The sequence below is a fragment of the Mesocricetus auratus genome, unplaced genomic scaffold, assembly GCF_017639785.1.
Source record: "Mesocricetus auratus isolate SY011 unplaced genomic scaffold, BCM_Maur_2.0 Super-Scaffold_100042, whole genome shotgun sequence".
NCBI lineage: Eukaryota > Metazoa > Chordata > Mammalia > Rodentia > Cricetidae > Mesocricetus > Mesocricetus auratus.
In genome coordinates, this window is record NW_024429219.1 from 921,959 (window position 1) to 1,204,578 (window position 282,620).

At 51.4% G+C, this 282,620-nt stretch overlaps 4 protein-coding genes and 2 long non-coding RNA genes across 13 annotated transcripts in view; 3 read left to right on the forward strand and 3 right to left on the reverse strand.

Annotated features, from left to right (window-relative positions):
• Positions 1-12,179: 12,179 nt before the first annotated feature.
• Positions 12,180-123,751, forward strand: Prkcz (protein kinase C zeta). The gene is given in 19 exon segments (XM_005079239.4): positions 12,180-12,361; positions 16,938-17,059; positions 18,063-18,152; positions 20,388-20,438; positions 82,610-82,695; positions 91,831-91,962; positions 93,220-93,301; positions 95,501-95,553; positions 96,365-96,553; positions 99,587-99,684; positions 112,611-112,697; positions 114,745-114,880; positions 115,008-115,095; positions 116,213-116,332; positions 117,087-117,112; positions 117,114-117,167; positions 117,756-117,845; positions 122,932-123,047; positions 123,299-123,751. Coding segments are annotated over 19 exon segments (1,779 nt in total). The 5' UTR covers positions 12,180-12,290; the 3' UTR covers positions 123,387-123,751.
• Positions 123,752-127,727: 3,976 nt separating this feature from the next.
• On the reverse strand, positions 127,728-136,584 carry Faap20 (FA core complex associated protein 20). Of its 2 annotated transcripts, none has more exons than XM_040735050.1 (4): positions 136,167-136,584; positions 133,970-134,114; positions 133,579-133,862; positions 127,728-128,494 (listed from the first exon to the last, which is right to left on the reverse strand). In XM_040735050.1, exons 2-4 carry the CDS (start codon positions 134,084-134,086, stop codon positions 128,422-128,424), a joined length of 474 nt encoding a protein of 157 aa, XP_040590984.1. In that variant the 5' UTR covers positions 134,087-134,114; positions 136,167-136,584; the 3' UTR covers positions 127,728-128,421. The 2 variants fall into 2 exon arrangements, with proteins under 2 accessions (XP_040590984.1, XP_005079298.1); XM_005079241.4 differs by lacking the exon at positions 136,167-136,584 and adding an exon at positions 134,594-134,692.
• LOC110342676 lies at positions 134,430-136,534 on the forward strand. 2 transcript variants are annotated; one of them, XR_005872910.1, is made up of 3 exons: positions 134,430-134,490; positions 135,533-135,715; positions 135,874-136,534. It is a non-coding gene; the product is annotated as an uncharacterized LOC110342676 (long non-coding RNA). The 2 variants fall into 2 exon arrangements; XR_002384819.2 differs by lacking the exon at positions 134,430-134,490 and adding an exon at positions 134,935-135,181.
• Positions 136,585-159,800: 23,216 nt separating the features above from the next.
• Positions 159,801-164,675, reverse strand: LOC121135794. Its single transcript, XR_005872911.1, has 2 exons — positions 162,944-164,675; positions 159,801-161,646 (listed from the first exon to the last, which is right to left on the reverse strand). It is a non-coding gene; the product is annotated as an uncharacterized LOC121135794 (long non-coding RNA).
• A 789-nt stretch (positions 164,676-165,464) lies between these two features.
• On the forward strand, positions 165,465-229,542 carry Ski (SKI proto-oncogene). Of its 2 annotated transcripts, XM_005079242.4 has the most exons (7): positions 165,466-166,502; positions 222,775-222,897; positions 223,039-223,154; positions 223,660-223,922; positions 224,051-224,343; positions 225,513-225,743; positions 226,223-229,542. In XM_005079242.4, the coding sequence occupies exons 1-7, from the start codon at positions 165,534-165,536 to the stop codon at positions 226,409-226,411; spliced, it is 2,184 nt and encodes a 727-aa protein (XP_005079299.1). In that variant the 5' UTR covers positions 165,466-165,533; the 3' UTR covers positions 226,412-229,542. The 2 variants fall into 2 exon arrangements, with proteins under 2 accessions (XP_012975518.1, XP_005079299.1); XM_013120064.3 differs by lacking the exon at positions 222,775-222,897 and having other exon boundaries at positions 165,465-166,502.
• A 9,954-nt stretch (positions 229,543-239,496) lies between these two features.
• Morn1 (MORN repeat containing 1) overlaps positions 239,497-282,620 on the reverse strand; it is a 59,986-nt gene continuing 16,862 nt past the window's right edge. For 4 of the 5 annotated variants that reach the window (XM_021232558.2, XM_040735100.1, XM_040735099.1 and 1 more), the window contains exons 9-15: positions 277,447-277,570; positions 276,795-276,967; positions 260,731-260,883; positions 257,837-257,970; positions 257,675-257,754; positions 242,832-242,875; positions 239,497-239,828 (exon numbers count right to left, since the gene is read on the reverse strand). In XM_021232558.2, the coding sequence (XP_021088217.1) occupies positions 239,680-239,828; positions 242,832-242,875; positions 257,675-257,754; positions 257,837-257,970; positions 260,731-260,883; positions 276,795-276,967; positions 277,447-277,570 (857 nt within the window). In that variant the 3' untranslated portion in view covers positions 239,497-239,679. The remainder of the gene's footprint in view (positions 239,829-242,831; positions 242,876-257,674; positions 257,755-257,836; positions 257,971-260,730; positions 260,884-276,794; positions 276,968-277,446; positions 277,571-282,620) is intronic. The other variant, XM_021232559.2, reaches the window with a different exon arrangement.

The window sequence follows — 282,620 nt, forward strand, 5'->3', positions numbered from 1 at the left end:
TTCTAACACAGTGCTCATAAAACCGGTCCATAGTGAGTTCCAGGCTACCCTGGACTACATAATGAGATTCTGTGTGGGAAAAAAAAAACTTGATTTTTTTTTCAGGCATTTTGTCACAACAGCAGGAGGTCAGCATTTCCCTGAAACCAGGCAGTCTTGCTTCTTCCTCACAGGCATCTAGAACGTTGTCTGTCTCTTGCTGCCTCTCAGTGGGTACCACTTGTTTTTATTAGTTGGTTCAAGTCTCCTTTTTAAGTGCCAATAGCCTTTGGGAAGAAACGCAGAAAGACAGGCTTCTGGCAGTGGCAGGGCACTGTGCCTGGCAGGCTTATCTCCCTGGGTGAGATGGGAGAGCCCACCACACCACATGTGAGGAACTCAAGGCCCGGAAAAGTTGAGGTAACTCCTGGCAACGTGTCAGGAAGACTCTAGTCCCTCTGGCTCCTCACTCCTGCCCACTCTGCCCATGTCAGGTAACTGTCACGTCTGCGTGTGACCCTCATTCACAAGAGGCTGTTAACCCCTTGTTCTGGGACTTCCTCAGTATCCTTACTCTCAACAGCTCAAGGACACAAGTTCCTGTGCAGCCTCCTTGGCTGGGGGTTGGGGTAACTAGGGGCCCTGAACTCGTATGTCTAGGATGGCCCCGTGGCTGTCATGTCTAACGGTGCAAAGGAATCTACACTCCTGGGAAGTGTTCACAAAGCCACCCTGTCAGGGGAAAGGTAAAGGGGGCCAGCAGGCCTTGCCCTTGGGAGGCCCCTGACCTTTGGTGATGTGAGATTTTTGACGGAGCTGCTCTCTCTGCAAGGGAGAGCTGGGAAGCCTCCAAAGAGAAAGACACCTGGACACAGCCAAGCTGCAAGGCCTCCGTCTGGAGCCTCCCTGCAGAGCAGCAACTTCTCTTCCATCTGCTAGTTTGCTGGAGCCAGTGCCACCCAGCAGGAGGCACGCCTCCTTATGTCCTGGCAGGGTAGCTCCTGCCTGGCCCAGGGCCACGTGTGGGGGTGGGTGTATGTGTCCGAATGTGCAACCTCCCGTCTCAAAGGCCATAGGCCACTGGTCAAGCGACGTCCATAGTAGTGTTGGACTCCCTTGTATTGCTTGCCCAACACCTCCCACCTGGCCATCACAGAAAGCTTACTGACAACACATGGTACGAGAGCCGTATGTATTTCCAGGTCTTCCCTTGGGTCTAGTCCTCAAGGTGGAAGGATCATAAACATGACATGGGTGCTGCTTAGGTTCTGCTGTGTCTGTCAACTTGCTTTATAAAACCATCCGCAGTACGGGGCTGGGGGGGGATGGGGCTTCTCCCATTCCGCAGCCTTGCCGGGCCAGAGGACCTACTGGGACAATGTCTGGCTGCCTGTGCATCTACCAGCCAGCTTGACCCAGGAACGGTTGCATACATACTCTGGGCCTGAGCTTGGCTTAGTTGATGGCTACCCAGCTGACCCCAGGCAGCTTGATACCCAAGCCCCCAGAGCTCAGGTTGCATACGGGTCGTTAAGGGGCTCAGGCTGGCGGGGGGGGGGCTGGGAAACCTTTTTAGTGTCTCCTGTGATTGTTTGAGTTAATGCGACTCTATTTTCACGGGGCTAAAATAGTGCTTGTCGTCCTGGAGCTGTTGCCGTCATTGCCATGGTGACACGGTTCTGGCAGAGTCCCCTCATCCTCCACTGGGTCTTAAATAACCCCAGTCCTCAGGAAGGCGCAGTGAGGCCTCCAGGCTGGTGCAGCACAGTAAAGTCCTCCGTGTTCACTCACGCGCTCTGGCAACGCCCCTAACCTCTAACCCAGGCTTGGGGTCCTGGTGCCGAGCAGGGCACCCAGACAGGAGTGCCACTCTGCGCTCAGCCAATGTAGAGAAAAGGAAGTGAGTACGCGTGCATTGCACTGTTGTGGCCTGGGGTACCTGCAGGGACCTTGAGCCTCAGGCTCTGCCTTCTGTAGCCGCGTGACCCTGGAACAGGTCCAGTGCCTCTCAGGACTTAGGCCTGTACCCTGGGGGAGCACATGACCAAGGAACAAGTACAGAGCCTCCCCGGACTACAGAATAAGAGTCCTGACTCCATATTTAGGGAGATGCTGAGGACCTGGTGCTAAGGGGGTCACACTTGTGCTGTGCTTAGGATATGGCCCTAGAGAGGTAGCCTGGGCCCCTCTTTCTGGTTTGGCTGCTAAGTGTGTGTGGCAAGGCTCTGGCTTTCTGCCCCTTCGCAGCCCTTCTGTCCCTTGATCTAGTGTCCCTTCTCTCCAGCCTCTTTTTTTTTTTTTTTTCCGAGACAGGGTTTCTCTGTGTAGTTTTTGGAGGCTGTCCTGGCACTCGCTCTGTAGACCAGGCTGGCCTCGAACTCACAGAGATCCGCCTGCCTCTGCCTCCTGAGTGCTGGGATTAAAGGCATGCGCCACCAACGCCCGGCTCAGCCTCTTTTTTTTTTTAATTATTTACCTTTATTTTATGTGCATGAGGTATCAGAATCCCTGGGACTGGAGTTACAGACAGCTGTAAGCTGCCATGTGGGTGCTGGGAATTGAACCCGGGGCTTCTAGAAGAACAATCAATGCTCTTGACCACTATCTCTCCAGCCCCTCTCGAGCTCCTTGACCCAGCAACTCACCACTTTTCCTTAGCTCTTCTGCTTTTGCTGACTTGGCATCACCCACACCAAAAATACCCAGACACGAGACGCATGCACACACATGAGAAGAGGAGGAATTACACATACTACACACGCAGGAACGGGTGGGCGCCCAGTGCCATAGGGTCTAGGGTCCACAGGGTTTTATTTTCTGGAAAAAATGCTTTTACCTAAGGGATTACATGAAAATAGGCTGGTGCAATGTCTCAGAGGGTAAAGGCACTTGCCGCCTGATGGGGGAAGTCCTGTGTATATGTCAATAAAGCATTGTTGGCCAATAGGGAACCAAGATAGGTGGGACTAGGAGTCCAGGAGGACTCTGGGTAGGAGAAACACAGAGAGTCAAGATGTAACGCCATGGGGTAGGAAGCCCGGAAACTTCTCTGGTAAGAGAAATATTAGATTAACAATTATGGGGTAATTACTTAGGTCAGAGCCAGCCAGTAAGAAACAAGCAAGGCCAACAGCTTCATAATGAATATAGCCTCCTGTGTGTTTATTTGGGACTGATGCGGCTCTAGAACCAGGCTGGCAGGAAGGCTTTTCTCAAGGAAAAGGCTTCCCTTACAGCCGCCCACCAAGCCTGATGACCTGATCTCCATCCCTGGATCCCACACAGCAGGAAGAGAGGATGGATCCCCACAAGTCCTCCTCTGGCCCCCACACGTGCACTGTTAAGAGGTACACGCCACCCTGCTCTACACACACAGTAGATAAATACGTAAATGAAAAATTTCAGAGTATCACATAATTTAATTCCTGTTCACCCCTTTGACAACGACCCCCTAAGTCAATACCTCAGATAGCCATGGTATGCTTATCAGTACAAGACACTTAACATTTCTGTACTACTAAGGACATACTTTAGTTGGGTTTCTCAATTTGTGAATAATGGTTTTTTTTTTTTGCTTGTTTTTTTGTTTCAGACTCCATACTGCACTGGCTTATGTTTTCTTTCTTTCTTTCTTTCTTTCTTTCTTTCTTTCTTTCTTTCTTTATCTCTTTCTTTCTTTTTTTTTTTTTTTTGAGACAGAGTTTCTCTATGTAACAGCCTTGGCTGTCCTGGAACTCACTTTGTGGACCAGGCTGGCCTTGAAGTCCCATGGGATCTGCTTGCTTCTGCCTCCCCAGAGTTCTGGGATTAAAGCGTGTACCACTGTGCCTGGCTCTGGCCTTTTTTTTTTGTTGTTGTTGTTTTCAACAGGTGTATTGCCAGACATTTTCTAGGTGAGACGCACTTAGTACTTGATGTCTTGGGAGTATCACACGGCATCCTGAGAGCTGGGATTACAGGTGTGCGCAGTCATGCGTGGTTTATGCAGTGCTCGGGACTGAAACCTGAACTTTCTACATGCTAGACACTCTACCAACAGAGCCACGTCCCCAGAAGAACAGTATTTTATTTTTATTTTTGCTATTAATCATAAGGCTTAGGGTAGTTCTTTGCAATAAATTCTGGGAGGGCTTCAATAGAACAAAATTTCCGGTGACACAGTAAATAAAAGCCAACATACTATTTACACCAAAAGAACAAGAGTCACTTTGCTTCCTGTGGTATTATTAAAGTCGAGCTTTTAGGACCCCATCACGAGAATCAAGCCCTCTGCCACGGAGCTACATTTCCAGCCCCACATTTTTAGTTTTCATTCTGAGTGAGGGTCTTACTAAATCGTCCAGTCTGACTTTAAACTCGATCTGCTGCCCGGGTGGCCTTGAACACTCAACGTTCCTGTCTCGGTGTCCTACACAGGTCGTAGTCATAGGCTTGCACCAAGAGGCCTGTCTTATCAGTCCATAGATTTAAAACGAACAAACAGAACAACAACAACAAAAAAAAAAACCCAGGGATGATTAGCACACACAACTGTGCTGTGGAGAGATGGACTACAATCAGTTGGAAGGGCAGAGGGCTGCAGAGACGGAACTGAAAAGCACAGGAAACATCCTTCCTATGGGCCTGGAACGTGAGGAAGCAGGATTGCGTGAGGACGGATGGACACCCAGAGCCCACCCGATGGTGTTGGGAGGCCAGTAGGCCAGAGCTGTGGCCACTCAAAGTGGGACATAAGCACGTCCCCCCCCCCCCCACCGCCTAGGCCAGCACCAGGGTGGGGTAAGGAACAAAGAGCAGGGCCCATCCTCAGCTGCGTCCCTCCTGTGCCCCCTTCTGGAAATTCTTGGTACTACACTTGATGGTGGTGGCTAGGAGGTGTACAGGAATTTCGTCTCTCTTCACTAGCAAAGCCTAGGCAAAACTGGGTCTGGACACAGAGAACTTACGATGCATTTCCCCAACTCTCTATCCCCCTCTTCCACACCGCTTCCACAGACTTGGTTATCACAGGATTCCCTGCTTCCCATGCCAGCCTCCTCCAAGGCCTTATCTTCCACACCCATCAGAGCTGCCACCTATTCATTTATTTACTTGGGTTTGGGGGTGGGGATTTTGTTTTGTTGAGACAGGAATTCTCTATGTAGCCCTGGCTGTCTTAGAACTCATTCTACACACCAGTCCGATCTTAAACTCACAGAGATCCAACCGCCTCTGCCTCTGGGATTAAAGCTGTGCACCACCACACCCAGACCCAATGTCTGTCTGTCTATGTGTGAGTGTAGTTGTGTTTGTTGGTTGTTTTTCTGTCAACTCGACAAAGCTTCTGTGAGAAGAAGGAATCTCAATTGAGAAAATGACCCCCATCAAATTGACCTGTTGGCATTTTCTATTCTTTCTTTCTTTTTTTTAAGACAGGGTTTCTCTGTGTAGCCCTGGCTGTCCTGGAGCTCACTCTGTAGACAAGGCTGGTCTGGAACTTAGAGATCTGCCTGCCTCTGGATTAAAGGCATGAACCACCAAACACCCCCCCAACTCCCCTTCCCCCCCATGGGACATTTTCTTGATTGACAGTTGGTGTGAAAGGGCCCAGCCCACTGGGGGGAAGTGCTATCCCCGGGCAGGCGGCCTTGGGGTGTATCAGAGAGCAAACTGAGCCAAGTCAGGAGGGCAGTGTTCCTCCATGGCTTCCTCTAGGTTCCTGCCTTGGCTTCCTCAACAGACTCTGACTTTGGACGATATCTAAACCAAATAAACTTTCCTCCCTAAGTTGCTTTTTGGTCCTGGTGTTATTGCAACCACAGAAAGGAAACCCTGACCCTGTGAGATTTTTGGCTGAGCTGAAAGTCAGCAAGCTTTGGTGCTCCTCCTGCCCCTCTACCTTTCTTGAAGAGCTAGGCTTACAGGATGTGCCAGATGGCTGGTTTGTAAGGTGGGCGCTGCCCTCGGGAGTGCTCGGGGCAAGAGATCTTAACCACTGAGCCCCCACAGAACTGACGGGGTGGGGGAAGTGGGGATGGTGGTGGCTGTCTCTACTGGCAGGCAGGTTGCATGAGGGGAAAATCCTAGCTTATGACTGCACAACTTTTGGCACTTGGTAGGACCTCAAGCAACACCCGATGAATGAATGAATGAACGCAGTGGGTGTTGTCACTTCTACTGGTTTCTCTGAATCCCATGATCCCTGACAAAGAAAGGAAACATCTGCTGCGGTGCCTCCCTCAGCTGAGAGCCAAGCACCTGTCAGCAACTGCTCTGGGCCCTTCCTGTAGCAGGTGGGTCCCTGCCAGACACACACACACACACACACACACACACACACACACACACACACCACTCAGGGCATCCTCACATCTGGAATGGTGACCAATGTCCAATGTTTCCCCTCTCCCATGGTGCTTGCTCTCTCTCTCTCTTTCTCTGTCTGTCTGTCTGTCTGTCTGTCTCACACACAGCAGCAGCAGCAGCAGCAGCACCACCACCACCACCACCACTCAGGTCATCCTCACATCCAGAACTGTGACCAATGTTTCCCCTCCCCCACGGGCTCTTGGAGAATCAGACCTCAAAGCCTGGGCTGGGTAGAGCCACACCTTCCGGGGAGGTGGGAGGAGTCCTCCCTTAACCCTCTGCAGGCCACTGGCCACGTACTACACCTTTCCCTTCCCCACACCTGGTGGAAGGGTCTACCCTGTTCCTCTGTGCTGGCTGGTTTTTATCTCAAACCTGATACGAGCTATAGTCATCTGGGGGGCAGGGGGGCTCCTCATTTGAGACATTGCCTCCTTAAGATTGGGCTGTAGAGCCGGGCGTTGGTGGCACACGCCTTTAATCCCAGCTCTCGGGAGGCAGATCTCTGTGAGTTCGAGGCCGGGCTGGACCGATAGCCTCCAAAACAATACAGAGAAACCCTGTCTCGTAAAAACAAAAACAACAAAAAAAGATTAGGCTGTAGGTAGGCCTGAAGGGCATTTTCTTAGTGATATGGGAGGGCCCAGCCCATTGTGGGTGGTACCATATCACCCCCCCCCCACACACACCCTGTGGTTCTGGTACTATAAGGCTATAAGAAGTCTGGGCAAGCCAGTAAGCAGCACAGCTCCTAGCCTCTGTATCAGCTCCCGCCTCCAGGTTCCGCCCCTGTTTGAGTTCCTGCCCTGACTACTTTCAATGATTAACTGTTATGTGGAAGTGTGAGTGAAACAAACCCTTTCCTCCCCAAGTTCTTTGGTCATGGTGTTTTATTACAGCAATAGAAACCAAAGTAAGACACCTTCCACCCGCTGGTCCCAAGAGATGGGGGTGAAAAACAGATAATTAGGCCTTGGGGAAGGGACTTCGTTGGCTAACTCACCTTTTCCAAAACTGAATCTTAAAAAAAATTATATATATATACATATATATATGTATATTTATATTGGTTTTTCAAGACAGGGTTTCTCTGTGTAGCTTTGTAGACCAGGCTGGCCTCAAACTCACAGAGGTCCATCTGCCTCTGCCTTCCGAGTGCTGGGATTAAAGGTGTGTGCCACCACTGCCCGACCCGTTTATATTTTTACAACCAGCTAACATTACTCACTTGGGAAACAGCCTGTGTTTGTGACTATGGGAGTGTACAGTTGTCTGTAGGAAACTGGGAAGCCACAGACACTGTAGGAGGTAGATCTGAAAGGCCCTGCCCCTGCCTGCCCAGACAGCTTTCTCTGTGTGCCCCTGGGGTCTGCTTCACTCCAGTGGTCCCCAGGGTCACCTCCACACCCTATCCACCTTGGAGGGAGTTCTTGAAGCCTGCCATGCTACCAAACTGTGACTGGTACATCTGATGTCCTGACACCCCACCCCGCTCCCCCGTGGACAGAGCCTGAAGCCCTGGAGCCCATATGGCCCCAGAAATTACATTCATTACACCGGGGGTGCCTAGAGAGACCATGGGAATACCCAGCAAGAAAGGGGAGTCATTGACGAATTTGGGAGCAAACCCTGCAGTCTACTACGATGATGGGACAACACCCAGACCCCATTCACAAGGGACACCTAGTAGGTCCCTTCACCTTGGAACCTCACAGGTTGGGATTTTGACTGTGGGAATTACTTCTGTGACCTGCCCCCGTAGGCCTGGGGGTGTTTTGCTTTGCAAGTACCAGAGGGTGTTAGGGAAGCTTTTAGGACACTGGGCTGTAACCCTAGGGCTGTCAGCCCTATGTTCTGATGAGAGCCTTTAGCACACTGCACGGCACCTTTCCTGGCTGTACAAGGTCCAAGACTGGGACCTGGATCCATGGCCTTTCCCCACCCTCATGGAAAACAGAGCCCCTCCAAAAGTCAGCAAAGCCAGCTTTGCCCCACCAGGACTAGAGGCTGCCAGTAACCCCCTTCTCCTCTCCCAGAACTGAGGTTCCCACAGAGACTTCTCTGGCCAGGGCCTCCTAAGCTAGAAAAACTCCCAAATGGCTCCTGCTACTGTGTCCAGTGGGACCCAGTTGGGGACAAGCCCGGTAGCCCATCCTGCCTGCTGGGACAGGGCCATGCTGTTTTCTTCCAGTGGTCAGCTGGCCAGGGAGGAAATTCCAGAGGTGCCAGCATCCCTCCCCATCAGGTTGCCTAAGCCATGCCTTATTATTCCCAGTACATCAGCAAGTACCAAAAACTGCACACCACAGTGGGTTCCAGATGGCTGGGGGACAAAGCTACCACCATGGCTACAGGGCTGGGCCGTAGGACTCTGCATGGGGAGCTGTGCCCGGTGGCCGGCAGGGCTTCCCTGAGAATCATGACGGGTGGTCCCGAGTGCAGGAGAGTCACCGGTGTGCTTACTGCTTGGGTGCAAGGCTGCCACTCGCCACTGTGTTTGGCCGGGCACTACACGTCAGTCACCTTCTATCCAGCTGCCTTTCAGAGACGGGGGAGGATGGAAACAGGTTATCCACATGCCCAGTGTTGGTGGAGACTCAAAGAAGTGGGACACCAGCCTGGGCAGGCACCAGAGGGAGGTGCCCCTCAGAACACAGGCCGCCAAGGCCCCAAGGCCAGGGGGTACAGGGTCAGCCACGGGGTGGATGAGTCGGGATGAATATGGGGAAGATGACAGTTGAAAGGAATGGGGTCCCAGGTCCCCATGAGCCTGTCTGCCACGGCTTCCGTCCAAAGAGCAAGGGGGACATAGCGGAAGGCTTTTCAAGGTGATACCTTGCTTGTACAAATGAAGCCTGTCTGAAGGTCAGAGAATGAATGGAGCTTGCCACTAGCTAACCATAGAGGCCTTTCACCGCAGCTTATTTAATTTAATTAAAAAAATGTGTGTGATTGTTTTGCCTGTGTGTATACCAAGAGCGTTGGTGATCATGGAGACCAGAAGAGGACCTCGGGTACTCTGGAACAGGAGTTTTAGATGGATGTGGGTGTTAGCAGTTGAGCCTGGGCCTTCTGGAAGGGCGACCAGTACTCTTTACCATCGAGCCAACGCTCCAGTTTCTACCAGAGATTTTTTTTTGGTTTTATGAGACAGGGTTTCTCTGTATTGTTTTGGAGGCTGTTGGTCCAGCCCAGCCTCGAACTCACAGAGATCCGCCTGCCTCTGCCTCCTGAGTGCTGGGATTAAAGGCGTGCGCCTCCACCACCACCACCCGGCCTACCAGAGGTTTTTAAATCCTGGACGACATCCACAGTATGGACCAGCTTTTTTTTTTTTTTTAAGAACCTGGACACTGGCCGGGCAGTGGTAGCGCACGCTACCTAACCCTGTCTTGAAAAAAACCAAGAAAAAAAAAAAAGAACCTGGACATTGTACAAGTGGTCCCAGCACAGACAGAAAGGCTAGGCCAAAAGGGTCATTAGTGAACATGAAAGGGAGGCCTAGGGTTAGATTGTGAGAACATGCTGAAGGTGAAACTGTGAGAATTAGCAGTGGGTACATGAGGTCTTGTGGGAGGGGCCTTGGTGTAGAGCCTTTGGAGGAAAGGGGTGGCGGTGGTTGCCCTGGAAACAGGGATGCTGAGGGAACTTTCAGGAGCCTGCAGGTAGGAAGGGGGGTGGCTGGGAAGATGTGGGGGAACATGAGGTTTGGTCAGGACTTGTAGAGCATCTGCTTGAGAAGCCGCCAATGTCTGGGGGCCTGAGGACCCAGATTGACAGGTCGTGTGATTAGGGCATAACAGTACTCGATGAGTCAGGAGGGTCACAAGTTCTAGACCAGCTGGGGCCACACAGGGAGCCCTTGTCCTAAACAACCAAGAAATAAAATGCAAAGGAAGATGGGCAGAGCTTTGGAGAATAGCACCACCCTGCTGCTGTCAAGGGTAAACTGGGGGTGTAGAGGAAGGCTTTAAATCCGAGCACTTTTGGGAGGCAGCAGCAGGCAGATCTCCGAGTTTGAGGCCAGCGAGTTCCAGGACAGCTGGGGGCTACACAGAGAAAACCCTGTTTCGAAAAAACAAACAAACAAAAAAGTAAGAGAAAGAAAGTCCCAGCAGCAAAGCCCAATGCAGGCCTGTCATGATCCAACGCTGGCCCAGGCAGCTCAGTGAGATGCTATCTCAGAAATAAATGTCCAGGAGCTGCAGTGATGGCTCAGTTGTCAAGAGCATGGGCTGCTCCGGCAGAGGACCTGAGTTTGGTTGAGTTTAGTTCCCACACCCACATGGCAACTCACAATTGGCTCTAACTACTCCTGTTCCAGGGTGGGCCCATTCCCTTTTCTGGCCTCTTCAAAGTGTGCCCACACACACGAAGACACTGCTGACAAAACAACATTCATATACATAAAATTTAAAATAAGTCTTTAAAAAAAAACCAAAAAGCCGGGCATCGGTGACTCACGCCTTTAATCCCAGCACTCCGGAAGCAGAGGCAGGTGGATCTCTGAGAATTCGAGGCCAGCCTGGTCTACAGATCGAGTTCCGGGACAACCTCCAAAACAAAACAATACAGAGAAACCCTGTCTCGAAAAATCAAAACAAAAAACTAAAAAAAAAAAAATCCAAAACCAAAACCAAACCAAAACAAAAAACCCACAAACAAACAAACAAAACAAGCAGAGGGTGAGGACAAAAAGTATATACAGCTCCAGCAGGAGTCTCTACAGAGAGGTTACAGAGAAACCATCAGGTTTAGAGGCCAAGGGTTTTTGTTTTTTTGTTTTTTCTTTCGTTTGTTTGAATCACCTGAGACACTCGTGGGGATACAGCCCAGACTGGCCAAAAATGGTGTGCCACTATTTTTGTTATTATTTGTTTATAAGAAGGAAGCGTTTTAAAAAGCACTTGGAGCCGGGCCGATGGTGGCCCAGCTTTCGGGGAGACAGAGGCAGGCGGGATCTCTGAGTTGGAGGGCAACCAGGTCTACAGATTGAGTTCCAAGATAGCCAGGGCTACACAGAGAAACCCTGACTCGGGGAGTGGGGACTTGATGGTGGGGCACCTGAAGTAGATAACCATAAGGCTGTGAACAGGTGTCTTCTAGGGAGAACACGGGATCCAAGACCAGGGCAGCTGCGTCTTTTCTGCCTTCCAGGGTCACCCCAGAGCCTGGCACCAAGGAGAACCAGGCACATGTGTGGAATGTAAAGCGGAGGACTAACAATGCCTTACGATTATCCAGTTCTGTCCTGCGGGGAAGCGAACGGGCGTAGAGACAGCGCGTGTAGACAGGCTTTCCTGTCTGGAATGCGGGATTCTGATGCAGTTGCGGGGCTAGGACCGGAGAGCCAGCCCAGCTCGTATCTTGACCAGGTGCTCAGCAACTCGCAGTCTCGGGAACCCTGCGGAGCTCACACGCCGAGGGTCCGAAAGCTCCGGATAACTTGCACCTCCAACAAGTTTGCCGGGCTCTTCGGCACCACAGACCCAGGAGACTCAGAAGCACGGCGCCGAGGTGCCCTGTAGTCCCTGGGCAATACGGGTCGCCGCCCGTTGCCGGGCAAAGCCACACCACGCGAGCTCCCATTGGCCGCAGGTGGCCGCGCTCCGCCCGACAGGTAGTCCGTCCTGCGCTCTCATCATTGGGCCGCGGGCGTGCGGCCCCCCGAGGATTGGCTCAGGTAGTGGCCCTGAGGAGCTTTCATTGGCCACAGGTACCATCCGCCCCGTGGATTGGCGGTCTAGACGACCAGGTTCCGCCCCGGCCCCAATGTGCCCCCCGCCCCGCGCGCCGCCCAAGTTCCGCGGAGTTGGCGCGGCCGGCGCCGTCGGTCCCGCGCTGCGCGCTCCCTTCCGCGTTCCGCCGTCCGCCCCGCCTGGCAACCCGGCCTTGCGCGGGGGCCGCTAGCCATGGCCCGAGCGCCCTGGACGCAGCGCTGACGGCGGCCGGCGGAGCGCGCCATGCCCAGCAGGACGGACCCCAAGATGGACGGGAGCGGCGGCCGCGTCCGTCTGAAGGCGCACTACGGCGGGTGAGCGCGCGGTGTTCGACGGTGGGCAAAAACGGGGCGCGCGGCGGTGGAGCCCCACCGGGGCCGTCGTGGGTGCTGCGCGCGAGGGAGGCAGGGAGGCGACGCCTGGAGCTGCTGGTGGTGCCCTTGAATGTGGCCGGAGGGAAGCCTCGAGGGCGGGGCGCGCCCCGGGTCTCTATTTCTTTCTGGGCGCGCGCAGCAGGCCGGTGTTGTTGCGCTCTTCACCACGGTCGTAGTTGGTTAGGGACTTAAGGACAGACTTGTATATCTAGAAGTTTTCATCAGATTGTGGAAACTTTCTGGTGCGTTAAAAAAAAGATAGCAGGTTATTTAAATTGGTCTCGGTTTAAATGTAAGGAAAACCTTTGATCCAGGTGAAGGCATCCGCCAGAATGCCTGTAACTGTGGGAACATAAGGGCACACTTTCGCGGCTTTTGTTTGGGGGACAGGAGAACTTTTTGGAGGTGTCCAGAAAGAATGCAGTCCTGTTCTGTCTTTTAGGGACAGGAATGATGGAGTCTTCCCGTCACTTCCCTGGAGGTGGTTTTGGGAGCTGGCCTCGGCCCTGAGCCCTGGATTCCACCTTGATTTCCGGGGAAATGGGGGCATGGGGCACTTGACAGTGGTCAGTATGGCTGCCCCGGAGCATTGAGTGATAGGAGCTGGGTGATGGTGTTGGTGTTCTGGTGGCTGGACCACCCAAGCTCGGCTGGAGAATCCCATGATCTTGTCTCTCTGTGTGTAGACAGAAGGCATGGAGGCCTAAGACTTTGCTTCCAACGGTGCTGTGTCTCCTGGGACTGACTTGGGTACTCTCAGGTCAAGGGTTGAGGGTCACTGCTCTTGGGAAGGAGGGAGTGGAGTGGAATGCTGGCCCTGTTTTCTGAACTGGGCTCTCGGCATTCCTGGGAGTTTTACAGAGCCGGCCGGTCCCAGCCACAAGAGACAAAGGTGGTTCCCTGCCTGGGCAGAGGTTTGCTTTCCAGTCACAGGGACTGCCTGGCCCCACAGTTTGTTATGGAAATATTCCAGCGAGTTCCCTCTCACTGATGATCCTGGACTTGGAGGCGGGGTCCATGGTAGAGCCAGAGGAAGAAAGATTTCTGGGGGGGCTGGCAGCCAGCCCCACCCAAAGGTATCAGGTCCACATCCCTCCCTGCCCCGGGCCTGGAGCGCCCCTGCTAAAAGGGAAACACTTTTTTTTTTTTTTGGTTTTTCGAGACAGGGTTTCTCTGTATTGTTTTGGAGGCTATCGGTCCAGCCCGGCCTCGAACTCACAGAGATCCGCCTGCGTCTGCCTCCCAAGTGCTGGGATTAAAGGCGTGCGCCACCAACGCCCGGCAGGAAACACTTTTAACTGTGTCCCCAGGCTCGTGGAATTCTGCAGGGTGAGCACGTCAATTCTGGGAGACTGTCTCTTCTGCCTGGAACCCCCCAAGCTGGGCAGCACAGGCTCAGGGTTGGCCCTTAATAAAGCCGAAGGCCTTGGTGCCGGAGCCACCCCTTCCCTTAGGACAGCTTCAGCCAGCACCTTGGGGTCTCCCTGTTCCGGGCTTGTCAGTCTTGCCCAGTCCTCCCTCCCTTTTGCCTCTGGGGAGCACTTTGGTTACCGGCCGGCCGGCCGGTGTAATTCAACCTGTTGACTCCAGTTTCCTTAGCTGACAAAAGTGGAGCCCCCCACTACCCCACCCCTTCCTCTTCCTTTCCCTACCAACCCCTCGCTCCCTTTCTCCTCCCCTTCCTGCCTTCTTCCCTTTCTGCTTACTTCTCCCCCCCCACTCTCTCTCTGTACCCCTCCTCTTTTCATCTTCCCCTGGAAGGGGCTCCTTTCCTGCCTTCCCACTTACTCTGAAATCTGCCAGCTGGGTCTCTCTAGAGCTTGAGCGACCCCCCCGCCCGTGGTGAGGTAAGAAATGCAGAGATACTCTTTCAGCTGTGAAAGTTTTGGGGGTGGGGGTGGGGGGCTGGGAAGGCAGCTTCTTGGTGGCTAAGACACTGCCCTGACTGAGGTGACAGAGCCGCAGACATCCGAGAGTCGAAGATAAGAGTCCTGTCCCTAGAACAGTGTTAATGTGTGTCTCCCATTCGCCCTCCTCCTGTCGTCCCTCCGTCCCTCCGGGGCTTGAGATCAGAGTTCTGCCACCAGCGGTCACCTGTATTTGAGGCGTGCCAGGCAACTCTGTTCTCAGGGGATTACAGGGGAGCCTGAGATCAGCCCAGGTGCCTGCTTTTCTGAACTTTGGACATCACAGGCGGTGGGTTCCTTCCCCCTCTCGCTGCAAACCTTCATGTTGGAGGTCCTGCTGTGGCCCTTGAAGATGCAAGAATCAGGGATGGGTGGGGCGGGCTATCCGGGCTGGTCCCAAATTCTGCGAGACACTCTTGGCTGTGTCAGTGAGGAAGTGCACCTCAAAGCACTGCCTGACTCAGGAGAGATGGGACCAGGGAGGTAGTTCAGCTTCATGTGACACCTTCGGAGCACTGAGGTCTCACAGGAGCAGTCAGTTCCCTGTCCTCCGGGAACTGAAGGGTATGGGTGGAGGATGGCTCAGGAACTGGGCCATCCGTTTGGGTTCAGGGAGAGGTCCCAGAAAGGGATTTCAGGCCTGATTTCCAGAGTTCCCAGTTGTAAGGCTGGCCAATGCCGGGCAGTGAAGTTGGGTTAAAGCAAGTCTACGACGCACCCAGATAAAGAATTAACAGATATTTATTTGGGGAGCACTCACACAATGATAGTAAATAATTCACACAATGATAGTAAATAGCCGTCGAGGTCTTCTGCTCCTGGAAACGCATCGTCTCCTGTAGGATGCTCCCGACCACAACCGGGAGAGAGAGAGAGAGAGAGAGAGAGAGAGAGAGAGAGAGAGAGAGAGAGAGAGAGAGAGAGAGAGAGAGAGAGAGACACACACACACACACACACACACACACACACACACACACACACGGAGGGAGGGAGGGAGGAAGGGAGGGAGGGAGGGAGACAGAGAGAGAGAGACAGACAGACAGACAGACAGACAGACAGACAGACAGACAGAGCACGAGCCCCTCCTCTTCCTTATGAGGGGTCATGTCCGCACATTGAAGTCACACCCTAAGGTGCGGCCATGACCTCAAGTCTGTTGGCAGAACAGAATGCCACACTACAGGGTGTATTGGGCAGTGTGGGCCCTGTGTCAGGGTGCCCCCAGGTGTCTGGGGATAGGGGCTTGGTTTTTGGAGTCTCTCTGTCTCAGTTTTGTTATCTGCCATGACTTTACAGTCTGTGGTGAGTAGGAGCAGGATCAGTTCCTGTGGCAAGTGGGGGGGCTGTGCAGGGGCTGCCCAGATGGCAGTCCGAGGATGGGGGAAGCTGGGGACATCTTTCCCTGGTCCTACAGAGTGGGTGAGATTGATGAGCCAGGTAGGTCCCTGGAGGCCCTGGCTGGTGTGTTGAGGGCTGGATAGGAGCTGGATCCTTGCTGCTCTGAATGTTGTCAGTGGACAAAGACTTTTGTTTATCAACAGTTGTGTGACCCCAGTTTAGATAGCCCAGTGGGGAAGCCAGAGGACCAACAGCAACCCTGACTGGCATTTCTGTTTCAGGGTTTTTCAGGTTTCCTTTCCTAAGCGCTTTTCTCCATGGATGGGAGACACGAGTTGATTTTTTTTCCCTGCAGCTTCAGTGAGGGTGTGGCTTCTGCTTAGTTTCCATGGAAATTTGTTGCCGCTGCCTTTCCTAATAAGGAATATAGGGGAGCAACACCCCACACTTACCATTTTCCTCCTCCAAGGCATGTCTCTGAGCCATCTCCTACTACAGAGGTCTAAATCCCATTTGGGAATGAAAAGTAAAAGGCAGTGACATTCTGAGATTTGATTTGCCAAGAATCATTCCTTTCAGGTTGTTTTGCTACTCTGGGTTGGAGGTGGGTCAGGCCCTGCCTGGATGTCCAAGAGCTGCTCTAATTAATTTATCCTCCTCTCATTTTTCTGGATAACATGCCCTGGTTTTCATCTTCAAGGTTTTGGGGGGAAGGCTAGACTATGGTGTTTTACCTAAGTGAAGCTAATGGATTTGTGTCTGCATCCTGGGGGTTTCTTTTGGTGCCCAGTAGGTATGATTGCTAGGCCGCCAGACCTCCACTAGGGGGCACCTCTTGTCACTTCAACTTGGTTCTCTGTATAGTCATGGGAGTTGGTTTTTTTTTTTTTTAATTTTTATTTTATTTGCATTGGTGTTTTACCTGCATGCATGTCTGTGCGAGGGTGTCAGATCTTAGAGTTACAGACAGGTATGAGCTGCCATGGGGGTGCTGGGAATCGAACCCAGGTCCTCTGGAAGAGCAGCCGGTGCTTTTAACCGCTGTGAACCATCTCTCCGGCCCATGGGGGTCGTTCTTAAAACCGGCCACTGGTTCTATTTTGTGTTGGTGGTGGGGTGCTGTCATATTGTCTTGTGTGTGTGTGGGGGGAGATTTTCCCTGTTTTTTTTTTTCTTTTTTCTAATCAGTAACTTGGTTAACCTGAAAGCAGTGTTTGGTCGGATTCAGATGCAACCCTGGTGACAGATATCCCTGTCCTCTCTGTCCCAGGGACATCCTGATCACCAGTGTGGATGCCATGACAACGTTCAAGGACCTCTGTGAGGAAGTGCGAGACATGTGCGGCCTGCACCAAGAGCACCCGCTCACCCTCAAGTGGGTGGACAGTGAAGGTAGCCCCAGTCTTGGGACGGCCACTCTGAGCTCCAGGGCTTTGGCTAGGGAGGCAGCGTCCCCCGTCCCCCCCAAGTACGGCCGAACCTGTTGTTAGAACCATCAGTTCCTCGCTAGGGTGGCTGCAAAACTTTCCTCCCCTTCTTTCTTACTTTTTTTCTCCCTTCTCATCTCCCTCTCTCCTCTCCCCTTTCTCCTCCTCTCCCTCCTCACTGCCCCTCCCCCACGTCTCCTGCTTTCTCTCTGTCCCTCCAGCTTCCTCTCTCTATTTCCTTCCTTCCTCCTCTCCTCTCTCTCTTTTCCACATCCACGCCCGTAGAAAAACCCCCAGGCGAGGCGGGACAGTCAGGAGAGAGACTCCTTTTGCACAACCCACCACAGCTGTCAGTCAGAGGCACTGTGGAGTAGCAGAGCGCGTGGCTTCTCCCGTTTCAGCAGAACTCCCGGCACAACGGGTCTGGTTGTGTGCGTCTTTACATCCATCAGGCCCAGATGGCAAGGACCTCGTCTTTCACCTAGACTGCCTAGGGGGGAAGTTCTAGGTCTTACTTGTTGCCTAGCAAGCTTTTTTTTTTTAAAGATTTTATTTATTTATTACGTAGACCGTGTTGTGCCTGCATGTACCCCTGCACACCAGATCTCATTATAGGTGGTTGTGAGCCACTATGTGGGTGCTGGGAATTGAACTCAGGACCGTGCTCTTAACCTCTGAGCCACCTCTCCAGCCCTCCTAGCAAGCTCTTAAAAGCCCCCAAGGCTGTGAGCGAACACGACATCCTCCTGGGGACTGATAGGTTCTTACATGGGACACTCGGGTCCCGGGAGGGAAAACTAACTCACTGGTTTGGATGGCTGTTCTAGGATCCCCCCCCCTCCCGCCCCGTGCCGCTCATGAACAATGAGACTTTGCCCACCCAGACTTGCATCTGAAGCAAGTAGCTCAGACATCTTTGCCTCCTTGCTTCCGTGGCCTCATTGGTGCCTCTCGCCTCCACCCCCTAGGTGACCCTTGTACCGTGTCCTCACAGATGGAGCTGGAGGAGGCCTTCCGCCTGGCCTGTCAGGGCAGGGATGAGGTGCTCATCATCCATGGTAAGTGAGAGATGTGGGGGCAGCAGGCTCCTCATGTACCCACTGGGGTCTGTAGAGATAAATGGTCTGTCTTAGTTTGCTTCTTGCCTCTGTGATAAACACCGTAGCCAAAGCTGCTTGGGGAGGAAAGGGTTTATTTAGCTTACACATCCCGATCAGAGTCTCAACCACTGAGAGAAGCCAGGGCAGAAGCCTGGAGGTGGGAGATGAAGCAGACCCACCTACCCGGGGATGGTACTGCTGACAACGGACCCGGTCCTCCGGCATCAGTCAAGAAAGCGTCTCGCAGACTCACCTAAGGGCGCGTCCGAGGGAGGCCGTTTCCTCAGCAGAAGTCCCCCTTTCCCGGATAACCCTGGCTCGTGTCAAGTGTACAGAACTAACCAGAACGCAGCCTGAGGGACTCTCCTCAACTGTGGGGATGTTGTCTGACAGCCTAAGTATTGGGAAGCCACATGGAGCCTGTCAGTGTAAAACCTACGATTGTTCTTATGCGCTTTTAAAAAAAAGAGCATAAGAGATTACCTGTTGTTCTTGCAGAGGACCTGGGTTCTGTTCCCAGCACCCAGATGGTGGCTAGCAACTGTCTGTAGCTCCAGTTCCAGGGGGAATCCAACACCTCTTCTGACCTATGCAGGCTCCCATGTGTATGTGGTACACGTATATTGGGTCAGACACACACATACACATAAAAATAAATTTAGTTAATTAGAAATGTATTATTTCACTTATTTATTTATTGTGTGTATGCACGGGTGTACACAGGTGCCACAATCCATGGGTGGAGATCAGAGGACAGCATATGTTGAGTTGGTTCTTTTCCTCACGACGTGGGTCCCAGGGATTGAACTCAGTTCCTGGGGCTTGATGGTAGATGCCTTTCACACACTGAACCATCATGCTGACACAGAAAACTGAAGTTCTGCTGGGCCTCATGGCATAGGCTTGTTGAGAAATGGAGGAAGAGAGACTGAGAAAGTTCAAGACAGACTAGTGCTTTGTAGTTAGTGACTGCCAGCTTGGGCAGCTTCACAAGACTTTGTTTCAAAAAATAAGAAGTGAAAAGGACCAGGGATGTAGACCCTACGGCTCAGTGGAAGAGAGCCTACCTAGCATTCTCAAGACTCCAGGTGTAATTCCTAGGGCTGCCTCCTAAAAGTTGGTTTTCAAGATAATTGCTGCCCTTTCTTGTGTCTGTATAGCACGAATTCTAATTGCTATTAATAGTATAAAAACCGGGCTGGAGAGATGGCTCAGAGGTTAAGAGCACTGACTGGTCTTCCAGAGGTCCTGAGTTCAATTCCCAGCAACCACATGGTGGCTCACAACCTCCTTGAATGAGATCTGGTGCCCTGCGCTGGCATTCAGGCAGAAGACTGTATAAACAATAAATAAAATATAAAAATAATAATAATAAAACCTAGCAGGAGACAGGGAACTTCACTCCCTCTAAGGGCTGCTAGTCAGACGGGGTCCCTGTATTAAAAAAAAAAATCTTAAAAAAAAAAAAGTAAAAACCCAGAGACAAAAACTGGGGTTAAAGCTGAAGATCAGAGAAGCAAAGCGGCCAGTCGCTAGAGAGTCCTCACACTTCTACTAGTGCTCAAACCAAAAGAGCGATTCTGTCCTCAGACTGTATCTCCAGTCTGCATCCATCTCCACCAAACCTCAGACTGCACTGAGCTCCTGTCTCCTCCCTCCTTATAAGTTTCTCTCTAGAACTGGGATTAAAGGCGTGGGGTCCCAAGTGCTGGGATCACCTTGGTGTGAGCTCCGTTTCTCTTTTAGACTGGATCAATTCTGTGTAGCTCAGGGTGGCCTTGTATTCACAGAGATCCATGATCCATCTGCCCAAGTGCCAGGATTAAGGGTGTGCCTGGCCTCTATGGCTAACTAGCGTGGCTAGCTTTGCAGTCTAATCTTCAGGCAGCAAGCTTTATTAGATCCTAAACAAAATATCACCCACCACGTGTCCGGGTTACCTTATTCACGAGAACTGCTTACATTCCTTTAATAGCTCTCTGTTCTCCAAAAGCATTTTCCCTGGAGCCTTACAAAGGGGTTTGCCACGGGGGTGTTCTTGGGCTTCGAGGTTCCGCCGAGGAATGTCTTCCAAGAGTGAGCCTCACGGCGACTGTGGGGAGCACTTCGACTCTTAGGGCAGGACTTCCACGGAGAGGCGGTGTTAACGCCACGCTGATCGCTAACCTTATCGTTTTCTTTCTTTCCATCCAGTTTTCCCAAGCATCCCAGAACAGCCAGGCATGCCTTGCCCTGGAGAAGACAGTGAGTGTTCAATTTTTTCAAGGTTTACTTTTATTTTACTTCATTGTGTATATGGGCGCTTTGCCTGTATGAGTGTCTATGCGCCACATGAGCACCGGGCGCCTGCAGAGGCCAGAAGAGGGCGTCAGATCCCCTGAAACTGGAATCATAGTTATCAGCCACCATGCGGGCTATAGTTAGAACTGCCGATCTGTCATGTTGGGGCAGTGGCCTTGGGACCCAGAGTCATTTATTTACCCGTGGTGAGGAATCTAACCTCACCGTGAGCAGTACTATAACTACAGGAGCTCTTTTCATTTTGGCTGGCTCCCCCCCATGGTTTCCATGTGATACGATGTGGCTGACTGGTGCTTTGTCGGCAGCGGGCGGGGGTGAGGGTAGGAGGTGTGGCCAGCTTGGTTGTGAGCTGACATAGCAGAAGGTGGTCCACAAAGTGACCTGATTTGTCTCAGAAGGAAAATGCCCAGGCCGGAACACCTGGTGACTCCGGGGCCTGACCCTCTTGACCTCTTCCTGTCTGGTGCTGACCTATTGATTTTTTTTCCCCCTTTTGATCTGTTGGCCGGAGATGAGGGAAGCAGGTCCTAGGACTTTTGGCATACCTGGCCAGTGAAGGAGAAGTACCTCAAGTTGCACAACCCAGTGTGATTAGAGGAGGCAGGTGCTTAGCTCTGTGTTTTGCCTCCAGTGGGATGGGGAACCAGCCCAGGGCCACAGGGTTGGGAAGCCAAGGGAGAATATCAGTCAGGTGTGTATGGGGGGGTGGTGGTGCCTAAAGCGGCCTTTGACAGACTGGATGGTGTGATAAACTGTGACACGGAATGCTCAGGTAGCCTGTGCAGAGGAGACCTTAGGACAGGTGGTCAGCACGCTGTGTTTCTAGGAGTACTTGAGGAGTGCGGCGCCAGGAAAAGAAAGACCAGATGTCCAGCTGTTTGTACTAAGAAGTGTCTTTATTTCCAGGAGAGAGAGAGAGAGAGAGAGAGAGAGAGAGAGAGAGAGAGAGAGAGAGAGAGAGAGAGAGAGAGAGAGAGAATGAGAGAGAGTGTGTTTATTGCAAGTGCTAAGAGGTTTCTCTCTTCCAGGGAGGGAGGAGCCTTATATACAGGTGTGTGTGTGTGTTTATTGCAAGTGCTAAGAGGTTTCTCTCTTGCAGGGAGGGAGGAGCCTTATATACAGGTTTACAGCACTGTGGAAAAACCCCAGGTGGAAGAGAGCTTGTTTTCCTCCTGCTGGATATTGATGTCAGAGGGTCAAGGCCAGGGCAGGAAGCCAGGACTAGAAAACAGGATGCACTTATTCTGGAAAACAGGATGGACTTGTTGACTGACCAGTGACTCACAGAGACCCTGTGTGTGTGTGTGTGTGGGGGGCTGGGGCCCAACAGAGGAGTACTTCCTGGGTCGTCCTCCAGGACCCTCCCTCTGGTGTGCCCGTGTCCATGGAGCGACAAGCATCTGGACAGTGTATCTTTACGAGTGTGTAAAAACAATAAAATAAGGCAGGGGCTGGCAAGGTGGCCCAGTCCTTGCCTGATGACCTGAGTCAAATCCCTGGAATCCATGTAAAAGCAGAGGGAGACAGCCAGCTCTTCAGAGTCACCCTCTGACCTCCAAACATACGCCGCAGCACACATGTACCTGTATTCATACACATCATGCACACATATACATGCAAACATAATAATAATAAACTTCTAAAACAAACAAACAAACAGAGCAGCTCAGGAGAGAAGATGAGGTTGTCCCGTCCGTCTCATTCCTTGAGTTTCACAGTGCTGTCAGCAGGTGCCTTTCAGGTGGTGTCTGTCTGTCACCCGGGAGACCTTTTTGGCTGTGGCGACAAGATTCTGTTCATATGTTCTACCTTATATCAGGAGAGTCTCCAGGCGGCCCTCGTGACCCGAGGGCAAGAGGATAGATAGCCCAGATGTTTGTGCTTCTGTCTCAGCCCTGCCCCAGGGTTCAGGTCTGGCCGTTTCCCGTTTGTGTGTGGATGCCATAGGGAAGGTGCCTTGAGTTGGTGGGATGCTGCCATGCATCAGTGTCACTGGATGTCTAAGGGCTTGGGGGGGGGAGTCACATCGGGGGATGTGACAAGGTGGGTCCATATCGCCCTGTGGGCATGCAGAAAATGTGGCTGAGACTTAAGGACTGACCCGGTCACATGAGCAGATCCTTGAGATGCTTGCTGGGGTGGCTCAGCCTCCAGTAGACACAGTTTGGCCAGAACATTCCATATAATGTTGCGGAGATCAGCAGGTCATGAACGGAGTACCATAGAGGACCAAGGGGTGACTGACGAGCCAGGTCTTTCTCTCGCCGTTATGGATCACCCTGCCCTGGCTGGCTGGTGCTCTGGGGTATAGAAAGGCGTTTTTTTTTTCTCTCCTGAAATGTGTCAAACGGTGGGATCCTGACACGGGGTCTCCCAGTCTGCGTGTCGGTGTTGTCTTCCCCAGCGTGTAGCACTTGCCACTTGGAGCATTGACACAGGGAAACCTCTGTTCTTGTCAACCCAAGGGACTTGTTTGACTTTGCTGCCTGCAAGGACATTTTGTGTTTATAGTTTTGCTGAGGGTCAGGCGGAGGCTCAGCCTGGCGGGATGTAAGGATGTAAGTGACAAGGGTGAGCTGTCCCTGAGCTTCATTAGGACAATGTGGCATGGATGGACAGACACGTGGACAGATTGTAGCCAGAAGTGGATACAAGTTTGAAAACTTTGCAGGACCTGGTTGACATGGAACAAAGGAATGTCATGCTGGCCAGTTGTAGCAAGCTTTTTTTTGGACCGACAGCCCCCAAATCATGACATAGAGAGACCTATTATGAATTATGAAAGCTCAGCCTCAGCTTAAGCTTGTTTCCAGCTAGCTCTTGCAACTTAAAGTAACCCATTTCTATCCATCTACGTGCTGTCACGTGGCTCATGGCTTTTACCTCTCCTCCTGCGTGTCCTGCTTCCTCTGCGTCTGGCTTCTGCCTTTCCTCTTCCCAGGGCTCTCTCTGTCCAGAAGTCCCGCCTATACCTCCTACCTAGCTATTGGCCATTTAGCTTCTTATTAAACCAATCACAGAGACAACATCTTCACACGGCGTAAAGGGATATTCCGCAACATTTCCCCCTTTTTGTCTAAATAAAAAGATAGGTTTTAGCTCTAACACAGTAAAACTATATATAATAAGAACAATTATCAGGTAAGAATTGCATTTACAATGTCTAGCCCATTTGTATTTGGCAACTGTAGAGAAAATACTCCATTATCTCCTCTATTTGAGTTAAAAGTTTTATACCTAAACCATTTTTTGTTACAACTTGTATTACCATCCTAAAAAAAAGATCTGTTTATAAATATAATTTATTTTTATTTTATGTACATTGGTGTATTGCCTGCATATATGTATGTGTTAGGGTGTTGGATCCCCTGGAACTGGAGTTTACAGACGTCTTTGGCCTACTTGTATACAAGGCATAGTCCATACTTGTGTTAATGCAGATATGTATGTTACCTTTGAAAGTTTATTTGTTTTCAGAGCAAGGGGACCAGACACCAATGAAAATGGGTGGCCCAGGTGATCCAGACTCTCAGATTGCCTCTGTTGCAGTTTCCCCAGAGCTCTGCGTCCAGAACAGCTTCAAGGCTGCTGTGGCTGAGATGGTCCAGCCTCACAGGCTATTCTAGCCAGGACTTCAGATAAACCTTGTCCTTTCCCACTGCACAGAGACTGAACAACAAATGTTACGGCTAGTTTTTCCAGGACTTGGCCATTATCTCATCGTTCCCAGTGTCCCCCAAGGATGCCATTGTCTCCAGACAACAGGAAGCAGTCTAGAGAACACAATGCCCACATTCCCAAGAGATGGGATGGATGGCTTCGTATTTTCTCCTACAGTTTTACAATCTGAGCCCTAATTGTGTGTTTGTATGGGTATATGCAATGGAACCATGGCATATCACGGGCTAAGTAAGAACTTTACCGCAAAGCCACACCCCACAGTCCTAAAAGATTTTTGGGATTTTGTTTCGTATTTGGGTCCATTTTAGGTTAGCTCCTGTATTGCATGACTGGAAGAGTCTAACTTTTTCTCACACTACTGAAAAGATTCTCTTCGCCCTGACTGAGGTCTTGTCACACCTGTTAACCATTCTTCCTGTATATAGAAGGTTCTGTTTCTGGGCTTGCCACTTGTCATGGTTTGTACATGAAATGCCAACCGTGAGCTCACATGTTTGAAGACTTGGCCCGTAGCTGGTAGTGCTGTTTGGGGAAGTTTCAAAACCTTTTGGACCCTGGACCTAGACGGCTTAAGTGGGTCAAGAGCATTATTGCTCACCAGGTTCTAGTATGAGCTCTCAGTTCCCTGGTTCACCAAGGTGTGAGCAAGTTGTCACACACTCCTGTCACCATGGGGTCACCCATTACCCTGCCTTCCCCCAGGTGGTGGACTCTGCCTTGTCAAACCATGAGGCAAAACATACCTCTTCTCCACTGTTCCATTGGTCTGAGCATAAAGTGATTGATATGGCTACTGTAACTTTGCAGTAAGGTTTTTGTTTCTTTTCTTTATTCCTTTGAGACAAAGTCTCATGCCAGTGAGGCTGGCCCTTCTCAAACTTTCTATGTAGCAAAGGATGACATTGAACGCTGATCTTTCTGCCTCTGGGATTAGTGGGTGTGTGCCCAGATTGGCAGTGAGTTTTAAAGGCAAGAAGTGTGGAATGTTGAGCATATAGGTTGGTGGTTGAGTACTTGTCTGGGATATGTAAGGGCCTAAGTTCAGTCACTCAGTTACCAGTAAAACACACACACACACACACACACACACACAGAGACATACACACACAGAGTCACCATGCTCTCTGCTTAGTCAGTCAGAATTGTTTTGATTTCTGGGAACCTTAATATTTTTTTATTTTATTTTTACTTTTATATTTTATTTTTTACTTTTTTTTATTTTAAAATGGAATTTTTTTCTTTTTTGTTGTTGCTTTTTGGTTGACTAAGAAACTGGATTTTGTCAGTGGGTTGTTCTGTACCTATTGACACGATCATGTCTGTTTTCAAAACTCCTGTTAATGTGTCTTTCACTACCCAATGTTCTTCATTTTTTTATTCACATGGTGGGGCTATGGATATGAGTGCAGGCACCTGTCGAGGCCAGCAGAGGGCATCAGATCCCCTGTAGCTGGCGGTCCATGAAGTTGTCAGCCTCCTGATATGGGTGTGGGTGCTGGGAACTGAGCTTGGGTCCCTGAGAGTGAGTGCCTCTTGGTCATGATGTATAATATATTTTACTGGGATACTAAATTTGTTTTGCTAGTGATTTTATTTTTTTTAATCATTAGAGATTCAGGGCACACTGGGGTAATATAAAGACATCCCATCTTGGACTTCTGACTTCACCACATCTACAAATTAGGTGTCACCAGCAAGTTTTAAGGAAAGGATGTGGGCCCATCAGTCTTCAAACACCCTCAGCTGGTGGCTACATGGAGGTCCATTTGCCCCCTGCCCCTTGTAGATTGGTGGGGCCGGTCTGACTTCTTTCTCCCTCCCACTTTGTGGCTGGCCTTACACTGTTGTGCTAGAGGTTGTGTGTGACTGGAGTGACCTCGGGGCACCTGGTGGGGGTTGAGGGGTTGGGGGGGTTCTGAAGTGGATGTCAGGCTCGTGCACAGCAGGAAAAACTCCCAGGGCTGTCTCTTATCTCAGTTCACTGGGCTGTTCATTTCTTACACCTAACCTGTCTGTCTGTGCTGTGTCAACCCGAGGAGCTGCTGTGGGCTGCTGCCCCGCCTGTCATGCGTTTCCTAGAGGTCATCAGCAGCCGACTTGGACGGCATAGGCCTTGGCAGGGGTGTGGTCACCAGAGGAAGCTGAGGTGGTGATCTGTTCAGAAAACAGCCTGAGCCAGGACAGCCTCCAAAACAATACAGAGAAACTCTGCCTCGAAAAACAAAAAAAGACAAACAAATAAACAAAAAAACCCAAATGAACCGGGCGGTGGTGGCACACACCTTTAATCCCTCGCGAGACAGAGGCAGGCGGATCTCTGTGAGTTCGAGGCCCGGCTGGACCGACAGCCTCCAAAACAATACAGAGAAACCCTGTCTCGTAAAACAAAAACAAAACAAACAAACAAAAAACCCAAGCGAACAGAAAACAGCCTGAACCTCTTGGGATGTGATGTGTGTAACCCCAAGGCACTGGGAACAGGCTGAGAGAGCATGTCAGTAGGAGGGCAATGGCCTGGTCCTCAAAAGGCTTGGGTTCCCTAGTATTGGAGACAGAGAAAAAAAAAAATGAAGTAGTGTGATATTTGTGTGGCTGCTGTCTTATTGGCTGCCACACATACAGCGTGACTTTGGGCAGGTAGGTGAAGTGTGTAGTGCCTCAGTTTCCCCCTCTGGAACCGGGGAGTGTGAAACTAATGACATTTAGAAGGGTCCATCCCTATATTCCCAGCACTTGGGCGGTAGAGGGCCAAGGAGGTTCGGGGGTTCAGTGTTACCTAATGAGTTTTAGGGCCATCCTTGACTAGTTTACGTGAGACCTTGTCCTCAGAAAAGGAAAAAAAAAATGACGAGATGGCTCAGTGGTTAAGAGCACTGACTGATCTTCCAGAGGACCTAAACTATTAAAGCAGAACATATAGCCATAAAACCAGGAGTCACTGGAACATGCTCAGGGACGCCGTTTCTCTGGTAGTCCGCCTGTACCTTACCAGCTGGTGATCAGATACAAATGGGAGTTCCCTACCAAGTCCCACTAAACCTTTGTATAGCCCTTCCCTTGTCCTGGAGATTGGGAGAAAATGAGCCAGGCTCAGGGCGAGCAGGAGTTACGGCTTACCAGGTGGTTGGCAGGGAAACTGAGGTAGATCCTGGAAGACTGTTGCCTTGAGCAAACAGCAGAAACCTTTTCCAATTTGCTGACACTTGCTAGTATTTATAGGGTTAGGCCTATTGTTTTGTTTTTAAAAAAAAAAAAGCTGCTTTCATTCAGACTTGTCTCAAATTATTTGCAACAAATTGGGAAAGCTACTTTTGTACCTAAAATAGCCTTCTAGCAAAATTAGCAATCAGCCCATTCAGCCTGCACTTTCTAGAGTTTTTGCAAAACTGGATATTTTGGGCTGGACTGGAGGAAAGAAACTGGCCAGACACAAGTGTTGGTGATGCGATGCTGGTTTCTATGTTCAACACATTTTTCTTGCTGAGGTCCGTCATGGGTGTCACGGTTCAGTTAGTATATAATTTTATAATCTTAGTCAAGAGCTTGCACACTTTCTAGTACAGGAGCACGAGCTAAGTAAGTATTTGGGCCCCTGTGGGCTGTGCGATCTCTATCTTAATCAACAGCCCCTGTCACTGTATTGTACCTCAGTGGGTATCCCAATTAAAGTTTTACAGACGCCGAAGTCTATTTCCTATATGTTTGTGTTCATCAAAATATTATCTTATCTAACCAGTTAAAAATGTAAGATTTAGCCACAGAGAAACCCTGTCTCGAAAAACCAAAAAAAAAAAAAAAAGTAAGATTTTTTTTTTGTTTTTGAAGGCATGAAATTTGCCCACAGCTTTGTACAGACAAGGCAAGCGCTCTCCTATCGAACTACACCCGCAACCCTCAGTTTTCTTGAGACAGGGTCCCCACTTGGTAGCTTAGGCGGACTTTTCATTTGTAACCCTCCCGCCTTAACCTCTCAAGTGCCCGAATTACAGGTCTGCCACCACCACAACTGGTTCAAGGGTCGTTCTTACCCTGCTTGGCCAGACGACTAGGTGTGCTGGGCAGGCTCTTGTGCCTTGTTTGTAGGAGGGGAGGCCTTAAGGACCATGTTGGCAAGTTTCATGTTTTTTTTTTTTCCTGAAATGCCTTGTGCACAGCTGGCCAGCTACCATGGACGACAGGCGGCTTCCCTCTATCCAGTGTTGGACCAAAGGGGCTGTGATTTGAACCCAGAGCGTAGGCAAACGAACACAGGCCTCTGAGTTGGTGTTTTGTGATGCATTTGTGGCATGGCCAGCAGGTCAGGGCTGGCCAACACTGAGAGGTGGATGTGTTACTCACAGGTCTTGGGGTGGGCCTCATGCGTAGTACCCATGTTGGGAGGCATTGGGGGTGGGGTGGGGTCAAACAGTCCGTCTCTGGCTCCCGATCTATCTGGGACACCAGGCTGGCTATTTCTCAGAAAGACACAGCACAGGACTATCTAGGATGTTGGGCGATGGACCATCTTCTACCTTGGCCCGCCTATGTGTGGTACCAGACCTGGAAGAGAGTTGCTCAGTTCTCTGGGACCTTGCTTTCCCCCTGTTTCTACTTTGGCTATTACCCACTCCCACCCTCCATGTGTTGAGGTCTGTGTAGTGGAAGGATGCACTTACAATACGCAAAGGGCCATTTGACCTAGGATTTGGCTTGCATTGAATGGTCCTGGACACAGAGCAGTCAGTCCCTTGGTGCTTAATGACCCTTGGGCTTCTGTGTGGAGCCCAACCTGAATGCGTTATCATAGGCCGTTGCCACGCCTGGAGTTGCTGCACCCAGATTCCCAGCCTGGGGCTGATGGGGGAGGGACCTAGCCACCTGGGGTGTTTCCCAGATGTGACATTTGAAAGACTGCTAAGTATGTATGAGCCCTCCTTGGCTGGGCTCTGGCTTGGCTCTCATCCTGTCCGGCAGGCTCAGTACAGAATCGCTTGTTTTCGTGTGACGTCAGCTCCTCCGTATCCATGCCGTGTTTTAGTTTGTGCCTCAGCTGCCGGCTGTAGCTTCCCAGGGGAGCCGGGTACCACCCGGGCCTGGAGACATGAGGAGGCAGAGATGTGAGAGGCAAGGAGCAGGACAGCCAACCTTCTATTAGATGTCTGCTCCCTCCCGGCGGTCGCCCACCCCGCCTATTGTCGATCTGGAGACCCACCCCGCCTATTGTCGGTGGTGGTGGCCCGGGAGGCCAGGGGACGCAGCATCGGCTCCTTAAAGGGACGGAAGATGCCTCCTTGCACGCCCACCTCCGGTAGAGCATAAAGAATTCCGTGCTGAGGAGGCAGCAGAGAAAGCTGGTGAGTAACGCATGCACGCACGACTCTCCTGTGGATTTTCCACCAGGCCTAAGGTGGTGGCGTTGCAGGCCTCGCGAACGCAGTGACCGGGGCTGCGGGAGCACAAACGGATGCTCTGGGTCTCATCTCGGCAGCTCCGCCACAGCCTGCGTGTTGCACAGATGTTCCAGCACGGACTGGACTAGGGCAGGGATGCTGCCGCCACCGCAGCATCTCACAGCGATGTCGGGTGGCGGTGGGGGGGGGGCACACGGAGAGGCTGTTGTTTTCCCTGGTGACAGGTTCTCAGAAAAATAAGCCATAGTGAAGCGTGCTGAGCTGCCTGCCGCCTAAGCAGCTGACCGGGAATGTGAGGGAAGGAGATGTGCACGGTTGGTGTGCGCTGGAGGCCTGGGGTGGGCAGCTGCTGGAGAGGCTGGCGAGGCTCAGGAAAGCCTCTCCCCTCACTTCACCTAGCCCTGGGGAGCCTCCGGCAACGGGGAGTGTTGCTGTGACTGGGCTCTTACAGCCGGGCGTCGTCTCGTGCCGTGGTCGAGACGAGCATGCATCTCTGTGGCTTTCTCCTCACTCCGCATTGCTGCAAGTGGATGGATCTACTGGACCACAATAGTGAGGTCCGGGCTCCCGCCCGGCACTCAAACAGCCAGCACCTGTTCCCATGAACAAGCGCATCTCTGGCTTGTAGCCTTACAGGGGCGAGCCTGCCCTGCCTTTCTGAGCTGTGGCTTTGCACTGGCGACAGCCTCGTGTTGGCATCTGGGTGACAACGAAAACCACTGACGTGCGACCGTATCCGGCAGACAGTGCGGCCTTGGCGCCTGGTTTTCTGTCCTGAGATGGTCGGAGGTAGATTGAGACCCGGTCTGAGGGCTGCATGGGATTGAGGGTGAGGGGCATGCATGGGAATGAGGATGTCTCTCTGACGACCATTTTGCAAGGTATTTTGCTGTTTTCTTTTTCTTTTTTTTAAAACAAAAACAACTACCAGCTTGGTAGGGGGTCTTGGGGCCTGGAGAACCAGGTTGTCCTTCATTTGGAGTGTGCAGGCAGACATCCCCCTACTCACCTCTTGGCGGTGGCGGGGGGCCCGGCAGTGGGTATAGCGTGCCCTTCCCCCAGGCATGGACTGTTCCATGCTACCAGAATGGGTCTCAAGGGTGGCTTGTTTGTTTTGGGTCCTTGGATTATGAAATGTGACCTGTGGGTGGGTTTGAGAGAAGAACAGCTAACAGGGATGTTTGCTTGCTTGGGTGCCTGCTAGGGAGGAGAAATGAGCTGTGTCATAGTTTCTCTGGGATGTATAGGTGTCGTGTGGCCTCTTTCTGTTTGTGAGACCGCTTGCTTGTGCTGCATATGGAACTTGAACCCTCAGCAAGTGGACATGCAGCCAGGGTCTCCAGACTGGCGCTGGGTCATGAGATGGTCCCAGTGGGTTTTGGCTCAGTGCTCCTTGGTGGTTTCACAGAACCCTGATCAGGGACAGCTTCCAGGGAGAACCACCAGGCCCTCCCCGCAAAGCCATCCCTTATGGAGGCTGGCAGGACACAGAATGGGTCACGGCTGCATGCTACCCGTTTTGTGTGTGTGTGTGTCTCGGCCAAGTCTGCGCGGAGACCACCTTGTCTAAGCTGCATCAGCTTCCAGTGGACTCATTTTCCTGCATCTTTGTAAAGTTCGGAGGCACCAGTAGTTATGTAAGAAGTTAGCCGTGAATTCTTCTGTTCCTGCCTCCCAGACTTTGTCCCTGAGCCTCGGGCTGCTGCCCTGCATCACTGGCCTGCCTGTCATTCCTATCAGGCATGGTCAGAGCATCCATGGTGTCCCTGCAGCCCCTGTGGGTTCATTCCAAGAGTCACAGGTAGGTTCCCCAGTGGCTTCAGGCCTCCTGCTGGAGTGTAGGAACGACTGGGAGTTGGCTGAGGAGCCAATGAACATTCTCAGAAGTTTCCCCCACATCGTGTTTTCTAATCTCTGATGTGTCTATAGAGTGTTCCGGTCGCCACAAATGAGCCAAGGTCTGACCACCAGGAGGGCCATCCAGGGGTATTGGGCTCCAAACTGCCCGGAGTCCTGATATAGAGTGGTTGTTGGTTCCCTCTGCTGACCTGGATCTGTTGTGAGCAGGGATCAATCCTGGGTGAGGGGGACACCTCCAAGTGGGCTGTTTTGTGGGGGCAACATCTGAAGAGCCCAGAATATTTCGTTTTCGAACTTGTCCCTTGGTGCTCCTGGGCGTTGATTGTCCTGGCATCATCCTGTTCACCTGCTGCCTCTCGCTATCTCATGTTACAGGGCCCGTGTTTACACTGTGCCCTCCCTTCCTGCTAGGGTAAATGGTGCTATGGCCATAGTCCCCACACATTCACTTCCCAGGAAAGGTCAAGAAGCCCCGAGGAGTCCAGCTCTCGGCTAAGGGGTCAAGCAGGGAGCAGGCTCCAGTGTGTGTTGCTTTAAGAACGACCAGAAAAGCCCTGTCCAAAAGTGAGCTGTCTCGACCCTTGTCACTTTTCCAGTTCAGATCTGGAGACAGCCTGGCATCCCTCTGCCCCAGTGCGTTTGGACACCGCGGTTTATTTTTAGGACTTACCCTGGATATGTGGAGTAGGGCACCTCATTATGACAAACCGCTCTCTCCCGTCTCTGTCTCAGAGGCCTCTGCAGAGTCTGCCAGGCTCCACGCCTCTCCAGGTGGCCACGGGGAACCAGGTGCCCGCTGGAAACAGAGGGAGAGGGGTGTGACAGAGTGAGACAGTCTCCAGCGTGACAGGGAAGTGTTTCCACTGCCACACTGTGACAGGAGGCTGCCTCAGTTTCCATCTGGGTCTTGATTGTTTTGTTTTGCTTTTAACAGTGTGGGGATTTTGACCTCACTGTTATCTGACCTCGTGTGTGTGTGTGTGTGTGTGTGTGTGTGTGTGTGTGTGTGTGAGTGTGTGTGTGTGTGTGTGTGTGTGTGTGTGTGTGTGTGTAGGCCAGAGCCAACACTGGGTGTCTTCTCTTCACTTTCTCTTTTGAGAGAGGGTCTTTCACTGAACCCAGAACTCAACAATTTACATAGGCTGACTGGCCAGCGCGCTCTGGGGGGACCTGCCTGCCTCTGCCTTGCCAGCACTGGACTTGTTACAGACCTGGCTTTCTACGTGGGTGCTGGGATCCAGACTCAGGTCTGTGTGCTTTCATGACAAGGACTTTACCGACTGAGTCATCTCCCTTTTAAAGGTCTCTTTTTGTTGGAGGTTCTGAAAAGTCTGGTTTCCAACAAGATGGAGTCATTGTATGTTGGCAGGCAGAGAAGGATCTGAGTGGGGCACGGGCTGCCAGCGCCTACCTCTGGCTGTGCTGCTGGTCGAGGTCCCTGGTTGTGCTGCAGTAAAATAGTTGACACTTCATTTCACGATGAGCAGGGCCTGTGTCTTGTCCCGGTCAGAAATCTGCCCTGGTGAATGAATGCTGGGTTTGTAAACTCAGCATTGTACGTTATTTTTGTCTGGTTTTTAGGTTTCTTTTCTTCTTCTGGAGACAAGGTCTCACTGTGTAGTCCTGGACTGTCTGCTCCATATGTAGACCAGGCTGGCCTCAAACTCACTTCTGCCTCCCTGAGTGCTGGGATTAAAGGTATGCTTGTCAGCATGCCTGGTTGTAACTAAACGTTTATACTGAATTTCTCCTATTTCTGTTTTACTGTTGTGTCCGGAGAGGGACAGGACTCAACCTAGTCTGACCCTTATTTCTTCTTGGGATCATTTCCACAGTGACAGTCTCTCTTTGACATGTATTTCCCTAGTTTCTGTGTAACACACTTGTGTGGTGATTTGTAGACCTCTCAAACTAAGTTGGTTTTCATTTGCCACGCTCCCTGCACCGGTCAGTTCAGCTCTCCCTATCTCTACCCTCCCCAGTATGGTCAGCTCCTTTGTTTGTTTTTTAATTAGCTTGGTTTTATTTAGAAATATGAATGTGTATGTGCCCCATATGGATGCATTGCCTAAGATGGTCAGAAGAGGGCATCAGATCCCCTGAAGTTACAGTTAAGCGCAGCTGTGAGCCACCACGTGGATGCTGGGAACCAAACCCAGGTCTTCCAGCGCAGCAAGTGCTCCTAACTCTTGTACCATCCCTCTAGCTTCTATTTAACCACTGCACACTACTAGCTATACTGCTGCTTTCCCCTTTTGGGGGAAACTTTTGGTTTTCCCTGGAGCATTCCTGATTTGTCTTTCCCAGTTTTGTTTTGTTTTTATTGGTCTGTTTTGGATGGGGGTGGGGGGTATCTCAGGCTTCCCAGGATGGGATCAAACTGGATGCATTTGACCTTAAACTTTGCCCCCTCCTGCCTCCACCTCTGTCAGCCAAGATACATCCCTAGCTTCTCTCAGTTTTTACATCTTTAAAGTTTATCGTTACTGTGTGCGTGTGAGAGAGATGTGCATCTGCTGTGTTTTGTGGCTGAGTGTGCCGTGCCACGTGTGTGCAGGACGACATTCTAGAATCAGTTCTTTCTACTTTTTTTTTTTTTTGGTTTTTCGAGACAGGGTTTCTCTGTATTGTTTTAGAGGCTGTCCTGGAACCCGCTCTGTAAACCAGGCTGGCCTCGAACTCACAGAGATCCGCCTGCTTCTGCCTCCCGAGTACTGGGATTAAAAGCGTGCACCACCAACGGCTGGCTCTACTTTTTTTTTATGTAATCCAATTTTATTTTATTTTTTTTCTTCTGCCACTTACAACAAACAGTGCTCTCCTCAACGATGCCTCTGAGAGAAAAAGGAGATGAAGTCCTGTTTCCAACTGTGGTGACAGGCGTGTCTCAGTTTCTCAGCCTCCGGTAGCTTTCCCTTTGTCCAGTCACTTGCCCTGGCAGAGTTAGCACATGAGGTTGACAGAAATCCTTCCTTTCGTACCTGTGCTAAAGGAAATAATTCTTCCTGTGTTTTTAGTCTATTTTTATTGTTGTCTGCTGGGCTTCCTTTTAATGGTAGTCATTTTTATTTGCTTCTTCCCTTCTTCTTTTTCCTCCTCCTCCTCCTCCTTCTTCTTATTCGCTCTCATATATTACATGGAACCCGCAGTTTTCCCAGTGTGGCATTAAAATCCCAGCACCCAGAAGGCAGAGGCAGGTAGGTTTCTGTGAGTTCTAGGCCAGCCCGGTCTACAGAGTGAGTTCTTTCTACTTTTTTGGGGTTTTTTGGTTTTTCGAGACAGGGTTTCTCTGTATTGTTTTGGAGGCTGTCCTGGAACTCTCTCTGTAAACCAGGCTGGCCTCGAACTCACAGAGATCCTCCTGCCTTCCGAGTGCTGAGATTAAAGGCGTGCGCCACCATCGTCCGGCTCTTTGTACTTTCGACGTGGGTCGTTGGAATCAAACTCAGGCCTCCAGCCTTGTGCATCGAGCGACCCACTGAGGCATCTCACCACACGAGAAGGCCCGTCTTCCCAGGCTGTGGGAGCCTTCCCCCAGCGCCTCCAGTTCTCGGGCACCGCCACTCTCCTCATTCGTGTTTCAGGACCTCCCGAGCCCAACCCAGAAATGTTGCAAACCCCCTCTGCTGGCTCTCTTGATCTAGCCTGTCTGCTTTTCCTCTCTTGGTATAACTGAGGGTTGAGGTCCATTCCAGAGACCCAAGAAAGAGGACATGGGTGGCCAAGTTTTAAATTCTCAAAAGCACTCTTGTAGCAGCTACACCTGTGGTGTCAGTTCACCTAGGTGTAAAATGTGTTTATGATGACCCTCGTGTTAGCTTGCGGCTTCTTGTGTGTTGACGGGAGTTTCTGTCCCACCTGGTCCCATAGCCGCTTAGTCCCAAATAAAAGCGCAGAGGCTTGTATTAATTGTAAACTGTTTGGCGCATGGCTCAGGCCTCTTTTTTTGGGGGGGGGGCTTTGGAGGCTGTCCCGGAACTAGCTCTTATAGACCAGGCTGGTCTCGAACTCACAGAGATCCGCCTGCCTCTGCCTCCCGAGTGCTGGGATTAAAGGCGAGTGCCTCCACCTCAGGATTCTTACTGGCTCTCTCTTAATTATTGACCCATTTCTATTAATCAATCTGTGTATCTCCAAGTGATCTTGGCTTACCAGTGATGCCCAGGCGTCCTACTTCCCAGTAGCTACATGGTGTCTCTCTTACAACTCACTCTCTGCGTTCCTCTTCTCAGAATTCTCCTAGTCTGTAAGCCCTGCCTGTACTTCTTGCCTGGCTAGATCCTCCCTGTCCATTGGCCAAACAAGCTTTATTCATTAACCAATAAGAGAAACATATATTCATATTATCCAGAAGGACATCCCCCATCATGGTATGATTCAGAAGTCAGACATTTTTGGGAGGGTGTGTGTAGTGTGTGTTCACGCGTGAGCACACGCGTGTTTCTCCTCAAGGATTTTAGTGTCTTTTTACTTGTCTGTGTGTTCTCAAGTTTCCTGGTATCATCCCTTGATACGGGGCTTTTAGGTCTCTTGTGCTAGGAACTCTTAGAGAGGACACATGCTGTTTGGATGTGAAAAGTTTTCATAGTTCTGTTTCCTTTCATGAACGACTTCCTTTCTGCTGTCTTTAGGGGTCCCCTCTGGTCATTGGTTGGGCCTCATAGACTGGTCCTCCAGTCTTCCCTGTCTCCTATCTCTATGGGATTTTTTTTTTCTCCCAGCTGTCACCAGGTGTTCTTGTCCAGACCATCCCTTAACTCCTTAAATGTCATACCATCCCTCCTCGGGTATTTTGTAAAAATCTTGATTTATATCCCAGGCTGCCCTGGTACTTACTGGTGTAGGTCAGGTTGGCTTCAAACTTCAAACAGTCCTCCTGCCCCCGTCTCCCCAAGTGCTAAGGTTTGTCACCACTTACCTTTTAACTTTTTAAGAAATCTTTGCTGCTCTCTGATGATTGTCCTTTTAAAAGTTGTATCCATCTCTTGGTCTGGAGGTAAAGGGCTCGGTCAGCTTGCAGGTGTCCTGAGTTCAATCCCCGGGACCCCACGAGACTGAGCGTCATGGCATACATCTGTAATACTAGGGTTTAGGAAATGGAGGATCAGGACACCACACTGGAGTCAGGTGCCTCCCAGCTTTTCTCGGCGGGGACAGCTCCTCAGATGGCCCTCGTTTCTGTTTCGATGAGAATTAGAAGATGCTGGCCGTGTGTGTGATACCCTACACGTGGGTCTGTCTGGTGCTTTCTCACCTAGTCTGAGTTCTCAGAGTTTGGGAAGGAAGACTTGGGAGGGGAAGGGCACCTCTCACCACCTTGCCGTCATCTCAGACTGTCCGGCGTCCACGCGGCCGGGCCCTGCTGATTGTCAACCACCCCTGGCTGGTGTCTCTCCACCAAGAAGTGGCCCTCCCCTGCCCCTCACTGTGTTGGAGGACAAGGATGCTACTAGCACAGCCTGTGCACAAGGCGCGTCTCTCGAGAGGAGAGATGCCACACAAATGACACTCTGGTCTCCTGTGTGAGAATCTTTGTTTCTTCTCCCATTTACTGATTTGTTGGATCTCCCTCCTGTCACAGTGTCAGGTTAGAGCCCGGGTTGGGGGTCTTCTGCTTGGTCTACGGCCCCCAGGTGACCTGGCCTTGGGCTTTGGGGCTCCTTCAGGGTTGCTCTGATGGATGGTGACGGATGGCCAGGAGGACATGGTGGCTCGGATCAGAGTCACCTCCTCCCCCCCCGTCCCCCCCGTAAGCTCATCCGGCTGAATGTTTGTTCCCCAGTTGGCGGGAGAATTAGGGCCCGCGTCACTGGGGATAGGCTTTAAGGTTTCAAAAGACTCACCCCATTCCCGATGCATGCACTCTCTCTGCCAAGATGTGAGCTCTCAGTAGTTTCACGGTGCTGCTGCTGCTTGTCCCTTCTGTCCCGGGTGCCTTTTCCTCCTGAGGGTGTGTGTCCGGGAGTGAGGGATACGGGGCTTCATGTGTGTCCGGGTGTGCATAGAGGTGCTGCGGGCCTCCTGAGCCCTTCAGGACAGACTTTGCAAAGCTCAACCTTGGAGCTGCTGTTTGACTCGCTGCCTCAGGCCAACAGGCAACAGAAAGAAATGACTTTGAGCAGGGACTGTAATTAATCGTTTTGTGAGTATAAGATACTTGAGTTAAGTGTTCATACCTGGTAAGCGTTCAACACAGACGGGGAGTTGAGGATTTGTTGTGCCTGTGGCCTGTCTCCCTGATACAAATACTTCTTCCAGGCAGGCTCTAGGCTGTGCACACATAGGGACTCACACAGTAGGGCCACCAAGGGTGGAGCCTCATCTCAGGGACTTTATTGGAGAAAGACGTCAGGGAGGTGGCCGGGCTCTTTTTGGTCTGTTGAGGATCCCTGCTGTGCCTGTCATGGCATGTCAGAGTTGCATCTATTTGGTTGGCCTTGGGCTGTCCCTCAACCTCATAGGTGGGCGGGAGGCTCTGGGGATGGCCAGCTGGGTGCTATGTGCCTACCTCAGGGAGCTCCTTTGTCCTTTTCATCTTCAGTCGATTTGGAGAGGAAGCCACTTTCTGGCTGCCACGCTGTTGAAGTCAGTTTTAAGTTCCCCAGGCCCGGTTCTCCCTGGCACACTCTCTCCTGTGTCACCGGCATAGAAGTCTTTGGGTTCTTGACTACATTTTAGGCCCGTTTGAAATTACAGCAAGTCCCCGATTTATAGTGGGCTCGTAGGGCCCATTGTACAGCCCGTTGTTGGCACACCCCTAGAATCCCAGCAGTCAGGAGGATTGAAAGCTCAAGGCTACCCTGTGCTACAAAAGACGAACCTCTCTTTAAAAAAAAGGGAAAGAGCCAGGCGTTGGTGGCACACACCTTTAATCCCAGCACTCGGGAGACAGAGGCAGGCGGATCTCTGTGAGTTTGAGGCCAGCCTGGTCTACAGAGCAAGTTCCAGGACAGTCTCCAAAACAATACAGAGAAACCCTGTCTTGAAAAACAAAAACAGGAAAGAAAGACAGAAAGGAAGAGAAGAAAGAAAATGTGTTTTTATTTATTATCCTAGGATTGGAGAGATGGCCCCGTGGCTAAAAGTATATGTTGCTCTTGTACACAGACGCTATCTTAATTATAAAACTGTTGGTTGATGGCTAGGGCTTCTTATCGACTAGCTCTGTCTTAATTATTAACCCATTTCCGTAAATCTGTGTATTTCCACATGGTCTTATCTTAGCGGAGAAGGGTCCAGACCTGTTACTCCTTCCTCAGCTACATGACGTCTCTTCGCCGTCTCTCTCTCTCTCTCTCTCTCTCTCTCTCTCTCTCTCTCTCTCTCTCTCTCTCTCTCTCTCTCTCTCTGTGTGTGTGTGTGTGTGTGTGTGTCTACCTTTCCCAGAATTCCTCATTTCCTAGTCCCGCCTATCTTCCTGCCTCTACTGGCCAAACAGTGTTTTATTCATCAACCAATAAGAGAAACATATATGCAGAAGGATGTCCCCCATCAGAGGACTTGGTTCCAGTACTCACATGGTAGCTTATAATGGTCAACTAACTTTGGGTCCAGAGGACTGGGTGTCTTCCTCACCTCTTCTGCCGCCGTGGCGAACATGCATACATGCGGGTGAAAGACCCACACATAAAATGATTCTCTTTTTAAAATCCATTTTATATTTGTCTAAATAACATTATCCAATGGAATCTGTTTTCTTTTTTTAATTTATTAATGTTTGTAGGGCAAAGGGCTTAAACCTGGGGTCTTGGCGTGCTAGGCAAGTGTCCTACCACTGAACTATACTCTGCTCTCTCTGCCTTTTCTAACTTGAGACCGTATTTTGCTAAGTTGCCTGGGCTGACCTTGAACTCAGGGTCCTCCTGCTTCAGTCTTCCCAGTAGCTGAGATTTCGGGTCATTGCCACCAGGCCTGGCGACGCAATCGTTTTCAAGCACAAACGAGCGGGCAAGCAAAGTTTATGATGGGGTAGTATGCTTCTATACCTGGTTCGGCAGGAGCAGACGGGTCCCTGCACCTGCCTCCGTGTTCAGTCTGTTTCAGATGCTGGCTCCGGTTGGGGTTGTGAGCAGAACCAGTGTTTTAGTCCCAGATAAACGGTAAGACCTGCCTATTGGTTCCTGTAGGGTAGTTCAGCGCTGGGGTGACTTCTCACCTTACTATAGAGCTTAGAGAGCAGGGCTCAGTCTTCCATTTGAATAGGCCATTAATTAACATGCTGGTCTGGGAAGGTGGCATTCTCAGGGGGCCTCACCAATTCCGGCAGCGCCATAGAGGGTTTCCTCTACCTTCATGAGGGGATTCCATCTATTGTCATGCTCACTGGAGAAGTGATTGTCTTCTTCTGGGCACTGTGAACTCATGCACCCCCCCCCCCATACCTTGCTGGGTTTAGCTAGCTGCCTCTGTTCATCATGCTCCCACACACGTGGTTCTCGTGTCATGGGTCTGCAGCTCTATACGTGGTCAGCTGAGCCCTGGGGTGTGTGGCGGTGAGGCATCCGGAGTCCTTTGTGTCTAGGCCCCATCTCGCCCAGGCTTTCCCAGACCTGTGCCCATGTGGCTATACCCCATCACCAAGGAGAGTCAGGCACAGAGTGCAGGACAGGTGTCATAGGTAGGTTGTGGGTTGGGGGGTCCCCTGTCTGCTGGGCTAGGAGTCTATATAAATGAACTCAACGGTGAGCCTTGAGTCAGGACGGTGGAAGATACCATATCTGGGCCCTGTCGCCCTCAGCTTCGATAGTCTGTGGCCTGTGAATCTACCATGATTGCAGGCTGTGGAATTGTAGTCTGTGGCCTATGACTCTACCATGATTGCAGGCTGTGGAATTGTAGTCTTTGGGAAATATATGTTCTGGCAAAATATATATATATATATATATGTATGTATGTATGTATGTATGTATGTATGTATGTATGTATGTATCAGTCGTGTTTTCAAAGTCTTTGCATACTCATTTAAAGGGAAGACAAGGGTGTGGAGTGCACATGCAGTCTAACCCCTGCAGGGATGTTCACAGGGCACTGCACAGCTGCCCTACCTAGAGCCATGTAGCTAGGAGCAACATGCGGAATCCCACTGCTCACTGTGCACACTGTTCTGCGCTGCATCTCAGAATCCAGGCTCAGGCCCCATACCCGCTGTCCCTCCGCTTGCCTGCCCGCCAGTGAGTCCCGGGATCAGCTTTCACGCTAGGCTGTCGCGTGCAGCCAAAAACCCAAATAGCCTGCCACAGCGCGCTTATGTCTCCCCGTTTGCCAGTGCATGCATCGTGGCTTGGTTTGTTTTTGCTTGTTTGTTGCTTTGGCGTTTGAGTTAGAGTCTTGCTGTAGAGCCCAGGCTGGCCCAGAACTCCCAAGCCTGCCCAGCGCTGGGATTATAGGCTCTAGTCGGCTGCATATTTGTTTAAAGAAAAATCACTTGTCATCTGTCTAGCTGCTTAGAGCCAATGTGCATATTGATTGTGTATCAAGCACACAGGACCATCTCCAGATGCAGAGAAGACTGGATGGCGGGGGGGGGGGGGAGGGGGGAGGCTGCTGCGGATCCTGGCTCCCCCTCTCCTTGGCAGCGTCAGTATCGTGGGTGGGGTTTTCTACTGGGCTGTCGTGGGCTTGCCGAGCAAAAGTTTCTTTTCTGCCTTCACTTGTGATAGCAGTGTAGCTTAAGGAACTGTTCTTTCTCTCCTCCCTGTTAAAAATGAGAGCTAACATTAAGTCAGGGTTTCGTGTGTGTGTGTGTGTGTGTGTGTGTGTCTGTGTGTGTGTGTGTCTGCATGTGCACACACACAGCAGAAGACAGTCTGAGCACCATTCACCTTGGATTTTATTTATTTATTTATTTATTCATTCATTCATTTATTTTGGTTTTTCGAGGCAGGCTTCTCTGTGGCTTTGGAAGCTGTCCTGGAACTAGCTCTTGTAGACCAGGCTGGCCTCGAGCTCACAGAGATCCACCTGCCTCTGCCTCTCGAGTGCTGGGACTAAAGGCATGCGCCACCAACGCCCGGCTGGATTTTATTTTTTATAGATTTAAAAAAAATTTCTTTTGAGACAGGGTCTTCACTGGCTTGGAATTTGCCAGATAGGTTAGGCTGGCTGGCCATCAGTCTTACAGATCCCCGTGTCTATCTTTCCCGTTGCTGAGATTATAAATGCAGGCCACTAAGCCTGCCTGTAAGAAAACAAAAAAACAATTTCTAAAGATCTGGCTCAGGTCCTCATGTTTGCAAAGTATGCTTTACTGACTGGACCATCTACCAGCCCAAGGGTTTCCTTTTTCTTTAATTGTATGTGTATGAGTGTTTTGTCCGCATATGTGCATGTGTGCCTGGTGCCTTCAGATGACAGAAGAGGGTGTCACATCCCATGGAATCGGAGTTACAGGAGGTTGTGGGCTGTCATATAGATGCCGGGAACCAGGTCTGAATCATCTGCAAGATCAACAAGTGTTCTCAACTGCTGAGCCATCTCGTTAGCCCTTAAGGATTTTTTTTTTTCTGAAGTTGGATTTGTTATAGACCACATCTGTCACCATTTAAAATCTTCTAATTCATTAATTTGTGCATGTGTTTGTGTGTGGGGGGGTGTCTGAGCTTGCGTGCGTGCGTAAATAAGAGAACAGCTTTCAGGAATTGGTTCTTTCCTTCTACCATGTGGGGATCCAGTAATCGGATTCTGGTAGTCAGTCAGTGGCAGGTGCCTTTACCCGCTAAACCATCTAATCTGAAGCATTAATATCACCACGCGTAGCTGGTAGGAGCTCCCTCCGCAGCCCATGTGCCCTGACATATGTCCCTCCACTCTCTGACATGACGATCACCTTGCACTTGCCCGCTTCAACCCGGGACGAGCCTTGCTTCTGAGGCTTTCTCCTGCTGATGGGGAAATGCATTCGGAAACCATCCCAAGTGTTAACTTCTGCTAGGCCCTCTGGACTCTGGGGTTGGGCTGAGCTTAGTGTTGGGTTTGCATGGTCTCCCCGTTCTGGGCAGGACAGGAACTCACTTCCCCATGCCCAGTTCCTCTGCTCTTTGCTTTAATCTCTCAGCTCAACCCTTGGGCAGTCATGTCCACCTCTGTGCTCTGGCTCCATAGGCAGGCATGGACATCCTGGGGCAGCCCCACCACTGTGCACAGACCTGAACTCATGGGGTTCTGACCCGGGAATACTCCTCGATGAGCGTGCTCTCGGGATGTACTGTGGAAACCACTTGCCTTCTCAGTGGCACTGCCGTTGGTATTGTGGTCAGCTAGGTTCATTCCTCCGTTTGCAATTGTTTTAGTCATTTCCCTCATTGTTTTATTTGGGGATTACGTAAGTCATTAACATGATTCAAAAAAACCGAAAACCCGACCAGGCGATGGTGGCGCCCACCTTTAATCCCAGTACTCAGGAGTTTGAAGCCAGCCTGGTCTACACAGTGAGTTCCAGGATGGCCAGGGTTACACAGCCAAACCCTGTCTCAGAAAAACAAAGCAAAACAAAAAAAATCATACACGTGCGTGCATACACGTGCATGACATTTGCATCTTTCTGATCTGTAGAGTATGGTCTAGCATTTATTCTGTGTCTAGCTTTCTCTCATTTAGTTAAACAATTTAGTTGTGTTTACTTGCTTGCGTGTGCTTGTACATGTGTGGGTTTGCATGCCACAGTGAGTCCTGGGGATCAGATTCATACCCTCCAGGCCATCAAGTGCCTCTCCCCATGGAGCCTGTCAACTTCTTTTAAAAATTAATAACTGTTTGTATGTATTTAGGTAGGATGAGAATAGAAGTAAAAACAACACAGGTTTAAATACCAACAAAGACCCCAAACTTAATGTAACCCAGGAAAACGGCATTGATTAGACCCATCATTTATTGTCTGTTTGGCACATTCCTGTAATTTCCTCCAACGTTTTCTACTGGCGAATAATTTGATTTTTTTTTACTCAACTCTAACAGTTTTTCAATGTTTTCCTTTTTGCAAAAATCTCCAGAGAATTCAGCTTTTTTTTTTTTTTAATATAGTAGGGTAAGGGAAAGGGGGAAAAAAAATCACCTGTGACTATTTAGAAAACCTTTTCAGGGGGTTGGAGGGATGGCTCAGGGGTTAAGAGCACTGGCCGCTCTTCCAGAGGACCCTGAGTTCACTTCCTAGCCCCCCTCCCCCCCCCCCCCCGCATGGCAGTTCACAGCCGTCTGTAACTCTAGTTTCAGGACACCTGACACCCATGACAAAGCACCAGTGTGCATAAAAATAAAATGTGTAAAAAAAGAATAAAGAAAATCTTTTCGAGCTGAGCAAGTGCATGCTGGTAACCCCGGGTCTTAGGAAACGGGGAAAGAAGAGTCAGCAGTTCAGGGCCAGCCTGGTGCGGGCACCACGCAGTAAGGGTTCAGCAGAACAGTTAATGCTTCAAAGAGAAAAAAAGGTGTTTAAGATGAGTCACTACATGAGAAACCTTAAAATACCTTATAGACCTGCGGGTCTTCAGTGACGCAAATGAGTGAGATTTTCCCAAAGTGTCTGTAGGGAACTTGTGAAGCATAGGGGCACAGGCTTCTTCCTAGAACCACCAGAAAAAACAGAAAAAAAAAAAAAAGCTGGGCATGGTGGCACTCTGTGTTCCAGCACTGGAGAGGCACAGTTAGGAGGATCCTCAGGTCTCACTGGTTGGTCTGTGTAGCCCAGTTGGTCAGCTCCAAGTCCCGTTGAGAGACCCTGTCTCAAAAAGCAGGTAAGCAACTCCTGAGTGATGCTGCCCAAAGCAGACCTCTGGTCTCCAGATACATGAGCAAACATGTACATCTGAATACACATGATCATGAACACACACACACACACACACACACACACACACACACACACACACGGTGGGGTGGGGGAGAAGAGTAGAATCTTTCTCCCAAATTTGAAAACAATTCTAAAATTTCATGTTACGCTATGTTACCAACCATTGTTAAGGCTGGATGATGGGGAAGTTTTGTTTTGAGCTACTCGCCTGGGATTTGCAATCCTCCTGTCTCAGCCTCATGAATGCTGGGGTTAGGTATGTGCCATCATTTCTGAGTCTTCTTTATTTGTTTTTCTGTTTTGTTGGTTTGGGGGTGTGTGTGTGTCTGTGTGTCTGTGTCTGCATGTGTGTGTGTAGGGCATACCCACATGCGTGCACATGCATTTTATAGGCAAAAAAAACCCCCCCTCTATTTCTCTTCCATTTTATTTAAGACATGCTCTCCTAATCAACCCAGAACTTACTGGCCAGATCGCTCAGGAGAACCCCGTCTTTGCCTTGCCGAAACTGGAATTATAGGAGGCTGCCATGCTTACCCAGAAGTTATCTGGGTTTCTGGGGGAGCCAAACACCAGCCTCATGCTCCGTCAAGCACTTAACTGCTAAGTCTTATCTCCAGTTCCTTTCTAAATGTCTTGATAGAACCCTGGGGGCCTTGTGCATGCCAGTCAAGTGCTCTAATTCTGAACTGAATCCCGGTCCTTCATTTAGTTTTAAACAAAGAAGATTCTGTAAAAAAAAAAAAAAAAAAAAACAGAAAGAATATAGGATGGGTTTGGGGGTTTGGGGTGTCACCATGTTGGTGACTAGACCTGCTGATGGCTGGGACTGTGGCACTACCCCTCACCACATCAGCATGTCGGCCCGTGTCCCGAGATGCCAGCTCACAAGGCTCATTACCCTGTTCATAAAACCCGTGCTCAGAGGGGTTTTGACGTTGCCTTATTTTTGCATTTATTATTTTGTTTTCATCCTACCTTCTGCAAGCGCTTGATGATGCCGCATTGCCAAGAAGAATATCCCAAGAGATCTGAGCAACATGTGATTGTGTAACCCAGGGGCGGGGGAAATCTGTTGTGTAAAGAAAAAAAAGCATAGTTTGGGTAGGTTTTGTGTGTGTGTGTGTGTGTGTGTGTGTGTGTGTGTGTGTGTGTGTGTGTGTGTGTTTCTTTTCCTGTAAAGGCCTGTTGGAGAACTTTCTAATTTTTGCTTCTGTTTTTAATGGGCTGATGCACTATGCCAAGCAGGGTTGGGTCCTCTTTTTTTCCTCTGAGAACCTGCCTTTTAGCATTGTGGTGATGGTGCAGTTGTCCAGAACGGTCAGCACCTGCTCCTCAGGAAAGGCCCGGCCAGCCTTGAGGCGAGGGGACGCTGGGGATGGGTGTGAGAGGCAGGCTGCTCAGTGACTGGCACGTGTTGGCCGCCTGGATGCCTGGCTTGAAGGCATCCTTTGTTCTGACAATAGCACTGACAGCCCTGAATGGAGCTTTCTCTGTGTGCAGAGGGGGTTCGGGGGCCTCGGGGTTTGGAGTGGTGATTCTATAACCTCCGCTTCTGCAGCCTCAGGAAGGTCAGTCACTCTGCCTGTCCCCTAGCTAGCTGGTTCCGGCACCTCCCTCTCCTTTGGGTCACCCGTCCCTGCAGTGGATCCTGTACTAAGGAAACCGGGGCTGTAGCCCATGCTTATCAGACTCTGTGCCCTTCCCACCTCTATAGTGTTTAGTCAAGACAAAGTTGGGGCTTTCTGCTCCTGCTTTACCTTCTGCTTGGGCAGTTCCTCTGCGAGAGATCGCAGCGAACGCCCACCCTGTTCTGCCCGTCCCATTCCCTTCCTCCAGAGTCTGCCCAAAGACCTTGTTCTCCGGGCCTCTTTCTGAGAAGTCTCACCCCGCACTGTGGCCCCACCACATGAAGGCTTTGATCTCGGTGCATCCTGAGGTCTAAAAGTCCATGCCTGGGATCCCCCACAACCACCCCCTCCCCAGGCTCCCTTCCTCGGGCCAGGCATCCTTCAGTGAGGATGGTCTGGTGAGTGGTGGCCCACCCCCTTGCCTCCCACCCCAGAAGCTGCCTCCAAAGGGCCCAGAGCCAGGTCTGCCAGGAGGAGCTGAGCCTCACCTTTCCGCTGGCCCGCGTGCAGTGAGTGTCACCTCCCCTATCTAGGTCAGGCTGCGGACACTGCGGAGCCAGCCTGGAGCGAGTTACGTGCGTGCGCTCATCTCACATCTCCAGGGGCCGTGATAGCGGCAGGGGGGGGGGTCTTTTACATTTGTATTTTTTCAAATCGAAAAGTAATACATGCTGATTGCACAGAACCTGAAAGGCACAGCAAAGTGTTAGGAGGAAACTAAAGTCGCCTTTCCTGGTACCCTCTGGAGAGCACATTTTCTTTTCTTTTTTTTATTATTTGTTGTTTATGCAATCCTTTGCCTGCATGCCAGCAGAAGGCACCAGATCTCATGTGGTTGCCAGGAATTGAACTCAGGACCTCTGGAAGAACACTCAAGTGTTCTTAACCGCTGAGCCATCTTTCCAGCCCCCCCTTTTTTTTTAAAGATTATATTATTGCCGGGCGTTGGTGGCGCACACCTTTAATCCCAGCACTCTGGAGGCAGAGGCAGGAGGATCTCTGTGAGTTCGAGGCCAGCCTGGTCTACAGAGTGAGTTCTAAGGACAGCCAGGGATATGCAAAGAAACCCCGTCTCAACAAAACAAAACAGAAAAGATAGCCAGTTGAGATGTTCCATGGAAGTGGGAAAAGGGAAGAGGTCGAGCCAGGGGCTTGCTTATACATGGGTGAGTGGGCAGAGTGGCACCCTGGGTTTACATGGCTCGGATTAATGGGGAGTTACAAATGACCTTCAGGTTGGATCATGGAATACCGATGTGGTGGTCTGAGTTAGAATGGCCCCCATAGGCTCATTTATTTGATTTATATGGTTTGAATACTTGGTCCCCGGTTGGTGGAACTGATTGGGAAGGACTAGGAGGTGTGGCCTTATTGGAGGAGTTGTGTCGCCGGAGGTGGACTTTGCGGTTTCCAAAGCCCACGCGGTCCCCAGTTCTTTGAAGCCTTGTGCTTGTGGACCAAATGTAAACTCTCAGCTACTGCTCCAACTCCATTCCTGTCTGCCTGCTGCCACACTCCCCTCCATGTTCATCATGGAGTCTAACCCTCTGGAACGGCACGCCCCAAGTTAAACGCTCTCCTCAAAAAGTTGCTTTGATCATGTCACTTTGTCGAAGCAACAGAAAAGCAACAAAGACACAGCCTGCAGAGCCCACATCCACTTCCCATCTTTTCTGCCCCCTGCCTTCTCAGAGCAGAATCCGGGCCAGTAATACCCTCCTCCTGAAAGGGCTCACTAAGGCCTCCCAAGCCGTAAAATTCTGAACAGATCGGAGAAACCACAGCAGCAGGATTGTGTTGCCAGAAAGAGGGCCCGTTGTCTGCATCCGGGAGTCCAACGGGTCACTCTTTGTAACCCAACACAGTTCTACAAGGACCACTTGGGAGCCATCAGAGCGTGTGGGGTGATGAGGGAAGGCTGGGCAGTGTGACCACAAAATCATGGGCCTTTGTGGCTCCTGGCCCCTGGGCCCTGGTGTTCCCTGGGCCTGTAGTATCTGCCAGACAAGGTGAGTTGACCCTCCACTGGCCTGAGGCTCAAAGATGCTCCCAGTTTACCAGTTTTCCTGTGTTCTTTGGACGTGGCGCTGCCGTGCTTATGTCTGAGTGTAAGACCCGAGCTTGGTGGCTGCCGCAGAAGCCAGCATGTCAAAGATAGTGACGCAGGTGAGTCGCTTTGTCCTAAATCCACCTTCTCTCCTAAGAGCAGTGGCGCTTCTCACCCAGAGTCAACTCTTGTGTCTATTCTTCTGGTCCTGTTCTTCAAGGTCCCAGGCACAGGGACTCAGAGTTTTTTCCAGGACTGTTGTGTCGGAGCCTGGAGTAAGGGCTGAGCGAAGATACTAAGAGTGGAGGAGGGCGGGGTTGGTGGTGGAGACCCTTGCGGGCAGGGTTTGGCCTTTTCAGGTGTCCTCTCCACGGGGGCTCCCAGAATAAATAAAACACCACAGCTCGATGCCAAGAGAGTGCAGACAGCCATTTCTTCAGGCTGAAGAATGGCAGCCCAAAATCAGGAACCCTGGCCCCAGAGCCGCATCAGTCCCAAATGAACACACAGGACGCTATATTAATTATGAAGCTGTTGGCCTTGCTTGTTTCTTATTGGTTAGCTCTCACTTAAGTATTTACTCCATAATTGTTCACCTAAGTATGTTTCTTACCAGAGAAAAAGGTCTGGACTTCTTACCACTATGGCAGCTACATGATGACTCCCTGTGTTTCTCCTTCCCAGAGTCCTCCTCGATTCCTAGTCCCACCTATCTTACTTCCCTATTGGCCAATAGTGCTTTATTCAACAACCAATAAGAGACAGATTTTCACAATGGCATCTCCCATCATCTCCTCTTTTCTGTCTAAATAAAAAGAAAGGTTTTAACTTTAATATAGTCAAATTATATATAACAGAACAGCTATCAAGCAAGAACACCATTATAATATTTTGTTCATCAACATTTAGCAAGATTTAAAGAAAATATCATCTATCCCATCCTTGTGAGTCCAAAGTCCTATATGTAGCTTATCTTTTGTCATAACTAAGGAAAACTATAACTATCTGTCTTCAACTCCATCAAAGACCACAGAAGGATAATATATAAACACTAGGATGGACAGACACATCTCGCTTCCTGGACAGTCACCCGAAGTTCCTCTGTAACGTTGGGGCATCCATCTTCAGCCCATAGGCCACAGTTTCAACAACAATAAGAGACAGATTTGCAGAATGGCATCTCCCATCAAGGACCCTTTTATAAGACCAGAGTCCATCACCCTGGTCTGCTCGCCCTCCAAAAATCCTTAACACCCGACAGTCACAGGGGGTTAGGATTTGACACAGACTTGTGGACAGCGGCACACTCAGCCGCAGCACCAAGGCCACCGGAGAGAAGGGGTCAACGCGGCCAGTGCCACGCCTCCCACATCACAACCAGAAGCCTAAGACCCAGGTGTGGGCAGGGATTCGGGAAGGACTCCTCTTCCATGGCTTGTAGGTAGCTGCTTCTTTGTCTTCTTGTACATTCGGCTCCTAGCCTGACCCTTGAGAGGTGAGACACCCACCGGTCATGTCACCGGGCTGAGCAGTCTTTACTCTCAGCTGCCCCTAGGCCTTCTGTCTTTTGTAGCTGCCATCAAAAACGTCCACTCACTCCGGGCGTTGGTGGCACACGCCTTTAATCCCAGCACTCGGGAGGCAGAGGCAGGAGGATCTCTGTGAGTTCAAGACCAGCCTGGACTACCAAGTGAGTTCCAGGACAGCCTCCAAAAGCCACAGAGAAACCCTGTCTCGAAAAACAAACAAAAAAAAAAAAAAAAAAAAAAAAGTCCACCCACCCTGATGATCATGTAGCTGACCATATACCGTTACCCCGCGGTCTGTGTGGCGGGGGGCTTGGCTCAGTGTCTCCGTAGTGTGCTGTTGACCTTCACCCCATCATGAGAACACTGTTCCCCTGCAATGTCTTTCCCCCTTAGCCGGCTCCCTTCCCTGCTCATGCTGTCCCCAGACTTCTCTGGATACTTAGAAATGGACCCTTATGCATTTGTTTTATTTATTTATTTGTTTGTTTGTTTGTTTGTTTGTTTGCAGCGCTGAGGATAAACTGGGGGCCTTGCAGGTGTTTGGCAAGCATTGTACCACTATACACACACACACCTAAAGCTGTATCTTCTACAGCCCCATCTCCCACTCCTGTCCCCGTCCGTATCTGTGGTTTTGCTCAGCTGACACAGTGTGGCCTCCGAGTCAGCACATGGGAGCCAGAACCAGCCCAGACAGATTTGGCAGCCTAGGGTTCTAGGAATTCTGGCTGTGGGGTTTGTTTGTTTGTTTGTTTGTTTGGGTTTATTTATTTTTAAAACTGTTGTATGCAAATATCTTTTTAAAAATGATTTATTTATATTATGCATACAGTGTTCTGGCATGCAGGCCAGAAGAGGGTATGAGATCTCATTATAGATGGTTGTGAGCCACCATGCGGTTGCTGGGAATTGAACTCAGGACCTCTGGAAGACTAGCCAGTGCTCTTAACCTCTGGGCCACCTCTCCAGCCCCAGCATGCAAATATTTTAATCATAGCAAACAAACTCTCCACATTCAACCTGCAGGCTACTTTTTCTCTACACTAATCTAAGCAGATGGCAGAGACCACCTTGTAAGTGTCATTCTGCAAGAACACCAGTGCGCCTTCCCCGCAAAGTGTGCCTTCATTTTATCTCGGTCGGCCTGCTACTTGTGACAAAGTACACATAAATAGGGGCTGGAGAGGTAGGTGGCTCCGCAGTTAAGAGGACTTGCTTGGGCCGGGCGTTGGTGGCGCACGCCTTTAATCCCAGCACTTGGGAGGCAGAGGCAGGCGGATCTCTGTGAGTTCGAGGCCAGCCTGGTCTACAAGAGCTAGTTCCAGGACAGCCTCCAAAGCCATAGAGAAACCCTGTCTCAAAAAACAAAAAACAAAACAAAAAAAACAAACAAACAAAAAAAAGGACTTGCTTGGTTTCCAACATCCACATTGGTCAACTTACAACCACCTTTATTTAACTCCAGCTTCAGGGGGCCCAACACCCTGTCCCACCCTCCTGTGAGCATGCACCCACAGATACAAATAAATAAAGAAAATGTTCACAAATACACATAATGTAAACCTGGCCACTTTAACTGGGTATAAGATTACAGCCAGCATTACCATATAATCAGCCTCTAGGACTTTTTTCACCCTACAGGTACCCTCCCTAAGTCCTAACTATCCTCACCCCACCCTGGCACCACTGGTCTGCGTTGTAGACTGATGGGCACACTTCCCATAAGGCCTTACACAGGACCAGTCCTTTTGTAGCTGCCTAATTTTAGTGTAATGTCCCCAGGGCTCGTCCATGCTGAGGCTTCTGTCAGAATTTCCTGCCTTCTTAAGGCTGAATAGCATTGCACTGTGCATGGACATCACATTTTCTTTACTCATTCATCTGGAAATAGACGCTTGGGCTGCTCCCACCTCTCGGCTATTGTGAACAGAGCTGTTCTGGACAGGGGTGTGCAAATAAATGGCTGCTCAAGACCCCGTCTTCTGTCCCCTGGCACACATGCCCAGAAGTAGAATTGCCGTGTCCCGGTGTCTCTGTTTTTCTCTTCCTTCCTTCCTTCCTTCCTTCCTTCCTTCCTTCCTTCCTTCCTTCCTTCCTTCCTTCCTTCCTTTTTTGAGGAGCTCCATACCATTTTCTGTAATATTTTCTGTACTATTTGACATCCCTTACCCGCAGTGTACCAGGGTTCCGGATTTTCCAACATCCTTTCATGTTTATCTATTTAATGGATCCTTACTTGCTGTGGGTACGTGGGGGGGTGTGCGGGTGCCTCAGCATGTGTGTGAGGATGAGAGAGCAACTCGTAGGAGTCAGTTCTTTTTCCGCCACGTAGCTCCTGGGGCTCACACTCAGGCTGTTTAGCTCAGCTGTTAGCGCCTTTGCCCCGAGTCATCTCTCTATAGCCGTCTACACACCTTTTTTTTTTTTTTTTTTTTTTTGGGAGACAGGGTCTGTGTAGTCCTGGCTGTCCCAGAACTCACTCTGTAGACCAGACTGGCCTGGAACTCACAGAGCTCCGCCTGCCTCTGCCTCTTGAATGCTAGGATTAAATGTGTGCCTGACTGTCCATCTTTTGACAATGCTTTTTTTTTTTTTACATTTTTTGTTTTGTTTTTTAGAGTGGGTATATGAAGTAGTTTGATTGTTTCCCTTGTTTTGAGAGAGAGTCCCACCGTGTAACTCAGGCTGCCCTTGGACTCAAAATCCTCCTGCCTCAGCCTCTGGAGAGCTACAACTACAAGTAAAAACCACTGTACCTGGCTGAATTTTTAAAAAAATACATTTTTTAACTTTATGATAAAATTGCAAATAATAAAACATGTCTTATAGCCGGGCGGTGGTGGCGCACGCCTTTAATCCCAGCTCTCGGGAGGCAGAGGCAGGCGGATCTCTGTGAGTTCGAGGCCGGGCTGGACAGAGAAACCCTGTCTTATATATATATATTGGGGGGGTTGAGACAGGGTTTCCATGTGTAATTTTGGAGCCTGTCCTGGAACTAACTCTTGTAGACTAGTGTGGTAGTAAGGAGGGAGGCGGCCACATGGGTGGCCCGAGCTCAGGATACCCCATGGGGTGAAGCAGCAGACTCCTGAGGTGGGTTCACTTCTGGCTCACTGCGCAGCTTTTGGGCCTGGGCTGGAGGCTTAGGAAGATCCTTCTCTCCCAGTCTTAGCGCCTTCAAGAGGTGCTGTGAGGCCAGGGGGACACTAAGCTCTGTGTGTGTGTGTGTGTGTGTGTGTGTGTGTGTGTGTGTGTGTGTGTGTGTGTGTGTATGTAACTACAAGCTTGGAGGCGTTCTTCCAAGGTTTAACTGTTCTGTTTTTGTTAGGGGGAGGTTTTTAAATGTAATTATTTTTAAGCATTAAGGGGAGGCTTATCTAGGAAGCCAGAGGTCTGTTCTCAGCACGAGCAGATGAGAGGGCAGGTGTGAGCAGTTAGATCCTCTTGTTCAGATTATCTGGAGTGTGTAGGGACATAACCCCTGGGAGCGGGCAGAGGCTAAATGCATCAGGATCGGTGGTCAGGTGGGGGTGAGAGTGGGCATAGAGAGGGGTAACTAAATTCCATTCTCGGGAGCACCATTAAAAATAGCCAGTACATTATACATAATGGATTGCAGGTCACTACCTTGCACAGGGACAGACCCCGCACCAGGAAGCCTGGAGTCAGGCACCATGCAGTACCATAGAAACATTGGTGAGGGATTAGTCCAAGAAGGCAGAGGGACATTGCAGGGCCTGCGAAGGGCTGCTTATAATAGAAGGTGCAGCTGAGCCCTAGGACCCCTGAAAAGCACCACCTCCCATCACCCCCCATTGTGGACATGGGGGTGAGGGGAGAACACCACCCTGTTTCTCCCAGAAGCACTCTGGCAATTACACAGCACTCAAAAATCTCGGGTCCCACTGGCCTCTGTCCTTAGTAGTCAGGAGTGATTAGCACTCTGTGTGGCACCCAGAAGTTGTTCCCCTTAACGCCCAGGCTTAGCTGCTGCCCTTGTCTTAGAGTATAGTGTACAGAGATTAGAAGGAGCACAGGAAGACACAGGGCCCCAGCACCTCAGAGGAACCCCAGTCTATTTAACCTGTAAGTGGATGGATAGGCTGGGCCTGCCTGGATGGGGAGGGGAGGGCAGATAAATCCAGATACAGATGTGAACTGTTGCTTCTAGTCGGGATTGCAGACACACGGCGTGAGCGACCACAACATGAGGGCCCAGGGCAGAGGGCGAAAGTTCCTGGGAAACTGGGACCACATGGGCAGCACCAGGCCCCCCGTTGTGGGAGGAGGCACTGCCCTGGCCTACATCTTTATTTCCAAATTTGGGGTACATACTGCTCTCCTCACACCTCCTCTCCTTTCCTCCCCAGCACCCACTCCTCTCAGATGCCATTGTAAGAGGCTATGACCACTGCCCAGTCAGTAGCCAGGGAGTAAGACAGCGAAAAGTAGCCGGGGAACACAGCACTCCCTGCGCCACTTTCCACTTGGAGCAAAGGGACCAAAAAGTGCCTAGAGCAGGATCCAAGCCCAGTGCCTCTGCCTTCACCGCACACCTGACTCGGTTACCTTTCACCGCCCCCCCCACACACACAGAGTAGACCTCAAGAGGAGTCGGGTTGCCTAACCTAGCTCATGTCCCTTCAAGCCGAAGGCTCAAAGAGCAACCAAGGCATCTTACTGTCAGCTTTTGCTAGGTGCTGTTCCAGCTCTAAAAAGGTTCCCAGAGGTCTCTGGTCATCTTCCTAAACCTGTACAGGCAATTATCCCTGATGGTAAGGCTGCACTTGGAGCAGGAGCAATCAACTCGTGTGAGCCAGATTGCTCCCCTCAAGCCATAAGAACTCCTCCTTGTCCACCTTGCAGCTCCAGAATCAAGATAACGATCAACCGGGCCACACCCTCACAGCATGATTATACATGCCTTTTGCCGCCCCACCCCCGCACGTGCACGCCTTACTTAAACCTGAAGCTTATGCCCCTGACCTGAGGATGTATTTTGCGGTCACTGGACCCCTTTATCTGTTTCTCTCCCCAGTGTGCATTTTTTTTTAATTAAATCTCCTCCATTTACAAGTGGTATATTGGGACGGCTGGGCCATTCCTACCCTACCGGGGCTCACAAAGCCACAGCTTTTGCCCTGAAACTCCAGTCAAGATTTCCACTTCATTACTGGGCACATGAGGAAGAGCGTGTCTTGTGATTTTGTTTGAGATGTGGGCTCCTGAGGCAGCCGATGGTGCCTCTCCTAGGCCCTCGGGGTACCCCAAGCCAGTGGCTAGATGCCCAACATCACTGCATATTAGTTAACTTGTCTTGCTGTAGCAAAAACACCTAACATAGCAACTGTATGAGGGGCTTATCTTGGCTGACAGTTTGAGGGTAGGTCCCATCGTGAGGCAGCTGGTCTCGTGGCAACCGCAGTCAGGAAGCAGAGAGACTGAAGGCAGCTGTTCAGTTCACTTTCTCCATTCTCTTCAGTCCAGGGCCTCAGCCCATGGAATGATGCTGCCCACATTTAGGGTACATCTTCCCACCGCAGCAGGAGGTAACCTAATCCAAGAAAAAAAATCCCTCACAGATACGACCAGAGGTTTGTTTCCATGGTGATTCTAAACTGCAGGCAAGTTGGCAATCAAGATTATCGGTCACAAAGTGTTATATTGTACCCAGTTGAACTTTCTCCTGTGTTCTTGCTCCGTGACCTAGTCAGAGTTTGTGTTCCCTGGTTGTGATGGCTGTGACCAGGGCTTGGGGCACAGCCTGGATTTCCTGAACGAATGTTGTGTGGGGTAAGGGGCCATCCAGGTCAGGCAGGCCAGGGTGGGACAGCAGCCGGACCAGGTCCCTTATCCAGTCTGGTGGTGTTGGACCCAGTGTGCCCAAGAGGTACAGGACAGCATCTTAGGGCTCAGTGTTCTGGGTGACACCAGAGGCTCCATTCGTGTTCAGAGTAGTTTTGCTGCCCATCAGTTAAGAGCAGGAGCTCCGGGCATCCCCCTGACCCCTACCTCTTCTCACTCTGACCTTAGGCAAGTAACCTCTGCTCTCTGGGCCTCAGGCTCCTCAGATGTTAAGTATGAACACAAATAACTTAATGGGTTGGGTTTCCTAAGGCTCAAATCCAGCAATGTGTAAAAGTGCCCAGCCCCAAGCTAGTCTCTAATTAAAACATGTCTGCAGTGCTTGCAAACAATGGCCATCTAACCCCGAGGCACTCCAAAATAATTCTGGAGCAAAACCAGATCTGTAATATTGAAACAGCTGCGCAGCAGCTTTCTGTGCTTGGGGTCCAGAGCACAGAGCACAGAGTGGGTACATGGGGAATGAGTTTCCCCATCTCCCCAGTAAAACCCGGGATACTGCTGAGCAGCAGGGGAGGGGCTGTGGATATCAGGCCCAGTTCAACCTTGACCCTGCTGTGAGCTCAGTCCCCAACCAAGTTACGGTGTGGTCCCAGGAAGGTTATAAACAGATTCCTGAGAGCCTGAACTCCCCCTGAAACTGGGTGTTCATGGGCCAGGCTCACTTGTGGTCTGGACAGGGACTTCTGTGCAGGAAGCTGCTATTTCTACATATATTACATATTGCAGCATTTGGAGTGAGAGAAAAGTTAACCAACTGATAGACACAAAGAATTTTGCTGCGTAGGTAGTCGCAGGGGTCAGAACAGTGAGTGTTCATGCCGCTTTGATGTCTCCAGTGGCATCCTGACTGAGGGCCATCTGGGCAGCTATCTGCCGCAGTTAGAGTGGACACTCAGCAAATTCTGACCTCCTTTTCTAACAATTTGTTCTGTGTGTGTGTGTGTGTGTGTGTAGGTAGGTAGATAGATATTTTGCCACCGTACATTGGCTCCCAGTAGTGGATACTTCAGGTTTGCCTGGGCACCAGGCTTGGCATGTTGAACCTGCTTCCAAGAACAAAAGCAAGTTGTGGCTCATAAAATAGAGTTCTTAGTTGGTGTAAACAATTAAAAACCTGAGTCTGATACTGAAGAAAATGCCAAGAGATCAGAGAGAAAGAGTAAGTCACAGCCACATCTCACCTCCTTAGCATCTCAGCAAACAAGAGAGCGAGTTCCTGTGTTTCCCTGCTTATATCCTGTTTCCGCCCAGCCATCTCACTTCCTGTCTGTATGCACAGACCTCCAGACCTCTATGGTGAGCTAGTGGCAAGCTCCATTCTCTGACCTTCAGACAGGCTTTATTTGTACAAGCAAGATATCACCACAGTGGCTGAGAGACTGGGGGGGGTAGTATTTAATTTTCCACATCAGGTCCCTCCCTACCCCTGGCCCTAGAACTTCCAGTCTGTGTGATGCCGGTGTCTGAAGTTGCTGCACTCAGCCGGCAGAATGGGACCTGAGCATTGAGATGGTGGGATTATGTTGCTGCTGTGACCTAGAGGCCCCAGAGAAAGGTCCTTGTTCTCACTAACCAGGAAAGGTTACAGTGTTTTGTACCTGACTATACCCTGCTGCTTCTGGGTTGTTTCTTAGATGCATAGACACAGTTGTGTGTGTATCTAGAAGCTTCCTCGTCCCCAGTCATTAGAAAGGATGGTGGCATATCTTGTCTTGAGCTGCTGGGACATTAAATTAAAAAACAAATGTGGCATTGTAGCTTGATTTTTCTTCTTTTCTTTCTACAGCTCTACCCTCAGGGACTTTCTGAGTTTTCCTTCTTAGAGCCCTGCCATTCATTCCCTCCGTCCCTCCGCATAATTTAATGGTGTCCCCAGAGGGCTGGGCTGGCAATACTGGGACACAGTGGGAGGATCACTGTCCTGAACCGCCCCCCTTGCAAAGGAGGAGACAGGTAGAACACAAAGCAGAGTTCTCTTTACACAGACAGGTGACTTAGAATTCCAACCATGATTAGCATCATCAGCCACCTCGGGGGACCCGAGACGGGCAGGGCAGTCACCAGCGAGTGACCTCAAGGGTGAGGCTCAGTAACAGAGGTGATCAAACCGTGGCAGCAGAGGGTGGCTGGCTGAGGGTTCCTAGGCAGCAGGTCCAAAGGCCGTGAGGGCTATGGTCTGTTAAGTTAACCAGGAAGACCTTGCTGGATAAACCAGCCATGGGGAGTGAGGGGAAATGAGGCATGCATGATGGATGCAGGAAATGAAGCAAGTGTAAGAGTAACGGGGGGACAAGGCAGCCATGAAGGGGTGTGGGGTGTGGGGAGGACGTGGCAGCCGTGAGTGGAAGCGGTGAGTGGCAGCGGTGGGAAGGATGCCTCGAGGGGCAAGGGGGTTAAGTCAGGCATACGGGCTGAGGTACGGAACAAAATAGACACGAGGGATGGAAGGAGGAGAGAAGCCCCTCAGGAGTTAATTTCGTAAAGCCTAAGGAGTTAATTCATTGAAATCCATCTAACCGTGACCTATTTTTCTGCTCCAAATTAAGTTGAAGGTCATTTGTCAAGTTAAATGGGATCGCTCGCAAGGAGCAGGAAAAAAAAAATCCCGAAACATGCTTTCAAGTTAACAGGTGTGCCCTCGCTGAGGAGACCCCTGTCAGTGAAGGCAGGGCTCAAGACTGTGTATCTCCATCACGGGGTACATGACACAGCGACCCGCTTTGAACCTGCTTGTCCAAGCTGGGCGTTCCTTTTCCTCCTCCCTGTGACTGAGAGGTATCCGCAGACTTCAGATGCTTGCCATGGGTCGTTCTTATGAACACTGGCCTAAGGAGAATGAGGTCAGCCCAGCTCACTAACACCTCCAGCCTTTCCTGGGCTTAGTGTTTATTTTGCCGTGGTAAAGTTATTTTGCCAAAACAATTGGGAAATCTGCCACATGGAGAGACAACGTCTGGGCACTGAGGGTTCTACCAACAAGGCAGCAATTTGAGAGAGAGAGAGGGAGAGAGGGAGGGAGGGAGAGAGAGAGGGAGAGAGAGGGAGAGAGGGGGAGGTGGGAAGAGGGGTTGGCTCCGCCTGCCAGTGGGATTTGTTCTCTGTTCCTGCTCAGCAGCCCCACCTGGTGGTCCTTTACCTTATTTGTCTTACTGGCCTTCGAGGCCCTGGCCCCGCCTTCCGTGGCTTGGTATCTCTCACTTGGCCACAAGTGAAGCCAGGTTCTGTGAACAGCGACCCACAAGGGCAGCAACAGCACGGGAGCTTGCAAGTGGCTCGCAGGTCTGATTCCCGGAAAAGTAAACAGGGAGTGGAGACCTGTATGACGATACAGGAGCCTTTGTGGAGAGTCTCAAGCTCAGGAGTTTGGAGCCCTCTTAGTTCAGAGTACAGCAAACAGGCAAACCTGACCTAGGGCGGGAGACAGGACAGAGGGACAGGCATGGCCCTTTGATCTGCTCTGGTAGCATCAGTCCTCAACACTGCTACTTTCCAGCTCAAGTGTGCAGTGCAAGCGCCCAGTAAGGCTTCTTTATCCCCATCCCACCCACCCCAAACCGTGGGGCTGCACCCACGAGAGAGTGCCCTTCCCCAAGCTTATATAAGGGAGGAGCTGCTGGGTAAAGCCATTGGTCACTCAACTTGGCCGGTCAGGAAGGATGATAGTCAACGGGTGTGTCCCCATGCTTGTGACCACTCACGCTTCCCTGGGCAGGCAGCACCCACCTGGGTAGAGGGAGATGTATTCAGAGGGGGTTTGGGTCTTACTAGAAATTCCACGAAACAAACCATCACGTCTCTGTCCCGACTACTGAAATGTCTTCCCCCAGGAAGGTGCTCCCCTCCTGCTGGCTGGGCCTGGTGACTGTGCCTTGTATCCCTTTTTGAAATGAGAGAGAAGTTCACTTTGTAAAAAGGAGATTAGAAAGTTGCATGTTATAAAGAGGTCTTCTGGGAGCCTGCAGGGACCTCCGGGTTGGGGTTACTATCCTTCCAACCTCAAGATCCTCTTGGTGGTATCTAACACCTTGCATCTGATCTAAGTTGTGGCATCTGAGGATTTTTTTTTTGCTAATACTTTTTCGTTTTCCATTTTTAATTTGAGGTAGGGTCTCCCTGTGTGACCCAGGTAAGTTTTTAACTCACTCTCCTCCTGTTTCCACTCCCACAAAACAACACATCACCTTCTCAGTTCATTCTTTTTATTTTTTGAGATATCCTAGCTTTGGGGGGTTTGGGTTTTTTGTTTGTTTGTTTTGTTTTGTTTTGTCTGCTTTTCAAGACAGGGTTTCTCTGTGGCTTTGGAGGCTGTCCTGGAACTGGCTCTTGTAGACCAGGCTGGTCGAACTCACAGAGATCCACCTCCCTCTCCCCTCCCGAGTGCTGGGATTAAAGGCCTGCGCCACCAATGCCCAGCTTGGGGTTTTGGTTTGTTTTTTGTTGTTATTGTTTTTTTTTTTAAATGTGTATAGATGTTTTGTCTGCGTTTATGACTATGTAGTTTCTGGGGAGGCCGGAAGAGGAAGTCAGATCCTCTGGAACTGGAATGACAGTTGTTAGCCTCCATGTGGCTGCTGAGAACTGAACCCAGGTCCTAGAAGACCAGCAGTGCCTTTTTTTTGTTTTTTTTGTTTTTTTTTTTTTGTTTTGTTTTTTACGAGACAGGGTTTCTCTGTATTGTTTTGGAGGCTGTCGGTCCAACCCGGCCTGGAACTCACAGAGATCCGCCTGCCTCTGCCTCCCGAGTGCTGGGATTAAAGGCGTGCGCCACCACCGCCGGGCTCCAGCAGTGCCCTTAAGCTCTAAGCTGTTAGTCTCTCCAGCTCCCTGCCTCCCTTGGTGCATTTTAAACACCTCAGACTATATTTCAGTCTCCTTTTCTGTGTTCCGTTTTCCAAACTCCGTTTTGATTCTCACATATGATATAAGAAATATATCCTGCCTTGAGGAGGGAGAGGGGGACTGTATGCCAGGACTGAAGCCTGTGCACAACAGGGTGATGGACTTCAGCTGGGGTGGGTGTGTCCTATGTGCTGTGCAATCTTTGTCCCTTATGCCTGTTATTTGAAGTTTAAGGGTCTGGCTTTGGAAATACAGAAACAGCCTGTAGCCTGGACACTGCTCCTGTTGTATGGCTCTGCAAACCTGCCTCCTAGGTGGCGGTAAGGTGCATTGGTTTGATATGTCCTCAGTCTAGAAGGGCATTTGACACACAGTATCAATCTACAAGGGCAGATACACTGTAGGCAAGATCTCCAGATACATAAGATACAACACAGATGGATAATCGGTACACAGTAAAGATACAGAGTAACCACTTGGTGAATACATGCAAAGCTACACAGGTCAGATACACAGCAGATACATAATGGGCACGTGGTAGATCAACCCATGCAAATAATGCGTCATGACTATCTCTGGGGAAGGCCACTGGCTGTGGGATCCAGGAGCTACTCTCACAGGGTAGGGCTGCGGACCTGGCACCGCTCCCAGGTTAGTTAGTGGAAGTGGCTTTACATTTCTGAGCCATGTGGGTACACTCTGTTGAGTGGTTACTGGTTGTAGTGGGGAGCTATGTGAACACTGGCCTACTTAGATGCTGCTGGCCTTTGCACCCAGCATTCCAACTGTCTCTGAATTGAGGCTCATCAGTGCGATATACAAACCCTGCACTGGTAACCGTTATCCAGGTGCTTTTTTCTTAGAGGCCTATCTCAGCAACTGGCAGGTATGGCTGTGTCGAGAGAACGACGGGGTGCCCACGTAACGTGCACTGTTAGGGTAGCTCTCAGAAAACAGGGGATGTAGATGTACCTCTCGCTCCTAAGAGGCTCCAAGATGGGGCTGCTAGGCAGAGGGCAGAGGGACTGGGTGTGGCACTGCTCCTTTCTGGGGGGCTCTGTTGCTGGAGCTCCTTGTCCCACCAGGTCCCACCACCACCCTTCAGCCCCAAATAAACACATAGATGCTATATTAATTATAAAAATTGTTGGGCGATGGCTAGGGTTTCTTATTGGCTAGCTCTCCTTAATTATTAACCCTTTTCTATAAATCTATGTATTTCCATGTGGTCTTGGCTTACTAGAGAATGCCCGGGGCCTATTACTCCTTTGGAAGCTACATAACGTCCCCTTGTGCGCTCCCCCCCCCTCTCTCTCTCTCTGTCTCTCTGTTTGTCTGTCTCTCTCTGTCTCTCTGTCAGTCTGTCTGCCTACCTCTCCCAGAATTCTCCTTGTCTCTTCGTCCCGCCTATCTTCCTGCCAGGCTAGCATTCAGCTCTAGGCAGCAAGGAAGAGAAGCAAGGTCAGCTCCCCACTTCTGGAATATCTGGACCCAGTGAAATTGCTTCTTCATCCATGGTCACTGTAGAGTAGGGACAGACCCTGTACATTTACAGGGAGGGGGAGAAGAGTTTATTGTTCCATAATGAGGCCTTCTGGGGAGAACAGGAGCTTCCCAAGCTCATCCTAAGTGACTTGGTAGGACAGGCCCAGGACTTTGGGATTTGACACCCTCTCTCCCCCTGAAACAGCAGATAGGCCCATGCTTGCTCATTAGCTGGGGGAGGGGGGTGCTCTAGAGCTGTCAGCTGAGCATCAACAGTGGAGCCAGGCTCTGAGCTCTTATGCCAAAACCCCACTTAGTGAGGGAGGTTACCTTACAGAAGGGAGGCTGTAGTCAACAGCCAGGTGGATGCAGGTGCCCACGCTGGAGCTACAGGATCAAAGCTGAACCGTCAGGCAGAAGTCACCTTGACCTCAAGCCTGCACGTATACAAGGGCCACATGCATCACCCCGATCCCAGGGAATTTGTGTCTTAGGGGAGAAGAATGAGCAACCAGGGTGCACTGAGCCATGCGGAGGTCACATCTTGGGAGTCTGCGTCTTCCACGGGGGTGATCACAGCTGAGACTTGCCAGAAGGGAGGAGAAGAATCTACCCAGGGAAGGCAGGCACCCATAGTCAGCCATTGAAGCCAGGAGTGGGTCCCAGTGAGGAGAGGCGGGTAGGAGAAAGATTACATACAAGTGGGAATAGCTTGACCCCGGGTGTGGGACAGGAGACAGCCCAGTTCGTGTGTAGGAGGCCACACTTGGGGAGGGCAGGGGCTGCAATGCATTCCTTCCCTGCCTGGCCAAGGACAGTCACCATAAAGGCTTCAAGAAGAAAAGCAGGCTTCAGGGATGATTGACAGGAGATAGGAAGACCCGCAGACAGACCACTACAGCTCAGGGGGGTGTGGGCAGGTGATTATAAAGAAGGGGACAGGTGCCGTCTTCCAACAGGTGAAAAACAGCTTTGGGGTAAAAGGTGTTTGTCCTACATGCATGGCCCAGGTGACTAGCTTACAGCCCCTCAAATCGTCATGTGTGCAGATATGTCAACACATTTGTGTCATCCTCGTAAACAGTACAGAGAACTGTCCCAGCCCCACAAGGATCCATCCACCTCCTCCTATCCCTCAAACAGCCACTCCCTTTCACCCACCATCCTTCACCCTGTCAGCCGCCCACCCCCCCACCCCACCCCCGGTGTAACTTTGGCATTTTTCAGCAAGTCACAGATATGGAATCAAGCCGCCCAGGGCTTTGGAATTGGCTCCCTCACTGTTGCACGCACGAGCCCCAGAGACACACCGAGGGTTGCTGCTCTGTGCTCAGAGCTAGTTCCTCTTCAGGGACCATTCATGGGTCGCTTGCCCACGCTAAGCTGCCAATCCCCCGTCAGTCATTCCGCTAGGGCATTGTGCCCCCCCCCTCCCTCTGTCGAGGACTGCATTCTGGTCTTGTGCTCCAACAGTATATACGCATCCACTCCTGCGGGATGATGGGTGTGATGTCCTTACATAGTTTTTGTTGTTGTTTGTTTTTGTGTGACAGAGTGTGCTGGGGAATCGTGGGAGACACTGAGCCCAGCCCAACTCTTTTCTCGAGGCTTCTTTGGGGTGGACCCCTAGAGGTGGGGTTGCTGGGGGTTGCAAGCACAGCGACTCCCGGCATCATCTGGTCTGCACATGGGAGTCTGTGTTTTCTCTCACAGGCACCAGCCCCAGAGGTGGGAGGTCCCTGCTGTGGCTGTGATAAAATACCCTGAGGGGAAAAAAAAGGTGAAAGGGTTTATTTTAAGTTCAGTTCCAACAGGGACATCAAGGTGACAGGAGCCTAAGGCAGCTGCTGGCATCACCCACAGTCAAGAGAGCAGAGAGAGAACGAATGCGTGCCTGCTTGCTTGGTTTCTCCACTCACACAGCTCAGGAAACCCCTGCCTAGGGAATAGTGCAATCCACAGTGAGCTGTGTCTTTCTGCATCACTAAGACAGTGCCCCATGGACACGCCCACAGGCCAGCATCACTAAGACAGTACCCCACGGACACGCCCACAGACCAGCCTGATCCTAGGCAGTCAGTCCCTCAATGGGACTCTCTTCCAGGTGACTCTAAGTGGCGTCAAGTTAACAATAAAGCTGACCTTCACAGGACCGTGACATTTGAGTGAACACCCTTCCCCCTGTGTCTGTAGAAATTCTGGAGCTAGGAGATACATCCCATTAGAGCTCTCAAGAAAGCATCCAGGGTGACACCACATGACTCCCTCCTGATCCCCAGGAGCATCAGGTCTGCCTTTTGCCCAGCCCTAGAACTCAGTGTCTATTTTCTCTTCTCAACTCCCCTCCTGCAGGAGGCCTGTCGTGCCCTCCTGGCAGAGGAAAGCAACCTCTCTATTTCCCACATACCCCAAGTTGGGTGTTGGTTGGTCTTGGTGGCTCCTAGAAACTAGGCGGTGTTTTCACAGGTACCCACATATGCATGCACGCGTGCTCGAGCATGCATGCACACACACACACACACACACACACACACACACACACACACACACACACACACACACCAGTTGTTTTTTGTTTGTTTGTTTTTTGGTTCTTCGAAACAGGGTTTCTCTGTATTGTTTTGGAGGCTGTCCTGGAACTCCCTCTGTAGACCAGGCTGGCCTCGAACTCACAGAGATCCGCCTGCCTCTGCCTCCCTAGTGCCGGGATTAAAGGCGTGCGCCACCAACGCCAGGCACAGCAGTCATTTTAGGGTACTCCTGAACGGTCCTTCACATAGGGTCACATGACTAAAGTAGTCTGGCTGGGGTCTGGCTCAAAGTCAAGCAGCCCTTTAATGGTAGCTGTGTCTTTGTGGGTCTAGCAAACCCTGAAGCTGTCTCGGTCTTGAGGTCGCTCTTACCTCTGGAGAGTCTGAGGACCTCTAGAGCCCTGGGGATGAGTAACCTTTATGTACCATACCCTCCCTCTACAGATCCACGTCCTCCCCGGAACTCTTGGTTCGGGCAAACTCACAGATATCCGCCTGCCTCTGTCTCTCAAGTGCTGGGATTAAAGGCTTGCACTACCGACACCCGGATGTTTTGGTGTTTTGTTAAAGACAGTTTCTCTGTATAGCCCTGACTATCCTGTAACTGGTTCTGTAGACCAGGCTGACCTCCAACTCGAGATTGTCTGACTCTGCCTCCCGGGTACTGGGAGTAAAGGCATGGACCACACCCAGCCCTGCCTGCCCATTTCCAAAGCTGAATTATATCAAAAGACAAAATCGTCATAGATGTAAAGGTTTTGGTTTTGTTTTGTTTTTAGACAGAGTCTTAGATTCCTAGGCTCCAACTGTAGGTCCCATGCCCAGCCAAAGACTTTAGTTAGCTATGTGCAGCCCTAGAATCCCAGGGCACTTAATCCCTTGAGACAGTAAGTGTTCCTATCAGTGAAAGAAAGGGATGACTGTCATTTCAAAGTTGCTTTTGTTGTAAGGTGAGGACAGGGAAAGGGAACCAAATAAAATCCCCAGACTGATGTAGATCAGGCAGTCCAGGTCACCATTGTTGCAAAGGACAGGGTTTCTATCTAAAGCTACAACACCGGATACTTCTTGGGTATTTCTAATCTGTCAGTCCAGTGCAGAAGCCTCCTGTATTTTTAAATATTTTCCTGTTTTATTTTGAGACAGTGTCTCCTATGTAGCTTATGTTGTCTGTGAATTCCTGAGTGCTGAGATTACAGCTTCCTTTAATTTTTACTAAACTACTTAAAACTAATTAAGGTGGGATGATAATTTTTGTTAATTCATAGATACTTTTTGTATATTTGTGGGATAGTCTCCTCCCTCTTCTATCTATTTATTTGTTGAGATAGGGTCTCATCATGTAGTTCTGGCTGGCCTGGAACTCCTGCATAGACCATGCTGGCCTTAAACTTAAAGAGATCTGCCTGCTTCTACCTCCACTTCCTGCTGGAATTAAAGGTATGCACCACCGCACCTGCCTTTTTTCCCTCTTCCACGCGCATGTGTGTGTATGTGTGTTTCTGTGTGTCTGTGTCTGTGTGTGTATGTCTGTGTGTCTGTATCTGTATGTGCATGTGTGTGTGTCTGTGTGCCTATATCTGTGTGTCTGTGTGTGTGCCAGTGTCTGTGTTTGTATCTGTGTGTGTGTGTGTCTTTGTGTCTATGTCTGTGTCTGTGTGTCTATGTCTGTGTATCTGTGTGTGTCTGTGTGTGTGCCTGTGTGTCTGTGTGCCTGTGTCTGTGTGTCTGTGTGTGTGTCTGTGTCTGTATGTCTATGTCTGTGTGTCTGTGTGTGTATCTTTATCTGTGTATGTGTGTGTCTATGTCTGTGTCTGTGTGTCTATGTGTCTATGTCTGTGTGTCTGTGTATCTGTGTGTGTCTGTGTGTGTGCGCCTATGTGTCTGTGTGTGTGTGTGTCTGTATCTGTATGTGTGTATGTGTCTGTGTGTCTGTGTATCTGTGGGTGTCTGTGGGTGTCTGTGTGTGTGTATCTGTGTGTGTGTCTTTGTCTCTGTGTGTATCTGTGTCTGTATATGTGTCTGTGTGTATATGTCTGTATCTGGGTGTCTGTGTGTGCCTTTGTCTGTGTGTGTGCCTGTGTGCGGGTATATGCAGGTGCAGATGCTAGCCATGTCAGATCCTGTTGGAGCTGGATTTTTAGTTAGTTGTGAGCCACCTAATATGGGTGCTAGGAAGCAAACTGTTCATTTTATCCCCTGAGTTGTCTGTCCAGCCCCTGAAGTCTTTGATTTTTGTATTACAAATGTCTTTCCCCACTCAATGGCTTGCACTTCATTCTGATGTTTCTAGATCAACATAAAATGAAATCTTTATATTTAGTGCTTTTTTTTTTAATCCTGTTGAGGAAATCTCCCCCCCCCCCCAGTCCAAGGCCACTAACATATTCTCTCCCATGCTATACTTTGTGGGCTTTAGTGAGTTTTCTAAGCACTAGGAGTAAATTTCTAAGTGGTTCAAGGTGTAGGGTTCTGGTTGATTTCCTAAGGGCCGTCTTTACCCGTGTGCTTCAGTGGGCCGGCTGCTAATAAGGCTGTCGCCTGTGGGGCCTCTGTGCAACTTTCCTCAGCCTCCCCACACCTCACCGTCTGTCTTAACTACTTGGGCTTTGTAATCAGTGGCCCATTTTTTGTTTTGTTTTTTCCTTGTAAAGCCTTCTGGTTTTATTTTCCCTCGAAATTATATTAGCTATTCTTCATCTGTGGCATTGCTATACAAAGTTTACAGTTAGCTGGCTTATTAGTTCCCAGAACACCAGCCAGCATGAAGAGCAGTGGGAAAGTGCCTGCCCAACACACACAGGGGCCTACGCTCCATTCCCCAGAACCACATACACACACTCGCGGACATGGTATTGCACACCCACAACCCTGACTTTCGGGAGGCCGAGGCAGCCAATTGTATATCAAGTTTGAGGCCAGCCTGGGCTCCAAAATACGGTTTTTAAGTTTTATTTAAATTTGCAGATCAATTTACAGATCGATCTGGGAAAATCTGACACCTTTGCCATGCTGAGGCTTGTGATCCATGAGCATGTACTTATGCCTTCATTAAACTATTTCCGTGACATCTGTAGTAACAAGCAGCAAGGCTCCTGTGTGGTGAAGCCCAGCACGTTTTCTGTTAGATTGATGTAGTGATATTTCACATATAAATCCTTGTGTCCTGTTTGATTGTAGACTCACGTAGGGAGATTTGATCCTTTCATTCTGCTCTTTTGCCCCATTTCACAGACCTGCCATCATAGACTGTGGATCCCATTGCATGTCCTATAGACACTGTCATTTTATCAGCAAATGACGGTTTTGTTCCTCCTCCTCTTTGTTGCCCTGGCGATGTTTATTTTCCAGAAATAATGTGGGGGCAAGACAGGTGACAGCCTGCATGTCTGCTGTGGCTGGCTTCGGAATTCACCATTAAGGAATCTGTTAGCAATGTGTTTTGTTGTTGTTGTGTTTGTTGTAAATCCCCACTATCAAAATAAGGAGACTCCTTTTTGGTTTTTTTTTTTCTTCCCACTTTGTGAAAGTTGTCTCGATTGATGCCGAGTTATACCAACTGCTTTCTTTCTTCTTCTGACATGATGGAAGTCTCTTTTGTTCTGCTAATACAGCAAATTATATGATTTGGTTTCTAATGCTGTCTGACTGGCTTTAGCATGCATTATCCATTTCATACTTCAGTAGAGTCAATTTCCTAATACAGTGTTTGGAATTTCTGTAATGTGTTTACGAAGAGGTTGAGCTGCAATTTTCCTTTTTTTTTTTAAATGTTGTCAACTGTTGGGGTTGTTGGCCTTACAAAATTAAAAAAGAACACTCTTTTTTATATTCAGGAAGTTTTTTATGACACATGAATAATCTGGGTTTTGGTGTTTTTTTGGTTTTGGTTTGTTTTTTGTTTTTTGGGGTTTTTTTTTTTTTGGACAGGTTCACCCATGAAGTCACGTAAGCCTGGTGTACTTTTGTGAGTATGTTTTTTGAATGGAAGTCAGCTGCACAGATTTTGTATTTCATAGGTCACATTTAGTAAGATGTGTTCTCAGGACCTGGTGAAGTTGGAGTCATTATGTCCCCTTGCACAGAGCGTATTTCCTTCTCTTCTTTTAAAAGGCCGTGAAGTCTGTGGAGACTGCAGTGGCGATTCCTGCTCTTCGTACTTTGCACTTGTCAGATATGGGTCTTGTTAGATATTTATCACATCTGGTTATCTTTTCAAACAGCCAATTTTTGTTTTTCTTTTCTGATTTTCTTATATGTATTTCTTTTCTTTTGGGTGGCATGGGGGGTCGGGGGGATTCCAGACAAGGTTTCTCTCTGTAGCCCTGAAGGTCCTGGAATTTGTTCTGTAGACCAGGCTGCCCTCAAACTCAGAGATCCACCTGTCTCTGCCTCCCGAGTGCTGGGGTTAAACACATGTGCCACCACTGCCCAGCTATGTGTTCTTTTTCTACTCTACTCTTTCTTATTTTCTTCTTTGATGTTCTTTGGGCTTAAATTACTGTTCTTTAACATTTTTCCTTAAGTAAACCGACCTCCAGTTCACAATCTTCCTGCCTCAGCCTCTGACATTCTGGGGTTACAGATGTGCACCACCATGCCCAGCCTATTTGCTGTTTTCTATTTATACAGATGGATGGTGCATAAATCATTTTTGTTTAGTTTCAACTATTTATCTTCCACCCTGTTAGTTTTTCTTCTAAGTGTGCTTTACCTGTGTCTCCAAGTTCAGAATAACTGTCATCATGTAGTTGGAAATATTTTGTTTCCTTTGCCCTCTTTCTTAGATCTAATTTGAGGGAACTTATTTGGTTAGTTTTGTTTTGTGCGTTTGTGGCATTTTGAGACACGGTCTCACGTGTATAGCTCAAGCTGGTCTGGAACTCAGGACCCCTCCTGCCTCAGCTTTCCCAGGGAATGATCCATCAGGCCCTGTGTCTTAGCTGCTTTTCTGTTGCATTGACAAAAGACCATGACCAAGGCAGCGTATAAGAGAAAGTGTTTGATTGGGCTTATGGTTTCAGGGGTTTAGAGTCCTTAATGGTGGAACAAAGGCATGGTGGCAGGACCAGCTGAGAGCTCATACCTTGATCCAAAATTAGGAGGCAGAGAGCTCACTGGGATCGGCGCCAGTCTTTTGACACGTCAAAAAGCCCTCCCCCAACAAGGCCACTCCTCTTAATCCTTCCAAGCAGTTCTATCAACTGGGGACCAAGTATCCAAATATATGAGCCTATAGGACGATCCTCTCATTCCAACACCACACCCCGGTTAGGTTATTTAGAAGCAGATGATTGAGCTGGGACATCAGTTCCCAGTACCACGAATATGTAGAGAACTATGTGGTCACTTGGTTCAGGGAGGAGGTGCACGGTGATCCCAGCAGTCAGGCACCCGTGGGAGAAGGATGGCCGTGAGTTAGGGGCCAGCCCATCCAGCGTAACATAACCATATTTCGAGAACCAAAAAAAACACCTTATCATTTGATCTATAGCCATCCCCCCACCCCTGACTTTTAGCTTCGTTTCACTGTGGATAGAGAAATGGCAGCATTCCAATCTTGGCAGTTTGAAAGACTCACTGTAAAGACCCAGCATATGGACTACTTTCAGCATGTCCTGTGCCCCATCCGTTGGGCCAAGCATTCTGATGTAGCTGGTCAGTTTGGTTCAAGTCTTTTTCTTTTCCTCCCCTGCCCCCCAACCGATTTACATCTCGTGTACTTGCTCGAGAACAATGTGTTGCGCATCTCCAAGCTTAATTGAAATTTTCCTGCTTCTCTCTATGACTTTTCGCTGTTTCTTTCCTTGGGTGTCTTGTGTTAATATTAGCAGTGTTCCGATTTAGGGCACAACATCCCCATCTCCCACATTCCCCCCCCCCCCAGTTCATGAGAGCAAGCCCAAGGCTTTGTGTATGCTAAGCAAGTGCTGTACCCCTAAGCTACGTTTTGAGGCAGAATCACTGTAGTTCAGGCTGGCATGGAACTCTCAGTCTCCTACTCCAGTCTCCCAAGAGCTGGGGTTCCGTGCGTTCTCTGCCGGGCTTGGCTTTGGTGTCTTCCTTCTGATGGACACTTTCATCCTCATAAAGTGTCCCTTTTCAAGATGCAGAGTGTCGCATATGCCCCCCCCCAGTGTGTTATATTTGTCCCAGTAAACCCACCAGAAACTGAAATTGCCGTAAGCTGGAATTTCATTTGGTAGCCCTGACCCACAGAGTTTCTTCAGCTGTTGTTCACCTCGTGAGCTCAGGGAGACTGGGAACCGTTGCCGTCCTCCACGTAAAGTGTTACAAGAGGGTTAAACTGTGTGTACATCATCATTAGCCAGGGAACACGCCAAGTTCAAACCGGGTTTCCTGCTGCGTTTGTATCCATCTCACTCCGCCGTAAGTCAGAAAGTCCTCTAAATGAGCCTGTTGTGAGCTAGGGGGTGTCGAGTGAACAGACTGTCCTTAAAGTCTCGCTGGCCTGGAACCTCGCTTGTCCCGTAAAAGAGTAACTGTTCAGGTTGCTGTGTGTGTGTGGTGAAGGAAGGGGAACTTACCGCCTCTCTGCTTACTTGGGGGGATTTTTCTCTAGCTCCCCACCAACCTGGATCTATCTGCGGGTGCTTGGGTCCCACGTATAAGACAACGTTGTATTTGCTCTGTCTTTATCCTGTCTGCCTGTGGAAATTTTTCCTTCTGCCTGAAATAGTCTTGTTAGTAATCTTTGTTTTCAAACCACCGACTTGGTGTTTTGTGTGATGTGCTTCTCCCCGCTTCCTGTAGAAATGAACCTTGCATGTTTCCTGCTCTGTTTGGGCTCCGGAGTAGGTAGCCCTTCCCTCTCCCAGCTTCAGCTCTCTGCCTGAGTTCACTGGGGCAGGTGTGCTGAACACATTTCAAACTTGACAGTATTTTCAGCTTCTGGTGGGTTTACCGGGACAAGACCCTGTCACAGTGGAGGGATGTCGTATGTCATGTTTTCCAGCTTGAAGAGCTGCGTTTCTAGAGGATGGAAATACCCCGCAGACGGCACTGATTTTTCCCTTGCAGGTTCTAGTCCTTTCCTCTGGATCCTGTGCCATCCTGTTTCAAAAACCACAGGAAGGAGTGAGGAAGGGTAACCTCAGACTTAACGTGGTGGGGAGGGGGGGGCATGGGGGGTGGGGGCTGGCTCAGGATGGAATGAACATGTTTTGTCTCTGAGCACATGAGTTTTGGGAGCCTTTTGTGGGGTGGAATGTTAAGGACTGAAGGTTTATGGGCCCCCCCCTCATTCACATTTTGAAACCTCGCACTTCATTGTGGTGGTGCTTAGAGATGAGGCCTTTGGAAAATGATGTGTGTCGCGCTGGTGGGTCCCCAAGGAGGTTGGCGTCCCTACAGAAAGAAACCATGAGAGGCAGCCCCTGAACTCAGTCCAGCCTTAAAGCCCGCAGCACTATCTGAGGAGTGTCTGCTGTGCAAGGAAGTGCCAGCCCGTGGCCTTTGCCGTTGGCACTCACCCGGTCCATCCAGTTTGTCTCGGTAGCCGAACCCCAGTTTTGTTTTTTGTTTCTTGTTTTGTTTTGTTGTTTTTTGTCTCCAGTCAGACATCTGAGAACTGAGCCCCTAGCCCTCACTTTCCATGTAGGCCTCAAAGAATCAGAAAGCACCCTTTGTTTAAAGCTCAGCGTGCCTGCCAGGGTCCCTTTTCCTGCAGTGTGGCTCTGGTTTTTCCAGACTTCCCACTCATTCCTGGCTGGAGGGCTAGGCTGGTAGAAGCTACACGGCTCCCAACCGAGTGCCACATTCACTTCAACACAGCAGCAAATTGTCTGCTCGCCTCTGGGCCGCCCTCCCCACCCCCCACACCCCCCACACCCCCCCACCCCCGTTGCTGGCTTCCCACTGGTTCTCGCCCCTTGGACCTAAGGGTTGAATCCAGTCTGACGGCCACAGGGGAGGCAGTCAGCGATGTACTTGTTAAGTGTGTTTGTGAGCTGTATACAACTCATCGTGAGTTGCTGGTAATTGAACTACTTGGAAGCTGATGTTTTTCCATTAAAAAAAAAAACCCTATGGAAATACTGGTCAGCCTCCCGGCCGGCCATTCCAATTTGTGTCACAGCACATTAGTGCCTTTGCACCAACCGTGCCGTAAAGTGTGACGGTGGTAACGTGCCAAACTTTTTCTAGACCTCTCAGGGTGAATTGTCTCAGTGGTTACTGGTCACAAGGAGACACTTCTGCACGGAACTTGCACCTGGGTTCCTGGGACCCAGAGGCAGCCCCTCTCCTCACGCCCCGCCCTCCTTGGTTATACAGTAGGTCAAGCTCCTGCATCCCCTGGAACCTGTGTGGGCCACTGTTACCTAGCAAGCTGAGCCGTCACGGCAGCTCTCCCACACAGTTTCTCCTAATCATTTCCTCGCTCACAAACCTCCTGAGACTCCGTCCCTTAGTCCTACTCTGGCTGCCTGCTTTCTGATCCCGTTCTTTGGGCGGGGAGAGAGGCGCAGCCGTGGGCAGAGACTTTCCAGGGAGGTTTAGCCGGGCACCTTCAGAAACCGTCCAGCAGGGGGCACCCAAGATCCAGCCACAACACCACTATCCACGTGGACAATCTTCCCTCTGGAAGGAGTGGGGGGGGCCTGTCTCATGCCAGGGTAAACCTTTCTCTTTTTTCACCCTCAGTGTGTTCAGGGATTCATTTCACCACTCCCCCAGATGGCAAGCATAGCTTACTCTAGTCTTTGCTGTAATGGCCTCACAGGGCCTGTCTGCAGTGTCTAGCTGCTGGGGAGGGCATCTTTTATCTTCCTGCAGGTAGAACTCCTGAGGCTCAGGGATCTCACTGCCTGGGTTACCATCAGAGGTCATGGGCCCTTAGGTGCTCACGCCAGGCACCTAAGGAATAAGCTCCAAGTCCCATGTCCTTTTAGGGAAAAGGACAGTCTACCTCACAGGTTTTCATCTGTGACGCGGCAGGTTAGTCTAGCAGCGAGGGCATTGATGACGTTTTGGTGTCGTGTTGGATAGATGCAGAGAGAGAGGTTGTTGCGCCTGCAGACAATGAGCAGTGACCACAAGGTGGCCCAGGCTTACCCTTCCTCTTTGTGGTCCAACTGAGTGTGTGAACATCCAGAGTGACCCACCATGCCTACTCAGCCGGCCTGGCCAGCAATCACCGTTCTCTTGACCAGGGTAGATGATAAATGAGTAATCTCAAGGCTGCAGTGGGCAGGACCACCATGGAACCTGTAGTAACTGTACACTCCCAGGAAAGGGGCCTTGTTCAGCCCCCAAAAGGAAGTTGAGGCTATCGGGCTAACTCTAATAGGAATCCACCAGCCCTAGTTCAGTTTATTTTCTTTTAACTAGAAAACGTGATTTCATTAACACAAATCAGTTATACGTAGTAATGGGCTTTATTATAACATTTTCATACGTGGGAATAGTGTATTCCATGCATGTTCATCCCCCTGTTTCTGTTACCTCCTCTGTCCATTTTGATTTGCTTGTTTGTTTGTTTTGTTTTGTTTTAGATAAGGTCTTGCTATGCAGACCAGGCTGTCCTTGGACTCATGGCAATTCCCCTGTCTTAGCCAGCTAAGAGCTGGGATCGCAGGTATGAGCCACCATACCTGGTATCACACAGCTTACCTCCCTCCCCACACCACCGTCTGGGTCCCTTTCCGGTGTGCCTGTGGCCTGGGCTAGTCTCCACGGAGGCTCATACATCGCACTGGGGAAAAGACAAGGCAATCCCATGTTCACGAGTGTTCGTCCTCATCGTCCGTAGGGCGGCAGCTCATGTGTTTTTCACCCATCTCTAACGCACCAAGGCTCCGTATAGAAGAGGGGACTAAGTGTGGGTCAGCTGTTTGGCTGTTTCTCCGCTAAGTGTTTTTCTACACCCTCTGGTGCGTTTTGTGGTCGCATAGGGACACACCCTGGACACAGAACGATGGAGCAGCTGAAAGGATGGAAAGCCTGCGTGGGAGCCGCGGTTGTGCCTGCTGTTCGCAAACAGGCCCCTCTCCCACGCAACGGTAACTTTCCACGGCAGCAGTTCCCATACCCCTATCCAGGCCTGCTTTTGTGATCCCCAACGTGGTTCTTCATTTACCCTTCAAAGCATGGCATGTATAAGTCATGCTTTCAGCTGGGAAAGAGATCAGTGGTTAGAAACAGGAAGTTTTGAGTTGCAAGCCTGGGATGGGAAAGTCCCTCGCTCTGGGAGGAGGCGAGCGCACACTCAGATCTGCTACCCGGCCCAGCTTCCCCACCTTCCAAACGCCATCCCACCCATCACTGCCACCGCCCCCCCCAACTCCTGGGATGCTGCCTGACAGTGTAGAAGGAAGGAGGAGCCTTATTCTCAAAGTCCGCTGGGAGCATCAGATCCTGAAGTGCAGTGGGGCCCCGGACACCTGCAGTCTTAAGGCGGGATGGGGCAGCCTGTGTGGCTCCTTCACGACGCCTCTTTCCCACGGCAGACTCTTTAACTGGACGTCTGAAGTCCTGGGATTAGGTGATTTGCATGTGATGGAAAAAGATAAACAGGATCCCAGCTGAACCACTGTGGACCCCGAGCCAGAGGTGGCAGTGTCTCTTCTGTCCCCGCCCTCGGTGACATCTGCTCTCAAGCTCTGTGGACCCGCTTAGGTTCTCGGTAGTCTAACTGGCTTCCTCCCTTTGCAGGCCGCCGGCCCAGGGATGCCACCAAAGGCACCAGACTCTTCCCTGGGACTTACTTGCTAACACATGTCCCGTCCCTGACAGCACAGGGTCACCCCCCCCTTTGGCATTGCTGTGACCTTCGGTCACTCCACATCCCACAGATGGGACCCCTCCGGCTTTATTCTGATCGGCTGCCGGAGCTCAGCCCACCTGCTCATCCCCAAGCCTGGAAGAGGCGGGTTTGCCCACAGTCAGTTGATCGGAGTTTAGGTTTTTAAAAAGTGGGTTTTTTTTTCTTTCCACCTTGTCAGTGCTCAAGATGCTAGATTACCATGGAAACAGCTTGTTAAGATTCCTGTGACCAGCCTAATTATAGAACTTCAAAGACAAGCAGAGAGCTCCCCGAGGTTGTCAGAAAGGCAGCCCACACATTCTCCAGGACTTGCTGTTTTCACTGCGTGCCAGCATCCAGGGAGGTGGCGGCTGAGTCCCCAGTGGGCATGTGACACCAACAGCTCTCACCCAGAGTTCAGGCTTCTCCCCAGACCAAAGCTCAGCTTTGACACCTGCCTGCGCCACAGTAGTGCCAGACCACCATGGACAGCTCCTAACCGTGTGCTGGGAGCATCACACAGCCCCAAGCAGGCTCTGTCCCCACCCTCCAGCCCTTCCTTACAAGCTTGGACTTACCCCAGGGTCCAATTTCTATATGTTTCCCTTCACTGGGAAGGGGTAGGTACCCAGCATCCCCGTCTTCAGCAGACTTGACTCGCCCAGATCCTTCTGTGTACATAATGGTGACCTTCACTTAGGTCAGGAGTAGAGTTTTCATTTTTTTTTTCAGGCAAAACCAAATTCTGAAAGTACAACTGGCCTGCATGTGGCCGATGCAGCCAGATTCCTCCCAAGTCCTCCGGGGGTCTCAGCCCACAGGCCTAGAAAACCATAGGGGACTCTGTGTGGCTTTGTCCAAGGGCCACATTGCTCTTAGGGGGCCTTTTAGTAAATCTGTATGGTTTTGAAAGTTTGGGTTTTAGCAGCTGCAGCCCTTGCCGGAACTCGGGTTTCTAGAAAGACTCAGGTGACTCAGAAGCCAAGGATGTCACAACCCAGCCTAATCTCCAAGAAACCATGGGTAGTTACCACTGGAGAACGCTCTGTAGGTTCCTTGGCTAGAATCCTCAACATCAGCAAGGCTGTTAAGAGCATGAACCCTGAAAAACAGTCCCAGTCCCCAGGGAACCCAAGGAGATGGGGACCATATACCGCGTGAGAGTCCTAGGTGGGTTTCTGGGAGGGAAGAGGACATTGGAGAAATTAAGGGAATCCGAATTGCGTGGACTTTACCGTACAAAGCGTCCTTTGTGCTTCACTGACTGCGACGAAGGTAACACACGAAAGGGGCCGTGAATGGTGGAGCCAGGACAAGAAGTTTCACAAAGAGCTATACCTCATGTAGGTTTCAAAAAAAACCTAAAAACAGCCGGGCGTTGGTGGCGCACGCCTTTAATACCAGCACTCGGGAGGCAGAGGCAGGCGGATCTCTGTGAGTTCGAGGCCAGCCTGGTCTACAGAAAGAGTTCCAGGACAGCCTCCAAAACAATACAGAGAAACCCTGTCTCGAAAAAAAACAAAACTAAAAACAAAAAAGCAACAGCTCATTGAAGAAAGTTGAGGGCGCCTGACTAGCACCCAGCTGGGAACGCTAGATGCTGACCCCCGTCTCAGTTTGCATGGATGAGGGGACAGCACATGTTCCTAGTCAGTGTTCTATTGCTGTAAAGAGTCACGATGGGCCACCGCTCTGGCTTACAGTTGAGAGATTTTAGTCCATTGTCATCATGGGGGAAGGCGTGGTGGTACACAGTGCTGGAGAAGGAGTTGAGAGTTCTACATCTGGATCCACTGGCAGCAGGAAGAGAGAGAGAGAGACACTGGGACTGGCTTGGGCTTTTGAAACCCCAAAGCCTACCCCTAGTGACACACTTCCTCCATAGGGCCACACCCCCCTCCATCAAGACCAAACCTCCTAATCCTTTTAGATTGTGTCACTCTCTGATGACTAAGCATTCAGATATATAAGCCTATTGGGGGTGGTGGTGGTCATCCTTATCCAAACCACCGCAGCACAAGAATTGTCCCATTGCCTTTCTTAGAGTATACCAGGGGCTAGAGAGATGGCTCAGCATTTTAGGGCACTGACTCAGTTCAATTCCCAACGCCCACATGTTGAATCACCAACTGTTGTAACTCTAGCTCCAGGGGAATCTGACTCCCTCTTCTGGCCTCCATGGGTATCAAACATGCATATATATTTATATATGCATGTGTGTATATATATATATATATATATGCAAGACACACATAAAATAAATTTAAGAAAAATTAAAGTGTAGTAAAAGAATTTACGTGTTTATTTTTTTACGTTAAGGATCACTGGCTGTTGCCGTGATTTCTTCTCACTCACCTTGGTCAGTGTTCTCCCAGCAGTGACACAGGGATAGGTCAGCAACCTATAGGTCCCCTGATTTACCCGGGGTGGGGTACCCCACTGCCACAACTGAGTTACCTTTCCTGTGGAACTCCAAAGTATGTAGCTCCCCCAGAGGGCCCTGTGAGAGTCTGCATGCTCTAGAGACACCCAATAGGGTGTGTGTATACAGTGAAAGGAATTGGCCCACAGGAATATGGATGTTAGCAAGTCCAAAGTGGTCAAAGTAGGCTTCAGGTCAAGCACAATGTCCACATCCACCAAAGGATGGTCTTCAGTCCTTTCAGGGCTTTTGACTGACTAGATGAGACCCACCCATTAAGAAGGGCCATATTCTGCCGGGCGTTGGTGGTGCACGTCTTTAATCCCAGCACTCGGGAGGCAGAGGCAGGCGGATCTCTGTGAGTTCGAGGCCAGCCTGGTCTACAAAGCGAGTTCCAGGACACCCTCCAAAGCCACAGAGAAACCCTGTCTCGAAAAAAAACAACAACAAAAAAAAAAGGCCATATTCAAAGTCAGATTTAATGGTTAACCTCATCCCTATACACCTCATAGAAACAATCCAGAACGTTAGATCTGACGGAGTTGACTCACCCGAACTCTAGAAGTCTGCCTCTTGTCAAGTTGGCATTCATACACAACTCTGCAAAGCATACTCAGTCTCCAAATAAAGACAGTAACAAGGCTTTGCCCTTACCGAGCAGGACAGAGCTGTGTGCGTATCTACATGAGCTGGCCTATTGCCTCAGAAGAGGGCATGGTCATCTTGGGCCTTCTGGTCAACCCCCAGTAGGAGGTCATGGCCTCTCAGCGATTTTCATACCACTTTAACCCCCTGCTTCTCCCTTCTTTCCTCTTACAATTTCATCTTTTCTTTCTGAAGTAGAGGAGCCAATTATTTTAAATGGCTGTGGTTCCCCCAGAGCCTACCCACCCTGACAGAACCCTGAGCGCCCTTAAGCACACACTGGCCTGGCCTGCAGGTGTAGGGTGTGCTTCAAAGTCTGCCTCCACGTTTGCCATTCACGGAAAGTTTTGATCCTTTTTTTTTTTTTTTTTTTTTGCATTGCTACTCAGAGTGCCCGATACGGAGTAGTTTGCAGGAAACAGGTTTTATTTCAGAAGTTTTAGAGGGCGTCAACAGAAAGCTGTGTCAGCCTCTGGTGAGGGCCTGGGGCCGTGTTACCCTGTAGAGAGCTACACGGGAGAATAGAGATGCTTGCTAGCATGCATCTTTCCCCTGTTCTGTAAAGCGACTAATGCCCTAGAATAGAGTGCCCTACTTAACAACCAACCTCATCTGACCCCAACTGCACTCCCAAAGTGCCGTCAGCCTGTGACTTTTGCGATTGGGATTCCAATACTTGAGCTTTAGGGGGACGAACCCAGACCATAGCAGATCCTTAAAGTTCAAAAGTCAGAGGGAGGGAGGCCTAGAGAGTTGACTCAGCAGTTAAGAGCCCTTACTGCTCCCGCAGAGGACCAGATTTGGTGCCCAGCACCCACATGGCAGCTAGTAACCATCTGTAACTCCAGTTCCAGGGGATACAATACTTCCTTCCGGTTTCTGTGGGCTCCTGCGTGCACATGGTGCACATAGGTCCACTCAGGCGCGTGAACGTACACATCAAAGGGGAAGAAAATGAAATCAGGGTCCAGCAAGATGACTCAGCAGGTAAAGGCACTTGCTGCCAAGCCTAATGATTTGAATTTGATCCCTTATGGGTGTTGGTTTTTTTTCCTTGTTCTTTCTTTCTCTCTCTCTATTTATTTATTTGTTTATTTTTGGTTTTTTTGAGACAGGATTTGTCTGTAGCTTTGGAGGCTGTCCTGGAACTCTCTCGTAGACCAGGCTGGCCTCGAACTTTTTTTCTTAAGGTGGGATTTCTCTGTGTAGCATTGACTACACATCCCTAGAACCATCCCTCCTGGAAATAAATAAACAGATAGATAAATAAATAAATAAATAGTAAAACATTAATTAAAAAAATTGTTGCTGCTGGGAGGCAATGGCTCAGGCCTTTAATCCCAGCACTCGGGAAGCAGAGGTAGGTGAATCTCTGCAAGTTTGAGGATAGACAGGGCTACAAACAGAAACCCTATTTTGAACAAAACCAAACCAAACCAAAAAGGAAAAACCATTGTTTTTGTTTGGTTGGGTTTTTTTGAGAGAGAGTCAGTCTCCTTTTGTAGCCCAGGCTAGCCTGGACTTTCCAGCCTCCTGAGTGTTGGAATTATAGGTATGCACCATTCTACACCCAGCTTGACGCTCTCCACAGGGGGTGATAAAGGAGTGATGGAATTTCTGCACCACAAAAGCGAATGTTCATCTTCACAGACCGGTTTGTGTGCCAACCTAAGCCTTCCTTTAAGAGCGTGGCTGATGGCCCTGGTTCCCTTCTTCCTTGATACCATGGCAGATTGTGTGAGATTAATTTGGCTAGTCCCTCAAGTGTAGAGAGAATTCTTCATGTTGAATTTCTCCCTTTATTTCTCCTATGTGTGTGTGGTGTGTGTGTATGTAGGCACATGCGGATGTGGGGTTATGCACACCTTCACGAGTGTACGTGCGTATATAGAGCCTAGGCTTTGTGTCACCCAGCTCACTCTTTAATTTATAAAAAGTAATGTACATAATGTTATGTATGTAAAACATGGTATATCCTATGTGAACTTCTACCTCCATAGCTAGCTAGCCAGCTTGCCCCAGGGACCCATCTCTGCCTCTCACGTGCCGGGATTCCAGGTGTCTACCTGGTGTTCCTGTGGTGGGTTCCAGGGATCGAATGCTTTATCCGTCGGGCTGCCCCATCCCTGGTGTGCATTCTTTTGTGGTTGTAGATGCCCTCCAGCACTGACTACTAGGCTTGGTCCTGAGGGCATGTGGCTTGTCTGCTCGGACCTGTGTGCTCATAAGTGTCCAGATGTGCCCACCCCCTTGCCCTGAGAATCTTCAGAGTCCTCCCCGCAGGTTCAGACTGTTCCCCACCAATCTCTTCTGTAAGGTCTTTGTCATTCTGCTGTTCGGGCTTACCCTTCTGTTCTCTGAAAGGTCGAGGGTGTGCATGGCGCAAGTCCATTCCGACTGCCATAATGAGATGCCCCATGCCAAGGGCATAAACTACAGGAGCTTGCCTTCCCATAATGTAAAGCTGGGGGACCAGGGGTCAGGAGCCAGCACGTGGCAGTCTGCCTTCAGATCTCAGACAGCACATTTTTTTTTTTTTGAGTGTCCCTGTGTTTGAGAGAGCTAGCACCACTCTCTTCTTGGGAAAGCACTAACTAACTGGATGGAACTCAACCTCCGTCACCTTCCCAGCCTTCCCTCCAATGACAGCCCCGCTAGTAATCAGGACTCCATGTGAGCTTGGAGGATAGAGTCGTCCCACAATAGTGAAGTCTGCCCAGGCTTTCTTGATATCGGTGACGAGGCACTAGTAGTCATTTGTCATTAGTCAGTCCTAGTCATTAGTCACTTCTGTGCTCCAGACCCCGGGGCTAATACAGGGTTCTCTTTTCCTGTCCCACTGGTGAGTTTGTCCTGCCAAGGGCTCACTTGGCCTCTGCTAGGGCACCTTAGATTCCTTTCACTTCTCTGCAGCCCCGGGGCGGCGTTTAAACCGCCCCTCACTTTTCAGTGCTGTAACTGAGCTTGAAGACTTTAACGGGAAATACGGGACAAAATGATCAACCCATAAGTCACGGTTTGTCCCCATGTTGCTTCCTGAGTTTACTTCTCTGTCCCCTGGTCACCCCATACTCTTCCCCCTTTCCCTTCAGATATGAGATGGTGTGGGAGCCGTATAGGGGCACAGTAAGGCCTGTGGTGGTTTGGAGCAAGGACCTGGGCTCCCTTGGCTAGGTTTAGCTAGAAATGTGGGTGGGCCAGGGAAGACGGGCCATGCCTGTCACCAAGGACAAAGGTGCATGGGTCTCATCCGGGGCTCATCAGAACCGTAGGGCAGACAGACTCTGGTTTTGTCCCTCCTGCCTAGTATGTACCTCCCGTGGACCTGATGCCCCAGGTGGGTAAAATGGGAGGGGACAAAGTCTGGCACTGCCTCTATACTGGTCTCATCTGAGGCTGGAACCCTGTAGGGGTCACCAGGCAGTGCTTGGCTTCTGTCAGGTGTCACTCTAGCTGCACTCTGGAAGCATCAGGGCCTGTGAGGGAGCTACACACTTGGGTGTGGTGGGCGAGCCTTCCTTCTTCCTGAGCTCCCCAGGGGAACTGCAGCTTCTGGCTCCTCGCTGAATCTCCCCTTTAAAGGGAGAGAGAGACATATTTTTGCAGTTACTGTGACCCGGTTTCAGCAGTTTCCAGCTAGAGCTGGTAATTTGCTTGTTTTAAAAACATTCCGTTGCACTCTCTCCTCTTTGGAATATTCTCAGCACTTTCACTAGGCCCCTGAAAGCCGCTCTTTCTGCAGAACTTTATAAAAGCACAAAGCTCCCCTTTGTACCTTGTGTTTCTCGAGGTTTTTGTCTCTGTATGCTGGTCTCGTGGCATTTGGGGGTCGAGGGATGGAAAGCAACGGGCTGTGTGTGTGGTTCTGGTCAGGACTTTAGTAGTTAGGTTTTTCTTGTTTGTTTGTTTGTTTTCCTTTCTTTTTAAAGAGCTGTTCTAGTGTGAATGGTGCATGTCACAAAGTGATGTTTGGGGTAGCTTTGGACTCAGAACAAATACTTAAGAAAGTTGGACGTTCCTCTGCCCCAAGGCCTGATGGGTTAGAGGGGCCTTGGGCCTTGGGTGAGTCACTGAAAATGATGCCGGTGTACTGGCCGACTGTCGCCTCCAGCCTCGTCATCCACTTTCCCTCCTTGGATGGTCATCTGTAAATATCATGGTCCATTTGAACCTTGTCCCTGTATGGAAAAAAAAAGTGTGGGGGGGGGCTGGCTTTCAGCAGCTGCCCAGAGGGAAGTAGGGTGAAGGAAAACAGGCAGGGAATAAGCCGTCCGGGAACTGAGTGGCCCAGGCCGGAGGAACTGATACCCTACTGCTGCTCCCTGCCCGTTCCTGCCGGATGCTGGGTATCTCCGCTCCCGTCCAGGCCCTCTCCCACCAGATCTGCCATCCCCAGCAGCCACATCTTTTTGAGAGCATGAGAATTGTGTGAGGAGATGCGAAGGGGGAAGCCTCTACCGGGAAACGCTGTCTGTCATTTTAGTCCTGGCATCCCTCAGCTGGGACCGTAGCCACAGCTCCAGCCAACCTGGACAGGAACGGCCTGTCCCCGTCTATACCTCGGGTCCGGGGGGGACCGGGCTCCTGCATCACAACGCTGCTGCTGCTTCCTTACACACTTTTCATTTCCTTTCCAGAATCCATCTACCGCCGTGGGGCCAGAAGATGGAGGAAGCTGTACCGCGCCAACGGCCACCTCTTCCAAGCCAAGCGCTTTAACAGGGTGAGTGTCTCTCTCCAGTGACTCCCTTACAAGGGGTCATTTTTATGGGTCCTATAGGAAAAAGAGAAGAAGGGGGAAGGGTCCCTGCTCCTTCAGCATGCCCTGAGCTGAGCCACCAGCTTAACCAGTATTGCAGGGCTATGGAGGTGTGCTAGGGGCTATTCGGAGCCTGCTGCTCTTGGAGTTCCTCTCCAGCCACTCCCCTGAATGGCAACCACCGCCGTGTAGTCTTGGGTGTCCTCCTCCCACCACCCCCCACACCCCACCCCCCACTCCCGGCTCCTGATTACTTAGTCTTTGCTCATTGTCTTCTGGCCCTGAGGACCTAGCCTAGCCTAGCCTGCCTGCCTGCCTGCTTGATCACATGGTGCATCTGGAGGGCTGTTAAGGGTCTCCTTGGACCCCAAAAGTCCCAGACGCCTCCTCCTTCTTATCGTCCGTCCGTCGCTCCAGTGGCCAGTCCTTTCCGAGTGACGCTTGGCTTAGTCCCCCAGGCCACTTCATCGCAGAGTGCTTCTTTGTCCTCCAGTGTGCAGTATAACTGGGTGACTCTGCATGCAGTGGGCTCCCCCTGACAACAGAGGGCAGCGCCCTGTTGTCCTCTGTGGCCAACCAGCGCACTTCAGAGGGGTGTGGGTCCGGTGGGCACGCGGGGACCGTCGTACTCAAGTGCACCACTGCCCAGCAAACCCCGTACTTTTCCACTCTCTGTCCCCACACCGGGAAGACACTTCAGCAGTGGAGTGGCCACGAGCCTAACAGTTGGGAGCTGTGGCAGCTTGAGCTACTACGGGCTCAGCCCCAGCCCCTGCTGTCTCCTTACCAGAGTTTCCCTCCTACCCTGTTGTCGAGCCAGTGTCTGTCACGGTGTGAGAGCCGCATGGAGGCCACTGCATCTTCCTTCAGGGCAGCCACTGATGCTCCCTTTATTCTCACTGTCATGTGCCTCTTCTGGTCTCTTCTCAGGGCACATTAGGTAGGTCAGCCCAATCGATGCAGATGCTAGCCAGCCTCCCTCTGTATTCCTGGGGCGATTCTGGGTGTGTGGGCTCACCCCTTGGACCTGTGTTCTGGGTGCCCATCATGTGTCAAGAACGTGTGGCTGCCCTCACCCCTGCCCCCAGGAGCTGATGAGGCTGGAGCGGTGGCGGGGCAGGGGAAAAGCTCCTGAACAGCTGCACAGGAATGTATGTATATACTTGATCTTGGCGGAAAGGCTGAGAAGCAACTCATCTCAGGAGAGACATGGGCCAGTACCTAGGAAAAATAGCCTCAGGTACTGCCACAAGATCCTAGAAACTTCCTGGAGGAAATGGTATTTGGAAAGTCAGCCTGGAGAGGATGCTGTGAGTCCAGGATACAGCAGGCACAGTAGAACCCAGGTAGTGTCAGGGTACACTGAGACCCAGACCAAGGACAGTCCCAATTAGCCCTGTGTCTCTGCTATCCCATTAAGACGCTCCGAGTACTCTCCAGGCCCGACACATAGTAGGTGCATCCTGAACAATGCCTTATTCTTTATTGTGACTAACAGTTGAAAGAAGGTTACTTAGGGAGACTGGGGTGGGGGTCTGGGCATACGCACAGTGGGGGAAAAATGTATTTGCAGAGAATGAATCGTAGAGGAACCACAGACAGTTGCCTTAGAGAGGCCTAGTGTCACCAAGACAGAGGTTAAAAGTGGAGGGGGGGGTGCCAAATGTCAAACCCTAGCACGGGGTGCTCAGCGGACAGCAAGGGCTGGGACAACAGAATCTTGTTACCCTTCTGCTGCCCAGCAGGATACATTCATGGAATTTTACAGTAAGCCAACCAAATAGCCGGGATAGAAGTTGTCTTCTGGGAATGTGGAGAAAAGGAGACATCTGGCCTTGGAGCACCCAGTGCCAGCCCCCGCCTTTGCCTGTGAAAAAAGCCACTGGCCATCTGTCCAGTCAGGTGCCCCCACCCTCTCCCGTGAACCTGTCACTGGCCAGAGCAGGAATCCACCTTCTTTCAGGGGCACTAGAGAGGAATCTGGAAATACTGTCGTGACTTGTGCTTGTCCCTCCTCCACCCCCCATGGGTGTGTAACGGCCAAGACAAACCCCTACACTCCTCCATCCACCTGGTGCACAGACCAGGTCTCTGACAGCACCAGAAGCATCCCGCTATAGTGTGTGTAGTCATGTGGGGTGTGTGTACAGGTTTGGGTGGGGGGCCAAAAGTTGGTGTCAAGTGTCTTCATTTGTCGTTCTCCACCTTAATTCTTGAGACAGGGTCTCTTGATAAACCGGGAACTCACAGTTCACCTAGGGTGCCTGGCCAGTGGACCCCCCACCCAAGGGTCCTTTTTTTCTTTTTTGGTTTTACGAGACAGGGTTTCTCTGTAATGTTTTGGAGGCTGTCAGTCCAGCCTGGCCTCGAACTCACAGAGATCCGCCTGCCTCTGCCTCCTGAGTGCTGGGATTAAAGGCATGCGCCACCACCGCCCGGCCAGTCTTACCTTTTTTTAATGTGGGTGCTTGGGGCCAAACTCAGGTCCTCATGCTCATGGCAAGCACTCTACCTACCAACTAAGCCATCTCCCAAGTCCCTTCCCATGGTCTTTATTGATAAACTGGAAGAATGCAGTGTTTAGTCCCACAGGGGCTGTGACCCTCCCCCCACATGACCCTGTGCTTGCCCTCCAGCCTCACTCTGGCTTTCAGAAGGAAAACTGTTCCTCTGCTAGACCAAAAGGAGAATCTAGAAGTGACCATGAGGCCTTCAGCCATGTGACAGAGAGGACAGGACTAGCTTGCAGACCCTAGGCCTGGCGTTTATGTAATGGGAGAAGAACTCTCCCGGCCTGCTATGCCGAGAACATGGGTTAGGGAAATGGAAGAGAGCCATCCCTCTTTCTTGCCTACAAGTTGCAGGAAGAGTGAGAGATTAAGAAAGTTATAAAAACTAAAACGGACACAGCCTCCAGGGAAAAGCAGGACTGGGGACCAAAGGAGTTGTTTTTTGTTTTTTTGTTTTTTTTTTAGACTTAGCCACATTAGACAATTCAGATTTCCTTGGCTTCTAGAAAAACTGAATGTAGCAACCACGCAGGAAAATTTGTCTATGTAGACGAAAGTTCCTGTCCCACCAGGCCCTGCAGCCATTCAGTCCCAAATAAACACTCAGAGGCTAATATTAATTATAAACTGTTTGGCCCTGTTGCTCAGGCTTATCACTAACAAACTCTTACAGCTTAAATTAACCCGTAATTCTTATCTGTGTTTAGCCACGTGGCTTGGTACCTTTTCTCAGCAAGGCATTCTCGTCTTGCTTCCTCTGCATCTCTGCCTTTCCTCTTCCCAGAATTCTCCTAGTCTAGTTGCCCTACCTATACTTCCTGCCTGGCTACTGGCCAATCAGCATTTTTATAAAACCAATATGAGTGGCAAATCTCTATGGTGTATAGCAGCAGCATCCCACAGCATTTCCCCCTTTTTTTTCTTTTCAAAGCAAGAACCCTGAACCTGATCTCCTTTGTTTAGCTCTTTTTCCTGACCCATTATCTGTAACAATTTGTAACCAACATGTTAAACAAAGACAAACATCCATAGTCATTTTTTGGAAATGTGGGCATAGTTTTCTAGGTTACTTCCTGCTGATTGGGAGCACTGGTAATCTTATAGGGACCCAGAGAAAATTCCAGGATTATGGTCAAGCCCTGACTGGAGTATTCTGTGAGGCTGGATCATCTCAACCAGCAGCCTTGAAGCTGTTCTGGATGCAGAGCTCAGAAGAATCTGCAACAGAGGTGCTCTGAAAAGTTGGATCATCCGGGCCATCCTTTCCCATTGGAGAATTTTCTGGGGGGGAGGGGAGCCTTCCTGGATCAAACCTTATTTTTCTTAACCAAGAATGAATCCAAACTCTCTGCATTTTTCCATCTTCACATGGCTTTTATTACTCTATTTCTTTTACTTTTACTTTTCGGGTTTTTTGAGACAGGGTTCCTCTGTGTGCCTTTAGCTGTCCCAGAACTCACCCTATAGACCAGGCTGACCTTGAAATCACAGAGATCAGCCTGCCCCGGCCTCCGGAGTGCTGGGATTACTGGTGTGCGCCACCACACCCAGCTACTCTATTTCTCTATCCTTTTTCTTTTCTCTCCCAAGCCTATGTATATCTTTAGATGCACTGTAAACTGTTTAGATGTTTTTTACCCCCCTCTGAATCAGCCTTTACTGTTTCTTACCTTTTTCTGACCATGTGAATCTTTAACCTGCTAAACAGCATGGCCAGGATTAAAGTGTCTGCTGGCGTCGCCCCGTTCCTTGGCTTCCTGAGAGCCCAGCTTCGTGGCGGAGGTACTGGTGGGAGCCATGTTTATTGCCACAACTCTGCAGAACTTCTAGGTCCCCGTCACCACCAAGAAGCGTGCTGCCCGGCTGCTCGCAAACACCATTTTAGGTGTTTGGCAGCAGGGCCTCATGAAAGAGCTGTGTGGTTTTTGCCGCTAACACTTGAGTCGGGAAGCCCCTCTTAAAGGAGCGGAGCCTCTGCTTGCCCCTAGCAAACCAGAGCCCACCCGAGAAAATGGTGCTACCAAGAAGCCATGCTTGATTCCGTTCTTGTGTTTAGAATCCCTTTTTAGCTTTTGTCAGGTTTTGTGTGGAAATTCTTGCCAAGCGTTTGGGTGCCATGTCTGCATTTGTGTTTGTGGGTGGATGGGTGCAGGTATGTGTGATGTGCGTGGTGTGTGTGTATATGTATGTGTGTGCATGTGTATGTGAGTGTGTATGAGTATGTGTGTATGTGTGTAGTGTATGTACATGCGTGTGGTGTGTGAGTGTGTATATGAGTATGCGTGTATATGTGTGGGTACATGTGTGTGTATGTGTGCATGTGAGTGTGTGTATGAGTATGTTTGTGTGTGGTATGTATGTATATGTGTGTGTACATTTGTGTGTATGTGAGTGTGTGTGTATGAGTATGTGTGTGGTGTATGTACATGTGCATAGTGTGTAAGTGTGTGTATATATGTGTGTGGTATGTGTGAGTGTGTATATATGTGTGTGTACATGTGTGTATGTGTGTGTATGTGCACACATGCACTTGCACGTGCACACACTCAAGTGCCAGAAGACAGCTTCAGATACCGTTTCTCAGGTGCCCATCTACCTTTTTATTGGGATAGGGCTTCTCATTGGTTAGACATAGTAAGGTAGGCTAGGCTACCCAGCCACTGAACCCAGGGCTCTGCCTGCCTCTCATATTGGTGATGGAGATCAAACTTTGTGTTTGCAAGGAAGGCCAGCACTTTACAAACTGTGCCATCTCCCAGCCCTAGGGGGGAAAAATGCTTGTAACAAATAAACCTAAAGGAATAAAAGATCAAAAGGACACAAATGGTGGCCATTTTGGACTTCCTGTAAGTTATCCCCCCTTTTTTTTCTCTCTTTCTTCGTGATACTTATTTTTAATTTTATGTGTATGGGTGTTTTCCCCTCGTGTATGGCTAGGCTTCGTGTACACGCAGTACCAGCAGAAACCAGAAGGGAGAGTAAGAGCCTCTAGACCTGTTGTTCTAGATGGCTGTATCCAAGTCTTCCATAAGAAAGACCCATCTCCCCAGCCTCTGCGAGTTAGCTTTTGATAAATGCTAGGACAGGGCAGAGCTGTGAGTGGCGGCTAACAAGTGTTACTGCACATAGATGCAGACAGCTTGACTCTTACAAATACATTTTTTTTTTTTGGTTTTTACGAGACAGGGTTTCTCTGTATTGTTTTGGAGGCTGTCGGTCCAGCCCAGCCTCGAACTCACAGAGATCGGCCTGCCTCTGCCTCCCGAGTGCTGGGATTAAAGGCGTGGGCCACCACCGCCCGGCACAAATACATTTTTTTATGCAGACATTTTTCTTAGTGTCAAGGGCATTTTGAATATAATCTTTGCTTAGGGTTAACTGTGTGAGCTGCAGTGGGGTCTGGGTAGCTCCAGGGTGGGGTGCAGACATAGACCCTACCTTCTAGAATGTGGCCTGTCCTACTTCTACCCAAAAGAATCTCCCTCCAACAGTCAACCCCATGCTGTTCTTTCACAGCGGGCCAAGCTCAGGGCAGGAACCACTCACTTGACGGCTTCTTCTTTGTGACAGCCACACTGCCCCGTGCTGGTACACGCTGGTCCTCATGCTGCAGGGCAGGCCAGGTAGACGATACTTTGTCTTCTGTTGTGAGTGGACAGGAGGCAGTGGAGCTTGCTGGTCAGGGTCTCAAGAAAAGAGGCCTCTTGGGAGACAGGTTTAGGAAATGCCACCCAGTAGGACCATCAAGGATTTCTTCTAAGGTCCTCTGTCTGAAACAACTGAAACGGTTAACAAACATCTCCCGTAAGAGACCAGAGTCTATGTTTTCCGTTTTTAAGGACACGCTCCTCTGTCGCAGCAGTCAGCAATGCCATTCTGACCCAGAAGCCACAGACAATATGTGTGCCGATAAGTGCAGCTATGTTTCCGTAAAATTTCATATACCAAAGAAAGGGGGGAAATGCCGGGCGTCGGTGGCGCACGCCTCTAATCCCAGCAGAGGCAGAGGCAGGCTGATTGATCTCTGTGAGTTTGAGGCCAGCCTGGTCTACAGAGGGAGTTCCAGGACAGCCTCCAAAGCAATACAGAGAAACCCTGTCTCGGAACTCCCCCAAAAAAGCAAAAACAAACAAAGGCGGGGCTGGAGTGGTGGTCATGAGGTAGGGTATACCTTCTGTTGTGGTTTGCACACCCTTTCCCTAGGAGCTTGGAACTGGTATATACTCCTAACAACTGAGGCCCTGAGAGAAATGGATTTGGGTCCTCCCATGAGCCCCTCCCTTCCCAGGTAGAGCAAAGGCAGAGGAACAGGAATTACTCTTTCTGAGGATCTGAACCCTCACACTGAACCTCATACTTACAGCCGGAATTATACCTCCTAAGAGCGTCTAGCCCAGCAGCGTCCCCAGGTGACTGACAGGAGCAAGTACGTTCCCTCTTGAAGGCAGCCTGAAAGGATTCCCACAGATAGTAAATTGGACATCTGGGCTCACAATCAGCAACTAAAAAAAAAAAAAAGACATAGTAGGAAACTAGTCATTCTGTTTGGGAGCCAACAGAAACGGAGACAGAAGGCTTGGCCTGACAGAACGCAGGAATGAGTGTTTGATGTGTTTGAAAAATTAAAATACATGATTGAAAAATAAGAACTAGGAACAAATTGGCAGCATGTGAGACAGACTTTAAAATGCTTCTATCCGCTTAATCTATTTCCTGTGAGTCCCTGAGAATAGAAGCCGGGGGCTTTGGTTTTTGCTTTGTTGTTTTAATGGCACTGGTTTTTTTTTTTTTCTGAAATGTTGATGATTGGGGTGTATATTTTAAATACAGGGCCACTAGCCTGGTGTGGTGGCACACACCTGTAATACCAGCACTCTGGAGACAGAGACTGGTGGCACTTGTGATTTTTGAGACCCGCCTGTTCAACATGGCAGTTCTAAGCCAGCAAGGCTGTATAGAGACTCCCTGTCTCAGAAAAAGAAGAAGAGCCAGCCATTGGTACAGTTTTGGTAGCTCCCCTAAGAAACATACATGTGAGGTCCCAGCCCAGTCCATATTGTTAAGTTCATGCTGCCCCCCTTGGTCCTGTTGTCGAGGTAAAATGATGCAGACCTATAATCACAGAACTGGGGAGGCTGTGGCCAGCCTGGGCTACATATCGGGGCCTTTTCTCAAACGGATATGAGGCTGGGAATGTAGCTCAGTTGGTGGGATGTTTGCCTGGCATGCACAGGGCCCCTAGCAGCACATGGCAAACCAGGCATTGTTGTACTTGCCTGTGGTCCCAGCACTCAGGAAATGGAGGCAGGAAAGTCAGAAGTTTAAGGTTGGCCTAAAGAGATGGCTCAGTGGCAACGAGGGCTTGCTACACAACCATGAGAACCTGAGTCTGGATCCCAGCCACCTGCAGGACAAGCTGGGCGGGCGTGGTTATGAGTGCCTGTAACCCCAGCACCGAGTGAGACAGAGACGGAGAAGGATCACTGAACTTTGCCAAAATGAGCTCCAGGTTCAGGGAGAGGCCCTGCCTCAGAGAAAGAAGGCTGAGAGTTAGTCAGTTAGAGGTGGACACCAGTACAAATGCCACAGGCTTGGCTGGGGGGGGGGGTCATTCTTGATAACGTAGCAGATTTGAGATCAGCCTGGGCTATGTGAGACCCTGTCTCAAAAAGGTTAAGAGAAAGCCATGACATGTAAGGAAGCTAATAATTCCGGAACAGCAGGACCCACAATTCTGTTTGCGGATGCAGATGCCACAAAGCTTCGAGAGGTGTGTAATCTGCCAGAGTGAGACCAGGCTCTGAACATGATAGCTCTTCTCGCACGAGACTTTAAAAAAAAAAAACACAGAAGCCGTGTAGGTACCACCAGCGGAGCTGACGGCTACTGCTTTCATATGCATCAGAATCGTGAGAAGCAAAGGGTTATTTAAAATTCTGGAAAACAAAACCCTCACATTGTCTCCGCACAGCCATCCACAGTTTCCCCCAAGTCGCAACGTCAGCAGTCACCTTTGGGGTGACGATGACGATGACGATGGCAGTCGGTTTGGAAAAGAGAGTCCTCCGGAGCCTCCACTGAGCTCCTCCTGACCCAGGCTGCTTGGCTCCCAACAGAACCACCGTGGCAGGCACCACAGCCTGGCCTCAGTACCCCTGATCTTCACAGGAGCCCGAGAAGGGAGCTACTGAGTTAGAACGAGCCTTGCGCTCAGAAAGGAGGTATCAGGCCGGGCGGTGGTGGCGCACGCCTCTAATCCCAGCACACGGGAGGCAGAGGCAGGCGGATCTCTGTGAGTTCGAGACCAAGCCTGGTTCTACCTAGCGAGTTCCAGGACAGCCTCCAAAGCAATACAGAGAAACCCTGTCTGGAAAAACAAAAAACAAAACAAAACAAAAAAAAAAGAAAGGAAGGAGGTGTCAGGCCCCTCTTGTGTGGCATCTTCCGAATCAGCCAAGGTGCTGCCTGCCCAAGTTTTTTTTTTTTTTTTTTTTTTTTTTTTCCCTCAGCCAGAGGCTTTTAAGTGAGGCGGCGTGGGCCTCTTCTGGGAGGGCCAGCTGGGCCTGACAGCTGCCGTTCCCATCCACAGAGAGCATACTGCGGCCAGTGCAGCGAAAGGATATGGGGTCTCGCGAGGCAGGGCTACAGGTGCATCAACTGCAAACTCCTGGTCCATAAACGCTGCCACGTGCTCGTCCCGCTGACCTGCAGGAGGCATATGGTGAGTCAGGGTGCAGGGGGTGGGTGGCCGGCCCCTGGCTCAACTGACCCTTGACCACCCTTAGTCCTTGTCCTTCCATGGAGCTGTGATACCACGTCTACCTACGGGCAGAGTCTGGAACAGGACCTCTCGTCCTCGTCCTGAGCTGTTCCAGCCATACACACACACACACACACACACACACACACACACACACACACACACACACACATGCACGCACGCAGGCACACACGCACGCACGCACACCCAGCAGTTGTCAACTGAGTTTTCTACCACCTGTGCTGTAAGCCAGCCTGCCTGTGACACCTAGCCTCAATGTAGAGTGCTCTCAGGTCCGGCCCAAAACATTTGCCGAACCCAAGGCCTCAGCCCCCAGGGAGGCCGCTGGCTCACCTGCATCTTGTCACAGTAAAGAAGAAGGCTATCAGGCCTGGAGAGATGGCCCAGAGGTTAAGAGCACTGTGGGTTCTTCCAGAGGCCCTGAGTTCAATTCCCAGCAACTACATGGTGGCTCACGACCATCTGTAATGAGATCTGGTGCCTTCTCCTCGTGTGCAAGCATGTACGCAGATTAAAAAAAAAACTGTACACATAATAAATAAGTATTAAAAAAGAAAAAAAGATATACCCCCAAGGTGGCATATCCATGTTCTGTAAATCAAACAACAGGACCCAGGCTGGAGCATGAGTCATCCACAAACCCCCTCCCCTCCCCCCAGATCCCCTCTGTGACCGCTCTAAGCCCTGGAGGCACGTGCAACCTTTGACCCTACAAGCCCGCCTTCCCTTAAGGTGATGAGATGAGCCCAGAAATGTGACCAGTCAGGGCTCAGTGAGGCCAGCGCTTGGATCCTATGGGCCCGCCTCGATAAGCTGTCCCTATTATAATAACTTCAGCCACATGGGGGGCCCCCAGGGCCCTCAGACTGTGGATCGACCGGGAGCCTGGCTTGGCTGCAAGCAGGATGTGCACAGTGCAGCAAGGGAGTATTGCCACGAACACCGTTCTGTCAAACACCGGCTGGGAAGGCAATAACCTAAGACCCCGGCTGAGTGACCACCTCAGCCTGTAGAGCCGCCGCCCGTTCTGTGCTCTGTTCAGCAGCACATCTCTACGCGCACACACACACACACACACACTCGTGCACGCACTCACGAACACACGCACCCACGCACAGCGCGATTTGTAGTCATGGCGTCGAAGCTGGGTTGTGTAACCCCTGGCCCCACCACTCCGACACCATGGTTTTCTTGCAGGATTCTGTCATGCCTTCCCAAGAGCCTCCAGTAGATGACAAGAATGACGGTGTAGACCTTCCTTCAGAGGAAACTGATGGAAGTAGGTAGCCCCTCTCCCCCAGCTGGGTGGGTTCCCCCTCTTCTCCTCCTCCTTCCTCTCTCCATCGTCCTGGCCTTTCCTCCCGACTCCCTCCTACCTGCTCTCCAAGGGCCGATGTGGGTGAGCTGGGCTGGGGACGGTACTGTGCACAGCCACCCCTCTGTCCCCACAGGAATGGGTGGGGGGCTGCTGGCCTTCCCTGGTAGCTGCCAGGCAGTCATCTCCTCACTACAGGGAACCTGGAGCCGAGAGCTTCTTCCTCCTGATTTCAGTTGCCCTGCACAATACTTAATATGTGACCCCACCCCCACCCCGGACCAGGACCTCCCACACACGCGGGGCGCTGCACAGGGCTGACCTCCATGGAGGTGGCTCCATGTGGCGTGTAGCTGCTACATGGGTGTTGTGTTTGGGGACAGTCCAAGGGAGGATAGACTTCTTTTTAACTGTAAAAAAGAACATTCAGAGTCAGGTTCGGTGACACACGCCATTAATCCTAGCACTCAGGAGGCAGAGACAAGTGGATTTCTTCCTGAATTCGAGGCCAGCCTGGTCTACATGGCAAGTTCCAGGCCAGCCAGGAATGCATAGTGAGACCTTGTCTCAAAAACAAACAAACAAACAAAAAAAAAACGTGAGGTCCTTCAGGTACTCTTTCTACCCATCTGCCCATCATACACACACATACTCTCATCCATGTTTCCATTATACACACACCCATCTGTCTATCACACACACACATCTGTCCATCATACACACACACTTTTTCATCTGTCAGTTATACACACACACCCATCTGTCCATCATACACACACACACATTCATCTGTCCATTATACACACACACCCATCTGTCCGTCATATATACACACACACATTCATTCATCTGTCCATTATACACACACACACCCATTTGTCCACACACACACACATACACACTTGTCCATCTGTCCATCGTGTATCTGTCATTCACTTATTCATCCATGTAGCCAGCTACCATCCATCTATCCATCATCTTCCCTCCCACATGACCATCCATCATCCACCCACCATCGTCTGCTTTCCCAACATATAGCCTCCCACCCATCTGCCATGAACTTACTTATGTCCCCTCCATTCGCACTCTCTTAAGACAAACTGGAAGATTATATACCAAAACCTTGTGCCTCCATATGGTCCCAGACTTTCAATGATCTTACTTAAGATTTTTCACTCCATGGTAGTACAACAGTCTACCTACACAGCTACATCTTGGTATTTTTGCCTGGGGTGTATGTTCAACCATCATTTGACAGTATACTAAATATATTCTTTTTCTTATCTTTCTCCTTTGATTCTGTGTGTGTGTGTGCGCGCACGCGCGTGAGTGCACACACACACACACACACACACACATAACCAGAGTCGGTTACGAACATGTTCCGCCACACCTGGCCAATTTTATGGTGTGCTAGGGATCCAAACTCAGACCCTCACAATTTGGGCAGCAAGCAGTTTTACCTGTTGAGCCATCTCCCCGGCCCCATAGTTTTGGTTTTTGGGGGGCAGGGTCTTAACGTAGCCCAACTTGCCCTCGGATTCAGTACATAGACAAGGATAACCTTAAACGTCTGATCCTCCCGCCTCTGCCTCCCAAGTGGAATGCCAGGATTACAGGCATTTGCCCTCGTGCCCCGCTTGCCTTAAGTGGCACTGGTGATCCAACCCGGGACTCTGTGCATACTTAGGCAGTTGTTTTACCAATTGTTTACCACGTCTCCAGCCCTCATTCTTACTTGTTCGGGACAGGGTCTCACTGCGTGGCCCTCGTTGGCCCTGAACCGTACGATCCTCCTGCCTTAGCTTCCCAAGTACTGGGCGTATAGGCACGCACCCCTCCCTAGATGAACTGCGCGTCCGGCATTTTCAGCACGTAGCACTTCCGGCCCTGGCGGAGTCACAGGTGGTGACCTCGTCATAAGAAGCAGCTTGCAGCTTCTTTTCCAGTGTCCTGACCCCCGTGTTCACACAGCCATGGCTCAGCCCGGCACTCTTTAAACTAGGGGTCTGGTGTGGCAGCTTCACAGATTGGCCCCCGTGCAATGCTGTCCTGTCTGAAGGCCCCAGCAGCCCGCAGTGGGATGAGTTAGGGCACACTGGGTTCCTGTGCTCCTGTGGTACTTAAAATACCCCTCCTTCCTTCCTTTCTCCTCTTTACTAGTTGCTTACATTTCTTCATCTCGGAAACATGACAACATCAAAGACGATTCGGAGGTAAGTGAATAAAATGAGTGTTGCCGGGGCCTTTTCAGAAGGCCTGTCAGTTTGCTCCTGGGTCAGTTATGTGGAATTCAAGTACGGCCCAGGTATATTCGGAAACTTCTGCACCAGGCTCAGATGAGGCCAGTGGCCTGATTGCAGTTGTGAATTCACCACACCTTATCTGCTCCTGGGCCTCCCCCCTCTTTGTTGCTTCCCTTGTCTTTCCTGGTCTGGCAAGCTCCTCAGTCAGGACTCTTCCCAGAATCTGACCCCCCCCCCAGGTCCCATCTGGCTCCATCCAGCCTCCAACCTGCCCGCCAGCTCCGGCGATAAATCTGTTTGGGGAAACAGAAGAAGAACAGCACTTTGCTCCTCGTCTTACGGAGCAAGCAGCCACTGTCTCTGCCCTCGCTCTCAACGAACGAAGTGGGGCCACGCTTCCCCCCCACCCTTAAAGATGGGGTTCTGCTCTCTCCACCCTGATGGAGCAGATTCCGCCTCTCCCCCACACCCTCATGGGGCCAGGTCCCCAAACTTCCCACTCCTATAGAGCATGCTCAAGTTTGCAGCCTGACCTAGTGAACAGCTCCCATGTCCTCCAGAACCCTCACGGAGGCTCCTGCCATATTTCTAGCTCTTTCCTTCAGAAGCCTTGGGTCTTGGTTCGCTGCTTTTCTAACCAGAGTTAGACGGGGCTGGGTGCTAAGGACATGAGGCGTGGCTCCATGCCGAGGAATAGGCCCCGTTGCCTTCCACATGGGGGTGAACTGTTCTTGGATCCCGGCCAATGGTGCCCCCCTCCCTTCTCTGGACCCCTCCCTAGGACCTTAAGCCTGTCATCGATGGAGTCGATGGGATCAAAATCTCTCAGGGGCTGGGGCTGCAGGACTTCGATCTCATCAGAGTCATCGGGCGCGGGAGCTATGCGAAGGTCCTCCTGGTGCGGCTAAAGAAGAACGATCAGATCTACGCCATGAAGGTGGTGAAGAAGGAACTTGTCCACGATGACGAGGTAGGTGCTCGTGCAGCCAAAGTGTCATGCGGGATTCAGGATGCACACGTCTGTCCACGGACGTGGACGCTCAGGAAGGCATCACCAAAGGCCGTGTGAAAACTGGGCTTTAGCGAATTGAACGCTGCGCTGAGTCGTGGCTCCTCCACTTCCAGAGTCTGCGGCAGCAAAATTAGAACCCTTGAGTCTCGTGATGATGGTGTCCCGTCGTCCATCCCCCACCCCACCCCACCCCCCGTTCATCTGTCCATGGACGTTTTCTCTGGAGTATGGCACTCTGTGCACTGTTGTGAGCAGTAACAGTAAACTTTTGCATGCAAGGGTTTGTTTAGTTCACTTTCCATTCTTTTCTATGTATTTCTTCCTTTCTTTTTTTTTCCTTCTGTTGGTTTTTCGAGACATTGCGTCTCTGTGTAGTCCTGGCTGTCCCCGGAACTGACTCTGTAGACCAGGCTGGCCTCGAACTCACAGAGATCAGCCTGCCTCTGCCTCCCGAGTGCTGGGATTAAAGGCGTGAGCCACCACCGCACAGCTCTTTTCTGTGTATTTCTAGGAGCGGTACTGCTAGGTCGTGTGGTAATTCTGGGTGTAGTTTCTGGGAAAAATTCCCAAGCTGTGTCCAACACGGTTACACCATTTTATGTTCCTGCCAATGGGGCACGGGGCTCCATCTTCATCAACACTTATTTTCTGGCTTGTTTCTCTCTCGGTACATATGTGAGTACCCACTGTGTGCCTTTCCCTCTCGGTACATACGTGAGTACCCACTGTGTGCCTTTCCCTCTCAGTGTATATGTGAGTACCCACTGTGTGCCTCTCCCTCCTGGTACATATGTGAGTACCCACTGTGTGCCTTTCCCATCCCTCCCATGTGTGAGTAGCCACTGTGTGCCTTTCCCTCTCAGTGCATATGTGAGTACCCACTGTGTGCCTCTCCTGGTACATATGTGAGTACCCACTGTGTGCCTTTCCCATCCCTCCCATGTGTGAGTACCCACTGTGTGCCTCTCCCTCGCTTGGTGTAGGGTGCATCTGTGCAACGCACACCCCTCAAGCCGTCCCCGTGCCCCCGGATGCTGAGCTCCTGAGAGGGTGAACCCATAACTCGAGCCTGTTCTCCTCACAGTCTCGCCGCCGCCGCCGCCGCCGCCTTACCCTTTCTTACCCTTCCCGAGCCGAAACCGGGTTGTCTTTCTCCGAGTCACCTTTGCCTCGTGGCTCCACCATAGCCATTGCTTCCCAAGCCTCCCACCTTCCCCTCCCCTCCGAGTTGCCCTGTCTATGATGGAAACACCCGCTGGCTCCTGCCGTCCGTCCGTCCGTCCGTCCTTGAGCCTGGTCTCTGCTCCCCTGGAGCGCTTTATACCCTTGTCTCCCACAGAACTCACTGGCTTTGTCCCAGAGGCCCCGGGCTTTGTTAAGTGGGCGCTGGTTCGCCGGTGCCTGGATGGTTTCAAGTAAAGTCCTTCTCCTACTGGAATGGGTTCTCCCGTGGTGGTGACCTTCCTTCCTGCTTGCTCCCTGCTGAGTTGCTGTCAGCCCCCTGCCTCACCCCCACTATTTTTTGCCTGTACTGCAGTGTCAGCCCTGCACAGTGCCAGGTGTCCCAATAAATCAGAACCTGTAGTGATGCTTGGCCCAGGCTTGGGAGAGATGAAAGACAGCCAACCCACTGGGTTTCCATCCAAGAACCCGGGTGACCAGGCGGCGGCAGCAGCGGTGGTGGCGGCGGCTTGATGTGTGAGCTGTCTAAGTAGGTAGCCACTGGGCGAGCAAGTCTGGATGAAATGGGGCTAGGTGTCCTCCGAGTGGAGAACGGCTGAGACTGTTCCTCCTGGTGGAGCTCCTGGGGGTCAGAGGCAGCAGAGGGCATACCAGGGGGAGCGATCAAGGGCTGTCCCCAGCTCACCAAGCGGATGCCCGCTAAAAATTCGCTCGTTTTCTCTTCCAAAACCGTTCCAGAGAAGACAGCACTGTTTGAACACGCCTCTACCCTTCTCGATTTTCTACACACCAGGATGGGGGTTGGGAGCCTCGTGTTCCTCTGTGGTGTCTGGACTCTGCAGCATTCCACTGAGCTGCTGCTCAGGGCCAGGGGAGACGGCCCCCAGGGTAGCAGCCGAGCACTGGGCATGACGGTGGCCTTGTCTGCAGACTGGGTATCTGTGGGCCTTAGGGAATCTGCTTAGTCCTCGACTTTTACTTTCCTGGCGTCCCGATTGATGACGATGCAGCCTTCTTTTAAGAACTAACATGGGGGGCTGGAGAGATGGCTCAGAGGTTAAGAGCACTGCTTGTTCTTCCAGAGGTCCTGAGTTCAATTCCCGGCAACCACATGGTGGCTCACAACCATCTGTGACACTGCATATATAATAAATAAATCTTTTTAAAAAAACAAAACTAACATGGGGGCCGGGCGTTGGTGGCGCACGCTTTTAATCCCAGCACTCAGGAGGCAGAGGCAGGCGGATCTTTGTGAGTTTCAAGACCAGCCCGGTCTATAAGAGCTAGTTCCAGGACAGCCTCCAAAGCCACAGAGAAACCCTGTCTCGAAAAAACAAACAAACAAAAAAAAGAGCTTCCATGGGGAGCACAAGCCGTTGTGTGCGGAGAGCCAAACTCAGCGAGCCTCTTGGGGTGGGGAGGGTGACGGAGGTGATGACAGAAGCGGGGATGACGTGTCAAAGATGGTGGGGGGAAATGGTGACTGTGATAGTGCGGTATCTGCTTTGTTTTGTTTTGTTTGAGACGGGATCATTCTGAAACACAGACTGCAGGCCTCCTGGAAACTTACTGTGTAGCCCGAGCCGCCAGTACTGAACCTGCCAGCAGTCCTCCTGGCCTTACCTTCCCCAGTGCCAGGGACCACGGGTGTGAGCCAGCACGCCTGCTTGTGACGTGTTTCCAGATTGTCTTCTCAGAAGCAGAGAAGAAAGACTTTGCCCGTCTTGCCCCTGCCTTCTCCCAGGGGGGGTGGGTGCGCCCTGAGCAGCCCCCCGGGAGCCTCATTCGCGCTGCCCGTTTCTGTTTCAGGATATCGACTGGGTGCAGACAGAGAAGCACGTGTTCGAGCAGGCGTCCAGCAACCCCTTCCTGGTTGGCTTACACTCCTGCTTCCAGACAACGAGCCGGTAAGGAAGAAAGTCTGTCTCCTTAGGTTCTCTGCTCTCTGATAAGAACCCCGCCCCACCCCCACCCCCACCCCCACCTTGGAAGCCAAGTTGAGCTGCAGTCCCAGGTGCCCTCCCCATAGGCCTCCTCCGCCTTCGACTGCAAGCGTAGGTTGTTTTTAGATCATCGGACTTACTTTATGGTTCCCTTTGGTTGGCGTCATATGCAGTAGACTTCACACATCTGAGTTTATGGGATGCCATTTGCGGGATCTTCTTGAAGGCATCCTACCAAACGCAGGTGCTAGGTCCGATGGCGGGGTGTCAGGAGCGAGTCGTGGGTATCCCGTGCAGATGCTGCTCACTGAGCAGAGACATATGTGAATGAGTTCTAAAGGTGTCAGTTCCAAGCTTTGTATGTTGAAATCTTACTGCTTTAGAAACGTGTGAACTCTAGTGACCTAAGTTCACAACAGTACGCTCACTGTTGAGAATCTTGGGACCAAGCCGGGCGGTGGTGGTGCACGCCTTTAATCCCAGCACTCTGGAGGCAGAGGCAGGCGGATCTCTGTGAGTTCGAGACCAACCTGGTCTATAAGAGCAAGTTTCCAGGACAGACTCCAAAGTCACACAGAAACCCTGTCTTGAAAAACCAAAAAATAAAAAGAATCTGGGGAACATTGAATTGGATTAACATGTTTATCCACCATGTCCCTGCAACCATCCCCGCAACTCAATATGTCAGTAGCAGGCAGGACTCCCGGGGACTTTGCATCCCCTGCTCAAGGCAGTGTGGTTTGTTGTATACCAGAGGGTTTATAAAAATTGGCAAAGCTGAGCCAAGTATGGTGACACTCCCATAATCCCAACACCGAGGAGGGTGAGGCAGCAGGGTCGTGAGTTTGAGGCCAGCCTGAGCTAAACAATAAGATCCTATCTAAGAAGCAAACTGGGCAAAAGGAAAATGGCGCTTGAGACAAACTCTAGAAGCTAGACACAGATCCCAGAATTGTCCCCAGACCTCCAGCAATGAACTGTGACAGCCAGGTGTTTTATCGGACTGGTTATGAAACCCAAACGGCCCGATCTAGGAGAATTCAGCAGCCATCGTGAGCTAGAGACCAGGAAAGAAGCCCAGCTGTGGAGTGTGGGCTGAGACCCCAAGGGCAGCCGGGCGTTGGTGGCGCACGCCTTTAATCCCAGCACTCGGGAGGCAGAGGCAGGTGGATCTCTGTGAGTTTGAGGCCAGCCTGGTCTACAGAGCGAGTTCCAGGACAGCCTCCAAAGCAATACAGAGAAACCCTGTCTTGAAAAACCAAAAAAAAAAAAAAAAGATAAGAGAGAGAGACCCCAAAGGCAACGCCCCACCCAACCCCTCAGCCCCTCGGTCCCTGTGGATGGACGGTCACTGATTCTCATCTCCCCCACTCTGGGAAGGACTTCAGCTCTGCTTGTTCTGTGTTTTCACATGTGACCTCTAGAAATACCCTCAGAAATAACACCCACAGACACTGCTTAGCCGGGCCAGCCAAGTCAATAAGCCCGAAGCCTCGCTGTGTGCGATCCGGCACAGTGAGCCATGCTGCTGTCTACATAGGGCACATTTTATAAGGACCAGTTTGCGGTTCAAGCCCCCCCAGCTCTGGGGGAGGGTCTCTGGTGTGATCCTGCCCGAGAAGCCCTGGACTGGCCTGGCCTTTTACCCCCAAACCAGTTGAGGGTTTATATCCGTTGCTGCTGGTGGCATTCCTGTCATAGTTGGAAATTCTGTTGTTATCCCCTCCCTGCTTCCAAGTCCTGAGTGTGTCTCGGATTCTCTCCTTTCTCCTGCTTGAAGCCTGACCACAGCTGCCTCGGGGATGCCCAGTCCCCAGGGCTCCCCACCCTATCGCTTCCACGGTGTGGAACCAAGCCATGCGTAGGAAGCTCTAGTCTGAGATCTTCCTCCTGACCGGGGCATCTCGCTTACTCTGTAGTCACCACTGGGAGGAAATCCAAGCTTCCTGTGCATGGGGGGAGAGGAGATGGTGCCCAGGCCCCATCCCCACACTCTGTAGTCATCCCCTTGCCCTTGCTTCGTAGAGTCCTTTCTCCCTGTTTCTTCCCCTCCCCAGAGCCAGAGCCACCAAAAAGGCTCAGCAGTCAATGGTCCCCTTTGTGCAGTCCCCATGGCCCGGTCTCCACACTGTCCTGGCCCTGACCATGTCTCTTGTGAATAGGAACAGGCCCTGAGGGAAGGGCCGCCCAACCCAGCCTTGGGGTCCCCAAAGGGTGAGATTGCAAAGAGCGGTCATGCTCTAATCAGCGTTTTTTCAGGGGTGCCGATAAAGCAAGGGTCAGGAGTTCCAACAGGTCCACCCAGGTCACCCAAGCTCAGAGAGTGATGCGGGGACCGCATCCGCAGCAGCCTCGGCATCCACAGCTGCAAGACGGGTCGGTCCCAGGAGTGGCGCCTACGGACGTTTCCATCACGCTTTTATTTTTGCCTGGTTTTCTCCGTACTGGATCTGTCACCAACACTGGCAGCATCCGGCATGGGTTGTTCAGGGTTTGCCTCTTTCCCTGGGTGTTTTTCCTTTGGGTGCATCTGCTTTGGCCTTCAGTAAATGGATGTGTGTGTCTCCCTTTCCGGCTGTGAGCTCGCTCAGAGCAGGGCTCGCTGTGTTGTTTTTGTTATCTCCAGCGTTCGGATACCTGTCAGTAAACCGTGATGGCCGTGTGGGGAGGGGGGGCTAAATTTAAAGTAAAATCATATTTCCTGCACAAATATAAAATGCGCGCTTATAAATTTCATGACTTGTTGCCGGGTGTGGTGGCGCACCCCTTTCATCCCAGCACTCGGGAGGCAGAGGCAGGCGGGTCTCTGTGAGTTCGAGGCCAGCCTGGTCTACCCAGCTAGCTCCAGAACAGCCAGGGCCGCTACACAGAGAGACCCTGTCTTGAAAAACAAAACAAAACAAAAATTTCATGACTTGTAAGGGAACCAGAAAGATATTGCAGCCAGCACTGGCATACTGGCAGGTAGGATGTCAGCGGATTCACCATGGACTCAGAGCTGGATGGCAGTGTTCCTTCATGCAACAGACCTAACTTGCAGGTCTAGAAGAAGCCTCTTTTGTGTTGCTATCTGTGGAGTCCCAAATGGCTTGTCATCTCTTGGGTCTTCCCTCAAGATCCGCTGACAGCTGTCAGTCAAGGCCAAAGCCCACACTTCCTATGTTTCCTCTGGGAACAAAGCTGGAAAGTTCTGGAAGGTACTTAATGTGGGAAGCCTTTCTCCTGGTTGGTGTTGTATCTTTGCACAAGCAAATGGGCAGCAGCGTGTGCCAAAACCCTAACCCAGCCCCAAGGAAAGGGAAGTCAGCCTCTCCCTCAGTCAGAGATAGAGGGAGGGCTGCCTCAACTGCCCACGTATCCTCACTGACCTTGCACAAGATGAGGCCAAGCCACCAGGAACAGAAAGTCTGGTGCCTGCAGTTGTGTTCTGGATATACCTGACGCCTTTCCTTGCCTGTCCCACTCTCAAAGACTTCCCCCAGAAACTTAACCCTGAGGTCTTGCTGAGCTGGGTTGCTAGGGGCTGGATGAATGTCGGCGTGTTCCACCGACACACAACAGGAAACCCATGAAACTCCGGGCAGGATGCTAGCTAGCGCCTGCTGGCAGCCGCGAGTGGAAATCTAGTAAATAGAAAGACAGTGGTTTCCACATGTGCCTGATGACTATAAAAGAGGCCCCGTCGGGGATGGGGGGGAAGGATTTCTTTCTTTCCTTCCCAAATCCAGCAGTGCCTCTTCTGGTGGGCCTCACAGAATTCCTGCCCTCGTAGACCGGCACCCCTTCCATGGTAGGTGTGGTGGACGAGGTCGTATTAATGGTCAGCATCTGCTTGTGGGGAGCCGCACCCCCCACGTCTACAGGGTCTCTTCCGACAGTAACCAGAATTAAAATTTTGCCACGAGACCTCTTAAAAACAGGGAAACCACCTCAGCTCACACCATTCCAGGGGAAAACGGCAGCCTAAAAAGCCTGCCAGAATGACTCCTATTAAGCCCCCTCAGTGTGTGTGTGTGTGTGTGTGTGTGTGTGTGTGTGTGTGTGTGTGTGTGCGCGCGCGCATACGTGCCCCCAATTTAAGTGTGGCCTGGGGACGGATGCAAACTGCTACTGGAATATCTACTGCCGGCTGGAGAGTCGCTCGAGATAGATCGTTGGTTTAGCATGTGCTGAGCCTTGGATTCAAATCTCTAGTGCCAAAAAAAAAAAAAAAAAGAATTTAGTTAGCTTGGCCTGCTGGGAAGTTGCTTTCACTTTTTTTTTATTACTATTGTTTGTGGGAGGAGGGGATGTGCTAGCCTGTCAGGAGGCCGCAGGACAACTTACAACTTCGTAGACTTGTTTCTTACCTCACCTCTATGTGGGTTGCAGGGGGTCAAAGTCAGGTCACCCGGGCTGGCTCTGCAAAGCCGGCTTGCTGAAGCCCTGCTTTCCCTTGTAAGGAAGGGGCAAACCTGTTCAGTGTTTATCCTTGGAGAGCGCACTCCTCCCCACCAAGGTATCTCGTCTTAGACTCTCTTTGTATGGTTTTGTTTTGTTTTGTTCATTTTTCAAGGCAGGGTTTCTCTGTATTGTTTTGGAGGCTGTCCTGGAACTCGCTCTGTAGACCGGGCTGGCCTCGAACTCACAGAGATCCACCTGCCTCTGCCTCCCGAGTGCTGGGATTAAAAGCGTGCGCCACCAACGCCCAGCTGTCGTCGTCATCTTAGACTCTCGAGGAACCCTTACTGCCTAAAGTGGCTGATAGGCATGAAACGCCACTCGATCCTTCGTGTGTGTTCATAGAGGACTGTAAAATCTGCCGCCGTGCTACAGAAGGGAGGAGAGAGAGCTTTTCCTCTTAGAACACGAAGTAATCCCCCCTCCCCCAATAGATAGGTCACAGATGTATCAGGAGGGGGCCCCAAAGGTCGGCATCCCCAGCTGGGGCATGGAACACTGTGTGTCCACGGGTGTGACTCAGCCGGATGGCACATCAGAGCAGAGCCGCCCCGGGGCAGCAGGTGATCTGAGAGAGTACTTTGTTCCACCCCTCGCCATAATGGAGACAGAGGAAGTCCCCTGGCTCAAGGAGCCCACCTAGCGCCCCCCCCCCAGGAATAAACAAAGCAGCCCAGGTCCGCCTGGGCAGGACTAGGCGTGATACGGAGAGGAGAGCCCCTTGGGTATAGAAGGCAGAGCAAGCCAGGCTGTTACCGTAAGAACCAGGAAGTAACAGTGAGCAGAGTGTAACCAGGTCCAGCCCTCAGAACCACTTCCTCGTGCAAGTTGGAGGGACTCTGGTCTCAAGAGTTTCAGCAGGGCCCACATCACTGTGAACCAGGCTAGAAGCACTCAGAGGCCGTGGGAGGGAAGGAGGGAAGGAGGGAGGGAGGGAGGGAAGGTGACTCAGGCTCTGTCAGACTCTTGCGCACTCACTGGAGCCCAGAATGGAAAGAACTGGTATTGAGTGGCAGCTGTGGGAGCCGTGTCAGCCTCCATGAGAGAAGCATAACATCTCAAAACCCCATAACAGACCCAGAGCCTCAGCTCTGGCCACTAGGCAGGCTCGGCAGGCTCAGAGGCCCAGGGCGGGTGAGTTGCAGCCCCCTCGGATGCGGGAGTTCCAGAGCTTAAGGACCCTGGGTAACTAGCTATTGGCGAGTCACCGTGAGGCCCCGGGCAGCAAAGGGACCCTTGGGACCCTGTGACATAGCTTGTGTCCACTGAATGACAGCACAGGTGTTTCTCCCATTAAGGCATGCCCTCCACCGTCTACAAGAGAGAGACGAGCTGTCTACTCCCAGCTAGGAAGGGACAGGCTGCTTTGGGGTTGTGGCTTGGTGGTCGGGAGTGAGGTCACACTCCCAACAGCCAAGTCCTTGAGCCAGTGGCCTTGACTGACAGACCTAAGGGTGATTGTGCCATAGCAGGTGGATGTGAGGCTGTAGCGTTTCTCTCTTCTCCATTCGGAGCTGAACACCCTTCATGCTGTGTTCTGCCTTGCCCTGGGGACAGTGCCTGGATTCGCAGGGATGTGGGGACTTCCTTTGTGTCTCTCAGGATCATCCCTGAGAGTCAGTCCCTCCCTCCCTCCCTCTTTCTCCCTCCTTCTCTCTCAGTCCCTCTCTCCCTCTCCCCACCCCTCCACCCCCAGCCCCCTACACTCACATGGTCTTACTATGTAGCATACGCTGTCCCTGGACCTCTCTGCTCTCCTGCCCCCACCTGCCGAGTGCTAGGTTCACAAACATGCGTGTACTGCCGTGCCGAGTATTCAACTTATCTTTTGTTGTTTATTGGTTGGTGGCAGAGGGTCAGGCCCAGGACCTTGCACCACAAGCAATACAGTATGCCCCATCACCGAGCCACGCCCCCCTCACCCATTCCCCGTGAGGGTGGGAGACATGTGTGTGGGTGTGTAGGTGTGTGTGTGTGTAGGTGTGCTTGCCTGTGTGTGTATGAAGGCCAGACGTTGACTTCCAGTGTCTTCCTCAACGACCCCCTCCACTTTATTATTTTATTTATTGTTTGAGGCAGACGTGGCCCTCCCCCCACAGGGCTGGTGTCTCCTCTCCCTCGGGCCGCCCGGTGATGCTTTCCAGGTGACCGGCAAGGACGACCAGCACTGTCTTCGTCCTTCCTTGGGAGGGGTTAGGACACTAGGATGTCACAATGCCAGCCACAAGCATCAGTCATGTGCCTCCAGGACAAAACAGAACCAAGAAAGACAGAAAGGGGGTGCAAGGTGCCCACCAAACCCTTCATACCCTCAGACAGAGTGCCCTTGAGTGGGGGGGGCTGGAAGGGACAACAGAGAGCTCCACCCTGGGCCCTTGCTCTGGGCTCTGGCTCAGAGGGGAGCTGCTGCAGTAGTGGGCAGTTGTGAGAGACAAGACCCATCCCTCCAGTCCTAGACCTGGACACCTGAAGTCCTGCAGGTCACCAGCGATGTCTGCTTTACTGTCAAGAGGGTGTTATGGGCTGGCTTGTGAGAGCACTGTGAGACACAGCTCAGGCCAAGAGAACCTAAGCTTGGACCCCTGAACCCACGTAAACGTCGGGTGGGTGGGGCTGTCCATCTGCAATTCCAGCTCAAGCCTTGCAAGGTGGAGCGAGGGGCTCGCCTAAGCCAGCTGGCTAGCAACAGGAGCAGTATCCATCAGTGAGATCTGGGTTTGATTGAGAGGCCCTGCCGTAATGACTAAGGTGGAAGAGGAATAGAAGACTTCCAATATCAACCTCAGAGTTCTAAACACACGCATGTGCATATGTATACATGTATGTATATATACCACATGAATACACATGAAAAACACCCCCCAAAAAAGAAAAAAAGAGCATATTGCCTTGGAAGGTTGCCAGTTCTGAAGATGACTGAACTTTTACTCCCTGGGGCCTCCTGAAATGAATTGTGTCACCTAAACACTGCTGAAATGACCCTGATGCTAGACTGTCCCTGGATGCCTGGAGAAAGCCATGTCCTGTGTTAGTCTGACATTGTGCTTTCAAACTTTGTCCATAATTAGGATTTTTTTTCATTGCTAATTTGTAGTGATGTTTAGTTGATCTGTGGTTTTCTTGGGCAATCTTTATTGGATTTTTAAAATTCCATCTATTCTGTCTTGTGAAAAATCCTAAATAGCACTGGAAATTATCAGCTACAATTGCTTTTAAGATTCTGTGTGTGTGTATGTGTGTGTGTGTGTGTGTGTGTGTGTGTGTGTGTAGGTACCCTCAGTGGCCAGAAGAGGGCAGCAGATCCCACAGAGCTGGAGTTACAGGTGGTTGTGAACCACCTGATATGGGTGCTGAGAAATGAACTTGGGTCCTGTGTAGCAGTATACACTCGTAATCATTAAGCCACCGTGTATGAGAGTCTTATACATGGCGGGTGGGCACTCCAAGCCACAGGCCCAGGATTACCTCTTGGTTAGGCACAAGAGTGTTGGTCTTGTGTCCTGTGGTTTCTGAGTCACGCAGACAGACAGACCGTCCACGGCATGCTCTGCATCTGTTTCCCTAGATGCCCAAGCCGGTTCACTCCCTCCCCACCCCATCGAGGGGGCTGGAGAGATGGCTCAGAGGTTAAGAGTACTGACTGCTTTTCCAGAGGTCCTGAGTTCAAATCCCAGCAACCACATGGTGGCTCACAACCATCGGTAATAATGCCCTCTTCTGGCCTGCAGGCATACATGCAGACAGAACACATAACAAATAAATAAATCTTTAAAAAAGTTCTTCGAACAAGGTAAAAGTCCTCTCGTTGGACCAGCCGTGTCAGGTTTCCCTGTCTGTTTTCCACATCTTCCTTAGAACGCAGAGCTTTTTCTGGGCCAGGGAGCTGGAGTTTGACTCCTCCTTCCCAGCGTGCACTGCTCCCCGGTTTGTGTCTTTGGTGTGGCCAGGGTTTGAGCCTCACCTCTGTTCTCCCAGGCATCAAGTGAGAGTCTGGCCTCTTGTTCTGTGACACCGACTGGATTCTAGGCTGACTCTCTGCATCCCTCTCCTCCCTGCCATTGCTCCGTCGTCTCCTTGGCTCATCTGTTGGTGGGGGGGGGGGCATAACCTTGAAATGAGGTCTCCATGAATAGACTGTCTGAATCAGAACTGGGTAACCCTTGGTGCCTTGTGTCTCTCTCCGTATGATCGGGGAAATGGCAGGATTTGCCTCAGTTTGGGGAATAAATGATTTTGTATAGGGAGTGGGCCGTCAAAACTTTTGTTATCATTGTTCCTATTTATACCAGGAGTTAGCAACCTTTTTCAAATGACTCATCAGCCCAGCACGGTGTCTTGACAGCAGCAGTGTGATCTGGGAACTTGCCATTAGACAAGTGTGTTCCTGATTATCACATATATATATATTATTACAGACTAGGCTGAGATGTCACTTGGTGACAGCTGTAGCTCATGACTGACTGATTTCACGTTCTCGGCTATATAGTCTTCACTGTGGCTACTGGTTCTGGCACAAAAGCCACAAACAAATGTGAGAATGGGGCATGGGGTGGAGTATGGTGGTACGTACTTGTAATCCCAGCACCACTCTGGAGGCAGAGGCAGAAGATCAAAAGTTCAAGACCTGCCTGGGCAAATACTTTAAGCCCCTCCCTACCACCAAAAAGAAAACAAAGAAAATGTGCGTGGCTGAGTTCAACTAAAACACAAAGCAGTAAACATCCCAGCCAGTTATTTCTTGATTGTCCCTCCTTGCCTTGTGCCGTTCAGTTTTTCCTCTCTAGGCCAAGGTCAGGGCTGGGTACCCAACCCAAGTCACCTACAGGGCAGGCCACACGGTACTCCTGGGAGATTTCTGCTTTGGGGGAAGAAAAATGTTGAAAACAGTACCAAGGTTTTGTCTGTAGAGTCCTCCCACCAAAAACAAACAAACAAAAAACCCTTAGTTTGACAGCTACTTTTATAACAGAAACAGAAAGGGGGGGCCGCAGGCAGCAAGATGACTTGGGGGTGAAGACACCCGCTCCACTCCTGACAGCCTGGCTCGGTGGAAGGAGAGAGCCAACCCCTGAAAGTTGGTCCCCTCACCCTTGTGACAATACACCCCTGAAATGCCACCCACACCCCACAAAGTAAATGAAAGAAAGTTAGGCGTAATGAATGGCACACGCCTGTAATCTCAGCACTCAGACGCCCCCACCGACCCAGGGTGGGAGGAACAAAGTGTGTTTGTGAGACCCGCCCCCTCCCCCTAGAGAGGGAAGGAAGAGAGAGAGACAGACAGCGCCGATACAGAAATGGCCTGTGTAGAAATCCGCCGTGACCTCTCTGGACAAAGATACTGCCTTTTCTGCTTTTGTGGGGCGTAACATCCTCCAGGCTAGGTTGTTTGCCTGTGTTCTCTGGAAGTGACCGAAACTTCTCCCTATTTGGGGGACGCCATCATCACCGATGTCCACTAGAAGTGTTGGCACACCTGAGGGCAGGGCCCATTAAGTTTGTGATTCCTGATAGGTGGAAAAAGTATTCGTTCTGTGCTTTTTAGTCACCCAGAGAGACTGGAAGAGATCCCTTCAAACTGATTCTGAGATGTTTAGACGTCTCTTGGAGTCTTGACGGGAGTCACGGGACCCACCTCCCGTGGTGCCGTGATCTTTGCGTGAGCTGACACTTGGAGGCAACTTAGAGCACTGCGTTGGCTCAGGCTTGAGTGCCCTGCTTGTCTGCACCGGGGAGGCTGCCTCTCTAAGGGCCAGAGGGCAAACACACCTTTGCTTTTTGCAGACCGGAAAGCAGAAACGCCGCCACAGTTGATTCACAGTTGGTTTAGTTGGTTCTGCCTTGTCCTGTGGGTTCTCCTCTGCAGCCTCATCCAGGGTGTGTCAGAAGTCCCTGTGGGGAGCGCGTGTCTGTCCTGGACATGCACTGACACGTGTGGCGCTGGGGGCGGAGCTATGGCTCCACACATGCCAGGCAAGCACGCTGCCGCCGAACTGCACCCAGGAGCGGGTTCTGCTTTTCCATGCCACTACTCTCTAACAATACAAGGTAACAATTTGCATAGTTTTCTCATTGTGTTAAGTATTGTGAGCAATCCAACATGATTTACACTACAGCAGAGGGTCTGTTTTTGTTTTGGTTTTTTTTACCAACCTTGAGCAACAGTGATTTTTGTCATTGAAGAGGGTCATGCAGTCGGTCCCCCATGAATAACCCCCATGAATAACAAAAGCCAACTATATACATAATCAATATGACTATGTTTCCATAAAACTTTACTTACAAAGTAGACTGCAACAGGCCAGTGAGTCCCTGACGGCAAAGCAAGGGGTTTCGGGGAAGACTTATAAGACTTATAAGTAATGAATAAGATTGGAAGAAGGTGGGATCCTCGGCCCCAACACAAGCATACTAAAATTTCCTTTGGGACAGGACACCTAGGGCTGGCTTGCCTAGGGAAAATATATAGCTCCTCATTCTGGTGCTAGGGGCTTTTGTTCCAATTTCCACCCATTAGGAATTGTTTCTCATCTAAATACGTAATTTGAAGTTTGGTGGGTGGTCAACTTGGCTGTGTCAGTTTTCCTGGGTTTCCTGGCTTCTTGTCCAGAGTTTAGGAGGCCGAATACAGGCATCTGCCCACAGTGGATTCCCGGTCAGCCAATAAGGGTCATTCAGTCCAGTGTGCTAAGAGCTCTTACAGGAGCCAGGAGATGAAGGGAGATGGGTCCCTCCCACACTGGCTCCCACCCCCTGCAGATAAACAACCCAGGCAAATGTGAGCTGCCAACCCAGATGTCCCCAAGGTGCCCTCAACGGGGCATCTCAGGAAATTATTGCGAATTGGATTTTGAAAATTAAGTCTTATTAAATGCAGCAAAGATCTCATTAGTGAGAGAAAACACATGGCCAGTGTTAGGAGTCATGAGGGCCCTGTGCCGGATCCCAGCTCCTAAACTCAAAGAGACTTGACCTCTGCCTGACCCCTGCTGCCTTTCCTCTTGTCCACCTGCTGGGCTGGTGGCATCTCAAACTCACCGTGTCGTGACCATCTCCCTCTGGACCTACTATGTGTGCTGTCCCCACAGTGGAGTGTCCGTACCTCAGGCTACACCCCTGAGTCAAACCCATCTTTACCCTCTTCCCTATCTCCAGCTACTGACAGAGCCACTCAGTTCAGCGCCCGGCTCCTCCTCACTCTCCTCTCTGATCCACACTGACCCTCCCTCAACAGGCAGACAGGCACCTCTGTGGTTCCTGGGGCTGCCCACTTATGGTTTCCTGAGGTCTCTTGTAGAGGAAATATAACAGTGCGCGGGGTAAGGATACCGCTGGCTGTTTATTGTGGGAAATTACTTACATGAGAAACCGAAAACCCAGGTTAGTCTCTGCAGCCTTTCGAGGCCCAACCGGAACCCGGAAAGAGAACTAGCGCCTCTGCCCTTTATTCCACACGCCCCTGCGTACCTGTGGCCACGCCCAAAACGGGCGTGGTCAGCGCCACAGGTACCTAGATCTCTCCAGTCTGTCCGCATACAGAGACTAGAGCAGCCAACCCCTAAACCACCTTGTCCCCGCTGATACGTTTCCTTGCCTGCCCTGTACCTGGGCACCTGCTCCACCTCCGGGGTGGCCCACAGCTCTTTGCTCTCCCCTAACCCCATGTTCCACTAGTCCTCTGCTCCCTCTTTGGTCACTTGTTCACCTATCCCTAACCCTAGGGCCTCTGCCACCATCACGCACACGCACGCACGCGCGCACACATACACGCACTCACACACACCCTAAAAACAGACCTAGTACCACTGGGGACTCAGAGGCACAGTGATAGGCAAGTGAACACCGAAGTCCACTTCCTGTTTTCCGAAAACAGTGTCCCACCTCGGGATCATGTGATGAAGCCACCTCCATTATCCAGCAGGGTCTTGGACCCCAGATGTCAGGGTCGTAAACCACGCCCCACACCTCCCTCGCCGGTCCAAATGCCAGACTCAGCCTCAGCCTCCCTTTCCTCCTGGAGTTTTTTTTCCCCTGGTGGCCTCGTTACCTCCTTGTGTCAGGCACTTAGGAGTCACTTTAAGAGGCAGCAAGGTCAGCAGCACCCAGGGATGATAGCCCCTTACCCCCCCCTTCCCCGTAGGGGTTCCCCTCACTCTGGCCACACTGCCGGTGCCTTTGACTAGAGTGAACCTAGTGCCATTGCGCTTCTTTTTGTTTTGTTTTGGTTTTTTTGTTTTGTTTTGTTTTTTTCCGAGACAGGGTTTCTCTGTGGCTTTGGAGGCTGTCCTGGAACTCACTCTGTAGTCCAGGCTGGTCTCGAACTCACAGAGATCCGCCTGCCTCTGCCTCCCGAGTGCTGGGATTAAAGGCGTGCACCACCAACGCCCAGCTGCCATTGTGTTTCAGGGCCGTTTCAGTCACTAATCCTTTTTGCCCTTCTCTCCTGCCAGGTTGTTCCTGGTCATAGAGTACGTCAATGGGGGGGACCTCATGTTCCACATGCAGAGGCAGAGGAAGCTTCCGGAGGAGCACGCCAGGTGGGTGCAGATCCATGAAGGGCGGGGGTGGGGGGGACAGACACTCACCGCCCTCAGGCCGGCCGTGAAAAGAGGGCAATGGAATCGGGGCAGAAGAAGGCGGCAGAGATGAGACTTTGCTGTGGTGTAAGGAATTCCAGAACCTCTGAGGGGAATTCTAGGGGCTTCGAGCCCAGGGCCAGTCCCCCTCTCCAGACATTCAGCAGAAGCCCCTCACCCAGGAGGGCAGGCTCTCGGGGCTGCTTTGTTCCCACAGTCGCAGTCATGACTGTCTTGGCTCTGTTGTTTTCTCTCTAAGTTCCACGTTCTTCAGTGACAGAGCACAGCCTTTACCAACGTCAGGAGAGAACTCACTGGCTCTGCCTCTGGCCTTGCACGACTGTCGTCCGGCCCCTGTGCTTCCCCCCCTTCCCCTGCAGCCCAGGCCGTGCAGGAAGGCTTGAGGGAGATTTGAGTTTGGACGGTCCCTTCTGACTTAGTTTTCCCCCCATGTAGTCCTGTGCGTCACATAGGCTCCCTCCGAGGGAAGCGGGCAGAAGCAGCAACTGCCCGCCGTCCACTTGCTTTTTATAAAACCGGTGATAAGCCTGGCGTCGGCGTCACGCATGCCTTTAATCCAAGCACTTGGGAAGCAGAGGCAGGCGGATCTCTGTGAGTTCTAGGCCAGCCTGGTCTATAGAGTGAGTTCTAGGCCAGCCTGGTTACAGACTGAGTTCCAGGACAGCCTCCAAAACAATACAGAGAAACCCTGTCTCGAAAAAAAATAATAAAGAGCTTTCTGAGACATTATAGAAACAAAACAGAATGTGTTTTGGTGAAAACCGGTGATAAAATGAGCACAGTATCCATGTTACCATTTCGGGCCACTTTCAGTATATGTATAGTTCAGTGCCGCAAAGCTGGTCACACTGTGGTACAACCACCCACTATACACAGAGCCTCTTTATGCCCTCACACTGGAACTGTACCCCATGAGCGCTGAACGCTGACGCCCCAGGCTCCCTATCCCCAGCCCTGGGCACCTCCCTGTGTCTGATTCCGGAGACGCTCCCACCCCCCACACACTCACCCCCAGGTGGAATCTTGGATTATCTGTCTTTTTTTATATGTCTGGTTTGCTATGATGTCTTTTCCATGACTCACTATGCAGCCTGTCACGACGAAGTCCCTTTCCTTCTAAAGGTTGAATGATATTCCGTTCTACTGATAGGTCACACTCTTCCCCCTACCCTATTCCTCCTCTCTGTCGTCTTCTTCTTCAGTAGGATTTGCTGTGTTGCCTAGACTGTCCTCAGACTCGCAGGCACAAGCCACCCTGCCCTACCCAGGCTTCCTTTGTCCCCTCATCCGTCGGGCACTTGCTTCCATGCATTGGCTCTCATGAGTAAGGTTGCTCTGGACATACGAATTAAACATATGTGTTCAAGATCCTACTTCCAAGTCTTTTTTCCTTTTTCCAGCACACGAAGTAATGGATTTCATGATGCCATTTTCACATCTCCATTGTTCTTATTGGTCCTCTCCTCTACCAGCTCCAACCCTGGGCATATGTGCATTGGTGGAGTTGTTTAACATGTTTTTTGTTTGTTTATTTGGTTTTTTTTTTTTTCGAGACAGGGTTTCTCTGTATTGTTTTGGAACCTGTCCTGGAACTCGCTCTGTAGACTGGGCTGGCCATTGTTTAACATGTATTCCTTGTATTTCTCATTTTTATCTGTTTGTTCTGGCGCTGGAACCATACTTACATGAGCCAGGTAGAAGCTCCCCCATCGAGCCGCGCTCACGACCCCGGTTTTCATGTTTTGAGGGACGCATTTTTCGTCCCCACCAATGATACACAGGGGGTTCCCTTTCCCATGTCCTCATCACCCACCCCGCCTGTGTCAAGTAGCCATTCTGGTGGGTAGAAGATAGAATCTCACTATAATTTAAATCTGCATTTCCCTGGTTACCAGGACGCATGGTAGGGCTCCGTGTGTACCAGCCCCTGGCTGGCTGGCTGGCTGCCGCTGTCCCCCTGCTGACTGCAGAATGTCCCCCACCTCAGGTTCTACGCTGCTGAGATCTGCATTGCTCTCAACTTCCTACACGAGAGAGGGATCATCTACCGGGACCTGAAACTGGACAACGTCCTGCTTGATGCCGACGGACACATTAAGCTGACGGACTATGGCATGTGCAAGGTGCCTGCCCCACCAGTCTCCCACCTTGCCTGTGTGCCCTTGACGTCCCGCAGAAACACCCAGACTGACCATACTCAGGCACCACTGCACGTGAGAGTCACCCTCCTGATAAACTCTGCCCCCACAGGAAGGCCTAGGCCCTGGAGACACGACAAGCACCTTCTGCGGAACCCCGAACTATATCGCCCCCGAAATCCTTCGAGGAGAAGAGTACGGTGAGTACCAGGCCCTTAGGAGGTAGATGTCAGTGGACACCTTGCCGAAGCCCCCTGTAGTGAGATATCCACCCCACCCCACCCCCGCCTGCATCTGTAGCCCAGACCACGCCCACTTGGGCGTGGTCATGGGTGAGGACTTGGTGGATATCTCACTACAGTCACCCCCTGCCTGGTGATGGTCCCTCGGAGCGGGAACCTGCCGGGCCCACCCCTACAGGGGCCCTGGCATAATAGACAGGGAGAGAGATCCATGTCAGTATCACACCCAAAGACGATACACAACGTCCCTTGGTGTTACTTCGGGCACGGGTCCGTTACATATGTCACATGGGTGTGCACCTGTACACGCACACACCCACTCCCGCATCCTAGGGTCTTCTGTCACGAAGGTGGGATCACAGACATGCACCGCCTCTTCCTGACTCAATGACGGCGGCTTTGGTCACACCAGTCATAAATACACCTTCACACGAATCAGTGCGCGATGGGTCAGCACGGGCGTGTACGCATGCTCGAGCACTCCCAGGCCACTGACCCCTGGGAATAGCTGGGCCCCTGGAAGCTACTTCAGTTGAAGTTGCTCAGTAACCAGAGAAGGAAAGATGGCAGGCCAGAGCCAGAAACCAGTTTACAACCAGCCCAGGGTTCTAAGTGGCCCTGATTCTGTGTGTGATGGAGCAGAGACCACAGGGATGGCCAGGCTTTGTAGGACAGAGCTGGAGGCTTGTCTTCCTTCCCGCTGCCTGAAGAAACACTTAGCATTTGGACGTTGAAAAAGGAAGGAAGGGTCAGGCGGTGGCGGCGCACGCCTTTAATCCCAGCACTCGGGAGGCAGAGGCAGGCGGATAGATCTCTGTGAGTTCGAGACCAGCCTGGTCTACAAGAGCTAGTTCCAGGACAGCCTCCAAAGCCACAGAGAAACCCTGTCTTGAAAAACCAAAAGAAAAAGTAATAAAAGAAACAGACGCCCAACCCAGTAAGTGAAGGGCAGTCCAGCCACCCAGGAGACGGATGCCAACTCCCTTTGACACACTCACATTCACGGGCTGAGTGTGTCACGGGCTTCCCAGCCACCTCCCGCCTACTGACAGCTGCCCGCCTGCTCTTCCCCCAGGGTTCAGCGTAGACTGGTGGGCGCTGGGCGTCCTCATGTTTGAGATGATGGCTGGGCGCTCCCCCTTTGATATCATCACAGACAACCCTGACATGAACACGGAGGACTACCTTTTCCAAGGTTGGTGGCCCCTACTCCCCCCTTACCCCTGCATGTTTTTCCTTCCCTCCTTAACAGCTGAGGATGGGAGGCTCTGCTGGGCCCTGGTGCCTCAGAACCAGCCACAAGCACACGCAAAAGCCACTCCTCTGGCGGCAGAGAACGTGAAGCGAGGTGACCGTAGTGCACCCTAAGTCACCTAGAAAGAGAATGCCCTGATTCAGCCAGAGCACCCTTCTCCCGGACCTGGTACACATTCCCTGTAGTCCCAGGCAGGTTCCCCCTCCTTACTCCTGGTTAGAGTTGATGGCTCTCTCAGAGCTGCCCGTCAGTGCCCTCTGGTGGCCGATGTGTAAGAGGCCTCCGCGTGCCTACTACCAAAAGGTTTAGGGTCTAAGGAGCTGTTGGATCACACGTGGTTTTGCAGTATGTGCCACTGTGTGCCACCAGGAGGTTTCGAGAAGGACCCAGAAGGCTTCTGGAACAGGAAGAGGGGTTCCAGAGCTACAAGCCTGAGCTCTGTCTCAGAAACGGTATTCAGGCTAGGCGTGGGTAATCCCAGTAATCCCTTGTAATCCCAGGAGGCCCAGGGTGACAGGAACGTCAGAGGTTCAAGGTCAGGAGTTCAAAGTGAGCAGGATATGTAGCAAGACTCTGTTCCCCCACCCCCCCCACCCCACCCCCAAGAAAGAACAGAGTCCAGGGGCCCTACAGGCAGCCGGGAAGCGTGAACGTTGCCAAGGGGGTCATCTCACCCGGCCCCCTGTCCTCACAGTTATCCTGGAAAAGCCGATCCGGATCCCCCCGCTTCCTGTCTGTCAAGGCCTCACACGTCTTGAAAGGATTTTTAAATAAGGTATGCCCTGGCTGTGGTGACAGAGCATGTCCGTTGTGTCCCTCTGGGACGGAGTGGGTGGACAGTCTCTCTCCAACTGAAGCGGTTTACCATCAGCTGCCCTGTACAGGTCTGGTCGTACGCTTCAGCACCGGGGCTCTGTGCTCTCTGAGTTTAATGTTTCTTCAGAGGCTTTATTTATTTATTATTTATTTGTTTGTTTTTATGTTATGCACATTGGCATTTTGCCATGGGTGTCCAGCTCCCCCTGGAACGGGAGTCACAGACAGTTGTGAGCGGCCATGTGGGTGCTGGGAATTGAATCCAGGTCCTCTCTGGGAGAGCAGTCAGTGCTCCTAACCACTGAGCTGTCTTTCCAGCCCCAAAAGAATGAGGGTCCAAAGTTTTGGTTTTTGGGGGTTTTTTTACTTTTGAGATAAGGTTTCTCTGTGTGCCCTTGGTAGAACTTGTCCTAGAACTGACTCTGTAGACCAGGCTGGCCTCGAACTCACAGAGATCCGCCTGCCTCTCCCTCCCGAGTGCTGGTATTAAAGGTGTGCGCCACCAATGCCCGGCCCGACTCACTCTTACTTGAACTCTGTCCCCCAGGATCCCAAAGAGAGGCTTGGCTGCCGGCCGCAGACTGGGTTTTCCGACATCAAGTCCCATGCCTTCTTCCGCAGCATAGACTGGGACCTGGTAAGCCTCAAGTGCCACTTGTACCCATCCCGTGAGGTGGGCTGGTCTCGTAGGTAGAGTGGGCCCGTGTGCACTTAGGTGCCTGGTAAATGGTGTCTGGGCCCCAAGGGCATTTTCTTTAGTGTTGTGGTTGGGTTTCCAAAGCTGCCCGGGCCCCATCTGTCCTCTCAGTAGTTACTGTCGGGGTAGCGAGTACAGACTTCAAGGTTCTGAGCTGAGTCCATTCCTAGTATAGGAGAAAAAAAATAACTTGTTTCAAAATAAATGATTGGAAAGTTACTGAAATGTCCACCTATAAAATACGTCCTTTTAGCCAGGCGGTGGTGACGCAAGTCTCTACTCCCAACACTGGGGAAGCAGAGGCAGCCAGATCTCTTGTGTTTTTGAGGCCAGCCTGGTCTACAAAAGAGAGTTCCAGGACTGTTACACAGAGAAACCCCATCTCAAAAATCCAACCAGACAAACACCAAATATACTCTTTTGACAGAACATATCAAGGTTAGCCCATTGAGTAAATCAGGAACTTGCCCACCTCTGGGACACTGGACCACCTTCCTCCCTAACCCCACCCCAACCTTTCCAGATGGTCCCAGCCAGCACTGATGTCACATCCCATCCCCAGGGAAGAGCAGGTTTTTGTCAGAGAGCCAGTCACTTTTTTGTTTTGTCTTGTTTTTCAAGACAGGGTTTCTCTGTGCGCCCCTGGCTGTCCTGGAACTCCCCCCCCCCCTCCTACGCTGGCCTCAAGCTTGGAGATCCGCCTGCCTCAACCTCCCAAGTGCTGGGATTAAAGACATGCACTACCACTGCCCGGCTGCATTGACACTTTTTAACATTTGTGTGTGTGCTCGTGCGTGTGTGTGTGTGTGTGTGTGTGTGTGTGTGTGTGTGTGTGTGTGCGCGCGCGCGCGCGCAGACACACATATGGAGGTCAGAGGACGACTTTCAAGAGCTAGTTCTCTCCCTCCACCATAAGGCCTAGGGGGACAAACTCAGGGTACAGTGTAGGCAGTAAGAGCCTTTATCTGCTGAACCATCTCACTGGGCCCTTGATACTTAAGATCCAAATTCTGTCAGTTTTTTAATAGTGTAATAAGCTCTGGTAGCATCAGAGTGAAGCAGTGGGTTTCCTTCTAACTCGGTTCTTCACCTGGCCTGGCCCAGGCCCAGTAGAGGCAGCTTCACCCACAGGCCCGCTGCCCACCCCAGGCTTTGAAACCCATCACCCCCACCCCCGACACTGAGTAGTGTATTGACCCAGCAGATCCATGAGTGAAAATACAGGGAGAGTTCTGCATTGTCTCTCTCCCAACCACCCTCCTCACTCACTGCCCCTCCTCTGAGCCTGCCTCACTGGGGTCCAACCCCTCTGAGCCTTGTAGGATCTGAGTTCTTTCTCTGCCCCTGGGCTCCCCACGTGACATCAGTAGCAGCCAGGCCCTCATCTCCAATCGCCGTTGCCTCACCATAAGTGAGCGGATATGATATAAATAGTGTCTAATTTCAGCCCAGCTGCCTCCAGGCTGGCCAGCCAAGTGGTTGTGATCAGCAAGAGAAGCTGAGAGAGCTGTTGTCACAGAACCTCTCCTCCTCAGCCCAGGACACTCATCCCATGGGTTGCCGCACCCACCTTACCGTCCCCCCTTCCCTGGCCACGCCCACTTGTGTGCTGTCCGGCAATTTGACTTGCAACTCATCCAGTGGGCGGCCTTGCATTCTGGCACCCTTTGCCTGGTGAAGCATCTTCAAGGCTCATCCTTGTCGCGGTTATATATGCATGCCTTCATGGCTGCCTGATGCTGCATTGCAAGGATGGACCACGTGTCTGTCCACTCGCCCACTGGTGTCACCTAGTTGGGGCCCACCTTCTGGCTCTTAGGTTGTAGGACGACTTCGCATAGCCTGTCTGTTGGGACTCGTGTCTAGTTTTCTCGGGGACGTTGCTCTAGGTGAGCGGCTGTCCAGGCGGTCCCGCCTCCTGAGGGGCTGCACCCTGGGACTTCTTGGGACCATACAGCACAATATCAGCTCCAGTGACTGCAGCTTCAGGACTGTTAATCTGAGATGGGGAGCTCGGGCCCAGAGGTGTCACAGCGGAACTCAGGGTTGCTGGTTCTGGTGCTGTGAGGAAGGAGACAGACGTGACAGCAAGGGGAATTGGAACTGGTCCCTGCCATGAGCCACAGTGACAGCACTGGAGAGGCTACCCAACCCCAGTCCTTCCCCCTTGCTGATCCAGCACTGCTCCTGTCAGTACAGCCATGGTGGTAACTGGTGTGTCCACATTCTTGGGCCCGGGGCCACCTATGCCATTCTGGTCTCTTTCAGGGGGTCATAGACTATGTGACACTACTGTGAGTTGTCTGTTTGAAGCAAGAGGGGGCCAGGCTTGACACACACACCCTTTCTTTTTCCCCTTGTGGGCGTGGGTTTTGAGAGACAGAGATCACAGCCAAACCCCTGTGACTTTTAAGCCCGTGGGACACCTGAGCTGAGGAGATGTAGGCTCTGGGATGGCTTGTTTATGGGATGAGGGCCCTGTAAGTAGCCAGGTAGACTAGCAGGAGCCAGCGCACCACACACACTAACCTCCACTCTCCAACTAGCACCGTTCCTATGGGGCACTCTGTTCTAATGCCCCCCCCCCAGGACCATCCTCCATCCTGGGTGTCCTGGGACAGAGGACATTATGACAAGCTCAAGTAGGCATAAAAGTGGCTGCCCTTACAGACTGGGAAAGGGAGGTTCCAACTGAATCCTGGACTTTTGCCTCAGACAAGTCCAGTGGGGTGGCCTTGATGAATGTGAGTGACTATAGACACAAATGAGACCCCCGTCTGGGGACAGAGATACATCCTTCCTGCCCCACCCAAGTGGCTGATCTGAGAACCACCGTCTGCATGGCACACCATCCCTGATAGTGAGTGACCTTATGCTACCGGATCCTTTAATCCTCCACTCTGTAGGGTCACAGCAGAGGCCACCCTACAGCTTGGTGCTCAGGTTCCTCCCTGGGCCTTAGCCATTTGGTTCCTCTCCCATACCCCTCCACTGCCCTAGAGGGAGAGTAGGGTCAGAAGGGAGCCACCTGCCCGGCATCTCTAGAGGCACAAGGATGGCCTGTGGGGCCAGTCTTCCTGCCCCTCCTCTGCCATGGGAGGATAGGAACATATGCTCCACTAAGCACACAAAGGCCACCATGGGCACATCCGGCACATCCTTCGCTGCCAAGTCTCCACCAGAAGGTTTGGATGTCAGCGTAAAGGCCACGGGAAAGTTGTTGGACACGGGCCCAGGCAGAGATGCGATTGGTCAGGAAATTGGTTCTGGAAGAAATGGGTCCATACAGCAGAGCCCTGGGAAGCTCGGTACGGCTGGCTGCATACCCCCAAGGGTCTGTCTGCAGACCCTCTGTGTCTGGTGCTGAAAGCACGTCAGACCTGTAAGGTTTAATATATCTTTCCAAACGGTCCCAGTCCCTGACCCATCATGAACCGGAGAGAGCCAAAGTGACCATCTGGGCACTGCCACCACCTGCCGTCAGACCTACCGTGTTCCCGGCTGCAAGCAGGGGCCCTTGGCAAAGCCACCCTGAGGAGTGAGTCAGACTGCGGCTAAAACAAGCTTCCTTGACATCAGTGAGAGCCGACAGGAAGTCGATGGCCTCTGCCCCTGCCGCGCCCTCCCCCTCCCCTCCCCCCTCCCCCCCAGGCAAATTAAATAGGCCCAGAACGGATCAGTGGGTAAAGGCACTTGCCAGCAAACTGACCGCCTGGGTTAGATTTCCAGAATGCCTAGGTCTCCCGAAAGTTGTCCTCTGACCTCCACACATGTGCCTTGGCTCGTGCATAGCCACTCATGCACTCACAGATTAAATAAATGGAATTTTTTTTTTAAGTTTAAACAATGGGTCCAAGGCTTCTAGAAGGAAGACTCCAGAGAGGAAAGCATGTAGAAGGACAGACTGTCACAAAACCTTCTGGTTTCCCAGGCAACCTGCCGAAGCAAAAGGAAAGGACGAGTCCTTGGTCTCGGCATGTGCCTGTGACCAGGAGAGAAAGAAAAGGAAGATACCGGAGGACAGGAAGAAGGCCCAGGCACAGGGCTCCAGAGACAGGCAGTTGGCGGGAACCATGGCCAGGTGGAGGCATCATAAGTGGAGTCACAACGGCTCCTAGCCCCCAGGCACACCTCCGCCCCACCCTTGAGACTGAGTAGGACCAGTTACCCTCGCTGCCCAGGACCAGACTTCAGAAGGCAATAGTGGCAACACTGTCCTGGCCTTTGGGACATTTCTTTGCTTGGATGCCAAGAATCAGAATGGCCAATTCTATCCATGTACTGTCTGCTAATCTCCCTGCCCACAGCAGCGCCGGGAACTGACTCCCTCCCAGCTGTCCCTCTGCGCGCCTGCTAGCGTATTCAGAGCAGGCCCACTGTGAGCCCTGGAGTTAACTCCGGAGGCTGCCTGGCTTGGTGCTGCCATCTCCCATCTTTTACTGTTTAGAAGTGGACCCTCTAGTCAAGCAGGGATGCCCAGCAGTCAGAGGGGACTCTGGCGTCACCACACGGCACCACGACGCATGTGTCAAGGAGTCCTCTTTCATTCCCACAACCACCCCCCCATGTATGCTTGGCGACACAGCCAGTGGCATCCTAGACAACTGAGCATGTCCCTAAAAACTGCTGGGAACTGCTGGGGTGTGGCATTGAATATCTTCTCCCAGATTCTGTGCTTTCAGGTAAAAACAGCAGCCGGGCGTTGGTGGCGCACGCCTTTAATCCCAGCACTCGGGAGGCAGAGGCAGGCGGATCTCTGTGAGTTCGAGGCCAGCCTGGTCTACAGAGCGAGTTCCAGGACAGCCTCCAAAACAATACAGAGAAACCCTGTCTCAAAAAACCAAAAAACAAAAAAACCAACAACAACAACAACAACAAAACATTTGGCATCCAATCCCGGGCATGTTGAAAAAGGCTGAGCCTACCCATTTTATTTTGTGATCTGTGTGCATACAAAGAACTGAAGGGGACGGGGCAGAGGGGATACCCGACACCCTTCTTGACACTCCCTTGTCAATATTCTCAGCTGGAAAAGAAGCAGGCCCTGCCTCCCTTCCAGCCCCAGATCACAGACGACTACGGCCTGGACAACTTTGATACGCAGTTCACCAGCGAGCCCGTGCAGCTCACTCCAGATGACGAGTAAGTCCCGGACAGGGCACTGCAAGGCTCAAGACATCCTGGCATGCCCCCACACACACAAAGTCACGTCACAGTGGAACGTCCCGAGTAGCCCAGCTCCACAGGCAGCCTAATGTCCAGACCAGTGTGCATGGGCCTCATGCCTGGGGTCCCTCCTTCTGCAGTGTAGGCTGGTGGGGAGGATGGTGCCTGAGGGAGGGACACAGCTGCGCTCTATTCACCACCCCCACCACCCTTTCCTGTGCTTCTAGGGACGTCATAAAGAGGATCGACCAGTCTGAGTTTGAGGGTTTTGAGTACATCAACCCGCTTCTGCTCTCTGCTGAGGAGTCCGTGTGAGGCCATGAGCGTCTCTGTCGTGGACACGCCTGTGAATGACCCTGTCACTTTACCCTTAACCACAGCATATGCATGCCAGGCTGGGCACGAGGCTCCGAGCAGCCAGGGAGGGATTGCTGGCCACCGAGACCCGCAGAAGAGGGACATCCAACAGGCACTCCTGGACAGAGCAGTCTCTTGTGTCCAGGCCTTGTGCTGGAGAAATTGCTTCCTGTGCCCATGGCAGCCCTACCAGAGGGCAAGACAGTCACGTCGTTTTGAAGGTGCACATTTTCCACAGAGTCAGAACTCAACGCACTGAGACCCGCTCCAGGAAAGCTAGCGTGTAAATGCCCTGAGGAATAAAATGTACCGATGATGTCGAAGCTTCCTCTGATGCCTTTTTTTCTGAGTGGCACCCGCCTGCCATCCCCAACGCAGCCCCCACATGAGGAGGAGCTGCGTTCTCCGGGCAGGCAGAACGTAGGCAGGGGACGGGCACCCAAGTGCCTGCAGGGATGCAACGCAACAAGAATTGTTACAGATTCGGAACGTTTTTTTCTAAACCCCGGTAAGTTCTGTTGTTAATATTTAACAAGTATTTTCATACCTTAGTGCAGCTAGCCTGTGATAATCCGAGGCTGAAGTGACATCCTGGCCAGGTTGGTGGCACTGTTCCCACCAGCCCTTTGGACTCTCGATTGGGGGAAACTGGATCATAGAGATTCTAAACCATTGTTCACCAAAGCACCAGTAAACCAAATAAATAGGTTAAATGAAATAAAAAGGGAAAACAATTGAAAACTAAATCCGCACAAAATATATTTCTGAAAACACTAGCCAGTGCCTCCAAAGATGTCTTGTGTTATACATTAGATTTTTGGAAAAATATTTTTATCACTAATACTCCAGATCAGAAAATTTAAAGACACCGTGTGTGATGGACCCTAGCCTTAAAATCGACAGAATACCCATAATCCCTCACTCTCCCTGAGGAAGCGTGTCTGCTTCCCTAACTGTTGTGCTCAGCCATGCTCCTCCTCCTCTTCCTCCTCCTCCCTAGATTAGAGGCAGTTCGGGAGACCAACCCAGGGCTTTCTGGAAAGAGGTTAGCTAAGTCCTCAGCAGGTCAAGGTGCGGCAGGAGACATTATTATTTAAGTACCTTGGTAGTAGACAGGAAATAAAGAAGCTTCGCGGCGGTGACTGAGCACACCCCAGGTCTACCCAAGCCAGGCTGGCCCACGTAGCAAACAATGCTACACAGCCCCAACCCTGCCAGAATATAGACCTTGAGTCTCCATGTGAGGCAGGGTGGAGTCCAGCCCTCCTGTCACAGCTGCTTCATGCCTTGGGGGCTGGTGACCCTGTCTGAAGTCAGAGAAAACGGAACTTTTTAGAGGCGCCGTTGCAGAGCGGCCCTGTGGCCGCCCACAGCCCTCACCCCAATACACTCAGGTTTCTCAGGCCACTGAACACATCAGAGCCACGCCCAGGTCCATGGTGCTGGGACAGGACAGGCAACCCAGGTTTCTGACATCATACCCCAAGTCTAGGCCTCTGGGCAGCTCTGTGACACATATCGAACATGGACGCATTTCAACCAGCAATCCCAGTGTCCACCAGTAAGACTTGTCCTCAGTGACTGGTCAAAAAAAAAAAAAGATGCAAACAGCCTAAGAGTCAATTTTCTGGGCCACCCAGGGGTGTCCAATCCCAGCCTGGGGGACGTTCAGGTGACTGGAGCCCCAGTCCGAGGGCCGTGCAGTCACACCTGCCTATGAGCCAAGCTTGCTGAGATGAAAGAGCCCACAAATGATCCACGAGCAATCGGGCTCCTGCAAGCTCCTTTCCTCCCAGTGTGCTGCCCAGGGGCGGCGGCGGCTCCTTCGCCCAGAACAGCACAGGGGCCCTTGGTTTGTTAGACATGGGGGATGTTTATTTGGATACTGCCCTATTGCCAAATGACTTGCTGGTTGCTGGTTCGGCTGCTCATGTACAAATGTGTGAATAACATTGTGCCCACCAGAAAGGGGGGAGATTTTTATATACAGTAATTTGTTTTATAAATTAAAGAAAGTGAAGGATGTATTAAACTGTGACTTTCGGGGGGTGGGGGTGGGAAAATACCCTAACGTTTGCAAACGCAAACGGCTCCGGGCAAGATAGTGTGTCTTTTGAAAATGGTTCACGAACACTGGTGACTTTTCATTGACTGTAAAGCGGTAACCATAGCCATGTGGTTTTTGTACAATTGGTCAGTGGAGCCCATCGCCGGCCGGCGTTCCTTCTGTGGATGATGTTCTCGCCCTCCATGGCCAAGGTCGCTCGCATTCTTGCACATCTATTAAAGACTTTGATGAAAATGCCCTTATTGTTACTGTGTTTGAAGTAGGTGTTTGGCGAAAAGCAAAGGGTTTCCCCCACCCCACCCCACCCCACCCCACCCCCGTTTTCCTAAGAGTCCCTTCCTAGACTTCATTTAGGCTCACAACACAAAACAGAAGACCCAAGTGTCCCACATACAGGCCACTGTCACCATCCCCATGAAATGAGTCCGTCCTCACAACTGAAGATCCCCCCGTTGACACACCCTCATTCCGCTTGATTGTTCTAGGGCAGATGTGCCACTATAATGTCAGGCTCCACCGCCAAACCCCCCCACACACACCCATTCCCCCTGGCTCTCCCCAGCTCTGGGCTGTCTCCGTAGTTTTACTTTCTCAGGTTATGGCTTCGGGGTTGCAGCTAGAAGAACATAATGTTCGAGTTACCTGTGAGCACGTTTTCAAAGACTGGTGTGAGTCTCACTAAACCAGGTGAGAAGAGGTCTCGGTAGACGCCATCTAGCCACTAAGACAGAGCTAGCCAATAAGAAGCTGTAGTCATCGGCCAACAGCTTTATAGCCAATATAACGTCTGCTTATTCATTTGGGGCTCAGGGGCCACGGGACCTGCCTGGCCAGAAAACTCATGCTTCTCTCTCATCTGTCTATACCTATCTCTCGGCTCCCCCTCTAAGAGAACCCTAACACGTCAGCCTTTTCATCTGGCAACATAGTTTGGGGAGGTTTGACTTTTTTAAAGGGTTACACTAGGCATTGTACCCAGGCCTTACACATCAGATGAGTCTTCACCAGCCACCACACTGTACCATGGCCCCCTTCACGAGTTCCTACGGTTTATATGAAACCCTGTTTGTTTTTTGAGACAGGGTCACTTGTAGTCCAGGTTGACCTTGAATTCACTGTACAGGAGAGGCTGGACATGAACTCCTTATCCTTCACCTTCGCCTGCTGAGTGGCAACTCATTGGAGCCACTTTTCAAAGGAAAAATACAGATATTTCTGGTTATCTCAGGCTTTCAAACCACGCCTGTCCCCAGCCCCAGACCAAACACTTGTTTCCGTAGACAAGAATGTCGGGCATGAGTGAGCTGAGCAGTGGACATTGTAATCCCAGCACTTGGAAGGAAGTGACAAGAAAATCAAGTTGTCCTGAGCCACACAGTGAGTTCAAAACACAAAGTGGGCAGGATGCCAGCCTAAGCAGGTCGGAGACACTACCTAGAATCCAGGCCGAATGGCACAAGAAGAAAAACAACTTAAATTTGCTTTTGTCCCATTTTTCACGTACATGCCAGCCGGAGGTTGTGGGTAACGAGATAGGCCCCATAGCTCTCCCTTAAACTCTCTTCTTCAGGGACCACTTTTGGTGTGAAGTGAAATGGCCTTGAGCCCCGCCCCTTAGCGGTAAGGTTGCAGAGACTCAACGTGCTGTGCAAGTCATCTCTCGTTGCCAGGACACATTCCTTGCCCCTCACTGTCTGGCTAGAACCAGGGGTTGGTTCAGACTGAGCAAACGCTGTACCACCAAAGCACACCCGGGCCTTAGGTAGACAACATACTTCCATCTTAGTCCTGGAAACCAAGGAGCCAACACAGAGAGTTCATGTGGACACTGGGGTTACCGTCTCTCAAGGCCCCTTCAGTAAATAACACTAATCCCCTTGAGGAAGATTCACCCCTGTGACCTGTCACCTCCCAAGGGTTTCATCTGCACATCATTGTCATGAGGAGTGAGGGCCTCAACACAGCAACTGAGAGATTAAGCTTTCGGTCTGCAGCACTGTTTCCGAGTGGGGAAGTGAGTGCATTTCAAGGGAAGCAAAAAACACAACTGTGGGGCTGCTGAAATGCAATGGTTTGGACATACTGCTCTTGCAAAGGACCCCAAGTTTGGTCCCCAGCAGTTCAAAGCCGCCTATTACTACAGCTCCAGGGGATCCAACACCCTCCCCTGGCCCTCCGTGGGCGACGACATTCACATGCACATGCACATACCACACACAAACACACACACATACACACAATTACCTTTATTTTGGTAATTCAGCATGTCTCTCCTGGACAGTCAGAAGGTACTGCCTGCCTGTGTACAAACGCTCACTTGGGCAAAGATACCCAGTTCTGCCTTGTGACAGATCCTGGCTCTCCTGCCTGGGTGGGATTCTTCTTGCCATGACAGAATTACTTGATGAAAGCAACTTAAGGTTTATTCTGGCTCGCGGTTGAAGGTACAGTTCACCGTGGCAGGGAAGGCACAGTGGCAAAAGCAGCTGCAGCCGTGGTGGCGTGGCAGGTGAGAAGTTGTTCACCGCATCCCCAATCAGGAAGCTGCTTAATTCCTCCTTTTTCCCTTTTCAGTCAGTGAGATCCTAGGCCACAGGATGGCACCACCCACATTCAAGGTGGCCTTCCTTTCTCAGTGAATCTCTGGGAACCGTTTCACAGACACACCCTGAGGGTCCGTCTCCTGGGTGATTCCCTACCCTGTTAAGTTGACAATGAAACGAACCATCCTAGAGAACCTACTGCTGCCTGCACCCCAGTGATCAGCAGGATGCCCAGTGCCCATAAACAAAACCAGGAGGAGGCTGTGCTCAGGTGTCCACGAGAAGACGCGTCTCTGCAGTCACATTCCTAAGTCAGCACGTATCCTGGACCACTCGAAGCCAGGTCTCAGCGGTCGCATCCAGCATGTACGCTGGAAGGAGCTTACCACACGACATCTTCCGTGCTTTCAGCCAAACACTGAGCAAGGTGGCTATCCACATCCAGCTGGGTCAGCCTGCGAGGGAGAGGAGACAGTCAGAAGGCCTCTGCGGAGAGTGCTGGCCACAGGAAGGGTAACTCCGCATGTTTCTAAACCACTGAGAAGAGTCCCAGACTCTTCCATGGCTGGTCAGTTGGAGGAAATGGTAAGTAAGGTTCGCCAGGACCTTAGTAAGTCGAGCTTCCCTGTTACCCGAGAACCCTTCCTTAAACCAGAGTCTTAGTCCTACAGACTCCTACCCTGATTAGTGTCTGAGAAGCTCCCACCTCAACTGTTGGCTCACTCATACTGGCCCATGCCAAAAGCTAGCCCCAAAGACCCTCTGGGGCCAGCAAGATGGCTCAGTGACTTAATCACTGCTGCCAAACCTGATGACCTGAGTTCAATCTCTAGGATCCACATGATAAAAGAATCCACTCCTGAAAGTTAGTTTCCCTCTGACTTGACTCATTGTGATATGTGCATATCTGTATGTACACACACACCCACACACATCTAACTTAAGTTTACAAAAAAGAGCCAGGCATTGGTGACGCATGCCTTCAATCCCAGCACTCAGGAGGCAGAGGCAGGCAGATCTCTGTGAGTTTGAGACCAGTCTGGTCTACAAGAGCCGGTTCCAGGGCAGCCTTTAAAGCCACAGAGAAACCCAAAGCCGAAAGAAAGAAAGACAGACAGAAAAAAAGAAAGTTTATAAAAAAGCTAGACATGATAATAGCACATGCCTTTCTTTAATCCCACCACTCAGGAGGCAGAAGCAGGTGAATCTCTGAGTTCAAAGACCACTTGGTCTACACAGTGAGTTCCAGGATGGACAGGGCTACGTAGTGAGACCACATTTCAAAAAACAAACAAACAAACAAAAAGCCCATCTCAGGCAGAGATCAGAGGGAAGCTAGAGACTCCACACTGGCCTAGACGTCCAGTGCAGGCCCTCCTCAAGTCCCATGCCTGTCTACAGCAGCTCAGGCTTATAGGTTGGACAAGCCTATCAGGTATGTCCATCAGCCAACACAAAGGACGGTTCTCATAAAAGCCCAGTCCACTGAGCTGCCCAGAAGAAATACACATGAAGGTAAGAGTCCGTACAGATAGCTACCATCTTCCAAGAGGTACTGCAATTCCTAGGAATGTTTTCATTCGGGGAAATTGGGGGGTTGTTTGTTTGTTTGTCAGAGGGTCTCCTATATAGCCCTGGCTGTCTTAAAACTCACTATGTTGACCAGGCTGGCCTTGAACTCACAGAGATCCACCTGCCTCTGCCTCCCAAGTGCTGGGATTAAAGGCATGCGCCACCATGCCCTGCTAGGGGATGTTTTCTTGAGGTGGAAGGACCAAGCCCCTCTGGCCCTACATGTCTGGAAGGCCCACACAACACATGTACCTCAGGAGTCCTGCACCAGTGGCCCTGGGAAGGGCATCACAACCGAGAACAAGGGTAGTGTATTGCCTGGCCTTCCACCTAACTTCATCTGGCCATCAGAGGGAGGAGGTGACCTAGACAGACCAGTTGGTCAGGAGAGCTTCCAAGACAGTGCTCACAGCCCGGGAGTTGATGGAGGCCATGTGGCCACCAACCTACTGGAGTGCCCATCTCTTACATATCACCACCAGGATATACGCCCCCAGACTGGCCAACATTTGTCCCCGCTGCTCAAAGGGCCCTGCTTCCTTCCTGGCACCTTATAGCCTTCCATCCTCAGACATCATCACATCGATCCACCAAGCACCACTTCTCCCTCAGACCCCGCCTTTTGCCCCTCCCTATAGCTCCTGAACCCTATGCACATGACCCCATGGCGAGTCTCCTTCCTATAGCTCCTGAACCCTATGCATGCGACCCCACGTCGAGTCCCCTTCCCCAGTGTCAGACAGTCCCATCTCAGTCTCTTAGAGCAGGGCCACTATCCCCCACTGAAGAACAAACACAGAAATGCTCTGACTCATTGCAATGCCCTCTGTCTCTCCCAGGAGCCAGCTCACCTTGTATGAGCTGAAACTGGTGAGTGGGCCCGCAGAAGTCCTGAGGTGGAACCCCACCAGTCCTGAGGACCTTCTGGATATCCTGCCGGCCAATCAGATACCCATTACCTTCCCTCACAGGCATCCCAGGCCTTGGCCTGCTCACTGCATCCTAGTTGACCCACACCCAGAATGGAAACAGACCTCCCCTAAGATTTACAGCAGAGGATGGACAGCAAGGCCCCTCCCTTACCTGGTTCCCAGGTCCCGTGACTTTCGATGGCTCTCGAACTTGGCAGTCCCCAACAAATGGTCTCTAAAGCCCCTGAGAGCCCTCAGCCCATCTAACCACGGTATTAACACACCCCTCCCTCCAGCTTTCTGCAAGGCACCTCAAGGTTCTGTGCAGATCTCAGCCACCTGTTGGGAGTTTCCCTCAAGTGGGTTCTCAGGGATTCCTCCAGATACTACTCCACAACCAGAGAGCTGTTTCTGCAGAACTCGTTTCACAGCTGGGCTTCTGCTAATTCCCAGACACAGCTGAGCCCTGGCTATGGCTAACCAACATGGATTCAGGGACTTCAGCCCCAGAATCTGAATATGAACAACCCATTAGAATCATGACCATGAGTTAGGCATGGCACACACCTGTCATTCCAGCTACTCTGAAGGCTGAGCAAAAAGACAGTTCAGAGGTTTAAGGCCTAAGTTACATATTGAAATAAAAGGGCAGGAGGACACACACCTGAGAGAGAGAGAGAGACAGAGACAGAGACCACCACCAGGTCTCACTGTAAAGACTAGGGTTTTGGCATCCCCAGCTAGTGGACTGTCTCACCAGCTGCCTATCTGACACACAGATATCAGAAAATACAGTGGTTTCCCTATCTGTGGGTCCTGCATCTGCAGATTCAAACAACCACAGATTAAAAAGTACTTTTAAAAACGGTGACTGTATTAAATATAAACAGACTTGCCCTTGTCATTATTCCCTAAGCAATACATAAAGCCACCTAGAGATGTAGGGTCTATGAAGTAACAACTGTGTTTATGTAAAAAAAAAAAAAAAAAAGACTTGAGCATCTACAGACCGGTACGCTGTGAGTACTGGACCCAGTCCCCAATAGTGACAGACATCTGTATGAAGTATCTGAATACAGATAGAAGCAAGATCTTCTCAGAACAAAGAACACTGCATGGTCAGCCTAATACCTAATACCTGTCACATTTAGGAATAAAATAGTGTGCCACATGGCTCAGACAGTGCTAAAGGAAAGAAAAACTGGTGTGGTCCTCCCTGAGGAGTGTCCCCAGGCTCATCTGTGCCAGCTTAGGTGGGCAGCAATGTCTGTACAGACTGCCCTCAGAGGACAATATGACAGCTCCGTCTGGGTCTAGCTACCAAACTGACCTGCCCAAGGCCAGTCTTGCCCATTGTGACAATACCCCTGCCACCTAAGCCCCAGAACATCCTGGGAGTTCCTTCAAGGGCATGGGACATAAGCTTCCCCCACCCCCAGCCAGCCTGATAATGTGGCTGCCACCCCAACGGCTGAGTCTGGCCAAACGCATCCTAGCTGCTCTACAGGTCAATGTAAGAACATGCTATAGTTACTGCAGACTTGAGCCTACCTTGCTGATACCTACTTTGGAGAAATCAAGGCACTTTGCCAAGCCACTTGAAAGGTACCCAACGGGTAGAGTTTCTTGCTTCAGTGTTCAGGAGTCTTTTCTTGGACAGTGTAGACATGCAAGGACTCCACAGAAAACAAAAACAAAAACCCTCCTGGAGCAAGAAGGGAGTGGGAACCCTGACAAGATTTTATGGGCTCTGGGAGAATGAATTTCCCAAAAGGGTTCCCAACCCCACCTTCTGCCCCTGGGTCTCTTCATACATAAGAAGATGGAGATGTCAACTTTACAAACCACTTGGGGAACAACCACAACCTGACTCAAGCCAGCCCCACACTCAACATCCCTTTGTCTGAGCTATGTGGGTAGGAGTAGAGATAGTTACTGCTGGGATTGGGGCTCCTCCCAAATTCATAAAGGTTTGATTCTCATAAAAAAAAAAAAAAGAAGCCACATTTTGGAGGCTGGGGAAATGGTCCCATTGATAAAGTACCTGCTGTGCAAACATTACCCACGTAAAAGGTACGCTCGGGCAGGGCAGTATGCATGTGCAATCCAGGTCCTGGGGTGGCAGGAGAGATGGGTGGATCCCTGGAGCTCATTGGCCAGCCAGCTTAGACAAACCAGTGAGTGTTAGGTTCAGTGAGAGACTCTCTCAAACAATAATGTGGGAACTGATCAAGAAAAACGTTTGACTGAGCTTGTACACACATGGGTGCCTCCGTACACAAACCTACGTGAACATACACCTATACCACACAAACAATAATAAGCACATTTTTGTTTTGTGGGTGTTTGTTTGTTTTGAGACAGGGCCTCTCTCCATATCATCTAAAACATACTGCCCTTGAGCCTAGCAACAGTGGGCTCAAGTCCTACAAGTTTCTGTACAACTTTAAGTAACAGTGGGCTCAAGTTCTACAAGTTTCTGTACAACTTTAAGTAGCCAGAGCTAAGCAAATGTGGTGGTACATTCCTGAAACCCAAGCCCTTGGGAGGTTGAAACAAGAGTAACGCTGAGAATCAAAAAAAAAAAAAAAAAAAAAAAAAAAAAGCAAGATAGCTCAGCAAGTAAAGGCACCTGTTGCCAATTCTGAGCACCTAAATTCAACCCCTAGGTCTCACACGGTTAAAAGGTGAACACAGATTTCAACAAGCTTTCCTCTGACCTCCACATACAAGCATGCCATTGCACATACATAAATATGTCTAGTTTAAGCATTAGTTAAATAAATCCGGTGGTGGCGGCCCACACTGTTAATCCAAACACTCGGGAGGCAGAGGCGAGCAGACCTCAGTGAGTTTGAGGCCAGCCTGGTCTACAGAGAAAATTCCAGGACAGCCAGGAGCTACACAGAGAAACCCTTTCTCGAAACAAACTATTTAACAAAATAGTTTAAAAAAAAAAAAGGCCGAGCCACATACAGGCACTCTCTCAGCCTCCCAAGCAGGAGGTTTTGCAACGGGCTAAGTCTTAAGTCTGAGGTCCGGGGTGGCACACTCACGTGGGATCAAATGCCTTCTGGCACAATGGGCAGCTCAGTAACGCAGGTGGACTCTGCACAGACACACACTCTTGGGTTCTGGGAGTCTGACTGGAATCTGGTGCAGGACGTCCTGGAGTAGGTGATGGAGTAGGTGACCCCAGGGAGCCTCCAGTCCCTTGGAACAACAGGTAGGAGTTTTCAGAGAAATCAAGGGCAGGTGGAAAAGGCGTCCAGGAAAAGGTCTTGGATCCCACAGTGAAGACCTCAGGAGCCACAGTGGGCTCAGGGTCAGGCAGTGACTCCTGAAAAACAGATGCCCAATGAGGTCATAGCCATCAACACCATGACCTCCCCCAGGGCCTGAGAACCCTCTCGCCCGGCCAACTCCCGTTAGTGCTTCTGGACACACCTGGCTGCGAAAAGCAGGCAGTGGTGGCAATGGCTGACTGTTGGGGGTCAAATCCACGGTCCCGCTCACAGCGCTACGCAGCAGAGCAGCCCACGGCTCGCTCTTACTGCCCTCCATGAGAAACCAGGGGCGGCAGTTGGGGGCCCTGGGGAGCACAAGAGGTGTCAGCCAGGGGATCCGTGGCAGAGTGCCCCGAGAAAGGGGTTCCACGGTGAGGGGTAGCAAGACTTGGGGGAGAAGGGGTAGCAAGGTTCTGGGCGGGGGCAGGAGTCGACGACAGTGGAGTACTGGAGGGAGAGAGTCCGGAGTGGGGGGGACAGGGGTGCGGTTCACGTGGGAGGGTGAGTGGACTCTCGGGGGAAATGGAGCCTGGGGCCAGATAGGCTAGGGGAAGAGGGGTGGCGGAGGTGGGGGAAACCGCAGGGTTGGGGCGGAAGAAGCGACCGCGCCCGGAGAAAGGCGGAGCGTGGCTGGTGGCAGGCCTCAAGAGTTGCGGGGTGCAAGTGTGCGAGGAACCCCGTGTACGTACACCGGACAGTCGCGGTACCCCCCAAGGTCTCCCCGCCGCCTACCCAAACCCCCCTGCGCCCCCACCCTCTCCCTCTCCGTTCCATCCCGCCTCACCCGCCCCCTGCGGGCGGCCTGCGGCGGCTCAGCCTCCCCCGCAGCCTCTGCTCCTCCTCCATCCTTCTCCCAAGAGCGTCCGGCGGAAGTGAGACGTATAACCCGACCCGCCCTCCGATCCGAACCTGCTCCCGCGCCCTCCAGACCCCCCCCCCACTACCCACTGTGCCAAGTGCCCCATCTCCCCTTTGTGACACTTGAAAACTAAGGCGCCGGGAATCCTAACCTTTGGGGGGGGGGACACTGAGCTGAAGCCTTGAGGGAGAGGCGGGGCAGGGTGGAGCTGCCCTCCAGCTTGCTGGGGTGCGAGACTGGTCCCACCCGAGCCTGTGCAGGCAGCTCTGGAGCCTGTGTTCCCGTCTCTCTTAACACGTGCAGATAGCCAGCTGTCAGGCCTGGCCTACCAATGCCACCTCCCAGCGGTGCTAGACAATGGCCTGCCTCGGTTCCCAGTTCTGCAGCCTTTCCTAGGATGGCTCCACGGACAGGACTTCCAGATCCAACTTTACCACCATTTTATTCCTTATAGGGTGGGCTGGGTTTCTCCACCAAAGAGAGAGAGGCAACGAAGCCGCGCAGACCAGCAGGGTACGAAGCACAGAAACCCGGGCGGGCTTCCTATCTCGCCAACAAACCCGCCCTGCAATCCTGCAGCCCGTCACTTGGTGGCAGCAGACGCCCAAGGCACTTTAGTATATGTAGTGGTGTTCACTAGTGGTCTGTTTCTCCACAGCCCCCAGGGGTCAGGGCTGTTCCAAAAGCCCGTCCTGCCACCATCTGACTCCCTGACCCCTCTTCCTAGGTCCTCCTCCTGTCCCAACCTTGTCTCCCATCCCTAGACGAGGTCACCCCCACCGTGTGTGGTCCAGCCTGGCATCTGTGTCCAGGTCAGGGTCTGGGGAATGGATTCTGGACCGAGGTCGTGTTTTATCTCTGCAGACTTGAAGAGGATGGAAAGTTTAATCTCCAGAGTATCCTAGAGCACACACCAGGGTCTGTTCTGCATTGAGGTCTTTTGGAGAGTGGCCATCTTGGGAACCTGCCTCGACTAGGCGGAAGAACCCAGAGTGGTAGCCAAAGGTGCCACCAAGGAGCTGCCCATGCAGGAGCTGCCAAGGTGGGGTAAGTCTCATGACCTGGGCCTGGGCCACCCAAGTGGGAAGGCAGTTGTGATGAGTCCCAGGTCTAAGAAGAGACTGCTGATGGGACACTCCCCATCCGCCTGTCCCCACTGGCCTGGCTCCTGGGCTTTTGATGAAAGTATCACTGTACTTTTGCAGGGGACCTTGAGGACTCTAGGAGGTCTGGCAGTGACTTCCTAGCGGGAGGAAAGGCCTGAGGAGGGTGTCCGGCCAAAAGCTGAAAGAGCCCTGTGTGGGGAAGAAGGCCCAGCTCAGCCACACCCTAAAACCAGAGCACAGGGTCCCTCCTGAGATCTGCAGCGCACCAGCCTCTCCGGTACCCCTCCTCTATAGAGCTCAGATACCCTGACCACCTACACACGTGCTATAGCCAGTTGGCCCCAGAGGATCAGAATGAGCCAGAGCCTGTGTGGCTACCCCGGCAGACTTACCCCAAAGCTGTGGGCTCCTGAAGGAGTTCTCTCTTCAAGTTCCGGGAGGCTAAGGAGGCACATACATGCTCTTAAGGCCCAGAAAGTGAGGATACACCATTATCTTTTGGCCTTGGCCACCCCAGTGGACTTTTGGCTGTCAGAAGAAAGAGGCCCTGACCCCAGGACAGTCTGCACCAGCTGCAGAACACAGATCCTTCAGGCTTAGGACTCTCAAGCAAGTGCCAATGCTGTTCTTCTGGGACTTTGCTCCATTCCCAGAACTGACTCTGTTCCCTCGTTGCCAACCAGGGAGGGGGCCAGGCCAGAGGGTTTTGTGGTCTACAGCCTGGAATCTTCCACAGAGAATGGAGTTGAGGGAGATCCCACTGCTCTATGCCAAGCGTGCAAAGTTCTGTTGCCACACACAGTCTCTCTATAGCTTGAGTTCACCTGGGGAGTACAGGATCCAGCAGCCATTTCTAAAATTTTCTTTTAGTTATTTTCTTTTTTTCATGTGTATCATTGTTTTTCCTTCACGTAGTATTTGTGCCAAGTGAGTCTGGTGCCCACAGAGGGTGGAAGGAGGTCTTGAATACTCTAGAACTTAGGTTAGCTCTGAGCCACCATGTGGGTGCTGGGAAATGAACCCCGGTTCTTTGCAAGAGCCCCCAGTGCTCTTAACCGCTGAGTCATCCCTCTAGACCCAACCCAACCACTTTTAGAACCCGGGGAGAGAGAAACGGGGGGGGGGGGGTGATGGGCCAACCCCAACAAGCCTGCATTATTATCCCAGCTGTCTGCAAATATTAACACACCAGGCTTTAAAAGTTGCGTTTGGGCGGTAAGTGGCCCTCGCCTTTAATCCCATCACTGGGGAGGCAGAGGCAGAGGCCGGCCTTGAACTCTTGTGAGTTCAAGGCTGGCCTGGTCTACATAGTGAGTTCTAGGACAGCCAGAGCTGTGTCCAAAGACCCTGTGTCACAACGCAAAACAAACCAACGGTTGAATTTGGCCTGGGGGAGGTGGCGCAGTGCAAGGATCGGGACCCAAGTTCAGTCCTCAAGACCCAGGCGAAGCCAGGCATATGACAGCACAAGCATATGCAATCCCAGTGCTGCTGTGAGATGGGAGGCAGGGGCAGAAGAATCCCCTGAGGCTTTCGGACCAGCTAGCCTCGTGCGCACAGTGCCAGACAAGAGACTGTCTCGAGTGAGGTGGAAGGTGAGGACCAACAGCAGAGCTTGCCCTCTTGACTTCCACACCTGTACTATGGTGTGTGTCCACCCTGGCACCACAGAGGGAAGGGTTGTTGTTGTTGTTTGGTTTTTTTGTTTTTTGGTTTTTGTTTTTTTGTTTTTTAGAGGCAGGGTTGCTCTGTATTGTTTTGGAGGCTGTCCTGGAACTCGCTCTGCAGACCAGGCTGGCCTGGCACTCACAGAGATCCGCCTGCCTCTGCCTCCCGAGCGCTGGGATTAAAGGCGTGTGCCACCAGCGCCCGGCTGTTGTTTTTTTAATGGATCGAAAAGTAAAAGTTGTACTTGGTGAAAAGATCCATACTCCTGGAACCCTGTGCTATGGTGATGAAGGAATTATTAACCTTATTGGAAAATAATTTCTGGCTGGGGCTGACGCTTGCACTGGGGAAACAACTTTGATTTGAGGCCCAATGCACATCCACAAAAGGGTATTTCAGTCCTTTGGAGGAGATGCAAGGGGGGGAGCAGAAAGTGTTCCAGTGTGGGAGGCAATGAGGCCTCCTGCATCCACAGAGGGACCCCTTCTCTTGGGCTTTGTCCACCATTAGACCTGTCTCAGAAATGAAGAAGGTCTGCCAGCCAGGTTGGTGTCTTGGCAGGCTCTTTTCTCAGGGTGTCCTTGACAGCAAGGCTGCTCTCAGGATCGGTCTCTGCTACCAACAGGGCCTCATTGGCTGCGGGACTAGGTGAATTTGCCCATCGGGCCCTGGTCTTCAGCTGTTGGGGCAGTCCAGGTCCTGCCTGGCTCCCTGTGCTCTCCTTGCCTTCTTGGAAACTGGGTTTACCATTAATTTACCGTACAAACGGGGCCATGACTGCATCCGCCGTCTATGGCCAAGCCCAGAAAGGAGCACGGCTCTCCAGTTTTCAAGTGGGACCTGTAGCAGGCAGGCACGCCTTGCCGCATGCGCCTGGTGCTGTTCTGTGTGGCAGAACAGCGGGACATCTACGTGGGGTACCCCAGCAATACTCAGGGGCTGTATGACGGTGTCCAGGAGGACTGGGCTGCCTTCTCTGCCTAAGTGGCCTTGTGACACAGCCAGGCAGCGGGCTGCGTTCTCCACACCTGCTGGCCTGTGTATGCCAAGCAGGCAAGGCTGCCTGGAGCCAGGCACGGCGGCATATACGGGGTGTGGGAGTGCCAGGCAGACAGGCTGTATGAGACAGTTGCCTGGGAAACATCGCAGGATCCGTCAGGCAGCAGAGTGGTTGTTCAGGCCCGCACATGGGGTGTGGGGGCAAGGGTGTGCGGGGGAGGGGGAGGCTCAGCCGTTGCAGCTCCTTTATGGTTACCTCCTCGTGCCTCCAGTTGGGGATCTTGGCCAGCACCCCCTTGTGCGCGCCCGTGGTCAGCAGGCCAAAGCCAAGGGTGGGGCAACCAAACCCAAAAAAGCCAGCAGACGCTGGGAGAGAGGGCACTGGGGTTGAGAACTTGCCCTATTTCAGCTCTCGCCTCTGGGTCACCCTTCTGGCTAACGTTTCCACCTGGCCACTTCTGTCTGTTCACAGTGGTCCTTCTAACATACTATTGCAAAGCCTCTTATGGCCTGGCTCTTGCTCAGTCCAGGTACCATGCCTTTGTTTGACTCTTTCTCCTAGGCGGCTAGCTGCTGCAGCCCCAAGGCCCAGATTTAATGTGAAGCCTCCCAGCCCTGCCCCATGATGCCCTTCTAGGTTATCCTGAAGCACAAAAAGTAGGGTGATTTTCAGAGGGCAGTCCTGTACACTGTGCCCCAGCTGCGTCCAGAACTTCAGAAGGAACCGCAGGACCACAGGGACCTCAGGGACAGGGACCTAGTCCTAGGGAGCAGGGGCGGCAGAAGGGGAAAACTTGGGGCCCCTCCTGTGGAGACAACAAGTCAAGCAGAAACCAAGTTTTCCTGGTGTATGGGGTGAGTGGGAGCCCCAGGGGACTCCCCAGGGAGGCTGTGGTTTCTCAGCTCCCACAGAGTCAGCCCTGACCCGGATCCAACAGCATTTACAGGAAACCTGCGCATGGGAAGGCCCTTGACCCAGATGCTGGAGGTCCCTTCAGCTTCTGGACACCTCAGCCAGGTTGGGTTCAGGTCTGCAAAGGCATTTGAAGTACACAGATCACGGGTGATGTTTATCACACCCTTCAGTTTCAGGCTGTGACCCGTGACACTTTGACTTTCTGGTTTGGGTTTTTTTTTTTTTTTTTTTGCTGATTTTTCCCCCCTTGCTCCTGAGGATAGAACCCAAGGCGTGCTTCCTGAGCTGCACCCCTACCCTGAATGGCTCAGAGTCCTTCACATGGCACTGCATGAGCAGTACGAATACTCTTTGCGCTGGAAAATCAAGCAGGTGGGCCATCCAGACCCTGCACCATAGCTCAGGCGCCTAAGGTCCAAGAATACAAGGACAAGAGCAACTTCTCTAGGCTTCACAGCACTTTCTAGAAGAAACCAGAACACAGTGAGCAAGGAGTTGAGAAAGCACTGCCCGGGGAAGGACTATCTTGTGTTTGCTCACCTGGAAGAATTGTATGATATATATATATATATATATATATATATATATATATATATATATATATATATATTTTATGAGACAGGGTTTCTCTGTATTGTTTTGGAGGCTGTCGGTCCAGCCTGGCCTGGAACTCACAGAGATCCGCCTGCCTCTGCCTCCCAAATGCTGGGATTAAAGGCATGTACCACCACCGCCCAGCTTGTATGTTATATTTTTTTTAAAATGACCTGAAATGTATTTGGCTCAACTAGTGTGTGTGTGTGTGTGTGTGTGTGTGTGTGTGTGTGTGTGTGTGTTTGGGTTCCAAGTGAGTGTATGTACTTATCAAGGTCAGAGATCAAGAGCTCAGCAGATGTCCACCTTATTTTCTGAGACAGTGGGACTGAGTTTTCCAGTTAGGCTCAGCTGACTGGCCAGTGAACCCCAAGAATCCAGCTGTCTCTACCTCCCCAGTGCTGAAATTACAAATGTGCATATCTTTTTAGATGGCTTTTGGGGAGATCAAACTCTGATCCTTTTATGCCTGTACAGCGAGTACTTCTCTGGTTGAGCAATCTCTCCAGCCCCTTGGCCCCAATTTTTATATTTCCCCACGCTTACGTTCCTTGTAGACTGTTTAGAGAAGCAGGCTTAGTTAAGACTGTCGCAGTCAACCTGAGCACTGTTTGACTACCAGACCTTGATCCCAGATACTATCCCGCATACCCTCAGTCACATCTCTTTCCTGGGCGCCCAAGGAGGTACCTTCTCCCAACTTACCCTCCATGTGCCGCTCTGAAACCCCAGCACCGAGAGTATAAGGTCCACGTCACTCCACGTCTATGTAAGGTAGAGTTATGAGATAGACAGCTTTTGTCTCCTTCTCTAGGGGCCTCCTGTGTGGAGCTGCTTAGGGACTGTGGGTAGCCCTCAGTGGAGCCAGATGACAGGGATCCACCGATGTCCTCTCTCGTCTCACAAGGCTTGGACACCTTCCCCAGCCCCCAAAGGCCAGCCCAAGCTCATTAGGACCTCAGAGGCTGTCTGTACACAGTGACACGCTGATACCTGGACGAGCCTATCACTACCAACATACAGCCCAGAGTGAAGACGAAATACACCCTAGAGGGCAACAAGCAGCCACCGCGTGTCCCTATGGGACACAGGGCCTTCCATTCTCCAGCTTCTTCCTCTTCCAGGGGCTGTTCTGTGGCAAGGACAGCTCTCCTTACAGATCTCTGCACTTAAGACCACTCTGGCTTGACCAAGACACGGCTGAGTCAGGTGCATACTTTCGGTGACCTGTGTGATGGGGGTGCCGTAGATTGATGGGTGTACAGATGAGTCCAACTGAGGCCCAAGGCATGCACCAAATGTCACAGGACTTTATGGCCAAGCTGGTGATGAAGCCAGACCTTCCCAGCTTATTAGCAGTAAGTGATGTCTTGCTGGGTATCAGCAGTCAAGGCGTGAAGTAGCTCTCTCAAGCCCCTGAGGATAGAGTCTCCATCCTGGGAGAACCAGCCAAAGTGTTCTGGCTAGTTTTAGGTCAGCTTGACACAAGTTAGAGTCATTCGGAAAGAGAGAAACTCAGTTGAGAAAATGCTCCACCAGAGAGGCAACCTATGAGACTTTATTTTATTTTTTTATTTTTATTTTTAGAGACAGGGTTTCCTCTGTATAGTTTTGTAGACCAGGCTGGCCTCCAACTCACATAGATCCGCCTGCCTCTGCCTCCTGAGTGCTGGGACTAAAGGCATGTGCCACAACAGCTTGGCCCAGACTTTTTTTTTTTAAGTTGATGATTGATGTGGGCCAAGCTCTCTGTGGGCAGGTCCACCCCTGGGATGGTGGTCCTGAAAGCAGACTGAACAAGCCATGAGGAGCAGGCCTGTAAGCAGAGTTCTTCCATGATGTCTACTTTAGATTTGCCTCTGGGTTCCTGCCTTGAGTTCCTCCTACTCCTACTCACGGAGGACCACCATTGTAAAGTGAAATAAATCCTTTCCCTCCCAAGTTGCTTTTGGACATGGTGTTTTTGTCATGGTAGCCTGTGTGGCCAAATCCTGCCATCTGGACTTCTTGCATGTTTTATGAACTGCCTTCCCAGGTTGTGGAAGACCCCAGAAACTGGCCCGGAGAGGGCTGTGCGCCTGAACTCTGCCCCCATGCCTAGCCACCCCTTGTCATCTCCCACAGACAGCCAAACTAAGTAATCCCAAATGTTCGAAGTATACCACCTCTGCAGCCAGGTCACAGGCTGATGCCCTTCAGTGTCCCCAAGCCTGAGTGCTTGGCATGCCATTAATTCTGCCAGATCCCAAGCTGGGTTCTGGCCATGGCCTGCCATCCTGGCACATACTGAATGAACTTGTGGAAGCCGCCCTTACATCACCTCTGCTCGCCTCTTTGGAGGGGACCCCATTCCTTGGGGACAATTAGCTCTTAAAATATAGTTTCTTTTCTTTTTTAAGATTTATTATTTATTATGTATACAGTGTTCTGTCTGCATGTATCCCTGCAGGTCAGAAGAAGGCACCAGATCTCATTGTAGATGGTTGTGAGCCACCCTGTGGGTGCTGGGAATTGAACTCAGGTCCTCTGGAAGAGCAGCCAGTGCTCTTAACCTCTGAGCCATCCCTCCAGCTCTAGTTTCTTTTCTTTCCTTTTTTTTTTTTTGTTTGTTTTGTTTTTCGAGACAGGGTTTCTCTGTATAGCTTTGGAGCCTATCCTGGCACTCTCTCTGTAGACCAGGCCGGCCTCGAACTCACAGAGAGATCCACCTGCCTCTGCCTCCTTTTTTTTTTTTAAATCTGGTTTGATTTGGTTTTCTCTATGTAACAAAGCCCTGTCTGTCCTGGAATTTGCTTTGTAGACTGTGCTGGCCTCCAACTCACAGAGATCCACCTGCCTCTGCCTCCCTAGTGCTAGGATTAAAGGTGTGTGCCACCAACGCCTGACTGAAATCGTTTCTTTACACGGTGAGTCCACCTGGGTACTGGGAGTGGGAGCCCTAGAGAAGAGCCCCTAGGCCAAGTCAGCAGGGACTTAGGAATTCTGCACGTCCAGGACTGCAGGAAGCCCTGCCTTCTCCCAGGGGTCTGCCCACTGCCCACTGCAACCAGAATCTGGTGGGCACTCAGCAGGTGTGAAGGTCTACTCCCTTGTTCACACTGCCTCATTCACACTGCCCAGAGTTTTCTGGACTAGCAGCTAAAACGGCCTGGGGAAGCCGTGCAGGGTGTGTACCAACCGAAAGAGGCGCTAAGCAGGGCAGCCTTGGCCAGCCTCTATCTGCGGTCACCTGCCTGTGCTGCCTTCTGTTGGCTGGCCAGGTTTTGCACCTCAGTCAACCTCTCCTGTGACCCGCACTTACTCCCAGCCTTCGGTCCATCTGCTGCCCCGTGCCTCCCATACCCAGCTCCTCTCCAGTGCCTCCCATACCTCATCTCTCCCGCCTGCCTCTGCCTCCCGAGTGCTGGGATTAAAGGCGTGCGCCACCACCGCCCGGCGGCGAACCTGTTCTTATACATGCTTTTGCTCTCCCTAGGTTTTGAGAACACAGTATGTCTTGCATGTAGAGTGAAATTCATGTTGGCCTGGACATATTTCAAGGGCTTTTCAGGGCTGGCACTAAGTGACCATCAACCAGAAGACCAGTATTCTCTACAGATCAGAAAGATTTGCTCCCACTGGGGTGTAAAATGGTCTCCTGAGTGGGCTCATTCTACTGCAAGGGTGCTATGAGGTCTGGGGTGTCTCTCTGTCACCAAATGTGCCGCATTAATGTGTTGAGGACTTTGTTCAGGACCTTAGAAGCTCTAGCCCACCTATCCTGGTCTCTGTTCCTCTGTGTGTGTGTGTGTGTGACTGGTGGGAAATCAAGTATGAAGGATGGAGAAGGACCCTGAGAGACCCTGTCCTGAAGACCTGTGAAACCCTGCCCTTCCCCTATCAAAAGCCTCCTTTAAAGCCATCAAAAGCCTCTTTTGAGGGGAAAGGGCTTCATTTGTCCAGCCCTGCCCATGCCCAGGGAGGTTCTGCTCTCACCAATTGGAAAGCTGTGACTGAGATGCATCCATCCCAGGCTGTGGAGTTCAACTTTCCGAAGCAAACGGTTGCAGAGGGCGGTGGTGAAGAAGTCACAAGGGCATCTCCCCTCTCGTGGGTGTGACTTTGTCACACTGAGGCTCCCGGAGTGTCTCAGAGTGTGCCCTGCCTGGATAAAGATGCTGTTTCTACACTAATGATGTATCCAGCTGCCCTTGACATATCACAAAAAGCCGCAGGATTGTGAGGGGGAGAATTCTTTTCCCTGTGAGAGTACACACTATTGAAAAACAAAACCGTTCGAAAGCATAGGTATAGGGCTGGGCATTGCGGTGTGTGCTCCGGAGGCAGAGGCAGGCGGATCTCTGTGAGTTCCAGGACAGCCAGGGCTACACAGAGTAACCCTGTCTTGAAGAAAAAAAAACAAAACAAAACGAAATCCACATAGGTTGGCCACATTGTGGAATAGAGGCCAGGGAGTGAGAGCAGAGCAGGATGGAGTCAGGCGCTCTGAGAGGCTGTTAGAAGAATTGGGATTGGTGGTCCAGGCCCGAGTAGTACAGAGGCCCAGGGCAGCCTGGGTCCTCAGCAGCAGCAGCTGAGGTCTTGTAGAGGCTGGGCACCGGTGCAGGCCTCTTTCTTCTCTTCTGAGTGAGAGAGCACCCAATGCCAGGAAAGAGCTCCTGAGCCCAACCTCCCCCTACCCCCCACACTCATGTGATGGCAGCCTGGCCCAGCTTCCAACTTTCACTCATCTTCCGTGTTTTGGGGGGGTACATCTTTGCCAGGCAGGTGCCAGAGACTTTAATACAGCAGATTGTTCCCCCCTCCATCCCCGGGAACACCCCTACTTTTTCCTGTGATAAATGAGGGCACGCGGCCACCGCCTTGTACATCCCAAGTCTGTGGACCGTCAACCCTGAAAAGTGCCCTGCAGCGGCCTGTCCTAGCTCTAGTCCTGCTCTTCCCAACTCCCCCACCCTCTGGGTGGAAACTCATTCTTGTTCCAGCCTCGTGGATTTTTCCAGCCTTGGGTTGAAGCCTCAGAGTTACAGGCGATGGTGTGTGTGTGTGTGTGTGTGTGTGTGTGTGTGTGTGTGGTGGTGGTGGTGGTCTTTGCCAGACGTCTCTTTAATCCGTGGAGGTTTCTTCAGGGGAAACTAAGGCTTGGCAGACTCAGCCACATGTCCAGTGTGTGTCTCACCACCAGTTGGCCTCAGAATCCCCACTCCTGAGGTAAAATGATCCTGTGGCCCTGGGCCCTCGGCTACACTCAGACCGCAGCCCTGAATTCCCTGGCCGGAGCGGTCCATGGAGCCTTGTCTCTATGCCCTGCTTCCTGCCCTCCTTTCTTCCTTTCAACTTTGTTCTCTCTTTATGCCTCTCCCTCCCTCCTCTCTCCTGGCAAGCAGATTGCAATCCAAACTTGTTATTAACTTCTCCCCTGCAGTTGTCCCAGGGCCCTTCCAAGTTAAATATTACTCATGGAGATGGGAGCCTTGCTGGGCATCTCTCAGACTGGAAGTGCACTAATCTTGGAAAGGTGCTGGGTGGAGGCAGATGCTAGGGCTCTGAAGCCTCTGAAGACCCTGCGACTGTTGATTGTGAGGCAAAGGACACCCCGAGCCGGGGTCTACACCTGGGCACCTCCAGCCTCCCCCCTCCCCTCTGAGTTGCTTAACCCCCCACTCTCCGTTCTGGCGGATTCTGCAGGCCCGTGGGCAGTGGTTCTGTGAGCAAGGTTAGGAGGAGCTGGCTCCGGGGCCCCAGAGGGGCTTGAGCTGGCCAGACGAAGGCTTCCCCTTTAGTTGCCCATTCCAGCCCTTATGCCAAGTTAGGGGCAGAGCCGGGAACAAAATGTTCAGGAAAAACATCCTTGTCCACCCCACACGATTTCTCCATTATCCCGTTGGTTTTCCTAACGGGAAAGTGGCTGCACGCAGATGTGTTGGTGCAAGCACCTGGGAAGCCCTGGTACCTGGGTGGCATGAGGACCCGACTCCCACTCACCTCACTCAGCCTGCCCACTATGGTTTTGCGGGCGAAGCTCAACTTAGTGCCCTGCTCAGGCCCAGGTCTCCCGGGGAGTAAAACTACATTGCCCGACTACCCAAACTCATACTTGGTCTCCTGCCACCCAGCCTTCCATTCCCCTGTGTGAGCCCATAGAGCAACCAAATGCTCTCCTGCCTCAGGGTCTACATATCTGCTATTCTGCCTACCCAGAATGCTCACCTCCACCCATTCTGGAGTATTGGTCAGATGAACCTAGGAGCGGTGAGGCTTTCACTCTATACCCGGCCTACGGTCTACCCCAGGGATCAGTGTCCCTTTCAAGACTCAGGTGGGACAGGCTGGCCAGTCCTTGGACTGGGGCCTCCCATTAGGCTGCTGTGCTTCCAGGGTGGAAGAGAAGCGCAGTATGGTCGGGGAGGCCATGTGTAAAAGCCCCAAGGCGAAGAGGTTACCCACATGACTGATGAAGTGTGGCCCTCGGGTTCATCCTGGAAGCTGCTCACCTGTGAACTTGGCTTCCTCGATGTGGAAGCCTCCCTGCTTGGCTCACCACTCCCCAGGATTCTCTGGCCTCCTCCCTGCCTGATGCCCAGATGGAGCTTGGAGTGGTCACTCTACCAGACAAGCCACAACTTCTTCCTCGAGGCAGTCGCTTCCCCTTCTGAGAGTTGAGCCACCTGGGTCAGACACTCAGTCCCTTGATGGCCCTCTAATCCTGTCTCAAGAGGCCTCTTTCCCTGCCCTTCACCTTGGAGACAGCCTTAGAACCCGGCTCCTGAGCACCGGGGCTGACTGGAAAGACCTAGTTGAACACCCTGCACACCTGGTTGGTGACTAGGTCTGTGTGGGGCTCTGGAGACCGCCACCGACCTGCCTGCCTCCTGCCCGGACCTGTGGTTGTGCCTGTCGTTGTCAGACGGAAGGCGAGTTGGGGCTTCATACCTGGAATCAAGCAGGAATGTGAGCCTAGAAACCAGCTTCTTCCACTCCTCACTCTCTGAGGACTGCTTTTCCTACTAGAGTCCAGCAGGACAGCGTAAGGCCCCACACTAGGGTTCCAACCCCCAGTGACCCTTACAGCTATGTTGGTACTTTTCTTTTTTTTTTCTTTTTCTTTTTTTTTTTTTGGTTTTTCGAGACAGGGTTTCCCTGTGTAGCTTTGGAGGCTGTCCTGGAACTCGCTCTGTAGACCAGGCTGGCCTCAAACTCACAGAGATCCGCCTGCCTCTGCCTCCCCAGTGCTGGGATTAAAGGCGTGCACCACCAATGCCCGGCTGGTACTTTTCTTTTTACTCGTGGTTATTTTATTTGCATTGCTGTTTTGCCTGTGTGAGGGTGTGTCAGGTCTCCTGGAACTCGAGTAATAGACAGCAGTGAGCTGTCATATGGGTGCTGGGAATTGAACCCGAGTCTTCTGGAAGAGTAGTCAGTGTTCTTTTTTTTTTTGGTGTTTTTTTTTTTTTTTTGGTTTATCTGTATTGTTTTGGAGGCTGTCCTGGAACTCGCTCTGTAGACCAGGCTGGCCTTGAACTCACAGAGAGCCACCTGCCTCTGCCTCCCGGGTGCTGGGATTAAAGGCATGCGCCACCAACTCCCGGCTGAGTAGTCAGTGTTCTTAACTACTGAGCTGTCTCTCCAGCCACTTTCTTCCTTTCCTCTTCCTCTTCTTCCTCTTCCTCCTCCTCCTCCTCCTTGTTTGTTTTTTTTGAGATAGGGTTTCTCTGTGTAACAGCCCTGGCTGTCTTGGAACTCACTCTGTAGACCAGGCTGGCCTCAAACTCAGAGACCAACCTGCCCTCTGCCTCCTGAGTGCTGGGATTCAAGGTGTGTGCCACCACCCGGTGCTACTTGACCCCTAAGACCTGATTTGGGTGATAAGGATGAGCATGAGTCAGCCAGAACCCTGCAGGCCACTGGAAGAGCAAGCTCTATTTTGGGGAACAGAGAAAGGCCCCCTTGGCTGCAGAAAGAGAGGTAGAGTTCTTGAAACCAGCTTGCCCCATTCTTCCACGAAAATGTAAGACTTTTTTTTTTTTTGAGACAGGGTCTTGAGTAGCTTCACACTCCCCGTATAGCCAAAGACGTCCTTGAGCCTCTGATCTTCCCGACTCTCCCTTCTGAACGCTGAGATTATAGGCTTCCGCCACCAAGCTGGTTTCACAAGGTGCCGGAGCTCAAACCCAGGGAGGACTTCATGCTAGGCAAGCACTCTACCTACATACACATCCACAGCTCCCAGGCACAGGGGAGGCTTCTCAGCTCTTTCAGTAAATGTCTGTGCCATAGTAAGACACGATGTTCTCTTCCTACCGAGAACACGGAAGACAGGAAGATATACCTTCCTACCCTATCTTGATCACAGGTGTCCTTTGCTCTCAGTTTGGGCTTGGGGGAAGGGAAAAAAAAAAAGGTGGCCCCTAATAGAGGCAGGCTGACTACAGGGAACCTGGGCTATGGGGAGGGATGTGACCATCTTTTGGAGCCTGGCCAGCACCTCTTAGAGGTGGGACGGAGCACTGTATGGTGACCTGCTTTCAGCCTCACTGGAGGGGGTTGGATGCACACGGGCACCCTACCAGCGCCTGGCAAGCCGGCTGGTTCGGCTGTTTCCCCAGCTCCAGCTTCCCACAAGTCTGTGGGCTCCTCAGCCCCCTGCTGAGGTAGCTGCCTCTCTTGGGAACTGGCTTCTGATGCAGGGGCCATGGGGCGCTTCCCAGACCAGACAGACTGCAGGCTGGCGCCGGCCAGCCCCTTCCTCTCCAGCCACTAGGGCCTGCGGCAGCTCCGTAGAACAGGGCAGCCGGTGTGGCAGGGAGCCCAGAGTGGGAGGGGAGGCTGCTTCTGGGTCACCTCCCCTGGGCCGGTGCCCTCTGCCAAGGGGCTCTGGCAGAACCACTCCAAGGGGCATAGAGGAGGATGGACGCTCTCCCCCAGGCCCCCAACTACTGGGCCGGCAAGGAAGCAGAGAGGTTCAGCTGTGGCCTGCAGACCTTGGAGTCTTGGCTGAGGGCTGCTCTGAGGGGGGCACAGAGCAGGGCAGACCCTGGGGGCCCCAGGCAGCAGCGCCTAGAGGCCTGGGCGGCAGGAAAGGGAAAGGTGACGTCATTGCCGCCTGGAATCTGCTGTTTGGAGGCGTCGCCATGGAGACCGGAAGGCTCAGGGTGGGTAAAAATAGCAAACCCAAGAGGGTGTAAGTTCCAAGAATCAGAGTCTGAAAAGAGAGAGGAATACATGTTCTTGTTGCTCACGAGGGCAGAGACGCCATCCTGGAGACTAATGAGGGGGAGCCATGGTGCCTCCAAGCCACTGTCCCCCCCCCCCACGGGCTTGTAATCTAGGTGTCCCTGGTATTAACAGGAGAGTGGCCCCCACTCAGGGTAACGGCATGGGACAAGCTCCCAGCAGGGCACATCTGCAGGCACATGGCCTTTGCTGGGACATAGGAAGCCGCTCCACTGGGGTGTCCCTTCCACAGAAAGGGGAAGTGGCCAGCCTGCTGGAGGAGCTCAGCTTCCTGCTCCTTCAGGCTGAACTCTGGCCTCAGGCAGACTCCGCGGGGGGGGCGCGCACAGAGAGGGCTTTTTGGCTTGGGCCCAGGTCCACTTTTCCTGCCCTGATGCTGCAAGGGAAGGTGGCCGTATGAGAAAAACACCCTCTTCCTTTGCAGGAGCCCGATTTTCTCTCTGGAACAGGCTGGGATAGGGCCAGCACTCAGAATTATCCGGTGCACACTGTTGGCATGCCTCTGCAGCAGTCCCCCCCACACACACCTCACCCCCTAGGGGTCTGCTGTGCCCTTACAGGTTCCTTTAAGTCCAGGCCACAGAAATACAGCAGGGGGCTTGAGGGGCTGGAGGAGCCCTACTTCACAGGAACTGAGGCCCGGGCGAGAGGATTCCCTGGATTTCTGGGCCCGGCCACGGGAATCAGCAAGTAAACTCAGCACCTGAGAGGGCTCCTCCCCCAGCAGGCACTTTCCAGAATCCCAAAGGAACCTGGCCAAAGTAGAATTGTAGTTGCCGACTAGATAACACTGAGCTTGAGGCCCCCAGGAGGACTTAGGTGCCCTGAGGTGGACCAAGAGCCTTCCCCCACGAGTGGCAGAGACAAAAGTCTGCCCTATCGCTGGTGGCTGTCTGCCCTGGAACCCACGCAGTCCTGGCGTGGTCTGGAGGACTGCTTCCTTCCTTTTTCTCTCCCTCTCTCTCACTCCTACTTCCCTCTTCCCTCCCTCCTTCCTTCCTTCTTTTGCATTTCTGCCCTGGGCTCCCTGAGGCGCCATGTCCTGGGCATCTGGGCTCATGTGTCCCCCTGTTGGCAAATACCATTGTTTTCTGGTGGCTGGGTCCCTTTTAGGCGGGAGCAGGGGGTGGGGGCAGCTCCTTCCCTGAACAGGGTCTGTCCTTTCATGCCCAGACCTCCCTTGGCTTGGCAGTTGGCGGTTGTTGGGAAGAGTGAGGGTAAACGGAGCCCCACGAAGGGGGAGCTGTTCCCCCAAGAAATAGCTCGAATGCCTTATGTAATGCGTGAGCTCACTGCTAGGGCCTGCCAGAAATGACGGCACGAGGGCGGGCTGGCGGGAGGGGGGGCCCTGCTCAGGAACCAAGTGTGGCTCAGATTTACGAGGAGGCCCTGCTTCCAGGAGAGAGGGGCCTGGGGCCTGTACAAGGGGAGGAGGATGCCGCACCAGCCCCGGGGGTGCAGGGGCAGCAGGGATACAGGCTAGGTCCTTGAGTGGGGGAGCAAGAAGGGGCCCCAGAGCCTGAATGTGGGGGAGGGATGTGGTGTTGTGACTGGCCCCCTGCGCTGTAGGGTGTGTCGGGGATAGCTGTGTGGACGGATCACCAAGCAGCCACAGACCCAAGTCCACCCTGCTGCCCCCACCAGCCTGATGCCAGAAAGAACCATGATTCAGAGGAAAGGGCTCCTCCTCAGTTACCCAGGGACCCTCCCTGGAGAAGCTCTGGAGGGTGTGGAGGAGTAGCGGGCAGGCAGGGCTATTTCTGATAGCCCCAGCTGCCCTCTGCCTCCCTCTGCACCCTCCATTCACGGTATGGTGAACCAAGGCCTATGCTTGCTCTAAGAGTGGCTCTGGTGAGACTGGATTCCAAGACCTACAGCTCTTCCCTCACCTTTCTTCGCTTATGGCATCTGGGCCCCACCCGGGGTTCCTCTGCCTCTCTGGGGCACGTCAGGCATCACCTCCCTCCTATGGCAGGGCTAAACACTAGGTGTGCACCCAGGGTGGGGTCAGGGCAGCATCTTGGTGGTCATCCTCTGGGAGAATTTTAGGTCCAAAGATGGAGGGAGCTTCGAAGAGGCTATGTTGGAGGCCACCGGTGGTGCTTCCCTGGGACCAGGGCTATCAGTAGGCTTAGAGAATGAAAAGTTTCTACACCCCGATAAGCCTCTCCACCGACGCAGCAATCCAAATCAGACCAAATCAAACCGAATTAGAAAAAGCCCACGTTTAACGGATACAACGCTCCCCGGTGGCCTTCCAGCCCCTCCAGAGAGGAGACGGGAAAGGGATACCGGAAAAAACCACAAAGTCTGATTTCTAGGGGGCAGTTTAAACACCCTGTGGGAGTGGTCTTGAGCATCTCTGGGGGAGGGTTCATCATTTGGCCTGCTTTCTGAGATGCAGCAAGGTTTGGAGGGAGGTGGGGGAAGGGGACTTGGGTGGAATTTCCACCATAACATCCCAGACTCTTTGGGTATATATGGATGCCAGCGACTGGGGTGAAGCTTCTACCTTAACTGTCTGGTCTGGGAAGCGCCCCATGGCCCCTGCATCAGAAGTCAGCTCCCCACAGAGGCAGCTACCTCAGCAGGGAGACTGAGGAGCCCACAGACTTGTGGGAAGCTGGAGCGGGGAAACAGCCGAACCAGCCGGCCACGCAGGAGTCTTCTCCCAGAGCAGACCTGAACTACCACCACCTTACTTCAAACCACTTCTGCTGGGACGTGGAACTGCTCCCTAAGATGTAGTGAGAGTCTCCTGTCTGCTTCCAGCCTTGAAAGCCAGCAAACCCTGGCAACCAGCCATGGGGTGGGGGTGAGTACACCAGACATGAGGGATCTGGGTCAGCCAAGTCTTGAGAGGTGGGAAGCCCCTGGGGAGGGTCTCATGCCCTGCTTTACAGGTTTGGGGGAGAAGAGTGGAGAGAGGTTGGGGCTGCCTGAGGAGCTCAGCATGGAACTGATTCACTGGGGGTGGGGGGTTGCATGGAGGAGGAGAGCAGGCTAGGACTCTCATGATGGCTTGGTCTGGGCCTGAAGGTTGGACTTCCTCTACAGAAGGGGAAGATAGATTTTTAGGGCCTTGCCTGACTGCTGGGAGGCACAACAGGTATGTCTCATGGGTAGGAGTCTGTTTTTTTTTATTATTTTATTTATTTATTGTGTATACACTCTTCTGCCTGCAGGCCAGCGGAGAGCACCAGATCTCATTCAAGGTGGTTGTGAGCCACCATGTGGTTGCCGGGAATTGAACTCAGGACCTCTGGAAGAACAGTCAGTGCTCTTAACCTCTGAGCCATCTCTCCAGCCCCCGGGTAGGGGTCTGTTGTAGAGACTCCTTAAGAACCATGGGGTCCGGCCCTGAGAATATACCCCGCCCTGTACGTTCTAGGTGATTCGGTGTGAACCCTGTGAGCACAACTCACCTTGATTTCCCAACCCCGTAACTAGTCAGTGCCCTCGAATGGCTGCGTGTGCTGTGCAAACATGAACACAACCCTTTGAGACTCACGGTGAAGTAAGTCCAGCACCAGGGCTGGCTCCTGATCTTGTGACACATGAAATTCTACCATTATTTTCCCAACTACACTGCAGTTTTGGGCCCTGGGAGAGGCATTGAGGTGTGGTCTTAACTCTTGGAGGAGCAGGGTAAACCTTTATGGGACGAGGACAGTGCCACTGTTGCCCACGTGTCAGGCAAAGGGGCAGCAAAGGGAGTCCACAGGGCGATACGGGATGCACCGGTATTGCCGTGATCCCTGCCCCCTCTACCCTGAAGCCCCTGGGCCTTCTGCCCTCATGTTTTACACATGATCCCTTTTAACCACTCGGGACCACAGCTTTAGCCTTGGGGCTCAGGCCTGGCAGAGTGCTGTAGGCCATGGGCACGAGGCGGCTCTGCTGTGATCATCACAGTGTGGCTGGAGCCTAAGGCAGGCTATTGCTGGTTAGGTGCACATTCCAGAACGGCACAGCACGCTTCGGGGAGCAGGGTCCAGGAGGCTTTGGTGGGACTGTAGCGTAGGGTGTCCATGTATGCTCTCCTCCAGGCTCGGTGTACAGCTCCTCCAGCCCAGCCTTTGCTGGAATGCCCTGTTTGCTGTCCACGGGCTTTTGGACACATCATCGGCTCCAGACCGGAAGCTGCTCCGGATGGGAGCCCCCTCATTCCTGCTGCGGCGCTGGACCTTCAGCCTTAGAACTACGTGTTGGGCAAATGGGGTTGATTAGGAGAAGGGTCCAGGACCTCACCCTGCCTCCGCAGCCTAGGTCCTGGATCATTGGGGTCCGGAGACTGGATATCGTCCTGTCCCGGGTCACAGAGACTGGTGAGCCCGTGGCTGCCCTTCTAGGCTGGCAGTGATATAGGCAAGCAGGCACCCCTGTTTGCACAGGAGAGAAGCCCCACTTTTCTTTCTTTCTACCCTTAGGATGTCAGGGATCAGGGGATGCTGCCCAAAGAAGGAGGGAGCCTAGTGCTGACTAAGGTGGTCAGCAGCTGCAGAACTAGCCCCTGCTGCAGTATGCCTGAGCTCACCCTCTAATCCCCACAGATCACAAGTACAGGATAACCCATAGGTATGACCCCCATGACAAGCCTTCTCTTCTCACTTCCTGTGTGTTAAAGGCAGATCAGGACTTCCTGTGGGATGCTGAGACCCGCAGAATGACTCCAAGCATGCTCTGGCTCCAGGACTGTCCCAGGGGATACAGGCATATACCTAAGACCACTCAGAACAACTGACCCTGTATGGGCGACGTGGCTGACCCTACAGAAATTCCCGTTGTGGGAGAAGTTCCTCGTGGCTAGAATGGTCTAGAGAAACAACAGAGAAAAATCAACAAAACGAAAAGCATCTTTTTTTTTTAAAGGAAAGTAAGAAATACAGGTTTACACAAAAAAGAAAATTTAAAATACCTATGGTTTGCCGGGCGTTGGTGGCGCACGCCTTTAATCCCAGCACTCGGGAGGCAGAGGCAGGCGGATCTCTGTGAGTTCGAGACCAGCCTGGACTACCAAGCGAGTTCCAGGACAGCCTTCAAAGCCACAGAGAAACCCTGTCTCGAAAAACCAAAAAAAACAAAAAAACAAAAAAATACCTATGGTTCCTGCAAAACCCTGCTTTCTTGTTTTTGTGTGTAAGATGAAAGCTGTAGGATTTGTAAGTACCAGACTGGTGTTATTCCCAGGGCTAAAATGCTTGTTTAACACTCAACAGCTTGAGTTTGATCCTAGCACCACACAGGGACACCAAATCAAAGCACGTTGTCAATTTTTGTCTGGGAACACTGATAGTAACTGATTTGAGTTTAAAACGTTTTATGGAGGCTAAAGCATTTTAGAGAGTTAGCTAGGTGGGTTAAGAGCGTTTGTTGCTGTTGCAGAGACCCTGGGTTCTATTCTGAACATCCACACAGTGCTCACAGTTGTCTGTTAACTCCAGTCCCAGAGGATCTGACTTCAGAAGACACCAGGCATGCACAATCATGCATGCAGGCAAAACACTCGCACGCACAAAATAATAAAATAAACATACCCAAAATTGTTTTAAAAATTATTTCCATTTGCTGTTTCCTTCTTCCTGCCCCATACAATTCTGGAGATCAATTCCAGAACTTTATATACACTGGGGTGCACTCTACCACTGAGCTGTACCCCAAACCCTGTTTTCACCTTTTATTTTATTTTTTTAATATTTTATTTATTGTGTATACAGCCTTCTGCCTACAGGCAAGCAGAGGGTACAGGTCTCATTCAAGGTGGTTGTGAGCCACCATGTGGTTGCCAGGAATTGAACTCAGGACCTCTGGAAGAACAGTCAGTGCTCTTAACCACTGAGCCATCTCTCCAGCCCTCACCTTTTATTTTTAATCAAATCTGTGCACCGCCTATACTGTCCTTGAGCTCACTCGCTCTGTAGCTCCATGGAGTTCCTAAACTTTCAGTTCTCCTATCTCTACCTCCCACGTAGCTGGCATTACAACCCTTACACAACCCAGCCCCTAGCTTTATTCTTTCCTTAAAAAAATGACTCATTCAGCTGGGCAGTGGTGGTGCACGCCTTTAATCCCAGCACTCAGGAGGCAGAGGCAGGTGGGTCTCTGAGTTTGAGGCCAGCCTGATCTACAGAGTGAGTTCCAGGACAGCCAGGGCTACACAGAGAGAAATCCTGCCTCAAAAAAACAAAAGTAAATAAATAAAATGACTTACTCAAAGTATGTCTTGTCTTGCCCCAGACTATTGTGCTTTTATGTTGGGAATGTGAGCTCATTTTCCTGTTTGCTTATTTTTTTGTTTTAATTTTTTAAATTTAATTTGTTTAGTGTGTGTGTGTGTGTGTGTGTGTGTGTGTGTGTGTGTGTGTGTGTGTGCATATGTGCAGCAGCTGCACATGGAGGTCAGGGAACAGCTTTCGGGAATTGATGCTCTTTCCACCATGTGACTCTCGGGTTTTAAACTCAGGTCATCAGCCTTGGCATCAAATACCATTGCCCTTTGAGCCATCTCACCGTCTTATTTTTAGCTTAGTGTTGGGGTTTATCTTTATTTAATTATTTTTATTTCTTTTTAATGTTTTTTTAAGTTTTCATTTTATTTTACTTTATTTTATGCACATGAGTGCTCTATCTGAATGTATGCCTTTGTGCCAGAAGAGGACATCAGACCCCACTATAGATGGTTTTGAGCCACCATGTGGTTGCTGGGAATTGAACTCCCGACCTCTGGAAGAGCAGTCAGTGCTCTTAATCACTGAGCCATCTCTTAGGCCCTTTTTAATGTTTTTATCTTTAATTTTAGCTTTTTGATACAGAATCTCATGTAGCTCAGGGCGGCCTCAAACTTCTGATCCTCTGCCTCTACCTTCAAATACTTGGGTTACAAAGGCAAGGCACTATGGCAGCACCATTTTTTAAAAAGATTTATTTATTTATTATGCATACTGTGTTCTGCCTGCAGGCCAGAAGAAGGCACCAGATCTCATTACAGATGGTTGTGAGCTGACACGTGGTTGTTGGGATTTGAACTCAGGACCTCCAGAAGAGCATCCAGTGCTCCTAACCTCTGAGCCACTCTCCAGCCTGCCAGCACTATTTTGTTGTTGTTGTTGACAGGCTTTCTCTGTGTAACAACCCTGGCTGTCCTGGAACTAGCTCTGTAGACCAGGCTGGCCTCAGACTCAGAAATCTTCCTTTCAAGTGCTGGGATTAAAGGTGTGTGTCACTCGGGATGTATGTATGTATGTATGTATGTATGTATGTATGTATGTATTCATTCATTCATTCATTCATCCATCTAAAGAGAGGGCCTCATTATGTAGACCAGACTGTTCTGGAACCTAAGGCACTTGCTTGTCTTTGCCTCCTGAGTACTGGGATTAAAGGAATTTACAACTACTCAGCCTAAATTTCATTTATATTTCTTGGTGGTGCTGGGTTTGAACCCAGGACTTAATACAAGGCAGGCAAGCACTCAGTCATTGAATTATGTCTCTATACCCTGTTTATTTAGTTTTTACCAGTGAGATACAGATACATAGAAGGAACAAGCTGGGCAGTGGTAGCACATGTCTTTAATCCCAGCACTCGGGAGGCAGAGGCAGGCGGATCTCCAGCCTGGTCTACAGAGCAAATTCCAGGACAGGACCCAAAAACCCAAATAATAATAATAATAATATAAATTATTATAAAAATTTAAAAAGCCCCAAAGTTAGAATAGTGTCAAGGTGTATGTTATGCCTCTCTCAGGCCTTCCTTCCAAACAGTTTTCTGAAGTAACCTCCTTGAATCTTTTCAAATTTTTTGTTTTACTGTTCTCTGAACTTGTGAATGATCTCTTTCTGTCTTGAGTCTAGCAGCTAGACATAGTAAGATGTAACTGAGGATGAGTTTTTTTTCCTTTTCCAAGGCAGGGTTTCTTTGTGTAGCCCTGACTGTCCTGAAACTCACTCTATAGACCAGGCTGGCCCTGAACTCAGAGATCCACCTGCCTCTGCTTCCTGAGTGCTGGGATTAAAGGAGTTCGCCACCATATCCCGCTGAGAATGAGGCTTTTACCCAGTGCCCTCTGCCCACCTCTTTCCTCTTCCCAAATGAGCAATTTCGTAATTTCTTGTTAAGTCATTTGTATCGTTATAACTATGTAAATATTATTCACTGCTGAGCCAAATAGTAAACTCTGTTTGAATTTTTCTCTTTGTTTTTCCTGAAGTTAGTATTTGCTTTGCTTTCTTCTTCTTTTTTTTTAAATCCCCGAGTTTTCTCTGAATCCAAGGTAATCCCTCTTATAGCTTCCAACAAGCTCTCTACCTAGTTTGAGCCAATTATATGCATCCTGTTTTGGTCAATATTTTCTTCGATCCTCCTATCCTCTATATCAGTCTGAGTTGCTTGTCCTCAAGACTATTCATTCCTACTTAGCTCTTTTCTTGACAAAAACCCAGTCCCAGTTATTATTTCAGAACAGACACTTAACCTCAATTCTGTCCTACACTGGTCTTAATCCCTATTCCTCAAACGATGGGACTCATGTTAATTGTTTGGCCTTCAGCCTTACAACTGGCTCGAGTGAGCCCCATGCTTATGTCTAGCATATACATATATACACATATAATATGGACACACATACTCACACACGTATGTTTTGTTTTTCGAGACAGGGTTACTCTACGTAGCACTGGCTGTCTCGGAACTCACTCTGTAGACCAGGCTGGCTCAGACTCACAGAGATCCACCAGCCTCTGCCACCCGAGTGCTGGGACTAAAGGTGTGTCATACCACCACCTTCCTTACACATTTTTTTCTGTCATATTTATTTATTTTTTTGTATTTGTGCTTAGGCTGAGAAGGGAACCTTGTACTATCTTGGTGGAGCTGTAGCATATGCTCTGCTGTCCTGTCTGTTCCCACAGGGTCACCAGAGGACTTTCTCTAGCCTCTGTAGCCTGTTTTACAGTTCATATTCAGCAGACATGGAGAACTCAGCCTGCCTCATACAACATTTTTAACAGTAAAGCTTGTACTTTGACACAATCTCAGACTTACAAAAAAATGCTGCAACAGTAACATAGGACTTGATCGTTCCTGGAAGTCATCGACTAGCATGGCATTTCGCCATACCCAAGGGCAGCTTTTTTGTAACACCCTAACAGGGCTATCCAAAGCAGGTCATGTTGGGTCTGAGACCCAATCCAGGGCTTCTTGGTTGTCCCAGTAATGTCTCTTGTTGGGATGAGATAGATCAGCCTGGTCAGAAGCATGGACTAGGCTGAAGTCTTAGTCTCGGCTGGTCTTCAACATGCCTGGCCTCTCCCTGTCTGCAGTGGCCTTGATACCTAGAAAGGCTCCTGGCAAGGCCTTCTGGGGAAAGTCCCCATAACTGTGCTTGGATGTTTCATCACCGAGGACCTGTCACAGTTAGGTGTAGGTTGTGGATCCTTGGAGCTAAGTGACAGGAATGGCTGCAGGTCTGCTCACACTCATATTGGAATGCCACCAATCCTGTTGCTTCCAGGGTCCGCTCTGGTGGCTTTGGTTAAGAAAGAAGCTTTCAGAGTCTCTACTGGGAAATTATTCTTTTTCCCTTTGTAACAAATGAGCAGTTTTAGGGGAAATGCTTTTTAAATATGCAAATAGTTCTCATTTAGCTTTTAACTCACCATTATGGTAAATGTTAAAATTGTGTATGGACTTGTGGTTTCTTATCTTAGTCAGTGATTGCTATCCATCCTATTATCTTCTATTACTGTTAACACTGTCTGATCTGGCCAGGGGCAGCCCTTGCAAACCCTTTCAGTGTCCCCTGCTCAAGACTTTCATTCTCGGAGGTCTTCCCTCATACTTGTCCCAGACACACCTGCTTCTCAGTGTTCCTCTCCAGGATCTGGGTCTTTTCGGAAGAACCGAATGCAAAGGCCAAGGTTTGTGCCTTGCATTTGCTCACTGATGTTCAGAGTCCTTCCTCTGGTGGACAAAGCCAGGAGTGACTGATGGTCATGTTTGTGCAAACGTTGTGTTTATCTCTCCTTCTGTTTATAGATAAGATGGGAGGTCACACAGTATCACTGATCCCAATCCAACACCACACAGTTCCTTTCCTTCTTTCTCTCTATATTTTTTTTGATAATTTATTTCATGTGCATTCATGTCTGTATGTATGTCTGTGTGAAGGTGTCAGATCCCCTGAAACTAGAGCTCTTGGCAGTTGTGAGCTGCCATGTGGGTGCTGGGAATTGAACCGGGTCCTCTGGAAGAGTAGCCGGTGCTTTTAAACACTGAACCATTTTTCCAGTCCATATATATATACTTTTTATTAATTTTTAGTAGCATACAAAGTAATGAGCTTCACCAGGGCATTTTCTTTCATATACATATGTTCTTCATTCCCCCTCCCAATGCCCTCTGCCACTCTCCCCTACCTTCTGCTTTCATGTCACATATTTCTTTCCTACCCATGTTTTGTGTGTGTGTGTGTGCACACTCACATTTGTGTGGGAACACATGTACACGAGTGGAAATGCATGTATTTGTCAGTATGCACACATGTGTGCACATGCGTTTAAAGACAGAGGTCAATGTTAGGTGGCTTCCTCAATCACTCACCATCTTTAAAATTGTCTTTAAAATGTTTATTAGTGAGTGTGCATACCGCCAGTAGATCCATGCTACCACAGTAGGGGACGGGTTAAGTGACAACTTGTGGAGTCAGCTCTCTCCTACTTTGTGGGACTCTAAGAATCTAACTAAGATCGTCAAGCTTAGGGGCAAGTGTTTTTACCTGCTAAAACATCTTGCCAGCTTCCGGCAAGCCCTGGGGCTCCTCCTGTGTCTACTTCTCCAGCGCTGGGATTACAGGTGTGTACTAGTATGGCTGGTTTTTTTTTTTTTTACGATGGGTAGTAAGGATCTGAATTCCAGCTCTTTTTTGTTGTTTTGTTTTTGTTTTTTTTTTCAAAGCAGAGTTTCTCCATGTAGCCTTGGCTGTCCTGGAACTGGCTCTGTAGATCAGGCTGGCCTCTGCCTTCTGAGTGCTGGAATCAAAGGCATGTGCCACCACCACCCAGCCTAAATCCAGGTTCTTATGTTTATATATCAAGCTCCTTATAACTGAGTCATCTTCCCAGTCACCCCTTTTCCTATTAAGAATAATGCCTATTTCTAATAGTGAGAAACTGGCCTTGGTTCTCCTTATACATTTGCAGTACAGAATTAGTCTCTCTAGTCCTGGGCATGTCCCTCAGCCTTGGGTCTCTGTCTTCTGGGTGGCTGTCCCAGGGATGGCTCTGCTGCTGTTGTCCAAAAGCTAAACGCTTTGCCCCATAACCTTGAATCCTGGAATGGCCTCCTAAACAAATGAGTTACACTCAGATCTGCCCCATCCCAGACAGGGTTTCTCTGTGTAGCCCTGGCTGTCCTGCAATTTCCTCTGTGGACCAGGCTGGCCTGGAACTCAGATCCCCCTGCCTCTGCCTCCTGAGTGCTGGGATTAAAGGCGTGCACTAATCTCAAATCTATCTTGGGTCTGTTTTTAGTGGAGCCTAAACTAGACCGAAATCTTTCACTCCTGCTACTAATTTTTTTTCCTTCTTCACGCTGAATGATTTTATTTGTTTGTTTTGGAGCAGAATCTTCTTCTGTAGCCCCTATGCTAGTCTGAATCTCAACTAGTGGCTCCTCAACTCTCAAGCTTCCAAGTGCTAGGATTATGTCCGAGAGCTACCACACCTGGTCACATTCAAGGGTTTGAAACAGTAACAATTTACGATTGGCAGTTTATGCCAGGGTGCTACAGATCTTTTCCCATCCCAAGGAGGGGTAGTAGGGTCGGGGCCAGGAGCTTTGCCCTGCCCTGAAGATCTGGGTTTTGAATGGGAAGATGTTTTTGGAGCTGTTGTCCTGGCTCTCACAGAGCATTTCCCCCTGCTGGGTCTAAGCCCCCTTAGGATAGGAGCACACTGGGACTCTCTCTGATCCTGTGGCTGTCAGCCAGTCTCCAAGCCGCTTGCTTCTCACTCCCAGGAATCTGGCCCCTGGGAAGTCTTCTCTGTCTAAACCCATTTCCACCTCTGCTCCTCAGGCCCTCATCTATCTGGGCAGGCCGGTCCCTCCTCCGTTGTTAGTCTCTCACACAACAATGGAAGGAAGCCACTCGGGTCAGAACTTTGTCTCCTTCCCACCAGTCCCAGGCCCTTGCTGCTGACTCTTGTTAGAGGGAGATCAGCGTGTGTGGGCATCCAGAAGTCGACCGGAAGTCCAAAAACTCTAGTTTGAGGAGGTCCAGGCAGTGAGCTGCATGGGCCTGGTGCAATTGGTCCTTGCCTCCGCCTGCATCCTGGGGGGTCTTTTAGGCAGGCACCAAGCCTCCAGTACTTCACCCAACATGGCTGTGTCCGTGGCCTTGGTGCTCCGTTTACCCATATGGCGCGGCCTGGACCATAGCATGGCTGTGTAATGGGCCAGAACAGCTGTGGGAGGGATTGAAGGAAGAAAGTTAGCAGGTGGAAACTCTCCACTGCGTTCAGGGAGAGCATGGGGGCCCTGCTAGCACTGTCTGTCTGTCACAGCTGCCCTGACCCTGTGGGTTGGGCTGCTTCAGAAGTTCCATCATCTTGAGCAGAGGGAAAGCCTTTGAGTCTGGAAGCCACAGAAGCCAGCCTGAAGAAGCCCTCCTTGCTTCCTAGGGCTCTTTACCCTACGCCTCCTTCCTATATGCCCTTTAGGGACAAGTACCTTTACACTGCACCTGGCCATGGCTGCTTCACCTGATCAGTGCCAGTCCCTGGCTTTGGCCTTGCATCCAGATAACCATACAATGTGTGTAGCGTCTTTGAGCACTGATCACTGAGATTGGAGTCCAGGGCCCCACAAAGATAAACAGCATAATTTCCTTGCCTTTTTTCCCTCCCCCCTGGTCATTATGTAGACCAGGCTAATCTGGAACTGGCAGAGATCTGCCTGCCTCTGTCTCCCAAGTGCTAGGATTAAAGGCCCCGTTTCACCAGGCACAACTCATTCGAGGGCTGTCTAAGCCATCTTCTTTGGATACAGTTTGCCTGAATTGTATGGAATACAATCCCGTGCAAGGAAGATACTCCCTCAAAGGCAACATTTATTTGTATGGGGTCTACATATGGGTAGACAAAGCTATCTACAGGGATGCAACTAATAAATATCTTTTGTTTCTTAAAAATTTCCCGTAAGGAATAATCAGCTGTCTTAAAAAAACAAACAACACCACCACCTATTTTACTACACTGAAAAAAAAAAAAACAACCAACAACCATTTTTTGAGTAGCAGGGAGGTTTGTGCCACAGTGCATGTATGGAAGTCAGCAGGTAAGTTATAGCAGCCATTTTCCTCTTTCTGCCTCTCAGGCTGTCAGCTCTGGGGGACAACCGGTGACCTGCTGAGCCATCTTGCCAAGCCCTTACCAGCTGTCTTATGTGTTGACAGAAGAGATAACTAAAAGTGGGAACTCTGCACTACGAATGAAGTCAGAAGAGTGAACTTTGAGCCTAAAAATTGTGTTAACAAGGAAGGCTGATCCCCTGGGCACTGTGGGCAAGCATGGGGGACTCAGGGGTGGACTTGTGTGTCCACACTGGGGGCCTATCCAGTTTTCAGACAGGGGACCCTGCACTTTGAATACCAAAGCCCTGCCTTGAAGACAGGGGCGGCTGATGCTTACACAGAGATGCCTGGCCAGCCCCAGGGTAGGAGCTGCGTCTAGGAGTGCTGGTTTGTGCCTGTTCTGGTCTTACCCAGGAGGTGAGAAACAGGTCACAAGCCAAAGGTAACCCAGGCTGCCTGTGCATAGCCTTCTCTCTTTCACCAACCAGGAAAGGCCTGTGCCCAGGAAAGTTTGAGGTCCGGGTCTTTGGGGGTGGGATTTCCCACTTCTTTTATTTTATTTTATTTTTTGTTCTTCGAGACAGGGTTTCTCTGTATTGTTTTGGAGGCTTCCTGGAACTCGCTCTGTAGTCCAGGCTGGTCTTGAACTCACAGAGATCCGCCTGCCTCTGCTTCCTGAGTGCTGGGATTAAAGGCGTGCGCCACCAATGCCTGCCTGGCTGATTTCCAACTTCTTGGCGGACACTGTCCTTCAGGTTCTGTGCCTGGGCTTCTGCTCTATGTTAGCTACTTTGAGTGTCGCTCGCTCGCTCGGCAAAAGACTGTCTTACGTTGATCCCATTGTGCAGCCAGGACATTGAAGGGCAGGCCGTGGTATCATACTTTGGCCATGATCTGGGTACCTGATGATGTATGTACAGATGGATATTTGCTCCTTGGTCCTGGAGGCTGGAGGAGGGGTAAGGGTCACAGCAGCTTCCAGCATGAGAGTCACAAGAATCTGTTGCCCAAGCTACTGGCTAATGGGTGGTTCAAGAAGGGGCAACAGCTGTTAGACACAGCTTCTTCAATGCAGAATTATGTCCCAAAGTCCCCACCTCACAGAACAGGGCCCAGGTAGACGGGAGCTACTGCCGGTGGTTGTCACCGTTCTCGGGGTGGTCGATGTTGTCTGTCCATAGGTGTGCCTCCTCTGCATGTTGGCATCCGTAGGTCATGCAGTGATGTGAGCTTCTAGGTTCTGCAATTCTAGCTGTGTGTGGCGCTTGGTTGTGGAGCTCTGTGTATTAGGTGGCATCAGTACTACACATGGAAACCCAGATGTGCTTTTGGCAGTCCCTCTGCACCGGAGATCTTGGGTGGTTCTTTGCAAGGCTCAGGTTGTGTGGGCACCTGGATTTTTTTTTTTTTCGTATCTTCTCATCATAAGGACAGCCTGTCCTGAGTATTTCGTGGTGTCCTTACGCAGGGGCCTGAAATGTGTGTTGTGGTGCCCTAGGGAGCTTTGAGACGCTCTTGTATCTAGACCCCAATGTTTTGTGGCATCCCTATCATGAGGGCACCCGGGGTCTGTTTCGTGTTGTCCTTTTTTATGAGTGCACCTCTGGGGTGTCTCGTGGCGTCCCGGTCCTGTGGAGAACGACGCCCAGTAGTATCTCCGTAGAATGGGGACCCCGGGACGTAAGGCGTTAGCGGCGCAGATCTACTGCGGACCGCCACTCAGCTGGCCTGCGGTTGTGGTAGGGGCCTTGTGGGTTTCAGGGGGCCCCAAGACCGTGGTGGCGGCAGGACCGGAGACTTCCCAGCCGCGCAGGAAACGGCCTCGGCCGGAAGGGGGGCCCCAGGCGCCTCCGCTGCGGCCGCCTCCAGCGGCCTTCACAAGGCGGAGCCGAGAGGGACCGAGTAGAGCCGAGCGGGGCCGAGCGGGGCCGAGCGGGGCCGAGCGGGGCCGAGCGGAGCCGAGCTCCGGCCCGGGGGACGCGAGCGGAGTCGAGCTGTGGGCGGAGGAAGCCGATCTTGGCCGAGTACCGGTCGGGCGTAGCCGAGTGCCACCGAGCCCGGGAGGGGGAGCGCGCGTTCTTGGAAGAGCCAGCCCGAAGCTGGTCACATTCCTGGCCCGCACTCCGGCTGAGGCGGACGCACAGCAACAAACAACGCGGGAGGCGGGGCCGGCGCGGGCGGGGCGGGGCGGTACGGGGCGGGGCGGCGCGCGGCGGCGTGAGCTCAGCTCCCGGCGCTCAGTCCGAGCCGGAGCGAGCCGCCCGAAAGATGTGCGCCGAGCGCGCCGAGCCCCGCGCCGCCGCCGCGCTCTGAGGCCGCGGGCCAGAGGCGCCTCCGCCGCCCCGGGAGCCGCGCGCGCGGGCCAGCGGGCGGCCGGGAGCCGGCGGACGGCCGCGCGGGCGGGCAGGCGGCCAGGGGCCGGCGGCGGGCGCGACGCGGCCGGCCAGCACCGCCGGGACGAGCCGAGCGGGCGCCGCGCGGTGGGAGGAGCGGGGCAGCGGCGGCGCGCCGCGCGAGGACGGCCCGGCGGGCCCCGCGCCCGCGCCCCCGCTCCTCCCGGGCCCCTCGGCCTCGGCCGCCGCGGCGATTCGCGCCTCGCGGCGCCGGCACCTGCCCGCGCGCCCCCCGCGAGCCCCGGGCCCGCGAGCGTTGGCGTTGGCGTTGGCGGCGCGCGCCGGGGCATGCCCCGCGCCTAGAGCCCGGGGGGCGCGCGGGGGGCGCGCGGGGGGCCCGGGCGGCGGCGGCGGGCGCGGCGCGGGGCGCGTGGATGTGGCGCCGGGCCCGGGTGGCGGCGGGCTCCAGCGGCGGGACCCCTTCGCCCCGCCCGCCTTCGCCTTCGCGCCCCCGGGCGAGGCCGAGGCCGGGGCCGTGATCGGCCGTGAACCGGCGACGGGGGGCGGTCGGGGCCGCGGTCGCGGTCGGCGGCGGGGTGCGCGGGGCGGCGGCGGAGGCCGTGGGGGCCCGGGCGCACGGGAGCGGCCCGGGGAGCCCGATCGCACCATGGAAGCGGCGGCGGCCGGCCGGGGCGGCTTCCAGCCGCACCCGGGGCTGCAGAAGACGTTGGAGCAGTTCCACCTGAGCTCCATGAGCTCGCTGGGCGGCCCAGCCGCTTTCTCGGCGCGCTGGGCGCAGGAGGCCTACAAGAAGGAGAGCGCCAAGGAGGCGGGCGCGGCCACAGTGCCGGCGCCGGTGCCCACTGCCGCGGAGCCGCCGCCCGTGCTGCACCTGCCTGCCATCCAGCCGCCGCCGCCCGTGCTGCCCGGGCCCTTCTTCATGCCGTCGGATCGCTCCACCGAACGCTGTGAGACCGTGCTGGAAGGGGAGACCATCTCTTGTTTCGTAGTGGGAGGCGAGAAGCGTCTGTGCCTGCCGCAGATCCTCAACTCGGTGCTGCGCGACTTCTCACTGCAGCAGATCAACTCAGTGTGCGATGAGCTGCACATCTACTGCTCGCGCTGCACCGCCGACCAGCTGGAGATCCTCAAAGTCATGGGCATCCTGCCCTTCTCCGCGCCCTCGTGCGGGCTCATCACCAAGACGGACGCCGAGCGCCTGTGCAACGCGCTGCTCTACGGCGGCGCCTACCCGCCGCCTTGCAAGAAGGAGCTGGCGGCCAGCCTGGCGCTGGGCCTGGAGCTCAGCGAGCGCAGCGTCCGCGTGTACCACGAGTGCTTCGGCAAGTGCAAGGGGCTGCTGGTGCCCGAGCTGTACAGCAGTCCTAGCGCCGCCTGCATCCAGTGCCTCGACTGCCGCCTCATGTACCCGCCGCACAAGTTCGTGGTACACTCGCACAAGGCCCTGGAGAACCGGACCTGCCACTGGGGCTTCGACTCAGCCAACTGGCGGGCCTACATCCTGCTGAGCCAGGACTACACAGGCAAGGAGGAGCAGACCCGCCTTGGCCGCTGCCTGGACGACGTGAAGGAGAAGTTCGACTATGCCAACAAGTACAAGCGGAGGGTGCCCCGGGTAAGTGTCCCCAGTCTTGGGGGTTGGCAGGCCATGTCCAAGGAGGGGAGGGGGCGGTCCTCCTGGGCTGGGTACTCTGGGTTCTAAATGTTGGGGCTCCTGGCTCGGCTTTATCTGGCCTTGGATTGTTTTGATTTCAGGAAATTAAGGGCCTTGTCAGTCTCCTGTGGGTAAGGCCGTAAGGCCGCCTTCGTGCTGTCTGAGCACTGTACTCATGAAGTAGAGTGAATGGAAAAAAGCTCTCAGGGCCCATAGCCCTGGACCACATAGGCTCTAAAGGTCTGAGAAAGAGGCTACCTCAAGCTCTGGGAGCTTAGACTGCCTGAAGATAAAGAACCCAGGCTGTGACTTTCTGACCCAGATCTCCATGGGATCTTGGCAGAGGTGTCCAGATGACAATGAAGTTTGCCCCCTTTCTTTTTGATGGCAGGGATGTCTTCTTGTGGTTCCCAGCTGATTGGCCTTGTATGTTGACTGGCTCTCTTGTTTTGTCTTTAAATCATGGGGTACAGACACTAAAACGAAGCTAGCCAGTTGTCTGGCAGAGACTTGGTACTTGCAGCCCCTAGAATCTCCTGTTTTTGCACCTTGAGGGCCACTTGGCCTGGTCAGTGGTGGCAGAGTCCTGCCTCTCAGAGTTGCTGATGGTCTGCAGTTTGTTTAGACTCGCTCATTTCCTTCTGTTGCTCTTGCACTTGGTGTGGAGGCCTGTCAGCCCAGGCTGTGTTGTGTGTTCGTCACAGGCCTTGTGGGATCCTCTTGGGCATTTCCTGGGCCACTTAGTACCAAAACCTTTCACTGGGGTCCAGAGGAAGTTTCTTTGCATCTGCACCCTAAGTATCTGCAACTTTTAAATATCCGTGCTTATTAAATTGCACACACAGAATGCTGCATTGGCTCAGCTATTCTTGGGAGACCTAATTAATTCAGCTATTGCATCAAACTTTTTTTTTTTTCTAAATCTGTGAATAGATGCTGCAGCCCGGTTTTCTCTGGGCGCCCCTCCAGCAGAGTGTCAGAATTGTGGGGGGAAGGGGCCCTGAAGAAGGACCGTTGCCTCATTCTTTAGGGGCTGCAAGAGAGTGTGCGTGTGCTGTGTGTCCTATAGCACTTCTGCCCCAGCAGGGCAGTGCGTCGTTGCGGGAGGTTGCAGGCAGGCAGGACTTTTCAAATGGACTTGCAGTAAGTAGTAGGCAGGCTGATGTGGGTCCTACCAGTGGAGGCCTATCTGGGCTGTCTGCACCCTTGTCAGCTAATGTAGCCTGAGGTACTCATGTGTATGGAGACTGGTGGACTTGCTGGGACCACTATAGAGATGTGGGACTAGTGAGGCTTTGCCGCTGGGAAGCATTCACACCTCTTATCTTGGGAGCAGGCAAGGAATCTTGTCTGAGTTGGGTGTGTCTGTTTGTGTTTGTCTGCTTTGGGTCATGTGTGTTTGTGGTCTTTCTGTCTAGGTTTAGGGAACTGTCATGGTCCTTTTGTCCCAGCCACTGCTGAATGGAGTAAGTAGACTCCCGTCTTCTCTGTTTACAAGTTCGGTGGTTCTGGTGTGGGGTCTTTGGGCTCAGAGGAGATGGCTCAGATGCCCGTGCCAGCACTATGGGTTAGAAGACAGGACAGTGCGCTGAGCCATGGTCATGTGCTTGGGTCATTTCCGCCGTGGTTTGTAGCTGCCCTTCCCTTGATAGCCACCCTGGCAATGGTCTGATGCCTCATTTTTACTCAGTGAAGAGACATTTCTTCTCAAGTGATTTGTGTCTCCAGCACCACTCAAGCGGCGGTGGCATCAGCTTGGGTTCCTATACTTTGGCCAGCTCCTGAGTGCTTACGTGACGAGGGACTAGTGGACTCTTTCCTGTTTTGGGGGTTCTCCCAGCCTCTGGGTGACCCCAGCTCAGCCATCAGTGTTGCTGCTCCATTGACTCTGTGAGTCTGTAGTTTAGGGTTTGGGCTGGACTGTGCTCTTTCAGTCCCCGCTGGACCGTCATGTGCTTATCTGCATGAACCGCGGGTAACACTCAGGAAGGGGATGTCAGTCTGGGTAGTTATGGACTCATGGCTGCCCAAACTTAGCTTGTCCTGAGAGGAGTGGCCTGGATGTTAGGATTCCCTTACTCCCTTCGTAGCTTATTTTAATAGTTTTGATCTACTGAGGAGAAGGGCACAAGGAACAAAGACTGCTGAGCTGTTTTGTAGGGCATGTAGCTTTGACAGGTCTTCGGACTCTGTTGAACTAAGGGTAAGCTGAGTGCTTTGTGGGAAGGGGTGGGTTTTAAAGCCCATGGTGGGAAGGTGTAGAGGTCAGTGGTTTTCCTGAGTTCTCCTCGATGCTCTGATGACATTTGGCTGCTATGTTCTGTGGCAGCCTGACTGAGGTGACTTCTATCTGGTTGAGGTAGGGTCCACTTGGATCAGGTGGAATTGGCCTGGTTGAGGTGGAATTGTGGTTTCTGTGGTCAGCTGAGTGTGTGGGAGCAGGGGAGTTTCAGCTTGAGCCTGAAAACCTTGGTGCAGGCCACTTTACCTGAGGCCTTGGCATGTTAGCATGCTATGACAGGACGAAGGTCTTCAGTGCCCTCCTAATGTCATGGGGAATGGGAAAAGTCCACTTCTCTCTTGGGACTGCCAGACCCAGCTTCCCAGCGGTAAAACTTTGAAGAAAATGCAGGCTGCCTGGATGCGCGGTGAGTCCTTTGCTGCTTTCCTTGCAGATCTGTGGGGAGCCAGTTCTGTGGAACCTCATGGCGTAGGTCTTACATTCCCACTCTGTTCTTCACTGGTTGTGCGAGCTTGAGCCAATTGCTTAGTCCCTCTGTGCCTCATCTTCCTCATATAAATTGAGACTAACACTATGTTGAACCTGTCTTAGAATCATATTTCTGGGGTCAGCACAGTCAAATGGGAATGTTTGAGCCTTCACTTGCATCTAGAGACTGCCTGGACAGCTCTCTCTTCCTCTGGGGTTGTCTGATGGCTGTTGGACTCCCGCAAAGTTCAGTCTATCAGCATAAAAAGGAAAATAGACGGTGGCATTTTTGAGCTGCCACTTGGTGTGCTTTGTGGGATGTGGCTGCTGGTCCATAGGGAGATTTGTAACCATGAGCAGCTGCCTTTCCAGGCTGGCCGAAGGTGCTGCAGTGCCTCCTGGCCATAGCAGGTCCCCATCTGTGGCTCTGAGAAGTGGTCTTTGGTGTGAAGGTGCTTGGGTTATCTTAGGGTACTGCATCTCCATCCTCTTCTGAGCTTGGGTTCTCAGGACTTTCTTCTGTCGGCTGATATGGTCCCTTAATGTGGACTGTTGGAATTCTTCATAGTGGGACAATAGAACTGAGGTCATGTTTCTTGGCCAGTCGTGCGTCCCATGTTCCCCCGTTGGTTTCTCTGTGTAGCCTTCGCTGTCCTGGAACTAGCTCTGTAGACCAGGCTGGCCTCAAACTCAGAGATCCACCTGTTGCTTGTCTTCCAAGTGCTGGGATTAAAGATGTGCGCCTCTACTGTCCAGAGGCCGTATTCTTAACTGGACACCTCGCTAGGTGGTCAGCTTTAGGGAGCACTGAGCCATGGGTATGTTTTGGGACACGGTTATAGGTTTTGGGTACAGAGCTGGGTGCTGGGTTCAGGAGCCCTCTCAGTGGGTTGTAGTTTGCTCTTTGGGTTTTCTTGGGATACAGGGTTGGTCTTGCCTCTGAGTGGTGGGATCACACTTGAGTGCCACCATGTCAGCTGTGGTTCATCCTTATGTAAAGATTGCTGTACGAAAGGACAGTGCCACTATGCTGGGACCCTGTCTCTGGACACCTGCAGGTCTGGGTGTGCTTCCAAAGATCAGCTGTCCTTCTTTTTTCCCTGGCCTCATGTCCTGTACTGGGCTTTCTTGGAGTTACTATTGATTTTCCCCTTCAGACACTTGGGCCAGGAAGGTGTGGTGCCAGTCCCCGAGGTCAGGTCCTGGTCTAGGAGGGCTCTTTGGGATGGCTGCCCAGGTGGTGGATCTAGTCCATGGTCAGTGGGTCTTGATAGCAGCTTGAGAGTGTGGGCTCTAGGTTTTCACACCATAGCCAGCTGTGGGTGGGGGTGGTAATGTGTGCACATCCACCTCTGAGATGGCCAAGTTCTCTTAGTGTAGACTTTCAGCCTATCTGTCCATCTATCCTGCTACCTTCTGGGGCCCCTCTGGGAGCAGTCTGGGTCCCTCACCATCTGGAGGAAGTAGGGTCGTTGAGTACCCTACCTCTGTCCCTGGCTGCCCACTGGAGGCCCTGGGTCATCAAGAAGCTTCTAAGAGTAAGGTCATTGACTCTCTCTCTCTCAGTGTTTCTCAACCTCCCCTGTAGTTGGTTTGTGTAATGTCTGTCTGAAGTGTCTAAGGGCAGACAGGATGTAGAGGGTGAGGAAGTCTGGGCCAAGTGTGAGCCCAGCCCTGCTCTGGAGCCGGGTGGGGCCCCCCTGGGCCAGGTCTGAGTTGCTGTCTCTGCAGCCCCAGGAGGGAGGCTGCGGTTCAGAGGCTGGCCTGCCCCTGCTGTCTGGCAGGAGGTGAAGTGGCCCTGGCTGGGGCTGGACTCTGTGCAATACTGCCTCTTTCTAAGGATTGCGAAAGTTGAGGGAAGGTTTCTACTTTGGAAGAATTATGCAAGTTTCAACAGAAATGTTTTTAAAAAGTTTCTTTGTTTTGAATCAAAACGCAGCCTAGATTACTTCTGTGAGATTTAGGAGAGCTAAACAGAGGGGAACCTCTTGCCTTTTTGTCCCTGGCTACCATGGAAGGGTTTGGGAGGGGGATGGGGGCTCGGGCTCATTGACTGAGAGGCGCTCTGCTCCTGGTGCCCTATGTGGTCAGGAGCAGGTTTGCTCAGTGTGCCTTGTGGTCCTGACGTGCTGACTTGCCTATACTACTTCAGCAAGGCCGTCTCCCCCCTTCTCTTGTGACCCAGTGCGCCTTGTCTAGACCAAGTATTGTGTACCAATCATCTTTGTGCCTGTCGAGGTACTTTGAGAGGTTATCCTGGGTCACCGTCTGGAAGCACCCATGTCACCAGGGCAGAGTGTAGTAAATGACTGTTCCTAGTGCTGCTCTCTCTGCAGATGAGGCCTTGTCCTCAACTTTTGTGCCGCTCTCTAGAGATCCCTGGGTTCTAGGTTTGCTGCTACCAGCACCCTTGTATTTTCTGAAATGGAGGACCAATATCTGGATGTATTTTCAGTGAGACTGGAAATAATAGTAAAGTGGCACCTGCACTTGCTTGCATGGTGACAATACCAAGTGTCCTGTGAGTAGATTTCACTATTCTTGTCTGTGCATTCTTTTGAGTCACTGACCTGTTTATGTGGAAACAGATAAAGGGATCTTGGCAAGAGCTCAGAGTCACCAGAGATCTGTCTTGATGTTTGCTGTCTCCGATTTTACTTTTGTGGCTTCTAATGACTGAGAAGGTGCCAGGACTTCAGTAACAATGGGATGAGGTGTATCACTACACACACACCCCCCAGTCTCTTGTGTGCTCTATGGGAGCTGTCTGCTGTCTGTCTGTGGTGGCATGGTGTGTTTTGTTGTTGGCTTCTGGGAATGAGTGGGGGCTGATCACAGCTGGGTCTCTGGGCAGTGGGGGTGGAGGAATGACTCAGTGGAAGCAAGCAGTCACTGCTGGCAGGGCTGGCAGGGCCTAGGGCCCAGATCTCCAATGGCTGCGGGACGGGACGGTGCCGTTCTTTGTTGGTAGCAGCCCACTCTGACTGGCCTTCCCAGCACGTCTGTTCCGTGTTCGTTAAAGACTGTTGTCTCCTCACATGTGATTGGGTACCTGGGCCCTGCTCCCAGTTGCAGTGCTTGAAAAGCCCTGGATGTTTCCCTTGGCCGGGGCTGTGAGCGCTGGTGTTCTTCCCAGCCCTCTTCAAGCCACTGTGGCTTCCTCTGGAACGTCCGCTGGTCACTGTGAGAGAAGCAGCTCTTGTTGGGAACAGCTTCCTGTAGCTCCCGCTGTGCTTGCTGTTTCAGGGAAATGCAGTGGCCTTGCAGGCATGGGTGTTGGGAGCTGGCTTTCTGCCAGGACCTGGTGGAGGTGATGGTGCACTGTGAAGACTTGGGGGCCAGCAGGTGGAGCTGACCTGAGGGCCAGGGCAATAACTGGGCTCTGATGTGGCCCCTTCGCCTTTCTGACTGCCCCTGAGTTTGTGAAGTGCCAAGTGTTAGGAAGCACAGGCCACCATATGTGAGATAATAATAGTTCAGGGGATGGTGAAGTTCCCAGAGTTGCCTTACCAGTTTAGGTGGGTACTTGTGGCTATACCTCAGGTATAACTGGTGGGTGTCATGTGGCCCCGCCCTGATGCTGTTACATGTGATTCTGTCTGTGGTCACAATGTAACATGTGTACACTGTGTATTCGTGGTGTCCTTTGGTATCACCTTATTCCAGTGCTGTGAGGAAAACCATTGTCATGTGACAGATTGTTTCTAAGTGTAGTGTGTCTGTCCACAAGTAAGTTTGTAAGTAACTAGAGCAAGAAGTGGCTGTTTCCCTTGCAGGACCCCTCAGCCTGTACTAGGCATTGCTGGTCTAGCTGCTGGGAAGGCCAGTCAGAGTGGGCTGCTACCAGCAGTCTGTTGGCTCTGCACTGAAAGTAACATGGGAATATTTTTGTTTTTTGTGTGCATGGTGTGTTTATGCACATGTGTCGACGTGTGTGTGTGTGTGTGTGTGTGTGTGTGTGTGTGTGTGTGTGTGTGTGAACCTGAGGTTGATGTTGGGTGTCCTTGTCTATCCTTCCCCACCTTATTTTGAGATTCAGTTCCTCTGAACCTCGGATTTGCTGTGTTTTGGCTAGACTAGCTGGCCAGCAAGTCCAGGATCTGCGTCTCTCCGTCCAGTGCTGGGGTCACAGGTCATGCTGCTGCCGTGGGTGCTGAGGGTGTGCACTTGGGGCTCATGTTTGTACAGCAAGCACTTCACTTGCCTAGCCATCTCCCTGGATCTTAGTGTCTGTTTTTAGAGATGAGGCTGATAAAGTCCCTCCTGCCTTGTTGGGGTATCCTTCCTCGAGGTGTAGGTAAGTCTGGCCAGGCCTCCAGGAAGTTTGAGGGTCTCATTCGTGAATGACCTCAGTCCTAGAAAGTGTGTGGCCTGCGGGAGTTAGGGCACCTAAGGAAATAGATATGCTCACACAGCAGTCCTACTGCCCCTATGTGTGCTGGCATAAGGAACTTCTCTGTGCCAGTTGCTGTGCCAGGGCCAGCTTGATGGTCCCCTCCTGGTGCAGCCTGAGGGTGGGTAGTTCTGGGTCCTCTTTGTAGCAGTTGTGGGAGGACAGTGCAGAGTTTCCTCAGAGAGCCTTCTTTGCTTTCAGTCCACTTAGTAAACTAAGGCAGCATACACCCCAGAGAAACATAGGGTCGGCCAACCCCAAAAGGGGAGGACAGCAGATTGTTTCGTGCTTTCCTTCTGTGACTCCCGTGTCCCTCACCATGGCCGTGGAGAGGCCCTTGCCACTGGCTTGCAGTCTCTCTGGCACCTTGTGGTTCTGTAGATGACCAGGTGGCATTGGGCCTGTGTCTAGAATGTGCTGTTACACCCTGCCACCCTCAAGGATTGGCAACTCTGGGCCTCTCATGCAACCACAAGCCAGTCTTGGTTTCAGCACCCTGACCTTCTGTGTTCCAGTTCTGTTCTCCTTTCTCTGTCTCCTCCATCCCTGGCACCTGCTGTTTTGAGGTAGAAACATTGTTTTTTTGGGGGAGGGAGTTTGAGACAGTTTCTTTGGAGGCTGTCCTGGAACTAGCTCTTGTAGACCAGGCTGGCCTCAAACTCACAGAGATCCCCCTGCCTCTGCCTCCCTTGTGCTGGAATAAAGGCTTGCGCCACCACCCTGCTGTAGCCTGTTCTTGACTTGTGGTCATCATGCTTTGGTCTTTTGAATTGAGATTACAGGTATGCACTACCACCCTGGCTAATGTACTTGTTTGTTGAAGGTGAATGCTGGGCCTGGACTTTGACCTCTAGTTCTAGCAGGAGGTGGACCAGGCTGGCAGGTGGGGGACAGCTGGGCCCACACCATTAAGAACCAGTAGATAGGTCCCTGTTCTCTTGGCCCCTGGTCCTGCAGAAACTAAGTGAGGTCCTGCAGAAACTAAGTGAGGTACATATTGGAACTTGTGCTGTCCCTGGGCTGTTGCCACAGGGCAGCTGAAGGAAGTTCTCCCCGGCTGGACCTTGCTGGGGGTGTCCTTTGTTCTGGGGTGTGTTACTTGGGAACCTACCCTGGCTTGTTTGACTCTTGGGGTGAGGCTCTCATGGAAAATGCCCAGATCGCCGTGACTGGAATGATGTTGAGACCTCAGCTGTACCTTTCCTTGGTGCTTGTGGAGATGCTCCCTGTCACACTGCTGGGGCTGCCACCTGGTGTTTGATGGTGTTGGCTGTCTTTTTTCTGCTTCACCTGCTGCCTCCTGCTTCCTGGTGTTACAACGGTGTTGCCCAAACCATTAAAAGAATTATACTCCCAAGTTGAATGATATGCAAATGTAGTCAATTAAGCGAGGGGATTTTAATTAGCAGTTTAAGTTCATGTGTGAAGTGCCTTGCCTTAATTACTTGACAGTTTTGTTGTAAATTTGCTAAGTTTTTTTTTGCAGAACTATCAAAACTGTGATTTTTTTTTAACATCCTTCTATGCAATAAATGTCGCCCAGCTTGCCTGACCCTAGTGGATTTGTCTCAATTTATAAAGCTCTTTAAACTGTGAAAACAAGGTGGACCTTGTGGGTTGCTTCTGCACAGCTCAGTTAGTCCGTTAGGTCACATTTCCTTATTTTCCTGGCACAGACTGACAGGGAGACTCCCTGGGCTTCCCTGGTGGATGGCAGGAAGAAGCCTCCTTTGCTTGGGTCTGGTGTTAACAGAGCACATGCATGCTACCCAGGGGTAGCTGGGTGCCTGGAGTGGGAGTCAGGAAGGCTAAACCGTGTTGGGGAGCTGTGGGTATGGGACAGCAAGGGGCTGTGTCCTATTAGGTGAGATATGTGATGCATGTGATTGACTGTCCCTAGACTCTGGTTTGCAGAGTTGTGGGGTTTACAGTTCCATAGGAGAAGCGGAGAGCACCAGTTTTTGATGTTCTTTGCCTGGCTACCTGAAAGCTTTCCTGTCTTTGCCTTGATTCTCCTGAGAGAGAGTGGTTTGCATGACCCTGGAGTTAGAGATACTGCCTGCCCATGTCTAGGCTCTGTCTGCCAGGATCCCTTTTCAACCACTGGTTCTGAATCCGATTCTCTTACCTACCCTACCAGGATGTTTTAATGTATGAAGGGTATTTGTTATCCATGGTTCTTTTGGTTGGATTTAGAATTTGCTTTAACTTGCCTGTTGTTGCTATTAAAATCTTCTCTATTATGAGGAAAGAGGGTTTCCTCTCTGGTTTGTTTGTTTATTTATTTATGGTTTTTGAGACAGGATTTCTTTTGCATGGCTTTGGCAGTTCTGGAACTAACTCTGTAAACCAGGCCGGTCTTGAACTCACAGAGATCTGTTTGTCTCTGCCTCCTGCGTGCTGGGGTTAAAGGTGTGCTCAACCACTGCCTGGCTGTCCTCTCTGGTTTGTAATGCCCCTCAGATTTAATTCTATTCATAATGATGCCTGAAGATGCAGGTGTATTCTGAGGAACATAGTGTGAGGTGATTTTTATGGTTGGGTGAACATTGTGAATTGTGCTTACATGGATCTAAGTGGTGTGGCTGACCACATACTTGGACTCTATCATAGTCCAATGTGCCACAAGCTATAGACCTGTGCAAAGTGTACCTGTACCTGTGTAGGCAGTTAGAGAATGATGGGTAAGTTCTCCTGCATCTAGATGTGTCTAAGCATGCAAAAGATGCAGTAAAAGTGTTAGGTAGGAGATGAATGTGGTGGCATAGGCCTATAAACTCAGCACTTGGGAAGCTAAGGCATAAGAATGGCAGGTTTGAGACCAGCTTAGGCTGCATAGGAAGACCCTGTCTGGAAGGAAGGAAGAAAGGTAGGTAGGTAGGGAAGAAGGAAGGAAGGACACTAGGTGGTAGGAATTTTGAGCTCCATCATTACCTTGTAGAACTGATTTTGTGCATGTGGCCTGTTATTAAAGCATTGGCTTGAGGTATAGGACTGCACCTGCCTGGGCTTGGTCAGTTTTCTCATTTAAGTATTTGATTTGGATTGGGTTTTGGGTAATTTAACTGATTCTAGAGAGAGAAAGGGATCTTTTTTTTTTTTTTTTTTTTTTTTCTCTGTAGAGTGTTTGTCTGTGGACTGAGGATGGTGAGCAGGACTCAGCAGGGTTGCCCTGTAGTATGAACCACAACTGTCCACAGGTTCTACTCTGGCTGGGGTGTGTCTAGGACACTTTTCAAAAACAAATGTCAGTGGTGATGAGCTGGAGAAGAGGATAATACCTGGCTCTTGGATCTGAGAGGATGCTGTGCTACTGCTGGTGAAGAGAGAAACTTGCAGAGCTGGGCAGGACTGTAGTGGATTTGAAGATGGGGGTGTCATTAGCTCAAGAGATTGTCTGATACTGAAAGAAAAGTAGGTGTTATATATATAAGTAAAATTCTTTTTCTTCATTACCAAGATGATAGCCCATCATAGTAATATAGCAAGGACATATCACTGCAGATCATGTTAGTGGTGTATCAGGAAGAACCATAGCATCCTGTCCTTTATACTTACAGGTTGAGGACATCAGGTAAATGGTGGGGGATTCTTCTGCATGTTCTGGGTCCTGTTCTCTCCCCTGGGAGAGATGACCTTCCTTTGGTCTTATACCTTCAGCCTTCATGCTTGAGATGAAGCTCTGTACAACTCCACCCAGAGCAGTTGTGGAGTTGTGTAGCTGTGAACTCCTTGGCTGTACATTGTGTGCTCTGTATGACCATTGGCATGGGTGCTACCTCGTGTAAGGATTTACTCCCCTCCTCCACCTCTACTTTGCAGGCATGTGTGCTGTGTATGGTGTGAGTATATATGTACCGTGGTAAGCATGTGGAGATCATAGGACAGCATTCAAGAGTCAGCTCTCGTGTGGCACCATTTGGGTTCTAGGATGGAATACTCAGGCCATTGGGCTTGCCAGCAAGGACCTTTACCCACCAAGCCATTTCATCAGCCCTGATTTCTCTTGTTTTTGATACCTGCTCCCCTAATGGGTATAGGCGGCACTTCTTGGTGGTGTGATCTGTGCCTCTGTGGTGCCTGGTGATGTTTAGCACTTTGCCTGCTGCGTGTCCATTCAGCTCCTTTACCTGTTTTGACTGAGGCGGCTTGCTGGGTTTATTTATTTATTTATTTTGTTTGTTTGTTTTTTCAAGACAGGGTTTCTTCGTGTAGCCCTGGCTGTCCTGGAACTCACTCTGTAGACCAGGCTGGCCTTGAGTTCAGGGATCTTCTCGTGTGTGCCTCTGCTGGGATTAAAGATGTCCACCAACACTACCTGGCTTGTTTTTATGAATATTACTGTGCGTGTGTGTGTGTGTGTGTGTGTGTGTGTGTGTGTGTGTGTGTGTGTGTGAGAGAGTGTGTGAATGCCACATTTATGGGTGCCCATGGAGACCAGAAAAGGGTGTTGGGTGGGATCCTCTGCAGCTAGAGTTTCAGGTAATTGGGAGTGTGCCACCTGATGCGGATACTGGGAAACTATCTCCTCTGCAGGAGCAACACACAGCTCTATCACTCAAGCAACCCTCACTTGGTTTTTTGTTTTGTTCAGTTTTAGTTTTTACCTATTTTGTATTAATCTTTTAATATTTTATCTACTGGCATGGACCATGGTTTGTCTTGTGACCAACAGGGCACCCCCATTTGTCCTTTGTGCACCAGCAGACAGGATCATCTCTGAGCTGGATCCTTTTGTGTTACTGAGATCCTCTGTGCCTGTGATGGGTGTGACTGTCACTTCCCTGCCTGAACAGGGGCTGTGCCTGGGGTTGGCAAGGATCATGGAAAGGGTTCCTGTGTGATGTGGACCTGGTAATGCACCCTGTGACCTTGAATGATAGGGGGTGGGGGTGGGGCCTCAAAGTAGTTGCTGTGCAGTGGAACACATCTATGTAGCCTATAGCTGCAGCCTTTGGCTGCAGGAGGGAGTGTGCATTAGGCTGCTTTTGTGTTTTGGGAGGTCTGTGCAATAGCTGTTGTGTGTGTGTGCACACGTCTTTTACTGGCACGTGTCTGAAGGGGGCAGGGCCTAGATGATAGCCACTTTAGTTGGGGAGAAGACAGCAGGAGGGCTTCAGGATGTAAGGACCTATGTCTTTGCTGCTTTCTGGGGAAAGAAGAAAAAAATTTCTGAAGCGCACTTATTACTTTAGTTCTTCATTCCTTCTTGTTAGGGGCCACCACTGACTCAGCCTCTGCTTTCTAGAAAATGGGAGAGGAGTATAGGGCCTCCCCTCTGGGTCAGGACACATTCCTTCACCTTCCTGTTCTCTGGAGGAAGCATCTGTCTGTCCAGTTTTAGGAAGGAACTGGCAGAGCCTGCCTCTCCCTACTAGGTCTCTTGCCTCCAGGCAGCCTTTCCTGTGCCTCAGTATACGTTTCCCCTTCACCAGGGCTGCTTCATTATGGTCTCTTCTTGGGTCATACTAGGCTGGTTTGGTGTTAATGGATCTAGGGAGCCTGTGAGTGACAGGTGGCCCTGCTCGGTGTGTCTACTGTTGGGCTCCAGCACCTCACAGTGTGGTGAGTCTGTCTGTGCTGTGAACCACAGTAGTTCATGTACATACCCCATGTAGAGCCCCTTTGCTTCTCCCTGGATCCTGATGGCTGGGCTAGCTGCCTTTTCGTACAGCAGTACGTCCAGAACCTGGGAGTATCTTCTAGGGCCTTACTCCTATCCTAGTGTTGTTCTGCACAAGCTGATTACTCAGCCAGGCCAGCTGCCTGCCATTCCCAGCATCTGCTTGTAAGTGTCTCTCTTGGCCTGGCAGCCTGGTGGAGGTGACCCGGACCCTTTGTCAGACTTGATCATAATTGCTGAATGTTAATGAGGGAGGCTAGGAAGGCAGGCCGAGGTGGTTCTTGAAAACAGGGCCCTTGCCTTTTGTTTTGCAAATATTGCTAGCAGTGGGGGTGGTGGTGCTGGTGGGATTCCAAAGGCTAACCTGGTGCCTAGAGTAGGGGCTGGTAGCCTTTGACCTGCAGCCACAGGGAAGGTGGCTCTTTGTGTTTGGCTTTTTAAAGAAAGGGAGAGTTGGTAGATTAGGCCAGCACTTTCTCACCTGCCCTGCCTGTGATTGGCCGAGCGGAGTGAAAGTCACCTCTTGTTGTGGGTGAGGTTTTCACCTCCCCCTTTCTTGTGTTTTGTGCTTCTGGCCAAGCATCAGTTTCTTGGAGCTTAGAAACAGATCTGTGTAGTGGTTAGGGATGGGAGATCCTAAGTCAAGCTGGGCTCTGATCACTCATTCTATGATCCTGGGTCGTGACATTTCTGTACAGAGGAATTTGAACACCCTATGAGCAAAACACCTAGACAATGTTGTGTGGCATTTTGAAGACTTAATTCTTTTGGCTTTTTTTTGGGGGGGGGCAACTATATCCCATTAGCAATCTGGCCTGAGCGCAAGTGATGTAACCCATAGCCAGTCAGAACACTTAATCAGTTATGAATGCCAGCAGGCACAATGAAGCACACCAGGCCAGAATCTCACTTGTCCATGAGCCTACGCTGGTGATTCTTGGCATTACCAGGCACTCCTAATTGTTTGCCCTAAGGTAGAGGCCTTTTGTTAGGTGTGACTATTTGGGATCTTCTGTCCTTGCTGCTCTAGGGGCACAGGTTGAAGATGTGAGCTCTGGGGTCTAGATGACCAGATGGGTGTAGTTGCAGCTAGCTGCTGCTCCTGGTAAAGGGACTCAACTTCTCTGAGTTCACATGGTACCTACCACAATTTCAGAGCAAAGACTGTCGAGGCATTTACAAATTTGCTGTTGAGACAATGGTTTAGAGATGACCTCACAGTGACTGATACTTGCTTGATCTTATTTTTACAGAGAGCAAGTTAGGCAGTGTGACAGCACCTTAGAGATGTCTGCCTGTGCCCTGCTGCACTGGGGCTGAGAGTTGAGGGGAGGGAGGAGCTAGTGGGCCGCTTGAGTCCCACCTTCCTGTCTGTGCAGGTTACAGTACACTGTGCACTCATCAATTGCTGAGCTGGAATTAGTTCTGGCTTTAGCTGGGGCTGGTTATAGTGAGGAAATCGGGGAATTTGTAGTTGGATGTTGTTCTGTTTTGGACCCAGGCTTCTGCCTGTTTCAGAGAAGCTGCTGAATCTGGCTCATGAATGAAGGGTCTCATTGTCATGCTAGGGCCCCTCTCCTCTGGTCCTGCCCGACATCACTGTGGCCTGATACTATTCTGTGTGTCCTGCCTCTGAGGCTGAAGGAGGAGTGGGGCTGACCTGTTAGTGAGCTTGCCTGTCTTTGGTTTAAGACTTTCTGTTTGAACAATCTTCAACTGTTAGAGCCAGGTGGGGAAATTCTTGGTGGAAGGATCAGCTTTTACCTGTGTTCTCACTTGTTTCCCCTAAGGCAGTGCCCTCAGCCTTCCTAACGTGTTGTGACCCTTGAACACAGTCAGTCAGTTCCTCTTGTTGTGGTGACTCCCAACCATAAAATTATTTTCGTTGCTACTTCGTAACTGTGATTTTGCTACTGTTATGAATTGTAATGTAAATATTTTTTGGAGATAGAGGTTTGCCAAAGGGGTCATGACCCACAGGTTTAAGAACCTCAGCCCAAAGGGATCATTTTATAGTTGCTTTGAAAAACAGGGCTTCATTGTGTTTACCAGACTGGCCTTGAACTCACAGAGATCTGCCTGTCTTTGCCTCCTGAGCAATAGGATTAAAGGTGTGTGCCACCATTCTTGACCCCCCTCCCCCACTTTTTTTGGTGATAGTGGTTGGGATGTTCAGGCGTTGGTGTCCTTTCTCCAAGGCATATGACTGCTGCACTACCTCGGCCACCATGTTTCTCCCGAGTCTTGCTAAGCCAGGTATGCAGAGCTTGATGGCACTTGAGGTGTTTTGGGTGTTTGTATTCTACTTTGGGAGCCTTTCCCATCTGTGGTTACTAAGTAACTAAGGTGAAGACTTTTGGCTCTGCAGTCCCCATGAACTTTGTTCCTCGTGATACTGCCTGGCCCAGGCTGTGTAGAGTACCCCCTTCTTCCTGTCACCATATCATAGTCATGTTGCTGTCTATTTTGTCTGTCTCTGGTCCCTCATTGTTTTTATTGATAATTTTTAGAGAACTAGCACCCCCCTCCCCCAATGCCCCAGGTACCCTGTCTTGGCCCATGCTGTGTTACTTGCTTGCTTCTAATCGGGTGACTGCATGATTCTGCTGTTTGAGACTCAACTCCACTGTTCCCTTAGTAGAGCCTATGCTGTCAGCATTGGAGCTGCCATCCATGGTGGCTGATGCTAGGCCGTTGCATTACTGGTGAAGTCCAGTTGTCCGATATATTTAACAAGTCTCCATCACTAAGTTTGGGTTGTGTCCGGCAAAATCTCCTGCCAAATATCTGGTCTGTGTGTGACTGTTGGTTGTCTTTCCATGTTGGTAAGAACCATGAGCTCTCTTCTCTTCTGTGCTTCTTCCTGTATGGCTTACCTACCTGATACTGCCTCTGGAGGCCGTCCATCCCGTTGTGCCAGTTGGAATGTTACTCTTCCTGGCAGCGGCTGTGCCCAGGCATGCGTGTGGGACTCCTCCTCTTTGTGGTGTGCTCTTGCACACCGTACAGGGTGCCCTCGGGTCTTCAGGAAGGTGGGTGTGAGGCAGGAAAGAAGGTGCTGAGGATTTCAAAGCGCTCCTTTTTTGGGGTTTTATTTTTGCTTTTTAAAATTAAAGTGCAAGTGATTGTGATTGTATCTCTGTATATATTCGTGCACATTAGTGACAGGTGACCAAGGAGGCCAGAAGAGGGTGTCAGGTCCCCTAGAGCTGGAGCTACAGGTGCTTGTAAGTCACCTGATGTGTGTGTCGGGAACTGAAATCTGGTCACCTGCAAGAGCTCCAAGCACTCTTTAACTCTGGAGCCATCTCTCCTGCCAAGGACTCCCACAGACAACTACCCACAGTTCTCACCGTCATCTTTGCTGTCCAAGACAATGCCTTTGGTTTTTTAAAGTAAAACTTACCTCACTTGGGGCTGTCAAGATGGCTCATCAGATAAAAGTGGGTAAAGGCTCTTGCTACAAGCCAACAACCCATGTTCAGTTCCTGGAGCCCACATGGAGAGGAGAGAGTTGTCTCCTGCAAGGTGTCATCTGGCATGTATGCCATGGCATGTGTGTTCTGCAAGGTGTCTGTCATCTGACATGTATGCTATGGCGCGAGCGCGCGCGTGTGTATGTGTGTGTTCTGCTTCTCAAAAATGTAACAGTAACAATAAAATTAAGTTTACCTTAAAACTTTGAAGTGTTCTAAATAAAGGTTCAGTTCATCCTTAGTTCCCCCAGGAAAGCCGAGAAAGTTTTGAGTGGATCCCTGTTTCTTAGGACAGCAGTGCGACTGAACAGGGCTTATGGCCCAGGCAGCCAGAAAGCTATGGGCCTGGTTTCATTGGGCATCACCGGCCTGGGCCCTGACGGTTACTCATTTTGTTGCCTGTTGAGGATTTTGTGTTTTTTGAGCTTCTGTCCCCTGCATAATACATTATACAAAATCCAACAGCTCAGTGTAGAGTCAGAGAAAGTGGCAGCCACTCAGCACGGCTTGGGTGCTCTTGGGCCTTCCCAGCACGACCTGGGGCTCTTCCTCCCTTCAGGGCCTCTATCAGGGCACCTTGCTGTCATTTCCAGGGACCTGTTTCCAACATGTGCGCACTCAAACTTAACCACAGGCTCTACAGTTTTGATGGTTAGATAGAAGTGGAATGAAGCCCAGTAAGAAGTAGACCCTGTAGAAATATGACGAGAACTGCAGCTGTGGGCCAGCTCTGGTGTCCTTGTCAGACAAGACTGCCCGGTGGGGGGGGGGTTCCCCTTCTGCGCATCACACATTAGAGGAGGCATGAGACCACTCTGGGGATGAGTGGAACGGAAGGGCATCACGAGACCTTATTGGTTATTGTGTACATCTTGCACCAGAGCACCCTCCACAGAGGTTTTCGGGGAGGGAGAGGTCTGTGTCCGAGACAGAAGGAAAGTCTCAGCTATAGGCTTGGTACCTTTCTCAGCTTTGGGGTCTACTTTGTTAGAATAACTGTCCAGGTATTGGCAGCCATGCTATCTGATTGTTGTCCTCATAGCAGGACGTGGCCACACTGACCTGGTTTATAGGAATGGAAGAAGTCCCAGTAACTTTTGGATTTGGTGGGAGTGGAGTAGAATGTGTGAATGTGTGTCATAGAGGGCACTCAGCTGTGCTAGCTGTAGTTTCTAGTGCTCAGTCAGTCATGTTTCTGTGTGTGTTCTAGGTGGGCTCTTGGTACTAAGGGAATTGGTATAGCACTATCCTGCACAAGTTTTAACTCACAGGAGTTGCTCACTTATTTCTGGACGTCAATGCTGAAGAGGGTTGAAGGGTCCTGTGCAGAGGGGCTACAGTCTGGCTGGGTGTAACTGCACAGATTGTGTTTCCAGCCCGCATTCCTCCTGTTGGAGTGGTAGATAGGAGTTTTTGAGACCTCAGCCCAACTGTGACCTCCAGCTTTTTACTGGAGCAAGCAGTCCTGTGATGATGCTACCTCACTCCAGAAACCACCAAATCAGAAATCACTCTGCGTACTCCTATCTAGGTGCTAACTTGGCTGCTTTTCCTCTTAGTTGACTATGCAGATGAATACAGCTCATGGCCATCAATTGGCCCTATGTCCTGATCCTGGGCCTTGTCTCCCCCTCTGGGTCACAATGAAATTGATGGTAGGGCAGTGGGAGCTGAGGTAGAGTCTCTTCTCCGTTTCTGCCATGATCACAGTCTTGGTGAGGCCATTGGGCGTCTGCTGGTAGAGTAGCAAAGCCAGTAGAGCCTTCTGTGGTGCCTGACTATGGTTCCTTTGCTGTGTACCTCTGAGTCCTGGAGCCAGGGTGAACTCTAGGTTTCAGAGTGCTATAGTTAGGGCGCAGAGTGGTCCAGATAGGAAATGAGCAAAAAATTTAGTGTTCCAGACCAGAAAATGATGTCAAGACAGAGCCACATCTAAAGTAAATGACAGAATTATCAAGGCGCCACCAAGTCTTCATAATAAAAAAGGAACATATTCCTCAGGGCTTGATAGTCAGTGGCATCAGGTGTAGGTGGGTTTTTCTTTGCAGGACCTGCTCATAAATAACAGCTAGGAGATATTATTAATTAGGAAGACTTGGCCTTAGCTTAGGCTTTTCCCACTAGCTCTTTTAATCTGTGTTTTACCATTTGATCTTTTATCTTTCTTTCATTCTGTATGTCCAACTCCCATGTCTCATTGGTGTCTCTCTGTGTGCCTCAATTCCCCCTCCTCTTCCTTTCTTTACCCGGAAATCCCTCCTGTACCCCCTGCCTGGCTATTGGTCATTCAGCCTTTTATTACATCTTCACACAGTGTACAAATATCCCACAACACTCAGATGGATAAGGCAAGTGTTGAAGAAGTAATAGAAGTCTAAACAGCTGAACAAGAGCCAGCAACATGGTGCTCAGTGGCAAATGTCAACGTGACAGGCTGTGTGACCAGCCAGGGGTACATAGTGAGACCTTGTCAAAAGGAAGGAAGAGGGAAGAATAGATCCACCTGCTTGTGGTCAAGTAGAATTAGACAGAGCGGGGTCCTGAATGTCGCCCACCTAACCGATGGCACTCAGGATCTAGGGCACGTAAGAGTCCTTGACTAGTGGTAAAAATATAAATAGAAAACCTGTACTTGGTACAACCAATTCCAAATCAGAAACAGACATAAGAGGAAAACCACAGGAGGGGACCAGTCCCTGCCAAGCAGTCATATGGCTGCTGGGCGGTCCCAGGCAGTCACCACAAAACTACAACTTAAGTTTAGTCAGTTTTTCAATGAGGTGACCAAAACCATTTTCAGGTTCATTTCTGCTCATGGTTTCAGAGTTTTTGATAAGCGTGTAACAAAGCAGAAATAGTATGGCAGAGGAGTGCCTGTCATCATGTGGGAGCCAGGAAGCCACGACAGAAGGAAGAGCCAGGAACAAGTAATCCTTCACAGGCCCATCTCCAGCAACCCACTTCCTCCAGTTGAACCCCTTCTCCTAATGTAGTTTCCACCACACTGTTTCCCCAAAGCCTGGGCTTCAGGGTGGCACTCTGTCCTCACCTCACTTCCTGTCTGTGCCATCCTTTTTCCTGACCTCACTTCCTGTCTGGACAACTTTCTGTCCTGAAGTTGCATGCCTGACCTCATTTCCTCTCTGCTTTGTGTGTGTTCCTGGGGTTCTCTCAGGCTCCTTGGCTACTCCACCTCTGCTGTCCCGTGCTATCCCTTGCCTTTGAGCATTGCTCTCTTTGCTTCTTGCTTCTTGAGTCTCTGTTTTTCTTTTTCTTTTTTGGTTTTCTAAGACAGGGTTTCTCTTTGTCCTGGCTGTCCTGGATCTTGCTGGCTGTGTAAGTGGGTTGATGGCCCCTAAGTCCTCCTCTCCTTCCTCCCAGATTTCTCCTGTTTATTTTCTCTGCTTGCCAGCTCCGCCTATCCTTTGTCCTGCCTCGTTTAACTCTTTAAAAAATTATTTATTTAACTTTATTTTATGTGCACTGGTGTGAAGGTGTCAGATCCCCTGGAACTGGAGTTACAGACAGTTGTTAGTTGCTATGTGGGTGCTGGGAATTGAACCCGGGTCCTCTGGAAGAGTAGCCAGTGCTCTTAACTACCAAGCCATCTCTCCAGCCCAAGTGTTCAACTCTTTATAAGGCCATCAGGCCATCAGGTGTTTTTTTTTTGTTTTTTTGTTTTTTTTGTTTTTACGAGAAGGGTTTCTCTGTATTGGAGGCTGTTGGACCATACCGGCCTCGAACTCACAGAGATCCTCCTGCCTCTGCCTCTCGAGTGCTGGGATTAAAGGTGTGCGCCACCACTGCCTGGCTGGTCAATCAGGTGTTTTAGACAGGCAAAGAATCACAGCTTCCGAGTTAAACAAATGCAACATAAAATAATGCAACACATCTTTGCATCATTAAAACAAACGTTCCACAGCATAAGCAAATGTAACACATCTCAAAATAATATTCTACAATAGGTGTTAGTGTTAATACATTTTATTACATTTTAATTCATCCTGTGCATGTGTGGGCATGCCACAGCACACGTGTGGAGGACTTGTAGGAGTTGATTTTCTCTTTTCACTATGTGGATCCCAGGGATCAAACTCAGGTTGTCAGGCATGGTGGCAAGTGCCTGTCCCTGCTGAGCTATCTCACTGGCCAGGTCACATATCAGCAATGGAGGGAGTGCTTTAAAATGGGAAGTACATTAATGCCATTTGTGACTTTGACCAGAAGTCTTCAGGTAATCAGGGCTTCTTTTTTTCAGAATGTCTTACTACTTTAGTATTTGTGTGCATTCAGGTTTCACGGTCATTATACCCTGATCTCAGTGTCTGTGGCAGGCACAGTAGTCATGGTGATGTTTGGAGGAACTAAGATTTAACAGTCCCCAGAGCATATCCAAACAGCAGAATCTGTTTATGTTGCAGAACTAACAAAAAATGGCAACTATAAGACACTTGGGTATGATCTCTTGAAAAGGGCTCAAACTCTTGCCAGAGGCTAGGGCTACAGTTCAGTGACAGAGAGAGGGCTTGCCTAGTGTGTGCAGCTTCTATCCCCAGCAACCTCCCCCTCCCGTAAGAACCAGGAGCAGCCATTTAGTCAAGAGCATGGATCACAGGGAGTTTTAGTTTCCTGTAGTGATATATTATTTATGATTTATTAAGACTGGCCTGAAGATTCAGAAAGCAAAGGCAGCCACAAAACCATAGAAGCCAGGCACAAACCTTTAATCCCAGCAGCCAGAAGCTAGCAGGTGGTGGTGCACACCTTTAATCCTAGGACTCAGGATTAAGAGGTAGATGGATCTCTGTGAGTCCAAGGCCACCCAGGGATTGATCCAGTCCTAAAGAGAAACAGCTCACACAAAGATGATCTCAGCACCTGGGATCACACACCTTTTAATCCCTTCATAAGAGAGGTAGACAGGAGAGATGTGTCAGTATCAGGCATTCATTCTCCAGCCACACGGAGAAGATGCAGCGGTTTGAGGCTTGGTGAAGAGCTCGTGGATCAGCCCTTTCAGCCTAAGTTAGCGGTGAGAGCTAGTGGCAGTCTGCTTTGCTCTTCTGAGCTTCAACTTGAAGCTCGAACCCCAATATCAGTCTCTGGTTCTTTTATTAATTCGTGTTACAGTTTTCTTTTTTTCCTGTTTTGACTCTCTCTACCCTTTCAGTGTTCTTGGTTGGCTGTGTCCCTGCACCCTCTGCTTGGTGGAGCCTAGCGTCTTATACAGACCAGGCAAGTGCTTACCTCTGAATGCTTGTACACGGAACTGACTGACTGTTGGAGGCCCGGTGCAGCCTCTAGCAGGCGCCTTGTCCCAGGGTTGTTCCTTTTTGAGTCTGAATCAGTTTGTCCTGGTGGTTTTCTGAACTAAAGGCTTAAGTCTGAGCTTTGGATTGTAACAGTGGCTGCTGCTTTTTTTTTTCCCCTCTTTAAATAAATCAAGATAGAGTCTCTGTGTTGCCCTGGCTGTCCTGCAATTCACTCTGTAGACCAGGCTAGTCTTGAACTCAGATCCTCCTGTCTCTGTCTCCCAAGTGGTGGGATCAAAGGCATGCACCATCGCCTGGCACAATAATGTGACCTTTGTTTGTTTGTTTTGGTTTTTCCGAGACAGGGTTTCTCTGGCTTTGGAGGCTGTCCTGGAACTAGCTCTTGTAGACCAGGCTGGTTTTGAGCATACAGAAATCCCCTGCCTCTGCCTCCCCAGTGCTGGGATTAAAGGCTTTTGCCACCTCACCAGGTCCACAATGTGGCTTCGTAAGTGATATGTTCCAGATTCTTTGTGGTAGGGGGTGGGGTCTGAAAAATGTGTATTTCTGACAAGTTCCCAGGAAATGTGGTGACTACTGCTGTGTGGGCCACACTAGCCCTTCCTGCTTAGGTAAACAGATTTCAGAGGCTTGCGCCTGCCAGTGCTGTTTGTGACTGCTTTTGTGATACCACAGTAGAGTTGGAGCTGTGAGTCAGAGCACATGTCCCCAAAGTTGCACACACTGATTTGGTCCTTCACAGTGATCTAGAAAAGACATGATTGCAAAACTGCTGCCTTGTTTTTGTGAAATGTTTAGGGATGGAAAAGGATATATTTGGAATCACTGTTCATAGAAGAAATGATGTCCTTTTGCTGCTAGGTTACTAGGTCTTGACCTGTGGAGAATGCTTGAAGCTATAGAACAAATGAAAATCTGTCTATGAAGGGTCCAGTTGGGCTAATAGCTGCATAGTTATTTCAGATCAAGAAGAGACTGTAGTTCATTCCTTTATTAATTCATACTGTTTTCTCTACCCAGGCTGTTCTTGAATTCTGAATATAGCCCATGATCTAGAACTCCCAGTTCTCTTGCTGATACCTCCCGAGTACTGGTATTACATATCACAATGTACCTGGTTTATTTGGTGATGGGGGTCCAACCCAGGGCCTCACGCCTACTGGGTAAACACCATACCAAAGAACTGCATCTCTAGTTCTTTATGCATTTAAAGCATATCTACTTGTACATACATATTTGTAAAACAGTAACTGTAATGAGCAGCCAGCCAATCCAGTGCCCAGACTTCTTATGTCCTCCATACATTCCTCCTGTACTCATCAAGACCGGGCACCTCTACCACTGAGGGTGTTTGCCTCCCTCCTGCTCTGTGCAAAATGTATCCATATAATAATGGGCTTTTTTGGCTTTCCTTCAGTGTAATCATTTTATTTTTTGAGACACTTTGAAATACTGTAGAAAGCGTCAATGGTTCCTTGTTACTACTTGGTAGTATCTGGTTGTATGGATATATGTGTCCATTTTGAATTCACCTGTTGGGAAATTTGACTCTAGTTATTTATTGTCCATTTTCTTTCTTTTTTAGAAGACAAGGTCTTACATATGCAGCCCAGACTAGCTTTGTATTTGCAGTTCTTTCTCTGCGCTTAGATTACAGGTATGCACGCACCACTAAAGCCATCTGCTTGCTGCTCTTGGCCATTACAAGTAAGAGGTCAGTGAACTCCCGTCTCCCAAGGTTTGTAGGGACAGGCAACTTAGCCTCAGCAGCAGTCAGTTAGGTGTGCGATGGCTCAGCTGTCTGCTTTTGTTTCTCAGGCTGTCTTCCAAAACGGTCATGCCCTTTCACAGTTCCAGGTCCTCTGTCTCGCTCTCTGTTAGAACCACCCTGACTCCATGCTGTGATTGAGGCTTACATTTTCTTGGTAACTAGTGACCATGGTGTTACTTTTGATGTCTTACCGTTCTCTTTGCAGCATCTTTGATGAGGCGTTAGTTACCTTGGTTGTTGTTTGGGCTGGACTCTGTTTTCTGCGGGTTTCTTGGTGGGATCCAACTGCAGCCTGCACTTGTGCTCAGTCTGTAATTCCCCCCCCCCCCACCCCGCCTCCAGGGTTTTATTTGTTCTCACTGAGGCGTCTTCCCGTGGTTTCAGGTGGCAGGGATTGTCTCTCTTCTGTGTTCTTTCAGAGGGTATAAAGCTTTTAAACTTTTCAGGCCTGTGGTCTGCTTTGAGCTTACTTCAGTGTGTGTACAAAGTGTGGTCTGGATGCATTATCATGTTTTGTATCTGGATGTGCAGTTGTATGGGCACTAGAGCCAGCTGTTGTGAGTCACTCCCTCACCCGACTTCACGTGTGCGTGTTCACATCCGTTTTTCATGTTGTCACTACCACACATGGCTACAGAAACTTTTCAGCAGTTGAAGCCAGGGACCTAACTCCTTTTTTCACATTTGCTCTGTCTACTCTTGGGACTACTCTTGGGACTCTGCATTTCCATATGAATTTTAGGAGCTCAGGTTCTGTGTTGCTTCTCTGTGTGGGTTTGGGAAGAAACTGACGTCTTGGCTGACGGCAGAGTTCTATTTCCTAGGCTGCTTTCCATTGCCCTCAGAGTGTTTTGTAATTTTCTGTGCACAGGTCTTCCACACCCCTTTTTCTTGCTGGTCTTACAGGTCCTCCACTCTTTATTGTAAAGAGAAGAAAGAAAAGAAAAACCAATTCCTTATGATGTGTTATGGTACAATTTACTTTTGTGTGTTGATCATGTGACCTGCAGCCTTGCTGAAGTCCCTTACTCAAATAGGGTTTGTAGGTTTCCTTTATCTTTTTTCAATTATTTGCTTCTTTTTATTTTATGTGAATTAGTTTTTGGCCTGCATGTACGCCAGTGTAAGAGTGTCAGATCCCCTGGAGCTGGAATTATAGACATTTGTGAACCTGCCATGTAGGTGCTGGGAATTGAGCCTGAGTCCTTTGAAACAGCAGTTAGTGATCTTAAGCTCCTATAAGTTTCTTTTTGAGTTGGAGTCTTACATAGCCCAGGCTAGCCTGCAGTTTGGGATCATTCTGCCTCAGCTTCCCAATTGTGGGAGTGTAGGGTGGGTGTTGGTTTGATGTGGGGAAGGTAAGCAAGTCATGCTCTGCAGTAGCAGGTTTCAGAAAATGCCTGAATTGTGCTGACTGGCACATCCATTTTGAGTGGATGTTTTCCTTTTGCAACAATTTTGGCTGCATTAAATTCGTTTTGTTAACATCTTCATTACTGCCTTTTCAGTTTTAGTCGAGATTGATTATGAACAAAGTGCCATGATTTTGACTATTCAGGCTAACAACTGCATTGAGCCAGCGCTCTGTTGGTTTTTTAACAAGTGTGGGGTCCAGTAACATCTGCAAAAACAGGCTGGTGATCAGGAAGGGGGATCACCGAGGGCCATTCAAAATTCAGCTTGAACCGAGGTGAAGTAGAGTTTTTTTGGTTTGTTTGCAGAAAATTCCAGGCATCATAGTCCTTTCTGTGTGTAGCAGGGGTTCGTCTGTGCTGCCTCAGTGGCTGTGATGGGAAGGTCTGACTGCCCGCGGTGTGTTGCTGGGGATGAACGTTTGCATTCACATACTATATTCATTGTCAAGGCCTTTTCAGAGTGAAGGGAGAGTGGGTTGCTTTAGGATTTGGTTAGGCCAAATATGGTAGTGCCGTATTATGAAGTGTTCTTGGGGAGCAAGAGCTTTAGGGGCTGCTGGGCAGTCCCAGTACCAGAATGGTCTTGTTCTAAGGAGGTGCCAGATGCTCTATTCTACTTCCAGACTGGCTTCTGGGGCCGGAGCTGGTGGCAGACCTTCAGGGAGCACTACCTACTTGAGCTTCCAGCAGTAAGGGGTTAACTTGTAGTCTTTCTACTTCTAGATTTTTCTAGAACACTGAGTACAGTGACAGTGAGCACACACATCCTAGGTAGCCTACAGTACCTTTCAAGAGGTACAGTTTGGTTCCATTCCCAGTAGAGTTTAGGAGCACCTGTGGTGGGAGGCTGTAAGGAATCTGAGTCAAGTCCTGTCACCTCGTGCTATTATGGTACTACTTTTGGAACCTAGCTGAAAGCCTTGCAACTAGATAGCTTGCTCCTGTGCCTCCCATAGTTCCCCAGTGGGTGTCAGTCACTCTTGATCTCTGTTGCAAGAAGGTAGATATGCATAGTTAATATAATGTGGTGATATTTTGTTTACACTATAACAAATAAAGCTTGCCTGAAGATCAGAGTGCATAGATGAGCCATAGAGGCCAGGCAGTGGTGGTACACACCTTTAATCCCATCACTCTGGAGACAGAGGCAGATGGATCTCTGTGAGTTCAAGACCATCCTGGACTACACAAGGTCAAATCTGTCTTAAAAGAGAAACAGAGCCCACACAAAGATGATCCCAGCACTTGGGATCCCATGCCTTTAATCCTAGCACTAAGAAGGTGAAGACAGGAGTGGTATGGTCAGGAGGAGACAGGAGCTCAGTGCAGTCTGAGGATTCCTAGAGCTGAGGATTTGTGAGGACAGGATTGCCCCTTTGGTCTGAGCATTGGTAGAGGTTAAGCACTCTATAGTAGCTGACCACTCTGCTTCTCTGATCCTTCAGCTTCCACTCCCTGATAGCTGACTCCTAGGTTTTATTATTAAGACCAATTAGAATTCATACTACAATACAATCAGTTATATTTTATTATACAATCAAAGTTATATTTTATTACACAAAGTTCATTTCTAACTATGGTCCTAAGCCTCTCTCTCGCTGGCTGCTCACCTGTGTGATATACCTTAGCTAAAGGTCAGGTCTAGTCTCTTGGAAGGTAGTCTCTGGTTCAAGGGTCAGGATCCTGAGGGAGACTAGCTTCAGGGCAGATTAAAGTGGTGTCTCCAACAGTCTCCAGCAGTCCTGAAGATGTGCAGAGCAGAACATTGCTCTTGGTCTCTGGTTATCGACTGTTCAGTGGGCATTGTGAGTTCTAGTCCTGTGTCTGGTTATCTTGAGTAATGATATCCTGGGTTCTGGTTGTCAGGTACAGCCGTGGGTGTAGTGGGGTTCCTGACTGAGCTATTTTTCTTTTCTTTTCTTTTTTTGTTTCTGTTTTTGCTTTTCAAGACAGGATTTCTCTATGTAGCTTTGGAACCTGTCCTGGGTCACCCATTCAGGCTTGTTGTCACTGAGTACACATACCAAGCTCCAGGCCAGCCAAGGCTACATAGAGAGACCCTGTCTTAAAAAAAAAAAAGTGCTGGGATAGGGGGGTGGGGAGTCGAGGCTAGCCAGTGTAGCTAGTGCTAGATTACTTGTCAGACACAGAGAAGCAGGGTTAGTGGGGGTGAGGGGTATTTTTGCAAGCCACAGTTTCATGCTCACTGAACCTCTCCAACAGGCTCAGTGAGATGATTCCTGTAGACTCGTCGGAAGCAAGGCAAGCAGTTGACTGATGGGGATGAGAAGGACCCACAAATGGTAGTGTGTGCTCAACCCTAGCAGGCCCCGCACACACTCAGTACAGCCCAAGGAGACCAAGGTCTGGATTACTGAACCCAGAGGGTAGGGTGTGAATTTATCTGTCCCATGCTAGCCCAGCTGGAAAGTCTTGCCAAGTACAGGCAAAACTTCCACAGGCTGACCCGCCCTGGCCTCCAGGGTCCAGGGAACAGGAGGAAAAACTGAGGAGTGGCCAGCTAGATTCTCCCTGCAAGACGGCCCCACCTCTAATCTCTCTGGGGACTGGACAGCCTGAACTTTTCACCTTGGGCACAGACACTGGAAGAGAGGCCACAGAGGTGTCTGCCTGGGAGGCACAGGGGTGGAGGGCCCTCTCGACCCGTCTGCAATTTGTTCCTTACCATCCCCCTCCAAAAATGTGGATTGCCCCTTTTACAATTGCCAGATGGCAGCCCCCAGGGGCCAGAGGCCTCCCTCCCCCATGTGGCCGACTGACCTCCCATAAACAGAACAAAGCTGATGACTGTGGCCACACCTCCCACCCTCCAGGGACCAGGGCTGCATCTGAGACAACACCATCCCTGGGCTATTCCAGCCCCTGGCATCAGAATATTGTAACCAGCGTCTTTCTCCCAGAAACCCCCTTGGGAGACCCACAGAGAGTGGAAGAGCCCTGGACAGACTGAAAGCGTGGGCAAGTGCTCTCAACTCAGCTCTCAACTCTCACTCCTCTGGCAGTGAGGATCTAATGAACCTTACAGTCCTGGTCACAGAGAAAAGCATGGCCAGAGTGCAGCCATAACTGTGCAAAATCACCCCCATGAGGACATGCAGAGATGCAGGCAAGCCTATTGAAAGAAATAGGCACGAGAGGATGCTTCCTGCTCCTGTCAACCCTAGGCTGGGTGCATGGCCACATCACAGCCAACTTCTGAAGCCCAAGGCCAGGCAGGGCCAAGGGTCACCAGGCAGATCTCCAGAGGTTCTTTTCTGTTTTTCTCCCTTAAACTGTAGTGGTTCTTTAGGCAGTGTTAAGTTTGGTCTTGTGTGGGGATCTTTTTCACGGATTCATTATTATTTACTTTTATTTATGAGTTTGTATGTCGTGTGTGAGGGTGCCTGGAGACAGAAGTAGGCGTTAGATCCCTTGGAGCTGGAGCCCTAGGCAGTTGTGGGTGCTGAGAACTGAGCTCTGGAAGAGCAGGAAGCTCTCAGGTTATTTCATCTCCTCCTCCTCCTCTGTGTTTTAAGGCAAGACTTGCTAAGAAGTCTTGGCTATCCTGGAACTCACTATGTAGGCTAGGTTGGCCTCTAACTCAGACAGCACTTGTCTCCCAACTGCTGGGATTAAAGGCATGCACCACCACGCCTTAAACTCTGGATCTTCAGCTGCCAAGCACTGACTCCACTACTGGTTTTTAGGCTGATCTGCTCTGTCCCTACAGAAACCTTTGTCCTTTTGAAACTACCACACACACACACACACACACACACACACACACACACACACACACACACACACACACACACACACATATATTCCTGGGGGCTTTCAGGACACCAACTGCTCCCTTCCCTGATATCCAGGCCAGTTACTGAGGGACATGGAGGTTTCGGGAAGCATTTGCACTGATGGCTCTGGAGGCCAACACCCTGGGGAGGACTGGCAGTGTTTCCAGAGAGTGGTTTGTAAGACACACCTGGTCCACAAAACAACCAGGAGGCTGTTTGCTCTGCTCCTTCTCTGGGAAAAGGACTTGCCCCCTGCATCCCCCCCCCCCCAGGTGCAGGGGCAGCCAAACTCTGGAAAGAGGTTGAGGCACTGCGACCCTCTGGCCGCTGTTTTCTCCAAGCCGTCGCCCTGTGAAGAGTCCAGTTCAAAAGGTCACTGCCCTGATTTTTATTGTGTCTTTCAAGTTCTCACGACCCTTTGCCCTCTGCACAGACCATGGGGAATGGACCTTTGACAGGGCCCAGTCTTCAGAGAATTGAAAATCCACTGAATGGTCCGAATTTGAAGCCACCAAGGTTAAGTGTTTCAGTAGCCTAGAAATGGTAAAAAATGAAGCAAACTTGCCAGTAAAAGGGTGCAGTGGGTCAAGGTGCTTATGGTCAAGGCTGATGCCTGGGCTTGAGTCACTGGGTTCACTTGGTAAAAAAAGGACACTGACTTGCACATGTGTATGTTTTAAACATTGAGCAAATTCAAGGTGCTGACAAGCGCCTGTTAGTGGCAGCAAAAATAGTCAGATAGTCAGGAGAACACCTAGAAACACAGACATTTGTTAGGTTCCCTCCGGTTCAAAGGCCAACAGAGGCAGAGGTCACCTAAGGCAGGATAGCAAAATGCAGAAGTGAGCATCCTCAGTCTTAGTAGGGCCGCCTTGGCTCCTGGTACTGGGTGGACATGGCTGTCCCTGCAGCAGCTGATTGTGTGCGTCTGTCTCCTGGACTGCACACACGGTGTGTGACCTCTGTAATGAAGAGGGAGCTGGCTGGTTCATATTTTTGTCCTAGGATCCTTAAGTCCCATCTCACAGATGCTGCCCGTAAGGGAAATAAATGCCTGTTCTGTGGCGACCAGAGCCTTTCCCTGTGGCTGTTCTAGCATCTTGGCTTGTCGGGGCTATGTCTGAGTCTGTTTGTGCCTCCTCCTTCCCTGAGGCTCCCTGGGGCCTGTGAAATGTTGAGGGCACTCTTTTTCCGAGCCTTAAATTAGGAAACTGCCTTAGTGGTAGTAAAAATAACCAAATAGCTAGGAGAGCACCTGAAAACACAGACATCTGTTAGGTTGCCACCGATTCAAAGTGCTAATTTCGTGGGGGCACTGTCTTCCTGAGGCCACCCCTGAAACCATTTGGCCTTTGTCCTGATGACAGATGAAGAAGGGTTCTTCAGCCTGCTGCAGAGGTGCACGGGCTGGCTGGCTGGCTTCAGCTCTGCCCATTACTCCCAGCAGCAAGAGCTGACTAGGGGTCTCTAGCCAGACCCTGCCCACTTTCCCCAGTTCAGTGGATTTCTGTGAGAGAGAGGGGTGGGATGAGGGTGTGTGTGTGTGTGTGTGTGTGTGTGTGTGTGTGTGTGTGTGTGTGATGTAAGGAGGGGGATAATTTCTATGCTTTCCATCCTGCTAGCTCTAGTTCTGTAGTGGGTGGCACTCATAACCTCCTAGGAAGTGGATCAATTCCAAGGCCTGCCTGGGAGCCTCAGTGCTAGGCCTGGAAGGCGTGCTCTGTCAGAGCAGGCAGGAAAAGGCCAATGTGGACTTTTGCTCCTTCTCTCACCTGCCTGGAAATGGAAAGTCCCAGCCCTGCCTCTGTTGATGGGTATAAATTATTGGTAACCTCTAATAAATGGTCCTGCTCTAAACCAGGCAAGTGCAGAGCTGGGTCCCTAAGCTGAGTCGAGGCAGGTGGGCAGTAGAAGTGTTTTAAGAACTGCTAAGTTCTCTGTGAAGATGTTATCCTAGAGATGGGACCTTGGTCCATGACCTGACTTTTTGTAGGTGTCTCCACTGGGTGGAGAAGGTGTTGTGGACTTTTAGCAACTTTTTTATCAGGAGGTGTTCCACATTTCAGAAGGTCTCAGGGTCATCACCTGCTGCCTGACCCCTAGGAAGGGAACGGTTAGCATTTTGTGGCATGGCAGCTTTGGAACACAATTTCTGGCACAGTGGTCTCTCTCAGCAGCGTCACGGCCACAGTGAGCACCTCTGCACATTAGTGAGCCCATTTAGCTCCCCACTCGTGCCCAGTCTGCACAGGCAAGGTGACCTCTACATCTAAAGAGTGCTGGAGGCTGATAGGTGTGCTCCAGGCCGTGCACACAGGAGCACACCTCGTACTATGGAGCTCTACTGCCAAGAAAAACAGTATTTCTGTTCTCCTCTACCATTCCCCTGCCCTGTTTTTTTTTTTTTTTTTTTGTTTTTGTCTTCCCCACCCCCAAAGGTTTCCCATAGCCCAGGCTGGCCTGGAACTCAAATCTGTATCTGGGAATGGCCTTGTACTCCTGACCCTTCTGCCTCTGTCTCATGATTACTTGTGCGGCAGGTATGTGCCACCATGCTCAGCTGTGTTTGCCAAGTCTAATATTTTGTGGTGAGGCTTGATTTGGTCTATGAGTTCTATTTTCATCTTTGTCCATTTCCTTTAATGCAGAATTTTATTGAGTAAATAAAAGCACATAAAGGTCTGTGTGAATTTTTAACCCTTTCATGACTTAGAGGTGGTGTTGATGTAAAAAGTCATGTGACCATGATGACCCCTACCAGGATCTTACAGGGAACTGGGAAAGGGATGGCCACAAGGTCTGGGGAATGGTAGCTGTTTTTCCTTCTCATGCTGAGCCTTTCTTGCCACTCTCCTCTGCTGGATCCTGGCCCGGGGCTGGAGCCCATTTTTAGTTGTAAAAAGAACAGCATTAAAGTTCCCTAGGAGCCGGGCGTTGGTGGCACATGCCTTTAATCCCAGCACTCAGGAGGCAGAGGCAGGCGGATCTCTGTAAGTTCGAGACCAGCCTGGACTACCAAGCGAGTTCCAGGACAGCCTCCAAAGCCACAGAGAAACCCTGTCTCAAAAAACCAAAAAAAAAAAAAAAAAAAAAAGTTCCCTAGGAAACAAGGAGATGGCCCTGGTTAGGAAGCTGCTTTGCCAATGGGCATCATGGTGGTTCATGCCCCCATCCCACCATAGGCTCCGCACTTCCCTTGTGTGTCCCAAGGTCCTGCTGCCAGATGCTGTATTCTGACTGAGCTGTTTTCTGACTCCATGAAGTTCCTTGTTGGCTGGCTATAGGGAAGACCAGTTGCGCGTAGACTTAGAAGCTGGGTACTGTCTGTGTGGTTGGGATTTGCCCAAGTGATAATGTCCCTCACCACTCTTGAGGTTGATGTCTCAGATCATAACCAGGCGTGTGGCCCTTCTTCCCGGAGCCATCTTGGGTTCATTCCTGTCACAGTTGGCAGTCTAGGTTCTCATCCTGTGGGTTGTGACCCCTTTAGGTGTTGGATGACGCTTTCACAGGGGTCGCCTAAGACCATCGGAAAACATGTCTCATAACGGTAGTTTTACAAAAATAATTTCACATTGGGGGGGCCACCACAATATGAGGAACTTCATTAAAGGGTTGCAGCATTAGGAAGGTTGAGAACACTATTCAACCTAGCATGTTGCAGAAGTGAGATTCCAGGTTGGACTCTCAAAGACCTGGTGGATCATTGTTCCAGCTAGTCTCATAGTGGCCTCATGACCTCCGTGTGGAACCGCAGAACAGTGGCAATGATAGGGAGTACCAGAGTGAGAAGCTACGAGGATCCTCTCAGAAATGGGGCGGGCCAGCTCTGCACCTTGCTTACCTATCTAATCACTGTTGTGAGCGGGGCGTGATAGGAGGGAAGCACAGCGCCCTGGTGGTCTGGAGTCTTGGCTGCCCTTTGCTCTCTGTAGTAGTCTTCCCAGGTAAACGCTGCTGTGTTTGTTTGTTTTTAAAGATTTATTTATTATTATACAGTGTTCTGCCTGCATATACCCTTGCATGACAGAAGAGGGCACCAGATCTCATTACAGATGGTTGTGAGCCACCATGTGGGTGCTGGGAATTGAACTCGGGACCTCTGGAAGAGCAGTCACTGCTTTTAACCACTGAGCCATCTCTCCAGCCCTGTTTGTTTTTCTTACACTTTACGCTTGAGCCCTTGACTCTTAGCTCTTTTGGAGGCCCACCACCCAGCTCCCCAATCATGACACAGAGACTGTTCTTACTTATGAAAGCCCAGCCTTAGCTTATTTCTAGCCAGTTTTTCTTGAATTATCCTGACCACCTTTTGCCTCTGGGCCTTTTCCATTTCTTACTTCTGTAAATCTTACTTTAACTCTTACTCCGTGGATTGATGTATGGCTAGGTGGCTGACCCCTGGTGTCCTTGCCTCCTTTTCTTGTTCTTCCTATTCTCTCTGCTTGCCAGCCCCTCCTGTGTTACATATTGCTGTTGGCCGCTCAGCTCTTTATTAGGCCACCAGGTGTTTTAGACAGGCAAAGAATCACAGCTACACAGAGTTAAACAAATGCAACATAAAAGATTGCAACATATCTTTGCATCATTAAAACAAATGTTCCAGAACGTAAACATATGTAACACACCTTAAAATAATATTCCACAACAGGTACTTGCCTAGTCTATGCATGTCATCCTGCTTGGGTTGTAGCAGGGAGGCTAAGCCTGTTTTGAGCCCTGTCCCCCTCCTCTCTAATAGGACTGCTGCTGCGTGAGAGAAGGACCTTGAGAGCTCATTCCTAAGCTGGCGAATGATGGCGTGTTCTGGCTTCTGGTCTGTTTTGAAAGGACTTTGAACCCCCTGAAGATTCAGAGCAGTGGTCTGGGGCAGATGACCTGTGCAGTTGTCTTGGTGCCCCAGAAAAGTTGTGTACTTTGTTTGAGTTTGATGCAGTCCTGTGCAACTATCATCCTTTGCCTGGGCTATCTCGGCTGTGCTCTGTGTCTGAGACCCCAGTCTGGTATAGAGGAAAGAGCTTGGCTTGATTAGATTTGCTTGGCCCCACCTGTGGGAGGGTAGTACACAGATCCCTTTTGCAGGCCCCCAAGAGTACCCTGGCTCTCAGCCATCCCCCCTATAGGAATTTTACAAGCCTAGGAGCCTGCAGAGAAATTGGGGCTGAGCCTAGGAGAACTCCTCGGGGCTCCTGTTGTTTTATTTTTTTCCCTGCACTGTAAGCATGTACTGTTCCCTTTTGCTCTTTCTAGCGATGGCTCCCCCCCCCCTTTTCTTGCACATAGGGAGGTGCTGGGCTGTGAAATCTCACCTCCACTGAAGGCACTGTGCTGATCTAAGCCAAACACTTGCTCATAGTCTGACAGGCACATGTTTTGTCCTGTTTACTGAGGTTGGAATTCCTCTGTACATCCATGCCTGTGGGCATCCCCAGGAAGCACCCCCCACTCAGAGATTCAGCAACCAGAGGCTGTTTCTGAAATGCACCCATGCTCCCAGATAAGTCCAAGAACTGCGACTCTGCAGCTGCTGTTCAATGGGACCCACAGAACCCTGTTTCTGAATCCTGGGGTGGATCTCTGTATTTCTGAGGCCTTCCTGGACCCTACAAAAATGAGTGAAACTTTTAGTTTGTAAGTAAAAAAACCGAGGTGCTTGTGGGCATGCGCTTACCTGGACTGGTGTGGTAAGGTCTCACCTGCTACAACACTTGAGTGTGACTGCCCTATGAATCTAAAGCTAGCTAGTTCCTTTCCTGGAGAGATGGGTCAGTGGATAAGGGCAATTGTTGTTCTTGCAGAGGAGCTGGCTTTAGTTCCCAGCACCACATGGTGGCTTATCCTTAACTCTAGTTACAGGAGATCCAATGCCCTCTTCTGGCTTGTGAGAGCACTGCATGCTTGTGTTTGCATACATGCATGTAGGCAAAACACTCGCACACATAAGTAAACAAGTCTAAAAACTTTTTAAAAATTGTTTATTTTGTGTGGGGGATCAGAGGTCAGAGGACAGCCTGTGGGAGTCGGTTCTCTGTCATGTGGATTCTGGGGATTGGATTTAGGTTGTTAGGCTTGCCAGAAAGTGCTTTTTTATAAGCTTTAACTACCAGCCGTTGAGCTGGGGTTATAACTCGGTGGCAGAGTGCTTGTCTAGCATGCTTGAGGGCTTTGGTTGCGTGCCTCATACCCAAAATAGACACCTCTGTCCATTTCCCTGCTCTGACCGGCAAGATGTGAGCTGTTGCTTTGTGTAGCTAGTGTCTTGATGACTGGGCTTTCCCTGGATGTCTTCCTCTCCATTCTTGAGTCCCCAAAGCCCCTGATGTATTTGTGTGAGTCTCTCAGCTGTCAGCTGCTCCCCAGGACTGGGTGTGCTGGGAGAATTTCTGTCCCAGGATTGTATGGTTGTTTTTTTTTTTCCAGAAAAGACTGCTATATAAATCTAAATTTGAACTGTTGGTGACTTGGGAATCTGCTTTTGCTCTCTCTCCACACCATCAGGTATCCTGTGCCTCCAAGGTGGTTTGTGGGAAGGGGTGATCTGGATGCACCTGGTAGCATTGTATCTACTCAAGCACACATGTACTGCGGTTTTCATGAGCTGGGTGCTTTCTGTTTCTCACTTGGGTAAATAAAGTCTAGGGGAAGGTACTCAGGGTGGGGCTGGCAGCGGTTTTGTCACCCGGAGGCTGGGCAAGGCCTGATGGTCACTCCAGCTCTCTTGTTGTCTAGGCTGAAGGAGGTCTTTACTGTAGAGGGTGGGGTCATGTGGCTGTCTGTGTTGTGAGGGAAGTAAATTGGGCATCCCTAATGTGAGTTAGGTTATGCTGCTGGGTCAGCTGTGCCTCCCGTCTTGGGGGGGTGGGTAGTCAGCACAGAAGTTGGCCTTAGGGACAGACTAGTGGCCTTTATGGGATCTTAGATCAAAGCTGTAGTTTGAGACTCACGGAAGGTTATTTCTTCTAAGAAAATCGTCCTTAGTAGTGGACAGAAAAGCATCCTGCGCCTATCTGCCTTGCCTTCTCTCAGCAGTAGGCCTTTCTGGGGTGCTGGAGTTCCCAGTGTCTTGGCCCTACCTCCTTTGCTGCAATGCATGCTGGACTCCTTTGAGTACACTGGAAGGGAACGGAACTCAGGGGTGGTTCTGGGTAAGGACCTCAAGTATCCTGCATTGCCCAGAAGGTCATTTTTTCATCATTTGCCTTCTTGTAAAAGCCTGATGTTAGGACCTAAAGAGCTCTGAGCTTTCAGAGCAGTGGCCTTTACCATGGGACAGCCTCCTAGTCTGTTGGCATCCACTTTTGTCACCCGTGTGTTCAGGAGTATCCGCATGCAGATTGCTTGCCTGCAATCTACACTGACTTTGGAGTGAGAATTTAAGTCAGCCTCTTGCTACTCTACAGCTGGACTTTTCTCTGAGATTTATTGGTGTGTGCCAGCCATGGTCAGTACACTAGAGACATTTCCAGCCCCCTCCCCTTTTTGTTTTTGAGGACAGGGGGCAGGGGTTAGCTGCTGTGGAAGAAAATAAAAGCAAAAATTAGTGAAAACAATTGTGTCATATTACCACCCCTTTTCAGTATCGGGGATTGGTTCTGTGGTCTCAGATGTGCTAGGCAAGCCTCCACTATGAGCTGTACCCTCAGCCGTGTTTTACTTTTTTAGTTTGTGACAAAATCTCAGGAAGTTGCCCAGGCTGATGTTGACCTGTAAATGTAGCCCAGGAGATCTTGCATTTGTGACCCTCCTGGCTTAGCTTCCTGATAAAGCAGAAACGATTCTTTAAAGACTCTCAGAGGCCTAGGAGTATGGCTTAGGGTTCAGCCTGGACCTACAAGGCCTTGGTTCAATCCCCAGCACCTCAAGGGTAACTTTTAAAAAGGAAGACTGCTGTTAGGAGCGTGTGAGCACTTAGAGAAGAGTCCTGTTCCCAGCCTGCACATCTAGTGTCACCTGTGCAGGTGGCTGCGATATTCATAACCTGACAGTATCTAGATCAGCTTTTGGACCTGCCTACTAGGGCCTGTGTAGGTTAGGTTAGTTCAGGGCATGTCTTTGAAAGATTGATTGAAGGGTGTACATCTTTAATCCCAGCACTCAGAGGCAGGCGGATTGGATATCTGTGAGTCCAAGGCCAGCTTGGTCTGGAGTGAGTTCCAGGATGGTCCAGACTACACAGAGAAACCCTGTCTCAAAAACAACAAAAAGCAAACCATGGATAATGTATGTAAGGTAAATTGAAGTAGGACAAGTTACCCTAACTTGAGTTGAGTCACCTTAACTGTGGGTGGCACCATTCCATGGACTAAGACCCTGGACTGAATAAAAAGGAGAAAACAAGCCAAGCCACCAGCATTGGTCAGTTTCTCAATTCTGGGTGCAGTGTGGCTAACTGCTTCAAGGTTCTACCCTGCCATGCATTAACTGTGAGCCAAAATAAACCATAAGTTGCTTTGTTAGGGTATCTTTATTACAGCAGCAGGAAAATTTTCTAACAATGGCCGAGTCCTCTTGATGCACTGTTCTGTTGGCAGGAGTCATTGCCTGGAACCCCTAGCTAGGCTCCTTCCTTTTGAGCCTGGTCTACCCCTGCCTGTCAGCCTTCCAGCAAATGTTCCCCTTCCCACGAAAGTTCCAGATGTGGACAGGGGCAAACGATGAGAAGGGCTTTTTTTGTAACTAGATAGTGTGAGGAGTGGTGGTCAGTGGCTCCCTGCCCAGCCTGTCTGCTGCCCTGGTTGCTTCCCCCACCCCAAGCTCTGTATAGGCAAGGTGTAGCTGATCTTTGGTCAGCTACTGTCAAATGGTCAGCCAGTGACTACCTCAACAGGTGTCCTCACTCTGTCCTGGAGGGACCCGGACCACACCTGCTCTGACTGCGGTGGCCTCTGGTGTTCCTTGGAGGAGGGATCTCCCCAGCCTTTCTATCTCCAAGGTTCTTTTGGTTTTTATTTTTCTTTAAGGCAGAGTTTTCTCTGTATAACAGCTCTGGGTATCCTGGGACTCACTTTGCAGACATCACCTTGTATCCATGATGCGTGTCCCTCCTGGCTGTCCTCTGGCTGCCTCATCCTCCCTCACCCCCCACTTCCTTTCTAGCCCAACTCTGCAGGTCCCACCCATATGTGGCTGCCTGATGTCCTTTCCAGCTCCTGATGGTCCTCTCCTTGATTCTTAGTTTGCTTCCCTCTGGGTCCCCAAGAATGCAGGGGAGCAAGGAGGAGGGGACACAGGAAGTCTACTTTCCTCTGACTCCACCCCAGCTTTGGGGGAGGGACAAGCAAAGGGGGGCAGGAAAGGGGAGACATGGAGGTGGTAGTTTTTCCTCCCACACCAGGAACAAGACAGCTTAGCTACAGGATTCTGTCAACTGATTTGGACCCTTGCCAATGTCCTGTGAGGGGGAATTGGGAACCTGTGATGGGATGGTACTTGTTGGATGCAGGCCTCCTTGAGCAACACTGTTGGGAATGTGTTACAGTAGAGTTCAGAGCAGATTATGTTCTGACCTTACCACTAGCAATGCTCTCAGCCATTCAAGAGTAGCTTTTGAACCAATTTCACCCCCAAAAGACCTCTGGGGTGGGGTGACCCTGGCCCCTTCCAGATTTCAGGAGGCCTACTCTGTAGGATCACTAGCTAGTCATTCAGCCCTAATTTATCTCACAGCATTCTGGCCTCTGCTCAACTCAGTGTGTGTGTGTGTGCATGCACATGTGTGCACATACACCCTTTTAAGTAAAAATCTGAGGACAGGCTGACCACTAAGACCCTGATGCCTTAACTAAGTGACTGGCACGGAGTAGAGGTGGGAGTGACAGGGAGGTACTGCTGTTTGTCACTGAGTTTCCAACGGGATAGAAGGGAGTCGCTGGAATCGTTAGCCAGGCTCAAGACCAAGGGGTAGTTTCTGGGGGTTCCCAGTTGCCCAGCATGTACTTTGTATACCAAAGTCTTTGGTGAAGTCCTGGACCCTGCAGCTCCTGACCTGTGGCCATGATGCTGACCTGCTAACCTTGGCACATTCACTCATACTCTCAGACATTTTTGTCCCTGAAAAAGAGACTTGAGGTCCCAGGTGGCCAGTTCCCTGTGTTAGTGTTACTCTGGAAAAAATGAGGCCCTGGGCTGACAGACCAGTCTAGAGCTCTTTAGTAGTTCCTGAGCAAGGCAACTCTGTGGGTCAGGGTTCTGAGAAACCATTTGCCCAGCAGATGTGGTGCAGCTCTCTCGTCCATGGCTTTGGAGGCACCAGGCAGAAATGTATATTCTGGAACCCTTTAACTGCCCTCTCCTTTAGCCTACTCCAAGACAGGTGGTAACTTGGAAGCTCAGACTGGGGGATTGGGCCTCTTGGGAAGATATGTGTCTGTCAGAACAAGTTTCCTGAATCCACGGCTGTTCTGGAAAGCCTGGCGACCTTGAGTTCCTGTGCTCAGATGTGGGTTAGGGCAGCCCAGGGGCTCCTGGGTTTGGTCATCTCCGTCTTCAGGACATGTTCATGGCTCTGGATGCTCTGAATGGCAGTTTACCCAGTGTGCTGCGGTGCTACCCAGTGTGGGGTGAAGGGGCTGCCTTGATACCCCACCATCAAGAAGCTGAGGGGCTGGAGAGATGGCCCAGTGGTCACGAGTGCTGGCTGCTCTTCAGGGTGCCTGGTTTGTGTCCCAACCCCATGCATGTGGTGGCTCACAGCTGTCTGGCTCCAGTCTAAGGTGATGGACACTGTCTTCTGCTCTTCAGACACTGCATACACAGGGTTCACAGACACGCAGGCGAAACACCCATGCATATTTGGGAAAAAAAGAAAGGTTGAACAGCTGCCACAACAGCTCTGAGCTGCCTTTAGTTCTGCAGGGCCATTCACCCTGTATTGTGTCTGTTTCCATGGAGAGAAAACAACACAGGCGTCAGTTGGGGTGGGAGGGAGGAGGCTGAGGAAGCAAAGCAGACTGCTGTTGAGGGGAGGCGCTGGCTGTTCCTGGTAAGGCAGGGAAAGGACTCCAGACTAGATGCCATGTGGGCAGGTGCTGTGCCTGTGCCACTACCTACCACAAGAATAGGGGCTTGGGTCTTAGGACGGCAGCTCCTTCTAAAGCAGAACGCTGGCAGTCCTGGGTTCCACGTGCAGGTCCAGACACAGCAGCAGCCTCACTGGCCTGGCTATGGGTTCATAGGGGACTCTGGAAGGAAGGATGCCCTCCTCTTTGAGTCTAAGTGACCTGTGACAGTGGTTTCATCCGTTTCTCACTTTTTAACAAAAGTTTAGGGATTTGCTTCTCTTCATCAAGTAAAGATTGTCTGAAAGAACTTTTGTCCACATTGAGTGAGGAGATGCCAGCATACGGGGGTCCTATACTTGAGGCTCACTGTCCCCATTGACCTAATGAGACTTTCAAGAAGTGGGTGGACACAGCTGTCTGCTTTGGACCGACCATGAGGTGCTCTTTTGCATCCTTGGCCTGCTTCAGACAGAGGGAACAAATGACAGAGGAGGCACTTGGCTACAGGCACATACTGAGGCACTGGCGGGGGGCGGTGTCAGTACCCATAGTGGTTCCAGTGACTTGTTTCCTGGGCACCAGTGTGGAAAGCTTGGGTCATTTTGATAAGTCAAACTATTTTTGTGTGTTTATGTGTGTATAATTTAAATTAGCAGAAGAGAAGGTCCCCTTGTGCCCCCAGATAAAGCTATTCTCTGATATTGGGCCTATTGGGTGTCCCTGGACCCAGTAGGCATGATGTGGACTGGTGTGGAGCAGTGCATCGAGGTCAGTTTACATGACTGAGGGAGGCACAGCCTCCCTTCTGCCCAGTGAGTTTCCATCTCTCTTAGCCTCAGCTGGCTTCTTGATGTGCGTGTGGAAGGTGTTAACAAACAGGCTAAAGACTTTTCCTTTGACAGATATTTTGGTAATAGACTAGAAATTTGTTTCCAAGTTCCCATAGCCAGAGTGAGTGATGGTGATTCCAGCCTTCACGTCAAGGCCTCTCTTGTGGTGTCTCCTAGGAGCCCTGGGCTCAGTGGTGCTGTTTGGTGTGGTACAGAACAGCCAGCACATTGTGGATGCCTTTAGTTTGAGAGAAATTCTGAACCGCTACTTTGGAGGGCCCTTGTTCATTAAGCCCTCTGCCTGTAATTGTTCTTGCTACAACATGGAAAAGCTATAGAAAACTAACTCCATTTTCCCCCCTTCACTCCTTGGCCCTCACATTTGCATACTCTACTCTCTAACTCACTGATGGAGTGGGGGAGGGCTAGGTGGGGTGTGTCTGTCTTATATCCCAGTGCAGTTTATAGCTCAGTCGTTGAGTGAATCAGGAAAGTCACTTGGTAGGGATATTGTGGGCCTTCGTGCTTTGAATATCAACCTTATAGTCTGTCTGAAGAAGCCATATTCACCCCAGCCCACTCTGGGTCTTGCTGAACTCACGGCAGGCAATATGAGTATGTAATGGCTGTTTTAGAATTGAGCCCAGTGGCGAGGTAGGTGCCTGCCACTGAGATGTCTTACCTTTGAACTAAACGTAATGGCAGAAGTCCTATATTCTTCCCAGACAAGGGACCTAGCTTGTGTGTGCCATGGGGCAGGTGTTAGGACGGCTCCCTGTCCTCCTCTGTCCCTGGGGGTACTGTACCCCTGTCCTCCTCTGTTGTTGATGCCCAGGGGTGTGGTGAGTGGTGCTCACTTAGTCACAGGGCTCCTTGCATGACTCTGCAGGCTCCAACCCTACCCTACTCCCCCAGTCCATGCAGAGAGAGGCAAGACAACATAAGCGTGTTTTTATTTAGTCTTTGAAGGAAGGAAAGTGTTGACCCTGGGCAAGAAATGTGGCAGTGTGTTTTTTTCTGGGCAAGAAAATTATTTCCAATTCAGAGGGAAATGGAAATCTCCAAACGTGTCACTCTGGGGCGGAGCAGCAACACCAGCGGGGCAGAGCCTTTGCACATGGACTGGGTTCCGGGCAAGGAGCTGTTACTTTGTCAAGAGTCTTTTGACTGACATTTCCTGCCCAAGCTGTTTTCCTTTCCATGAGAGCATCTGACTGGTGAGACTGGGTAGTGGGGCAGTAGACCTCACCAAGGGTTCTCATCTCACACGCACATACTCATCCATCTCTGTGAGTTCTGGGATAGCTAGGGTGAATCCCTGCCTCAAACCCATCTCCCCCAAATGATTATGAAAAGGGAAAATGAACACCAGTGCGGGGCACGCGCAGGGACAGAATGCCTGCCTTGTTATGTGCAAGGCCTAGATTTAATCCCTAGCTCCACAAAAACATTACCCTCCCCTGCCTTAGCCTTCCTAGCACCAAGATTACTGCACCATCAGGTGTGGCTGGCTTCTGTAGAAGTTCAAATTCAGTTTAATAATTTATTAGGCTCAACACAGTCTCAGTAGCATCTTTTCCTGTAGGAACGGTAGGCAGTTGTCTTCTCTTCTGTTCGTATATGAATGTGTTTGTTGATGCCTATGTGTAAGTGCACACGGTGTTTTACATGTGTACCCACATGTATTCCTGTGTGTTCTTTTCACAGGTATGATGACAGTGGCTCTTAGCCATTTCTATGGGACTATAGCTGGGACTGTCATTGGCCAATTAGGGGTCACAACACTGCCCATGTGATTCTAGTGACTGCTGAGGTAGATGGGAGGGAAGCCTGTTGTAGGCACTGAAGTTTTCACCTTAGACCCTCCCCCTGACATCAAACTGCCTTGGTAAGCATTGCCCACAGAGCAGTCAGGTATGTAGGAAGGCCACTCTCTGAGTTTGGTTTCTCACAGGGGGTGTGAGGTGACGGTTCCCCTCGAGGCAGCAAGCCTGAACCCAAGCTTCCCTGTGCCACCTGTAGGCCCCTGGTTGCCATCCTGTCACCTCTGGGTCCCATGTGTCACTAAGCTATGAATGTAACTTATTGCTGACACCTACCTGGGCCTTGTTATTAGAAATAAAGGAAAGTTGAGCAGAGGTTGTACTTTGTATGGAAGCCTGGTAGGCTACAGTTGCCTCTCCCTTGAGGAGCAATGAACCCTAGGAGGCCAAAGAACAAGGGACAGTATCCTCTGAGGCAAAGTATTATCCTACAAGAATCCCTGGCCTGCACTCTCCCCTGGAGCCCGCCCCAGGATCCCTTCTGTGCCATAGATGTTGTGGCTCCACCCTTTCTCAGTGCTCATTGACTCACATGAGCCCTTCCTAGTTCCTGGAAAGGTGGCAGGAAAGTCAGAAGCCAAGGGTCCTAGGAACCTGTGTCTAGGTCCTGAGCAGACTCTTTCTCCAGCATAGCCATAACTCCTTTGGCTTTGGGATCGACCAGGCTAGCTGTCTTTTCCCTCCGCCAGCTGCTGCCTAGCTTTCCTGTCTACAGTATTTACTGGCTGGTCAGTCTAGGCTGTGCATTGCTGTCCATGCTGTACACCTGTAGAAATAGGGGTGCGTGAGACCTGTGAGAGGAGGGGCCGAGTTGCTCACTAGGGCTTGAGGCAGGAAGGAACGCCTCCCAACTCAGCGGTGTCCTCCACACTTTAGGAGAGTAACTAGGGAGTTGTACAACATGGAGGTGCCTACCTGTCACTAACCCTGTCTATTAAGGATGAGAGTGCATGCTGGGACAGAGCCTGTAAATTCAGAGTTAGTGAGAATGGTCCAAGAACACTGTTCCCTGGCAGGAGGGCAGTTGGTTTCAAGATAATATATAGTAGACAGAACTCTGAGGCCTCAGGCTGGGTATTTACTGAGCTGGACTTAGTCTGGATACTTAAAGGTGAGAAGGGCTTGGGTCACCCTGCCAACCTTTCTCTGGCTACAGCTCCTTAGTGATATATATTTTTGGTTACATGTGGTGGGTCAGGGCCAACCTGTTACTTCAGGCCTGATTTGGGCTGTTTGGAAAGATGGTGAGGCTGCTGAGTTACTGAGGATGTAGCAAGTCCAGGAGGTGGGGCAGTGAGGTCCATCCTGCTGGCTTGGAGAAAGCATGGTTCTTGGTGGAGCAGCCTTCCAAGAACAGAGCCTGCAGCAGCATGCACCTCCCCATCCCACGTCCTTCTCAATGCAGCCTGCAGCCTTTCCTCCAGCTCTGGATGGGAAGGCCTGTTTATCTTTATCGATCTCTGGCTAGGAGGTGGCAAGTGGCCAAGCAGCCATTACAGGCTGCCCCGCCCTCTGGCGAGTCATCTTGATGGAATGTCTGCTGGGAGCATCTGAGGGACTCTGGGAGAGAATAGGTCCCAGGCTGGGACACACCCACCCAGATCACTGACGGCTGTTGCACTGGGGCCGGGCCTTGTGCTTTAAGTCTTCTGTTTGCGGTTTGGTTTGGTTTCTCTGTATCCCTGGCTGTCCTGGAACTCCCTCTAGACTAGGCTGGCCTCAAACTCACAGAGATCCTCCTGCCTCTGCCTCCCAGGTGCTGAGATTAAAGGTGTGCGCCACCACCGCATGGCTTGTTCTTTAAGTCTTTTAGCAGCTGTTTTCCGGTGACCATATAATAGAGGAGCACCTGTGTCTCTTTGGGGCCTTCAATTACTCTCTGCTTCTGGAAGAGGTTTCTGAGGCTTCCGTGCCTTTAGAGTAGTGCCAGAGTGATGAACCCTTGGGTTGTATGGCTCATGGGACCAGGACATATGTCTAATATCTTCTTAGAGTTTAAGCACTGGCTTCACTTTGGGGTACTTGTCCCCTAGCCCTTCTCTGCAGGCTTGGCTTGGCTGCCCCTCCCCCATATACATGCAAGAAATCCCCTCCCAAGGGTGGGTTCTTGCCATTTGATAGACTCAGGACCATGGAAAAAGCTTATTGCCATACCCACCTTCTGAGACTTTCTTTTTAGAGAGCTGTGAGTCCCTCACAGATGTTGAGTTGGAGCTTGGGAGGGGAAGGATTTTTCAGTGGGTCCTCTCAGGAGAGGCAAGGCAGACTCTGGCTAACTTAGTTTCCTTGGAGAAGTCTTGTGAACAGTATAGAAGTAACTAGAGAAATGACCTACTTAAGTTACAGAAGTCAAAGTCAGTATTCAGAACTGGTGCTTCTATTTCATTTGGGGGTTGGGATTGTCTTAGAAATCCAATCTGCTTCCCCAGTAGCACAATAGTTAGAAAATAGGTTAATTTGAGCATGATGAGAAGATGTGAATTATCATGTGTAAAATATTAATGGTGATTACAAAAATAGCTTTGCAACTTCTAGAGCTGTGGAGTCTTCAGAAAAGACCCGTAGCTCAAATTGAGCCAATTCCAGAGTGAGGCAATACAGGGTTTACCTTGGAAGTAAGTGGCCTTAACAAGCCCTGTAGTGGAGCCCATGTCCTGGTGTTTTGCCTAAGCCTAAGGCCTCACTGTAAGTTGAGTGACTGGAGTACATTATTCTAGCTCTGGTCTGCCCTTTGAAGGATTAGCAGGGGGCATGACTCTCGTGGCTAAATGCTCATTAGGAACCTGCTGTTGGCTAGACTGATGTCTGCACTTAGAAGTCTGGGCTGCCTCTGCTAGCCGTGGGCCACTGTTCTCTCAGGACCCATGGCTGCACTGAGACTGCTCCAGTTATCCCTGGATCGTGTGGGTGTGATCCACAACACCTGACTTGTTTGTGTGTTTGACCTAGAGCTCATCATGCCTACTAGATGAGCTTTCCAGTGTACCCCCAGGATGCACCTGTCTCCATTCCACAGCTTTGGGTTTACAGATGTGCAATACTATGCCCAGCTTTTATGTGCATGTTAGAAATCGAAACTCCGTCCCTTTGCTTGCCTAGCAAGCCACTTTCCCCATTGAGCCCTTTCCCCAACCCCAGTTGGCTGTCTGACAGGAGCCTTGTCTGAAGTATAAGGAAAGGAAGGACTCTGGACTAGGCAGTGGCAACTTGCCAGAGTCACGCAGATCCTAGCCATAGGGGAGCAGATGTTGATGGGGCCTGCAAGATACAGCAATAACCTTGAACCTAGCTGGGGTAGGATCAGGGCTTGGTGTGGAGTTAGGACTATGTGGAACAAGGTTTCCGGACCATGGTGTTTTGCTTCTGTGTCGGATGCTGATTAGCTCTCATTAGATTAGAGCAGGTCTATGGCAGGGCCAATAGAGAATGCTCTGAGCCATTGGGTTGCAGGCTGGCAGAGGTGAGGGAAGCCTTGTAAAGCTGGCCTGCAAGGTCTGTCGAAAGAGAGGAGTCAGGAGAGACCACATCTTAATCTTAGGGCTTCTCCCCTGGAATTACGGGTATCTCTGGTGGTCTTTGTATTCTCATTGGTTTTCCTCCATTTTATATTTGGACACTTTCTTGGAAAACTTTTTTTCTATTGACATACCTGGTCTTCTGGAAATTTCCTTCCTTCTGATCGCTTTCGTCTTCCTCTATTGAGCCACTCACAGATTGGGGTTCCCTTTTTGTGTGCACATCTTGAGTGTGTTCCATGCCCCAAGGCATGGTGAGGCACATGAGATTAGTGTCACAAAAATTTCCAAATGAAAAAAAAATTTTGTTTGCATAGATCTTCTGTGAAAGGCATGAGCCACTACAACCTGGCAATATTACCAGTTTTAAAAGGGGAAAAAAAGAGATGATTTAGAGGTAATAATGCTTGCTGCTCTCAGAGAGGACCCAACCAAGTTCAGAGTGGGTCACTGCGGGCCAATTATTGCATTTTAGGTGGCCATTGATATGGAGCAAGCCTTCAACCTGTGTTCTTCATTCCCTTGGAACCCCATGATGTCCCCTTTTTTCTGTGGAGTGAATCTCTGTGCTAAAGGACGTTACCTGACATTTTGGACAGTGGTGCATCTGGGGAGATCCCAACATGTTGGGATGTTTTTTTTTCTGCAGCTCATCCACCTACCCACCCACCCAGTGCAGCTTTCAGACAGCAGCCAGGATACGGCTGTTGGGACATTTAATAACAGGATGTAGAATTTTAAGAAGGGACTATTTTGAAAGTCCAGTATCTTCCTAGTTCAAAGTGACATACTATGAATAGTTTCCATCTGTTTAACCCTCTAGACAAAAGAAAATCACAAAGTAGATGACGGTTGTACTGATTTTATGAAGAGTCCCCAGCAAGTGACAGAGGATGAGGCTATCACAAGATATGCAGCAGTCCCCAGAAACCCCAGACCCTCATTGTAGTCTTGACCCTGTATCCCTTCCTGGTCAGTAACTATTACATATACTTAGAAACCGTGTGCGTATAAGGGGACTTGGAAATCTCTGAAATTGGTGTGAAATTTTTTTCTGAATGGTTTTTAAAAAATTCTTACAGAGCCTTTGGGTGAATAGATGCTTCTAATTTGAAGGTATTACTGGTTTGAAGTCTATGATAAATTTTGCCTTTTGGAGGGTGGGGTAGGCTAAAGAGATGGCTTAGAGGCTAAGGATGCTTGCTGTTCTTACAGAGAACCCAAGTTTGGTTCCTAGCACCCACATTGGGTAGCTCACTACAACCTGGAACTCGAGCTCCATGGCATTAGACACTTTTGACTTCTTTGGTCACCTGTACCCATCATTACACACTCAAACATAGGTATACATACAGGTGTACATAATTAAGAACAAGAATTTTAAAATAGGGGCTGGAGAGATGGCTCAGCGGTTAAGAGCACTGACTGTTCTTATAGAGGTCCTGAGTTCAATTCCCGGCAACCACATGGTGGCTCACAACCACCTTGAATGAAATCTGGTACCCTCTGCTGGCCTGTAGGCAGAAGGCTGTATACACAATAAATAAATTTAAAAAACAAAAACAAAAAAAGAATTTTAAAATAAAAACTTTTTAAAAGATTTATGTATTTGTTTGTTTGTTTATTATACATACAGTATTCTGCCTGCATGTATGTCTGCAGGCCCAAGCCACCGTGTGGTTGCTGGGAATTAAACTCAGAACCTTTGGAAGAATAGTCAGTGCTCTTAACCTCTGAGCCATCTCTCCAGCCCCCTTAAAATAAAAACTTTTAAGTTGAATTGTTTCACTAAGATTTCTAAGCTAGCCAGATGTGGTGGTGCCCATGAACCCCCAAGCCAGTCGAGAATGTCTCTTTAACTCCTAAGGCCGCTTAGTGCTGATTCCCAGGCTGAAATTTTCTTCTCATGGTTCATAATACAATGGTGGGACATAGAAGTACTGGTAAGGTACAGTGTGAGATCCCTAGGGTGCTGGACTGGTGTCCAAGTGGGACAGAGTGGAGAAGGAGATGTCTTAGGAGAGAGCTAGCTGACTGGGGAGGGTATGCTGAACACTGGTGGAGCGGGGACAGTGGCAATTATCTCTCCTGGTCTCATGATGTGAGCAATAGTAGTCTCTAGTGGTGTTTGTCCCCAGCCTGTGGTTGTTGAGTGTGGTAAGAGTGAGTTTGCTACCCAGGAGGAGCAGTGAGAGGTGACTGTTGCCCCACCCCCACCCATCCACACACAAAGAGGGACATCATGGCATACCTGGAGGGAGCCCCTGGATGACTGTTTTAAGATACCTATGTGTTACAGCTCTGCCCTCAAAGTTTTTGACTATGGCAGGCAGATAGATGCTTCTGGTAGGACAGGAATCTGCCATGGGGTCCTGGCTTCTGCTCACCATACAGCAATGCCAGAAGGTTCTGTGTATTTGAGGAGTTCCTCTCTGGTATGAAGTCTAGTATCCTGTGGTATATGTCTCATGACAAGGTCTGGAATATTCCTTGAGCTAGAAGTCAGGCAGCCTGATCTTTGGGTTTTCTCTTCCTCATGAGCATGGCGTTTTAAAGACTTACAGAGACCACTCCTGTTGTTTACCTTTGTTCATACCGAATATTCTTGTCTGTAATGCAGGCTTTGTAGATGGCAGTACCCAGACCTAGAGTGTTCCTGTGGTCTTATCATTAGCCCCTTGGTGTAGGTCTCTGGGGCAGTGGCATCTATGGCACTGTGGCATCTATGGCAGAGGCTGTTCCTCTGGTGTCACATCTGTGTTGAACTATGAAGACATAACTCAGTAAACCTCAGCCTCAGGCTTTGGTTTTTCTCCAAAAAGTCAGTAGTACACTTTTGGTTTTTTAGTACTTTTTTCTAATTGCAGCATCATCTATCTCTCATAAAGATGTGGCTTTTACCATGTGCAACCATCACCACTATCTAATTTTAGAACATTTTTATCACTCCAGTACGAAATCTGGTATCATTAGCTGTCATTCTACAGACTCTCCACACCCAAACCTCTAGCCACACTGACCTAAGTTGTCTCTGGGTGTTCTTTTTTGGTTTTTCAAGACGAGGTTTCTCTGTAGCTTTGGAATCTGTCCTGGAGCTTTCTCTGTAGACCAGGCTGGCTTCAAACTCATAGAGATCCGCCTGCCTCTGCCTCCCAAGTGCTGGGATTAAAGGCGTGTGCCACCAACACCTGCCTTCTGAGTGTTCTTATTAGAGAAATTTTCTTCGAAATCAGAATGTGTTTGGGTGTTTTGATGTTTGTTGATTTGTTTTCTTTCTGTAACTGGCTTTTGTCACTTAGCAAGATGTTTTCTAAGGTCATCAACATTGTAGCTGTAGATGCCTCCTTGTGAGGGCTGAGTGGGTCCACAGTATGGATAGACACATCACGGTTTGTTTGTTCATCCATTGTAGTTCCCATTTCTTGTCTGTTGCAAACAGTGGTGCTGTGAACACTTGTACGTATTTGTATATCTATGTGTGGATTCTCTCTCCTGTGATCCTGGGAACAGAACTGGGGTGGGATTGCCAGGCCATGTGACAGGCTGCATTAGCATCTTACATCCCCATCAGCAGCAAACATGTCTCCCCATATCATCACTAATACTTGTATTAGAAATCACAACCATGCCCATAGGAACACATACACCGCCCTGTGCTTTTTAATCAAATTTGGAAAGAAACAATGCAGACATTTCCTGCAGGGATCTGGGAATCTCTCAGTGGCAGCACCTTGCATAACACAAATGCTTAAACATGTGGTAGTTATTTAGCTGGTTTGTTGGTTAGTTGGTTGGTTTTAAATTTGTTTTGGGTTTTGGTGCTGGGGAACAAACACAGGGCTTTATATTATTAGCTAGGTAAATAAATACTCTCCAATGGACCAACATTCACAACCTCTTGGCAACCTTGTAAGGATCTGCCAGACGGTTCTATAGTGACTTTACAAATTTGTATTTCTACTAGAGCTGAGCAGGTGACTCCTGAGGTGAGGTACAGACTTTTGGAATTCAGTGGCACTAACCTTGGCTGCTGCACAGATCCACCCTGTGCATCCGTGGTTCTCAACCATGACCCCTTGAGGGTTGAGCTATCCTTTCACAGAGGATGCATGTCAGATATTTATATTATAATTTAAAGCAGCAAAATCACATTTATGAAGTAGCAATGAAAATAATTTTATGATCAGGCAGCAGTAGCAAATTCCTTCAATCCCAGGACTCAGGAGGCAGAGGTAGGCAAGTCTCTGAGTTCCAGGACAGCCAGGGTTACAAAGAGAAACCCTGTCTTGCAAAACCAAAACCAAAAAAGACAATACATTTTATGGTTGGTGCTCAGCACAACATGAGGGACTGTACTAAAGGGTCACAGCATTGGGAAGGGTGAGACCCTTACTTCAGTAATTGCAGAGAGAAGTCTGGAGACAGAGCTTAACCATCTGTATAATCCTCAGGACCAAAAAAAAAAAAAAAAGAAGAAGAAGAAATTACAAGAAGATGGCCACTTACCCCTGTTAGCCCCTTGTAGTTTCCTTAGCATGCATCCCCCATGCTGCTCTATCTTCAGACTGCGGCTGAGCTACGTGTGGGTCCTGCCCAGAGCCTCACACTCTGGTTAAGACATTATATCTTGTTGTCTCGGGGTCCTTCATGGAGCTCATGCCCCTGGTGTATCACCCTCGCTGCTACCTGCCACCTTCCTCTCCAAGTAGGGGCTTCAGAAACATCTATCATGGGATTAAGGCATTTCCACCTTCACGAGCTGCCTGGTGAATGGCGTTCTCTACTCAGAGTTGTTTTCTGGTGTTGTCAAAACTAGAGCTTCCCAAGGCTCACCCCACTGGGCCATGCAAGCCTTCTAAGTCCAGGAGAGAGTTATTCATTAAGCATGCCTGGATCAGCTTTACCACGCCTCTCCACTTCTTGTGGAGGTTAACTCTGTCTACTCTATGTCCCCATCGCTGAGTTACTTCCAATCCTGGTGTACATGGAGGTCCCCACCCTTGAGAGGTGGCCAGTTGTGCTGTCCCTGACTGCAGTAAGATTGCTTGATACTGTCTCTGGCTCCAGAATTGAGGTGACACCAAACCATCCTCTTAAAGGTTTGCCTCACGCTGGGGAGATCATGGACTCCCAGATGACTCCCATATGTTACTGTTTGGGCCTGGGTATGGATGTCAAACCCCAGTGGCCAGGAGCTTTGAGGCGCTGATCAACAGCACCACACTGGCAAAGGGTCTTAGCCAGAGGGAGGGCCACACCACAGGTAGACCACTAAGGCAACCCCTGAGGGTCTTGATGACCCCAGCAGAGTGTCAACTGGGCCTTGTCTATCCCAGTCTTTCTGTGTATAGGCAGCCAGGCTCTGATACCCTTAGACAGAGACTGCCTATCACACAATGTTTAGTTGGGTCTTGCCTTATGGTCAGTCTTTTATATGTGTGGCAACCCCTACTAGGACAGGCAAGATGAACCTCCCTTTTGCTCTGGACTGTTGACACCTCCTGGTATCAGGCTCTAGAGTCTGGGAGGAAACAGTCAGCACTTTGTCTATACTGAGCCAGGGTCTTGAGACAGATGCAGCCCTCCCTCATACCCTCCTGGCCTTCCTATCTGGGGAGGGGGCTGGAGAGATAGCTTCGTGGTTAAGAACATTTCTTTTGCTCTTGACGAAGAGCTGGATTCTGTTCCCAGTATCCGCATGCAGTTCACAGCTGTCCATAACTCCAGTTGCAGAGGCTCCAACAAACACATATATAATGTACATGCATACAGGCTAAACATAGCTGGGTACTGGTGGCTCATGCCTTTTATCTCAGTACTTGGGAGGCAGAGGCAGGCAGATCTCTGATTTCAAGACCAGTGACTTCTAGGACAGCCAGGGACAGAGAAACCCTGTCTCCAAACAAACCAACCGATAAACAACAACAACAACAACAAAAAATTATAAACATAAATAAAGTAAAACCACCCCCCCCAAGTATTTATTTTCTGTGTTTGCCTGCATGCATATATGTATGTATGTATACCACATGCATGACTGGTACCCATGTACAGAAGAGGGCATCAGTCTGAAGCTGGAGTTGCAGGTGGTTGTGAGTCACTGTGTGAGTGCTGGGGACAAATCCAGGTCCTCTAGAAGAACAGCCAGTGTTCTTAACCACCGAGCCATCCCTTGATGTTTCCACAGCAGAGCTGCCTCCCACCGAGGGAGACTGTTCCATCATAAGCAGAATCCCAAGTCCCTTCCTAGCTTTGCTGTTTAGTCCTCAAGCCCAGGGCACTTTACCCAAGGAACCCTCTGGTATCCAAGCCTGGGACACAACACATTCCTCAGGGAATGCTAGGGTATGAGGCACTCTGAGACATCATAGACTTCTTCTAGGTAGCTGTGACCCTTTGGGTGGCACAGAGGACAGTGCCTAGCCTGCTGTATTGCTGTTGGCAACTGCCGAGTTTGGGTGTTCCCTCATAATCCATCCTGCTGTGTTTGTGTGTTTAAGAGCCTAAGTGACAAGAGACCCTGGCACTAGATGGTCTGAGAACCTAGCTGGAATCGGGCCAGCCTCGCTTCCTGACATTTGTTCCTTTTGTTGGCCTTTCCCGCCACTGTCCCTTGGAAGCATGCCTGGGCTGTGCCCTGAGGTGTGGGTCCTGTCTACATAGCTGGGGACATACAAAGGGCCCCCTGTGTGCTCCCATGGCTGATTGGTGGTCACTTAAAGATGGTTGGCATCTGGCATGGTGACCAGAGCACTGTATTAGTTAGGCTACATGTTCTCAGCACCTCCTGCTATGAATGACCCTTAGCTTACTGAGTACCATTGGCCAGTATTTGGGTTTCTCTCCCCACACACCAAAGACACGGAACTGGATATGGCTGGAAGGATGGCTGGGCAGGCCAGCCTTGGGGACGGGTTCTGAGGCAGACTCTTGCTTTTGAGACAGGTACTCTCCTCTTTCATAGCTCTGGCTGTCCAGGAACTTGCTATGTATACCAGGCTGGCCTTGGACTCCCAGATTATTTGCCTGCCTCTGCCTTCCTAGTGCTGGGATTAAAGGCTCACCGCGTGTCCTGTGTCATCGTGTCCCACCCCCGGCTCTGAGGCTGCCTCTGACGAGTGAAGTGTCCTAAACATTGGGTGGTCCTGGGATGAAGAATGGCAATGAACTTGTTCTTTCAGGACTGGAGATGGGTAGGGACTGCCAGGACTCTGCAGCCTATGGGTGAGCAGATGCTATGTAGGGGCTTTCTGGGCCCCTAGTGAGTCTCAGTTTCTGCTGTGGGTATTCAGTCACCATGGTCTTAGCACAGTGTGTGCAGGCCTCTTTTAGAGCCCCAAGCCCACACTCTCCACTGTCTCCAAAGCAGCAGCTAAGGGCCCTCTGCCTTTGGCAAGTCGCCATGCCTTATGAGGGTTTCTCCAGCTACCTACTGTCTTTGTTTATTGGGCACAGGGATCCACAGGAAACACTGCCTGTCTGGTTTAGAGTCCCCAATCTGTGCTGTGTGGCTCCTGCTGGCCACAAATCCCCGAGGCTCTGCCTGGCTGATCTCTGTTCTGTCTGAGGCTAGAGGCAAGTGCTAGGGACAGCAGCCACACTGGCCACAGCTCATCTTGTAGATACCAGGCTCTTTTGTAGTATCTCATGGGCCCATATTGTCTGCCCGTTTCTATCCTTGGTCTGCACGAGTGCCAAGTATCCCTCCTGAGGTAGATGTTTGGAGGTGGGGGCGAGGAATTCCTAAGTCCCCCATGGGTCAGAGTACACAGACCCTACAGCGTAGAATATGGTGGGGTGGGCATATGCAGCTGGCTCTTCACTTGCTTTGGGATCCATGGTATCCACAACCCTGACTGGCCCTGCCCTTCCTGCACCGGTGCAGAGCTCACACTCACTGACACCTGTTCTCAGTGTATCTTTGCCCTTGGGATGTGGGGAAAAACAAACACCCACTGTCTGAAGCCCCAGAGAGGAAGTGGCCACAGGGCAGTGCTGTGTCCAGCCCCATCGGCTCCTCCCCGATACAGCCTGATAATGGCTGATGGTATTGGACTTTTGGGGGCAGGGCTGCCTCTTGGAGTAGACCTGTTCAGGTGCTTGCTTTAGCATGTGGACCCAGAGCCCACCCCCTGGCTTGTAGGTACTGCGGACTGCTTTTGAGGCCCCTAGAAAGGTCAGAAACCAGAGGTAATTGACTGGCTCTAACTGGTCCTCCCAGAGGGGAAACTCTGGCCTGTCCTGGCCATTGACTGACTTGTAGGACCCCTGGTATCTGTCTCCGATGTGGACAGTGATCTCTCAGGCCTGAACCCTCTACAGCTTTGAAAAGCAGGGTTTACACGTCTCTGTGGCCTTTCTTCAGGGTCCTCTTGTTAACAGATGCACGCCAGCTTCACCCTCACTTCTGCAACTTGGTGTTAGCTTGGTATTAAATGGGGAATTCCTGTCACCTTCTACTTTTAAGACTTCCTTGTTCTGTAAGAGATCTTCTTGCCGTTGGGCTTTTTTCTTTTCTTTTTTTTTTTTTTTAATGAAAATCTCTAGAGTTGTTCCAGGTATCTGCAGACTCCTCCATTAGCTCCAGGGGCTTCCCCATCTCCTGTGTGAAGCAGCTGGGTTGCCTTAGGAGACTTTGACCCTAATACACTAGTCTAGCACCCTACCACCACCACCACCACCACCACCCCGCCCTTCTGCACAGGAAGCAGCCTTACTCAGTGGTCCTATTCTCCAGCCTTTTCTGCTAGGTCACCGTCTGGCTTATGAGACTGCCTGAGAAGTGTCTCATACTCCCTGCCCCCAAGGTCTCTGGAGTTTTCAAGTCAGCACCAGACTAGACTTGTGGCTTTCTCTGTGAGAGAATGGAGCTCATTTTCTGCACCTGCTCCAGCCAGTGTCTGCCTAGACAGGAAGCCCCACCCTGGTGTGCAACACCACCACCCCTTCTGCCTTCACTGTGGGAGGGATCCTTGCGATTCCGGAAGTGGGTTCTTCTGCCCCAGCCAGCATCCTGGGTTTCTACCCTTGCAGGGGGCACACATGACCACCACTGACAAGGCCTCTGTGGAATGACATGGTGATGTTGAGACTCCTTTTCTCTTGGTTGTTTGTCTTTGAGGAACATGCGCCCCAGCTGAGCTGTTTGTCTCTGAATGTGCTCTAGGAACAGCACCGCCTCATCCCTTAAGTAGCTGCTTATCTGGGAACAACACCAATGCAGTCCCTCCAATGGTGCCCCTACCCCGGCCCTTAATAGAGGTCCTTTCCTTTCTGAGCTCTAGAGGTGGCCCCAAATACCTTCTTATCCTTGGAAGGCAACGTGCCTCCCAGGTATCTAGGATAGGGACCCAGCACAAAGCACTACATACTAACTGGGCCTTGGTGAAGGCCTCCAGTGGGGCTGATCCATCCCTCCTGTCTAAATTTCATGGCAGGAAACCTATCAAGGCGGCAGCTTGACTGCCTGCCTCTATGCCCCTTCCAGGGGGCAAGATTTTAGCCTCACTTCTGCTAGGCCAGTTGCGTGGTAGGGTGTTTCCTTCAAGGATTCTGAAGAAGAACCCTGTTCTTCTGTATACTTGAGGTTCCCTGGCTAGAGGCCAGAGACCTCACTTTGGCTACATCCCTCTCAAGACACTCCCAGTGTAACCCCTCCCTAAGGAGGCAGCTGTGCCTGGGACCGAGGTGTAAGCCCTGGTATGTCTGCTGGTTCTACTGCCTTAGGGTCTCTGTCATCTACTTAGGCCCTAGCTGGGACAGTAGCCTAGCTTCTATAGGCATCTCTGCTCTGAGAGAGGCCCATGCTGTGATTGTCTTACAGGTGGAATGTCCCTAGGGTTAGGGTTACAGGCAATATCCCCGTAACACAGATTGGCTCAGGTGTGTACAACTTAGTTCTGGGTGGCAGAGAAGCCCACAACTGGTGCCTGAGATAAGCTAGGTACTGAGTAGCTTCTGCAAGCTTCTGACCGCAAAGGTAGTAAGGTGACAGCTGGTAAAGCTATTTATTTTGTGCAGGGTATCATAGTCCTTCTAGATGAAGGTTTCTTTCAGGGAGGGGGGTGTCTTGAATGCCCCCTAATGGAGCAGTGACAAAGGGCCACCCAGAGGGCAGCTGTCCCAGGCTCCTGCTGAGCTTGAGCGTAGCTGCTCATTGGCTCACATTTGAGCCTGTGGTCACTGTTGGGTCATTTAGCCCAATCTTGGCATGGGCCATGGAGTGGGACTGGTCCCTTCCAGCCTTTCCAGCAACATATGTCTGTGTTCTAAGGAAATAGTGTAAACTGAAGGCAAAGAGCCTAAGGATCGGAGCACTGCGGAGGCCAGAGCGGGTCTTGGCAATCCACGCAGAGCCTGCTGCAGCTGTGGGTGAGGTCACCTCACAGCAGCCCGCAGCAGCACAGTATCCTCTCTATTCCCATGTGACGCCCTTGCCCCCCAGCAGAGGCAGCAGACTTACCTTTCTGCGCAGGGCCAAAGGCGCACTGTTCATAGCTCTAAGAGTTACGATGGTCAAGTGGGGACTTGCTACCATGGAGCTGGTAGGAAGACTAGATCCTGCCTGAGCCCAGGGATCCCAACAGGGCCTTTTGTGTTGATCACAGGTCTCAGAGCCCCCAGCTTCCATAAGACCCAAAGCAGACGACACTTGCTCACAGTCCCCTGCGTCTTCTGAGAAGGACAAGCAGTCCACTTGGCTGCGGACCTTGGCTGGTTCCTCCAATAAGGTGCTATGTGGGAACCTGTCTGGGGTCTTTGGGGAGGGTGCCAAGCCCTTCTTGGAGCCAACTCTATGGCTCTACCTGGTCTCAGGGACACAAAGTGGCCTGTTTTTCTGTAGTTACTTACATAGGGGACTCTCTTGACAGAGCCTTGGCTGCGCTCACCCTCGCCAGCGCCTTTCTGCTTTCCGGCCCTGGTCCCCTGCAGTGTCAGCAAGTGAGAAAGAGACCTCCTCACACCTCCCAGCCCTGATTCGAGACAGGTGAGTGAGGAGTGCACAGGAAACCCAAAGGCTGCAATGGTATTGGTTCCTTTAGTTTTAGGATAAACTACCTAGAATTTTGAAGTCTTGGGTGAAGCTACTGAGTTCACAGACCTGTCTGCTAAGAGTTAACTTCCCAGCAGGGCATGGTGATCCTTGTCTTTAACCCCAGCATTGAAGAAGCTAGTGAATCTCTGTGCATTTGAGTCCAACCTGGATTATATAGCAACTTTTAAGCCAGCTAGGGTTGCATAGAGACCCCATCTCTAAATAAATAAATTAATAAATAATAGCCTTTCATGGACGTGAAGATCCAGCTGTGTGCCATCCCAGCCCAGCCTATGGGGAAATTTGTGGTTCTTAATCCTTAGAACCTTGACCTTGTGATTGAGTTGGGAGAGAAGGTATTTCCTGTGTCCTGCTGAGTGAGCAGGGCTCATTCTATAGCTCATATAGGAACTTGTGGGACAGATGTGCCCTGGCTAAGCATCTATGCCTCCTACAGCTTTTACTCTTACAAGAGCTTTGAGACAGCTGTGGCCCCCAATGTGGCCCTGGCACCACCAACCCAGCAGAAGGTTGTCAACAGTCCACCATGCACCACCGTGGTCTCCAGGGCACCAGAACCTCTTACCACTTGTATCCAGCCACGGAAGCGGAAGCTGACCATGGAAACACCAGGAGCCCCAGACATGCTGACATCCGTGGCTGCACCTGAGGAAGACAAGGATTCTGAGGCTGAGGTGGAAGTAGAAAGCAGAGAGGAATGTAAGTATGGATTGGACTCCGCTCCTTTGGGTATCAGTATTGGGGATGGGTAGGGGATCAGTATTGGGGCATGCGATGTGACCAGGCCGGTGTACTCCAGAGTGCTAATGCTCTGTCTCTGTCCTCAGTCACCTCCTCCTTGTCTTCGCTGTCCTCTCCGTCCTTTACCTCGTCCAGCTCTGCCAAGGACCTAAGCTCCCCAGGCATGCACGCCCCACCTGTGGTTGTTCCTGATGCTGCAGCCCATGCTGATGCCCCAAGTGGGCTGGAGGCAGAGTTGGAGCATCTGCGGCAAGCCCTGGAGGGCGGCCTGGATACCAAGGAAGCCAAAGAGAAGTTCCTACATGAGGTGGTCAAAATGCGTGTGAAGCAGGAGGAGAAGCTGACAGCAGCCCTTCAGGCTAAGCGCAGCCTGCACCAGGTAAGGCGGGCAGCAAGCAGGACCACGAAACACAAGAGACGGCCCCCCTCTTCGGCTGCCCACGCCCTCTTCCCAGGTCCTCTGGAGGACCCAGCCCTGTGAGACACTTTGATGTCCAGAGTTCTTCTGTGCTCCCATAATGGTCTCGGCTGCAGCTTCCCACGTGTGGGCCTCACTGACAGAACTGGCCTGTCCTCTTGGCCATGGCAAAGGGCAGTGTTAATGGTGAGGGAGGAGCGGCTGTACTAGTGATGCCTCTCACTCTGTGCCAGGGATTGGTTTTTCTCCACTAGCAAGACTTGTGCTCTGCGTATAGACTGCAGGGATGGCTTCTGAAGCTGTGTCTCCAAAAGGGACTTAGCAGCAGGCCTCTGGGAATGCGTGCTTAGGAGGTGAGCTTGTGCTTACACACTGCTTACTGGTTGGTTTCTGGGCCCCACCTCACTGTTTCCTAGACTGTAGCCATTCCTCTTACACCTTCTTTCATGCTGTTTTGTTTTTCTGACATGCGTAAGGGAGGCCCAGTTCTCAGGCAGCCTGGGGAGAGTGAGGAGCTCAGCTGTGTTGGTCTTCACCAGGGCTCAGCATTAAGGCTTTGCTGCAGGCTCAGCCTCTGCTGAATTCACACCTCAGCCTGAGTCTGGCAGCTCTGGGGGCAGCCTCACATGTGTGGGCTTTAGCACAACACAACCTTGTCAGTCCCCGGGCTGCAGGATCTCAGATGTTCTCCTCTGAGTCTTAGTCATCCATCCCCTCATCCTCTCTTGCCCCCATTCTGGGTGGAGGTGTGATTTCCCACATGACTGTTCATGGGGGCCGGTGTCATACTGCATTCTAACAAGTGAGGGAAGAGCAAAGAAAGTACCAAAAGTAAACGGCTCCATCTGGCTGGGGGGTCAACTCAGGGCCTCAGGTACACAGTGTCTGAGACTGTCTACCTGGCGGTTTCCTCCCCTACCCGTAAGACATGGCATGCGTATTTGGGAGGTGGAGGAGGTGTGAAAAACTTCTGTTGCAACCTTGATATAAGCAATCAACAGCTAGTAATAAGCTCTCTGCCGTGTAGGGAAGGAAGCTGGCAGTCAGATCAATAGATTATGGGGTGCAGGGTGGGCACAAAGATGCTGGGATGGTAACACCTCGAACCTGTCTGCTACGTGTCCTCCCAGGAGCTAGAATTCTTGCGTGTGGCCAAGAAGGAGAAACTGCGGGAAGCCACAGAAGCCAAGCGCAGTTTGAGGAAAGAGATCGAGAGGCTCCGAGCTGAAAATGAGAAGAAGATGAAAGAGGCCAATGAGTCTCGGGTGCGCCTGAAGCGAGAGCTGGAGCAGGCACGGCAGGTCCGGGTGTGTGACAAGGGCTGTGAGGCCGGCCGTCTGCGTGCCAAGTACTCAGCCCAGGTACTAGGGTGGGTCGGCTGGTAGACTGACATGCACAGTGACCATTCAGGCTGGGTCCGTGAGCTGACCGTGTGTCATGCCTGGAGACCCTGAGGTGTGTCCTAAGTGCTGAGGACTGTTTTTCCATACCCATGGGTGGAAGTCCAGGTGGCCCCAGAATATAGGCTTCCCTTCTGGCTTGGGAAGCAAGTTCTACGTTGGGATCAGGAGATGGACCTTGGTAACTGCAGAGTGGCAGCTTCCAAAGCTTAGGACTCACACCCAGAGAGGCAGGGAAGATCTTCTATATCTGTGGTGCTGTTTGGTTCCCTCTTGGGTACTTCAGAAATGAGGCTCTTCCGAGCCTGGGCATTCGGCCTTTTCCTGTGAGCCTTCAGGTAGAATAGGGGCAGACATGGCACCAAGGGCTCAGTAGGAACTCAAAGGAGTGGTGAGTGCTGGTGTTAGGCGCTACTGACCACTCAGCGTCCCTTTCACAGATTGAGGACCTGCAAGCGAAACTGCAGCATGCGGAGGCCGACCGAGAGCAGCTTCGAGCTGACCTGCTGAGGGAACGTGAGGCCCGTGAGCACCTGGAGAAGGTGGTGAAGGAGCTTCAGGAGCAGCTGTGGCCTCGGCCTCGGCCTGAGAATGTGGGTGGCGAGGGCAGTGCTGAGCTGGATCCCTAGCCTGGGCAGTGCCTGCCACTGCCACATGGACCTCCATGCGTGCGCAGAGGGCGGCGGGTACGTGGCTCTGCGGGCCCAGCCCAGCCTCTGCAGCCACACAGCACAACGTCTCTACTGTGCCTATTACCAAGCGAGTGTTTGTAACCACATAACTTTTGGAATCCACTGCAAAATTTTCTACTGGCCAAGTTCAAGTGAGCAAGCCATGTCCCCCAGCTGCACCCAGAGTTGAGGCTGGCTCTGTGGCTTGTAGCTGATCCTCTGCTTGCTAGAACATTCTAACATTTACACTTTTGTTATAAGCTATTTAAAACCAGTACGGAGACTTGATATTCAGAAAATCAACATGTTTTTTAATGACTAACTGTAAAAGGCCCCTACACGTGACGCCATCTGGACACCCACTCTGGTGGGGGTGGCACCCACCCACCGCCGTCCTGGGAAGCCATCACCGCTCATCTGTGCCCGCGGCTGCAAGAGGACAGCAAGGGTTTTCTTCAGAGTCTATTTTTTCAGCAACAAGGACCCCAGTCTTCCTGCTGCTGATAGGAAGAGCAGGGAGAGTGCCGCGTGCGAGATGAGCCCCAACACTGCCCGCCTTACCGCCGCTGCCCCGCCCACCAACATCACTACTAACCCTGCCCTGCAGGCACCAGGGGGCCTGCGCCACAGTCTGTTGAGGCCCCTGGATGCCCCTGCCCACCTACTCCTTGGGGCTGACCTGTGTTAGGCAGTGGCCATGGTCCAGTGTCATGTTGTGTTGTTCCCCACACACCCACACACTGCTTGACCACAGCAACCCCTTTTCAGTGCAGCAGACATCACTCCTCTCATCCTGGGACTGAGGCTGCAGCATTGGAGCAAAAACAGCATTATATCACTTTTTCTTTCTTTTTCCTTTTTTTTTTCTTTTTTGTTGTTGTTGGTTCATTTAAACATGTATTTAGAACTGCACTTTGTCAGATCCCTCCCTTCTCTTTTTACTCCCCAGTTAACTGAGGTTTTTACCGATTTCTAGAGCAGTTCAAACCCTAAGTGCTCGAGTGCTTAGAAATCCCCTCTGGTGCTTGGTTGAACAAGGGAATCACAAGAAAATGAAAATGCAGAGACTGAACTTGGGGGTCGTTCTGTGCCTTCCAGCATCTTGTACAGCAAACCCTGACTTGTCTTTTTACCCCCAAAATATCGTCTTCAGTAGCGATTGAATCTGCCACTGTCAAAATACGTTACTTGCATTTATTCCAAATAATCTCGTTTACTCTTAACTGTTTATGCAAATTGTATAAGGTTTCTTATGCCCAAGCTTGAAAAATGATTTCCCAGTAGACAAGAGGCCACCACCCATCCTCCAATTGTGTTTATTTACACGAGAAGATCACACAGAAGCCCTCCGCTCCAGTCCTGACAGGGCAGCCCTGAGCTGAGGGGAGGTGGGAGACGGCTTGTGCAGGTACAAACGACCTCAAGGACTGTTGCCTGCAACTGGGGACTGCTAAGCCCTGACATTCGGTGCCGAGGTCGTCTGCAGGGTCTTGCCCTTGGTTTACTGAGGGGGCTGGGCTGCTGCCGGGCCCCCCTTCTGAAGTGCAATGCAAAAGGGACATCATGTATACACAGCGTTTATCCGGAGTTTTTTCTTTGGCTTTTTTTTTTTCCTCTCAGTTATGAAACTTGTATGCATGGATTTCCCATCTCCATAGCTAGACCTACCCATGGGCATTATGACCGTGTCTCCTAAAGGGTCAGTTTTGTTACACAACACAAAGAATGCTGTTCTCAGCCTTGATTTTCTAGAGTTGTGTTTTTCAGTCATTTCTTCAAGGAAAACTAAATGATTTAGTTGGAGCAAAGCTTTAAGTGTGTTGGTGTGCTTCTGTGTGGCTGTCCCTGTTGCCTAGTAGGAGATCACAGTGATTCGGGCCCCTTTGAGCCATTGGTTCCAGGGCCACTTGCTCTACTCAGCAGAGCCTCTCTTTGCCACAGCCCGAGTCACCATCGGTTTCCTGGCCTCCTTGGGTCTAGCGCTGGCCCCGCTATGGAAGGAAGTGCGCTGTCTGCAGCAGACTCTCCTCACATGCCAGAGTGACGCGGGTCTGGGAAGGGCTTGTCATCTCATGAGTTGTTCCTCCTGGGTCCCTCCTCCCTCTGCTTCCTGTGAGGCCCTTGAAGGCAGTGGGACCAGAGCACAGGCTCCCATTTACAGACAGAGGCTCGTGATCTCGGCCCTCTAGGAGCTAGAGACTAGTTATCCCGCTGCTTCTGCCTCCTGGGCGAAGCTGGCGAACTGCTGGGTATTGTGTGCTGCTGTCTTGGAAGGCGGCCTTGCCTGCTGCAGGACCTGTCGTGAACTGGGGGCAAGCAGAGGCACTACACGCCTGGCTGCTCATCAGGAAGGCTGCAGATTTCTTTTCAGAGAAAGGGAGGAGAGGTTTCCATCATGTTGGCTGTTGACTCTCCCTGTATGTTAAACCCTTTATCAGTTTACTCATTATTTCTATCCTGAAAGATTTCTAACGAAGGGAAAAACCAACAGCAATAACACTCATTGGTGAGCAGCTAACTCGTACACATTGACACCCTGCTTTTCATACAAAACTAGCCAATGTAAAAACAACTCACGTGTAAATACTTTTTCTTCCATTTCACACCGTTGTATTATACGTGTATATGGTGATTCCTTTTCCAGAAACTTTTCTTACCTGCTGGTTGTCTTGTTTTCTGGGTTGTTTTTAACTGAGGAAAAATTGCTCATCTGCCAGAGGGGACAGAAGCGTCTTGTGGCATTTCCCACTCGGTGTCCTCCATGGCCACCCATTGACCCCAATTCTACTCGGAGCATCCTCCGTGGACCCTCCCCACATGCCCACCCTAGGGCCGGAAGCGGGGTGGGGGGGGGGAGCTCTTGTGTTAAGTCAAGATTCTTAAATGACATTTTCATCAATTAAAAATAAACCCACCTTCATAACTGCCCAAGCCCCTGCACCCTCCAGTCCTACGCTGCTGCTAATGACAATACGATGGCTTACTCTGCTACTCGAGAACTATTTTTATGTAATTAATGTATGCTTTCTTGTTTATAAATGCCTGATTTTAAAAAGGAAAAAAAAGAAAAAGCTTGGCATATTTATCTATCTCTCTGTGTACCTGTTAGTCCTTTTGCCCCCCCTCCCCCAGCCCCAAACAGATGGCACTGTACAATAAAGGACTTTGAGAGAGTACCGCGGGCACCGGCAGCCCCCATACATGCAGTCCAGTCCTCAGGAAAGGAAAGGAAAGGAAAGCTTCTCTACAGGTTAGACCTGGGACTGTGGTCACTTAACACTGGGTTGAGAACCTTGACTAGGTTTGGACAGGACTCAACAGTGGGCAGTGCTGGACAGATGAACCAGACCATGGCCCTTCCTGGGGGCTTCCACAAAGGTCTACTGGATCAAAACTCCCTGGCGCCAAACAAGAGTATATCACCCCAGGGGCACTATATCAGTGTCTCTTCCCCCCCCCCCCCCAGTGTTGTATACTATAGAGAACAGAGTCACAGAACCCTAGTACCCCAGTTCTGGCTGTCCCTGTGTCCTGGGGTTGGGGTAGACCCCTTCCTCTGATTTGGCTTTCCCCTGTCCTGCTTCAGGGGGCCCAGAAGGGTTCTCCTAGGAGCTTTAGCCTGGAGAAGTCCACCACCCTATGGGCTCCCCATCCACCAGACCCGGGGGTTTAGAAGAAAACAGTTGATGTTGGTGTGGTGGCTCACATCTGCTTCCAGCACTAAAGAGACAGCAGTCGAATCCCCACAAGGCTAGACAGATGTGTATAGTTCCCAGAACAGCCTAGTCTTGCCCGTCTGTTGAAACTTGGCAGGGCGAGGGGCAGCTCTGTGAATGAGGGCCTGCCTGCCTGGGAGAAGGGTTGTGCTGTAGCGTTAGATGACCAAGAGCCCACTCAGACCGGGTTCTTTCCCATGACTATGAACGACTGTTTCGAGCCATCTCCACAACTGGCGGAGTAGATGCATGAGGAACACAGCCAGAGGAAGGCCCGGTGGTGGGCAACCCTGGCATCAAGTGTATCAGAAACCACAGGAGCAGGAGGCAGGGTAAAAGTGTGGGTGGCCCTCGGGCTCAGCTCCAACATGGGCTTTCTCCAAGGATCCAGGCACAGCCTCCTGCCTCCAGGGTTGCCCCAGGCTTCATCTTTGGGTATGAACTTTAAAGAGGATTATAGGTACCCCTGGCCCAGAATACATCCAGAGGGAACCAGGACCCCCTGGAAGGGTTGACAGAGGGGAGGCCTGGTGGATAAAAGCCCCCATCATCCCAGGTCTCGCCGAGGTCTCACACATGAGTTAGGACCGCTATGGATGTGACAGTCCCTCCAGACTGGACTGCAACTCTTGAAACCCCTTCTTGGCTGGCACCTGTTTCCAAGTTTCTCAAGGCCTGGGGAGCCCCTGAGAAGAGTGGGCAACTCCCAGGTAGTCCTAGTTCCTGTTTGTGTTCTGACATCACCCCCGTTTTCATTTCTACTCAGCTGCCAGTAGTCACACCCTGCCCTGCCCACCCTCATTCCAGTTTGGGCCTATTTCCTGACCCCAACTTACCACCCTAGAGTCAAGGGGGCTGGCCCCAGGCCGAGCAATTAAGCTGTTATCTGGAAAGACAGATCCCCATGCTTCTTCCATGGAAAGCCTAAGCCAATGTCCTGTTACTACAAAAGCCAGTCTGGTCAGCCCTGCTCATTCCCACCGTGGGGATAGCCCGTACCTTTTGCCATGCTCCCACTCCTCCAGAAGCTTATCTCCTCCCTCAGGCCATCCAGCCCAGACCCTGGGCCTAAGTCTTAGGCCTACCACCCCCATCTATACCTGCCTGGCACCTGCTCGGAAGCCCCTCCCACCGCCCGTCCTGGGGTCACATGCTCCTTCCGGGCCAGGATGAGGTAGAACTAGGCCCCACCATGCAGGCCTGAAAGGAGGATTCAGCCTGCTCTGCAGGAATTTGGGTCCTGTTTTTGTTTGTTTTTTGGCAGCCTGGGTGTAGGAATCCCTGGGGTCCATTCCTTACAAGAAGTAGACTCCAAAAGCAAAAGGGCAGAATTATGACTCAAGATGCTGGGCAATGAAGCCCTCTCCACAGGCACCCAGGCCAGGTGACCCTGGGGAGGGGGTAGGAACGAGGATATTTGAGGCCTGGATGCCCGTCCACCCCTACCACCCCATGGTCTTGGTGACGCATAAAGCCATCTGTGATGGGGCCTGTGCCAGGTTGGTGGGAGTCTTGGCATCAAGGGCACCAAGCCCCTGGAGCAGGTGGCCCACTGCAGGCGGGCACAGGTAGGAGGAGTTGGTTAGCCTAACTTGTCTTCATAACATCCTGCGCTAAGCCAGGTGTCCGGTCCAGTCTGGGATGAGCCTTCCTCTCCCTGAGTATGGACCTGGCAGCCCTTACTGGCAAGAAGCTGGGCCCAGGCTCTGGTCCACATTAATCTTGACACACAAAGGCCTGTTTGGGGGAGCCAGTACATTCAAGGGAAGCAGCGGATTCAATGGAGGGGACCCCCTTCCCACAGTCTCCAGGAAACATCCACCTGAGGGTGCCCCCTCAGCCCTCCCTGTAGCTGTGCCACGGCAGCTCTCAAATGTTAGGAGCCCCGTGCTCAGCTCCACAGCTAAAAACGGAGCTGTCTAGCTTAGCCAGACTCAGGCCACCAGCCCTATCCCACTTAGGCAAGCCAAGTATCTTGTGCTTCCCAGATCCGTCCTATGCGGTTCATCCTCTCTGTTCTGTCAGCCCAGTCCTGAACGCCAGAGGGTTTCAAGTACCCATGGCCTGCTGACCGTGTATCCCCAACACACAAGTCTATCTTCTTAGCTGCCTAATCTCAGACTCCGACTACCCGCCCCATCTCCGTTCCTCCGGCGCTGCGAGTGGGCCCTGATCCAGCAGCTGCTCCTCAGAGGGGACCATGCCACACCGGCTACTCTAGGAAAATGATACATCCTGAGGTCCTCTGCCTGCCCAACGAGCTGAGAGGGAGCTAGCTGTCTCAGGCTCTTGAGGAAGGGGGTGGCAGCCTCTGGCCTTCAGTGCTGCGCCCCACTCTGACATGGGGCTCCTACTTGAGACAGGGTTCATGGATCACGGCAGTAAGAACCTCATCCTGCCGCCTTTATGGTATGGACATGTGATCCACATCTCAATTTCCCGTTTCTATGGAGTGACAGCTTCAATCTGAGGCTCTGGTGGTGGCGGCGGCGCATGCCTTTAACCCTAGCACTAGGGAGGCAGAGACAAGCGGATCTCCGAGTTCGAGGCCAGCCTGGTCTACAGAGCAAGTTCTAGGACAGCCAGGACTACAGAGAGAAACCCTGTGTGGGAATGGGGGTTGGGGTGGCTCTGGTAGTTGTTGAGGCAGTTGCCCCATCTAGTGCTGGAGGCACCATCTGCCTTCCCCATAGGGTGTTGTTACCCCTGCTGGCCCAAGTTACCGAGGCCCCAGTGGCAGCCCGGCTAGGATCCTCCATTAACCTCCCTTGGTGGCCTGAGCTGGAAGCTCAAGGTCTCACAGACAAGGGGTTGTTGTCCTCCACCCCGGCATCAAGGACGGAAAGCCCCGTGGAGTTCACAACCTCTCCACTGCGGTGTTCACCTACAAAACAGGTTTCTGGCTTTGCGCGGCCACCTGCAACACACCCGGGTGAGGAGGGAACCATCGCGCCCTTCAACTTCCCACGATCCCGCTCCTTCCCACCGGTCCGCAGCCCGGTTAGCCTCCCGCTGGCCCAGGACGAACGGACCCGGAAGGCGCCTGCAGCGGGGAAGCGCGACCGCGCGGGACTTCCTGCTGGTCCGACCGCCGCCCCAGACTGCGGGATCATTTTTTGGACGGACCCCAAGTCCAGGCAGCTCCTAAAGCCTGGGGCCAGCAGCCCCGGGCAGGACAGGCACCGCCCATCAGCCGCGCGGCCTCCGCCCCACCCCGCCCCGCATGCGCTTCCCTTCCCCCGCCCGCCTCGGATTCCGACGGGGGCTGGGCCTGGGGCTTCCGGCTGCAGCGAGGGAGCTCGGCCCTGCGGGACTATCCCGGCGCCGCCCGGCGCGCAGCCGGACGTCTTCCTGCAGCGTCGGGCCCCGGGGACCCCTAGCCAGAGTTCAGGCCCGCAGTCGGACGTTCATGATCGGCCTCGGAATGCGCGTTCGTGGTCTGGGCGGAGAGGGTCGCGCCCTTTCCGGAAGGTTCCCGCCAACCTTGCCATGGGGCGCAACCTGTGTGTTATCTGAGATGGGGTCTGGTCGCCTTAAGCAGCTCCCTGCTGCCGTCCCGAGTTGACTTCACTGAGGGGCCCCAGCGTGGCGCCTTCCCAAAGCCTCCCTCCCAGGCCGTCAGGATCCCACGACTGGAGCCCATAGTTCTGGGAGGTTTTGTTGCTTCTTTGCCGTCGGAATCTGCACATGCCACAGGAGCAGCGAATCCCAAGTTAACTTGCTCACACTGGGATCCTTGTTGCTTCCCCATTTCCCCCGCTTAGAGGGAGTGTGTACAGCTTTACCCAGCCCATACCTAGGTCCCTGTCCTTCTTAGCTCTCTGGGTCTCTCCTTGCCACTGTCCAGTCCCCAACCCAGAACCGGAGACCACTTGTTGGAAGCTGTCTCTGGGGTCCCAGGCCGATTGCTTCCACAGAAACTGGTGCTCGGGCTGGAGAGATGGCTCAGATGGTTAAGAGCATTGGCTGCTATTCCAGGGATCCTGAGTTCAATTCCCAGCAACCACATGGTGGCTCAAAACCATCTATAATAGGATCTGGTGCCCTCTTTTGGGCCTGCAGACACACATGTAGGCAGAACACTGTATACATAATAAACAAATAAATAAGTGGTGCTCAACAGGTTCTTGCTAAGAATTGTCTCATGAAACTCTTGGAAGATCAAGTATGCCTCGAGTTGCAGAGGCCCCTCAGGGATGGCCCTGGATCTCTGGACAGGAGTGGGGGACAACCACTGAGCTAAGGTGTGACTCTTGAAGTTTACCCTTTGGAGCCCTTCTGGCTGACAGCTGGGAACGGGAACCGGAGGCCTGGTTGGTCCAGCCCCCCCCCAACCCCACCTCCACCCAGCATGAAGACACTGGGCCCTGCCACCTACACATAGTCCAGGATCCCCTTCTAGTAGGGGGGTACTGCAGCTCTATGCCTGGGCCCCTCTCTGGTGTAGCTGACTCAAAGGTCAAGGTTTAGGAGCCCGGAGTGGGTCTATTCTCCTGTGTCCCCCGGGCTTGCCGTTGTACTAAGTCACTCCGGGAGGGAGGATCCCCCTCAGACTCAGGCTGGTCTACTGGGGGTCTGGCTGCAAACTGAGGCCTCGGTGTCCTCGCTGTCTGAAGGACAAAGGTGGGAGAGTGGCACCGTCCCTATTGCTATTGAGATGGATAAGGAAGGCAGCAAGGCCAGCGGCTAGCCGGCCTTAGGATTGAGGTCTACCACGGTTGATCAAACCCTACCAAAGCTTTGGTGTGCATGGACAGACAGCCTTGGTGACAGTCTTCATGTGTCTGGCATGGCCACAGGGCAGCCTGTCTGCTCCTCAGAGATGGGCTTCGTTTTATGTCAAGAGGAGCCTGGACAGGGCACACTCTTGTTCCCCACTGGACTGCCCGCTCACAGGGACAGCAGCTCCTCAGTCCATAGGCAGTCCCTTCCTCACCTGAATCTCGCCCCAACCTCCCTAGGGTGTCTTCCCTACAACTGAGAGTCTGTTTGAGGCTGTTCTTGCCCTGGAGGAAATCTGAGCACAAAGGAGCAGGCGGGCCAGCCACCACTGAAAATCCTCTCTCTCTCTCTCTCTCTCTCTCTCTCTCTCTCTCTCTCTCTCTCTCTCTCTCTCTCTCTCTCTCTCTCTCTCTCTCTCTCTCTCTCTCTCTCTCTCTCTCTCTCTCTCTCTCTCTCTCTCTCTCTCTCTCTCTCTCTCTCTCTCTCTCTCTCTCTCTCTCTCTCTCTCTCTCTCGGTAGTGGTCTTGTTGGAAGAGGCCTGGGGGCTACCATAACACTATCCAGGATCAAGGGCTCCCCGTGAACTGGCTGGACTGGCCAGGCTGTGTAGGAACCGGTCTGGCAAGCTTGGCCCTGGAACCTCCAGGAAGCCCTAGCTGGGAGGGGCCCGGGCTGAGCACAGCTGGCAGGCTTCACACCCGCCTGGCACCAAGACCAGGCAACCTGCCCGGTCTGTAGACAGGGCTTGGGGAGACCTCCCCAGAGTGTCCTGAGTGACCAGCCTGGCTAGTGAGAAAGGCTGGGAGGAGCTGTGGTCACCTGTGCCAAACGGGCCCAGGGAGAGGGAGGCACGGACCAGGTCATGCTGGTCATGCTGTCCTCTGCTGACCCCAGATGTGTCCCAGGTGCCCTGGAGAGCCAATTCTCTGTGCCTCTGGATGCTTGGGCCACGAGGGACAGACAGTTCTCCTTCCCCTGAGTCTTTCTCCTTGCCTCCCTTTTTCCTTCTGGAATGTCTCCTTCCCCTATTGCTCTCCATCCCTGACTATCTTTGCATCTTACACAAGCGCACACGTGACAGTGCCCTGCCTCGATGCTCAGCCTCTCATTATCTGGTAAGTGAATGATGGACAGACCAACTGTCTCCTTCCTGGAGGGGGTCAGAGGTGAGACGATATCTCGGGGTTGAGAGAAAGGCTTTGTCTGATGTTGAAGCTTCTCCCTGCGATGGGGTGGGGAGGGTGGTTCATGACCTGTAACTTGTCCCCCTGCCAGTCCCCAAGTGAGGACAGCGTGTTTGGAGCACTAGGGAATCTAAGAGCTGCTGGTTCCCAGGAAGGAACCCCCGGAGGCTCTGTCATACTACCACAGGGTCTCCGGCAGTCCAAAGGTTTCTGTCAGGCTCACCCATGTCAGTTAGAGAGGGGCTGACTCAGCATGCTTCCTGCCAGGCAGTGCTGCTGATCACAAAGCCATGGAACCTAGACACCTGGTCCCTCCCACCCACAGAAGGGAGCCTGCCCGTGCAGGACTGAGGCTATGGTTGTCATTGTGCTAGGCATCGGGGCCTCTAGATAGACGAGAGGCCACCGTATTCTCAGAGCTTGTGGCCAGACCTGTATTTGCTCATCTTGACCACAGGCTCAAGTTTCCCAGTGGTGGGTACCCAGACTAAGACAGGGTTAGCTACGGTACAGTCACCCCCTCCCTGGACATGTGCTCACGCTGGACTGTCACCCCAATCTGACTATCATAGAAGAAGGTATCCCCACAGGGGATAGACAAACCTGGAGTGGGGGTTACTGGCTGGCAGAGCCTGAGTCCTGGGAGCTGCACCCTTAGCCACCTTTGAAAATGAACCCTCCCAGTGCCAAGATAGTGAGGGACCCTCAGGATGGGATCCCCAGGCTTCAATACTGCCCCAGAGGTCAGCTTGGCCTTGCTGCTGCCTTAGTGAAGTCCTGGGGCCTGAATGACCTGTGGGCTGGAGGTCAGTCTCTCCTGTGGCAGGGTACTACAGAGTTGTAAGCTGTGTACTCTGCAGTTCTTGCACTGAGCTAGGCAGATGTCTATACCCAAGACCTGCCCCACTGAACTCTTTTGTATGTAGGCATGTATGTGTGGGTGTGCACGTATGAACCTTGGAGGTCATTGCTAAGGTGCTGTCCCTCAGGTGCCATTCACTCCGTTTGTTTGTTCAGAGGGCATGATCTCTCACTGGGCTGGGGCATGCCAAGAAGGTTATCCTAGCTGGCCAGGGAGCCACATGAACCCACCCACCTCCACCTCCCCCAGAGATGGCTGGGATTACAAATGTGCACCGCTACACACCAGCCTTTTTTTTTTTTTTTTTTTGGTTAGGGGAGGAGCATTTCTATATTTTTGGGTGTTTTGTTGTTGTTGTTGTTGTTTGAGACAGTGTTTCCTTGTGTCCTGGAACTCATTCTGTTGACCAGGCTGATCAAACTCAGAGGTCCAGTTGCCTCTGCTTCCCTATAAAGACTTGCACCATAACCACCCAGTGGGGGGGGTTGTTTTTTTATTACTTCTGGAGATCAAACCCAAGTCCTCCTGCTCGCAAGGCAAGCCTAGTATCAACTGAGCTATCTTCTCCAACCTGAGTTTATCTTTCGCTCTTCTTGCTTGCAGCTGGGGTCTGTCTGTATCGCCAGGGCTGGCGGTCAACCTTCCAAGTGCTGGGATTACGTGCCATAGGCCTGGCTCTGGACCTCTTCTCGGGCCTTCGGATTTCAGATGCTTGGACCACTTGGCTGGTGGAGTTGGGGAGCTACAGATATAAAGCACCTGCTCCTGCTCCTGTCTTGGTTTCATAGAGGGCCAAGCCAGATCCAGTGGACCACAGTTCTCAGGACACCCGCATTTGCTGGTGCAGACAGATATCCTTGGCCAGAAGAGGCAACCTATCCTTGGTGTCTTGAGAAGCCCGTGTGACCTCTGATTTAGGAACTTCCATCAGGAAGCTCTGGCAGGGGAGGCAGGGTTCTTGCCTGGGTCGCTATACCCTGATTATATACCCTGATCATCAGCCGGCAGGTTTGCTCACAACTGTGTAGGTGGGTAGCCCAGAGCTGTCCCTGTTTGCAGAGGCTCTGTGATGGAAAGCTGTGCCCCCCACCCCTCCCCCACCCCTCCGGCCTCCCTTGCTGGGAGGGACAGGCCTATGGTCTGCAGAAAAGCCACTGTGGCACAGGCCGTGTCTGCTGTATCCCACACAAGGCAGTGACTACAAGTTTCCTGACGAGGGTTTTGTGACTTTAAAAGCTGAGCATGCTTTGGGGGGAATTAAACACCAAAGGACGCCTGACGACGCCTGGCTACGGCGGCAGCTGCTGCTGTTCATTCCCGGCAGTTTTCCTTCCTCAATTGAAACATCATTTTCTTTGTTTTCCTTTTGACAGACGTGTGGATTCATCTGGAGGAGGAAGGAGCTACAGAATGTTGTACCGTGTCTGAAGGGCAGACTTGGGGAGTGATGCTCAGAAGCAGTTTGGGAGATAGGCTGTCAGGGTCTGCCCTGTGGGAAGAAAAAAAAAATCACAGAGCACAGTCCAAAGTCCTCCTGTGACCTGGTGAAAGGTGCTTGTGGCTGACCCAAGGGGTTGGGACCTTTAGACTCAAGCTCACCTCAGCCTCAGGCTCTGGATGGTGGACAGCGGGGACTGAGAACTGTGGGTTCAGCTCTGAGGTCCCATAGCTGCATCCAAACCTAGGCCACCGACCTTGACTGGGGCTTTTTTTGGGAAAGTAGAGAGGGTGGGCACCTGTCTTGTTCCTATGACTCCCTGGAGAGTCACTGGCTTAGTGTCCCACATCTCAGGGTTTTAGAGACACAGGGGCAGGGCATGGGGGTCTGTGGAGCAGTGATCTGTCCCGAGTATCCAGTAGGGGAGTCACTGAGCAACTCGAGGCGACTGTTCCTATGGGTAGTCCTAGTGTGTTGGGCACAGACCTGGCATGTGTCATCGAGGCAGGGAGCTGAGCCCTGATGCCCCTTCCTGTGGCTTAATTTCTCCAGGAAAGAGAGAGCAGTTGGCCAGGGGAGAGGGTGGGTTGTGCTAGCAAGGGAGTAGGATAACTCAGGAGGGAGTGGACCAGGATGAGGCAGGGCCATGTCCTGCATTGCCCCGCTGGGCTCACATATGGACCGGTGGGCCCAGTCAGCTAAGGGCTGCCCGCTGCAGTTCTGAAGCCAGGAGGTGGAGGTTTCTGTAATGGAGTAAGCCCTCCCCAGGGATGCTCCGTGTGGGCCAATGGGCTCCCTCAGTGGCAACTGTGAGATTCTCTCCAACTACCCTACCTTTCCAGTGCTGGGGAGGAAAGACTAGGCAAGAAGGCCCTCTTCACTTTACAATGCTGTGGGAATCTGACCTGAGGGCTGGCCATGCTGGGTGGCACAGTTGTCTCCAGTCTCTGCTTTCGCCGAAGTCTAATGCAGACTTCCAGGGGTCTGGAAATAGTGTGGGCAGGGCAGATAGGTGGGTTCTCAAAGGGCGCTGGGGCACTGAGTCCCTTCTGGCATCCCACAGGACTCCAACTCAGCTTTGAGGCCAAGACCCAAGGGGCCCCATGAGTGTGCACTCCGAGTTGATATGGAGAGCTTTATTGAAGTCGGTAGCTGTGGAGCTCACATGGGCCAGCTCCCAGGCTGTTTAGGAATAGAGGGTGTGCTCCCTGGGGGGAGGCAGCATGAATCTCTTATTCAGGGGAGGGTGGCCTTCACTTGAGGGTGCTCTTGGCTCCTTTGTGTCCATGGGCCAGGAGTGGCCTCTAGCTTAGGGCTTCCGGGTGATCTTCAGGGACGTGGGGCCACTGGCTGTCCCCCTTTGCCAAGACTCGCAGGTGTTTGAAGGCAGTGGGCAGCCTGTGGCCCAGGAATGGAGGAGTGGTCACATCACGGATCATGACCACATACTCCCCTGTGAGGGATGGGGAGAGACATCTTCAGGCCAGTGTGCACACAATAGCCCAGGCTTCTCATCACCCCTTGGGCATCTCAGCCCCTGTCAGCTCTGCCTGCCACTATTTTCTCAGGCCCCTGCACTAGGACCCCGGGCCAGACTGCCATCCTGAGGTTGGGTGTTTGGTCAGCAAGGGTGAAGACGTGTGTTTGGGGCACAGCAGCCAGCTTTCCAGAACCAGGCATCCTGGAGACTGAAGTAAGCGGTGGTGTTGGGAGAGAACAGATGTGTGGACAGTCCTCAGGGTCAAGCCGCACAGCCCCCCTGCTCCCAGCTGCTAATTAGGCCACATGGCTGAGTCTTTTTGTAAATACCTGCCTACATTGTTTTTGGAGAAAACACATTCATTTTCTCTAAATGTTTAAGAAATAGTGGGGCCTCTGAAGGTCTGAGGTGCCTGGTGGAGCCCCGGGGGAGGGAAAGCCTGGGGGGGTGCGACTGGGGAGAGAAAGCCTGGGGGCTGGGGGAGGAAGAGCCTGGGGGATGCTGGGGGAGGGAAAGCCTTAGGGGGCATGGGAGAGGGAAAGCCTGGGGGGCTGGGAGAGAGAAAGCCTGGGGGGCTGGTGGAGGGAAAGCACTTTTCCTTTCCACAGTCTGTAAACTGTCTGGAGAGCTTCAAAGTTGGAGAAACCATAAAAAAGAAAATAAGAAATAACAAAAAAGGGAAGTTGCCATAGAAACGGCCCTCTCTCCCTCCCCTGAGCCCGCTGGGGCTGGCACCAGAGTGTGGAAAAAGCTCCTTGGCTGGCCCAGGCTCACACCAGGAATGTGGCCGCAGCTGAAACTAGGCTGGAGCAGGCTCCCACCACCGAGCACAGCAGAGCCCAGCCGTGCGACATTCCAGCCACTGAGCAAGTGGTGTTCACCCTCCATTCTGGCTAAGCTGAGGGCTGTGCCTTTTCCTGGATGGGATAAGAATGGGCCTGGGAGCTGAAGGAATTCGCTTGGCCTTGGGTCAGCTTCTTCGGGGAAACTGGCTCTTAGGAGGCCCATGAGCTGGGGCTGGGGTACTTGGGGAGGGGGACACACGTTCTACCAGTAAAGCGCCGGCAGTAGGCCAGGCTCTCTGGCAGCTGGAAGAAAAGCCCTGCATAGCGACGCCACAGTGTTCGCAAGCAGCCCATCTCTAGGCGTTCCCAGGGACATGCAGCTGCACCAGGCTCGGCCAAGGGTGCTGGCCTGGAGAGCCAGTGTGAGCTCACAGCCGTGGCCGCAGAACCAGGCCGCAGGCCTGATCTGACCCTGTTCCTGGGGCCTGTCCCCATCGGATGCGGAAGACTGGCATGGCAAGAGCTGGCTGGTGTGTGCACTGAAGGCCTGGCCCTGGACACACCACATTGTTCAGTTGTGGGCTTGGAGCCTGCTGTCCCCCAGGCTAGCACTTGCTGAGGGGCTTGGCTGTCCACCTGGCCTTACCGGGTGTGGCAACCAAACAACTGAAAAATCAGGCCTGGAGTTCTGTTGGCAGAGGCCCTGGAACTAGAAGATTCTTTTCACTGTCTGGGGAGGGGGGCCACGGGGTGGGGGGTGTGAGGGGCCCTCCCCCCAGGGCAAACCTATAGGCCCAGCAGTGTACGGACGCGCAATCCAACTCCTCCCTTCCTGTTTGAGGCTTTTTTTTCTTTTGAGACAGGGTTTCTGTGTAGTCCTGGCTATCTTGGAACTTGCTCTGTAGGCCGGGCTGGCCTTGAACTCACTCTGGAGTGCTGGGACTAAAGGCTTGTGCCACCCCGGGGCTGGAGGCCTTTTTGTTTTGTTTTGTTTTGGTTTTTGGTTTTACGAGACAGGGTTTCTCTGTATTGCTTTGGAGGTTGTCCTGGAACTCGCTCTGTAGACCAGGCTGGCCTCGAACTCACAGAGATCCGCCTGCCTCTGCCTCTGCCTCCCAAGTGCTGGGATTAAAGGCGTGTGCCACCACTGCCCGGCTTGGAGACTTTTTTAGCAGAGTCCCCCAGCAGAGTTGCAAGCCTCAAGGCCCTGCCAGAGCTGTCAGTGGCTGATTTCTTAGGCTTCCCATGGCCCTTTGTGAGACAGGACTATATCACACAGCCTATTGGTCTCCCACCAGGATCCCAGAGATGCTGGAACACGGGTAAGTCTTGGAGCCAGGCAGACAAGCACCCAGGTCAGCTGCCCAGAGCTTGGGCACTTTTAGGGGATGGAACTTCGTCTAGAGAAGTCATTTCTGTCCTGTGTTCTGATAAAGTAAAGGCCTTGGCTTCTCTGGCATGGAGAGGAGTCCCAGGCTCAACGGCTTCCCCAGGGCTGAGGACAACTTTACAAAAGGGGCTCCGGTCCAAAGGCCTCCCAGGCCTGGCTTTGGCACTGCCCAGTCCCTAGGACCATCCCAGCTCTGAACGACCCCTGGACCAGTGACCCTTTTCTCAAGCCTGGAGCCCACACGTTTCTCCAAAGGGGGTGTCGGGTAGACCAACAGGCGGGGATCCCGTGCGAGGGCACAGGAGAGTCCGAGAGTCTGAGGCTCGTGGCCACTTTGTGTTCCCCATACCTTTCAGGTCCAGCGGCTGGTGGCCTCATTGTGGTCTGGTCAGGGGTCAGTTCAGCCACTGCCTTGGCAGCTCCTCCCCTGAGACTGTGAGCAGGACCCACGACTCCCACCCCCTCACTCAACTTAGTTACCCAAGGCTTCTGTTCCTACCCAGCTCAGCTCCTCCCTTTCTGGAACATTCTTCTTACCTGTCAATCTTCCTGGCTGCCTCATGGCCTCCACCCCCTTTTATAAGGCCCGGAAGTGGCTTGTGATGTCTCCTCCCACTACCCATGGTTCACACATCTCCATCCACCTCTGGGGTGCTTGGGCATGTGTGTGCCTTCCCTGGACCACCACCCTCCGCGGGCCTGTGTTGGCAGGAAGCAGTGTCTGCCCCCCAGACACTGTTTGCCTCTGCCTTTGTGAATGCAGTGATGGGGCTTCTTAAGGGTCCACACCAAGATGCCTACCTAGATATGCAGCCGTCGATGGCTCTACTGCTGTCCCATCAGGCCTGTGGGGAGAAGAAGGGAATGATTCCTGAGTATTCTACCCAGTTCTCTTTGGGTGTTGATTCCACCCGAACCAAGGCCTGTAGCTCTGGGGCAGATGCTGTGCCTCGGGACAGCAGAACCTGTGGTGCCTGCTCACTGTGCGTGGCGGCCTTCTCTAAGGTTCTCTTCTGTCTTCCAACACTGTATGCTCAGACTCTGGCTGTGGTGTCCACGCCTGGAGAGCTCCGCCAAGCAGCCCTTCCTGGCTCTTTTCCCACGAGGCCCCCACAGATAGAGCTCTGTCTGATGCCTTGTAATCCCAGAATTGCCCGGCAGGCGTGTAACAACCACCCCATGACCCTGGTCAGTCTTGCCTCCTCAGAACCAAGGTATGGCTTTTGGAATGTGAGAGGCTCTCATATCCCAGCCTACCACAAGATGGAGGAGATAGGAGTTGGTCTGAGAACAGCTGAAGTCTGGACCTGCTTGGAGGTTGCCAAGGGACACACGGATTTTTTCAGAAAGGAGTGACTCAAGGGGAGGGGGGGGGCAGAGGCAGGTGGATCTCTGTGAGTTCTAGGCCAGCGTGGTCTACAGAGCGAGTTCCAGGACAGCCTCCAAAACAATACAGAGAAACCGTGTCTCAAAAAAAAAAAAAACCCACAGGACCCATGTAGAAGTGTCAGATATGGTGGCATGTGTTCGTAACCCCAGCACTGGTAAAGCGGAGACAAGAGGATGCCTGGGGCTCACGGGCCATTCAGGCTAGCCTAATTGGCAAGTTCCAGGCCAAAGGGAGACCTTGTCTCAGGACAGTGTTCCTGAGGACGGCATCCAAAGTTATCCTCTGGTCTACACACACACACACACAGAGAGAGAGAGAGAGAGAGAGAGAGAGAGAGAGAGAGAGAGAGAGAGAGAGAGAGAGAGAGAGAGAGAGAGCGTGACGGGGCTGAGGCACCTATGTGATCCTTCTGAAGAGAAAGGCCAGTATCACCTGGGAGACTCCAGAGTGGGAGAAAAATGGACAGATGCAGACAAAGGCAGGAAAAAGGTGTCACTCTAGAACCCCTGTGCTCTGCCCCGGGCTCCTGTGTCTGAGAGACGGAACCCGTGAGAACCCCGCAGGGTTCCCAGCATAGGTGCAGCCTGTCTGTCTGGACACATGCTTCAGACTCAAGCCCAAGCCCTACGTGGGGCCCAGGGCCTACACACCCTCAGGATCTGAAAACAGCCAATGAGGGCCCGTTCAGCTTTTGAGACACACCCCCCCCCAAAGAAGGACCAGCTAGCCCGGTGGGTCATTTGAGGAGGACCTGGCAAGGCCCTGCAGAATGTGGCCAGTACACGTGGCACATCCTGGGTTTGGGTCTTTGAATGGAGTTCTCAGCCTTTTCTGGTTCCTGGTGGAGGATGAAGGGAGCTGGCTCCATGCAGACACCTGGCCTCAATCCCAGATGTGTTGAGCTGGGCCGCACACTGAGTGATGGGTCCCTATGGACGGGGAGGAGCCGCAAAACACCGGCCACTTGGGCCTGCTCCCTGACCCTGGCCCTCCATCCGGAGCGGTCGATTTCCTGTCACTAGTGGTCCAAGGTGGCCAACAGCCAGTGCAGATCTAGGGACAGTGTGTGCAGGGTCCCTGTCCAGGTGGAGCTTAAGTGAACAGCAGGTTCTGATCCCTGGGCAAACTTAAAGACCACGTGCCTGGTTTGGGTGATAAAAAATTAAAGACAAAAGATTTTTAAATGACTTCATTTTAAGTAGGGAAAAGACGGGCCTGGGCTGGGTGGGCCCCTAGAGTACCTTAAAGGGGAAGAGATAAATAATTTAGCAGCAGGAATAACTAGAGTCTGCCAGGCTGCCAGATTTAAGAGAAATAAAGGGGGTTACAAGAATCCTGAGAGATTTTAGAGAGCCCCAGGGCTTGGAGGAGGCCAGACAGAGCCGGGCAGGAGCTGGCGTCAGAGCTGGTGGTTAACTGGGCAGCACAGGAAGGTACGTGGTGGTCAGGCCTGAGGCCAGGTCTCAAGGAGACCTGAGAAACGGTCTGAGCAAAGGGGAGCCGCTCTATGGTACCTGGTAGCTGTGTGAGGGAGGGGTTCCCGCTAGTCCCAAAATTGAGGATTAGGTAGGAACATGGTATGCAATTCCATTGGCTCAACAGGAGGTTCAGACCAGAGATCCTGATAGACATTTCTCTTGCAGTCTAGCTGAGGAGGCAGTGTTGCCAACCCTGGGCAGGGAGGGGCCGTATGCTGGGCTGGCATTCTGCATGACCTTCTCTAAGAGTCTTTTCCAATTTTTTTTTTCTGAACTGGCTATTTAGTCAAGGATGGCTTTAACTCCTCATCCTTTTGACTCCACCTCCAGAGTGCTGGGATTACATGTGTACACCAGCGTGTATGCCCAGTCCAGTTCACGGGGGTGCCAAGCATTGAAACCGGGACTACATGCATGCTACTCGAGCATGCTACCTTGAGCTATACCTCTAACCCTGTTTTGAGATGAGGACTATGTCGCCCAAGCTGGCCTAGAGCACTGGGTGCTGGGATCACAGGAATGCCCCCATCCCGCCTGGCTTCTTCATGCTTTTATGACTGGGACTCCCGGTGTGAATTTCTATTTCTGTCAAAAAGTTTTTTGTTTTTAAACTGGGTGTTGGTGGTACATGCCTTTAGTCCCAGCACTCAGAAGGCAGAGGCAGGCGGATCTCTGTGAGTTCGAGGCCAGCCTGGCCCATTGAGCGAGTTCCAGGACAGCCAGAAATCCACACAGAGAAACCTTGTCTTGAAAAAACCAAAATCAAAACCAAAAAAAAAACCAATAGTAAATAAAAAGTTTGAACCTCAGCCGGATGGTGGTGGCGCATGCCTTTAATCCCAGCACTCAGAAGGCAGAGGCAGGTGGATCTCTGTGAGTTAAGAGGCTGGGCTGGACCGACAGCCTCCAAAACAATACAGAGAAACCCTGTCTCATAAAACCAAAAAAAAAAAAAAAGTTTGAACCTCGGCATCTGGAAGGCGAAGGCAAGAGAATCAGGAGTTCAAAGCCAGCCTGGGCAATCTGAGGCCCTGTCTAAAAATCAAACAAGGCTCTCACATTTGCTATGCAAGCCTGACAACCCCTGGATCCCATGATGGAGAAAAGAGAACGGACTTTTAGAACTTGTCCCTTGACCTCCACGCTCATACTGTGGCACGAGCCCACGCCCTCACGCTCACATCGCACATGCATGGAAACTTGGCCATCGCTTCCTGTTCCCACTTGCTCTGTCCCCTTTTGGGGGTGTGGCTCTCTGCGTGTCCTGCTTGTCTCTCATCTTTCTTGACTCCTGGGATGATCTGAAGGCCGGCTCCTGAAGGCCGTCTCCTGGTTGGCACAGGCTTCTCTTTCTCAAGGTCCCTCCGTTCCTCAGGAAGGTTTTCAACTCTAGATGGATCAGTTTCATCCCTGCCAGCCAACTGCTGGATTATTTCACAGATGGTGTGGTATCCATGGCCTCACACACACTGGGTTCCTGTTCTTGACTGAACTCAGCCTCCGCTGGGTCCCCGTTGCGAGTTTGACCTGAGACTTCTTAGGACCTCTTAGGTCTCTGCCTGTCCAGATGCAGCTGCCCCATGTTCCTGTCTCTCCTCTCTCCAGTGAATTTGAATCTCAGTTTGTGTGTGTGTGTGTGTGTGTGTGTGCGCGCGCGCGCGCGCATGTGTGTCTTTTTCAAGACAAGGTTCCTCTGTGTAGCCCTGGATGTCCTGGGACTCGTGTTGTAGACCAGGCTGGACTTGAACACAGAGATCCACCTGCCTCTGCCTCCCGAGTGCTGGGGTTAACCGTGTTCACCACCACTGCCCAGCTGAACGTTTTCCTCATGATAGGCTGTATTTTCCTGCGTCCTTTGCTTGCTTTCTGAGCTATTCAGTAGTGTGTGGTGGTAGAGCATAGGGCCTCCGGAGTGCTAACCCTCTGCTGAGCTGCACCTCAGCCCCTCCCAATCTTTTTTTTTTTTGGTTTTTCGAGACAGGGTTTCTCTGTGGCTTTGGAGGTTGTCCTGGAACTCGCTCTGTAGACCAGGCTGGCCTCGAACTCACAGAGATCCGCCTGCCTCTGCCTCCCAAGTGCTGGGATTAAAGGCGTGCGCCACCAATGCCCGGCCCCTCCCAATCTTTCATCAGACTCCAGACACTATGAACTGTGCCGTGGTGAGGCCTTTATGTTGTGTCCACTGAAATTTTCTTGAAGGTGACTTGCTTAGAGATGGTGCCTTCCATCTCGGTTTTGCTTTCAGGGCTTCTTGGGTGTGGTTTAAGTTCAGGTTAATTATTCTGAACTACTAGGGGAACTCTGCCAGTACCCAGTGTATTTCGAGGTCTCTAGCTGGGTGTCTCCACCCTGCATACCCGTGGCTCTGTCTTGGCCTGTACACACTGACCCTGGCTCAGCTGAATGATTCTTGAGGCCCACCTTTTCTATTTAGTTGGGGTTTCTCTGTGTAGCCCTGGCTGTCCTGGAACTCTTTGTGGACCAGGCTGGCATCAAACTCAGAGATCTGCCTGCCTCTGCCTCCCTCGTGCTGGGACTAAAGGTGTGCGCCGCCGTGCTATGGGGCTCACTCTTTACCTTTCCCCAGGCTCCCAGCTTCATCTCCTCCTGGGGTTCCCTTCCCAGCACTGCAGCCTGGATGCTCGCTGCCCTTCCTTGACTGACTTCCAGTGGATCTCATAGCTTCCTCTGGTTTCTAACTGCCTCTTTATTTTTGAGGGGACAAGTCCCATCCCACATATTCTGTCCTGGCTGGGAATCAGAGTCTGTTCCCACAACTACAGACCAGCACCAGCTGAGGAGGCCCTGCCAGTGCCAATTCACCTTCTGAGAGTCCAGCAGATGGGATGGAAGCCAGTTCTCAGGGAAGTCCAGGCTTGGGAACTGCCCCCAGTCACCTGGCATGGTCCAAGGATGCAAGTCTGAAGCGGGTGCTTCTCAGCAAACAGGAGAGCTCCGATGCTTGCTCCCAGAGGCCACTCAATGGGCATGCTCATTCTTGCCTAGAATTCTACTCTTAGCCAGACAGGCTCAGTTTCTAAGACGCCTGTTGCCAGCTGCAGGTTACAGATCCAGGGACCATGGGATATCTGTGGGCAGGAAGCCTGTCTTTCCTCTCAAGACCACTTGAGCTCTGTTGGAGAGCAAAGGTGTCAGAGGCACGTGGAGGTTGTCAGTTTTGGAATATAGCATGGCAGGAGGCTGGTCCCGGGCTGACCAGACACACAACAGAGCCTCCTCCGTACTCCCCCCCCCCCCCGTCACCTGAGACTCAGTGGGGTCTCCCATGGGCTCTCAATCCTAGCTGCTGCTGGATCTGCAGGGACATGCTCCTGCTGCCTGCACCATCCTTCCACCTTAGCGTCACTCCTAACCCAGGGTGTATTTGTGAAGGGCCCTGTGGGTCTCTGTGGCTCACTGGAGAACTAAGGAGTCACAGGCTTGTGTGGTGGGCTTGTATGAGCAGGTCTCATGAAGGAGCAGAGACAGCAGAACATGGTGCAGGTCTCGGAGCTTCAGAAAGCATGCCTTTCTGCCCAATGCTGCATGGGCTTGGCCCTCTGTGGCTACTGGTTAGGTTTTGCAAGCCCTTCAGGGGCTCTGGGGTCCTAGAGTGGGCCTTGCTTTGCCCACTTTGCCTGTGGTGGTCCAGCTTATGAACCCAGCACCATCCTTGTTCCTAGTTTGGCCTCGTCTGGGGATCTGAAGTAGGGTCTGAGCCCAGCGAACCCGAGGTGCTCCTGATTCCAGGCTAGAGGAAAGGTTGCCACAGAGGTGCAAGGTGCAGGTTCCTAGGTCTCTGAAGAATCTATCTGAACCTCCAGGAGGTTCAAGGTCAGGAGCCTGAGTAGACGCTTCTGTCCTAGGATGCTTAGGGGCTGAATGCAGCCAAGCCCCTGCACTAACAGACCAGGCTGATTTAAAGAGCTTCTGAGTCAAGAGCCAGCCAAGACACAAACTGGGAAAAACTGCCAAAGAGCCAGGCCAGGCCACCCTTAGTAGGAGCCCCTAGGGCTTCTGTAACCCCCAGGACTCTAAACCAAAGTTCCAAAATTAGAACCATTAGCCAGAGCTGTGTGTGTGTGTGTGTGTGTGTGTGTGTGTGTGTGTATGTGCGCGCGCGTGTGTGCACTGATGAAGCTGTTACTCTCCACCCCCTGAGTCTCCAAGGAGAGGAATAAGGGCCTGAGTGCTCGGCCAGTGACATTTGTTTTCCCACAGCCAGGGTGCTGATTCCAGTCCTGTGATCCCCTCTCCTGGACACTGGCCAGGACAGGAACTTCAGCACATAAGCTAGGCTGGCTCTGGGGTCACACTGCCATGTGCCAGTCCCATGAGGCCCCAAACAGACGCTTGGCCAGGCTTCTGGGCAGCCATGGATGGTTGTGGCTGTTTCCCGGGCCACAGAACAGGGACTCGATGGGTGACTTCACCCTCCAGTGCTCTGCCCCAGGTGGGAAGCCCGGCCCAGTCACTTCGTTTGGAGGGAGGGGCCTGTTCAGCTGGGGAAGAGTCCCTTGAGAGTGGCATGTGAAGGGTTAAGGTTGCTGTCCTGTCTCATGCTGCCATGGGTCATTATCCCAGCACTGGCAGACAGGCGGGGGAAACAGCCTGCTGTGGGGGGGAGATTAGTGCTCCAGGACCCGGGCACACAGGCAGGCGGCGGGCACATCCGAGGGCCAGCTGCTCCGTCAGAGCCCTCACACCTGTTTCGGTTCGTTACTCCTGCTTAGACAAGACAGGGCTCGTTTCCCGTTCCTTAAACCTTTTTTAGAGGAAGCTGGAAAGATGGCTCCACAGTTAAGAGTGCTTGCTGCCCTTTCGTGGGACCGAAACTTGGTCCCCTCCCCCACTCACATCCGCATCAGGTGCCTTGCACCTGCCCATAACTGTAACTCCAGCTCCAGAGGGTGTGATACCCTCTTCTGGACTGTGCCAGCGACCTCGCCCACGTCCACATGCACAGACAGACAGACAGACAGACAGACACACACACACACACACACAATCTTAAAAATAAACTTCCTAAAGAAAGCCCAGGAATCCCTTCATTACTCCTTGATTCCCCAGAAGGGCTTTCTGCACTCAGTGTTCAGGTAAGCAGGTCCATAACGGGCCAGACCGCAAGAGCCTCAGGATCCCATGACACAGCTCCTACTCCACCCTGTCCTTCCACTCCAGTGTCTACGCAAGGGTGTAACCACGCTCCAGGCTGCCCAGTCCCTCACCTCTGGAGTGCTGATCTTCCCTGGGGTAGACCTGGCCACAGCACCCCCATGTTTCCTGCAGCCAGGTTGGGGGAGGGCTCGTCCATCTGAGGTTAATGTGAAACCTGTTCGTTGCTCTGCATGTGACCCTCAGCATCCATCCTGCAGTCGGAAGGGAGCTAAGCCTTTTAGGAGGGCACAGATGGGCTTCGAGAATGCTGGGGAAGGGGCCAGGGCCACGCCTGTGGTGACACAACCACACATTGTGAACCTCTGGGTCCATCAGAGACCATCCAAAACCATTTGCTCCAGAGACAGGCGGATCTTGGTGAGTTTAAGGCCGGCCTGGTCTACAGAGTGAGTTCCAGGACAGACAGACAGGTCTACACACAGAGACCTGTCTTTAAAAACAAACAAAAGAAATGACCCAGCATTTGCTCCAGTAGTCTCCCGGTATGGCGTGTAAGGGAAGCAGAGGGGAGAGAAGCCCGCTAAAGCACATTCAGAATGAGCCCCAAGAAGAGCCAGGCACCTAGCATCATGACATCAAGGGGCTGGGGGTCCCGGCAAGGAGGGACTGAAGTGGGGCAGGGAGGAGCTGTGAGACAACTTCCCTGTATTACACTCCTCACCTCTTGGGTTAAGGCATCCTTCACTGGGTCTCATGCACATTGCCTTGGGTGTAAGAGAACTGTGCTCCACGGCGGTGAGTCCACGGGCTACAAGCCTGAGGTCTCTGTTATCTGCATGGCTGCCTCACAGGCTGCAGGGCACAGGGCTACCCTGACACATATTGTTCAGGCTCCAAGCCTAACCCTAACCCTAACCATAACCCTAACCCAACCATAACCCTAACCCCTAACCTTAACCCTAACCCCTAACCTTAACTCTAACCCCTAACCCCTAACCTTAACCCTAACCCCTAACCTTAACCCTAACCCCTAACCTTAACCTTAACCCTAACCTAACCCAACCCTAACCATAACCATAACCCTAACCCTAACCCTAACCCTAACCCACCCAGTGGTTGGCTGGGTTCTTGCCCCAAATATCTGGATACACTAGGGGGCTATGGCTCAAGGCTACTCAAAGGCTACTTGTGAGGCAGCCTTGCCTGTGTCATCATCTTGATTCCCCAGGTTCAGGGTAGGTGGGAGCCTAGGACGCTAGCATCTCCCTATTACAGGTGTTTGGTGCTTCCTTCAGGGGGACAAAACTCCAGTGTTAGGGGCACAGTGGCCACCTACAGCCAGCTCAGGAGGCTGTCCAGGCTGCCAAACATCAACTATCTTTTCAAGTATATATATATATATATATATATATATATATATATATATATATTTAATTGACTCCATCTGCGTTGGCCTAATGACTGATTAAATGACTAATCATGGAAGTCTTAATTAAAACCTTTTTTTTTCCTCTCAGAACTGAGGAGGAAGGAGAGGCTCTGAAGGTCCCCAGCATGTGTCAGGCACTGGGTGAGTGGGTGAGAGACACCAAGGTGTAATTAGGCCCAAGGTCATCTGCCAGAATTTCCCACATACATTACTGAGTGACTGGATGTCTCTCAGCATCTTCACTGGTGGGGTTTCAGGCAGTTGCGTTTTTTTTTTTCCATCTCAAAGCATGCAATTAGGGTTGGGGCGGGGGCGGGGAACGTAACCAGAGTCATTCTCCTACGGAATGTTCATGTATGGAATGCTCACGTGTGGCTGGACAAAGTCACAGCCACCCTTATTAAATCAAGTCCATCTTCTGCAGCTGACACGATTTCACATCGTGCAGAGACTGACAGGGCCCTTTGTCATGTAGTGAAATTCCGTAACATGCTTGGAATGTCTCTGCAGGAGTGCAGCAAGGGGCCCTGGACGGAAACACGTTCAATCCCAGGAAGGCTAGCAGAAGGCGCCCCGCAGGACCGTTACCTCTACTGCCTGCCTCTCCCTGCTGCTGCTGGGGTGTACCCATGCATGATCATTTCCTTCCTTGGAATGGTGTTGGTCTGGTTTGGAATAGCCGTGCATTAAAGACAGAGATCAGACTCTGAGAACATGGAAAGCCCACTTACAGGATAAGAGGGACCCCTTTCCTAGAGCTCAAGAACTCTACCTAGGACACGCCTTTCCCTGTCATTCAGCCCTCCCAGGTCTGAGCCCCCGACCTCATCAGATCACCTGCAGCATCACTGGAGCCTGGAGGTCAAGAGCTCTTTGTACTCAAGGACTGGACTCTGAACTTGCCTGTCCATACCGGGGGCCCTGGATAGGCACACACCTCCTTTACTGCCATGTACACAAGTGACCGGGCCTGGTGAGCTTCCCATGGGCCCCGTTGTCTGTCTGCTGGACAGCAGAGGAGGGAGGCCGGCCCCAACCTGTCCACAGGACCTCACTCATGGTGAGCTTGGTGCTGCTGAGCTCTTATGCCTCCCTCCCCTACCAAAGCGCCTGCTGGTTTTCAGGCAGTGCGAAGGGACTTTTGTAGTCAAATGAGATGTTCCAGAGTGATGCCTGCAAGTTGTAAGAGGCAAACAGGCTCTCCGAGTGCTGTGCTCTTATGTAAATTAGACCCCGTGTTCCCCTGCTCTGCTCTGAAATCACAGGGTGGCAATGTCACTCTCAGTCTTTGCAGAGGTGGAGGAGCTTCTTCCTCACCCAACCCTTTTGTCCAAAGCCTCCAGACGACGGTAGTGAGTGCTAGCTCTGACTCAGGCGAACCTAACCAGAGATTGTCTCGGGTTTCCAGACCCACCAGCTGGGGGCTAGGGTCAGCCTCTCCCCAGAACCTAGACGCTCAGAGTATTTTCTGCAGGCCGGCCACAGGAATAAGGGGATGGGTCCTGTGTGTGCTGGGTAGTTTTGCGTCAACTTGACACAAGCCAGAGTTATCTGAAAGGTAGGAACCACAGTTGAGAAAACACCTCCATGAGATCCAGTTTGAGGGCATTTTCTTTTTTCTTCTGGTTTTTCAAGACAGGGTTTTTCTGTATAGCCCTGGCTATCATGGAACTCGCTCTGTAGACCAGGCTGGCCTTGAACTCACAGAGATCCTCCTGCCTCTGCCTCCCAAGTGTTGGGGTTAAAGGCGTGTGCCACCAACACCCGGCTGGCATTTTCTTAATTAGTGATTGCTGGGGGAGGGCCCAGCCCATTGTGGCTTCTGTAACAAAGCAGGCTGAGCAAGATACAGGGAGCAAGGCTGTAAGCAGCACCCTTCCATGGCCTCTGTATCAGCGCCTGCCTCCAAATTCCTGCCCTGTTTGCGTTCCTTCACTGACCAACAGTGATATGGAAGTGTAAGCCAAATAAACTCTTTTCCTCCCCAACTTGCTCTTTTGGTCGTGGTATTTCAAAGCAGTAACAGTAACCCCCTGACTAAGACACTATAGCTTGAGGGACAAAGGTGTCCTCAAGGATGCAATCCCAGCATGTCCTGGGCCCACCCTTGACTGTTGACTCCTGGGTACCATCAGCAGGAAAGCTGCCTCCTCTGGGCTCACACGTGGGTCACTCTTGGTGGGATGGTAGCTACCTGAACTTCTCCGCTTCTCCTCCTACAGCCCTCGACCTTGAGCTACCTACGGCCAAACACTCAGAGGCTATGATTCACTATTCCACTGTAACTTCTGTCCAGCATTGACCAATACACAAACCACCGCTGGCCATGACCAGCTGCCTTCCTTGGCTATGGTGAGGTCAAGGAGGCTGGGTAGCCACACTTGAGCCTGGTTAAATGAGATCCAAGCTTGTTTGCCAGGGGGTGAGGGTGGGGTGGAAGGGTTCCAAAAGGGCTGCAAGTTACTTCCAGTTCAGCCAGCATTTTCCAGCAAGTGTGGGGGACTTCTCTCCCTTCATGCCTGGCAGGCTGAGGTGGCGGGTAGGTAGTGGTGGCAATGTCTCAAAGTTGTAGCCATCTTAAGTGCTTACCTTGGCTGAAATTATTCTCTTGGCAACTTGACTGCAGAGATCAGTCTTTGCCAGGAGAGAAGGGAGATTAAGAACTGTGACCCAGGTGTGGCAGCCAAGCCCATCTGGGTTAGGCAGGGACAGGGGATGTGACTCTGCAGGCCTACCTCTCTGACTTAGGAGAGAGATGGTTAAGAGAACTGGCTGCTCTTCCAGAGGACCTAGGTTCAATTCCCAATACGCACATGGTAGCTCACAATTGCCTGTAACTCACCTCCAGGGGATCCAACACCCTCACACAGACATACATGCAGGCAAAACACCAATGAACATAAAATAGAAAAAAAAAATAAAGGGAGAAATGTGAAGGCAGGGAGCCCAAATGATCACAATAAGACCCCTTTGGGGTCCCCTAGAAAAGTCAGACCAGGGGTTTGCGCACCAACAGTTGTGACCCAGTGGCTGTGTCAGGCTGGGAGTGGTAAGAGCATCCTGGCAGAAAGTGTGGCAAATGTTGGGTCATAGATCCTCAAAGGTGTTCCTGATAGCTGGGTAGCAGTAGGTCAACAGGTAGAACCAGGTAGGGTTTCGGCCCCATGAAAGGTGTGAGTAGTCTACTGTATGATCCACACTCTGTGAGGTCAGAGGGGATACGGTGCCAAAGTGACAGGGACCCGAGGAACACTTGAATTGGAGGTCTCTGAGTGCTGGGGGTAGGGGAGAACACTCCAGATCTGGTCTTTACTGGCAAGGTTTGAGTCTTGACGACTCCAAGCTCAGATCACAAGAGTCCCCCTCCTTCTATGCCTCAACAAAGGTTCAACAGCCAGGTTCCTAGTCCAGAGGGGCCCCTCATTCTTACCCTCCTACTTATCAGAGCTTGTGGGCATGAGCCTCGAATGTGTGAGCTCTGCCCAGGTGAGAGACCCAGGCCAGAGGTACACCCCCTATGATGCTACTGGGATCCTACCCTCCTGGTTTGCAGAGCCAGGCCAGGCTGCCGGAAAGGACAGCTGCCTTAGAATCCTAGAAGGTGGGCTCTTTTGGTTAAGGTACTTGAGGATCTGGCAGTGCAAGAAGATGACAGAACCCTTAGATTCCCAGAGATGCTGGAGACACAGTGGGGATAGACCCTGTCCATGGCGCTCACGCCCACATTTCTTTCTTAGGGAAGAGGTTAGGCTTTCAGAGAGATTAGGGGGCCTTCAGGAGACAGAACTCAGAAGCCCTGGATTATGTCTTGAGGTTAGCATCTAGGAACAACATTTGCATGGTAAGGATGGCCAGGTCAGAAGAGAGAGGACCTCATGACTCTGAGAACATGGTGCTGAGGGGGCTGGGGGGTTTCACTGCCTGTCTGTGACAGTTGTTCTAACCACATTGTCTCTCCAGGAGGTAGCTCAGTTGGTAGAGTGCTTGCCTATTAAGCATAAAACACTGGGCTCTATTTGCAGCGCTAATGAACCACGTGTGGCAGCACAGTCCTGCAATCCTAACATTCAGCAGTGGGAGGCAGCATGGTCAGAAGCTCAAGGTCACCCTCAGCAACATAGCAAGTTCAAGGCTAGCCTGGGCTACATTAGATCCAATCTCAAAAAATAAACAAGTAATTTTAAAGCTCTCTCTGGAGTTTCCATATTGTGGAAACAGGAGACCAGTTGCTTGGAGGCAAAGTCCACCGGAGAACGACCATAATCTGGGTAGTAGAAAGTAGAGTCTGCTAATCCCAGCACTCGGGAGTCAGAGGCAGGAGGATCTCTGTGAGTTTGAGGCCGAGCTGGACTGACAGCCTCCAAAACAATACAGAGAAACCCTGTCTCGTAAAAACCAAAAAAAAAAAAAAAAAAAAGAAGAGTCTGATGACTACCTGTATGTAGCTCAGAATACCTCGATGCCGGAAGAAATATGGAAGCAGGCAAAGCACGGTACAAGTGGACACAGGGGGCGTGGGTAATTTTTGAGTCTGCACACTGATTCCGCTGCCTTTCGGGATCCAGGAATCCTATTCTGTGGTCATTTAGTTGCAGACACCTTGAAGTTCCTTAGTGGGGAGTGGGTGAGAGACTGGACTAGCTACCTTCTATCTTTTCTGGAGGAGGCAGCAGAAGCCTTTGGTTGAAAGGAGAAAGGTGTCCATGACACCCTTGGACCAGATAAAGCATCCTGGGGCTTGAGGCAGTCGACACGGATGGCCCCAGTGTTCAACTGTCGGCTCTTATATCCTTTCTGGAAACACTGGGCCGATGGGAACTCCGCGCTAGCCAGATCTTGCTTGTATTTTTAAGCCAGCTTTGGCTGTTGTACAAACATGCTGCATGGTCGATTCACAGGCCCTGACTCAAGAGCAGCAGCACGGGACGCATCTCCTGCTGTCCCGGTGCCGCCTCTTGAGGGGATTCAGACTTGTCCGCTCGCCAACACTTCACCAGCCTCCAGCATTCCTGGCTCATCCTACACCCACTGTATCACCAAGGAGCAAGCCCACGGCAGGAGTGCCAGCAGGCAGCCTCGGCTCCGGGAGGCCACAGGCTCTCCTTCCATCCCTACCGCACCTCTCTTCCCTGGCAGCCTCGCTGTTGGGCCGGTCTGCTCTGGGCCTTCCACGTGAGCCCCACACTGAAGCAGTGCCCTCAGCCTACTCCTGGGCTCCTGGTTTCTACATGGGGGCGAAGGCTGCCAAGGCTACAAAGCGGAGAGATCTGACTGGTAATGGGCTGGCACACCTTACCTGCCCCTTAATCTCTCTCCCGGCCATCCCAGGAGCAATGTTCTCCTGTCCACAGGCCTTGCCTGCCCTGACTGCCAGTCTCTCAGGAATTGATTGCCAGGACTTCCTGATCCAGTTGGGTCCAGTGAAGGCCCACACCCCGCATGCTCCACTAGCCGAGCACCCGGCATGTGGGTGCTGGCTGCTCTGCAAGGCACCTACCATGTCTCCTTGGCTCATAGCCGCTAGAAGGGTGGGGACAGAACCGGCTGCCACATCCTCCTGAGTCAGCAGGCACGCTGTCTCCTTACCACCCACTGTGACAAGCAGCCCTCTGATTTGTCACACAGAAATCCAGACTTGATCTAGGAAGAGTCACTGCTGAATGCTAAGTCCCCGTGCCTCAGTTTCCTCTCCTGCGCCATGGGGCTTGTCACAGCGCCCGGCTGCACGATGTGCCCACAGCCTGGCACGGGATGAATGTCGGACAAACACGTCCGTTCTATGGGTGCCCCACCCCCACCGGTGATCTCTACCTACCCGACAGGGGAACTTCTCCCCCTGTATCCATCGCTGGCTGCTATCCACCCTACCCTCTGAGGGACCCATAGTCTTTCCCCTGCCACTGTTAGCAGGCCTCCTGGGGCTCCACCTGGTGTTGGGGTGCGGGGTTTGCGGTAAGAGGGCAGCAAGCAGGCTGACTTACTCACCTTGGGTCTTACTGGGTGAGCAGGGGCCGCTAACCGCAGAGACATGGGTGCGGCTCATTCTCTAGCGGCAGGCTCCGGACGAGTGCGCTGCCTGCCTAGGTGCCCTACAACTCTTTCTGGCCATCACCTCAGAGACGCCCTCGCCGTGGTGGTCTCTGAGTGGCGGACTTAGAGGCAGCTAAGGACCGCGTGTGACAGAGGCCAGGGCATTGTTTCAGCAGACCCGATGGTGTACACTTCTTACCTGGGGCCTTTGGGGGAATCCTGGACAGTGGGCACCACCTCTGGGGAACTCTGGTCACCTTTGGGCCTGCCGTCCGTCTTCTAGGGAGTCGAGCAGAGGGAGAGGAGGTTCAGAGGGGGCGCGGTGGCTTAAGGAAGAGGCCCCTACGGCCTCCGGGCTCACCTCAAGAGCGCTGGGCAGGAAGAGAAAGGGCTGCATCCCAGGCGGAGGGGGTCCGAGGATGATGTCCACAAACTCAGCGCAGCCTTGCTGCACCTGCTGACAGGCTGCAGGAGGACAGGATGCGTGTCTCCTCGCTGAGCGGGTTTGCCCGGAAAAATCGAGGGGAGAGAGAGAGAGAGGGAGAGAGAGAGAGAGAGAGAGAGGCCCTGTGAACCCTGAGCAAAGGGAGAGTTTCCCTTTCTCCGGGTAAGGGGGCAAGGGGCAAGAAGCAGAGTGTGGCTGGGGATGAGCCTGTGTCCTGGGTGTTCTTCCGAGCCCGTCCGAGAGAGAGGGGTATGGGTGGGGAAGCGTGAAGAAGGAGCGTGGCTAGGGCAGTGGACATGCAGAATAGACAGAGGGAGTTTGGATCAGGTAGCATAGGACAGTGTACCCAAGGGAGTGCGGAAGGAAGGAAGGGAGGGAGGGAGGGAGGGAGGGAGGGAGGGAGGGAGGGAGGGAGGAAGGGAGGAAGGGAGGAAGGACAGGCCAGACAATGTGGTTGGGGCAGCATGGACACAGCAGTGTGAGCGGAGGGGTACAGACCAGGCAGTGTGGACACGGCGGCGTGGGCAGGTCGGAGTGGACGGGACGGAGTGGGTGGGTTAGTATGGGTGGGATGGTATGGACAGAGCGCTGTGGACAGAGGAGTATGGGTCAGGCAGTGTGAACAGAACAACCTGGACATAGCAGTGCAGACAAGGCAACAGACAGAAGCACAGACCGAGTGGCATGACTGGGGTAAGTGTGGGCAGGGCAGGGTGGACAGAGGCGTACAGAGCAGGCAGTGTGGGCAGGGCTGTGTGTTCAGTATAGGCAGCGTGTAACATGGACTTGGGCTTGCCTGGGGTTTACACAGAATCAGCAGGCCTTGCCTGATGACCAGGAGGGTTAGCTCCTTCAGCTAGACCAGAAGAGGCACTTGGCTCTCTAGACCCAAGCCGCACAGACCACACTTTGGCCTCTTTTCAGCACAGTGTAAGATGTGAAACTTTCCCCCATCAGACTCCAACCACAGCAGATCGGGATACAGGAACTTCGGGTCACCATCATCCCCAAGAGGCTCAGAAGATGGCCCCCGCAGACCCTTGGCTACACTGACTCCTTCTCCTCCCTCCTCAGGATCCCAAGGCATGAGGGGTACAGGGCAGCTTCCTCTGCCTCTACTCTGCCCACAGGTAGAGCTGCAGCCCCAGAACCTTATGTCTCTTTTGGAGTAAGCGGCGTAATCCAAATGGTGAGTTCTAATGCTAGGTTGGTTCAGGGTTCCTGGTTCCTCTCAAATACATGGGCACACCACAGCCCACTTTCCTGTAGGACGGAACTCCAGGGACCTTCCAATGGCTCTTGACCTGAGCGCCCCTTATTGGGAAGAGACATAAGCCCCTTGAAAACCAGAGGACCAGGGAGTTGTAAAGGGCGAGGCTCTGACTAGAGCAGTAGCCTCAGATTATGAGCTGTGGAGGTGGCGGGGTGCTTCACAAGAGTGACACACACAGCAAAGGCTGGAAGACAGAGGGTAGTACCTGGGTGGGGTCCTCAAAGAGGGGGTACAGTCTGGGCCAGCATCTTTAGGGAAGGCGAGATGTCCCAGGACAATGTCTCTTCAGGGAAAAGGGGGGGAACCCCCTCCATGTCAGCTCTCAGGGCTGGCTCCCTCGGTGGGACTGGGGTGAGTGGAGGATTGTCTTTCATGTGTGTGCTAGGCAGGGCCCTGGGGCCAGAGGCATTAATGTCCCCTCCCCAGGGTCCAGGTTTGTGGCAGCTGGGCCTCTGAAATATCTCCAAATTACGTGTGGGAGAATTATTTCTCTCAGAGGTGTATTAATTTTGTCTTATGGTGCGTTAATAAAAACCTTTTTTCTTATGCAAGGACATTCCTTAGCTAATGTCCTTCCCCGCAGCAGCTCTGTGCCCTGCGCCACTGATGTCCTGGGCAGTGACTGGGAACAGCAATGCTGACAACACGGTTTTCAGCTCTCTGCACACTCACAGGGACCAGGGGCACCAGCTCTGCCATCTCCTTTAAGAACAACTTTTGGCATTAAGATGCCAGCTCCTGTCTTCGTGTCTCAGAGGCTTGTGCCTAGTCAGGATGACTGCTGAGTGGCCCCTAACTGGGAACACTGATGGCTCTGGGACCGCGTCGTAATAGCGCTTCAGGCCAGGACCCAGTTATGGGAAGTGGAGTAGGTAAGAGACCCAGCAAGGATTTCTGATGGGAAAATAAATATATCTGGACCAAGGCTATGAGTGTCTCCCCCTGGCTAAAAGGTTCTGGACATATTGTAATAGGGCTTCTCCAGAAGTCACCACAGCCTGGCGTCTACGAAGCATCTGCTTGGGGCCACTCATCTGTGGTCAAGGCTGATGACCTCACATAACAAAGGCGGCAAAAAAAGGACGTTCAGACAAGGTAAATGGCAGGCACCACGACGACAATGACGACCATGACGTATGACATTCACATTACTGGTGCCAACCGTGCTGCTTCGTGGGAAAAAATGACGTGGGACAGTGGAGACCTGGAAGCCTGGCTCCTCAGTCCACACAGAACTGACACTTGAGGCCATCGGGGTATGTGGCAGACCTCCGCCCGCCCCGAGAATGAGGCTGTCTGGTTAACCGCAGCCTTTGTCATTTCCAGTGGGAGACACCTTTGCTTCTCACCTTTGCCTCCTCCGTCCCTGTGGCCTGACAGACCGCTCACTCAGCAGGCCTTTGCTCTGCAGGGACGGTGTCTGGACAGGCCGCCAGCAGCCTCTGCAATACTAACCCTGTGCGTGTCTGGTCAGAGCTCTCAGGTGAGGCAGGGGGGGGCTCATGCATGGTCAGGGAGCAAGCTTAGAGGCACCCACCCACGAGCGTGTGGCTTCCCCAGAGGAACAGGGCCACGTGGAAGGCTCGCCAGCTGCAGGAGTCTCTGCCCACTGCTCTTCCTGGAAACATGAGGTGAAGCTGACTCACAGTCCTGCCATCCAGGAACAGATGTGCTTCCGTCCATGGCTTCTCTGTGGGGGATGAAGGTCCGGGTTTCACGGGGAAAACAGTTACCTCCTCTTCCCCATCATCACTGGTTACAGCCCACGTCTGCACCGTGCCAGGTCCTGCTGGTGGCGCCCCCCTGGTATGGGCTGGCTTCGGTTCTGCTCATGCGCTCTCTCGCTTCTCACAGAGGTTGAGTGTGGTGATGTCCATCCATCCAGTGGAGGCCCAGCTCCTGACTCCCGGGAGAACAGACGCGCCGCTTCCTGCTATAACCCGGGATATCCACACACTGCAGACACAGGCACTTGGGCCCCCAAATCAAGTCCCCTCCTCACCGTTACACTTTCTCCAACTAGTTATCCTCACTCCTCTCGTTATCCTGCCCCCATGGGCAGGTCTATAGCCCCACCCTTGAGTCCAGGCCACCACTGTCTGCAGTGGAATGACTGCGATGGCCCTAGGTGTCACCAATCTGCCCTGTAACTCCTTTCTCACCCCCCAGCATAAAACCGGTTCAGAGTGCTGGTGGGACCCTGTGATGGTTGCCCTGAACTTCGAAGGGCTTTGTCTGCCTTGTGGGGCGCAAGTGAAAAACCTCTAGGGAGAGGTCATGGAATGAATTAACATTCCCGGTCTCATGCTCTCAGCTCTGCCAGGGTGGCAGGGGACAAGCCCCTCACCTGCTCCACGCTCTCAGCGCTCTGACTGAGCTCTTCCCCTCTGCATCCTTCAGATACCCCCCCTGGAGCCTCTCTCACCAGCTACCTCTTAGGACCGGAGGGCTGTCTGCTCCCTTTCCTAACCCTAACCCGAGTGCATTGTTGTAGGTAGCACCTGGAGGGGTGTCAGGACCAATTTTGCCGCCGCTGCCATGAATCTCAGTGGCTGTGGTTGCCATCTGACCTCCTGCTCGGTTTACCCCGGGGCACCAGGCTCGCTGTGCCCACCCTGTCTGCAAACTTGGTCCCATTAGGCCAAACCATGAGAGAAGAGATAAGGCTAAAGACTGCAAGAGCCTCCTAAAGGCTTAAGATCTTACTGCCTAGGAGAGATAAGCGACAGAGCTGCTATCAGATAGAGGAGCAGTGCTGTCAATAGGAGTGTCTGTCTTCCAGCCACTGCCGGCCTGGGGGTCACTTCCAACACTTGAAGAGACACAAGGGAGATGGATTCCAACACTAAGCATTACTCCCACACCATCCCTGAAGGGGGAACCACCCTTGACTGTGGTGGTGATAGTGGTGGGGTAATAGGGTAGGAGGGGGGGTCATTCTCACCTTCACCAGTTCTAGGGCAGGGACTTTGCAGGTAGTTTCAAGTGCTCTGTGGTCATGCCTGGTTCATTTTTTGGAGGCTCTCCTGCCCTAGTAGCTACATTTGCTACCTCCTCCCACCCCCCAACTAAGAGGCCCAGGAACAGGACTCCTAATCTCTAGGAACCAACCCTAAGGCCTGTGTCAGTGCTGATGGTAATTACGGCTTTATCAACAAGATAAAGGTTGCTGGGCCACCTCGGGGAAAAGGAGGCTCTGGAGACAGAGGCTCCGGTAGGGATCAGAACGGGCAGCCTGACCTCTTTGTGATGGAAATATCAATTAATTATCCTTTTACAGGCAAACCAATTAGACTCCCTAATCACCTGTGTAGGACACCGGGGCAGAAGGCAGAGAAACGGCAGGAATAAACAAGACTGAGAACTTGCCCCACCGTGAAACAGCCGCCCTGGGCCCCAGGACTCGCCAGGAGGAGCACAGCTGCAGGCTGAAATATTTCTCTTTGTTTAAGTGGATTCAAAAAAGAAAAATCAAATGTTACTAGCCCTGAGGGGACAGAATGGACTCGCCTGGAGGTGACCAGACACAGTGCATTAGTCTTCAGGGTGCACCCCATTAGCCAAGGAGCGGCTCAGTGCCTGGATAAGTCAGCGCCAGGGAAGAGTTCCCATCGAAAGGATGCCCGAGGTAGGTCTCCATGCTGCCAAGGGCCGGGCGGATGGCCTGGGCTTTGAGAACTGCCCAGGTGTCTAGGTGCTGTCAGTACGCCTGCCCTGTTCACTCTGGGATGCTCTTGTTGTTTTGACCCTGCTGTGGCCAGGACTAGCCTGCTGGGTCTGCCATCAGCTGCCAGAGGTTCCAATCTGCAGCTTTGGAGCAGCAGTGCCTGGCCCCGCCCAGTCTGCACGGGGCCTCCCCAGCATGCAGCCCTCCAGCTCTTAGATGCCTGTGTTGAGTCTTCCACAGGCTAGCAGGGATGACTCAGTCGTGTGAGGCACCCTGAGGCTCTCAGGACCAGAGAGCCTTGCTAAGCACTTCTCACACACACGGCTTGCACAGACCCAGGGACCACCCATTGCTCCCTTGACAAGCAGAGGGGTAGTAGGCACAGCCATGCAGGGCTGGGTACCCCACTGCTCCCTGCAGGTGCCCTGGGGCTCAGGGGCTGTTCTCGCTTCCGGTGTGGCTGATGAATGGTTCGAAATGTTTCTCACAGTCTCATGTGCTCAGTTCTTAGCCTCCAGCTGGTGGCACTATTTTGGGAGGTTGGAGAAACTTTGAAAGGAATCAGGCCACTGGGCTTAGATTTGAAGGCTATACCAGGTCTTCAAATCTTCGGCTATCAGTGCTTCCTGCCCACCAAGAAGTGTGTGCGTGCGTGTTAGTGAGATGGTTCAGTGGGTAAGGTACTTGCTGAACAAGCTTGAATCCTGGGTCTGGATCCCCAGGGCACCCATGAAAGCAGGGTCCGGAAGCCTCTGGCCCCACATATTTTGGTTGTGAGCCTGCCTAACCAACCTTTTGACGGCTGAGCCGTCTCTCCACCCACACCAATACATATAAAGACAAGCCTCCTCCACGACGTCTTGCCCAAGTGCATGGGGGCCGAGTGGCCGTGGATGGAAACCCTGAGAACCATGAGCCCAAATAAACCCCTGCTCCTCTGAGTTGCTTGTGTTAGATAGTGTGTCATAAAGCCCCATGAGTCGCTAATAAAGACCATGTGTCTTATCATGAGGTGGAAAGGTACTGGTTTTGGTTCTGGAGAACCAATGAGCTGTGCCTGCATGCCAGGTGACCCCCTCCCAGGGCTGTACTGTCTGACCTCTCCTGAGTATCAGCTGTGTAAATGGATGTTTGCTGTGTAGGAAAACTGTCAGCGCGTCTCTAGCTTCAACTCTGCCCTGTCCCCTGCCCCCAGGCCAGTTTTGGGTGTTTCTTTTTTTGTTTGTTTGTTTGAGATTTTACTTTTATTTTATGAGTTACCGTGTTTTGCCTGCATGTACATCTGTGTGTCACATGCATGCCTGGTGCCACATTTGATTCCCTGGAGCTAGAGGTACAGACAGTTGTGAGATGACCTGTGGGTGCTGGAAACTGAACCCGAGACGGAGCTTTAAACTGCCGAGCCCTCTCTCCCGACACTACACCTCCCCTTACCCAGCTCTCTCTGTAGAACGGGCTGGCCTCCCACTCAGAGACCCATCTACCTCTGCCTCCGAGTGCTGCGGGAAGGTGTGCGCCACACTGCTGCCCTAAGCTTTTGATAAAAGAGTAAGTCAAAACTGGCTGGGGCAGGGCAGTGGTGGTGGCACACATCCTTTAACCCCAGCGCTCAGGAAGTAGAGGCGGGTAGATCTCTGAGAGTTCACGGCCAGTCTGGTCTACAGAGGGGAGTTCCAGGACAGCCAGGGCTACACAGAGAAACCCTGTCTTGAAAAATCAAAATCAGCTGGGCATTGGTGGCGCACGCCTTTAATCCCAGCACTCGGGAGGCAGAGGCAGGAAGAAAAAAGAAAAATCAAAATCAAGGGGGGGAGGCTGGAGAGATGGCTCAGGGGTTAAGGGCACTGACTGCTCTTCCAGAGGTCCTGAGTTCAATTCCTGGCAACCACATGGTGGCTCACAACCACCTTGAATGAGATCTGGTGCCCTCTGCTGGCATGCAGGCAAAAGACTGTATACACAATAAATAAAATATTTTAAAAAAGAAAATAAAAATCAAAACAAACAAAAAACCCGCGGGGGCTGGTGGAAGACTGGGCAATGGTGGTACATGCCTGTAATCCCAGCACTCAGAAGGTACAGATAAGAGGACCAGAAGTTCAAGATCATCCCTTACTACATAACATATGAAGCCAGCCCAGATTACAGGAGGCCCTGCCAAAAACTAAAAGTCTAATTTGCAAATATTGGTCTCTAAAGTCCTGGGGACAGAGATGGAAGCGGTGACTCTCCTCCCATCTTGTTTTCTGAGCCAGGCTCCGTGATGGGCAGTGGTGGCTCTGGGACTCCAGGCAGATGCAGCAACGCGGCTGCGGAGTAGGGCCACGAGAGCTGCAGGACACGGCGACAGTGCAAGGCCGGCCCTCGCCCCACCCCACACTCCTTTGCCAGGAAGGGACCAGTGCATGGGAAAATGGACCTTAGCCAAACACCTTTGGAGGCTGTCCTGGAACTAGCTCTTGTAGACCAGGCTGGTCTCGAACTCACAGAGATCCACCTGCCTTTGCCTAGGCAGTGCTAGGATTAAAGGCATGCGCCGCCGCCGCCGGGCTCAAACACCCTTGTTTAGCTTGCCTTGGGATCCAGAGTGAACACTGAGGGCCATTTCTGTTTGGGTTCTACTTGGTGGCTTTAAAAAAAAAATTAAGGCAGGGTCTCATTATATAGTCCAGGCTGATCTAGAATTGCGTAGCCCCAGCCAGTCTTGAACTCACGGCAACCCCCCTATTTCAGCCTCCCAGTGCCGAGGGAGGGAACAGGCATGAGCCGCCTCTCCCATGCGATTTCTTTTCTGAAGAGCCCACGCTCTGTGCCACACCTAAGCTGGTTGGAAACTCCTTTGTGAAACTCTGCAGCCTCAGGCACGCGGCTGCTCCATGCCTGCCTTCTGGAGCTCTGTGTCAGAACTGCTTTGGAACAGGGAAGCCAGCGTGCTGTTGCTGGCAAGCTGCCAAGGCCGGGCTAATTCGAGGTTCTTTCTCAGTCTGTTTCTGACACCCCCCCCTCCACCCTGCCCCCGCCCACTCCTCGCCTTCAGGAGGCTCTCCCCGGCCAAGCTGTTTGTATACAGCCAAACAGCAAGGCTGGGCCACCACGGGGACAGCCCCAGGCCCTGCGGGGGATGCTAGAAGGGCCCCAGGCCAGGAGGGGCTCTAGCGTGGGGTCCCCAGGTGCCTGCTTATGTGGGGCTCCCCATCACTGTTCACCCTCTGCCCGCAGCTCTCTCTGCTGAGCAGCAGCAGCTGTCCAGGGCGAGCTGGGTAGTGAGGACCGAAAAGCAAGCAGAAAAGCCGTCCCAGAGACAAGCCTGCGCGCCCACCAAGCCTGGAGGAGCCCTCCTGAAACTCCGCCCACCCCACTCTAAGTGACTGTAGCATAGAAAGTGAGCCCCCTGCGTCCCTGGGCAGGATGGGTACACACAACCCTCAAGATTAGGGCACCTTGTGTGGGCAGAAACCAAGTAGAGGGGTGCTGGGTCAGGGCCACAGGTGAACAAAGCTGATCAGAGCTGATCATGAATGATTGGGGTCCCCACTCTGACCAAGTACATGCCAGCAGCAGCAGACACAGCGTAAGTAGGTAGAATAGAAAGGCTGGCTGACAGGGGTCCTGGGTGGGGACAGCAGGGTCCTGGGTAGAGGTAGTGGGTAGGTGGGAGCCGCCACAGATGATTCTTGTTGACTGGGCTTCTCTTTCTCCCTTCCATCGTCACTGTCCCTGAAGCTGGGTGTGGTGGCGCACACCTTTGATCTCAGCACCCAGGAGGCAGAGGTAAGAGGATCTCTGTGAGTTCAAAGCCACCCTGATCTACATAAGTGAGTTCTAGGACAGCCGGAACTTCATAGACCATTTTTTATTTGTTTGTTTGTTTGTTTTTTGTTTGTTTTTTGTTTTTTTGAGACAGGGTTTCTCTGTGGCTTTGGAGGCTGTCCTGGAACTAGCTCTTGTAGACCAGGCTGGTCTCGAACTCACAGAGATCCTCCTGCCTCTGCCTCCCGAGTGCTGGGATTAAAGGCGTGCGCCACCAACGCCCGGCATTTATTTGGTTTTTTTGAGACAGGGTTTCTCTGTGTAGCCCTGGCTGTCCTAGAATTCACTCTGTAGATCAGGCTGGTCTTGAAGTCACAGAGGTCTGCCTGAGACTGGCACCACCTGGTTCATAGACCCTGTTTTTTAAAAAAACAAAACAAACAGTAACAACAAGGCTGTCCTCCAGGTCAGGATGCAGGCAACTTTGCTGCTTATGTGGAGGAAGGTCTTTAGGATGGCCCACAGTCACAGGGGAGGGTGATCCCAGCACTAAGGGTCACCTGTGAAAGCAGGGACGACACACCTGCAGACACTAAGGCCTCAGGCACTAGGGAGCTAGTGTTCCCAGGGAGACAGAGCCTGGTCTGGAAAACTGCCTGTCCCTACGGCCTCTATCAAGGTCCGCCATGGAATAGGCCATGCTTCCTCTCCCTCTGTCCCTGAATGGTTTCAGCATTGGCACTGTCCTCAGAGAATGACAGCAGAGCCACTCAGGCAGTGATAGTACGTGTGATCATCTGCCATTTAAGGTGCAATGCGTCCGATGCCGCTGTGGTCTCCTGAAAGGATCACTGCCCCACACAATCTACCCTGCTGCAGAGCCTATTCGGCACCTCCTTCCTAGCAGCGGTAGAGAGGCCTCCTGGTTCTCAGGGCTGTGGGAGACTTAGATGCCCAGCTCAAAAGGCCGGGTGTGTGTGGGGAGTACTAGGTTCCTTTAGGGCAGATAGGGCAACCCATCTATGTCCCACTGTGGACTCCAGCTGTGGAGGCCCCCAGGGTTCCCGGTACTTGGGAGGATGAGCACCAAAAGGCTGCAAAGGCTGCAGGCTCCATCCTGACATCAAGGTGCTGCTGAAACCTGTCCATCAACTGCGTGCTCTCTTAGGAAACTGCAGGCAGGAGGGCAGGAAGGTCTTTTCTTTCTTTACTCATAAAAACTATTGGGGAACTTCGGGGTGGGGGAATGGCTCAGTGGTATCTGCAGGGCCCTGGAGGAGTCCATCGGAATAAAATGTCTCAGATCTACAAACAGCTGCAGAAACAGCAAACGGCAGGGCTTGCAATTCCTCCCAGACCCTGAGGTTTTCCTACCAAGTCCCTCTTTCACCACAATTCACAAAACACCTGTCCGTGGCAGGCGCACCAGGGCAGAGACCCTGGCCTTTCCCTGGCTGCTTATGACCCTGGGACCTATGAAAGTTCCAGACCAGGCCTCTGTCTGTGTCTGTCTGTCATAGATCATAGATCCTGTTAGAGTTAGAAGTAGGCTGTAAGTTTTTGGCAGAAGTGGCTGAAGTGGCCTCAGGTCTGCTCCCAACCCAGGTGGAGTGGGAATTCTGTGAAGTTACTTACAGGGTTCGATACGGGGCTTGGTTACGGTGGCAGCTTCCAGTCCCCACAGAGCATTATCTCTTCTCCTTGAACTCTGGCAGAATTTTATGGGGCTTCAAGGCCACCTAAAATGTCACATGCCATTAGGCTTACAAGACATGCAGACTTGCTTCTCCAGGTTCAGGCACACACACTCTTCAGTGGCCTCTGATTGAGGGGCATTATTCTTTATTTAAATGCCCCAAGTTGTCCCAGGTTGGCCTGCAGTGCCCTTCCCCTCTGTGGCTGGATCTCCTAACTCTGGCAGATGCCCTCGGTGGTTCCCCTCCCTTCTGCACACTCTGGTTCTCATGAAGGCAGGGTGTGGAGATCTGGCACCAGGTGTGATGCCTGCTCTCCGCTGCTGGGGGGTGGGCTGCTTACATACTGAGCTGTATACACATACATTGATGCCTACTTTTATATATCACCCTTTGACTTCTGAGGGTCTCACTTTCTGTATCTGACCTCCTGCCTCAGGACTCTCAAGGCACTCACTGGACCAACCCTAGTGTCTTGACTCTTTTCACCACTATGGTCCTCACAGAGCCTCCCCCAACCTCTCAGCACAAACCATTCCTCGCAGTGAACCCTTCTTTATGCCACTCAGGGCCCCCCTTTCATGCCCTTAGCATCCCTCATGGGCCCCAGTTATGCCTTAATAACCTTATGATTAATAACCTTAGGATTGATTTTTCTTTCAGGACAGGAAGGGAGGAAAAAGCAAGAGAGAACCTCAGGGGTTGCTCAGTGGGTACAGATGCTTGTTGCCAAGCCCAACCGAGGTTTGATTTCCCAGGAACCACAGAGTGGAAGGAGAGAACTGAACTCCGGAGAGTTGACCTCTGACTTCCACATATCCTCCTCTCATTAAACCATATATATATGAAAAGAGAGAACCTTTGAAAATTAAGAAGCCCTGGAAGGCCGGGTGTTGGTGGCGCATGCCTTTAATCCCAGCACTCGGGAGGCAGAGGCAGGCGGATCTCTGTGAGTTCGAGGCCAGCCTGGTCTACAGAGCTAGTTCCAGGACAGCTTCCAAAACAATACAGAGAAACCCTGTCTCCAAAAAAAAAAAAAAAACAAAAACACACACACACACACACACACAAAAAAAAAAAAATAAAAGAAAAGAAAAAGAAGCCCTAGAAGAAGGGAGGCAGTGAGAGGCTCAACTTCACTCAAAAGACAAACGAGCAGTGATGCTGGAGGCGCAGCTGAACCTGAGGAAGGGAGGGGTGCCCTTCCTCTTCCTCCACTTCTGCATGTCAAGCCAAAGACTTGCTCAGCGATGACATGGGGGGACCCCACCCCCCCGCCACCTCACAAACCCTCTGTGTGTCTTTGCACAGACACTTAACAACTGTATGAACATCCACTCTTATTACTGTTTCGGCACGGGGAAGCAGTACATCTTTTCATGCTATGCATTTTTTTTCTGGGACATTCCCTCTATACAACAATTCCTTAAAAAGGAAATTTATCAAACAAACTTCACTTTAGAAATACCGGCTCTCGCGGGCTACCCTGCCACGTAATTAACCACAGACAATTAATATTAAAATGCAGTGTCACCCTGTGAGGCAATGAAATTTCCAGAAATTCTCTGCTACACATTCCGCCACTTTATTGGCAAGATTGAATTAGCGGCAAAGGGCACCTTGGTTTTTAAAACTGTCATACAATAACGCTTGATTCCTCATAGATCGAATGCGATGAATACTCAAAACCATTTGTCCAACACATGAAAAAGAGAAATCATTCAGACCAATTGAAAACATTCACTAGGAGGGTTTTGTGTATGACAAAAAAAAAAAAAAAGGAAAGAAAGAAAAGAAAAGAAATCCGACCTTCTCTCATGGCACTGGCTCCTCCAGGTTCCCAAAGCTAATTTGCAAGGGATTGTCTGAGCCACGGGCCCAGAGCCCACCTCGTCCCTCCTGCAATCACCAGCCGTCGCCCACAGCGTCCACCCGCAATCATCCGCACCTGCCGCATGAGTCAATGGGCCCAAATTGCGGGGCGCAGCAGACGCCCCACCGAGAACAAGGAACACAAAGGGCTCTGCGCTTCAAGCTGTGGGTGGGAATTACAAAAGGTTAAGAGACTAAATATAAAAAGCCCTTTGAATATAAAATCAATGCGCTTTGTTGCTAAAATCTGGGTGCTGTAATTTATCCAAAATAGGACTTGCAATATCTGGCAATAGTCCACGCCTAGGAATTGTCGGTTCTGCTCATCGAAATGCAAATAGTCTACTGGAAACTTAAAAACAATTAAAACAACTGAAATATTTCATATCAACAGAATAATGAAATACCACACTTTGCAATTACCTATTACTGACATTAGGCCTCCAGAAGCAGAATACGTTTTTCTCTTTTCATATTACTTATTTGGTGCGAGTGGAAACACAAGTTGTTTGGAGGGCTTGGTTTTTTTAATTGTCTGGAATCCCAGACCAAGGAAGCTTGAGACACTGTGGTGGGCCAAGGTCAGAGAGTGCCTGGGAGGATGGGGTAGTATCCAGAGTTGCCTCAGTGACCTGATGGCTGGCACATGTTTAGCAAACCTCAGGAAGTCTACCTGCAGGTGAGGGGGCGGGTGGCTGGACTGACTTTGGTCTCCTCTGTGGGCAGCGGGCTCTCGGGGATATCAGTGGCCTCCACCCAGCGGATGATGCCTCCAGAAGCCTCTGCGACAAGCAGTGTCCAGCTCTTCTCCCAAGGCCACTGTGTCACATTCAAGTCCTTTATCTTTCAGTCTAGAGAAACTGAGGGCAGTCTGGGGATGCCTTGGGTCTGCAGAGGGGACAGGGCTGTTTCTACCTTGGAGACGGGGCTCCCTCTACCTTGGCTGTCGGCCTCGGGCTTTGGGAACACGTTGAAACACTGATGGTTGCTTTAAAGTGTGTGCCACCTCCCGCGCTGTTTTAATTTCAGGTCTGACTCATGTGCGCTCCATATCCCACTCCAGAGTCTCCTTCCCACCTCCTCCTCAGGGCAGCCTGACCTCTGAGCTCCCTTGCTCCAAACCGAAACCCCCTGGTACTCAAAGGTGCGAAACGGGTGGCTGGGTGAACATACTGTCCTCTAGTGAGTACGTGGTAGGAGTGGGTCCACGTGGCATGTCCCCGAGCTCTCACGTGAATGACCCCGAGCAGAGGCCGTTGGTCAACCTGCCAGATTCCTGCAATGTGAAGTCAGCTGAGACCAGCATGGTCCTTTCTACACTCCTCCTGGCCTGGCCGAGGCAGCAGCCTGCTCACTACCAGAGCTGTTACAGCCGGTAAGCCCACCATCATAGCCCCGTGGGTCTGGGGTGTTAGAGGCTGGGTTGACAGGTTTTGGGGGTCACGATGGGACAGCCTTTGTCACAGGTGCAGAGTGGGGGCGCGGTCTGTGTCTGAAGCGGTGCTGGGGACCCTCTCTGGTATCCATCTGTGTATGCAGCATGGGATGGCTAACCTTGATGACATTTCTACTTGGCAAAGACACCCACTGCCCAGTTCCCCCTTCTTCAATGATGGAGCCTAAGCTTTGTTGGCACATTATGCTCATCTCCGTGCGACCTGATATATAGCTGGGTAACCCAGTTCTGCCCTTCATATTTTCTTCCTTCCTAGTAAAACTTAGTGTGACATCCAAAGCTTCTAGGATCGTGACACGGCAAATGAAAACCACAGAGAAGCAGAGTAAGAGAGGGAAATGGGGATCCCATGACTGGTGATGGACTCGTCCCTGCCCCTGGGCTACTGTGGGGCGGGGAGCAAACATCAACGGAGCTGAAGTTATTATTGTGCCATTTGCCAAGAGCAGCCGTGTCTTAGCCGAGCACTCATCCTTCTCACCAGGAAGGAAGCCGTGATTTTTGGGAGCACAGGTCAGTCCTGGATATCTGGGTCAGCTCCAAAATGGGGGCTACAGGTGGGATGGAAGTCATCTTGGCTCTGGGTATGCTTGGAGCCTGGCAAGCAAGAGACATCTGCACGTGGCCTCCGGCGTATCTTACGTGCCCCTCCACAGAAGCGCCAGCCTACGGGGCCTCAGCAGGAACAAGGCCCATGCAGCTTTTGGCCTCCATCTTGGGCTAACAGCTGCTGATGCGAGTCCTCTGGGCTCTTGTCTCTGCCTTGTTCCCGAATGACTTGTCTAGATGGTGAGATGAGTGGACGGTTTCTAAGACGACTAAACATATAATCAGGACTTCCTTGACCCACGGTGTGCCTGGCTCCTTCCAGGCCAGCGTGGGCAGCAGCAGCTCTAGGCTGGTCCTCAGTCCTGCACATGGCATTCAGAACCACAGGACCCAACAAAGCCTCACAGCCTCGGCAAACATCTGCCTAGAAGGGACGGATGTTGGCACCAGGGACGCAGTGAGACAATGGAGGGACTGTGCCAGGGACAAGAGCAAGGTGATCAGGGATTCTGTCTGTCTGAAACACTGAGGTCCGCTCTAAGGACACAGTCCCTGATCCAGGTTCCCCTTACACAACAAGACTGTTTTGGATTTCTACCCATTGTTGCTTTCTTCAAGGAAGCCAGTGCCCTGCTCTGGTTGGAGTCTGTAGGCACAGTTTGGCATTTCTTCTGTGTAGGATTTGCCTTTTAGTTCCTTGTCACAGGTTGAGGCATGCCTCCTCAGATGCCTCCTTCCTGCCCACCCAGAGAGGGGCTCTAGGAGCAGCTCCAGATGTGGGAGAGGCCTCAGCCGGGTCCTTGACACAGGTTTGGTCCCCAGCTGTACAATTCAGGCTTCCTAGCTACAGAGGATTCATCACTCTGGTTAAGGGTCTTTTTTTTTTTTAAATCATAACTTGTTCTTGCCCAGGACAGAGTTAAACTTCTGTAGTGACTTAATTAAGGGCTCTGTAGAATGCCTGGGGAGGAAAGGCACAGGGCCAAGGGCCTAAAGGCTAGAGTAGGAAACTGGAGGTGCTGGGTGGGGCCCCTGCAAGTTCTTCTGGGATCGCTGGGGCAGAGGAGTCGGGTGTCTTTGTCACAGGGTATAAGACAGATTAACAGGAGAAAGTAACTTTGGTAGAAGGAAAACGAGTTTAACTGGATCACAGTTTGAAAATTAGTAGCACAATAAATCTGTCCTACATGGGATCACAGAAGACAAGGGTAAGACAAGGGAAGAAACGAGGGAGAAGGGTGTGCTCTACTTTGTCCCACACTGACTGGTGAAAAGGAATCGCCTCTCCTGGGCTCCTGCTTTTCCTCTTGGCTTGGGCCTCTGCACTTCCTGCCAGGGGGCTGGGTTTTGCATGCATGCACGGGTACACGCACACATGCACACATGCACGCAAACACGGAATGGCAGCAGAAGAGTCACCGCAGCTGGAAACGGTTCTAAAGGGCATGTTCTAGTGCTTGGTCCTGAATCCCTGGGGACTCAAGGGCTCCTGGAGAAGGATGGGAATTCACGTGTCTCTTGCTCAGTGAACAGCCCAGCTCCCAGTGGGGTCCAAGGGCCTGAAACTGCCTGCCCACCTGCTGAGACAGATGGGCACACAGAGCAAAGGCTTCCCCATTCCATCAGACTCTTGGACAAGTAAGTTTTAAGAAAGGCAGAAATAGGCAGAAAGCCATTTCTCTGACCCATGGTCTGCCACCTTGCTTCACTCTGGATTTAAGTGTGTCCACCCTCACCTAGCCCTCCTGCACAGGGTGGGGGTGGGTTGAGGGTGGTTATGCCTGTGGCCTGCCAGCTCTGGGAGGTGGAGGGTGCCGATCTCATTTTATGGAACAAGCACAGTCCATTAGAAACAACAGGGAAATGGCAGTCCAGGCTCTCAAAGTTGGGTCCAGGGATGCTGGCCAGCCCTCGAGGAGCTCCCAGCAGGGAACAATGACCAGGGATGTAGCTCAGTGGTAGAGTATTTGCCTAGAATGACCAAGGTCAGTGTTAGACTTCAAGTGTCAGATTCAAAGCCTTGTGGATCTTCTGAAAGGAGAGCGGTGCTCCTTGTGGCCTGGCTCCTGTGTTACCCACTGTCCTATGATAATGCCACCACAAGACCAGACTCTGAGTCGCACCATGGAGCTGCCTGCAAGAGACAGGGCAGGCACTTTCTGGCAGCACAGAGCAAGCTGAATTCTGGGGCCTGGTTTTCATTGAGACTGCAGTACTTGGCTCTGAAAGTCTCTCAGAGCGGAAGGCGTGGCGCCCAATGAGTATTTTTATGCAGAAATATGAGAACTATTCTGCCGATGCAGCATGAAATTGCTCCTGCAACCGAGGTGGAGTCAGACAAAGGGGGAGATGGACTGGGCTGGCTCCCGGGGTCCTGTGGATGTGCTGGCCCCCAGGTCACATCAGCAGGCTTCTTTCTGCTCATGGGTGTACAGAGTCTGGTTGTCCTCTTGAGACTACAGCTTGCCCATAAGGAAAGAATATGAGCCCCACCCTCCCAGTCTTTGTGTTTACATGGAAGGACCTGCAGCCTTTGCCGCTTGCCTCAAGATGGCTGTCTGGACAGTCCTCTTCCTGTCAGAAGTGTTGCTGCCCTGGCAAAGACAGGCCTATCACTCTGGAAGCCTCTGGCCACCTACTAGCAGGATTTCTGGGGCGTCCCGGGGTGGGGGCCAGTACCCCAAAGATCTGTGCTACTGAGACTTTGAACTGCCACCTACCACTGTCTTTCCTGTCTCTCTTCTATCATGTGACTAGCACAACTACAGCGAGAACAAGCCATGGGTAACGGCCAGGAGGGCCGCTGAGGGTCATGGGGCCACACAGGGCCTCAAAGGCTCAGGATGAACCTTTGGAGGCTCAGGAGTGCTTAGGCACCACTGTCAGGTAGGACAGGCAGCCTGTGAAGAGCCTGAGCTGGAGTCAGGAGAGACCTGGCAAGAGGAGGAGTGGGACACGTTGGAGGCCACAGGCTGTGTAGCCAGGATGGGCCGGAGGGGCAGAGCCAGGGTAGAAGAAGCTCCAGCCTGTGGAGGGGCTGGGCCATCTGAAGAAAAGAGGAGCCAGGGAGGGAGGGGTCGTACTGCCTGATGCCAGCTTGAAGGTTTCTGGGTTGAAAGGTTGAGACAGGCAAAATGCAAGAAAAGATTGGGGGGAGGGGTCAGACGGCTCTGTGAAGGGGTCGTGTCAGGGGTGGGGAATATGCCTAAGTAGAAAATTCAGGGTACTCACCTGACTGAGAAGTCACCTGCTGATCTCATCGATGTATTAGCCACAAAGAGAGGGACCCTTTCACAGGATATTCTGCCTATCAGTTATCTATATTACCACTCATAACAGTAACAAAATTATAGTTGTAAGTAGCAACAAAAATAACTCCTGGTTGGGGATCACCACAACATGAGCAACTGTACGGTTAAAGGGTCGCAGCGTTAGGAATGTTGAGAACCATTGTCCCAGAGGCTGTACTCTGTGCCTGGCAACCAGAGAGCTAGGATCCCAGTCCTGGGGGATGGGGATCCTGGTCATAAATCCCAAGCCAGAGAGTCCTCAAAGGGTCCTAAACATAAGGTGTGTGGTTTTGGCCTGGAAGGCACCTTCTTACTGAACCTTCTCACTCCCGTTAAGAGTCCACATGAATTGAGATGCAGGTCCACCGCAAGGAAGTCATAAGAAGGTCCATGAGACCACATGATTCCTAGTGCCACTTCAGTCTCCTGCTGGTCTCCAGAGCCCACCTCCAACCAGATGCCTATATTAATGCACACACACTACTAAGGTTGCCCCTGTTGCCATATTAAGATGCAAGCTGAGCCAGGTATGGCAGCCCACGCCTTTAATCCCAGCACTTAAGCAGAAGCAGGCAGAGATCTCTGTGGGTTTGAGGCCAGCCTGATCTACAGAGTGAGTCCTAAGACAGTCAGAACTGTGTAGAGAGACCCTGTCTCAAAAAAACAAAAACCAAAACCAATTAATATATATATACATATATATATATTTGGTATATATATATATATATATATATATATATATATATATATATATATATATATACCAAGAAAAAAAAAGATGCAAGCTGAGTATTTATGATGTATCAAAGATAACTTAGTACTGCCAGGCACAACAAACTGCAGTGATTTAAACTTGAACCAAATGAATAACTCTCAAATGACTCAAAGTAAATCTGGCTTTGAATTATTTCAGGGTGCAGCCCCACCAGCCTGGCCTGGAAGTAGGGACCACATCTTTGTGAAATGTGCAGTGAAATGGCCTGGAAATCCAGACAGCCTGTGACCGAATAGGGCCATGGACCCACAGACCGTCTGTCTTGCTCAGCTCAGGTTGGGTCCTACAGCTCTGGCCAGACCATTCGTCTTCCACAGCTGCTGGGTTTGTGTGGTCGGGATGTAGGCCGAGGATCACCCAGGGTAGGAAGCCCCATCTCCCTGCGGGCCTAGGAAAGGTGGTTATATTTTTCTCTCTGCTGACAGCCGCTCGGGCCTGGGTCCAGACCCCTGAGTGTCATGTTTCTCCCAGGTCCACCGTGGCCCGTCGCCTTCTCACTCAGGTTCTAAGCACTGTTACCTTGCAGACCGCTGATGTGGCCCACTCACCTGGCAGGAAGCTTGGGGTGTCTACTTGGCCATGGAAAGCTTCTGTGTCCTGCGCCGTCTCTGAGTCTCCCTGGGAGAGTAGTATGTCGGCTCTGCAACTTTCCACAGTAGAACCAGGCTCCAGTCCCCAGGATGTGGGGATGGACAGGGGATAGGAAATACACTGGAACCCACTAGGGAAGAGACAACAAATACCACAGTGCGGGTCAAAGGAGCAGGCTGGGGAACAAAGGAGTAGGGGTCAGGGGCTGGGGCAGGTAGGTGGGGTGGAGGCAGAGGCAGCCCACACTCTGCATATGTCCTGGCCCTGACCCTGACCCTGGAACTAGTCAAGGAGCACTATTTAGTCATACTCGGAGTGTTGTGTGGGTCACCCTGAAATGCTTGCTGAGCTGGGCCAACTAAGGCCAAGGAAGAACCAGTTGGTCGGTCCCCTCCTACTCCCCGTGTCTGGTGATTGTCAGGCATGTGGCTCCCTCCAGGCCTCCACTCCCTGTCAACTCACTGGCTTCTATTTCTACCTCCCAAAGTCTAGCTGGCTGGCACTGCCCCAGTTACAGCACACGGGAAAGTATGGGCAAGGGAGCCATGGGGACATCCTTCTAGTCTAATCTCCTCAGAGGTGACCCTAGGGAGGACGTGTCATCCTTACAATGGTGTCTGAATGGGTGCCTCCTTGTGATCTTCGTCCATCTTGAAAAAGCTGACCTCAGAGTACTCTGGGAGTTGCACGTATCTGACTCCTGCTGAGATCTTCAGGGTCCGGCCACTCTCACCTTCCAGAGGAAGAAATCAAGAGATGCACCCTTCATGCTGTGTGAGGAATGACAGATCCAGGCCGGAGTGGGAGGATCTGGGTCCCACCCTAGAGGCGGGCTTAAGGTGAAGGTCATCTGTGCTGCCCCACTCATAACTGACCGTGGCTACATTTCACCTTTGACTAGTCACTTGGAAGGTCCCTGTTTTGACTTCCTTGGGTGAATGCCTGGTGGAAGTCTCCTTGACACCTCTAGGCTTCCTCTTTCACTTTGTATCTCTGTTCCTTCACCTTGAATCCTGACACTGACTCTTCGGTTCTGGACCTCGTCTCCCTGAAGTCCATCCTGCACTGACCAGTGGCCTTCATACTCAGGGAGGGTCTCCTCCTTACCATCCTGTGGGTCAATGTGCTACAACTTGCCCTAGGGTGGTAAGTTGCTCGTTCTGCTCACCCACCAGCTTGACCTCAATCAGCCTCAATCACCCACACCTTCCCCAGTCACTAAAATAAGGCCAGGGACACTGTCGACACCTAGAAAGTATTTTGTGAGTGGACACACATGCTGGCAGGCCTGGTGATCTGCCGTCAGCAGTCTTTTCTGAGCCAAGAGCACAGACTCGCTGGGCCCTTCTGGGGCAAGCGGAGGTGAGGAAGCTAGACACGTGGCCCCAGTGGAGGCCCAGTGAGGAGAAGCGCTGGCTGGCATGTGGGAACACCTTGAGTGCTTGTTGTGGGTGAGACGAGATGGGATGTGCCAGTGATGGGCGGGGCTGTGATGGGACAGAGTGATGGCCTTGAGCTCCCAGGCCTGACACAGAGCTCCAAGATGAGTCTCTAGCCTGACGGGGGACTTAGGAAGTGGTCAAGTTCTACAGACTGAGGAAGAACTCAAGTGGCAGGCCCCCGTGGGCTCTCACTTGAGGGGGCGGAGGAGAAGGGTCAGTTCAGACCCTTGGTGTTTCCCAGCAAATGCTCTCAGCTGAAGAAGAAGAAGAGCTGGAAATCTGGGGAAGGACGGAGGAGAAGCCCCCAGAGTCCCGCAGGGTTCAGGGACATCAGGACACAAGCAAGATGTCTCCGTGAGGCTAAGAATGAAGTAAGAAAACTAAGGGGCCTAGGGCTCACAAGGCTGGGGATGGCCCCCGTCCGTACTAGCCTAGACAGAGAGACTCAAGTCACAGGAGACTGGTTAGGTGGGTGCCCATAGGGGCCTTGCTTCAATACTGGGGACAAGCTGGTACCAGATGGTGCTTTCTCCTTCAGACCTGTTGGACAAATCATGAAAACAAGGCCAAGAGGATTAAGCCTTTTCCATATAACTTAACTCTGCTTCAGAGTGAAAGCTCAGGAATATTTATAGGAATACAAAAATATCTGGCATCCAACAAAGTAAAATTTACAATCTCTGGCATTCACTCAAAGATTACCAGGCATGCAAGGAATGCAGGAAAAGTATGGTGTGTAATGAGGAGAAAAAAAAATAAATTAGTTGCAAATGACCTGGGTGCTAGAATTAACAGTTGGGGACAAATTTATTACAATCCAGGCTGTAACCCCAGCACTTAGAGCAGTGGGGGACCAGGTACTGTAACTGTGTTCTTATGCTCATCAGCAGAGTGGAGACACAGGAGGTAAGAGAAGAGCAAGAAATGAAAACCACAGTGCTGTTTGTTGGGCATTGGTAGCTCCTGTTTGTGATCCTAGCACTCAAGAGGAGGATCTGCTGTGAGATCAAGGCCAGCCTAATGTGCATACTGAGCTCCAGGCCAGTCAGGGAAGCATGGAGAGATTCTGTAAAAGTACACTGGACGTGATCCACAACAAATTAACTGATGCAGAAGGAAAGATTTATGAGCCTAAAAATATAGCTAGAGAAGTCATCCAAAAAAATTGAAAAAATTCAAGCACAGGAAAAACAAAAAACAAAAAACAAAAAAAAAAGGAAAAGGAAAAAGAGGAGGAGGGAGGGACTCTGCACACAGTGTGACGATTTCCGGCAGTCTCGCACATGAGAAACGAAGAGAGTGATAGAGAAGCTTCTGGGAGAAATGATAGCCGAACATCTTCCTCATGTGATGAGACTGGAAGTCCATGGATGCAAGCAGCTCAGTGCAACTGGACAAGAAGACGGAGCAGCAATTCCGTAACCCTGAGGGAGAACCAGCATCCTACAGCTGGGGAGGGGGGGACACCTCGAAGCATCCCTCAAAGGGGAAGTAAATCAAGATGCTCCCAGACAGGGATAGTCGGCCGTCGTTACAGGAGCTGTTAAGGCCATGGGAAGGTGACACTAGATGGAGACACTGATCTCTAGGAGGGTAGGAAAACCGGGAGAGAGATAATGAGAATTATAACTAATGTGGAAAGGGGTAGGCAGGATGGTTCAACAGGTAAAGGTGCTTGCTTGCTGCCCACCCTGACGAAGGGAAACTGCTGGGACAAACGGGCCGGGGGAGCTCCAGGGAGAGGCGCATCTACCATATTAATAATTATGCTAAGTGGGGCTGGGCGGTGGTGGTGACTCACGCCTTTAATCCTAGCACCTGGGAGGCAGAGGCAGGCGCATCTCTGAGGTCTACAGAGTGAGTTCCAGGATAGCCAGGGTGGTTACACAGAGAAACTAAAAAAACAAAACAAAACAAAACAAAACCAAAAACAAAAAAAACCCCCAAAACTGAAACAAACAAAAAAATGATAAATACAAATGGAAGAAGTGTATCAGTTAAAAAGGGGACTGGCTGGAATGATCAAATACAACTGTAGCCCAAGACTCGAAAGGCTGAGGTAGGAGGATAGAGACTCTTAGTCTATCCTGAGCTACACAGTTATGAATCCCCAGTGACCCCATGTGGTGGTTTGAATAGGAATGGCCCCCACAGACTCATATTTGAATGCTTAGGGAGTGGTGTTAGGATGTTGTTGAAGAGTGTCACTGGGGTTTCAAATGCCCAAGCCAAGCCTAGTGGCTCTCTCTGCCTGTTGCCTGTGAACTGGGTTGTAGAACTCTCAGCTACTCTTGACCACCAACCATGTCTGCCTGCCATGACAACAATGGACTAAAAGCTCTGACTTGTAAGCCAGTCCCAATTAAATGCTTTCCTTTATAAGAGTTTCCATTACCAGGTGGTGGTGGAGCAAACCTTTAATCCCAGCATTTGGGAGGCAGAGGTAGGTCCATCTCTGTGAGTTTGATGCCAGAACAGTCTACAGATTGAGTTCCAGGACAGTTTCTCTTAGAGAAAGCCTATCTTGACCAATACATGCCCACAAAGGTGGCTATATAAAAAATGAAAATAACAAGTGTTGGAGACAATGTGGAATAGCTAGAACCTATCTCACTGCTCGTGGAAAATGTAAAAAAAGACAACTGAGAGGAAAACAGCACACTGAGACTGAAAAGGAAGATGTAAAATTCAACTTATCTGCAGATAACATGTCTACGTAAGTAGGAAGTCTTAAGGAATCTTCAGAAAAATTATGAGAATGAATAATTCAAGTAATGAACATATATGATCAATAGAGAAATAGAAATAAATGTTGAAAATTAAAAAAGTAAAATCCACATGTATAACAGCATAAAAAAGGAAATTACAAGCTGGGCGTTGGTGGCACATGCTTTTAATCCCAGCACTCGGGAGGCAGAGGCAGGCGGATTTCTGTGAGTTCGAGGCCAGCCTGGTCTACAGCACGAGTTCCAGGACAGCCTCCAGAACAGTACAGAGAAACCCTGTCTCGAAAAACCAAAAAAAAAAAAAAAAAAGGAAATTACAGGGACTGGAAAGATGGCTCGGAAGTTAAGAGCACTGGATGCTCTTCCGGGAGACCTGGCTGTGTTTTTCCAGCACCCACCTGGCAGCTCACAACTGTCTGTAACTTTAGTCCCAAGGGATCTGATGCCTCTTCTGACCTCTGAAGACCCTACACACACAGACAGGCAACACCCCCCCCCAAAGGAAAACAACCAAGCAAGCAAACAAACAAAAATCAAAAGGCCTGGGGTTGTCGCTCAGCTGGTAGAATAATTACCTAGGGTGCTTGAAGCCCTGAATTTAAAATAAAATGTATCAATCCAACACAAATTCTTCTAAGAACCAAAGTGTGAGGAGAAGATAAAAATGCCAGATAAAACCAGGCACGGTAGCCCAAGCCTTTATTCCCAGCACTTGGAAATAGAGGCAGGGTAGATCTCTGTGAGCTCGAGGCCAGCCTGGTCTACAAAGTAAGTTCCAGGATAGCCAGGACTGTTACACAGAGAGATCTGGTCTTGGAAAAATTAAAACAAACAAACAAACAAACAAACAAAAAAAGGAAAAAAGAAAAGTCTTAGACCAATATCCTTCATATAGAGGAAAAATTATTTTTAAAATTGTAGCAAATTAAATCCCAAGATAATTTATTGGGGAAAGAAAAATCTTTAACAAATGGGTACTGGGACAACTAGATAGCAACATGCAAAAGACCCCTATTCTACAGATAGGTCATAGACTAAATGTACGAGCTAATGTAAGCCAGCCAATGGTGGTGCACACCTTTAATTACAGCACTTGGGAGGCAGAGGCAGAGGCAGAGGCAGAGACAGGAGGATCTCTGAGTTCAAGGTCAGCCAGGACTACATAGAGAATAAAAAAACAAAACAAAACAAAAAAAACCAAAATAAATGAATAGTAAACCGATTAAAATGAACCAGAGAAAGAACTCTTCTGTCACTGTTCTCCCACATTAAGAGCTCAGGAACAACATGTGGGCATCAGCTCCTGTCTGGGACACCACAAACAGAACATCCCAATTATCTAGAGAACTTGACAGCTGTCTCTCTGTTCTAGATAGAAAATGATCTCTCTGGCTTTAGAAATCTTAATGACAAGCTGGGCCTGGTTGCAGAGGCTGATAATTCCACTATTTAGGAGGCTGAGGCAGGAGGATTAAGAAAAAGTTAAAGATCTTAGCTGGGTGGTGGTGACACATGCCTTTAATCCCAGCACTCAGGAGGCAGAGGCAGGTGAATCTCTGAGTTCAAGGCTAGCCTGGTCTACAGAGAGAGTTCCAGGACTCTAGAGCTACACAGA

Bases quoted from the DNA above. Each gene is read 5' to 3' on its own strand.
- Faap20 (XM_005079241.4), bottom strand. From the start codon at position 134,655: ATGGAGGAGGAGCAGAGGCTGCGGGGGAGGCTGAGCCGCCGCAGGCCG. The intron at 134,115-134,593 runs GTGAGGCGGGAT...TGTGCTCCCCAG, and splicing joins AGGCCGCCCGCAGGGGGCGG to GGCCCCCAACTGCCGCCCCT. The intron at 133,863-133,969 runs GTGTGTCCAGAA...TCTGTTTTTCAG, and splicing joins TGCCTGCTTTTCGCAGCCAG to GAGTCACTGCCTGACCCTGA.
- Ski (XM_005079242.4), top strand. From the start codon at position 165,534: ATGGAAGCGGCGGCGGCCGGCCGGGGCGGCTTCCAGCCGCACCCGGGG. The intron at 166,503-222,774 runs GTAAGTGTCCCC...TGTTGATCACAG, and splicing joins ACAAGCGGAGGGTGCCCCGG to GTCTCAGAGCCCCCAGCTTC. The intron at 224,344-225,512 runs GTAAGGCGGGCA...GTGTCCTCCCAG, and splicing joins CTAAGCGCAGCCTGCACCAG to GAGCTAGAATTCTTGCGTGT.